Raw genomic sequence first — 288,358 nt, 5'->3', positions numbered from 1 at the left:
CAGCTTCAGCATTTGTAACCTCACACTGTTTTTCTAATAAATTGAATGACACAGTATGGGGACCGTCTTCTAGTTCCTTGGGGCAGGGGAGGGGGGAAGAGAGTGGGAGAAAGAGAGGGTCTGGTAAGTGCAGCTAGACCTTTGTTTTGGTCCTTGCATCAGGACTGATGATGATTGGACTCTTTGAAAGTTGTGGATGCCTTTCCAGGACTCTTGCGAGCCCTTGCTGGTCTAGACCCTCAGCACTATGCTGATGTTGTTCAAGGGTAATAGCTTTCAGTTCATGTTTACACGCTCAGATATTATTTTCAAAGTAAAGACACATGGGTTTTCGGTCTCTCCTCTCTCCACAAACCCTCCAAGAACCATTGTGTGGGGGTCAAATTACCCAGCTGTATTAGTTTCTCGTGGCTGCTGTGTAAATTTAGCAACTTACACAACAAGAATTTATTATCCTACAGTTTTATATAGTAGAAGTAGAAAATGGATCTCTCTGCACTAAAATGGAAGTGTGAACAGGGCTCAATTTCTTTCTGGAGGCTCTGGGGGAGAATCTGGTTCTTTGATCTTTCTCGCTTGTAGCGATCTCCTACATTCTTTGGCTCACAGCCCCCTCCTTCCATCTTTAAAGGCTGCAGCGTTGCATCTCTCTATGTCTTTCTTTCTTCTTCCTTCTGATTGATGTTATTGCTCGGCCGCCCTCTATTACTTCTAAGTACCCTTCTGACTGCATCAGGCCCACCTGGATAATTCAAGATAATGCCCTTATTTTAAGGTCAGTCGATTGACAACCTTAATTCAATCTGCAACTTTAATTCCTCTTTGCTATGTAACCTAATATATTCACAGGTTCCAGTGATCAGGACATGAACATCTTCAGAAGGCAATTATTCTGCCTGTCACACTAGCTCAAATTCTCTCTCCCGTCAGAGTCATCTTCTCTTTACAGCCTATCTCATTCTTTTTTACTGTGCAGATGGGCTCTTAGAGAGCCACCAAAGATCTCTGTTTCCTGGTATTTATCCACTTGTGTAATTCCCTCCCCTTGAGTGTGGATAGAACCTGTGACTTACTACTAACTAGTAGAACAGCAATGGTAATGGGGTGTCATGAAATCGTAACTTCTATTTTTTAAATAGCCTTTATTTAAGAGCAGTTTTAGGTTCACAGCAGAGTTGAACAGAAGGTACAGAGATTTCCCATCTATCCCCGTCCTTGTGCACTCATAGCCTTTCCCGTCGTCATGTTCCGTCCCGCGGTGCCACATTTGTGTTACTTCTGTCTTGATACAGACTCTCTCTATTGTCTCCTCAGTTTGCACACTTAATAACACAGGCAGCCATGTTGGAGGGGCCCACATGGCAAGGAACTGAGAAAGGCCCCTGGCCAATGTGCCACGAGAAACTGAATTGTACCAGCCACCGCATGGACTAGAAAGTGGATCTTTCCCCAGTCAGGCCTTCAGAGGAGACCCCATCTTGGCTGCGCTTTGACTGCAGCCCCATGAGAGACCTCGAAGCAGAACACTATCACAGGTACGAATTGCTGTTTCAGCTAAGGCATCACAATGTAACAGATACCACACTCCGAAGCGAGGTGTGGGCCGCTGCTTTACCAGTGAGGGAGTCGAAAAACAGTGGCATGACTGAGTTCCTCACCCACGCTGGAGGTATAAAAAGGTTGGAATGAATGGAAGAGGAGGAGGGAGGAGTTTTAGAGAGAGTGGCTGGGGTGCTGTGGGCATGAACGTCCCCCCCCCCCCCGCCCCCACGGGGAGGGAAGGATGTTCCTCCTCCTTTTCTTCAAGGCAAGGGGGACCCTTTGGCAGCACCATGCAGCTTAGTGCGTGTCCTCTTCCTGGTCTCCTTCTCCCTGAAAAGTCTGCTCGATGAGGAATGGCGCGGCCAGCCGTTCGGACAGTGGGGCAAAGGACAGGTGGTTTAATGGAGAGGCTGTGACTCGCTGAGTTTTCCTGAGCAGAGAAAGTGTTTATGGAGCACAGGCCTGGCAGGGGGTCGTAGGTCCAGGAGGGTGGTCTAGACAAGCAAATGGCCCTCAGGCAAAAGAAGTTAGAGGTGCCGCTGGGTGCCTAGAGCTTGAGGAAGAAGTGAGGAGACAGCCAGACAGAGGTCCTCCCTCTCTGAAGAGAACTGAGGGAGATAGATTCCCAGGGGTGCGGGCGGCAGTGGGGGGATAGGGTGGGGGTGGCTGGAAGTGTCTTTAAAGAACTCATGAAAATTCATGCAAGTGAAACGTCCGCTTTTAATGCTTTCCATTACCATTTAGCTCTGAGGAGAGTACTAAAATAGAACTTTCTTGCTCTTGCTCTTTCTCCTCTCTCAGCCCAAGCTTGTGAAGATACAAAAGTAGTAAGGAAGATGGAGAATAAAGAGCAAGACCGGACAGGAAAGGAGAGAAAAGGATTGGGTTCCCCAGGATCCGGACCCCGAGGTGGAGATTTGCATGCAGAAGGCTTATTAGGCAGTGCTTCCAGATTGACTGTGTGTGGGGGTGTGGGGCGGTGTGGGGCGGTGTGGGGGGCGTGGTACAGGGAGTAGGACTGGCCAGAGAGACACTGAACGGGAGTGCAGTTGCTACAGAGGCCTCGGACTTTCTCATGGGGAGCTCTAGACCCGGCGGCCCTTCAGCCATTGTCCCTCCATGGTAGAAGGTGCTCTACACTCGCTTTCTCCCACTAAGCGGTCTTTGGGTCAGGGCTGACCCCGGGGAGGCGGCATGACCTTGAGGCAGCTTCCTTTTGCTGAGGGCAATTCCAGAGGGCCACTCAGCTGAGAACCTTCAAGGCCATTCTTCGGGACGGGGGCGGGGGGGGGGGGATGGGTGCCGGGAAGAGAGAGCGAGATGAGGTGAGCGGGTGGATGGCTCCGCCCACTGTCACTTCAGTGATGACACTGCCTTCCCAGGGGAGGCGTCTGCCTACAGGGGTACAAACAAGAGAGAGGGGGGAGTTTTTAACTATTGCAGGAGACTAGATTTTTCATTAGTGCCCAGAGTAGCTTTCATTATCTTAAACATCGCAGGGAAATCATGGGATTGCTCTGTTTTTCATCCATGGGCAAAGAAAGAAATAATCCCCACAGGATAAATTTGCAGAAATTTATGTGTATAGCTAACTAACTGGATAAATGTGCTTACATCCCCTAAGCCTTAGCTATAACTGCAGATGTTTCTGGAAAAGCATCACCAGGGAAGATAATCTTTGCATAGGGAAATTTTCTCAATGGATGTGATTATGTAAAGGCAGGTCCTGGAGCAGCGGTTCTGAGCTCTTATATACGTGTGCACTTTGGATCCATTTGGTGGTTTGGCACAGCCTACGGAAGCTTTTCTCAGAGTCGTATTTTTAAGCATATTAAATAAAATACATAGTATTACGAAGAAAACCAATTATATTGAAATACTGTTACTGAAATATTTTTTAAGATGTGATATGTGTGCCACTTCACACATTAAGATTTAAAATAACGTCTTGTCATTTAAATAAAACCTTGTCATTTAATGTGTAATTTTAAATTTCACGGTAACTTCAAAACCATACTGGGCATAAGGAATATTTTGAGTACCTGCACAACTACACTGCAGTGTGAAAATGTCTTTGATTTCCACTGGTACCAGTACTGCAAGCGCTGTGATTTGTTGTCTATATTCACAGTTGAAGAAAATGCTAAATTTCACTTCAAGATTATTGCAAATAAAGATGGTAGGACCTTAAACCTGGAACCGTCCCCTAAGCTTCCTGCTGCATTTCCACCCCTGGGCTGCTAGGCACAGTTAAAGAGCATTGTTCCACCCTGCGGGCTCCAGTCCATGAAAAATTCATGGGCTCCCACCTCAGCTCTACCCTCTGGGATGCACGGCCGTGCACATACTGGGCTGCTCTCCTGTTGCCTTCAGTGACTGTGCAAACCTTTACCACTCTCAGAATCTCCGAGAATCAACAAAAAATCCCCCTTCCTCCAGTTGGTTGGTTCTGATATTATTGCACAATCTAGAGAGCTCCGCCTGGAGGGAAAGGGGAAACAAGGGTCCCGGGGGAAGCATCCCTGGCCACACACATGTATGCCCGAATTCTTACCACCTGTGTACCGACTTTGGGTCCTCATAGTGTCAGCAGCTCATATTCTATGCTATCTCTGTTCGCCATCCCTAGGAAAAGAAAAGCAAGGTTGGAGTCTGGTTGGCATGAGTCAGGCTTCTATGGATAAGAGAAGAAATCTCAAGTGATGCTTGGAGCATGATGAACATGGGGCACAGCTGTGCACCCGCATGCGTGTGTATGTGTGCATGTGTAAACCCACACCAGTAAGAATGTATGTATATGCTCTTCCAAGTGTGTGCATGGCCTTATGTGCAGTGCGGCCTTCTATACAGGAGAAGGTTCTCTTCTATTTTTCCAAGATTTGACCAGGAGGCCAGAACCTTTTGCCTCTACATTCTGGATAAATAAATATATGGTGCCCTTGTGCAGTATACAACCCAGATACCTGTACTGATGCTCTGACTGTGGTGTCCTCAAAACCCTTGGACCATGCTCATTCTTTCCCTGGTCAGAGGATGGCGTTGCCTCCATTAATATAAACCTCCTCAACTTTCTATTTTCTACCTGCAAATATATTCACATCATGCCTTTCTTTGCCTTTTCCTTTCAATTTCAGAGCATGAGGTGTCTGCCTTTTGTGCAAGGTCAACAACTCCTATGCTCTTGACCCCTTCGGGGTCTCCTCCAGACCCTGCTGCATTAGTCATCTCCTCTTCACATCTTTTCCAGTTGTCCCATAAAATCAATCCCATTTCATAGGAGCCTTCTCTTGACTCAGATGGCCCCTTCTACTACTTTCTCTCTCTTCTCTCTCAGGCAAGCTTCCGGAAACAGAACTCTCTATAACCCCGTTCACTTCTTCACCAGCTACACTCTAGCCTCCCCCACTATTATTCCCCGTAATGTCCTTTCACAAAGTCCTCGGTAACCTCCATGTTGCCTAACTTGCTGGGTAAATTTTCAGTTCCAATTTTACCTGACTACTTTGCACATTTGACACTGACGATCACTTCTTTCTTCAGGAAACTGTTGACTCTATTGGCTTCCATGATACCTCCTCATACAGAACCTATCAGTAAGTGTGAGAACCACATTTAACGTCCCTGTCTAGGAGGAACAGCTACACCCAGAGTCCCTGGCTAGGCAGCCTCATGTTCTCGTGAGACATAGAAAACTGAGCCACAGACAACCTGTGGAGGTCATGCTGAGCACCCATGGGAGGCCCCAGCCAAGACAAATAAGTAATAAAATAATCAGAAGATGGCAGAGAGAGAGGGAGAGAAAGAGTGAGAGAGTGAGAGGGTGAGACAGAGACAGTGAGACAGAGATAGAGACAGAGAGAGACAGACAGAGGGAGATAAAGAGACAGAGGGAGATAGAGAAATAGAGAAGAAGCACGTACTTGCTAAGAGGTAGAAGTGAAAACTACATGTCAGCCCCCGGAGAGGGAGAGAGTCATCTGACTTACTATTAGCTATTTACTGTTCTCTGTTCTGAATTGTTTGAGGACTTGAGGCCTGGCCCTTTTTATAGCTGTGAGAGCGCTTTTGCTCTTATAATAAATTTACTGTTTATTGAGCTAGTGTTTAGGTTTCTGTTAATTATAATCCAAAGGAAGTTGTCTAAGACTGACACAATGTACCTTGTATAGTTTTCCCCCTGAAATGTGCAATTGTGTGTTTTATTTGTCCAGAACCACGTGGTTCCTCACTATAATTCTTTCTGGCTCTTGACTGAGAAAATACATATCAATGTTTATACACCTGATTTTGAGGGTCTGCCAGAAACTGGTCTGAGTTTCTTACGTGAAATTTTCAGGAGAACATGTGCCCGTGAAATAATATTCAACGTGGCAGGTCAGGGAATGAGGCAGAGATTATGGACATCACTGCTAACCGAACAGCCAAATTCCTCTGACGTCTCTGACCACGTCGGCAAAATAAAGACTTCTCTAATTGCAGCTTCCTGATTTGTAAATAAAAATAGCTAATTGAATAATGGAAATTTATCTTACCACCCCCCAAAAAATCTATTTTGGTGATAGGATCATTTATTATAATTTATGGTAATTCCGGGGCATTTGAAGTTCTCAGCTCTTCGAGACTATCACGCTCAGCTGTGACCCACTATTGCTGACCCATTTTCTCCTTTCTCTCATGCACACTCATCGCCATGCAGCCTACAGCATGCTAATTCTTCCACTGTCTGCTCATACACTCTCCTCACCTCTCCATTAATCCCTGCACTTCCTTTAGACTCAGCTCAAATTGCACCTTCTCCCCGAAGGCTTGCTCAGAGCCTCCAGTGGTAATTCTTATAATCTTCTTGTAATTCCTGCCCAGTGGTTCTCAACTGAAGTCAATTTTGTCCCTCAGGGGACATGCAGTAATGTCTGGAGATACTTTTGGTTGTCACAACTGGTGGGGGTGGGGAGAACGCTATTTACATGTAGTTGGTAGAGGCCAAGGAATGCTGCTAAACATCTTATGATACACAGAACAGCAGCCCAACAAAGAATTATCCAGCCCGCAATGCAGATGATGTTGAGAAGCCCTACAGTCCAGCCTATATTTGGCACATGAATCTTATCATCTGCTCACTAATTATGGTGTAGACTCTCAGGGCTGGATGGAAACCTTTAGAAATCAATTTGTGGCCCTCTGAATTTTATGGATAAGAAGACTAAAGGAAGAAAAGCTGCTGAAAATCACTTTGGCAGGGCTTTATCCCCTCACCCCTGGGCCTTTGATTAGTTCCATTTTACTACGCTCTTCTCTTCTCCTAGGTAGGTTTAAAAAATTTCTATAAGCAAGGGTAGATAGAATCTTTATTAAATGTGCAGTGACCATCCCTTCCAATCTCCTACTCTCTGCCCAGTATTAAGAATATAATACATACTGTTGTCAGGTTAAAATAACTTTATATTTTATAAAATAGCATTTTATTCCCCTGCAAATGTATTTTTCTTAAGGAACTGTAAGCTTTTCTCCTGGCTATAACCTCTCAAAAGGAAAGATGACTACATCTAAATCACAGAAAGAAAAAATTCTACAGAGACCTTCTGCGGAAGTATTCTCAACATTAATTAGAGTAAATACCAGCCAACCGAGTCTTACACATTTAAATGATGGTGATGAAAATTACCACTTTGCCTGCATAGAAGAAAACAGGAAAGGTTTCTGCTAAGGGAATAATTAAATTCTTAAACAGAAACAAACAAACAAACAAAAAGAACAAACAAAAAAATCAACAAAATACAGAACTTTTATTTGCAGCCCATTCCCAGAAATAAACAAATAACTTATTCTCCTTAGAGGAAAAAACAGGTAAGCAATTGTTGACAGAATTCAAATAGACTAAGTTAAGTGTGTAATAACAGAACAAGACTTTATATTGGAAAAGGAGAGCTGATTGGCTAGATTTCTACATTTCAGAGGCAGGACAGTATAAGCAGAAGTTCAAGTGCAGGCCTGGAGCAGGCCGATTCTGGGTTTGGGTCCTGGCAGCACTGCAGAGTGGCTGCATAACTTGGGTAAATGTCTTAATTCCTTAAATCCTAGTCTCCACAGCTGTGAAGTGAAGATCAGTAACAATAGTTATGTTGTTACTGATATATAAAATATAAAATTGTGACAATTTGATAAAGGAACACATGAAAAGTGCTTACCACAGGATCGAGCTAAATCTAAGGGATAAACAAATGAGAGCTATTGTTGCAATGATTTCTACCTACTATCCTTTAGTTTTATTTCTGAAAAAATGGGAAGATCACTTAGTCTTGTGATGTCGATTTTTATTTTCTCGGAACAAATATGACATTCCCTTCCTAATATGGGTAGAACTTCTATTGCATTAGAGTCTTCACATTTAACATAAAAAATAAGCAATAGCTTTTAGATACACATATGTGGAGCTTTTAAATTGTGCAAATAAATCTGTAGTGGTAAGTACCTGGAAAATAATTTAAGCTTTTTCTCTCTTCCTTCCTTCCTTCCTTCCTTCCTTCCTTCCTTCCTTCCTTCCTTCCTTCCTTCCTTTTTTCCTTCCTTCCTTCTTTTCCTGTCTTCCTTCTTCTCTTTCTCCCTCCCTATAACAAGAAGCACAAATGCACGTATATAGGGTTATGTGATGGTAAGATATCTATAGAGAACATGTAAACACCTAAGTGCTAGAGAAAAGTCTGAGAAGGAAAATTTCAGAACCTTGGGTTCCAATTCTGGCTCATATAAGGTATGAGATATTAGGCAAATCACTTAACAATCTCTCACCTGGAAAGTAAAGGGCTTGGTAGATGATTACTTAGGTTTTCTCCAGTTTTAGTTACTGGATATATATTTTGTATTTCTAGAGCATCGTAAGCAGACATCCAATTTAAATTTGTTGTTAAAAATGATTCTGAAATCATTTTGAATAGTAAGTTTGGTATGTGAGGAAATAGTGAAACATCATTTGATTTTAAAATGATATTTTACATTTTGAATAGATCAAACATTTTGTCACAGTTTAAGTTCCCAAATGGCTTTATGGGTGCAGTTGCACAGGAACCCTTCTTAGAACGGCTCCACAATCTGATTTAATGCTCTGTTATTGTCATCTTGAAATTCTTAATAATGTTTGAACAAAAGGCCCAGCATTTTCATTTTATGTTGGGGTCTGCAATTTATGTAACTGGTTCTGGCTATAACTTATAATTTACAGTGTAATTTCTAGGCTCAGAACGCTCTCCTTTTTTTTTTTTTTTTTTAGTTAAAAACCTACACCAACCTCTTTCCTCTGCAGCCATCCTCGGTTTTTATATTGGCGTAAAACTGCTTCACTGGCCAGACTGCAGGATGTGCCGACAACTGTACACAGGATGCACAGCACCCACTTTTGGCTTCAAAGGGCAGAGGCTGCATCTTTTAGCTATGTGTACTTGTGGAGCTTCTGTCAGTGGTAAATGTTTGTAAGAGTCTAGTAAACTGCTTCTGTCAGTGCAAATGTTTGTAAGAGTCTAGTAAACTGCACGGAAGAATAGGCAAGAAGATAAGTAGTCCTCCTTTGAAAATTGAAGACTGTCAGGTCAAGGGAGAGCCCCCATTCTGTGAACACTCTTAGCCTCCACCTCCTGGACTTACTGGTTTTCTTAGCCTTTGCTCAAGGCCTGATCACCCTCTTTCAAGAGTCTCTAAAGTGCCCTTAAGAGGAGACTACTCAGAGAAAGGCTCTGTGTCTAATCAATGTTTGCGATGATTCAACTTCAAAAACCATTTCTGACCTCTTAGTGCTTGCTGTCATTGAGCCAGGCATTGAGGGCACAGCAGTGAGCCAACACAATGAAGACCAGCTAATTCCAATTCATCACCGTGGCCGAGCCGTCATGGGTTTACGCCCTGTCCTGTGAAATGGGATACTACTCACCTCACAGGGCTGATGTGAGCAGACAAGTAGATATGTGACTAGACACTTGAAGAGCTAGTACTTTATGGAAGTATTTGCAAGGTGCAATATAGGCACATTATTTATTTATGTATTTTTAAAAAGCAATTTGTTCCTAGAGGTATGTAGGGGTTTTGTTCCCCAATAGGAGTTGCTTAACTGGAAGCAGAGATAGGAAGACATTTAAATGATCTGCCTTCTCTCACTTTTCAAACACTGGAACTTGACGTCCAGCGCAGCGCCCCTCCGGGACCAGTCATCGAGCGAATGCCCAACCGAATAGAGATGCTGATAGAGAAAAAAGATCGGGCCCACTCCTGTGCTGGCCATTGTCTGCATCCCGAGCTTCCTGCCCCGCTCTCTGCTTTCCTCTTCTCACTCTCGCTGGTCCCAGAGCTGGGGAGGACAAGCCTAGGCGGCTGGGCCCCGCCCCGGGCTCCCGCGCTATACTGGCCGTTGCGGTAAAACCCGGCTGGGAAAGGAAGCGGGAGCAGGGAGAAGAGGAGGAGCCAGGCCAGGTGGGCGGGGAGAGGCGGGGCCGGGTGGCCGTGGGCGGGATATGTGGGGGCGAACAGGGCTTCAGCTCAGCGCGTGAAGCTGAGACAGGGACTTGGAGAGGAAGCGGGCGCGAAGGGGAGAGGCGGGGACAGGGTCAGGTGGGTGGGACAGGGAGCGGGGCCACGTGGTGGGCCTCGCTCTCCTGCAGGCGGCGCCGGGGTTCGGCGGGGCGGGGCGGGGCGGAGCCGAGGCGGGTGGGTGGGGGGAGGACCCACGGCGGGGCGGGGTTCGCAGGCGCGGGGGCCGAGCCCTGCCGCTCCGTGGTCCGCCTGCTCCGGAGCTGCGCCGCCCGCCAGCACCCGGGACGCGGCGCCCCGGGGGAGGAGGGCGAAGAAACGCGGCGATGGCCCCGCGGGGACTCCCGGGGTCCGCCGTCCTCGCCGCTGCTGTCTTCGTGGGGGGCGCCGTGAGTTCGCCGCTCGTGGCCCCCGGTGAGTACCGTGTCAGGGCCGGGGCGCGCTGGAGGAGGCGAGGGGTCGGGACTGCAGCCCTGCTGCGCCCCGAGCTGCGCTCGTCCTGGCGCGGCCGCGGGGTCCCCCGCGCTGAACTTCTGGCTGTCCAGGCCCGGGCGCGGCGCGAGGCGAGGGCTCGGGTACCTCCCTTCCCGCCCGCCCGGCTCCCGCCTTCACTCCTCTCGCTGGCTGCTCTGAGGACCTGTTACCCCCAAACTCCACCTCTGGGCTTTCCCGGGTGTAGAGTCCGGGTCTGGGCTCGACTTCCTCCGGTGCGCTTCGGCTCAGCACCTCGGAGACCCGCTAACTCCCTTTCTGACGCCCTTGTCCTCAAAGGCCCCACGAGCGGAAGATCGTGACACAGGGGACCGGGTGCGCTGTTACTGCCCCCCCCCCCTTATACCTTAAAACCTTGAGAAGTTTCAATTTCTTTCCTTTCCAAGTTTGTATTTATTTTAGTGGTCGATGGATTCTTGTGACAGGTAGGGGTTTTCAGATTCCTTCGCACGTATCGTGTATAAACCGGACTTGTAAAAAGAAGACGCGTTTATAAATTTACAGTTTTCCTTTCTTTGAGTCGATTCCTGTCACCACAAAAGAAACCTGTGGTCACGACAGGAAGCCACTAGCTGAGATGATGAATTATTGTCCCCAATGATAAACTTGGAGCAGGAGTTTTTAATTGAAATCTAAGAGGACATGTAACTTTAACAAAAGTCCTTTCTCACACTTGTTGTTATAGCCATAAACACCAGGGATTCCTTACCACTGTTCCCCCTTCTTAATTGCCACCTTACTGCAGTAATTTAAAAATAATAATAAACGTGTACCTTCCTGGCCAACTGGGGTTACCGCGGCCTGGAATCTGACGTCAGCAAGCTCTTCTAAGCTTGAGCAGCTCCTCTTCAGGTCTAAATAATAACCAGTTGGAAGCTTTCCAACTGTAACTATCTCCTCCATGAAAACACATACACTGCTCTTCACTCCTGAGAAGATTCCAGTCATTTACAGCCTTTAAACTGGCTTATCACTTTGGCCTTCACTTTTTCACAGAAACCAGAACATGTTAGGAACCGAACAGGATGGATAATATATCTCCTGAGTCTTTATTAGCAAACCTGTATTTCCTTCAGCCATCCTCCCACCCCCACCCCAGGGGAGATGACAACTAGTGACATTTATTATTGAATGGGAGAGTTTGGTTTTCAGCCTGTGTTTTATTGCTAAGACAGCTGTAGGTGCATAGTCAGGTTCAAATTGGACCAGAGGTTGTAGACAGTACTTTAGAGGGTTAGTCAGTTGCTCTAGAATTCAAAGAGCTTAAGTTGGGAGCACAATTGTTGAAAATTCGGCACATGATGCATGTAATCAGCCATCAGCTGGAGAAATCCATCCCTAGGGTAAGTTTGTGTTTCCATGGATCTCTTTCAGCTCTCAGGACTGGAATGTGATGAAGAAAGCTTCATCCAATTCACAGTAACCTTTTTGAAGAAAGAATGAGGTATGTAGAAAGGAAAGGGTATAGAGTGCCAATGTGACTTGAGGCCCGTGTGCAGATGCCTGACCAGTCAACATCTGGTCTCCTCTTGGAATCTAAGACAGTGTTAATGTTTGTAGGGAATGTGTTGGGGAAGTAGGAAGAAAGAAATGGGAAGTAATGCTGAGCATCAGCCGTGTGCAAGCTGTAAGTTGGACACTTCATGTATATCTTTCCACTTATGTCTTATAACGCTAGGAAGTTCTTATTTCCAGTGAGGCAACTGAGACCCAGAGAGAAACATATTGGCCCAACATCACATAACTAGTATATCAGTCGGCATTTAATCAGAGGAACAGAACAACTAGGAGGGGTGTGTGTGTGTGTGTGTGTGTGTGTGTGTGTGTGCGCGCGCGCGCGCGCGTGCGCGCTTGTCTGTGTCTGTCTGTCTTTATATGTATCTTTATCTTTGATAACCTAGCCAGCTTGATTCTATAGTTCATTTTCTTTGGTTATCAGAAGGTGGGAAGCACGGAAAAGAATAGATAACTTCACAGATAACTTCACAGCAGGTAGTGGCAATGCCTTTTACTTCCTGCCTGGTAGGAGAATCTCATTAAATTTCTTGTCTCTTAGTAACAGCATTTGAAACTATATAGCACAAGCACCAGAAGGGATGATTTCCCACTTCTTGGCTTATTTATGTTCTTAAGTTCTCTGGTTACTCAACCTTTGGGCTTATTAGTTTCTCTACCAGACAGTGGGTAGGGCCTTCTACAAAGAGAAAAGGCCCAGGGGCTGGTGAATGAAGTGCTTTCCCTGGGCTCTGTGGGTTGCCCTGCACACTCTTGACTCCTCATTTGGATGCTCAAGATAAGCTTTATTAAATTCTGGGATCCCCTTGTCCAGGTAGCTACCCAACTGTACATTCCTATAATGCATAGTAAACAATATTTTGAGAAAGCACTCCTTGGAGCTTGGGCTTCCATGCACAATTTTAATTTTAAGAAGAAATGAAAAATTTGAGAAGTGCCTGTCTATGTATTCAGGTCATTTAATTTTTATAATACCCTGTCCTGTAATAAATACAGGAATAATTTAATTCTTGTTTTTATAGATAAGGAACTTGAGCCTGAGAAGTTTGCTTGCAAAAGTCACTCATATGTGTAACTTAGGTTTTGACCTTGAGTCAAATCTGTTCAATTCTGAAGCCTGTTCTTATTATCACTAAATCATTTGGTTTTTCTGTCAAGTAAGAAATTTCTTTTTTATTCTGTTTATAAAGAACCACAAAGGGTAATGGCAAGATAGAGTGGAAAGAGCTTCAAACTCCAAGTCAGAGCTCTTGGACTTGAAGTCAAAAGTCAAGAAGAGCCCCTGCCGCTTTTGGAAGTATGGCTCTCTCTGCCTCCATTTTCTTACCTATGAAACGGGCGTGTGTCAGCTCCCATCTTTATCAGCTTACTGGCTGCTAGTAGGGATCAAATGAGCTATTGTCTTTGAAAGATCTTAGCAAAGGGTAAAGTGGCACATATCTTTTATCCTATGTATCTTTTTTTCTGTATTTTTACTCCAAAGTTCCCATTAGGTTGAACTTACATTACAATTTCAACCAAACTATCTAATAAACATATACCACTCATACTGTAAAGTTTTAATTCTAGAGGTGGTGATGATTTTGCAATGATGGGTCCATTGTAAATATTATCATGGCCCTGAGTGATACCTCAGATTCATGAGTTTGCTGCCATTGACTGGGAGTTAAGTAGCCAAGCCTTCTTTCTTGTTTTCTTTCCCTCAAACAAAATGTAATGCTCTTGTATTTTTGGAAAATTCCCCACAAGATTTAAAGTTTGGAGAGAAAAGGAGAGAATCAGTCTTGATCTCATTACTCCAAGGCACTCAGCATTGGTGGTCTATTTCATTCTGGTCTCCTCTCTATATTTTTTACTTGAATAAGATCATAATACAAATATAATTTTTCTGTGTGTCCTGTGTTTTTTCACCTAACATTATACATCAGGGTTTCTCCATTTCCCTATATGCAAAAAAAAAAAAAAAAAAAAAAAAAAAAAAAAGAAAGAAAAGGCTGCTTTATGTTCTATTATATGGATTCATTGCATTTACTTCATTTGGCCTCCATTTTAGGAGATTTTAGTTGTTGGCGATTATTTTCCAATAAACTTTAAAGCTCATTGTTTCAGTGAACATCTATGCATAAAGCTTTGTCTAGACATCAATGACTTCCCTGAAAATGGGTTCCCGAAAAGGCATTTTTGGGGTCAGAGGTACTCGTGTTTTTGAGGCATAGATGACATCAATATTGGTGACCTGACGGTTGTCCCAGTTTATGTTCTCACGGCAATGGTCAAAGGACTCACTTTTCACATCATCGCCATATTCTTTGAAAAATTCATTTGCCAATTTGTAAGGCCAAAATTGGTACCTTGATTGCTTTAATTTGTATGTCTTTGATTACTAGTAGGTTGACTATTTTTTCTAATATTTTGAGTCATTTTCACATGTCTGTAATCCTTTATGGACAATTCTGAAATCTGAAAATCTCTGAAAACAAAAGTTTTTTTTGAGGGTTTTTGCATACTCCATTGGTGGTAAACCCTAACATGAACCAATGTGAGATTCTATAGTATATATTTATCTCATTTAGTGTGAATATTGCTAAGTTTTGCTGAAGTTATGTTAATGAGTTTGATATCTGAGTGTTACATAATCAGACCCCCCGGTAAGGGATCAAATCTACAGACTGCCCCCATCACACACATTTCAGATGCCAATCCCAAGTCTGGGTTGTCACCCGTGCTTCCGACCAACAGGCTATCGATCATAGGTTTCAAAGACCCCTCTTCAGGTTTGATGAATTTGCTAGAGCACCTCACTGAACTTAAGGGAACATTTTACTTACTAGACTGCTGGTTTACTATAAAATGCTACAACTCAAGAACAGCCAGAGGCAAGAGATGCATAGGGGAAGGTATGGGGAAAGGGTGAGGAGCTTCTCTATGCTCTCCTGGGCAGGCGTACCACTCTCCCCTCATCTCCGCATGTTCACCAAGCTGGAAGCACATCAATTTGTGACTATACCTACAGGTGGACTGGCTAGCGGTAAATTAATTGATGAATCTTCCAAACTGCTTCCAAAAGAAAGTGTCACATTATATTCTTATAAAGGTAATGGTTTCTTTCCTTTATTTCTCTCCTTTCTCACCTAATTTTGATACCTAAATGGCTCAGCCCTGCATATCTGCTGTGTCCCAAGAGAACTCCCTGCCAAGCCCACTAGTCCCTACTTCTTCCCCCCAGATTCGGAGGCACTAACCGCACCACCTCCTCAAAGCCCCCTGCCCATAACATCCCACCTCAGCATCCGGGGCTCAAGAGCAAGATGAGACAGGGAATCTGAAAGCAAAATTCTGAAGAGCCTTGTCCCATATGAGACTTGCGACAAGTTAATAAGTGGTTGGTATCTGGTTAAGGAAAAAAAAAAAATAATATACTTTTTTAGGACTTACCATGTGCCAAAACCTGTGTCATGCATGTTTTATCTACCATCCGACTGCTAATGAGGCCTGACCTTGCTTAGTGTCTGAGGTCAGACAAGACTGGGAATGTTCAGGGTGGTATGGCCATAGGCGCTGCATATTTTACCTTGAAACAATAATCCATGAGGCAACTCTGCCATATTTTCACCACAGTACAGATGAGGAAAATGGTTTAAAGAGTTTTTTTTTCCCTCTGTACAGTATGCATTAGTGGTTGAAACACAGTTATACTTAGGGAAGTACAAACAAAATGGGGTGAGTCAGGAAGAGCTGGCAGCAGTTTGGGATCTTGGTATGAGCAAAGGCAAGAAGGTGGGGCCTTGGGATATCTCGAAGCAGGAATAGAAAACCGGTTCCCCCAAATTCAACTAGTTTGGCAAAAGGATCCAGAAGGAGAGATGACTAGGCACAGGAACTCAGTTTGCCTGAGGTATCTGCCACCGTCTCCCCAAAAGTCCCTTGAGTGGATTCCATTTCTTCCCTCCCTCACAAAGGGAGCTGTGTCAATAACTGGCAGAGGAAAAATTTGGCCCAACTCCTCCATCAAGTTTCCGTTAAAACAGGCACCCATCCCTAAAGACGCCTAGAATTAACTCGACCTCAGCTTTTCTCAGATATCTTTATCTTACTATATTCCATACTAGAATACAGAAATAGTGCTTCTTTTCATGAAGTGCCACTTATTCGAGGATTTCCTTTTTTTACATAAGACATTTTATTATTTTGAGCAGTTTTACATATGGCCGCCTATTGACTTGAAGAGATAAGTCATGGAAAAGAAATGTAGGGCCACAATCCCTGATCTGAAACCCTGAGGGTTAGATTTGCTTAGGAGGTCAGAGATGCCTCAAATTTCAGACTTAGTGATTCTAGAAAATTAATGCAATGCATTTATTTATAGTAGATAATGTCAGAATTGAGTCGATTGCTTGGTGGTGTTGGAAAAAAACACAAATTAGAATGAGAAGTAGAATCCTGTAGCATTAGGGTTGGAAGGAACCTTGATCTGTCTCCTCAAAGCCTCTTATTTAGTAGATGAGAAACTGAGCTAGCAAAGCCAGGACTTAAGTGGTATTTCTCTACTCTGTCCAGGACGCTTCCCAGGGTGTTAGAGCTGGCTCTCCTGGCATAGCTCCTTGCTCTACATTCGCCCTTGGTCCTTATGCCTCCAGGGTCTTGTGTTTTAGGTCCAGATCTAGGGTGAGCAGGCCTTGAGAAGAATGCCTTTGGCTAATCGACTTCTGAGACTAACTGTGTTGTTCTTAGTTGTATAATTTTAGAGTCTGAGGGACTTGGTGGTCAGCTTGTAATTATCCCCTCTCTTTGCATGTGGGGGAACTGAGCCTGAGAGGTTCGGTGGCCTGTGGAAGTCAGGAAGGGCCACAAAAGTAGCAGAGGCACAGACCATTAGGTTTGGTGAGGGGGGGCCCGTGGGTGTGCTTTGGTTATCGTCCAAGGCTCAGATCCAAGCACAGGACCCAGAACAGAGCAGATACTTAAATATTGGAAGGAACGAAGCCAGAGCTGGAATCTCGATGTTCTAACATGGCCTGAGGCTTTTTCTTAATAATAAAGCAAAGAGTTAGGTTTTTTTAAAAAAATATTCAGCTATAAATCTTAGCGGTAGTCTCCTTTCCCTGTCCCTTCCCAAATTGGTGAGAGGCTGCTTTGTCTGCCAGCCTCGATGGGCCATATTGCCCCAAAAGCCTGAGGTGGAAAAGCCTGTCTGTGGAGAAATAAAGCATGACAACAAAAAGTAAACAAGTACTGCCTTATCAGGTGAGTATAGTATGACATTGATTTGTTTGGAATTGTTAGTGAAAATTTTAAGTGCAAAGGTCTTCAAAACCAAAATATATTCACGAAGCTCTTTTCAAAGACAAACTAAATTCAGTCATGTTTCTATAGCCAGTAAGTTCTTCAAATTCACCTATTTTACATATATATATATATGTATGTATATATCCCATAATATCTTATACCTTTCCTTTATACTTTTGTTTTAAGGGTTATTTTTTAAATTTATTATTATTTTTTAATTCAGCAAATATTAGTAGACTGCCTTACTGCATGCAAGGCACTACGGTAAAGGGATGTAAATCAGTAGACTCAGTGCATGCCTTTATGGAGCTGACAGGTTATCAGGGAAGATGGTTAAACAAGCAATAATGAAGTGTCTGGGTACCTTGATAAAGAAGATTTGGCACAGGGCCAGAGTGCCTAACCTGGGGCTGGGTGTGGAATGAGAGTCCAGTGCAGGTTGAGCAAGACTTTTTGGAGAAAATGAAATTTACACTTGTAAAAATGTCGGCGTTCGCCATGTGCCGAAAACTAGCGGTCATGGAGGAGAGGAAGCGAGAGGCCAGCAAAGTTACAGCGGTGGGTCAGGATTAACCAGAAGGATGGTTAAAACACAGATCTCTGGGCCTCACCCTGGGGTGTTTGAGTCATTAGGCCTGGGAAGGAACTGAAGAATTTGCTTTTCTAGCACATTCCCAGGTGATAATGCCTGAGGATCTGACCTGAGTGGGGGAAATAAGAGGTGGAAGAAATAGGTGGGTCCTGTTTCTCTGAAGCGGGAAATTTCTTCCCTTCTTGTGGGCTATCCATACCCTGTTCTCCATCCATCCTTCACGCTGAGATCCAAGGATAACATTTCCAGGAACTCTTTCCTAGGTATTCTTACTGATTTTATTTCCTTCTGTGAATATACATGTGAGTCCATGAATACATGTTGCATCCATTTCATGTTGTTTAACAGATAATAATTCTGTGCAGTTATTTCCACTGTGTTTGGTCTAACCAGAGCTCCTTGGGGCAGTGACATACATAAAACATGCTCAAATATTTCATTGCTTGATCACATTTACCTCTCACATAGTTGCATGAGGATCAGATTGCTAAAGCCTCTGTTTTGTAGAACTGAGGAAACAGACTTAGAGAAGAATAGCCGAGACAAAAGAAAAGTGAAATGTCTCACTCAAGTCACAGATGAGGGGAAGCCAAGGCTGGATGGATGCTCATTGTTCTCAAATTTTGTTTGTGTTATATGAAATTACCTGTACTCTACGCTCAGCACCACTGGCAAAAGGAAGGTTTTATATTTAAATTTTTTTTTTTTACTTTTTTATTATAGGTTAATCTACTTACAGAGAAAACCAAGGTATCTTATACATTAAATGTAGATTATATTTTTAGTAGAAAATTGGCAATTATCTAAGTAATTCTTCAGAAATTGTCCATTTGCTATTAAAGTAAATATTTGAAGGGAATAATTCAATTTACATGCCATTATGTTTATAAATAATTTTTGTGAAATTTTGTCATGAGGTAGATATTAAGGGAAAATCGATTTCAGTTTCCTGAAAAGATGCAAATAAGACAGTTTATGTTATTACCCTTCTTGATTGGCCAGATGAGTTTAGCCGAATGGCTGAAAATTTGTACAGAACCTATATATAAAATGTCACGTGTTAGGTAGGGTTAAAAACAAACACAAAATTTTTTTCGACACCTGTAACATGCCAAGCCTTCCTCCCCTATGCATTTTTACAAACAGGATGTGATTTTGTTCTGAGATTCCTGTTAGGGGTGGAAGTTTGAAGAATTCGCAAGCTTTCTGTCTCACAATATAACTCAGTAACACTAACTTTCAAATGTTCTAACAGCTCTTCCTAGCTGGAAGTCTCCAACACAATCATGTGAATTATTCACATTATAAAGAACGCCAGCCCGGAATTTCCTGGCATTGGTCAAGTGGCAGATGGCCGAACAGGCATTCCTTCACTTTTCTTCGCATGTTTGTGCTATACGCTTGTATGGCCTGAATGCTTCCGCTGCTTCCTCAATTCTTTCCATCCTCTTCCCCTTCTCTCTGTTAAAGGCAAAACACAAAACAAAGCAAAAAAGAGATAGGAAAAAGGGGGCCTTGGACATTGCTTAAAACTAGGGGATTAAGCCAAGAAGCTGGGTCTTGAAGGTAAAACTCATTTTTCTTACACAATTGCCAACTCGGTGTTTAAATAGTCTTTTCAGATAAAACTTGTAGATATTTCCTATACTCAGCATGTAATTTGTTTAAAAATGAGGGCCTTAATCAGAGTCACCGTTGGGTGTGTAAAATGAACAACACATCTGATTTCTGTTCTTCACAAACTTGTGATTGCGAAGGGGAAGATAAGCTATAAGTTCAAATCATGGAATAACGGAGAATGTGTTTTGTATGATCAGAGAACTACAGAAAGTGCTACATGGGATCTCAGAGGAGATCTTTTGATACTAGGGATGGAAAAGACTGAGTACCCTACAGTGTAGCATTTTAAATAGACCTTAAAGGGAGTGTTGGGAAAAAGAACAGCCCGTGCAAAGGTGTGGAGGCAGGAAGGGAAAAGTCAGTCTTAGTATCTGTGTGTGGGGGGGTGGGGGGGTGGCAGGGGGGACCAGGTGGGATGAGAAGGGGGAGACATAAGAAGGAAAGAGGATTACTTTGCTTGAACCCTATGATCTTTCCCACACTCTTCGGTACTGCATCTTGACATATAAATTAGTAAAGACTCTTGGCTTTGAGTCAGTGTGGTATAATAAAAAAAAAATATATATATATCTATATGTGTATATGTGTGTATGTGTGTATAATATATATATGTATTATATATACATAACATATATATATATCTCCCTGGCTCTTGGCATAGAATTTCTAAAACTCTTGGAATTTCCTGAGTGATGCCTTGTTATCCATAACGAGCCCTTAATGAGCCCTTTTAGACCATACCTCAGGTCATGCTAATGATTGACTCTTGGTGGGCCTCCACATGGCTTCAGGATATGGAGCTGGTTGCTGGAGGAACCAGCTACCTGATTAGAGGGTTGCAGTTTACAGCCCCAATCCTGATCTGGAGGAAGGGAGAAGGGCTGGAGATGGAGTTAAAAACCAGTGACCAGCTACTTAATCTATCATGCCTGCATTATAGCAAAGTGTCACACTTGAGGGAAACTGTAAGAAGCCCTACATTTCTGGTTGGGACCCCATTTGCAACTGGCATCTGAAATGGGGACAGTCTGTGAAACCGAGACCTTCAAACCTATGGTGTTTGTACTAATTCTGGGTATCTAACGTCAGAACTGAATTGAACTGTAAGACGTCTAGTCGGTGATGGAAAAGTGGTTGTTGAAAAAAGGAAACAATCAAGTGTTACCTATTGGGAAAAAACCAACCCATAATAATAAAACATCGTGCCTGGAATAATCTATTTGAATTTCAAAATTACAGTGGTTTACTATTTAGATAAAGACTCAAAGGCATTTAAAAAATACAGTAAGAAAGAAAACATACTGTCAAGTCAGTGCCTCATTATGTATTTACATTGTTTTACAGTGTAATAAAGCAGAAGTTACACTGTGTGGTTTTCTTTGACCTGTGTTCCCATGTTCCCTATGTTGTAGACCACAGGTTTTATAGCATTGTTTCTGTCTCCACTCAGTGGAAATATCTAGCATGTAAAAATCACGGGTTGCTGTTGTAGTAGTCTTCTTACTAAGGGATTTCCAGTATTCTGGTTCAGCTCTGCCACATTAATATTATTCTTCGGTTGAATCATAACTTACCGCTCAGCGGTAACTGGTGTAAACATTTTGGTATCTTTTTCTTTAGTAAAACTGAGATCATATTAGCTCAAAATACTGCTTTGTGTTTATTTTTTCACTTATCATTATTAGTTAAGGATTGTTTTGGACAAAGGAATGTGGCAAGTCCGATTCCTGCATATAAATTGTTTCCATTGTTTTAAAAGTCAAAGGGAAGTTTAGGATTTCATTGTTTTAAAAGTCAAAGAGAAGTAACTAACAATTTCAGCAGTGTTAAATGCAGAGCAGGATGGCTTTGTGATTTTGCTGCTTATACATGGTAACAGGATTTTCTTTAAAAAATTAGTACGTTATGCCAAAAAATAGTCAATTATTGGGAAGGGAAGATGTATTTAAATTATATTCTCTCCAAGTCAATTTATCTAACTAGGAAAAGCCCTTCTGCCATTCTAGGCTTATTATTGAAATAGATGGATACTGATTACTCATAGATTTTCTACTCAAGATTAACTCAATTATGGATTAACTATGGATAATCCTATTTCATGGGACTTTAATGAATTTCAAAACTGTTGATTCTCACACATCAGAGGCAATAGAGCAGATTTTGGGCTTTGAAGCCAGGCTGCCCAGATTAAAATCTCACCTCTGCTACTTGGTAGCTTTGTGACCTGATGCAAGTTACCGACCAATCTGTGCTCAAGTTTTTATATCTGTAAAACGGGGTTGAAAATAATAGTACCTCCCTCAAAACTTTATTGTAAGGGTAAAATAAGTTCATACCTGTAAATTGCTTGGAATAGTGATTATACAAAGTGTGTATCAGTGTGTGACAATTACTAATAATATGTTCGCTACTGGTTTTCAGAGTTTTTATTGAGTTTTATGCTAGTGATGTTCACGTTCATTTCTTTCCTTTAAAATCAACTTCTCCATGTCTAGTGTTTTCCTAATTCTTCTTAATATTTTGTTTGTTTGTTTGCCTTTCCCGAAGTGCTCTTTATTGTCTCTCCTGGTCCCTCTTTTATTTTGCTGCTTCTCTGACTGCTAGTGGTGACTTCGTGTCAGAGGACTTCACTGGGTCAGAGCCTTGGCTCCCCACATTCACTCATCTTTGTTTCCCAGTTCCTGTATTCCCAGAAGGCAGGCTACATGCCTGCCTCTCAGGAACCCTGCCTGATTCAACCTGTGACTAATGGGAAAACCCTGTGTTTAGGACTTTTGTAGCTTTCTGTTTAATCCTCATCCACTTCCTGTTCCTGGAAGGAAGAGAAACGCGGGGCTGGTGTCAGTGTGTGTGAGCCGCTGCTGGCCAGCCCAGCTGCAGGGCCCCAGGAGAAGGGTTGTGGAGGCCCCTCCCTCACCTCCGGGGTTTTCGTAATTCTTCTTTCCTGTCCAGTTAGCATTGCCTCCTCACTGTCATTCCCTGCTTGTTGGTTCTGCATCCCAGTGGAGCTGTAAGCTTTGTGAGGGTAGCTGTGTTTACACTTACCATTGGTCATCGTCATAGCAATCACAGCTAACACTTACTGAGCACTTAATCTGTGGTAGGCACTCCAGTGCACCCCAGTTCATCTCATTTAACACCCAGAAACAATTCCATTGTTATCTTCATTTTAGAGATGAGGAAACTGAAGCACAGGAAGTTAATTGACTTGCCTGTGGTCTCACAGCTAGGAAGCAAGTTGAGTGAACACAGTGCAGCCAGGAGAAAGCTGGCTTCCGCTTCGGCCTCCTTTCTTTCTAGGACGCAGGTTTGGTTTAGAGCTTGGACCCCGCTTGGAACAGACCTCGGGTCAGATCCTGGCCGCTCCCCTGATGAGCAGCCTCGGCGTCCACACTTTGTTCTTTGAGGTCTCTGTTTCTAGAATGGGTTTAGTAATAACACCTATCTAAAGAGTTGTGATGATTTTAAAAAAAGATAATGCCGGTAAAAACGCCAGACACATAAATAACGCGTTCACTGCTATCAGCGGTTGGTGGTAGAGTAGTTGAACTTCCCAGAGGCCTTTGCTGTAGGAACATGAACCCTTCCTGCATCAATCAGTGTCTCCGTCTGCTCCCCTGCAGCCGGGTGCTGGGTCAGTCTTCCTCGTCGAAGTCCTTGCTGAGCTCTAGCTGCTTCAGTGACACCCTGTTGTCTCACATGGTTAGTTTTTGTTGTCTTCTGCCCAGTGGAAATGACTTGGCTGGACTCCGACCTTGGCAAGTGGGGGTTGCACCCAGAAACCAGGGACCTAGCTCCCTGAGGCCTGGTCTTCCATGCCAGCTCTTTCTCTGTGAATCTCCAGAGAGCCACTGGTTCCTGAGGGAACACCGCCCCCCACAACACACACACACACACACACACACACACACACACCCCGCCCCCGGCCCTGAGTCTTGCTATTTCTGCCGGAAATAGGCCATCTGGGTTGTCCTCTTCCCATTTGGTGTTTTTTTTTCTGGCGCTTGCTGTTTAGCTTCCTCCTGTAGTTTAAATAATTTCTAACCTACTCCCTGCTTGGTCTCATGCAAGGAATGTTCACGAACAGATCTGTTAGTAATCCAAACCCTGGGGGAAAAGGGCAGTGCCTTTGATGAGGGTATGCCAGCCCTGCTCCTTTTGGACTTGGCAGTTTTGACTGAGATGGAGTCCCGTGAAAACCCAGCGGAGGGCCAGTTCCCAAAGCTGGGTTTAGGAATGTGCTGCTATTTGTGTCCTTCGTTGGAGCTTTCTGTTGATTTTGACGAGCACAGGGTCTTGCTGGTTTATTTACATCTTTCGGAAAGAGCTTACCCAACAAGTGTGTGAAGCTATAGAGCGTATCAGTCATTCAGCTCTGAAAATAATTTCTTTATGTTTTTAAAAACTGTTGGTGTTTGGCTAATGGTGTAACTACACTGGGCGTTCTGTCCTGTCAAGTAGCACTCCCAACAAAACTGTTTACCAGGTTGCAGTGGTCACTTACCTGGGGGCCCTTCCGGAAGGACAGAATCTGCATTCGCAGTTTTGATATAGCAACTGTTTAAGGTGCTCCTACTGTAGTTCGGGAACCATGACAGGATTAGAGCTATAATGACAGGACATCCTCCCTTCCACTCTGGGAAACAGGTGAGTATGACATAAACGGGGCTTTTCCTGTGGGTTCCGTGTTACATTTGGTTTCCAAACTTTGACCACAGAATGCCCCGGTGATGTGTGTATCAGTGAGACGGGTGGGAAGACGGCATCTCTGAGTTTTGGTTCTGCTCTGTGTTCAAGCCTTTGGCACCTCTGGGAAATTGGGTTTGGTCCTGGGGTTCCGTGGCCTTAAGCAATCACTTCAAATGGTGAGTCTGAGACATTGTGGCAGACGCTAGTGACTTTTTAAAAGTATCTTTGTTTCTTTATATTGACATCACTCTAGTTTCAGTCCTTTGTCCTGGTAGCTATCCGGCCTTTAGCACTGATTTGATTGTCTCCCAATCTTCTGCCCGTCAAAAATGTTTGCTTCTCTTTTGTCTGGCCAAATTCCGTTTTTTTTTTTTTTGAAACCTAATAAAGAGTCCCCTTTTTTTTTCCTGGATCACACTAATTATTTCCTTTCTCAACTCCAGTGGTACACAAAGAAGGAAACCACATCTTAAGTATGGGTTGTGCTCCAAACGTTCCTAGTTGAGTAGTTGGGTTGGAAGTTGAAATGCATTCGTACTAAAAGTCATTATTAGGCTCCCACAAAGTGTATTTAAAAAAAAAAAAGATACAATAAGACTTTGTGAACTTTTATTACATAAAAGTTGAAAGAATACTAAACAGACACCTGTATACTCATCACTTAGATTCAACATTTTGCCATATTCGCTTTCTCGCCCTGTCTGTCTGTCTGCCTGCCTGTCTCTCTATCTCTATACTTTTTTTGCTCAACTATTTGAAATTAAGTTGCAGACATTGTTACATTTCACTCTTAAATACCTCTACTTTGTATCTTGCAGGATTAATGACTTCCTCTACATAGCAATACTATTATTGTACCTAAGAAAATAAACAAGCCTCTACTATGGTCTAACCCAGTTTCCTTAAATGTCCTCAAAATACCCTTTGCAGCTGTTTTAAAATTTTTATTATTGTTTAAAATTTTGTACCGGGTTCCACTCAAGGTTTGCTTTATTGTATTTTTGGTTTAATTAGTTCTAACAAAAGCTCTTTGAATGCATGGTTCTCCAGGTATGGGGGAAGGGAAGACATTGTCTTGGTCACAGGCAATACTTTGAAACCTTTGAAACCCTCCCTAGTTCTCTCTCCCACTCCGAAGGCCTGGCTCTAAACCCTAGCTAGGGTACTCCTACTGCTGCGAGCCCTCCATTTGGGTCCTTCTCCCCAAGGGTGCAGCTGAACTCACACAGGTATTATTAGCAAGAACCTCAGAGACAGCTGCATTTTTCAAGGGGCCTCTTAACCAAATGCATCTCTAAATCAGGGGTTCATGGCCAGGCATTGCTGATTTACACGCATTTTGCTGTGCATTAGGAGGGATTTTGTGTCATGGGTGGGTGGACTCTGGGCAGGCAGGTCCTGTCTGGATGTCCCCGTCCTGCTCAGTCACAGCTGCCCGAGTAGGAGGTGGGGCTGAGCAGCTGTTCATCTGAGAGTTGTTTGGAAGTTGGCAGCTGCCTAAAGTTTCAAAACTTAGCACTTATTTAGATGTTGACTTACATTGTTTCCAGTTTCTAAATAAGCTCATGTGTTTTCTCCATTCCTTTGAAGCTTTTTAAATTCGGGCAAATGCTGTGTCTCAATAACTGGCACTGCGGGGGATGATCTTCAAAACGCAATGACTTTGGTTATCTCTGTAACCAAAAATAGAAGTAATTTGGGGATGATTTTGTTTTGTAGAATTCGCTTTGCTTTCTCTCCTTTTGTTCGTATAGGTAATCGATTTAAACTGTGTTCAACCAGTTAATTTAATAAAGTAGGTTTTACAGGAGCTAGGTCTGGTTATGAGCACTGTTCTGAAACAGGATCTGCCTGGGTTTTCATCCAGGCTCTTAGCAGTTTTTAACCATGACCTTGGGCAAGTGATTTACCCTCCCAAACGTCTGTTTCTCATTCTCTAAAATAACAGTACCCACTTCATAGTTTTGACCATCTGAAACCCTTGGGACTGTGACCTAAACCCTGGGGCCTCTAATCAAATATATTAATGTTTGCCCAGCAAAATCAGTGGAATAGAGGTAAATAGCCTCCCATCAGATCAGGACAGGCAGGTTTTGTTACCAATGAGTTCGTCAGATTTGGGTTAGCTAGGAAATGAGTTATAGTAATTTTAGTCTTCAGAGCTTTTCGGATTTTGCTTTGTGCACATAGGAGGCTGGGCTTCTGTTTTTCTCTCTGGTAGCATCGACCCGGAGTGAATTGTGGATGGGGCTGGAGAGGCCTGGGGAAGTTATGGAATTTCGGGAACCATGAAGGACATCGGCTTCAGCTTATAATTTTTCATTTGAGCACATAGAGGCCCAGAGAGGTTAAGTGGCTTGTTCAGTATCACAGAGGCAGCTGGCGACAAAGCTGGATGAAGAAAAACTTCTTTAGAGAAATGCATGTCCAGAGATCTTAGTAATGTAGGCTCAAAATAGACTGCTCTTGGGTACTGTGATTTGAATGCTTGCTAAAAAGAAAAATTAAATAAATAAATAAGAATAAATAAAATCGGCCATTTTTGTGTTTAAAAGCACTTTTCCAGCCAAGCTTGGTGCGGGTTATCGACTTACCAGACAGGCCCCGTTCTCATCACAGTCACTGGATCACTCTGCTCAGAAACCTTACCTCATGAGATTGGAAACCCTTTCCTGATAAAAAGAGAATCGTTATCAGAACCATCGAAACACAGCCCTTGCCTTGGTTGGAACAGAGCTGCTCAGGAGAAGTCACAGGGCCTCCTTATCTGGAGTCCCTGATTATCACCATCCTCTCGTCTTCCTTGTTATTTTAGCAACCCTCAAGCGATGCCCGCTGGGTTTGCGGGATGCCGAGTCTGTGCCATTTCCTCTCAGTTCCGCTTGACCGCCGGGATTGGGAATACAAATATTACTTGGAAGTAAGCTAGAAAATGGCTTTTGATTTTGGGGGGATGGCTTTTAGTCATTCCTTATACTTCTTCCTCAGTTCCTTGCTGTCTCCAATGTTTTTTTAACCTCATGTCTTCTTTTGTGACCTCAACAGGATCTTGGCAAAACACAAATATGTAGTGGGTCTTCAAAAGTACAGTGAATTAGCTAATTCACGGTGTGGGTAATTAAATAAACTTGGCTGGGCCAAAGAAGAAACCAATGGATTCTGATAAATGCTAGCTTTCGTTGGACAGTTTTTCCTTGTAATGCTGTAGAAGGGAATCACGTTCCTCAGTCAGAGCTGAGAACTCCCTGTTTCCATCCTACCTAAAACAGCTCCCTTCGTTGCTCTGGCTCTGCCTACTTCCATTCCGACCCCGATTGCTGGTCCCTCGTTGTCCCGAGCTTTCCAGCTCATGTGGCCCTCCCTGCGTGGGTTAGCCCAATTGGAGATTTGGGGTGCACATTCTCAGCTGTGCCCCGAATGCCTTTGCACAGTCCTTTCACTGGGCTCGCCCATCCCTTCGGTGTCTCTGCCAAGGCTCTCCGTCTCCACAAGCCCCTCCTCTGCCCTGCTCCCCCTTCCCCCCAGTTCTCCGCAGATGCTCTCTCTTCTTATGCTAACGTGGAGGATAAGGGCACCTGTTCCTTCACCTTCCACCTTCCCATTCCAGACCCCACTGGGGTCTGCTAACTCATAGACCCCAGCCTCAGGAAGAAGTGTGTTTTTTCCCTAATCAAGTATTTAAATCTGTCTCCATATAGAAATCATCTCCTCAGGCTTCCCCAGGGTTATCGCTCCCTGTTCCCTCTCTGTCTCTCCCTTTTGCTCTTTCTGCATGTAAATATTTTGGTTTCAGCCACTTGAAAACAAACAAACAAACAAACAAACAATAACGAAGCTCCAAACAAAATTCCTTCCCCTTCCCCGAGAGTGACCGACTACCCTTTTTGCTCTTTCTTGGATTCTTGAAAGACTGAACTGAACTCAGTGTCTATTCCTCAGCCCAGGGGTCTAGTCTATTGAAAACCTATCCATTGAAAACCCGCCACATCCAAGTCCACAAGGATCACCTGCTTTTCCTTCCCAATTTTATTTTTAAAATTCATTTACTCATATTAGGTATGTATTTATTCATTTTAAGGATATTAAGTTTACTTCAAGAAATGACAGAGAAATGGAAAGGTAATAATATTCAAAGGGAAAGTTTTTTTTATTTTAAAAAATTCCAAGTTGCTTTCCTAAATTAGAAACTAAATGTTTCCCCATGTATTCATAGAAACATCTATCTATCTGGCCTAATTTGTCTGAGTTTTCAGTTCTCTTTCTAAAGATACTTCTTAGGGTCTTTCTTTTTCCTTTTCACTGTGGTAAGAGCACTTAACATGAGATTCACCCTCTTAACAAATTTTGAAGTGCACAGTGCCACATTGTAACTACAGGTGCTATGTCGCACAGCAGCTCTCTAGAACTTACTCATTTTGTGTGACGGAAACTTTGTGCCCATATAACAACAACTTCCCATTTCCCCCTCCCCAGCACTTGGCAGCCAGTACCGCACCCTCTGCTTCTCAGTTTGGCTATTTTAGCAGCACCTCATATAAGTAGGTATGTCCTTCTGTGACTGGTTTATTTCATGTAGCACGGTGTGCTCCAGGTTCATCCTGTTGTCACCCATGACAGGATTTCTTTCTTTTTAAAGGCTGAATAGGATTTATATATATATATATATACACACACATGTACATATATATATATATATATATATATACATAGCCTATACATTACATATACATACATATATATATGTGTAGTGTATATATATATATATATATATCCATTCTCCAGATGGGCACTTGGATTATTTCCATTATTTTGGCTCATGAATAATGCTATAATGATCATGGGTGTGCAGCTAGCTCTTCAAGATACTGATTTCAGTTCTTAATTTTTTGAGGAACCTTTATCCTTTTTTTCCGTAGTGCCTATACCATTTTACATTTGCTTCCTCTTTTAGTTGCTCTCTCTTGCAGCATTTTACCTAGCTGACTGCTCATTCCTTCTGGAAACTCCTTTCTTTGTGTCCTAGGATAGAGCTCTGGCTTCTCTTCCTCAGCTTCCTCATGGAGTAGATTCAGTTGCTCACTAGATAGTTCCATCTGAATGTCCTGTTTACCTGTCTCTACATGCTCAAAACTCAACTCGTGATCTTGTCCTCTCCATGCCAAGTATATTAGTTTGCTAGAGCTGCTGTAACAAAGTACCACAAAGTGAGTGGCTTAAAATAGAGAAATGTATTGTCTTACAGTTCTAGGGGCTAGAAATCCAAGGTCAAGGTTGGCAGAGTTGCCTCCTTTTGAGGGCTGTGAGGAGAAACCTGTACTATGCCCCTCTCCTAACTTCTGGTGGTGTGCTGGCAATCTTTGATATTTTTTGGCTGAAAGAAACATCACTTCAATCTCTGCGTTTTATTTTTGTCACCGCACTGAGATTTCACTTAATGCTTTTTCTTTGATTCACTGACGGTTTTGCCTAGACAATGGGTTGTGACTCACTTGCTTTTCCCCCCACCCTTACCCTTCCACCTTTGTATGCCTATTCTCTTAATCATTAAGCCTTAGCATATAAGTTTCTGGCCAGTGTCAAATTCTTTAAGAATAAAGCCTCAGCTCTGTGACCATGAGGACGTCAATTTTCCGGTTGAACTAAGGATAACGTCTTGGCTTTAGGAATGTTTCTGCCTCAGGCCCATCGAGGCAGAACGGCCCCACCAGCCACAGGATCAGATGGGACGACGCCGTGGCTGATCCCAGAACTAGACTCATGACCAGTTACCCCAGCCCTGTCCAAATGCCCACAACCCCAAATCACTTTATTTCCATGACTAAGGGTTCAGTTTCACCCTATGTAATATATTCCCTTGAGATGCCCAGGGAGCCAGGTTTTTGAGAGCAATAGCTGACCTGTGTCTCTGAAACTTGCAGCTCTCTAAATAAACGCTTACTTTCTTAGCTGCCAAACCAGTATGTATCTCATCGACTTAGATGCCTGCAGGCAGACGGCTCCCTTTGTTCCAGTAACGCGCATTCACGCGGTGTTTTCCTTGAGTGAGTATCTGTCTACAGATTTCTCCTTTTTTTTTAAGGACACCAGTCATGTGGAATGAGGGCCCACCATAATGACTTTATTTTAACTTGATTACCTTTGTAAAGATCCTATCTCCCAATGAGGTCACATTCTTAGGTACTTTGGGGTAAGGACCTCAACATATGAGTTGAAAGGGAGGCAAAACTGAACCCATTACACGAAGCAACTTTTTTTCAGATAGTTCCCATTTCAGTGAACAGACCCAATATCTACGATGTTGCTCAAAGCAGAAACTTGGGCATCATCTTTATATGTCCAGAGCTTACAAAAGTCAGAGGCAAAATTTTGGAATAGGAACCATAGCATCCAACAGGATTACAAAGGGCTCTGTGACTCCTGCAGGGCCGACAACCTCTGCTCTCTCCCTCTGTTTTTTAAGTGTCCACCACCTTGGTGCGAAAGTAATATGTATGTATAAATTTTAGAAAATTACAGAAAAGTAAAAAAATAAAAATTTTAATTATCCTATTATTCAGTTACCTAGAATCACTTAATATTTTGATCATTTCTTTGTGTTTTATGCCTTTAGACATTTTTTTTTTTTTTTACTAGCTTCGTCATACTGTATGTAGGATTTTGACTCCAGCTTTTAAAATTCAACAATGGAACATAAGTGTTTTCCCATATCTTTATAACATCTCCATAAATAGTTTTAAATGGTGCATATTATTCCATCAAATGATAGACTATAATTGACTTGGATATTTTCTTATTATCCCATTGTCAAATATACAGATGTTACCATTTTTTTACTTTGATAAATAATGCTGCAACAACTTTTGCTATTAATTTGGACTAAAAACATAATTTGTTCACAATTCAGATATGATTTTTAGATGGGGGTGAAAAAGAAAGAGGGACACAGCACCTTTAAGCACATTATTAGTGTAAATTGAAGGAAAGCTAAACTTGCGCAAGTTAACAAATGTTTTAGGCATTATTTGTGAATAGTTACTTTGTGATTTAAAAATTATCCTTCATTGAATTGCTAAGGTCGATCGCTGTAGATTCTTCGGTCAGCATTTTGCCTTTTAGTGATTCTTTATAGTCTATGCCGGGGCTGTCTAATAGAACTTTTGGAATGGTGGAAATGATCTTAATCTTACCTGTTCAGTGTGGTAGCCAGTTAGCCGCATGTTCCTGTTGAACACTCGAAATGCGATTAGTGCAACCAAGGAGCTAAATTTTTTAACTTTATCTCATTTTAGTTGACTTAATTTTAACTAGCTCTATGTGGCTAGAGGTTACAATATTGGATAGTGTGGTTCTATTAAGACATGACTAAACACTTTCATAGTGCTTTACCTTTTCCTAGACACTATTTTAAGGGCTTAACATATTAACATATTTAATCTTCATAATGATTCCATGAGGTAATCTTACAGTTCTATTGCTGTATAACAAATTTACTCCCTAAGTTCAGTGGCTTAAAGCAACAACAGTCATTTATTTTGCTTAGGAATCCACTATTTGGGCAGGGTTCATCAGAAACAGCACATCTTTGCTCCATGCAGTATCGACTGAGGCCATATGGTCTCTTTCTAAGATGACTCAGTTATGTGGTTGGCAAATTGATGACTGTTAGTGGTTTCTCTCCAGGTAGCATGGGCTTTCTAACAGCATGGTGGCTGGGTTCGAAAAGCAAGTGCCCCAAGAGACAGGAAGTGGAAGCTGTCAGTTTCTTAAGGCCTGGGGCTTAGAAACTGACAAATCATCATCACTTTCAACATACTCTATTAGTCAGGCAAAGCACAGAGTATATATTTAAGGGAGGAGATATAGACCTTACCTCTCCATTGGAGTCGTATCAAAGAATTTGGGGCCATATTTTAAAATTATCTTAGAAAGGTACAACATTTGGACTTCATTTTACAGGTGAGGAAACAGAGCACTGAGCAGTTAAATAACTTGTCCAAGGTGACAAACCTAGTAAGTGGCCAAGCTATTGACACCAGGTAGCTAGCTATGTTGCATCTTTCTGTAAGTCGCATTTCATTAACTTAGATTTACATCTTCAGTTTTTTCATGGTACGATAATTATAAGATTAAATGACTGATACGTGTTCATATATCACAACACTGTAAATGTGCAATATTTGCAAGGGTTTGCTAGATGTCAAATGAGACAATAAAGACACATTCGCAACCACCTGATTCAGGAGGAACTATTTGGCTCTAATTTTGAGCCCCTCTGCTTTCATTCCTGTTTTCTACTGCTCCCCGAATTTATTATCACTTCCAGATTGTAACAGATCATGATTCTGAATAGAATCCTCTCAGTATTAGCATGCTGCCTGCTTCATTGACTCCTAGTGTATGGAATATGTGATATTAAAAGTGAATCAATAAAACTTATTTAGAATTATAAAAGGAGTCAGAAATGTTTCTGGTTTTTACTAAAAAAAGGCTTGAGGTGAAGCCCTAATTAGATGATGTTTGCATATGTTTAGTGTGTATATGTATATTTCTTCATTTATTTATTGTTTTAATTCTTAGAAGAGAAATCATTAAAAATATAGGTTAACGATAAAAAAATTGTGTAGGTTATCAGAAATTCTAGAGGTTACCTGACAAAATAATGGATGCAGCCTTTTACAAACCTATGAAACTGGCATTTCCTTTCATGTTCAAGTTCAAAGAGAGTGGATATTTATTTCTATGTGAAAAAAAAGCTAGACCTTTGTTCTCTGCCCTCTGGTTTGCAAATTAGGCTTCAACCTGATACCGTTTGCTGTAGTGATGAAATGTGGTCTTTTCACATCTGGCATTTGTCCCCATGTAATCATAACACAGATTCTTTTTTTTATTTTTATTTTATTTTTTTGCCAAAATACTTTTGGGAGAGCTTAGAATTAAATATGTTTAGTTTAGAATTAAATATGTCTAGTTTAGAATTAAACATGTCTAGCTTTCCAATTTCTGATTTTCTTAAGCAATATATATGAATCTCCTTGATGTAGAAAACCTCATTTTATCACTTCAGAATCTGAGTATTCCGAATAATGGGACTTCATTTTGATGAGAGTTCACATTTTTCTTTGGTCCTCATCCTACCTGAACATGTCCTTCATTTGATAATTCTCTCTTCATTTTTTGTCCATGAACTGGCACTTTGCAGATTTTCCACACCGTTTGCTCTTTTTCTGTTATCTTAGTTGGTTATATCTTAGGTTACTTAGTTACCCATGTAGGAACTCTAACTGGCGCCCAGCAGGCCCACCCTGTTACCCAGCCACCTCTGCTGTAAGTCCATGTGATGCTTTGACATGCCTTTTGTCTAAAAGATGCCCTTTGTCCTAGCTATTCTATTTTTGAAGTCGTAAAATAGGTCCCCACTATAATTCTTTCTTCAGATCTGTCATGATCTCCCCATGTGTTGACTTGATCAGTCGCTCTTAGCAATGCTACCCTACAAGCTCCAAGATGATACTGGCCAAGTTATCTTATTCATCACTCTCTGCATCTAGCTCCCAGCATGGAGCTTTTCATATAATAGACATGCCATAAATGTTAATTGGGATCGGCAAATGAATAAACAAATGCACATGTTTCCATTTTTATGTTTGCACCCTTGGGCCAAAATCTTGATGCCATCCTGGATTTTCCCTTCTTTTTCCTACTCTGGATGTGTCAGTTAACCAAATCCTTCCAGTAAGCTGCATGATGCCCAGTGATAAATCACAAGTGCCTTGAACGGTGCCTGGCATGTAGTGGGCATTTACTATGTTGCAGAAATGGTTCTAAATGTTAACATGTATTAATTTTTTTCACGGGAAGAGCCGTAGAAGAGTGATAGGTACTATTAGTATGCCCATTTCACAATGAAACCGAGGCATCGAGATGTCTTTATTCATTGTCACAGAGCTGCTGAGTGGTGGAGCCAGGCTTGAACCCCCGTCTCCTGAGCCCAGGCTGTAATACCACCTAACGATTCTGTGTTTACTCTGTGCTGGACACCTCTCTAAAACAGTACTTTCATTCCATGTCCTGTAGTTACTCTTACAGGTGAAGAAGCAGAGGATGGCTTAGAGAGGTTTGTACAAAAATCAGGGTGAAACGCAGTTGATGAGCGGCAGCGACAGGGTGGCAGCGTGTTAGCTCAAACCTGGCCGTCCCCCTGTGTGCCTGTGCTGCCAGACCCACTGCTGTCCCCGTGGCCCGTGGCTTTGGGAGCAGCCTGGGACTCACTGTGAACATTTCCCAAGGTCGCCAGGTTTTCCCCTGCAGGCATCTAACACAGCCACGCGCGTTTCTTCCTGTAGACAATGGCGGCAGCCAAACATTGCACTCCAGGACAGAGACGACGCCGTCGCCCACCAACAGTGCGGGGAGCGGACACCCGGAATATATCGCGTATGCGCTCGTCCCTGTGTTCTTCATCATGGGTCTCTTTGGCGTCCTCATCTGCCACCTGCTTAAGAAGAAAGGCTATCGTTGTACAACAGAAGCCGAGCAAGACGTGGAGGAGGAAAAGGTTGAAAAGATAGGTAAGTAACCTGGATTCTTTTTGTGGGGGTGTGGGTGGGGACGAGTTTTAAATAAGAGACCAGTCATATATATAACTTCCATTTCAGAGGTGTTAACGTGCTAACAGCAGATGGTGTGTTATAGTGCCAGTACAGATTTCACTGTCACCACACCTAGAGTTGGAAGCCAGGCTTAAGCTTATTAAGTACCTACCAGGTAATTTACTCTTACTTGCTTTGTGGCCTCAGGCAAGTTACAGAAGCGCTGACTCTCTGCTATATATAGTTTATTTTAATTTTGATTAATGCCAACCTACTTAAAATTCTAATTTCGTTTCTGTGAGGACAATAATCTCCACCTAGTAGGACTTTTGGAAAATTTAGAGAGATGGTGCATTTGATGTTTGGCACAGATGGTCACTCAGTAAATAAATATCCATCCTTACTGTTATTATTGAATTAGATTCTAATTGAAATGTGGGAAAATTAAATAGCTCTCACCATTTTGGGTGTACTACTTATTTTTTTCTTAGGTGAGGCAACCCTTGTTGACCTCATAGATTGCAAGGACCTTGTCAGCTTACAATCCCTTATTTTTTTATTTTTCATGCCTATAGCACCTGGTCTTCCTAGGTGGTCTTCCATCCAATTACTAACCAGGCCCGACCCTGCTTAGCTTCCAAAATCAGACAGGATCAGGCTTGTTCCAGGTGGCCTGGCCGTAGACTTGGGTGTACTACTTTTGCTGGGGAAGGTTCTATCTTAAATCTATGAGATTGGAGTTTATATTTATTTAAAAATGATCGTGTGAACAGTGCAGTATTAGAATGGCAAAAACTGCTGCCTTAATATTAACTTCAGATGACTCACCTTTTCCTCTTAACATGAAGTGTTGGAAAAACCTAAGAGGTGAAACTCTGTTTTCTCCACGGATGTTCTTTGCAACCATCATTTAAGGACATTTCCTGTATTGAGCTTTGGGGAGTAGTAGATTACTCTCCATATCACTTTCAGCTTCTCAAAGGGCAGCGTTTGCAGGAAGGTGACATTTGGAATAGGTCTCCCTTTAAGCCAGCCCCAAGGGCAGAATGGAGTCGAGCTTCCTCATTCCTTGCCTGCTTGCCGGCCTGTTGTTGGTTTTTCCCACCGTCACTGACCTTTGAGGCAGAGAAGGAACAGGGTTGCAGGATGAGTCATGTGTAAGCTTATGAGCAAACCCAAGCTGACTGTCAACAGAAAGCGGAGCCTCCTCCTCTGTAAGTGGCATAGCAATCAGCATTTGCACTGTCCAACGAAACATGTATATTCATGGAGGAGGAGGCCAAACGTGGATGGAGAAGACACTTTTCCAGATACGTGGGTGGACATCACGTACCTTGATTCATTCTCTGCAAACTAGGCTGGAGTGTTTCAAATTTCCCTCTTCCTTCTTGTTTTATTGAAACAAATTATACAGACCCATTTCAGAGTAGAGGTTTGATTTCTTTTCAAAGACTTACAAATCTAGAATCTCTCAAAGTAAACTGAGTTTGTGGGCAAATAATCATGGCCAAAATCTAGATCATTTGTAAGTATATTTGAAAGGAGAGTCTTATAAATGTGGATGAATAATCACCCAATTTATAAAAGAAATTAATACTCTACACTTATATAGTACATCTGCAATTTTAAAAAAATCCAAGAAGAATTTTTTTCTTTTAATTAGCTTTCTTCTTCCCATTTCCCCAAAGGGCTTAACAAAATAGTGAGGGAGAAGTGATAGCATTATGCACTTATATAGATGCATAAAATTGTTATCTTGGAAAGTAAGTGGGTATTTGGACTTCAAAAGAGAATAGTAGACAGCTCTGATACATTTTATGCCTGATAGGCCAAGGAAGTCACTGCGTGCTATGCATCAGGCAGTCGGGGGCTGAAGGAAGAGGGCCTAGACTCTTAGCACCATATGTGGTTGGCTGAGCTTTCTGGAGACTGGTGAGGTCTTGGAATCCAAGACTGAATGTCTCATTGACTTGATACAGTGACCAGTTGTAACCCATCCTCCTCTCCCTCTCCTTCTCTTTCAGAGTTGAATGACAGTATAAATGAAAACAGTGACACCGTTGGGCAAATTGTCCACTACATCATGAAAAATGAAGGTATGGCTGTTGTAGTGTTTGGAACAATTCAATAGTCATATGTTTTATTAAAGACCTGTTTCAAAGAGTCAGGATATGTATGGACCTTCCTGTCGATGTTCTGAAGTTATCGGCAGCAACTTTTACCTGAGCTCACTAATAGCACATCTTCCAGCATTATTCAACCATGAGCGTTTCAAATAAGTGAGTTTTCTAGGTTAGTCCTCGGAAAGTTGCAGAGTCATCCCTGGAGGTGACAGCTTACCTTTAAATCCTGGCCTCACTTCAATATGGGGAAAGTCACATTACTTCAATTTCTCCTCTGTAAAAGGAGGGTAATAATAATAATATTTACCTCATAGCATTGTTGTGACATACTGCACATGAAATGCTTGGTAAAAGAAGTGCTCAAATATTATCTATTCCCTTTTTTGTACTTTTAGGAAAACTGTGGTAAAAGACACATAATGGAAAATTTACCATTATACTCACTTTAAAGTGTATAATTAATTGGCATTAAGTACATTCACAGTGTTATCTCTATCTAATTCTAGAAATTTTTTATCATCCCAAACTGAAAGTCAGTACCCATTCTTCATCCCCTTGCCCTACTCCTATCCACTGGCCACCACTGCTTTCTGTGTCTATGGATCTGTCTGTTCTGTGATCTATTCTCAAGTATTGAAACTTTTGATAGGTTTATCCTCTGTGGATTTAAGCATTTTTCTCCCCCTCTCAGAGGTATTCTAAACCTGTATCTTCTTAAATGGAGGATAAATTTAGATAAAATAGGGTCATTGTTCTGAACATGGCTTGTTATCTGCAGAGGATGACACTTTGTGGTCAGTGACTTTTGAGGTGCGTGCAACTCCGTGCCCACAAACCCCATAGCCACGATCCCCACACTTTGCATTCTCACAAAAATTTAAAAGAAAACCTCTTCCTTGGGGTCTGCCTTACTCTAGTCAGAGTTAACTCATACATTGTGCACTGATCCAGCTGAGCCTTTTGCCCAGAAGTTGAAATACGTCTGTACTGCCCAGTAAATACCTGCTCCTTCTGCCCCGAGCCTTTTCTACCCCCCCCCCCCCGCCCTCATTCTCAGTATCAAGAAAAGCACCCGCCTGGCCCAAGCTGTCAGTCAGTGCGTCTGATGTAGAAAAACAGCCATTGCATATGGTTCAGCATAATTTTCATTGTTCCTGATACAGTATGCTTTATGTATTTGGCACAGATCAAGGTGCTTTCTGTGTGTAATCGCCTTTAATCCCCAGAGTGTCTCTCGGCAGGTGGTATTATTAGATCCATTTTATAGGTGGAGATACGCAGGCTCCCAGTGCCTGGGGTCTCACGGTCAGTGAGGGGTCCAGGCCTGCTTGGGTCTCTCTCGACTCCGTCTCCTCTCCTCTCTTCTAGTTTGCAGTTTGCAGTTTCTACCGGATGTAAAACAAGATAATAAACTTTACAGAATGGTGTTAAAAATAAGACCAAAGCAGACCAGAACACTTGGATTTTGATCTCTGTCTCCCAGAGACCTTCCTTCAGGGGAAAAAAAAACTTGGCGACACTATTCTTGGGCACTTGATGGTGTATGTTTCTTTAACGTAAAAAGGTGGTTTTTAATTTACGCGAGAAGCACACAGGTATGTTCTTGGCACTGAAGCTTCAGCCGTTACGGAAGTGCACAGTGAGGCATGGCATGGACAGCCCCTTCATTGCTCCTGTGCCTCGTACATTTAAAACTGCCTCACATGGCTTTGGGGAGCTGGGAGACCTTTGGGACTGGGGCTTGTGAGAGCCGAAGCAGCCGCTAAATAAATGTGTGCTGGATGAGGTGTCAGATCGATGGAAATAAGTCAACTGTGGAAACTTGGTGAGGGCTGAAGTTTTTATAGCTTCATAGTTCCCACTGAGTGTCTGCTATGTGCCTGGCCTGTTCTAAGGGCTTTGTGGGAACTAACAACCCTATGAGTTGGATGCTTTGTTCCCATTTTACAGTTGAGAAACTGAGGCCCCACAGTGCTTAACTGACTTGCCAAAGTTGCACGGCTGGCGAGGGGCAGAGCTGAGGTTGGAACTCTAGCATCACACTCTCGAGTCTATACTTAACCACTTGCTATTACTGCCCCATTTGTGGTAGCAGGCAGTCGGGTTGGTAAACTTAAGCCCTTCAAAGAGATAAAGCGTATAGTCGCTATTGTAAAACTCAGGAAATGTGAACTCATTAAATTCTCGAAACTACCTTACGAGGTCGCCACCCTATTTTGCAGACAAGGCAGCAGAGGCCAAGCAGGGAAGAAACTCAACTCGCCCCTGGTCTCACACCAGCATATGGCAGGATGGTGCCAGCAGGGGGCCCTTCTCGTCATTACAGCAGGGGAGGCGCCTTGCGGTCCTTGGAGCATGCGTATTATATAATTTCCTCACTCCCACACTCAAGGGCAGATAGGTCTGTTCTTCTCTTTTGAAATTATGTCCTTTTCCTTTTGGACAGTAGCCTTTTTTTTTCTGCTACAGTGATTACCAGTAGGTAACGTTAGAGTAACGCCCGAGGCACTGTTTTCCTTCTCTCTCTTCTGCTCCCCAGTCCTTTCCCTTCTGTCAGACCCCTTACCCCCTTCTCCTGTCAGCGCCTTCACCTGTCTGCCTGTGATCTGGCCCGTGAGAATGGGCGGGGATTCTGATGCTCTGTGAAGCCCTTGGTCTTCTGTGGCCACCTGGAGACATCTGATCTCACTGGATATTCCTGTCCTAGCTGTGGCCCTCTCTGGCTTCCAGCCTGCACAAAAACCACACTGGGTGATGAGTTACGTACCTGGATCTCTTACCAGTTATAACCTGGCTTTTTCAGGTTGCCGTTGAGACTTAAGTCCTCCATAGAGCAAACCCATTTTTATTTTTCCTTGGTCTCTGTCATTGAAAGATTCCGAACCTACTACTATCGATTTAGTCCTCCCTGTTGATGTTAATTGAACTTTCGTATTCTTTTTAATTGTAAGCACACAATAGAATAACTTCTCTTATAAAATTGAAAAAAAAAAAGGTATATGATTAAGTACAATCCATCTATCACCATTTTCCCATGTTAATTTAGGTTTTCTTTGCCTATATTTACATATTTTAAAGCATTTTCAATCATGACATATGACTAATGTGCTTTCCATTTTTAATTTGGCTAATGGAGTAATATTTCACATATGTACTCTTGGTGACAGACTTGTTTATGGTTTCAACATATCATGTCTTGAATGTTGCAAGTCAGGTTAGTTTAGATAAATATCTCTCGAAGGGTGAATTGATCAGCTGACCTGAGTGCTGATTATTTTCCTCCTGATCTTAAGGCTCGGATTAACTCTAGTTCTACCTTTAATTTTCCTTTCTAAGTTGTGCTGAATCGATAGTGTTTACGAGGTCATTGGGGTTTTCCTGCCTTGGGTGGGAATTTGGAAAGTACTTGCAACTCCATGGCTAAGCTCCTCTGCCGGGCCCTTAAATCATTCTCCAAGTCTGCCAGATTATTCACACCAGGCAGAAGGATCCCTTTGTGATATTCTTACCTCAATTTATATTATGGCAGAAAGGATTCCTTTATAAATTGTCATTACTGAGCAGGTCTCTGAAACTTGCTGTTATGGTTATGCAAACATCCCGTGAACTATGGAACTATTAATCATTTGGGTAGCGATGTAGACGTTGAAGGAATTAGAAGGACATCTATCCACCCTAGAGTCGGATAGACCAGGGTTTGTGTCGAGGTTTGTCACTAACTGTGTGACTCTGGCCAGTCAGTTACCATCTTTAGGCCACAGTCTCTAGGTCTGTAAAATGGAGTGATGATTCTACCTGCTGTTAGGGTTGTCAGGAAAGTCAGGTGTGGTAAGGTTGTTTAATCAGCGACTGGCACAGGGCAGGCACTCTTGCGTTGGTTATAGCGTTAGTAGTTCTTGCTTGGGAAACTTGCCTCAATTGTGAGGGAGAACTTTGAAGAGAAGCGTGAGTGGTAGGAAAAAAAACAGGGAATTTTTATTGCATGATTTTGATTGCTTTATGCATATTATCAGGCAGAAATTCAGGAAAGAAGAGACATTTTCTGGAAGTTACTGCCCACTAGAAGCCTTCCCCTGTGCTCAGCAGGTTTTCTTCGACCTGTCGCTCACTCCTCCCATTCTTTGCAAACCCAGGAAGCGGGGAGGTGTAGTTGACAGACTGTTGAGAAGTGTAGGGGACGCCATATTTTATGGCTTATCGGAGCTATTAGTAAGGAGGAGATATATGTTCAACAGAACTTAGATTATTGTTCTTTTATAGTAATTTTACAACTAAATTAAAGCAGGTGTGTAAGTCCTATCGGTGGTGTTATGTTAGAAAGTTTTCTCACCACAGGAGACCAAAAATGTTCCCATGAGACAGATTACTCCCTGGTGTAGACTGAAAGTTAGACAAGGGTGTAGGCACCTGCGCCTGAGCATGTGTGTGTGTGTGCAGGTGTGTCCCACATACCAGAGAACTTCCTCAGACAGGGTAGGTGTGGATGCTGTTCGCATAGGAACTTGAGTCTGCTCTTAAAAGCTGTACTCAGGGCGAAAAATGGGGCTGTTCTAAGAGATAAGGGTGAGATACAGGAAAACAACAGGGTCTATAGAAAACAAGTTTTAGTGTATTTTAGATGATTTTAATGTATTTTAATAATCTTCCTGGGGTCACTTTATAATTCTGTGTTTCTGAAGGAAGTCATCATTCCGTAAGTGATTTCTGAGACAACTATCAAACTTCAGTTTTTTGAAAAGCTCATTCTTTTAAGTGAGTGCTATGAGTGCCGTCTTTCTCTTTATACCTTTTTTCCTAGTGGTTTTTCCTATTTTTTATTTATAGTTTTGAAGCTCGGTAAATGATGACAGGATATTTCAACTGGCAAACTGTTATGTATATTCTAAAACCCTTTACCTGGGAGAAATTTTTTTTCTATGTCCTTGATGTTAGTCCAAAGGCAACACAACTGACATCACTAGAACACACTTCGGTTTGTATTTCAGAAAGTGCCGCATGTTTGTCGTGGGGGAGACACTGTCAATCCGTTTCAGCATTTTCTTTGTCACGGCCAAGTCTTACTAGAGCAGAACTTGTGTTTGGAAATGCATTTGTGGATCCTCACAGAGAGTTATGAAGGGAAAGCCAAGACAGTATTTCTTTTAGAAAAGGATGGTATGCCGTGTTACCATTTCTTTAAAAACGCCATGCATTTGCAAGGGTCGTGTTTGGGTGAAAATTAGATTGTGGGCTCAAAAAAACTTTATATATATATATATATATATATATATATATATAACAGATTATATATATATAGTACATAAACAGATACGTGATATATCTATAGTATTATAATTTTATGGGAAGGTGATTAGGGAAAAAAATGTCAAAAAAGGCTACTGTGGGTGAGGCAATAATGAAAAAAGTTGAGAAACACTATATCGACTCTTAATTGTTAACCCGGAAAAACAGCAGTGTTGGAACCAGAGTTAACTTTCCTCCTCTAGGGACAGCATTTGGGATGTGAAATGTTACGTGTTGGTGTTAACTCTGATGGCAAACAGTGACTGTTCTTTCTTTTGTCTCTAGAAGATTCGTTGTGGTTTGCCACAAAGAGTAGTACTTTAAAAATCAGTGGAAAGGTTAGGAGTCAGTAATGACTTCTGGCCTTGCAAATTAAACATACAAGAGAAAGCGAGCTTGGCCACTCAAGAAGAAGAGACAAGAACATTGTGCGTCAGCTTAGATTCAATTTGCTTTTGTTGACAGCCATGTACATGATGGATTGTAAAAAAAAATAATAATAACGTTAGAAATCTAGTTTAAGTCAGTCCATATTAGGTTAACTTGTATATGTGGGGAACACTTGAAATTTCAAGCTGTCTGGCCTGAGCTAAAGTCTTCTGTGTTTAGGAAGCAGAGGTAAGGCGAACGTCCCACCTGGAAAATTATATTATATGTGGGATTCTATGTTGGATAAACTCGATACTACATGGACATCCAGAATTTAGAGCTTATTATTTGGGCACATAGAAATCATTAGAATACTGGTTTCTTAGGACATATATTTTATTACATACTGAGCAAAACAAGCTAAATATAGAGGAGCAGCAGCATATAAATCTTCCCTGTCATTCCAGAGGAGGAGAGAAATGTTACATTGTCGTGATGTGTAGGAAGCAAAACCCTATCTTAGACCTGCTTTCCTCCGCCTAGATCATACTAAATCCCCACGTGCTAAAAGTTGTTGGCAGTTGGTGACATCTTGCGGGTTTGCCTGGGGAAAGTCCCCCCGCCCCCTTTCTAGGGCCCCAAGGCCTCATCTGTGAACTGAAGGAACTAAACTTTGGTGTTTTTCCAACAGCTTTTCAGTTGTGATAATTCTATGATTACTCATCTTTTTCATGCAATTTTAACTTTTTTTTGTTTTTTTTTTACTAAAAAAACCCAAAAAACTTTTTTTAACTTTTTTTTGTTTTGTTTTTTTAGCAAATGCTGATGTTTTAAAGGCAATGGTAGCAGATAACAGCTTGTATGATCCTGAAAGGTGAGTGCTCCTCCCCCCCTCCCCCCATTTTTCAGTTGTTTGCTAGAGCAGGTTTCCCAACTTTGGCATTATTGACATTTGGGCCCGATAATCATTTGCTGTGGGAAACTGTCCTGTGCCTTGGAGAATGTTTAACAACATTCTTGGCCTCTGCTCACTGGATGCCAGTGTCCTTCTCCCCTCAAAATATCTCCGCAATTGTTAACATCCCCTGTGGGGCAGAGTCACCCCTGGTTCTGAACTGCAGTGTTAGAGAATGGTGAAGGGAGGAAGTAACAGCCTGCGTTTGGGGTCCTGGGTCGAGTCTTACCTCTGCAACTTATTGAGCATCTCTTCTTGGCAAAGTTAACTGACCACTCTGAACTCAAGTTTCATCACCTCTGAGATGTAGATAGCCACTTTACCAACTTTATTGGTTGGGTTATTACAAGGAATACAAAATGCCACAGGCATCGAATGATGAGTAAATGAAAAGCCAGGCCGGTTTTGGGGCACCTGCTAAGTTTTAGTTTTATATTACCATTTTTAGGTTATGGTTGTTGAGCATCTTAGTCCTTCCTAATCAGTTCCAGAACAGTGTTGCTATATAATTTTTCATTTCTTCAGTAACGAGCATTTATTGAATGCCCGCTGTAGGCAGAGTGCTATGCTGGAGCTGGGCTTTCAGATCCTTGCCATGGAGGACTTGGCCTAGTGGGGTACAGAGACATGTGTGAGGCCTTGTGGTGGAGAGTTTGAGAGTGATGTAGAAGTAAGGACTGAGGCCACGGGGAGCTTATGGGGGATGCACAGAAGAAGTGCCCTCTGCGCCAGGCATGCGACAAGCAGAGACAAGAGGCAGGGGCAGCTTGTAGGCAGGGAAAGTCCAGGAGAAAAGGCTCCGGAACATAAAAGTGTGGGACATACCTGGGAAGGTTCAGTCTGGGGTGACAGTAGCAAGAGGGACCAGGAAGGCCAGTTGGGACCTGGCGACATGGCAAAGAGTGTGGACCTTTTTCTGCTTTATGCTGCGGGGGGTGCACCCAGCACATCTCAGTTATTTAATATGTGCTTGTCAGACTGGCCATGTTAGCCTTGCATTTTAGCAGGGTAACTCTGCAGGAAGGTTAGCTTAGGAAACTGGTGGTGTAGTCACAGGACGTACAAGCTGTGACTTCTCCTGCATTCCAGCCCTAAGCACAGACACCTGGTGTTAGCTAACGATTTCTTTGCCTCTGTCATCTTTGGGCATCATGTAATGCCTTCATCGGGCTTTATGCACAGCAGGTGCTTGATAAATGGTCGTTGAACAAATGTTAAACTTTTGAATTCGACCTTCTACTGTGTGGTGTTAATTTAATATTGTTTTACCTAAAGCTGCTGCTGAGTGTTTTTATTTTAACAATCTAAAGAGCATCCCCTGAAGAGTACCAGGAAGCCATTGGTTGAAACTATCTCCTCAGCCATGGGTTACACTTCTTTCTTCATGTGGAAGCAGACTGGTTTCAGCAGCATAAAGGCTGGTTTATGCAGTCATAAGACTTCCATGTGCCTCTGAGGCATTTGGCACAGTCTCAGGTGGCGGGCTTTGCTGTGACGTAGCGCCCCACCTACACCCACCTACAGCCACTTCACCGCCCCCAAGGGCTGGTTCCTGGTCAGGCTGGCCCTGTCCTGGCTTCATTCCTCCTTTCCTAGTGGACCAGAGTCTTGACATGTGCCTTTGGAAAGTAGCCAGCCTCTGCCCCATATGCTTCTGCTTTTTTCATCTTGGATGGTCTGGCTGTATTTCTTCCAGAAAATCAAAGCAATCGCTTTGTTTCTACCACTATCTGATGGTTAAGATCATAGTTTCTAGGATTAAGACTTTCTAGACTTGGGGCTTGGATCTATCACTTATTAGCTCTGTGACCTTGGCAATTTATTTAACTTCGCTGAGCCTCGAATTTTTAAAATGAAGAAATCAATAATACCTGTAAATATTAATTAAATTAACATATATTAAATGCTTAGACTATTGTTAGCTATTTTGTATTACTGTAATCAACTCCATCAGCCTCTCTTTTGAGCATCACTTTTGATATCTTAACCTAAAAGCTTTCTTCCTTGATGCATTAGTTAGATTGGATCAAATATTCTAAGTAATTTGGTAATTTGATTTAAATTTCTTTGCTTAGAAATCTATGCAGGCATTTTGTTGTGTGTGAGAAATTAGTATGGTCGCATGAGAATGGAGATCAGTCATTTACAAGAAACCTAGTCCTTTAAAGACAAACAGTGCATCATCATTAGAAGCAGGGGCTTATTTCTAGCCAGTTAATTCCATTCTAGAAGTGGTAAATCACATCACTGCTGTTTCAAATGAGCTGTCATTGCACAGTCAGAAGAACCGAGTATTTGCTGCCTAAGACCAGTTCACAAAGCACATTTGTTTAAATGAAAGAGGCATTTTTTTTTTTTTCTTTTGCTTTAAGCCTGCTTCTTACATGGCCGGGGGCAGATTGCTTAGCTGGTGTTTCTTTTAAGTAATCAGTTCTACCATCACCTTTTCTTTCGACCTTAGCCCTGTGACTCCCAGCACTCCTGGGAGCCCCCCTGTGAGCCCCGGGCCCTTGTCCCCAGGTGGCACTCCAGGGAAGCACATCTGTGGCCACCATCTGCACACAGTGGGCGGTGCCGTCGAGAGGGATGTGTGTCATCGGTGTAGGCACAAGCGATGGCACTTCATAAAACCTGCCAACAAGTCCAAAGAAGGCCGTCCAAGGCGTCAAGGAGAGGTCACTGTCCTGTCTGTGGGCAGGTAAGATCCCTGTGGATGCTTTGTGTTTGTGTGACATCGTTGCTGCGGCGTGTGGGTTTGTACTGATTTGTTAACTATAGAGTATGTTCTGCTTAGCCCGGCTTGGGTCCTATCTCTGGGCTTTTCAGGAGTTATCCGGTCTGAGTTCTGCATTTTTTTCCAGCAGCAGAGGAATTCTGACAGGTAGCTATTGCTGGATCAGATGTCAGATGTATTAATCGAGGTAAAAAATTAATTACTTGCTGTATTAGGGTTCTCCAGAGAAGCAGCACCAATAAAATACAGATAGATATAGATGAGAGAAGATTTATTACTGGAATTGGCTCGGGATTATGGAAGCCAAGAAGCCCCATGATCTGCTGTCTGCAAGCTAAAGAACCAGGAGAGCTGGTGGTGTAATTCAGTCCAAGTCCAGAGGCCTGAGACCCAGGACGGCTGACGTCCAAGGGCAGGAGAAGACATGTGTCCCGGCCTGAGCAAAAAGAGCAAATTCACCCTTCCTCTCCCCTTTTTTTTTTTTTTATTCAAGCCCTCAGGGAATCAGATGACACCCCCACATTGGTGAGGGTGACCTTCTTTACTCAGACGACAGATTCAAATGCTGATCTCTCCTGGAAACACCTCAGACACACCCAGAAATAACAGTTCCACCAGTCCAGCTGACACATAGAATTAACCGTCGCACTTGCTGTAATAGCTAAAGCCCAAATATCAACTACGTGCGGAACAGAAGTTTATGTTTCACTTGTGGAAATCAGCAGATCAGTGCGTGGCTCTTCAAGCAGTCATCTAGAGTCCCCGGTCGTCCACCTCGAGGCTCTGCTAGGTTCGCTAGCAGAAGGACAAAGTACACAGCGTTGTTCATAAGAGGTTTTAGTGAGAAGAGCCTGGAAGTGGCACATTTCATTTTGCTCACGTTCCGCTGTCTAGAGCTCCATTACTTGGCTTGACCAAACTGCCCAGGTGTCTGGGAAATGTGTCCAGCCATGCGCCAGGAAGAAGGAAAGAGAGAGAGTTGGTCCACCGCTCTCCAGTCGGTGCTCCGTCAGGTCCGTGTAGAGTCCTGTGACGGCTTCCGTGTACTTCGCCTCACCTGAGTCCCGGGTTTTCCACTCCTAAAGTACTATTTATGTGTGATCCCTGTGACGTGGAGGTCGTGCAGTTCAAGCGATGAATTACTTTGACTGCACGTAGAGTGTTTTTGCAGCGGAATGCTTTTGCAGTATCTGCTGTTTTGATTCTGAGTCTCACGCAGGAACTGCATTGCTAATGCTACGTTTAGACAGGCAGAAGAGAGAAATGGTGACGAGCGTGCCTGCTGAAGCCAGACTGGGGAAGCACCGAGCAAAAGTTGACAGTGCTGCGTACATGGCCCTTCCGTCTCTACTGACAAGCTGTGTGTGGGAAGAGCAGTCTGGACTCATTGCATCTCCTTCGTTTGAGTCTTGGTACCACGACCTAAAATCTCTTGCTTCTCTCCCTGCCTCAGTTCCCACCTCTATAAAATGGGGATGAAAATAACAGTCACCTCATTAAGTTGCTGTGAGTAACTAAGTTGATTTAGGTAAAAGTCTTAAGATTAGTTTTTGGCACTTTAATGCACTCAAGAAATGTTGGTTATTATCATCATCATCTGAATTACTATTATTGTAATTCAGTTGAATTTCATCATCTGTAGCATCAGCGATGAGGAGACCGCATGGCCGTTTGCCACTTCCAGCGAAACAGTACAACTCATGACTACACTGCTTTATTAAGAAGCAGAGTCATGGGAATTGATGAATGCTGAGTGTAATGAGAACCTGTAGCTTGTTTAGACAAAGCGTAGTTTGTTTGTTTAAAAAAAAAAAAAAAACTGCTGAAATGTTCCACTCAGATTCCACATGCGCATTTTAAATGCCCCGAGTCCAGCTCTCTTTCTTCGGTGAAGAAGCGCGAGGAGCGTTCGACGGCCGCGGCCCGCTTTTCAGCACGTGCTGCTTGCGGCGTCTCCGGATCGACAGGGCAGAGCTGTGGTCACACCGTTTCCTTGCTCCTCCTTTCACTTGCTTGGTCTCTCTGCTCCCGATGGTGTGTGATCTCATTTTGAACAAAGAATTTACTTGAGAGAGGTTTAAGGGAACTGAGGGCCAGAACTAGAAAGACGCTGTTATGAAAGACTTTAGGGATCTCATGATGATAGAGTAGGAAAACAGTCCAGCTCAGCAACTTTAACTCCTCTCTGAATCGCTAATGAAAATTTCTTTAACTTTTTTCTTAATCCTTCCTGAAAATGAACCCAAATTTGCTTAAAAAAAAAAAAAAGGCAAAAACTGGATACAAATACCCATTCTGACCAATAACTGATAAAATGCGTAGTTGGGGCTCTGTTGGCCGTGCGTGTGTGTGTGTGTGTGTGTGTGTGTGTGTGTGTGTGGAGATTGGATTGTCTGACAGGTGTACTTTGTGGAAGTCACATCTGGAGTGAACGTTTTGCTTATGTCATTACATCTGTCCAATTTGCAAACTACTCATGCTTTTATCCACCCTTCTGTGGTTAAAACAACTGATGCTTTAGAAACCACAACTCTGGGGCTGTGTAACACTTGAGTACCGTGTTTTTAATGCATTTCCCATGCTATGTAAAGTGTCCAGAGTAGTCCGTGACATGTGTCAAGTGGAAATCAGCCAGCAGGTTTGCCCGGGGCAGGGGGCTTTGCTGGCAGGAGTGCCCCTCTGTTGAGTATGGTGTTTTCTACGCTGTCTTAACTCTGGGCTGGGATCCTCTGGGTGGATGATTTTTGATTCACCCATAATTCTTGTTTACCGGAAGAGCAAAACCCAGCAGATCTCCTCTTTGCCCCTCAGGTTTAGAGTCACGAAAGTGGAACACAAGTCAAATCAGAAGGAGCGGAGAAGTTTGATGTCGGTGAGTGGGACCGAAAGCGTCAATGGGGAGGTACCTGTGACACCTGTGAAGAGAGAACGAAGTGACACAGAGTAGCAGGTGAGTTGTGGTTTTGGTGACGTTGGGGACAGGGTGGCGCGTGGTGGCGGAAGGTGCTGAGAGCCTCCCCGGGGTGTGTGGAGTATAGCAATGACTCGGCAGGGAACTGAGCAGGCTCTCCTGGAACTGGCAGGACTGGGGGAGACCGAACGTGATTACTTGTCTGTCCAGAGTTTCTTATAAAGAGACCGCAGAATTGGGGCCCCCTGCAGGGGCTTGGCCTGCATGATAACGAGAAGAAGGTTACGTATGACGCACTGTGGAGTGATGGGGATTGTGCAGACCAGAAACCACATAACCCATCTATAGGGCTTGCATTACCGCAAGGCAGAGGCACTGAGTGTAAGAGTTTATGCAAAAAAAAAAAAAAAAAAAAAAAAAAAGAAAAGAAAAAAGAAAAATTAGAAATCTAGACTTTTTAAATGTGAACTTTCCACAGGTTTTTAAATGTTGCAAGCATATTAGATTTCTTTTAAAAACCATGCAGGCCAAATGAAATATAATCTTATTGTCGTTTTTGGGTAAACTGTGATTTGAAAAGGCTAGAGCAAGTTTTTTCCATTGAGGTGAAAACCAGTTTACTTTGATGTGCCATAGTCCTAAAATACTCTCAGTAGGAATATTACTGTTTCCACCAAATATTTTGAAGCAATTTAAAAGCAAAGCAAAGGCTTCTTGGTTTGGCAGTTTTAATTTTGGGAGCTATTACTTAAAAGAAAAAAGCCTGTAATATTTTAATATTGGCTTAGCTTTTGTCTTACTCTTTTCTTTCTGTCTTGGCTTGAGTAGTGGTCATCCTTTCTTATTATATGCAAAGGGATGAGTGTGAGGACTCAGGAGTGATCATGCTCCAAAAGCTATAATGGAACCACGAGAGCCTGAACATTAAGGCGTAGGGGGTGGGGGGTGGGTCACGGGAGAGTAGATGGTGGGGTCCTCGAAGGCCCCTGGAAATAGCAGTGTTGAATCTGAGCCCTGAAGTCAGGAAACCAGGTTTAAATGCTGGTTTGCCACGCACAAGCACTGAGACCTGGGCAAGGTGTTTGGTTTTTCATGCCTTACTGGAAAATGGAAATGGTGCTTCCTGCTTAAGGGGCTGGGATGAGATTTCCATGAGATGACACGTGAGGCCCAGGACCAGGCATGTAGGAAATGCTCAGTCAATGCTGCTGGTTAGTATGTGTTCATTCACTTTTGGTTGATATAGCTAAGTGAATGAGAGAAGTGGCTTTTGAGTGAAGCTTCTCTGGTTATCTGCCCAGGCTCAGAGGATGACCTGGAAGTAATCTGGAAGAGTGTGTTCCAGATTGCGTAGACACGGGGGACTCTGATGGCTTTCCAGCAGTAGTTACTTCAGTCTTGCCTTCTGAGAGATCTGGCCCCTTCCACTAAGTTTAGGAGGTGAACAGAGTCTTTCTTTAAAGAAGAGAAACAGAGCAGAAGTCTGTCTTTGGCTTCTTAGCCAGTTACCAAGAGGAATTTAGGAAAAGGAAGAGGATGATGAATATGATAACAAAAGCAGCTAATGTAGTCTTCCACTCTTCCGGGCATTGTACTGATACATATCTCACATGTCACCATTATAAACATCTCCTTCTGGGATGCATGCTATTATCCCAGTTTTATAGGTGAGAACCCAGTGAATGGAAAGGATAAGCCGCATATTCAGGTTTACATAGCTGGAAAGAGGAGCTGATTTGAACCTGGGTCTCCAGCTATAAGACCAATTACACTCTTCTACCATCCTAGGATGCTCATGAAGGGGCAGCCTAGACCCATGAAGGGAGAAGGTTTCCACCAGTGATCTAGATCTTCCTGGTCTAATATGGTAACCACGAGTCACCTGTGGTACTTAAATTTAAGTTAATTAAAACTTTAATTCTGCAGTTGCACTAATCACATTTCAGATGTTCAGTAGCCACAGAAGGCTACAGGGTCTGCATACTGGACAGTACAGGTGCAGAACATTCTATCACTGCAGAAAGTTTTATTGGAAAGAGTAGATGGTACGTTAGGTGTTAGAATTGGAATCCTGAGTGACCCTGGTAAATTAGAGAAGCGTTCAGATTAAAGTCTGTCTGCAAAGAGAAGCACCTGGCTATTCAAGTCTAAGGTGAGGAAAACCCAGTCAATTTAGCTGCAAAGAAAGCATGGGTGGTAGTGACGGTCTGCGTATGAGTGAGTCATCAACCTGGGCCTCTGTCCAGATGGAGATGGAGCAGACCTGGAAGAAGAGGATGCTCACCCTCAGGCAGGAAGTGCAAGACTTGGGCCGGTAGGGCCCTGCTAATGTCCTTTGGCTGGATTTGGCCACTACTGCCCAGAGGGAAGAGCTCAAGATTTGGGAAGATTAAAGAATTAGGATTGCTTAACTGCTTTTCTCGTTCCAAAATCTGTCTTTTGTCTGACTATAGGAATCAGATCTAGTCATCTGAATTCCTTACCACATCTAACTGGTTTAAATTTGATACTCCTTGCAAAGTACAGTCCTCCACCAGGATTTTATAAAAGAGCAGTGAATTTGATTAGAAGATATGCACTCGCACCCTTACTTTGCCACTTGGAAATTGTACTTAGCTGCCCTTATTCCCCGTTTCTTTGACTATGAAATAGGATATTAAATTAATGATTAAGGCAAGTGTCAAGGGAGTGTCTGGCATGTATCTGGCTCTCAGTAGAGGGCAGTCATATTGTGTCATGCCACGCAAGTCAGAACACAAATGACTTAAAAGGGGGATGCATTTTCTGAGCCTTCATCTTGTAATTAATTTTGAAGTTAAAATAAAAATTTTTATTATGGAAATTTTCAAACCAACTCAAACAGAGAGAGGATAATCTCATGAATGCTCATGAGTCATGGAGTAATTTAATCATAATGCCTACTGTTTATTGAGTATTTACGATGTACCTGGCATGCTTTGAAAGGCATGCTCCATGTATTAATGGATTTAATCCTCACAGCAGTGATGGGTAGGAACTAGTTAGCACCCCATTTTTCAGATGAAGGTCTTAAGCACAGAAGTTAAGCAACTCGTTTAGAGGTACCAGTAAGCATGTGATGGCGTTTAGAGTCCAACCCAGGCAGCCTGGCTTCTGGAGTCACAGCCTTTGCCACTCGGCTGGGTCCAGGGAAAGCAGGAAATATGGCTAGAGCCTCCTGGGGTTGGCACCTGTTGAGTGGCCATGTCCAGCGACCCCAGCAGAGCATGAACTCCGAAAAAGGAGGGAAGGGACTATTTGTTAACATTTTAAAAAATTATGTATTCATTAAAATTTTCTCGCTAGCTTTTTTAGATTTCTCATCCCCAAGAAGGAGTATGTTTGAGATATTTAACATGACTTGATTTTCCAAATAGAGAAATCCTGAAAGTTTTCCTTCTGGGCCCAAATTTCAGGTTCTGGCCTGAATCGAAAGATTTACTCTAAAATGTGGCTAATAAAGTAAGTAGGACAAGAGTGTTATGTGTCTTTTTAAGTCTAGTAGTTTTTAGAGTTGTCTTTTTTTTTTTTTTGAAAAATGCTTTTGTTTAAATTTGGATTTTTACCCAAATAATTTAAACAAGGAGTGCCTTGTTTTATTGTAGAATTGATTCAGATATTCAAATGCATAGCTACTCATTTGTTAGGTTTCTTTCTTTCTTTTTTAATTAGGTGGTTGATACTAGGAACTAGACTTAGAACGTTATCAAAACTCGGGCAGAATTTCTTTCTTTTTAAAAAAATTAGTTGTTTGTCTCCTTTTGCCCTTATACTTTTCACCCTTTCCCTTGGCCTGAGTAGTTAGATCTGACTTGCCCTCTGCCTGATTTATTTTGGCAATGCAGTTAAAATGGTTTCTTTTTTCCACAGAAAATGTGTTTTGATTTCTTCTTAGAAGAATAAGCTTTTGTTCTTCAAAGTTAAATAAATCAAATTGCTTTCAGCGCGCATATGCCCTTGCCTTGTCTTCATTATCACTGGTCTTGATTTTAAATTGTTTTGTTATTGAAACTATTCTATTAATTCTTATTTAAGTAATTTATTTTAGTGATTAAAAATTGTGCCACTAATTACCAGCGGTTTTAGGCAAGTTATTTAACCCCTCAAAATCTCAGGTTCTTCATCTTTAAAATGGAGTTGTTACTGGAGTTACGTGCCATAATGTATATGGGAAGTCCTTAAACGCAGTTCTTGGCACAGAGTTAGCAATTACTAAATATTTAGTATTATCAATAGTTTTCATTTCATTCTTGGTGGCCTTATTTATTAACACGTTCCTCAAGCATCAGCTTTGGGTTCTGTGGCTCCCTTTTGCCTTCTTAGGACAATAGAGCTTTGGTCTCTTACAGCATCTTGGAAATAGATAGTTGGCAAATCCCTTAGGAATTTGGGCCATTTTTTCTGTCTGGGTTAAGAGGGCCTTAGAAATAACCATTCCTCTCTCACTGGAGGTGGAACCAGAATTAGTTATAAGGCAGTTGGAAAGTTCTGCTGACTTGTTTCTTTCATTGTAAAGATCAGAGGATGGTTTAAATTAAGAGGTAGGAAGGACTGGGAAATATTCTGCACTCAGCTATGACACTCTGCTGGGGCGCTGTTCTGCTCTTTTTTGCCAAGATGATTTCATGGGTCATGTGCCCTCCCTCCAGAGCATCTTGGCCAATCACAAGTCAGTTTTGCTGACCTTCGGGTGTCATTTTCTCTAACATTAAGGCAATATGCTTTCTGGTGAACTCCGGGGCAGGCAGTGTGACAGAGGGTCCCTGCGGGGCTTTGCGGAAGTTACGATGCTTTATTTGTGGTCACACTTCTTTTGTTAACTCTCCAGGGAAGGAGAGGATGGTGAGAAACAGCAGGTACCACTAGTAAGTTAATATTTTTCTCTGTAGCTTGTATATGACTCAGGGGAAAATACATATATTTATTTAAAAAGCAAAACGATCTTGAATGGAAACCCCTTCATTTGATTCGCTGGTCTTAAAGGGGTGATAGTGTATAAATTTATAAAAAGAAACTGCAGCCTTGTGAGTTATGGGTGAAGAACCAGGCTCAGAGGGAGTAATTTTTCCCAGTGAGAGGGCCTGGGTGGGGAGAAATCCACACCTTGGAGCTAACGTACTTGGTGGGCTTTGAAGTTCGAGGGAGCTTTGCTTTCTCTGACAAGGGGGAAAAATCCTTGTTCAGTTTTGCTCACTGTAGTGATCATTTCGACTTCAGCCTTCGCCAGGCAGGGCGTCCTTAGTCTCCTGTGGGGACCTTCCGATGTTATTTGGCTGTTAGAACTGTGTGTTGGATCAGGTCCAGGTTCGTGAGCTATTCTCTTTCCTTACAGATAGACCGCGCTCTGAGATTTCAGAGGAGCTGTGGTTGCTAGTTCAGGTCAATTCAGGTACAATTACATCTCGTATTTACTGAGCCCCTACTATGTGCCAGGCCTTAGGGAAGCAGCACTGTGGATGGACAGACAAAGGCCACGCTCTCGTGGGGTTTCTGTTCTAGTGTTTATAGTAGACTTTCCTCTCCACGCCCTTAGCTCCCTGGTTTCAGAGTAGGGAGGCCCTAGGAGACTATATATGTCGTTCAAAGTCATGCTGGGAGTTAATCCCAGAGCCTGGACTTGGATTTCCTGATTGTTCAATCCCTTCATTGCTTCCAAGGTCTCAGATGTTAAAAGTATTTGAAATTGAATCATTTTTTAAAAATTGAAAAATAGGACACGCACACAGTAACGTAGAGCAATGTCAGCTTCACAGTGTCTACACCCCGCGTCCACCACACGCACATCTCCCAGTCCCCCTTCCCAAGAGGGACCACGTGTATCGGGATTCTCTCCCTCCTTTCAGGATTGTTCTGTGCGTTTACTTGCTTATACAACATATATATGTAAGTACACCCCCCCCCCCTTTTTTGTTGGAACTGATGACTAATATAAGTTTATAAAAAGAAATGCCTTATTTGTCCTTTGTTTTGGGGACTAGCTCCAAAACAGTTATGGACGTAATCCGAGAGTTTTGGGTGGACCTAAAAACATACTTTGCTGTCATCACTGTGATGTTCTAAATTATTTTTCCTCATCCTTGTTCTGTGCACGGAAGAGACTATAAAACATATTTGTCAGTATTCCTGGAATTTAGACAACATGGGCACTAAGGTTATTGTTTTGTTTTGTTTTGAGTTGCCAGCAAAGCAAGCTCTCTTGTCGCTGCACATATCCCCCTAGGAGGGTCCACCCCAGGGCTCCTTCCTCTCGTTGACCATCGGTTGACCCTCTGACATCTCTCTAGTGACTATGGTGGCCGTGCAGTATGGGGGTGACGGTGTGGGCATCCAGGTCAGACTGCCTGGCATAGAATCGCTGCTTTTAAAGTATTATTGTGTGGCCTCGGTACATTATTGAACCGGTAAGCCTCAGTCTTCTCCTAAGAAAATGGGAATCATTATTGATTTTTGGAACCACTGGGAAGATTGAGTTACTGAATCTAGTGTGCTTGGCATGGCAGGGCCTGGCACATGGAAGCACTCTGTAAATGTCCGCTACTGTTCTTATTAATCAGATGTTTCCTTCCTTAACGCCCTGTCCTTCGAGGTCTTAGTGCTCACTATCTGTTCATCTGCTTAGGTTTCTAGTGTTTTAAAACGTTTCTAAATTTTAAAGGGACCAGATTCTTTTTTCTAGAGAATCCTTTTAAACAAGGGACGTATATTTCTCAAAGACACAGTAGTGCCCCCCTTATCCAAAGTTTCACTTTCCACAGTTTCAGTTACCTGCCATCAACCATGGTCCAAAAAATATTGAATGGAAAATTCCGGAAATAAACCATTCACAAATTTTAAATTGCGAGTCTTTCTGAGTAGAGGGATGAAACCTCACACCGTCTGCTCTGTTCCGCCCGGAACACGAGCCATCCCTTTGTCTAGTATCTCCACGCTGCATGAGCTCCCTGTCCCCTGTCACTTAGTGGTTGTCTCCATTATCAGGTAGACTGTCGCGATATCGCACTGCGTGTGTTCGGGTAACCCTTATTTATCTCACTGTGTCTAATTTACGAATTAAACTTTATCATAGACAAATGTGTATAGGAAAATACATAATCTGTGGAAATAGGGTTTGGTCCTCCACATGGTTTCAGACACCCACTGGGGGTCTTGGAGAAGGGGAGACTGCTGATCGTATGGCTTCCGTGGGATCATAACTTAGCAATGGACTCAGGGCTTTATCTTTATCATTAGAATTGTGAGGTAAGCAATAAACTGCCTTTATTCGTTCCAGATAAATCTTTTCTGAGGTTCTACCTTTCCATCAGTCTTCTGAGGGTAGTGGGCACACATGGGATTTCGGAATTGTCTTTTCAACATCTGGAAGTTTTGTTTAACTTCCTCCAGGTTGAGTATTCACTTGTATAAGACTGTAATCACCAAATGTGCCCAAAAGAGAGCGTCGGGTTTGTTAAACACGGGGGTCCCGTGGCGATGGGGACCGAGAGTGACAGCGGGTGGCCTGATTCCCGCCCGTCCCGTCCCGTGCCGCTGGCTCTCCCTCCCTCGCCTCCGTGCCCGTCCACTCCTGGTTTCCGACTGCTGTGACCATTCGGAAGGCACCTTTGAACATGAACGTGCTGTGGTAAAGAAACCCTATTTAAAGCCCGCCTTTATCAGTACGGATACATTCACAACTGTAGAATGACGTGAGAAGAAATGTAACGGCGTGCAAGCACACCGGGACACAGCCCCAGAATCAAGGCCACAGCTTTAAAAAAAGTTAATTCCCCCTGCCCATTTGTCCCCCTGCCTTTTTTTTTTTTTTTTTTTGCTTAGTTTCTGGTATTAATAGAGGGCTTTAAGCAATAATTTGTATTTCTTACTTTTTCTCTCAAAGACACCGTGTTCGGTGTCGTTTTACAGAAGGTCAGTGCGATTGTTTGGATGATAGTAATGGTCCCAAGAGCTAATCTTTGAGCGCATACTGGCTACTTGGCCTTATCTCAAGCACTTACATATGTCATCTAATGTCAAACCCCTAATAATCCTACGAGGAAGTGCTACAGAGGGCCATGCTTCAACAGCTAGTCATAGGGGTCTGAATTTAAAAACAGGCCTCTGACTCCAGACCCCCCCTCCCTCCCCCCCCCCCATTCCTAGCCCAGCCCTGAGTCTGGCACTCCTGCTCCTTAAAGTCGGTCAAATTTGTGCAAATAACTCTACAGAGGAAGTTCTATATTGGAATGAAAACTCTTGCTGTGACGAAACGTTATATTCCCAGCCTGACATCCCTCACCCTTGGCCTTGTTTTCCTTGATGCAAAAAGGTCTAGGTCTAAGGGAGCAGATGATAACAAGAGGAGATATAAAAATAGTTGAATACCTATTTTCTAGATAATGGCCTAGTTTGAAGTTTTACTCGAAAAATTCTCTCGTTATATTTTACTCTTTTCTTAGGACCATTTTTTTTTTTTTTAAATTCCTTCACCTCTGGCCTTTCTACTTTTTTCCCTGCTAGCTTCTTCTATATTAACTGACTCTCAATTGAAAGTATTCCCAGACTTGACCATGTTCACTTTTACAGTTCAAATCCGTAGTCTAGCCATGCCAGGCTGTAGCGGTGCAGTATAGGGAATGACTCATTTCATTTATAATTAATAACTTGATCTGTGCTGCTTTGGGAGACAATGTTTTATTTCCTTTTTAACTAAGGGTCCTTTACCCAACCTTTTTAGTTTGGTAAACCTCTCTCTCTCATAACCACTATGAATATTATAAATTACAGAGTGACAGTAAGGGTAATATGTATAATATTAGATTACATATCTTGAAGGATGAGCTACAAAATAAGTACAGAGTAATACTTAGGACATCTCTCTCAACTTTTTGCTATTTCTCCGTATTTATTTAAGTTAGTTTCATCTCCGTTTTTGGTTAGCATTTATAGGCAAATGCACTTGTGACAGATAAGAGAATGTTTTCTTCTTTAACCTGGTGTAGGTTAGCCTGCTTCTTGTGTATGTTTCAACATATACAGGCAGCTCTGGAATTTTAGTCCTGTCTTGGGTTATCTCAGCCTTCGAAACAGGAAAGTAAAAGAGTATCTAACTGTCGGTCACTTAGACAAGACTTGTAAAAAAATCAAAACAAAAACAGTTTTAGAAAAGAGAGAACTGTTAATACCGTGCACGGCCCTTGAGGTACAACGAAGACCCAAGATCGGACATTTCGTCATGGTGCTCTTACTCGTCCAGTGAGATCCTGGCCAAGGTGCCCTGTGTGCTCAAGGGAGACCCATAGTTAACTCTGTTTGGTGTGGCTTGGGAAAAACACCGTACCTGATACTACATATAAGATTCCTTGTGGCTGAGCATGTTCACTTGGCAGAATGTGGCTGAGGAGTTAGAGAACATGGTCCCAAGAGGTGATACATGACTCACAGAGAGAATGTCCACCCTTAGTCCGCTGTGGTTCTCAAATTCTATTCTTTCTTCATTTATAAAACTTTGATAATGAAGTCCTTCTGAAATTATGGCACTTAAATTTCTTTAGATTGCATTCTAGAAGAAACAGGTAATGGGGGAAGAATGTTGTAGGATGGAGTTGGACTGGGTAAGGACAGATTATAATTTCTCTGTGTTTTTAAATATTCAGGCAGATTAATATGAGATATGTTTACCTTCTATAAAACTTTACCTTTTTTGATTTCTCTTTCAGGAACAACTTTATCTGAAGAGTTCTAAAAGACTGAAAACTTACGCGATACGAAGTTGCCTGGGGAATATTTTTTATCTTTTATACAATTTCTCTTGTGGAGTTTGGGATAAAAGCTAAAAGGGAATATTGTTGCTATGCAGGATACAGAATTCAGTTGGCTCTGAAAGAAGTTTTGGTTTTAAAAAGTCTGTTGAAAATTTATTACATTTCCAGGGAAGAAAAGAGATAATGTTTTATCTTCCCCACTACTTTCGGCCACTACGCCTGCCCACCCGCCAGCCCTGGCCTTAACGTACTCACTACCGTTTTTCCAGTGTGATCACTGTGTTCAGTGGAACTGTCCATGTATAGTCTGTGCTGATGCTGTCGGGAGGTGTGTGTGCGCGCGTGTGCACACTGCTTCTGCTCTCCCAAACCCCTACTTCTATTTTACTACTGGTTGTAAGAAGATCCTCTTACAGTTTAACTGTTACAAAAGATAAAGAGAACTCTTCCGTGGTGAAAGGCCCTTGAAGATAACCTAGTCTGGCCCCGAAAAACTGATCCCCCAGGAGATCACGGAGCCAGGTGGAACCAGCAGGCAGGTTTTGGATTCCGAGACCAAAAATTCAGCGTCGGCGTCTGCTGCCACCATGCCACTATTAGGTCACTTATAAAATTGCGTTTTTAATTTTTTTTTTTATTTTAACTTGAGCTAGGCAGTTCTTTAGTCCATTGAATAAAGGGGGAAATGATTTAAAGTCATAAAAACAAAGAAAATCCTTGTTTTGACAACTCCAAGGTCAAAACAAAACAAAAACTCTCTACTCCAGTGCACGATGAGCCTGGCACCTTCTCCAGTGGGTTTTCCTTGGTACATTTGTTGTTTTCCATCTTCTAACTAATGCTTGTTACTTAAAAGTTTCTTGGTGGTTATTTACCCTTTGGGCTTGGAAAACTCTGCCTTTTTTTTCCTTTTCTTTTTTTTGAACCCTTACACTTTATGAAACACCTGAAAGAATGTCGAGGCAAAGATCATAGTACATTTATGGTCCATCTGGGCCAAGGGGTGGAGGGTCCACTTACAGGGCATCTCTGAGACTCCCGTCCTGGTCAGTGTTGCTGTGGTGCCCTGAGCACTTCTTTTATTTCAGAGAGAAAGGGCAGATTTCTCATTTGACTCTCAAAAGATGATTTCCATTAAAATGTACTTTAAAGTATTTACTGTAAATATACTCATTCTGTTCTGTTTCTGGCATCAAACTAAAAGTTTCTAACCTTTTGAATGAATGTAGGTTTAATTTCATGTGAATTTTCCCCTACAACTAATTAAAAGATACACACACACGTACACAGTGGATTGAAGAATAGAGGAAGTCAGTATGGAAATAAATTTCACCGAGATCCAGAAAGTAGCAATAATAGGAATTCTGGAGATGTATATTAGTGTAAATAATATATATGTATATATACATATATATATATACATATGTATATATATGTATATATATAGATATATGGTCTAGACCAAAAGTTTTAGTTTAAAAAAAATCATATTTTTTGTTCATTTAAAAGCTATGCCCTCAAAATAGGGATAAAACTCTTCAGCTTTAATTATTTTTAAATGTTCTTCAGGTCAGAGCACTTTTAAAAATAGCAATACAATAGGCAAGAGATACTCAAAAATATTTAAAATTGTATTTATACCAAGAGTACATTTTAAATGTTTTCTACTACTTGAGCAGTTTTTGTCTGGCTAGCTTCCAAATATGCCAAAAATTAAGCATTCAATATTTTCAACACATAAGCTTTTTACTGGTTTCTGTTATTTAATAAGAATTCTTAAGTGTTCCCAAAGCGACTGATGTTTACAGGCCTCGTGTTTTTCCTCCTTCTTTAGAAGGATTGGGGATCCACAACGGACTTACGCTATAAAACACTAACGATGGAGTAACTTCTGGTGTAATAAATGAGTTGGCTACCACCTTGATGTAAAAATTCGTAAAGGAAATTTTTCACCCTTTTGAGTGTCAAGTGTGTTTTTAACTGTCTGGTTTGTACTTTTATGACTTTTGTACTACCAAAGCAGAGTTAAAAATAAAAACGTTAAACACAGCGTGTTGTTTTTGAATGGTCCAGTTGTTGGCGCCTCGTGCACTGACAGTATAATATGGTAGTGTAATTTACGGAGCTTAATATTACAGCGCCTAACTTCTTAGGGCGGAATTGTGCAGTGATCATTTGGCTGACTTTCCTTGTTGGATTCCCACCCCCCCACCCCCCTAGAGTAACACCATTTCCCACCCTCCAGCTCCCAGAATGATTTTTTTAAATCCATAGATAATTTTGTGTGTATAGAAAAGTTGCAACAGCAGCACAGAGAATTTTTGTTTCATCTCCTTCACCCCATTGCCCCTTATGTTAACATCTTACGTAACCACAGAACAATGACCAAAACTAGAAAATTAACATGGTATGTTATTACTAATTAAGCCACAGTTCGATCCCGATCTCACTAATCGTCCCACTAATGTCCTTTTCCTGTTCCAGGATCCCCTGGTGCACTTAGTACGTTGGCCCCCTTAGTCTCTTCCGGTCCGTGGCTGCCCTTCAGTTTTTTCTTGTGCTTCATGATATTGACACTTTGTCGTTTACTGGTCAGTTATTTTGTAAAACGCCCTTCAACTGAGGTTTGCCAGCTGGGTCTGATCATATTAAGTTTGGCATTATGGAAACGATCTGTAGAGAGGGTGCGCCTTCCCCATTGCATCAAATCAGGGGACTCTGGTGTCAATATGTATTATTAGTGATGGCAGCCTTGAACGCTGGGTCAAGGTTCTTTTGGGTAAAGTCACTCTTTTCCTTTTATAATTAAGTATTTGGGGTGGGATTCCTTGAGATGAGGCAAATATTTGATTTCTACTTAAACTTCCACCCACTAATTTTACCACCTGTTAGTTTATTAGTGCTCCCATGACAAATTACCACAAATTGGGTGGCCTACAACAACAGAAATTGTTCTACAGTTCAGGAGGCCAGACCTGAAATCCGGATGTCCGCAGGCTTGGTTCCTTCTGAAGTACCCGAGGGAGAGGCTGTCCCATGCTTCCCTCCCAGCTTCTGGTGGTCGCTGGCAATCCGCGGTGTTCCTTGCTTCGTGGTCATGTCACGCCAGTCTCTGCCTCTGTCTTCACATGGACTTCCCTGTGCGTGGCCTCTGCTCCTCTTCTCACGAGGACACCAGTCGGTGGATTTGGAGCATGCTGTATTGTAGCATAACTTCATCTAACCTTGATTACATTCGCAGAGACCCTAATTCCAAATAAGATTGCGGGCACAGGGACCCAGAGTCGGGACTTCCACATACCTTTTTAGGGGGGCACAGCGCACTACACCATTTGTCGGTAGATGTTTCCTGAAGCTGTTTTTACTGTGGTACCAGCCCTGGTTGGTGCCCGTGTCCTTTCAATATGGCTCCACTTTCTCTATTTCTCCCACCCTTCTTTTATTCCTTCCTTCCTCCATTTTCCCCTTCCTCCTTTCTTCCCTTCCTCTCTTCCATTCCCTCTTTTGCTCTTATTTTCTCAGACCACCAGATATTCTGGGCTCATCTCATCTTGTATTTTCCTTGCCTCGGCCCTGGAATCAACCGCTAATCGAGGAGCCCTGGTTCCTTTCATTGGAAGATGGTGTTTAGAAATAAAGATCAGGGTACTAGGTATGCTCATTGGCGCCAGGGCCTCGCTGCTTCCAGGCCCCTCATAGGTGTAAGCACACACATGCACACACACACTCATACACACATACACTACTAAGTAGTGTGCTTACACACATTTTCACTTATTCTGTATCTATCTTTAAACAGAAGCATGAGTCCAGACCGATAGCTCTGACTCCCAACTAGCTCCACGGGGCTCTGCTAACCTTCTCAATTTCCTTATTTGTAACTTTTTTCTCCTATGGTGAAGAAACATGGCTCTTGTTATCTATAATTTTTTTATGTATTTGTTCAACCGTAGCATACATATAAAGTAGTTGAAATAGATACCCTTGGGAGAAACAAATTTACCAACTAGTGTTTTATTCAGTTCTTTTAGTTTTTAGCCTTCGAGTAAAACCTGTCAAAGCCCTTTTTGCCCAAGTTATTTAGGTCAGCTGTTTTGTTCCCCACCCCTTCGGCGTGGTTATGTGATTCAGTTTTAACACAGTCATTTGTCATCATCCGCATTCCATCCTCATATCCTGGTTAAAAATTTTTAAATTTACATACAGCAAACTTCACCCTTTGTGGTGCCTCGTTGCACTTTGCCTTTGAATTTCCTTTTTGCCTTGAAAATAAGATGATCAATAACGGCTAATGCTAAGGAAGTGGAAGAGCTGATTTTATAATTTTTAGTTCATGAAAATGAAGAAACCCAGAATGATTGCACAAGGGAGAATGTTAGAAATTATCTCAACCCCCAAGTTTGTAGTCAAAAGGAGTCTCTGAGGGTGACAGGTTTTATTCTTAATGAATCAACCTTGTGACATCTCTAGTACCAGCGTCATGCAGGATGGGTGGGGCCGAGTCACTGCTTTGCTTTGGTATCTTTCTCAGCTTGTTAGGGAAGCATGAGCCATTGGACCACCTGCTGTGGTCGTGCAGCACCTGCAGCCATTCGGTTCTCCACGGAGACAGAACACCAGGCTTGCAGCACTGGCCTGAAGGGTTAGTTCAGCTCCTGCATTTCCTTCCCAAATCTGACATCTGAGATCTTTCTTCTCCTCCCACTGAGGACAGTGGAAGATGGGAGCTGGAAAGTGAGGTCTCATGCTTCAGCTCTGTTTCGGGAAGGCTTGGTTGTAGTCAAAGGGGACTGCGTTTTACACCTGAGGTCTTGGCCGCTTCTTGGAGCCTCTGGTCCTTTTGTCTGCGGGGCAGGTTGGTTCTACCCAGGGCTTCCTTTGTTGATTCTTCACCTTTCCAAGGCGTCTTCGGAACTGTTCTTAGATTTCCCTGGGGGTCCTTCATTGTAGCTCCAAATGCCTGATGCTTAACGATTTGTTTCTTGCACTCTGTGTCGTTCCAGTAGGTGTCGCTGTCCACGCGATTCAGCTGGTTTCCAGACGTGCAGTAGTCCGCCTCCCAGAGCTGGCACTTACTCCCTCTGCTGGCAGAATGAGGGAACTGCACGGAACACGGCTTGGCCATTTGCTGTGGTGCTCTATCTAATTTCAGAACCTGGCGCTCAGAAAGTGATCATGATTGTTTGTTGAGTGAATAACTAAACAAAAGTCCACCTTTAAAAACAAAAGAATATTATAAGTTATTTTATGGGAGTAAAGATTTAAGTTTGGGTTCTTCCTAACCCATTTTCTGACCCTGGCAGTTTTTAATTTTTTTCTCATCAGGAACCCCAGTTTCTTAACTGGGAGCTTGCGACCCTGCAGGCGTTACCAGGGATGCCAGTAGAAACGACTGAGCTCCATTTTGGAGGAAACCCCATGCCCTGAATCCTGTCATAGGAGTGATGTGACTATGAGAAGCAGTATGGTCCTTAAGCGGCAGCCCAGCCTTTGCTTTTAAGTCTGAATACTGGCTGCCACTCACTGCTGTGCGATATTAGGAAAATTCCTCTATCTTTCTGAACTACAATATCCTTATCTCAAAGAGGACCTATCTCACCGGGTTTTTAAGGGTTAGAAAAGTTATCTGCCTGCTATGTTCTGCATGGCCACCTGTCTGAGGGCACCGCCATTGTCAACAGCCATTCTTGGTAACTTGGTACAGGGTCTGCGTGCCCCACCATAGCTGATCAAGATGGCCTGTGAAGTAGCCCTGCACACATAACTTTGTCCAGGGGTTGAGTCGAGCCAGTAATTTCTTGGTTGGAAGCCGAACCATGGTTAGAGTTCAAAGCTTCATGGAAGAGCCGTGGAGTGGAGGAAGGTCAGGGTGTTGAGGAGGCAGAGGCAGAGGGGTAGAAAAAGGACCTGAGAATGAAGAGGCAGTGCGTGCAGGGGACAGCTGAGAGTCCGTCAGCTCAGCACCTCTCCCTTCTGGATATGATGTCTACCTCCTTTAGAGATCTCCTCCAACATCTCAGAACCCAGCCACGTGCCTTGCTCCCCTGACTGCAGCTGGACACGACTGAGGTGGCATATTACCCACCTGTGACCTTGCCCATTGGAGCCCCTACCTGGGATGTTTGCCAGCTGGAGCTGGAGAAAGTGGTTTATTTCTCTGGTGGCTAACGCGACAGGCTCAGGGGCTGGTGGGGGCCATGTTTCCTGCCACATGGAGGAAGCCGTTTGAAGAAAGGAAGGGAGGGAAGAGAGGCAGTCCTGGTTGCTTTCACGCCCCAGGCTCCCTGTGGCCCAGCTGCCCTTTCTGGTTTCATGAACATTCCAAGGACATTCTTCTTTTGTCCCACCTAGTTTGGGTTGAGTTTCTATCACGTGAAGCAACAACAACAAAACCCCATGACTAATGCAGTGATCGCAGGAAAGAAGATACACGAGGAGTTACAGAGCCGCATGGGTAGTCACACCCTGGCATCAGTCTGATGGCTGAGATCACCGCAGCTGCCTTGGATCTATAGCCAGGGGGCCCAGCCATGGCGGGGCTTCTGTTCTGAAACGCTCTTGCATGCCTTCTCCCCTTCATTGCCTCAGTTAACCTCCCTTCCATCATCTTTCCTTAATTTGCCACAAGGCTCATGCTTATAGCTCCCAGGAGGGCACAGCTTTGACATTCAGGTGCTATTGGCCATCTATGACCTTAAATTCTTTGAAGCTCAGTCTTCAGACTACAGAGTCAAGATAATATGTGCCTCTTAGGGTGGGAGTGAGGATTGCATGAACTTGGGCATATAATGCGCTTAGCATAGAACTGGGTACTGTCAGTGCTCATTCAGTGTGCTGCCTCAGAGCTGCCAAGTTCAGACTGTCTTTTGTAAAAGAAATGATAGAATGATGGGAGTTTGGCCATCTGAGAGTCAGTGTTTGATGTTTCTGCTACATTCATATTGCTTAACATTAGAAGATGGACCTGGGGTAGGGGCGGGGGCAACAGGTACAAGAGGGAACTGTAACATCTCCTGAGCCCGAGATTCTTCTGCCACCAGGTCACATACCTTAAGTGAGACAATGATCTGACTGTCCTGATGTTGAATGGACCCAAATCTACAAGGCCAGGGGCAAATTCTTTGTTTATTCAGGCTGTCATTCTGTCTTATTTATCACTCTTACGATAAGACATGAACTTAGTATAGTCATCTCAGTGGGTTTAAAAAGAACTTGATTATTTTTTATCTGCAAGTTAATCTAGCTCAGAATAAAATGCTCTTAGAATTGTAACATTATACCCACATTGCAAAATTTATGGGCTTATTATGAATAAATATCTTAATGCTGATCAACTCAAAATACCAAATGAAACCGCCCCTCTAAAATAACCAATCCAATCAGCCGAACCTAAGGTTTTGGTCTTGCATTACAAATGCATTTCATTTTATAACAGCTTATTTGGAGGAAAAAAAATAGACCACATATTCACTTTAAATACAGTATGACTTAAAATTGTAACTAAATATAAATGACTGTGTGTCTTATGAAGGTTACATGATAATATATTAAATTTGAATACTCCCAAGATGCATTTTTGTTTTGAGATGATTGTTAATGTAGGTAGAAAAGGACTTCCGTAGTTTAGAAACTGTTTAATGTTAGAAGTGGTTCAGAGAGCTTTTGGTGGTCATAGCAATCAAAATTTGGTTATTAAAAAAAGTATTGGATGCTACTCATAAATAGTGGTCCAATGTGAAATGATTTTTACTGATCACACCTCACATTTATTATTTACCTCATACTGGATATGTGCTAACCACGTTATACTCTGTATCGATATGTTTCGCTATAGCCCATTGCGGGGTGTAGCTGTCACTTCTGCTTTACAGGTGACAAAACTGAAGAAAAGCATGGATGGCCCACGGGTCCAACTTTTGTAGGATAATAAACTCGTGGTCCTATGATCCTTATGAAAACACAAGTACCATTAATAGTAGACAGTGTCCGAGATTTACAGGCCTTGACTGAAATTCTTCAATTCTTTCTTAAAATCTTCCTCGGAACCAGTCTTTCCCGGTTGCCAATATGTGTAACTTCACTTCTCCAAAACGGAATTGTACTTACCTTCAGCGCTTTTTTCTAAAGTTCTCTCACCTTTCAGACCTCAGAATTCACTTTATTGTTGTGATTGTTGAGTTCCCCGAAATAACAGAAGCCGAAACTTTTCTCTTCTTAGATATGTCACATTTTGGTTCAGCCCTTTTTTGTCTGATGGCAATGTGTCTGTCTCCACGGAGAAGCTGTGGTATGTTTTCCTTCAAAGGAACACCCTGTTGTTCAGTCTGGACTCAGCTGAGATTCTGCCACTGGCTGGTTGTGGGAGCGTGAATGATATACACAGCTTTTTGAGCCTCCACTTCCCCATTTGTGAGTTGGGGTGATCATATCATAACTTATAGGGTCACGGTAGACTTGAGATGATGCATTATACTAAATGCTTAACAAGTGTCAGTTTTTTTTTTTTTTTTAAAAAGTTAAGCCACATTTGCACTATTAAGCACCAAAAACTATAATTGGTAGGCCCCAGAAATTGTTACTGAATAAGAATTATATATCAATAATTGTACTATTTGGCAAATTATCTTGAAGTGGTGTCTTTGCAAATGTTTTTCTTGTTATAAATTTTTTTCCCTATAAACTGTTAATAGTTCTAGGTTTGCCTCCTGTCTAATGGCTTATGTCATGAAAATCTTAGAGCCCGTGATCTCATGGCTTCATAAATGATTAATTTAAAACTTCTGATTCTTTTCTAAGAATCAACATTTAAGACAGGGAGAGCATGTTCATTAATGAGAAGAGGCCATCGACTCTCTTGACCTATGAAATCTTCCTTGGCTTATATACGTATCAAGGTTTACATGCACTATTCTCCATAGATTTAAAACTATTTTGAAGAAGGAAAAGGATTAAAAAAAAATTTTTTTTATCCTGAAAATAATACTTTTGGGATTTCTTTAAAGGTTGGTAACTGATGTCAAAAGAAATTTTTATGGCTTTGCTTTTTAAAATAGCAAAATCCAGACTAAACAAATATTCTAATCAGCCCATCCATCATCTGTCTCACTAATATTAGTTTGGAATGTATAGTTTTTATGAGGGAGGTAAGTACAATTCTTTGTCTGCCTTCTTATCTCTTGATCATATTTTGCTCTAGTTTTATATTAACTATTCCAAAAATGCTTAAGAGCAGAAAATATAAAATTCTCCTAAAAGTCAAGTTCAAAGGGTGAAGTGAGGATGAACAGTAGATGAGTGCTATTAGTGTGTGTTTCCACATTTGCCCATATTCTAAGTGTATAACTCACATTTGCTCATATTCTAAGTGTATAACTCACATCCGTATGTGTTTTGCACATGCTGTCAAAAAAAGTTAGTCCAGTATTTGTCTATCTATAATGTGCTTTTACAGATAGTTCATTTTAGCTTCTAAATTAGTAGTTTTCAAAGTAGGTATCACATAACCCAGGCATGTGGAGAGAAAATATAAAAAACTCTAATATTTAATTGTTAACTCATCTTTATATTGTTCTGTTATATTACTCTATATTACATATTAATACAAGAAGACGGTAAATGTATTTGCAAACATACTTCTATGAGGGATAAGAGGGCAAAACTTTTCATTGATAACTGGTGCAAGGTCAAAAAGATGAGGCGATTCCTGCTAGTCTACGTGTCTCTCCACGTGTGCCTGGAGGGTCACTCACATCACCTCTGCGGCTGCCGGCAGCCTGCCCAAGACCTACTGACTTCAAATCTCTGAGAAGTGAGGCCCAGAGGACTGCTTTAAAAAAAAAAAAAAAAAAAAGGTAAAAAAGCACCTTGAAATTTAAGAACATCTGATTTCAACTTTGGGAGGAAGGAATGACCCTCATTTTACAGATGAAGAAACTGAGGCTTGGAAAAAGTCAGGAACTTAAACCCAAGGTCGTACTGTCAGCAAGAGACACAGGGTAATTCCACCCTGGGTTTGCGGGAATGAAAGAGGCGCATGTGCGAGGTGCCAGGCGCGGGCACCGGAGGCCACGGCGCAGGGCCGCAGGTGTCACGATACGAGCCATCCTCATGTGCTTTTCCCACCATTAGGAGCTAAGAGAAAAGCGACGTCTGAGTCTCGCTGCATAGATATGCATCTTTTCTTTCATTCTCTCTGAGGATTTTAAAGATTGAGTTTAAGATGACTGAAGAATGTGGTCAGCCAAGAGTCCCACTGCTTGGCCTCAAACATCGGTTTTCTTAAGTTTCTTGGTCTCCATTTGGGATTAAGGCCCTCAAGGTAATGTGGTCTGATGAGAGACCAAACCTTCACCGGCTGCTCAAATTCTGCTTTGTCCACAGACCCCCCCCCCCCCCCCGAAAACCTCGCTGTTTAAACGGAGCGGGGCAGTCTGAGAGTGGAGACCAGGAATAATAAATGTAACCTCTTGTGTCTCAAGTTCATATAGACATGTGCTCTTGCAGCCTGCATTTATGCCTTTATGACAATATACACAATTTCATAATTAGCATTCAGAATCTTAGTTGCATGACGTTTCCTCAACTGTCCTGTGAAGAACCTTTCTCTTTCACTCAAGAAATAACGTGTTGAGTTCCCACCTTGTGCCACACACTACCCTAGATCTAGGCAAAAGGCACTTGTTTATTAGTTGCTTTAGTAGGAAAAAAAATTGCTAATAGCTCCAAGCAACTGACTTCAATGTGCAGGTGTAATCAGCATATTTAATGGTTTTGCCTAAACTGTTGTTTCTTAAAGTAGCTGAGGGTTCTTCAAAAGTCAGACTGTTTAGATATTTCTGCTATAACCATAGACACTAAAGAAACTTACAGAGTAAGTAAGCAACTTATTTTTTCCATAAATCAACAGGGAAAGCATTTAGCATGAAAAAAGCAGATGTCAGTTTATTTCTGTTTCATTATCACTATTTCCCAAGTAGAGGCTTTTAAGATGAATGAGGTTTAACCTGGAGGGGGAAAAATAAGCAGAAAGGAAGAACTTTCACATATTCACTAAGAAGACTCATGCAATTAGGAGTCCCTGGGTGAAGAACAGAGTCCAAGCCTAAGACTGGAGGCCGCGTTCCTGTGTCTGCACGCAGATGACAGAACCAAGCAAGTCAGATTTTTGCTCACTTACTTACGTTTGGTGCCTCCTTCATCCTTCCTAAGGTGTCCTGCTTGGAGGCACTGATAGAAGGGTTAGGAAGAGAAGAGAGAAACTTACCCTTTGGGTCAGAGGCAGAGCGAAGCATAAAAAGGGAAAGGGTAAATGGCCAAGAACTACCGAGCATGGACAAATGGGTGTGCACTAGGAAACCTCAATTTCTCTTCATTCTTTTGGGGATCTGGTTTGACAGTTGTAACAATTGGCCACTATCTGCCTTGGAAGCCATGGAAAAACATTTACCTTCATATTTATGATAGTTCAACTTCCCCCAGTAAAAAGTGAAATGTAACTTCTTAGCTCAAAAACCCAATATGTAATATAGATATAACCTTAAATCAAAATCAAGATTTCACATGATAAATATCTGCAGGATGCAATTTGCTAAGATCATGAAATGTGATGTCTGCTCCTATCACAGCCAGTGCCTTACATTCAGAGTGCATCTGTGCTTTCAAACTGTCCAGAATGTTTGAAAAGGCTCACAACTGTCAGCATCACTTTTCTGATAAGAGGTGATAGATACCAGGCTCCAGGAAGAAGATGCTACACAGAGCAGGATGCTCGGACAGCAGCTAGACAACCTGGTGGATAAAGCTCACTTCTGGAGTTTCTTTTCAACCTAAAGATTTTTATGTTCCTGTGACATCCTTTGGTGGAGTCTGTATACTGGGGTAAAGACAAAAGGGGCCAGAATTGATTTAAAAAACAGCAACTTGAAATTCTTGGTCATCTATTAACCCTTTTGAAGCAATTATTTGCCCAAAAAGAATCATTACCGCTTAGGTGAGCTGTTGATCATGGTGAAATATTTGCAACAGTCCTGAGATGTAAAATGATATAGATGGGTAACTGCAGAGTGTATTTCTGTGCAAGGGAAAGAGATTTGTCTGCACTAGTATCCACGTACACCTCTCGTCTGAATTTTCTTCTTTCATCCTTCTGTTTTAAAGATACCAGCGGGAAGTTGAGATGGCTGTAGAGGTCCAGTCCTCCTTCCCCTGGACCAAAGGCTTAAACCCCTTCTGTGTTAAACTAAATGTGAATTCAGTGTTTCACGTTCTTGTACACTGGCTCTATCCCAGGGTTTTGTGTTTTGAGGACCTGATGTGGTAAGGACTGTAAGCTGACCACTTCAAAACTCAATGTCCACCTTCCCCTTCTGAGTAACAGAATCCTAAACTTATTTGAGAAAGCCATGCACACAACTAGAGAGATAAGTTTTCTTAGCCTTTCTTATCAGCTAGATGTGGCCAAATGACCAGATGTTGACCAGTGAGGTGTGAGTGGAAGGGCTGAATTATACTTCCGGGAGGTCCTTAACAGAGAGTGAGATCTTCTGACCCTTTATTCTTTTTCCTACATGGAAAGCAAACTTAATGACTGGAGCCCCAGCAACCATTTTGAATTACACAGTGACTTTGAGAAAGAAGCCAAGAAGGAGCATGTGTCACTGATACCACAGAACAGCACCAGCCCGAAATACTACGGCAAGGCTTCTTTTATATAAGAGGTAAATAAATCTCTATTTTTTATGAGCCATTTATCATATGCAGTGGGACCTAATCCCAGCAGATACACTTGGAAAACTGTTAGAAGGAAACACTCTGAAATATTAAACATTTGGTATACTAAATACAATAGCGAACACACCTACAGTGCAATTAATAACGCCTATAGCACCTGGTCTTCCTAGGTGGTCTCCCATCCATCCAAGTACTAACCAGGCCCCACCCTGCTTAGCTTTTGAGAAAACAGTTTATCTTTAAAGGGTTCCGAGTAACCTTATATGTAGAGATGACTTGTCACCAAATACAGCAAGGGTAACATGTGTCTGTTAAGCATTTGTTAGGGTGTCATCCTTAAAGATGCTGTAAGCCTCAGAAATCATGTTTTATGTAAAATGATTACCAAAATACAGTGATTGCAGGTACTTCACGGTATTAGAGTTTAGAGTTGTGCTCAGTACTTGTGTAATCTTGTTTAACCTTTACAAGTATGTACTATTATTATTCTCTTAACAGGTGAGCAAATAGAAGGGATACATTACTTGCTCAAGATCACATGGTAAAGCTAGAAATCAAACCAAGGTCAGATTTAAGGGCCTGTTATGAAATATTATACATCTTCCATATTTTCATTTTTCTAGATAGTCTTGATCGTCCTATAAATTCTCCATTGAGCCATGTGGAATGGCTGTCCCTGTTTTATAAAATGGGAGGCTGAAACCTAAAGAAGGCTTGCTCATCCTTAAGGAACATGGAGTCATGGTGTCAAGAGTTTGGACCCCAGGGACAGAGAGCCAAATCCGTTCTTGGCAAACACACCTGGTCTTTTATAGCCATCTAGCTCTTCAGATCGTAAGAAACATCAAGGGCCACTGACACTGGGAAAATCAGAACCAGCATTGAGAAAAGACAGGCAGCTGCATATGTTGTAATATTTTAATCAGAATCAGAAATTAAGTGGCATAAAACACTCCATATATCTCTTTGCTGTTCCAAATGTCATGAACTTCAAACCCGAATATGAAACAAGCAGTTTTAGGAATTATTTTGACCGGTTTCCCCAATCCCAAAGGCGATTTAAAAAGTAATAATGTAAAAAAGTTAAGGTCAAGGTGTCTTAATATCACAGCTAATGACTAACCATTTGTTTACTAGCGTCTTCTACTCCACCCTGAAAGCTGCTGAACTTAACTTGCTGTCAAACAAGTGGTTAGTTATTAGTTCCCTGGGTGATTGTCCCTGAAGGTAAGCCATGCTCTGGTGTGGACACAATAGGCACTTTAAGCGCGGGTAGTTACCTCTTCCAGGTTGGGTCCAACGTTTGGCTCTCAAAGGCAAGATAAAGAATTGACACAGACCATGTCCTGCGCGTCGGCGCTCCGGGATTGAGTGCTGGGATGTCAGAGCATTCTCCAGAACATCTGGGGGTTGGTTCATTTCTAGACACCGCCACCGCGGCCTAGTCTGATTTTCGTTCTCGGTCCTGAGTGAGAGCCCATCTCCCCGGGGATGCTCTCAGTGTTCAGCAAGCGGCGCGGCACCGGCTCTCACGACCACCAGCGCGGGCGCTGGCTGTAAACAAGTGGTCGGGCTGCGCCGGTGGGTGCGCGCTGCAGGGAATGGATGCGTCTGCGGGCAAGCGCATCCGGCACGGCCGCGCGGCGCCGCCCTTTCCCGGCGCAGAGCCGCGCCCCTAATCCGCCTCGTCCACGTCTTCTCCCGCCGTCGCCGCTTCTAAAGCCGCCAGGGCTTCCGCCACCGCCGCGTCCTCGTCCGCGGTGTCCCCGCTCCCGCCTCCGGCGGAGCCGCGGGCGTCCTCCCACCCGTTTCTCGAATCGGTCGCAGACACGGCCCGGGCAGGATCCTCTTCCTTAAAGTAGACGCTCAGGACTTCGGTCGCCACGGCCTCGTTTAACGAGTCCCAGCTCCGCTTCGCGGAGAAGGGCGCATTCCAGCCCTGCGCCCCCACCCCGGGGCGCGCTCCCTCCGGCGGCGCCCCCTCGGCATGGCTCGTGAAAAGGCGATCCGTTTCTTCCCGGTCCACGTGGTCTCCGGCTGCGCCCCAATGCTGCGAGTAGTCCGAGTAGTCCGGGGCTGGTATCTGGAGGACGTGCTCTTGGACTTCCACCTCCGAAGGGCATTCTACCTCGGAAGGGACTCTGGGGTCTCCATTTCGGACGACTCGGGTCTCTGCCAAGGCCTGCAGCACACGGTCCTGTCCCCTGGTGCCCCCTCCGTCGAGGACGGGTTGGGTCGGCTGCATGCTGTTCGAGGTACTGGCCCAGGAACCTCGGCCACCCGGGTAGGGCCCAGGATCCCCCGTGGGCTGCAGAGCGGCAGCGGGGCCAACGCCATTGACGGTACCCGGACCCGGACCCGCTGTTCTGCTTCTGCTCGCAGTCCGCTGCAAACCCTCACTCTGAAGGTCATTTTTATGCACCAGGACTTCGCAGCTCTGTTTGCCTTTTAACTTAACAGCGCCATCTTCATCTAACTTGTAGCTGTTTACTTCGTTGACATAGCCAGGGGAGGACACCTGAACTGGATCGAAGAGATAGCTGGGGTGAGAATAATGAAGATCAGTCAGGTTAATTATTCGTTAACTTTGTTTGTTAATAACTCTATTCCTCACTAATTTTCATTAATACTACTTTCTGTTACAGGCTCTGTTTCTTCTCTTCCTGTTACTTTCTGTGATTAGTTACTCTTTTTAAGCTTATATGTGTGTCTTAATCAAATAGATATAATTGGTGTAAAAATGTTCTACCACTGGAATTAGATCTTAAGAACAAATCCAAGAGTGTGGGAAGAAGGTAAAGTACAAAGTGGTTCGTGGAATTTAAAAACAAACAAAAAAATGCAAGTCCAATAAGAGAGAAATAAGAACTGATGGTATATCCCTTCGATAGAAAATTATACAGACATCAAAATAATAAACGTCTGGACTAGCATGAAAGATACAGTAAGTGTTGTTTGAATAAAGCCTAAGATCGCGTTATGATATAAGTGGAGTAAAGTATATATATGTGTATGTGTGTGAGTATATATATGGATAAAAATATACATATATGTGTATGGAATAGAACTAGAATAATAAAGATAATTTTGTTAAGGAAGCAAAATCATCAGTTAATTTTTTCCCTTTTATGTACAATTCTATTCCTATTACCCACATTTTTATCATATCAAATCTGCACAAAATTAAAAGCACATGTGTGACCGGGGCAATTTATTTTCAGTGATGCCATTTCAGATGCAGTTTAAAATCTAGGCCACATGTCCTCTTATATATCAAAGGAGTTTCCAACTCTTAATTTCCTGGCAATGCTGGTCATGTCTCAAGCTGGATAAAGGCGCTGAACCCATGCAGGGTCTTTAAAAGCGCCTCCGAGGTAATTATGAATCCCTCCATTCGAGTGAGGTATTTTTTTCAACTTTACCTTTGTATCATTTTACAGCACCTGCACCCCATCTGGATTATTTTTTGTTACCATCTGGAAAAAGAAAGTGTAAAAAGGAGAAAACATAGTGAATGACATGTTAACAGAAATTAAGTTTGCTTTATCTTTCCTAGATACTCAAAGTTAGCAGTCACAATTCTTGGCAAAAAAAAAAGGTAATATGGGTTGGGGAGGAACTGGAGTGCCTTTGTGTATCAAAAATCAGTGATTCAGAGTTCTCAAACATTTATTGTACTTGTTTCTGTGCCAGACCCTTTCTCCTACGCTGGGAATTATATATACCATCTTCATTTTGCAAATGAATACAGGCTGAAGAATGCTAGGGAGGGAACGGTGGGACTGAAAAGGACCTGTACGTGTTCTACTCCATTGCCTTCTCCAGGGGACACAGGGACCTAACCGGGGTGCAGCCACTGTGTAGAGCAGGAGGTGTAAGAGAGCAAGAAACTTCCTTGCCAGAGAATTATCTACTATGTTCAAGGACATCAGGATAAGGTAGCTGATTTATGAGTTCCACATTACAGACCTGAGGAGGTGACTGCTGGAGTCATCATCACAAGCTTCACTTGGACTAAACTGCTCCTGCTTTGTCTTTCCTATCACTGGACCCATCCTGGCTAAATTTCATGGACCACCCCCGCCCCAACCTCTCGAACGTGCCCTCTCCAGCTTCCTGGTGGCAGATGGACCCCAGTCTGTGCTTTTTCATTTCCCGCCTGCCTACTGCTCCCTACCCTTTCCCAAGGTTGCATTTTTTCCCTCTGGTACTTGCCCTCTGAATAAACCTTCTCTTCACGTAAAACTGACCACACTGTTCTGGTCTTTCCTCTGAAAATCCTAAAAATGAATGTGAAAGAATGTTTAAGTTGTTCCCCATTTCTAATATCTATAACCTTTAAAAAGACAAGCCAATAACATAAACTCAAGCCCCAGGCCCTCTGTCTCTGTAAGACACGTGCACTTGGAACAGAGCAATCTCTCATTGTTGCTGTGTTGCTGCCTCCCCTGGGCTCCCTCCTGCCTTCTTTCAGTCATGGATGAATTTCCCAGGATGATAGTTCATAAGACAATGGCTGGTGCTTTCTAAGAAGTAGAGACTGGTTGGTTGGGTACAGGGGACTAGGTTTAATTAATAAATCAAATCTACAAGTCGCCTCCTGTGGGGAGGGCTGAAGAATGCCCTGCCCACCCCAAGATATTCATATCCTAATCTCTGAAACTTGTGAATGCTACTTCTTCATATGACCAAAAAGAAAAAAAAAAATATCTTTGCAGATGTGATTACAGATTTGAAGATTTGAGATGGGGGGATTTGCCTGGATTATGTAGTTCAGAGCCCAGCTCTGCCTCGTACCGGCTGTGTGACTTCAGGCCTCGGCTATTTCACCTATAAATGGGGATAATGACTTACCTAGGACATGGCATTGTTGGGGACTATACAAGTTAATATTCATAATACGTGTATACTTATTACGCAGCCCCATTGGGATACAGCATGCTTAAAAAAAGATGGAAGTCTTGCGTCTTGCACCTAAGAAAGATGTATGGTTGCCATGACATATACATACAAACAAGAGCATTAATAATACTAACTAATACTTGTTTCTGGCATAAGGGCCAAATGGTGTATTTCTTTTAACTATGGCACCAATTAAAAGACATAAACCCCAAGTGCAACAGAAGTTCCACAGACAGGGAAATCATTAGGGCTTAGCCAGTAATCTGTGTGTACAACCTTTGTGTTCTTCAATGTCCCCAACAACGCCATGTACTAGGGTATATCGTTATCCCCATTTACAGGTTAAATAGCTGAGGCCCAAATTCACACAGCACTCTCAATTAAATTATCCCCTTTCCAAAGCCCAGGATTTTGTTTCTAGCCTCTGCTCCCCATTTATGTCTATTCTCTTCTAATAATTCATCTGTCATCTGGATAAACAGGACATAAAAGTTCCATCTCTTTCCCTCCCCCTTGGTCCCCTCCACACCCTGCTCTAAAATTCTGCCCCCTTCCATGCTGGCAGTGCCTTTTGTTTATCTTGGACACTATTTAAAAAAGAAAAAAAAAACAGCCAAGAGGATAGGTGGCCAAAAAAAAAAAAAAAAAGTCAAAAGAAAAGAAAAAAGGGCTCTAAAGTGTTTGAGAGAGAGAAGAGTGTTGGTCATAATAATGTAATTGAAGCAATTGTGAAATAAATATTAATCATTGAAAAATATCAGGTCAGTCAACTTTAAAATGGTGAGTTCAAGAGTTGTACATAGGGAAGATTTTCTTCTTCTGAAAGGAAGGAAGGACGCAAGAGGCATGTCTTGAGTGGCGCCTTCTGTTCCCAGCGTCACAGAGACTAAGGTCAGTGTTGGGGAGCCCTCGCCTGGCTGGAGCTGGAGAGTCTGTCCCTACCCTCTGCTGCTGTGGCTGTGGCCACAAAAGCAACATGCACTGAGACGCAATGATGCTGAGATTTAAGAGCCCAACTCGAGAGCCACCACTTCCTTGTTTCTTATAGAATTTACACTGCATCTGTGGGTTTTAGGCTCCCTTCTTTCTTTCTCAGGAAAACCACAGAATCTGTATTTTTCTTCAAAACCATGATTGTAAAGAATGTTTTGATGGCTCTCCCCTTTCAGGATCAAGTTTACATTTGGCTTCTTCCTCCACTGCCCCCCCTTTAAATCAGGGCACACCACATGGGTTTCCTACAGATCTGGCTCCACACCTGAGGGGCATGCTCTGTGCCTCCCCCAAGCTCAGTGGAGACAGCCTCTTCCTGATGACAGGTTCTGCCCTCTCTTGGCTGGCCCCACATTTTCCTTCCCCAGTGACATTCCTTCTCCCAATGAGACCTGCTCTAGTGTCCAAGATTGTGTGACCACCGATGAAAAGGGTGGGGACTCATGTATCTACAGACAACCCCTGCCTGCCTGTATCTGCCATTATCTTTCCTGGTACGAAGATATCAAGTTCCTAATATCAAGTTCAGTCTATTTGTCTTTTCAGATGTTACTCCCACACCTACATCTTGCTTTTGGTGAGGTGTTCTCCTATTGCCAGGTGTAAGAAACAAACACTCTTTGTCTAGCACGATACATGGAAAGAGGAAAAACATATGTTCTTTTGAAGTAAGACTGAGTTCAAAATGGGCGGTCCATCTGCTTTCTCTCCCCCCCGCCCCCCCGCACTTTGGTGACAGCTAGGTTAAAAGTGAGAAATCAGTTGTCAGGTGTCCTTTATTACTGAGCAGGGTCAAAATTTGCTTTCTCTTTGGACTATAAAAAAGCAGCAGAGAAGCGAAGGGCAGATCCTTCACACCCATCATCTCATTTACACAGAGAAAAGCAAATACCATTAGGGTGGTGAGTCCATCACCACTGGCGCCTGCCTCCTCCTGGAGTCCTGTGATGGGGGCTAACTCTGTCCTGTGTTTTGTGTTGAAGTTAAACTGTTCCGCGCTCGAAGACGGATGTCACACTGTCTCATCAGTTACTAGTTAAGTCTGCTTGCTGGACAATGCTGTTTCGTAAGGGGGAGAGTGGTGGAGGTGGGAAGAAACGGGGAGGCCAGGAGAGCCAGGAGTTTGCTAACCAGGCAGAGAAATTGACTGAGTATTCACCTGGAAGTCAAGGGTATAGGGAGAGGCTCCACCTGGCGGGAAAGGGCTGCCTTTGTAGATTAGCTAAGAGTATGAAATCAATGTCCATCTCCTGATTGTCATCATTGCACAGTTATTATATAAGAGAATGCCCTTGTTCTTAGGAAATACATGGTGAGGTATTTAGGAGTAAGGAGCATGGGATCTGTAACTAAGCAAAATAATTCAGGGGGAAAAAAAGTGTGTGTGTGTGTGTGTGTGTGTGTGTGTGTGTGTGTAAAGAGAAAGGGAAGAACAAAGCTAATGTGGTAAATGTTAACGTTTGGGGACTCAGGGCAGAGAATATATGGGGGTTCTTTGTGTTTCTCTTGCAACTTTTCTGTAAGTCTGAAATAATGTCGAAAGTTAAAGGGAAAAAAAAAGTGTGAAGGCGCTCATCAAAATCCCACTGAGCTCTCTGAATTTAGCTGTGCTCCTGAGTATGTAGGGAAGACCTTTCCTGGTATTTCACAGATAAATGGATAGAAAAATTAGAAAGCAGTACAGTGCAGCTATTATTAAGGCTGTTGCTATGATCTTCATTAATATTTCCTGAGTATATGTTTATATTATATATAATTATTCATTTTATATATGTGGTATGTTTTCTAGTAATATAATCTGTCTTGGTAAGTTCTGTTGTTTTGAGTCCACTGAATTAATTACACAATAAGAAGCAGCTTGTGATCCACTAGTTTTTGCAAAAGGGAACTGGATCCTCTTGATTTGGGCACTGACAATCTCATAGGTGTGGTTTTGTTTATTCAACACTAGATGGCAATATAGAGCGGTTATTTAAGCTAATTTCAAGAGGGACTTGGTATGAGAAAGGCCTCGAGAAACATTAATTAATTAATTAGGGCACAAACAGTGTAGGTGTGTTGCTATGCAGGCAAAGTTAGCGAGTTAGTGACATGGTAAATATTTTGGACAATTATTATTGTCACCTTTAAGTCCTGGTGGCCATGGCACCACTACATGGCAGGGTCTCCTCCGGTTCTAGCTGGAGGTTTATTTTGTAGACTGGCTTGACCACAGTAGGGTCAAAGGCTCCTGCACTTCTACAGAGCCTCTTTTGACAAAATTACTGCTCATCAAATTTCCAAATGCGAGAATCTGCATTGCTCTCCCACCTGGACAATAATTCTTTGGAAGAGGCTGGGGACGGGGGATGGGGGGAGGAGCCTGTGGTCTAGTTCCTTCCCTCGGACTCCAAGGGCTAGTCTTGGGGACCTGTCTTCTGGAGGTTAGTATGTGGCCATGAACTAGAAGGTAAAGATAAGCCACAAAATACACATGCCCCACTTTGAAGATTTCTGAGGAAGGAACCCATTATTTTTATTTAAAATAAATTCAGTATTTTGTGTTTAGAAAGGAGAAACTTGTGTGAATTATTAGAATTAAACATAAGGCTTACAGAAAATGTCCAGTTCTGTCAGCATCTGCTGGTCAACCTTCTAGATGCCTCACCAATCCCCCTTGTCCCCTGCCCCAGATCCTTCTGCACTTGGGAACTGTTTTAGGGGAAGAGTTTAAGAAGCTACGGCCCTATTCCACGGACTGTAGTTCCTGGGAGTAGGCTCCTGTGTGGAGCAGACAAGATGCATTTCATTACTGAATACACACTGTGGTGTGCAGAGGTGTGGATCCTGGTGGACATGCAGATGGGCAGAGGCCAAGGGGTCCGTAAGGAATCCACCCGAGTTTGAGTGGGCCGCTCACCTGCGTTTCTAACAAGCTCCCAGCTGGTGCGGCGCTGCTGGGAGAGCACTTGGAGAACAGCTGCTTTACTGCTGGGAGGAAATCAGGGCAGGCCGGGCTTCTCTGCTGTGCTGTGCTGCTGGTTGGTCTAGGTGAGGTTTACTTAAAGTTCGGAGGAATAATAGCCTAAGAACCCTGCGGCTCGTGGAGTTTTTGGCAAAAAGGGAAGTAGCTACCATTGCCACTGCCCCTTTTGGTGACAAAATAATGGACAAACAAAGCTGGCCAACATGATCATTTGGTTAGAACATAATTTTGGTCAGAAACTAATACCGATAGTCACTGCTCCCAATCTCAGCCCCCACTGGTACAGTTTTATAATTCTCTTAAGTTTCTAAAAATTGTCTGTTTTCCAGAATTTGCTTTTGAACACTTTCTAATTTATGTTTTTTTTTTTTTTATCCTTCTCTATGGGGGTTGTTAACAGGTAAAAGTTAAAATAAACCAAGTGTCCAACAATACGGGATTAATCGGAACAACCCGAGTGCTTAATAACTGGGGAACAGTTGGAACGAACCTGAGACACCGCGCTGGCCCACCGCTCAGCTGCTCTTCGGTCTGTCCCGCCTTCCCGTGCTCACTCGGTTTCTCAGGTACCACAATGCCAAGAAACCGCTGCTCTCTGGATCAGGCCACACCAATGGCAGGTGCTGGCAGAAGACTAGAAAGGGAAGATGGGAGATGCCAAGGTATTTTTCCCTTCTGCCCTCTCTGCTTTGGACAGTACCCTGTCCATTCTGGCAATGGCCATATCTCCTCCACAGCCTGGATGCCCACCAGCTCTGCCCTCCAAGGTGCCAGGGAGAGCCATGATGCCTCACCTTGGCTCCATCTATTGACACAGAGTCCAGTTCTGTGTCTCGCCCTAGAGTGGTAATGCCTTCCTGCTTGGACCATCTCTGTGTTATCTCACCGGCTCATTTGGTTTCCCAGCTCTTTGAACTTGCATAATCCAATCACTATATAACTTCCCCCTGCTTTACGGGAGGGCTTCCTCTTCCTGGCTAGATCTTGTCTAATACAAATAATATCTTGGTCAAGGATTTCTGGCTATGTTATCGAATAGCATACAACAACAGTATCGGACTCTGTAAAAATAGGTATTGTCTAATCTACATGTTGCTGCTTGCTGCATGCCTAACATAGGACAGGTCACAAGTGGATGTCAACAGTGGTTAGGAAAGAACTTTAGCCCTCCATCAATTCTGTCAAGTTCTCTTCCCACCCCAAATCTGTCTGTTTGCTTTGCAATGTGACTTCCGGACAAATCTCCTTGAGTCCCTTCTAAGCTCCTAAACCCCTCTTATATAGATAGATATTCTGAAACTGTCACTGGAGAAAGCATAAGGAACATAAGGACTTTCACACTATTTTAAGTAATCATATGAAAATATGCAACATCACTAATGAGTGTGAATGATGATGGGTAATAAATAAGTTTAGATGTTCTCTGTGTATGCTAAAATATGGAAGGCACTTCTATTATTAGTATAGGCACCAGGCTATATTACCCCATTCTCAATGATTAATGTAGTGACAGAAAGCTGACTTTTAATATGCCCCTAAATGCCTCAGGGAGGCTTCAGTTCAACAGCTTAAAACAAATATCTAAATCTCTTGGAGTTGGTAATTCAGATATCACCCTGTGCTTATCAGTTGCTTCTGAAGTATGTGTTGAGGAAATCATACAAATTATCACACAGCACAGAAGAGAAAGTGGCTGAGACCATATAGAGAGATGACCTAATCATACCCATAATCTCATTTAAAATAACGGATTTTCATTAGTGAGATGGAATTAGATGTTTTCCACAAATTTTACTACTTGGGTAGAACCTTGCTCACTGATGAACAAACAGATCATGCCATTCAAAACCAAAACAAGTGTGTCGTACAGGGGTGATCGCTGCGGCACCGAGATTGAGACCCAGCTGAAATGGGGGAAGACATCACCCTCTGGATGGCTTCTAGTTTCTGAGAATATGAACAAGTACACTTTGGGGAATCCACAGATAATACAGACATAGCTTATTTGAGAAGATTTTACAAATCTGAAATGAAGATGGTGTATTTTCACTTAACACATGTAGTTCTTTGTCCTTTAACGTAGGATTCAGTGGGCTCCCTGTTCTTGTACTCTTGGCCACCACGGTAACAGCAAGACACGACAAATCTCATCTTGACTCAGCTTGTTGGGCTGATGTACTTGACTTTGGTTCAAGTTACATTAGAAAGCTCAGCATCACCAATCTTTTGTAGGGTGTCTCCTTACAAGCATCAGAGACACCCTTGGCATCAGTGCCTTATAGTTTTTATTTTTATGGCCACGTTACCAGAAGGACTGGTCAAAGAACATGTATAAAATCACAGAGGGAGTCCAGAAGGGCAGGAAGAAAGAACGTGGAAGACAGTCTGTTTACTGCAATTAAAGGAGTGAGCTCTGGAGCCACAGTCTGGATCGGCCCGTTCTAAGCTGGGCGACCGTGAGTAAACTGCTTAACTTCTCTGAATTTCAGCTTTGCCAACCACTAAATGGAGAAAACAGCATCAAATCATGCAGGGCTCCTACAAGGATCACATGACTTAAACATGTGATGTGCCTGGCAAAGCGTGTCTGGTAAGTAGTAGGTTCTTAATAAATGTTGGCTGCCCTCATGTTCATGGTCATTGTAAGAATATTCTGTAACTACTGGGTGCTAGTTACTTCTAAACACTGTGAATAAAAATAGATTCTGACCAAATTCTCCCGGGAACCCTGTGAGAATTGGGGCCTGTCTCCCATACAGGGTATGTGTCTAATTCGGGGAAGTACTCTTATCTAGGAGGTAGGAGAAAACAGGAAGAAACCTAAAACACGTAGAAAAACTTAAGTTCTAAAAATGATGAGGAAGTTTTGGAGGAGATAATGTGGTGAGTTTATACAATACGGCCTTATAGGGCTACAAATTATGATAGCTATGGCTCGGAGTTAGATACTTGGAATGAAGTAGTTTTGGGTAATTCCTGGAGTCCAAGAGTGCCCGAATCATAAGGAATCTTAGGGAACATCCCACCCAATCACCTTATTTTATAAATGTGGACTCAAGGATGGAAGCATGAAATAGAAGACAAGAAAAAACAGATCGTCCCACATTTGTAGCTGACCCTATGTGTGCAGAATTGAGACCCCGATATTTTTTTGAATTATAGAAATAATTTCTGCACTTGAAAAGATTGTGTAAGGTTCCCTGAGTGCCTGCTGGAGGCAACACGCAGCTAGTTACTAGGACACAAAGGGGCAGAGGATCCCTGCTGTCCATTAATGCAACAAATATTTCCTGAGCAGCTATCATGCACCAAATTCTGAACTTGACTCCAGGGATCTGGAAAGAGTTAACAGTTCAGCAAAGTAGACAGATTTATAAATAGATGACTAATATAGTGTTATGTGTACTAGATTGAAATATCATATTACATGTTTAAGAAGGCGAGGAGCGCCTCAATCGACTTGGGTTAGATTAGAAAAGGCTGTGTGCGAAGGTGAGCAGATAGCGTGCCGGCGGAGTTCCAGAGCACATTCCTGCGGGAATGCAACGCCGGCTCAGGAATGCAGAAATGCTGCCTCTTACACTGTCTCTCTTAAGCACACCCTTTTCACGTGCACTGCCATTGCCCCGCTCTAAATACAACATCGGCACCTCTTTCTTAACCTGGTCTATTGCCATATCCTCCTGTCACCTGTCTCCGCTCGTGTCTTTTCCACACAGAAGTCACATGATCTTTTCAGGACGCAAATCTGAATCATATCACTCCTCCTGCCTAAAGCTGTTCAAAAGTGTCCAGTGCTCTCAGGATATTTAATAACATAATAATAAAAAAGATGATAAAAGTATCAAACTTACACAGAGCGTCCTATATAGCAAGCGTTAATCTACATGCTTTATGTTACAATCAATCCTCATTATTTGTGGACTCTGTATTTGTGAATTTGTCTACTTGCTAAAATTTATCTGCAACCCCCAAATCAATACATGGGGTGCTTTTGAGGTCATTCGTGGACATGTACAGAGAGGTAAAGAATTTGAGTCACTCAATGCACACATTTCTAGCTAACCTCAAAGCAACATTGTGCCTTCTTGTTTCAGCTCTCATATTATAAATAAGTGGCTTTTTCGTGGTTTATTTAGTGCCATATTTCTGTGCTTTTTCTTGGTAATTTTGCTGTTTAAAATGGCATAGTATGGAAGTGCCCTCTCATGTTCTGAAGAGCAAGAAGGTTATAATGTACTTAACAGAGAACATTTGTTCAGGAGTGAGTTATAGTGCTGTCAGCTCTGAGTTCAGTATTGATGGATTAGCAATGTTTTTATTAAATAAGGTGACTTTAAACAGAAACACACGTGAAGAAAAGTTATGTATTGTAAAACAAAGTTATATATTGCTTGAGTGATGAAAATGTGGTGACCAGAGGCTCCCAGGAACCTCACCACTTTCACTAATTCACTGTCTGAAGTGACTCTATAGAATATAACTACAGTGACTAATGAGAATCAACAGCTATAACTCACCAAAAACCAATAAGAATCTGATAAGATGAAGAACAAAGTCTTTTCTGCTGCTTATACAACTCTCCAATGCATCATCTCTCTTTTTTTCCCTGGCTGCACTAGCTTTATTTTAAATCTTTAAACTTATGTCTCCTTTACATTAGATTTCTTTCAAATTTATGTTTCTTTCCTGGTCAAAAACCTTGTCATAGGCTGTTTCCTTTGCCCACTCACACTACCTCCAGCCAGGCTAGACCTCCACACCCATCTTACCTTTCACCTTGCCTTCTTCGCACAACTTAGCTCATTTCATTTGATTAATTGTTGCGATGTCTTTTCTACCTTTTCACCTATGCAGATCCTGCGGGTCTCCTGCTCACTGCCCTACCTGACATGTCTGTTCTTAGTAGGTGGAGCAGGAAGAGCTCACGAGGGAGACTAAGAAGCATGTTCAGAGAACAGGAGGGAAATCAGGCATTGCTGTCAAGAAGCGAGAGAGGAGGGAGTTAGACATGAGGGAGTCTGGCACTAAACAGTGTCAAATGCCACAGAGGAAAGGAAAGGATAGAAAAGTGCACATTGGTTTTAGCAACAAGGAGGTTGATGGGTAAGAAGTGAGGGAAAGTTACAGGACCTTGGAAGTGGGTGTTGGGGTGCAGTAGGTTGAGGAATGAGGGGGACATGTGAAATGGAGTATAGAAGACTCTCACTGAGTTTGGAGAGGATGGAGATGAAGAAGGAAGTAGTTATGATATAGAATACAGGACTATAGGATGGTTTTATGGAGAGTGAGAAATAAGTAAATACATTTTACATGCTGAGAAGCAAAAAAGATAATTGAAAGAAACTGACAATAACAGAGAGAGTGAGGGAAAATAAAGGAAATCAAGTCAAGACCACATATGAAGATATAACCTTTAGAAAGAAGTCGGGATCCTCACTTCTTCCTTGAAGCCCAGAGGGACAGAGATGAGGGCAGACGGATATATTTCTCGATGCAGGGTGGGAGGCTGGGGGGGGGGTGCAAAGCTTGGCTTTCTTATTGAGATGGTGGGCAGGGCAGTCTGTTGGAGGGGCCGGGGTGAAAGCTCAGGGTCACAGGTTTGAAGTAGTGTGTGGCGGAGAAGAGAAGCCACTGAAAGATGGCTGAGCAGAGCTGACGGATGGCTGCGGTCAGAAACCAAAGTTGAGTGATGCCAATGTGTGTTGTCCTTGCAATGTTTTCCCCTCCCAGCACTGTCCGGCCATCTGGGTAAAGGCCCGTGAATGTGGGTTATTATGTGGTCTTAGCTTGAGGTAAAAGACAACAGGGATTGACTTTCAGGGTGCTGGCAAGGGTGGCTGAAGCAATGGACTGTAATGAATGGTCTCTATTGGATAGGTATGGCAGCCTGCTGAGAGTTTGCCTAAGGAAAGAGGGGAATCTTAGGGACTGGGCATCCCAATGAGGTTTAGAAAAGGCCAGCGACCCGCATCTTGAGCATGAGAAGTTTGGAGAGCTAAAAGATGGTGTTTTGATATTGGTATATTAAAGTTTACTGTTAATGACATGGCCCTGGATATGTCAATGGAAGTTAATTGCAGTGAAAGTGAGATAACCGGAGTGTAGAGAGTAAAGAAGACTTTGATCCTGTGGTGTTGAATGGTTCGTTTAGCTGAAAAGTCCCCAGATGAAAGCAACAAGTAGGGGAAAGGACAGAATAGATCGATGAACCTCAAAGGTTCATAAGGTTTTGCATGAAGGAGGCAGCTTGACCATCTAGTATTTACACAGGGAAACAAGGACAAGGCATATATTACTTTCAGGATCACACAGTAGGGAATAGGCTGGTTCTACAGGAATAAGATATAGAGCAGATTATATCCCAGGCTGAAGATGGAAATGGGAAGGGAATTGGGGAGAAGGCCCAGAGAGAAACAAAACAGAAGAAGGTCTGTAATCCTACGGTATGGTTCCTAAATTTGAGACTGTATCAGAATATCCTGGAGGGCTGGGCATCGCTCCCAGATTTCTGATCTAGGTCTGGGGTGGGGCCCAAGAATCTGCATTTCTAATGAGTTCTCAGGTGAGGCTGCTGATGCTGGTCTTGGGATGATACTCCAAGAAACATTATTCTAGAGGGATGATTTTCATTGGACGGATGATCTTTATTGGAGAAACCTCAAATTGCCTTGGGAGACAGATTCACTGAAAATCTTTCAGAGTGAAGACTTAGTTGGGTCATGTCTCATCTCATATATTTTAGAATTGTATCCACAAACAACAATAGTAAAGAGAAAAAAATAACAGAATTCTACTTAAACCTGAATGATCCAGAAAGAAACAGACTTTGGGGACTGCTCTGTCTACTGGCTTTAATGCTTTAAGTAATAAAAACTGTAGTGAAAGACCAAGGAATAGGAAATTTAATAGAAAGTAGAAAGAGTAGACTTTCCCCCCAAAGCATTAAGAAAATAACTTACCTATTGTGGAGATTGTCCATGAGGTTTCTCTAGCAGTTTAACTTGTCTTCCTGCAACAACACAAAAGTTGAAAATTGAAGCTATAAGTGGCCTCCATGTCACAGACAAGTTGTACCAACAATGTGACAGTAGAGAGCACTTTCTGAGGGCCACTGGCAGTGTTGTGGGGTGATGGACTTCTCGATCTGGAACAGTTGGCTCAGTTCCTGATACTGAGCAATTAAAAATTTACCCAATTTCAGTGGTTCTTCTATAAAATAAGATTTAAATGGCACAGTACGTGAGCTGTTTATCACATACTCAGCATGTCGGAATTGTTCAATAACCAAAAGCTATGGCTCTGATGGGTAAAATTTCAACTAAGCAGAAAGAAATTCAAGAGATTTGCTTTTTGGAGACAGAATACATACTTTATAAAATAGTTTTGCTTATAATGAAAATAATGATGTATAGAATTTGAAAGTAAAGCAAATGTTTAAATTTTACCAACTTCTCTGGGATGATTAGAGTAATTCACTCTCTAAAGACATAAAATTTCAAAAAATGCTCTTATCCTACTAGCCACTCTCCTTTTAAAAATCTTTCAGTGGTTCTGCATTGCCTTCCAAGTCTCTAATGAACTCAGCTAAGCATTCAGGGTCTTCTATATGGCACCAATGGCCTTTCAAGATTGTCTCTGAAACTCCTCTAGCCTCCAGCTAATCTAGATTTTTCACTATTTTCTAAACATGCCTATATTTTTCTGTTTCTGTGCCTTTGCACCTATTGTAATCTCCAGTTGGCATGCCTCCATGCCCATCAACAGTTTACAAAATTCTACTCATTCTTCAACATACCATTTCCTCTGTGAAGATTTTTTGAAAATCCAAACTAAAGGGAATTGCTCCATTCTTTTAATGTTTATAGGATCTTCAACAGCTTCAACTGGCTCTGATCACTTTCTACCTTTCTTGTAATTCACTTATATAACATTAGACTGTAAACTCTTAGTAGGAAAGGGTCAGGGCTTTATCATTGTTTATCTACATGTTGTATTTCTTCACACAGTGACTTGCATTTAGATGGTACTTAGTGTCTTTTAAAAATCTGACTTAAAAATATCATTGACAGTTTTAAGATGCCTAATACCAATGTATCATAAAACAACAATGTACACATTTTATCAAACCCAAGATGCACATGTATTCATTTACCTCTTAACATCTCTGAAATTAGTATCTATCTTACAATTATTGGCACATCATGGTTAAACTGGCAACATTGTTTTCTTTCTTTTTTTTTTGGTGCATAAGACAATAGTACATGTTACAACTGATGACATCTAACATTCTATGAAATTTGGTATCTTAATCCTATATTATAATTTTTGTTTCAGGGTTATATTATGCACAAATTTTATTAAAAATAGCCTATATTAAATGAGTGCCTACTTTGGGCACAATTATACAAAGACATGGTCCATTTACCCAACAACTAAGATGAAAATTAACAATATCCAAGGATGGAGCAAGAATGTTAAGAGCTCTAAGCACCTTAAAGATCAGGTAGTAACAACAACAACAACAAAATAACCATAATATAAGACTTCAAAAGACATTCTGTTTTTTTCCTCAGGCTGACTCTTTGAAATAATAAATTCTTTCAAAATAAAATATTTTTTGCATACCTGCTTTGTTGGTGCCTTTGGTACATGGCTAATTTGTTGGGCAAGCTAGCACTGATATTATATTGGCTTATCCATGGCAAGGACCCAATAATTGGTAAAAATACTAAGCATCATGGGAGTTTGGGTTCAGGCTGTCTCTTATGAAGCCATAAGAGACAGGTAAATATTAGTTAGGCAAAAAGACAGTTTTAGTAAAAGCAAAATGGTAGGAAAGAATGTGACTTGTATATAGTAGAGAGACCTATGTCATATATTTGGGAAATGGATATGACATATGTACTAAGGCTCTTGAAAACAGGACCAGAAGATCAAACATGACATGACTGGCAAAGGGGAGTAGGTTCTTGAGCACTGAATGACAGTATGGAGGCAATATATAAGAAAGTCTCATCTGCTAGTACTAAGTAGGGGAAGTTAAAAGGGTTAGGTACAGAGAGACTTGCTAAAAGTTAATATTTTGAATTAAGTGACAAATGTAAAGAACCCAGTGTGTGGTGTTATCAAAGGGAATTCAGAGGAAAGAGTAAATTTTGAAATCTAGTTTTCTGAGCTTTCTTTGACTTTTGAGTTAAGTATTAATTTCTACTGTCCTTGATTTCTCTCAGCACATTGGTTTATATATTTATTATGTATAGTGTCTTGGAAAAGTTTTGTTGCTTCACTACTTGTTTCTTGTGTGCAAAATGACAATTATAATAGCACCATTTTTCAGAGAATAGTTAGGATTAAGTAAAAGAACACAGAGTATTGAGCACAGTGCTTGGCACAAACTACAATCTCAACGTTAGCTGTGATTGTTTTATTGATCATCGGTGTCGTTGTTGTCGTTGTCATCATCATCATCATCATCATCATCATCATTTTTGTTAATTTTTTTTTCCCCTGCTACTACTGGAAGTTCCTTGATTCAAAGAAGAGCATCTCATTATCTTTAATACTTTGAAAAGAAATTAGGATTTTCACAAATATGTACTAAATTTTACGGAGGAAAAATGCCAGAAATTCATAAAAGTAAAAATTTGTGTGACCAAAAAAAAAGGAATTATTAAAATGATTCTTATTCTTGAAGGCTGACAGGTGGAGGAATGATGGTCCCATAAACAGGAAAGCTGAAGGAAGATCACATGCAGTACTTTAGAGATCCTGGATTCAGCATTCAGCCTCTTGAGTGGACGTGATGGATGGGGAGATAATAAGAGAAAGGTGGCAGACAGAACGAGTGCGTGCAGCCATCTTCCATTAAAAGGAAAAGTGGGTATGAACTTATAGAGTAACATGAGATAAAAACCAAAAGCCCATGGATATGAAGTAACCAACCTAGTAAGTCAGCAGCTCAATATAGACTGTAGAATCCATAATGGTTTTAGGAAAGTAGGAATGAAGAGGGGAGGTCTAAAATCAGGATAATTTGGAAGGTGTTTAAGAAGCAATTAAGGTCTTAAATCCCTCTGCCTACTCCTGGCCTAGCGGTTGTTTCCACTCTTCATCTCAACCAAGAATATAAATTTAGTGTCTGGGAGGGTAAAAGAGGGTTTCTAGACCAAGAACATAGTAGGGAATACACAGCAAAGGGCAGAGGTACGGAACCCAAAACCGGGTGATTAAATACATGTGTGCACATGGAATGCTGAGACCCTCAGCCTGCTCCTCTCCTTGGCTCTTGGAATGTTGGCTGCCACCTTCTAGTTGTCCTCCAGACATCTGAGGAAAGTCTCTAACATGAAAGAGAGAGACTGAAACCAACCAAAACCAACCAACCAACCGATCAACTAACCAACCAACCGACCGACCAAAAAGCTCTTTAAACCAAGAGTAGGAGAAGAAAATGAAACAATTGACAAAAATAATCTTCATCAGTCATTTGCATCCCAAAACAGACTATTAAAAAAAGACTATTAAAAAAAATAGAGAACAAGAAAAAAGCTTTGCTTTAAAAATTAAAACAAGACAGAAAAAAATGAACATTTCAATAGAGAATCTAAAAGAAAAAGATGAAGAAATCTCATATAAGTCGCAAAAGATATAAATAAATAGAAAATCAAATAGAAAAAATAAAAATAAATTAAAGGTCCATTCAGGAGGTCCAATATCCATATAATAGGAGTTCCAGAAAGAGAGAACAAACAAGAGGGGAGAAATTCATCAACAAAATTATTTGAGAAAATTCCAGATGACTGAAGGACATGAGTTTCCAGATGAAAGCACTCTCCAAGTAACCAACCCAATGAATAAAAATAGACTCAAAATCAAAATACATCACCGTGATATTTTGGAACTGGGATAAAAGTGGAGATCCAACAGGCTCCCAAACCAACCAAACAAACAAATTAAAACCCGGGTCATTTACAAAGATCTGGAGAGCAGAATGGTTTTGGATTTCTTAAACAAACACACACAAATCATTCCAAACCTGGCTAAACTACCAAGTGAGTGAGAGGGTAGGATAAAGATACTTTCGGATATAAAAAATTTACCATCCATACTCCTTCCCCTCCTGGGAAGGAGGCTATTGGAACACGTAACCAACAAATGGAGGAAACCAGGAGGGAAGGCGAAGGATGTCGGACACTGAGCATTAAACACAGGAGAGAGGCCAAGGCACCCCCCAGGACAACGGCGACGGGCAGTCCCAGAGCGCGAGCAGTGTGCCCAGCTGACGGGACAGCTCGCTCAGACTGGAGAAGGGCAGGAGGCTCTGGGCAGTTTTCTTAAGAGATGAAATTGGTAGAATAATTGAAGTTTCCTAAACAGAAAGATGTATACAATAGGGAAAGAATTTGGGGTCAAATCAGTGGTAAGTATGCAGAACACTAAGTAAATGAAAAAAAAAAAAAAAAAAGAGGAGCCATTTGTTACCTCCAGAGAAAAAGCTGTGCAGGAAAGGAAATATAATTCTCTACTTGGCTTACCCATGAATTGCATTTACATAGGTATAATAAAGACTAGATCTTCATCTAACTAAAACTAGGGTGGGGGATCGGTGGGGAGTAGGAACATTCTTTATGTGTAGTGTAGGCCAGGGGATAGAAGCTAAATCATCTTCCGTAGTAGAAGATGATGTTTAAAACCGGAAAAAAAAAAATCACGAAATGGAAACAGAAGCATTCATTTAGAGAAACAGATGCAAATAACTAAAACAATCAGAGAAAAGGTGATTTACTTTGAGGAAAGAAAAATGTGCTCACAAGTGAGCAGTCTGGGCTTCGTACAAAGATTCAGGAACTGATCTAGTCATCAGAGCAAAGTCATGAAAGGTAAGCCAGATGATAGCAAAGGAAAACAATGATGCTTTTGAAAATGCCAACTGACATCCATTTATTTAACCTACATTAATCAGTTAACATCTAGTACTGTGGGCCAGGCCATGTGCTTATACAAGATAATAGCAGGATAAGACATAAAGCTTACAACCAAGTGAGGTAGGCAAAACATAAACAAATAATTATGATCTGGTGATATAATGGAGCTCATAGGCAAAGCATTATGGAAATGTGGGGACTAGCAATCAACATTTCAGAATAGTCCAGAGCTGCGTAGTCCAATATGGTAACTGCTAGCCAACTAGCCACATGAGGTTATTTGAATTTAAATTACTTAAAATTAAATACATTAAAAGTTCAGAGCCTTGGTTACACTAGCCAGCTGCATTTCAAATGCCCCAAAGCCACATGTGGCTAGTGGCTACTACATTGGACAATGTAGACCTAGGGCTTTTTCCTCATTGCAGAGAGTTCTATTGGATGGTATTGGTCCAGAGGTTCTTAAATGGTGACATTTTTTTTTTACAGCATATTCAAGTACACTAAACCCCACAGGGGATCACATTCCATGGGTCTATTAGTAAATAGAGCCTTACAGAGCTATTTGATATTTAACTAGCTAGGTTACCTGCACAAGGAATGGAATTTTTACTCTGTTAGAAATTTAGTTTTTAAGTGGAGCCACCACTAGATCTAGAAAGAGGTATTTCTTACATCTCCTGATACTGTTTGGCCACCCGAAGATGTTGGTGACCAGAAGTCTGTGAATCTTTAGGAAAGCACTTTTGCATAGTGGAAAATGGGGAGAGTTTTGGCAAACTCAGAAACACCTGAATTTGAATGTTAGCTCCACTACTTACTAGCTGTGTGGCCTTGAGCAAATCTCTCGGCCTCCCCGGGCCTGCCGTTTTTAGATGTGAAGTGTACAGATAATGCATGAATCAGGACAAGCAGGTGGCAGAGCACAGAATGACAGTTGCCATGCCCCTCATTGTTCTTCATCTCCGACATTCAAGAAGCAGGCTGGGAGAGATGGACTTCTCAATGCAGAGAGCCGGCTCTCCTCACCTCTCATTTCTTCCCATCACTTGTTTTCTGGCTTTTCTTAAAGGAGCTATCATTGACCATGAACTGAAGTACCTATCACAGGAAGGGGAATTTCTGTTCAAAGCAGGGCAAAGGGAAGACGCGGGAAGGGCACTGATCAGACCCACTAGCCTCCCAAGCTCTAGAGAGAGTTGAAGGATGTGAGAAAGGGAAGGTCTGTGGGCGGTGGAAAAGAGAGCATGGTGGGACATACACCCACAAAGATGGGCTGGGGTCAGGTGGGGTGGGGCCAGGGATGCTGTGCTAAGGACCAGACTTGATGAGATTCATTGTTCATAATAACTGGTGACAACATGTTGGACTCACCAGGGGAACAAGTGTGGAAGAAGCCAAGGCGAATTTGAGCCTGCCCATGACTTATCCTCAGATAGGTTTCTACTCAGGAGTTTTTACCATATAGTGGACAGTTCATCTCTGTTACCTTAATTTCCATGAGCAAAAAAAAAAAAAAAAAAAACCAAAGTTTCTTTCCAAGTGGAGTTAAATTCTAAATATGATAAGCCTGAGTTGGCACCAACACTAGCTGCAAGAATTAACTTTCCCTTGTAATTTGTAAATGCACTCAGGCTTGTTTTTGGGTTTTCTTTTATGGGTTTTCCCCACCCCCAGCCGTAGGCAGGGCCAATATCTGAAAAGCAAGAAAAGATCTCCAGCTGGGCTCCTTTCTCCCAACAAGCTTTGCAAGCGTCCCAACATCTTCCTTGGATACAGTTCAGCTGGGGGCCTTCCCTGTATTCCAAGAAGAATTCCTGCCTGCTCACACAGGGGCCCCTTTGTTGTCTGAGGTTATGAGAAGTTAACCACTACCTCGCACAAGGAAATATCTTTTCACTGTGTGAAGGAATGATCAAAGAAGAATGTCATTTAAACCAAGGAAAACAAAACTGTGATTTATATCTAGGATCTCTGCAGAGAAAAGAAAGTTCCTGGTTACTCCAGTGAGGCACAGATATCTGCAGTGCAGAGTGTAAAATTCACTCATCTCTTGACGGATTTTAAAGTTTAGTCCTTAGTATATGCCAAATTCTAAGTCTTTTTTTAAAGTTTAAAAACTTTTTTCTTTTCCATCTGCTCTGCTGATAAACATCTCCAATATTTTCCAGATGCTTTAAGAACTTTTTCATTAAAAATGATATATTATGTATATTTGTATGTATACATATTTATATATAACATACATATATAAAATAGATATAATAATACACATGCATACACATATACATGTAAGCACAGAAAGTTTGGGAAAAGGGAAAAAAGGTCAGCCATAACCATAGCAACCCAACCTTGTGTTAGGTGTTAAATTTTTTCCAGGATTTGTTTTAGTTTGCGTCCATCTGCATACCAATTTCACCCAATATTCATGTCCTGTTTTTTTTTCTTTTTTCACTCAACATCATGTCCTGTTTTTTTTTTCTTTTTTCACTTAACATTATGTCTCTAGTCTTTTCCATGACAATACAAAATATCTGGAATAACTTTTAAATGACTGCAAATTATTCCAAGAGTGATGCTCTTCTTGTTATTTAACTACTCTCTATAGCTTAACACTCTAGAACTCTCCATTTTGGGCAGTTACCCTCCTTGCAGCTTCCCAGTTCAGAGTCTACATTACTGATTATAAATATTGCATAATTGTAATATGGGAGATCATTTTGATTTTCCTTGCCTTTTCCCATTTTTTTTTTTTTTTCATTTTCTTCTGACCTAAGCATGACCCATAGGCCCTGGCAGTTAGAGACCAGCCAGGAGGCTGTTTTCTCCATCACAAACCAGGAAATACTGGATCCACAAGGCATAGCTGCTATTCAAATTTGGAATGCCAGGTAAACAAGCAAGGAAAACCTGTCCAGCAATGAGCTGTCCCAGGCAGAAATCCCCCAGGTTAAAGACCCTGCACAACAGACCACAGTGATCAGACTTGAATTCTTAACTCCTATTAAGTTAAGCTTTCTCTGTGCAGCACAAGTTCTTCCCAGGCAGAGGCTGCAAGATGCGGCTCTCACAGCAGCAGGGGTCCGAGGAACAACAGCTGACAACCATCTTGTAAACCTGTCAGTACTCCGATGCCCTGTGGATATTACCTTTTCTGTTTAAGAAGTCCTTATTCTGTCTCCATGCCTCACACATTCAGTGTAAGAGATTTGTCTCAGACGTGCAAGTTATCTTCACTGATCAAAGGCAGGCGAGAGAGAACAGAGGGAGGCCGAACCCAGGGCCAAGTCACTGCAGCTGTAGTGCTGTCAGTTCATTTATGCACGGGAACTCAGGGAGGTCAGAGCCACAAGACCCCTCTCTGGGCCCAGGCAGGCAGTGTGGCTGCACTCGACGGAATTTCAAACCCAAAACCTGGGGCTCTAGCTCTAATGCATGAGTGAGTGAGTGAGAGTGTGAGTGTGAGTGAGTGAGTGTGTGTGTGTGTATGTTGCTAGTGATGGTGGTATCTGACACTTGAACATACTATTTCATTTTCTTCCCAGCCACAATACTAGCTCCATTTTATGAACAGCAAGCTTAACTACCTCACACGAGGTTACATACACAACTAGTAAATGGTGAAACAAGGACCCAGAGTTCAAGCTTTTTCATTTACACCATGGAGTCTTCAATATGACAGGATGTATGCAACCGAGCCTCGCCACTGTGAGGGTAGGCAGGGAAGATGGGATACAGGAGGTCAACTAAACTAACCTCCCAATTCATAAAGGGCCTCAAATGTAGACTCTTGACAAGTACCTCCAAATATATGCTCAGTGCTACATTGACAGGATTGAAAGAAGATAAAATTCGTCACACTTCAGCCACATTTTTCCATAATAAGTCACCTGTGGTTTCCTATGAACTAATACTTTATCTTGAGAATAGGAACATTTTATCACCTTTATGCATGTGCGCAATATTGCAATTTGTATATGTAAGCACTTAAAATTTTCGATTTTTTATAATCCTGTTTTGTCATTATTTTACTACTTTAATATACTGAGAGCCTCAAAAATAACAATGAAAGTAATCCAAACCTCTTTCAACCTCTGAGAGATCTTAATCTGATATTACTGTTGCTCTAGAAGAAGCAGGTTGTATGTTCATCACAAGTGTGATGCAAAAAAAAAGAAATACTAGGGACAGATTCCTGTGTATTTAGTTTAAGGGAAATTCTTGGTGGGGAGTCTACTCTCTCATACCCTTTGTAGAGACTTCACTATTTGTGGTTCCTTAAGTATTCATATCTTAAGAACCATAAAAGCTGTTATCTTATGGATTATATACTTTGTATTAACACAAGTAAGCAATCAATCACCAGTAGCTATATTATGATACCACTGGTCCCCTAGCTTCTGGGACTCTTCTTTATCATGCAGGCAGGCAAGGTCCCTACTATCACAAGCCTGTTACTCTCTGTCTCAAAACAGGCCTACACCACGGGGGGCTGAGACGACATTAACGGGAGGGACTTGGACACATCGATTAAGTTGTCTCTGGCTAAATTTCTCCCATTCTACAGTGAGATTTGTAAGGTGTTTTGACCATCCAGTTTATCTATTAGTTTTAGCAGAGAGAGACAGAACAAATAAGTGGCTATTAAACTGCTGTGAATGAAGATTAAAATTAGACTCACACCATTTGTGGGATGGTAGGCCCTGGGAAAATACTAATCTAACCCACATGTATTACAGACTGGGAACCGAAGCCCCGAAAAGCTAAGTGACTGCCAGTATTATTTTTGCTAAACCATACTGCTGTCCTTGTAGAGATCTAGAGCCAGGGTGAGGCCACCTTTTTTGGTAAATAAAGTTTTATTGGCGCACAGCTTTGCCCGTTCACTTACGTGTTGTCTATTGCTGCTTTCATGCTACACAGCAGAGCTGAGTGGTGGTGAAAGATGCTGTGTGACCTGCAGAGCCTAAAATATTTACTACATATCTATCTACAAAAAAAATGCTGACTCCAGCTCTATTGGATGATAAACAAAGTGGGTGAAATGAAACTAAGGCACGCCAGGAACCATATGAGTGAACTTGGAAGTGACTCTTTAGAGGCTTGCCAACAGGCACCTGAGAGAGCTTGGAAGCAGACTCTCCAGTTCCAGTCTCGCCTGCAGATGACCAGAGCCCCAGCCAACAGGTTGACTACAATATCATGAGAAACCTTGAGCCAGAGGCATCCGTTAAGCTGTACCTGGGTTCCTGACCCACAGAAACAGTGAGATAACAAATGAGGTAATTTGTTACACAGCAATAGATATAATACAATTATATCTATTTTAGCTGGGCTCACTCTTTCAAGGTAAGTGAAATTCTACCTCCCATTTCAAAGACCCATTGTGATCTGTTCTGTGGAATCTTTTAGACCCTGGTCCCCATCTCCAAGTGGTCCCAACCATATGGATGATCCCAACCATCAAAGCGCTATGCTAAACTGCTTGCTCAGAGTCTATTCCACCGCCATGTGGCCAGTTACGTAGATGCCTGGTGCTGTCTTAGTTTTATAAGCATGGAATCTGATTTAGTATCTGTTATTTACAATGGAATACTGGTAATAAATACCTATTGAATGCTTACTATATGTCAAGCATTTTACTTGCATTATCTCATTTAACCCTCAGAACAACCTTATGAGGTAGGTAGTAATTTTAAGCTCATTTAATGGGGGGGGGGCAGGAAGCAGAAGTCAAGGAACTTACCTTATATACTGTAGCTAGCAAGTAGTGCAGCCAAGATCCGACTGACCCTGAAGCTGCCATACCCTACTTTGTGGGACCCGAAGTCCCAGGATATGTGGCTCCTTGGTGTTACCACTTCTAACAATGGACTTGGCAGTCACTTACACACAGGAAACCAATTTCCTTACCCACAAAGTGGCAATGATGATACTCCAATTCGATCAATTTTAGTTGAAGAAAAAAAATTTCACCCATTTCTGGCTGTTCAATGTTGTAATATAAATTCCATTAAAAAAGCTACTTAGTGTCCAACCCAGTGCTAAGCACATAGTGGGTACTCAATAAATATTTGTTAACTGATGGGTCCTGAAAATCTGACCTCATACTATTAGAGTCAAGACACTATGGTCTAATTGAAGAAAGTTGAGTTCAAGGAATGGCTTCAAGGTTAATAAAACACCTGACTCTAGCCAAGGCCCCAACTGTGGCCACACCAGAATGAACTCCCACGATGTTCCCGGACATAGATGTTTATAACTTAAATTTCCAGATGCTATAACATCAATGTTGTGTGTCCATCCTCTAAGAAAAGTATTATCTATATATTCTGGTCACACTGTAGCCAATGACCTTGGATTTAAATTGTATATTTCCTGGAGCAGCGATTTTTCAAAGGTTAAAAAAGAAATTGCTGCTTCTGTATGGACTACCTATCTCATCTTGTTTCTTTAGATATCACTGAAGAAAACAAAACAAAACAAAACAAAAAAACATCGCTTCCCTCTAAGCAACAATAAAATATCAAAAGCTGAAAATTTTGTGTTTCCTTTTAGCATCATTTCTGATGAATTAGGTAAAATGGACATCCCTAAAAAATAGACACAGGCTTAATATCATAACCAAAAAAAAATTCTGTCTAATAATCACTAGGAAAATATGCATTGTAAGTGAGTCCCACCATTACTTGGCAATCTCTCAACTTTTCTAAGGGAACCTGAACTCTGCGGACATGATTCTCCATTAGATGACTGTTCAAAACTGAGTCAAATAATAACTTTCTCAGTTATTATTTTTATCTTGTCACTTAAGCATTGCTAATCCTATATAAACACTTTTCCAGAAAACATTAGAAGTTGTTCATTCATTCATTCATCTTTTTTCATTAACTAATATTAGATGTCTATCGGAGTAAGATGGGAAGGGCAGTTCTCAAAACTCTGTGTATTAAAGTTTGCTTAGAGAAATTAAAAACGGTTGCTCACAGAAAGTTTGCTAATTTATAAGCTAAAATCAACAGAACGGCCCACCTTCTGCAGTGTGGAATGTAACATGGAAATACAGTGTTGTAGAAGCAATCCAAAACCAATTAAAGTAGGCGTAAGTAACTGAGCATATAAAAACATGCATGACAATCCACAGATCACAAGAGTATTTCTAGAGAGCAGTACAGGGTAGAAGTAAAACAAAATTAGATATCGATAAACTCTTAACCTACTTTTAATTCACTCAACTAAGTAAATATGAGACTGGTTTAAATGCCCAATTTTTCAATCCTTAATGTTTTCTTAGCCTGATATACTTACTAACACATAAAGTGTATTAACTTACTGTTCTTTGGTTGAGAGGGGATCCTACTGCTTAAGCAAGAGATGGCTGGAAATGAATCCTACAATCTTCATTAGCGAAAAAAGGTACATGAATACTCAGCAACAGAATGCCTGGTATTTTAGGAGAAACTGGGGTAGTTTAACAGTATTCACTCTTGCCAGTGGACTAATGAAGAAAATCTGACACCAGAAGTTGACATGCATTTAAGCCTCTTTCCCCTAACCCTCTGCCCCCAACAATGGGATAAAAAGCTATGGTCTTATTTCAACTATGTTCAAAATGGTGCCAATGTTTTGGGAAATGCACGAATTTTCACTTTGCGATTCTGGCAGGTGGAAAGTCTGTAGACCAGTCACACCTCACAGGCAGTGATGTGCTGGCAAATGTTTAACAGCTGGTTCTACAGAAAAGAAAAAGTTTATTATAAATTTATTAAAAAGTGTAGCACATAGTTTACAAATAAAAATAAAATAAATAACGCTCCCTTTTAATTATAAATTCTATTTAAACAAATTGATTTTCACAGAATATTTTAACTGAGTTTTGCCAAACTCTTCTATCCATAGCGAATCTGAGGTTGTAACTGACAAACAAGTATATTCCAACATGAACGTTAGTTGATGTTTTCATTTACATTAACTAGTTAGATGAAAGTGAAACAATAAGCACATATGTTGTAATTTCACATGAACAAATTCATTGCTGAATCAAATAATAGTTTTTGAATACAGGAAGAAATATTTCCTCGGGAATTTGTTTTGTGTTATTCTCGTGTAATGGCTATAGACAGCAAACTTTTATGTTTACTTTGCGTTGTTTTTTTCATCATATTCTTAAGCACAGTCAAGCAACAAAACATTAAATCAAACCTGATTTATAGCATTAGGCACTTTCCATGGTGTAAATGCACCTTTCATGGCTGATTGCAAGCTAGTGATTTTAAGTGGCCGAACACGAAGTTGAAAAGAGATGTACAGTTGCTCCTCATTATACAGTATTTCTACCACACAGAAACCATAGATGTAAATAACATAGAAAACAGTAAAATAATTAGGAAGGGATGAGTTTTGAGTATTTATTAACTTCGTTTTTAATATAATTTGTTTGCCTATACTTTAACAGAATCTAATTTTTAATAGCCCCTCATGAAATTTCTGAAGCTCCAAAATTCCCCAGCTAGTCCTGGCTGGATCCAGCACGAGGTTTCAGGGTTCTGAGCCTGCAGAGCAAAAGCATTTCTCAGACTATTTCCCCTCAGCCACACACTACTAACCTCCAATTAACAGTGACCCTTCTCCCAACTTCCCCTTCTGGGTTAATCAATCTCGAGGGGGCGGGACGTGTGGCATTAAGGTCCCAGTAGAGTATTAACACTTAGTGAGAAAGAAATTTACTTCAGCATAGTCGTGACGTTGAGGCAGTACTCAGTTTCATCAACTGTAGAACAGGGACAATACTTTTCCTAGGGCTGTTATAAGGATTAGAGATAATGCAGCGAAACTCCGAAAATAATGCCTAAGATACAGCAGATGTATTTTAGAATTGTTTATCATAATGCAGCAAAATTCCTGAAATAATGCCTAAAATACAGCAGATGATAACTGTTTATCATTAAGATGATGGCGGAATCACCATAAAAAATTCCTGTTCTGGACACATATGGGCCAGTCAGATGAGCTGCTTCCTCTCCAACAGAGAAGCAATTTTCAAATGTGACTGACTAAAGAGTGAGTCTGAGAACAAGTCCAGTCACAGTGAGATTTCTTGAGCATATGGATGATTATTATCTGACTTCCAAGGATCACTATTTTTATCTCTTCTCAAGAAATAGAATGAGAGAGAGAGAGAGAGAGAGAGAGAGAGAGAGAGAGAGAGAGAGAGAGAGAAAGAATGAATTTGGAGATTTTGTAATAGCAGAGTTACAAACAGTCAACATTTTACACTGGAATCATAGTCTAGAATTTAGGAAGACTCATTTGCCACCTGTGAAATCAGCACAGACAACAGTCATTTGCAGAGCATGTTGCTTTTGATACTTTCAAAAATATGTTGCCTTACAACATTTATCCTTACTTTTGAGATTCCAGGCCTCTTTAAAATCCTTTCTTTACTTTTTTTTTTAAAGCAGACATTTAAAAAACAATGCAAAACAATACAAACACACACAAAAAAATGCTTACATTATTTTTTTAACATGTGAAATAGGAGTAATCCTACCTATCTCACTGTATTAAGTGAACAACAGGATTCAGTCCATGGAATGTCCAGCACACTGCCTGGGGTACACACCTACTACTAGCACATCGCATTCTCCCCTCCTTTCAAATCGGTTCAAGGTTAACTGAGATGGGGTGAGGGGTTCACAGACAGAACACCTGTGAGGGGCCCAGCTTCCTCCTGTCTTCTCAATGGTCAAGTAAACAGGCTGAATTGATTCCATTTTTCTCCCTCGAGATGACAGTATTTTCTTCTAAAAATAAAAAGAACAGCAGGCCACTTGTACTTATTGACCAGATCGAATCTCAAGGAAGTCAGAGATTCTAAGACCTCATTTCTCCTTTTATTTCATATACATTTATAAACCCTATTCTTTACTCTGGATTTCAGGGAATTCAAGGATTGTCAAGCCATGGCCAGTTTCAGAAAATACTAAGTGTTTCAAGCACAGAAAGTGTAATAGAGGCACTAAGAGTCATCAGCCTAGTCTTAAGTTATAAGATATTTATAGCATTAGTAATATATGATCATATGGTTGGGGAGAACATACAAAGAAAGAAATATGTATTTGTCTTAAAGCTAGAAATATTAAAGAATTAATGGCTGTAATCTAAAGTAACTAGATCATAATATATTTATATAGTATACATAGTATGAAAGACAATTTGAAGTGTGTTTCTGGGGAAATCACAGAATTTAGTCTAGAAAACATTTGAAGGTATAAAGACTTTAGGTAACATTGTTAAATTTAGCATCAATCAAATTTGAGGTGAGTTCTAGTTGCTAGATCATCACATTTCATAAAAACTCAAGCTACATTCTAAACTGAAAGATAAGCACAAAATATGACAAACCAGATATGAGTAATTATTAGAAATAAAATCTCAAACCATGAACTATGAACCAGATTACCTAAATAGAATTTTTGCAATAATAAAATGTGCATGTGTATGTATGTATACACATATACATGTGCAAACTTAAGCTACAACAAAGCAGGAAGTTTTTCTCTCCTGGTGGAGTTTACATAATGTACAATAGGGCTACAACTCTTCATGAGAACAGCTCCTTAAACTTGCAGTATTTTTATATTCGAATATGCCATAGTATAGAGTTCTACATGAATTTGGAAGGAATGCAAAGTTAATTTACAGACTCATCTCTGTAATTTAACCGCAAATCCTTCCTTCTCTGGCCTATAGTGGGCAGATTTCCTGCTTAGGAAAACACAGCAGAGAATCGATATGGGCTGCTTCTTCTCTCTGGGAAACTGCAGGAGGAACCGCACTTTTGGTTTGTTGTGTCTTTTCTGAAGCATTTTCTTACCTCGCTGGGGTTGTGATGACATGAGACCTACACTGGAGCTGTTCTTCTGGTTCTTCTCCTTTCTTTCCCCCCAAGAGGTGCCCCAAAAGCTTGCATCCCAAGATTAACATCCTAGCAGATTCTTAGAACTTTAGACAGTTGTGCAATGGTTAAACACCAGAGGACCCAGCTGTGGGCCCAGCTGGCTGGGGTGTGGCTGCAGGGGGCGGAGTGCTGAGGACTATTGCTTAACAAAATCAAACACTCAGCACTAACTGTTAATGAGGTACAGCGATTACACATTAAATAGGGGGAGCTGTACACCTTTCCTCAATGAAGACGTGATGAAAATCCCTATAGTCAGAGCTCCTCAGGGTCGAACGTTACAGTGCTTTCCAACCCTTAGCATTCAAGCACTATCTGGAGTAAAAATGAACCACCAACCAACCCACTGCTTAACTTCTGTCTCCTAAAGTTGATGCCTGACATAATTAAAATCAGTGGGAAATGGAAAAACTCAATTTAAAAAATTCTGAAATGACGCCGAATATCACCATTTGTATTGGCATATTATGGGTCATACTTTATGACTATTCCCTGATGAAGCTTAATGTATGTTAGGAGCAAGGCTGTGAATTGACATTAAAAAACAAAACAAAACAAAAAACACTATACAAAATGTATACCATTTCCATCGCTCACTGCAAATTGCACTGAATCATTTCATGGGAGCTCGGCAGTTTTTTCATGTTGTTGGGATTTTAGTCCATTGAGGCACTTTCGAATTTTGAAGCAAATACAGAATCCTAAGGCTCAAATATTTTCTAAGGTATATCTATAAATTTTAATAATTTAAAAGTATTTATTGTACACTCATATGTACCTAGCACTGTGCTAGCTATTGTGGAAAAATTAAAAAGTATGTGACTCATACTCTCCAAGAATTTTAATAATCTAATTAAGAAGCCAAATCCAACATATGAAATAATTTGACAATAACTAAACATAAAACATGGTATTGGATTCCAGTGTGATGGTAGCTATCAATCTTCAACTTAGCTCTGTGTGCATCTACTCTCGGGGCTAAGAATTTACAGGTTTCCTTTACTTTAATGTCTATAACTTACTTTACTTTATCATAAACAGCATGATATATGTGTTTAATTTATGAAATCCTACGAGTAGTCAGAAATTTACACTAGCGACCAACGGGTATCAAGTCAGGGAGAGCATACACAGAAGAGGTTACTAAATGCAACTTCAGCTTTCCACTGACTAACGTATGAATTAATGAATAGCATAATTTTTTTTGGGGGGGGGGGTGAAATCAGTGGCTTATTAACCAGGAAAGTGTTAGAAATCCCACTATTTGTAGGAGAGAGTCCAAATATGCAGATGGCTTTCCTGGCCTCATGTAAGTAAAGAATAAGATTCTAGTATCTACGCCTTTAGGTATGGTACACAAAGCTGGATTCCTAGCTCTATGACCTGCATTGGATTATGTGATTTCTGGTGCCTGATGCTGTCTATAAGAGTAACAGAAAACCTACCTATGGACTATTGTCAGGTCTGACTCAAGGATCTTTTCTGTAGGGTGGTGGTAGGAGAACCTTGAGGAATAGAGGATTGCAATTTCAAATTTACAAAACAGACTGATGTACTGCTTTGTGCCTACTTGCTAATGAATGTAGTTTAAAAATATGTGTGTGGAATGCTTGCTCTGAGACTTGCTTTCATTATATCCTGGTAGGGATGATGCTGAGCGGCTAATTCTCACCCACCTCAAGCTTTCCTGTGGCTACCATTGACTACCCTTGATCCAATTTAGCTCGATTTTTTAGATGCTGGGAAGACCTATTTTAAAGTTAAGTACAACTGGCCCTTACTAACTGGTTGGGTGGCTGGCCATAAATCCTCTAGGTTCAATTTTATTCCCATTAAATTCAGATAACAACTCCTGGGGTTTCTATAAACATTAAAAGAAATTATGTACGCAGCCCGGGTAGCTATGCGTTCGTTGTTCGATCCCCTCCCCTGCACTGCTGTCCCGTTGTCATACTTTTCCTACCCCAGAGGAAACATACGAATGTTTGCAGCCTTGAAAAGTATAAACTCTATTGTCCAAGTTTAGTTTCCTGGGACTGGACACATTTTAGAATTGCACATTTGGTGCTACACTTACTCTATCTTAACTCCGGATGCTGTGAATCCTTAGAGAGGCTGGGACCCTCTGGCCCTTCCCTTTCCTTCCATTTTCTAGCACCCAGAGTCCTTCCTCATCCTCGCCCGCTTTGGGACCCCTTGAGCCCATTCACACTTCTTGGACTCTCATAGGCAGTTACTGCTTTGGCCTTCCTCAATATCACTTCTGTCATTGCCTTAGATATACTTAGGAAGAGGGTATTTACTTAACCTTCATTTCATTAAAAAATTAAAAAAAAAAACACCTTTCTTCACTAAGCAGTAAAAGATGAGAAACTATTGCAGAATGGCTAGTAGGTGTGGCAGTCAACCTCTCAGCTGGCCACCAGTGATACCTGCCTCCTGGTGTCACAACCTTGTGTATGTCGTGAGTGCTCTTCCAGCATTGAGCCAGGGAGGGCCTGTGTGACCAACAGAATATGGCAGAAGTGATAAAGTGTGATTGTCAAGGGGAGGAAAGGAAAAGGCATGCCAGTTTCTGTAATGGCCTCTCCACTTGCTCAATCTGAAAGAAGACAGTTGTCATGCTGTGAGTACACTTAAGAGTGGAGAGGTCCCATGGGGAGGGACAAACTTAAGCCACCTTGGAAGTACATCTGCCAGTCCAGTCAAAACTCCATGACTAAAGCCACAGCTGATATTTGACTCTAACCATATGAGAGACCACAGCCAGAAAGGCCTAAGTAGGCCACTCTCAAACTCCTGACCCATAGAAACTTCCAGAGATAATGATTACTGTTGTTTTAAGCCACTGAGTTTTGGGGTAACTTGTGCAGCAATAGATAACTAATACATTAAGAACGCATTTACTATTCTCAAATGGCTTCATGATGGAGACGATCTAATGCAGGCAAAGTCTTTTAAGGAAGTTAACCCACTGTATACATTACTTGTTACTCTTTGCCATTTTCTCTTTCTGAAATGTAAATGCTAATATAGCTGTGAGGGAAATACAATAGACTGTGCCTCCCAAAATTCATGTTGAAGTTTAATCCCCACTGTGACCATATTTGGAGGTGGAGCCTGTGAGAGGTAAGGAGGTTTAGATGAGGTCATGAGGGTGGAGCCCCCATGATGGGATTAATGCCCTAATAAAAGGAAGCAAACCAAGATTGTTCTCTATCCCCCAAGAAAGGCCATGTGAACACATAACCAGGAAGAGAGCCCTCACCAAGAACCTGAATAAGCTGGAACCCTGATCTCAGACTTCTAGTCTCCAGAGCCATGAGAAATAAATATTTGTGGTTTAAGCTACCCAGTCTAAGGTGATTTGTTATAGCAGCCCAAACTAAGGTGTTTTGTTTACGTGTATATATATAACAGACAGGAGTATGTTATTTCTGTTTCCTTATGGAGGAAAACAAAGACCCCACATAAGTCTCCTTTTGGTCTTTGCTATATACCTAATATTTGTGTCTCCCCAAATTCATATGTTGAAACCTAAACCCCAATGTTATGGTATTAGGAGGTGGGGCCTTTGGGGGGTGATTGGTCATAAGGTGGAGCCCTCATGAATGGGATTAGTGCTCTTATAGAAGAGAGCTCCCTCGACCCTTCCACCAAGTGAGGACATAGAGAAAAGATGGACATCTTTGGACTAGAAAATGGGCACCCACCAGACACTGAATTTCCCCGTGTCTTGATCTTAGACTTCCCCGTCTCCAGAACTGAGAAATAAATGTGTGTTGTTTATAAGCCACCCGGTGTATGGCATTCTGTTATATGAATTAACACAGTTTTATAAGAAGACTGAGTGTCAAACTCCAATAACTGCAAAGGACGGACTCATGTCCTGTTAGGTACACAAGGCTAAAGGTGTGTCAGTGAAGTCACTGTTAGTGACTGTTTTATTGCATAAATAATATATAGTCATCACAGAAGATTTAGAACACACAGCTGAAGCAAAAATATAATGAATATACTTCAAAGATAGCTATTATTTGTGATTACATCTAGTCATTTTTTTCTACTTAAAATTATACCATGAATATATTCCATATCACAATAAAAAAGCTCTATAGAGCCTGCTACAGTGCCATGGACAAAGCAGATATGTAAGGCATGTTGAGTAAGCCAGAATGATCATTAAAATGATATGATAAGAAGTGAGTTAAGAAAATTTTATGCTCACAGGTGCATCGGTTCTTTTTATTTTTTGATGGAGGAAAACAAAGAATTGCACATTTGGTGCTACACATTTGGAATTACAGGATTCCAAAATCTTATTTTGGAATCCTGTAATTCATCACTAATTAGGATAATTACATGTTCTTGGACCTCTGTGTGGTAATATGTTGGTAAATACCAATTTTATTTAAATGTGTATTGGGAGAATATCAGGTAAAGATATTGGACTGCTCCTGAATCTTATTAAAACTAATTATTTAAGTATATGTGTGTGTATATATATATATGTGTATTTATACACACACATATATGCAAATACTTATACACACATCTATATCTTTTCAATAATACAAGTGGGAGAGAAGACAATAACAGCATTTTGGAAGCTAGAAAGCAGGTGGATGGGGGCCACTCAGTGGACCTGAGAAAGTTGAACTAGAAGCTGGGGTTGAGATAGAGGAGCACTGCCAATTTATACGCAGCGTCCTTAAAAGACTCCAGGCTTGGCAGCAGCAGGGGACACTGTGGCCAGAATGGCAGGAGGGTTTGAAGTGTGTTTAAGAAGCACTGACACACCCCCTTCTTTCCGCTACTGCAAGCAGCCGGGTGACATCACCTCTCTACCTCAGCAGAAGCCAGGAAGTTTATCCCGTGGTGAGGGTAAAACCTGAGAGTCTCTGAATTGGGGGATATACCAGCAAAATTGGGGGTGGGATACTATGTACAGATAGGAGGATTAAGTAAATATGCATGTAGCACAAGAATCCTCTAATCTACTTCTCACCCTTATCTCTCCAACAAACACTGGCAGCCAGGCCCTTACCCTCCAGGCCAGAGTTTGGGGGAGTTTTCCTAAGAGACCTGACTAACCCATGAGGAAAGCCTAAGAGATACTGACAGTAGAAGTTACCTGAAAACTGGCTCCGCCAGGTCAATACAGCAAAAGTCACCATCAATGAGTGTCTCTCCCCACCCCACTCCTGACCCCTTCCCTCACACCTCCCTCGACGAGTTCGTGTTCAGAACATAACTTTTTAGTCCCAAATAGCCAGGGAAAATCAAAAACAATCCAGAAAGATCTAGAACTATGGAGGAAAAAAAAATCTCAAAAATTATTATTAAAAACTCAAAGAGATAGAAAAATATAAGGAATTAAGAAGCGAGAAAATGATTCCGTTAAAGAAAAAGGGCATTCAGAGAACAAAAAAGACTTCTTAGAAATTAAAAACATGACAGCATAACTAAAAAAAAATTCCCCAAAACTGGAGGATAGATTTTCTAGACTTAATGGGCCCACTGAGTACCTTGTACAATGGATTTTTTTAAAAAAACCCACACTGAGGTATATCATTGTGAAATCTAACAAAACTAGAATAAAGACGATTTAACCAACTTCCAGAGAAGAAAACAGTTATAAATAAAGGGCTAGGAATTGGAACAGTGGCATTCTTTTCAACAGCCATACTGTGAATAGAGAGACAACAAAGCAATGTCTTCAAAATTCTGAAGAAAAGAAATTAGAAAGCAATTTTGAGTGAAAATGATTTCCAACATAGAACTCTTTAAACAATCACTCATCAATCAAGTGGGGAGGTGGAATACAGACATTTTTAGACGGGCAGGTACGTACTTAAATAATTTTTACCTCCATATACTTTTTCATAAAAAAAAAAAAAAAAACAACCTGGAGGATGTGGTCCATGAAAATGAAGGACTAAAACAAGACAAAGGAAGACAATGAGGTCTAGGAACTAGGAGCTCCAGTACACAGTAGAGAAGTGAAGACACTTCCGGATGGTGAAGACATGAGGTCTGGTGCACCCCGGCAGAGAGGGCGGCCAGTCTAGATGAGCAAGCCAGAAGCTTCTGAGAGAGACTTCTACAAAAGCATGAAGGTGACAAAACACCTGCTAGGAAACTGACAGAATCATGGAACATCTTGGGAGAATATTTAGACAACTGGCAAATATTTAAGTACTAGAAGAATGGTAAGTGCATAAAGCACACATACACATGAGAAAAGCAAACAAAAAATAAACAAGTAAAAAGAAAAAACTTCAGGAATAAGTTGTGCTGGTAAAAAAAAATAGCTTAATATTATTATGTACCATTTCTGAATAGCATATATATAGTCATAATAATGTAACCTTAAATATTTTTCTAATCAAAACAGACATCATTATATTGTGAGGATGGGAATTGATCGTGTTTGGTGTGAATAAGAATAGAGTTCTAAGTCCTCATCTTCCATAGGGAAAAGTTGACATACAAAGTCACAAACTAAAAAACTCTGGAGGTGGCAACGCTTACTGGCCATTAAGGTAAATGGAGGCAAATACAGAGGCAGAGTTGAAAGCGGTTTCTTTCGGGAAGATGAAATGAAGAGCAGGGGAACTCTGACCTGTTCTTTTCCTTAAGAAAACTTATAGAACCAGCAGGTCCTTTAAACTGTATCCCACTATATAATTTTGATGAAAATTTAAAAAAATAACACCTATTTGATTTTGAGAAATAGTATTTTGGATGGTCACGTTCTTTTTCTGAGATGCTCAGACTAAATAATTTCTAAGATCCCTGACCTCTACATGTGTTTGTTTTTTGTATTACTTTGTGTGAGTGTCTGGACTTGTGAACACGAACACACGGAGAGCTGATAATCAACAGAACTCCCCAGATTATTTTGGTCTTTAAAAATTAATATGTAGGGAATATAGTCAATAATATTATAATAACTATGTACAGTGCCTGGAGGGTATTCATTGGGGGAATCACTTCATAAGTTATATAAATGTCTAACCACTATGCTGTGTACCTGAAACTAATATAAAATAATATTGTAAGTCGACTCTAACTGAAAAATAAAGATTAAAAAAATTATCATATTAAGCGCATGTCTACAAAGACGCAATCTGATCCTACCGAATGAAGGAGAACAAGGTGGCACAAGCGTCTACCGATCTGTAGAGAAACACCAGAGGCTGCATTTCTGTCTTCCTCTGGCCATGTGACAGGAGACCCAGAAACAGATGAAAGTTCCCTGCTGTTTAGACTCTGGCCTGTGACGCATGGTGATGCTGACCTAAAAGTTAATATTTATCCACCTCAGTGAATTAAGCTTGGTTGGAGAACTTGATGGGAGAAAGGAAGGAAAGCACTACAAACTCGGATAGAGATTTGTGCTAAAGTCAATATTCACCTTTGTAGCATAGCGAAGTCACTTGCCTCCTCTCTAACACATGCAAAGGAAGAACATGGCCGGTCATTTCACAACACCAACACTAAAATAGGGAGGGGCAGGTATGGAGCTTTGCGTTAAAGAGAAAAATGCAGATTGTCCAGTTCGGACCTCCCATTACTTCCTAGCTTTGTGACTGTTGGTAAATCACAGTTTCTCCATGCCCAGAGATCTTTGTCCATAAATAGAGGATAATACCTATTCCATGTGGTTGTTAGGAGAATACGTGTTAACACCTGTCAAGCACTGAAAACGGTGCCTTGATATACCTTTTCTAAAAATAGGTGCAAAGAACATAACTGATTTGCAGGAGCCTTGGGTTCATATGGCTTGTGTCCCTCTGCCTACTCACCCTCTTTCTCTATCTCTCTCTCCCCCACCCCCCACTCCCATCATCTCAGTTATGTAAGCTGGTTTTCAGAATAATAGAAGATCTAAGAAGGGAGAATTTCCCATGACAAATTTGGTCAAGTCAATCTCAAAAAGTCAAGGAACATATTGTTCACTGACCACAGCATGCTGTTTGGTAAAATCTCAGGTTACATTCATTGCACTTCCATTTTGAATCTGACATGAAAACTCTTTTGGTTGCCAGATGTACTTGGCACTTGGATGTATTTTAGCAAACTCTGTGCTAGTGCCAGGGCAAGGAGTCCAACAACTGATTTAGGAACACCCTTTCATTCTTGTTTGTTTGTTATCTCAGATTTTCAACAAGATATGGCACAGAGAAAGTGCTCAGTAAATGTCTGGTGAATTAAAAATGGAAACATGCATTAGGTATGCTTCTCATAGTCATAGTTAAGTAACCATACGTCACAGTGGCCTAAATTCTCTTAAGAATGTAGTCACATTTTTCTCATTTTTGTTTATACTAAAACCTTTATAGGTCAGACTACTATATTAAGTGGAATGTTACCATATTATAGTATGCATAATTTACATTTAAAAAGTATTAATAAAAACTCTCATCCTAGGGAAGCAATACTCTGCAGTAGTGAGTTATTTTGCTTAAAAACTTCCAAAGAATAGCAACCTCTTATCAAGCTTTTACCTTGATGTACTTCCCACTTCGTCTATTTTTGCTTTTGTTCCTTGTGCTTTTGGTGTCATATACAAGAAATCACCGCCAAGATCAATGCCATGGTTTTACGCTGTTTTCTTCATGGAGTTTTACAGTTTCAGGTCTTATATTTACATCTTTAGTTCACTGTGAGTTGATTTTTGTGTGTGGTGTAAGATGAGGGTCCAATTTCATTCTTTCGTATGTGGATATCCAGTTTTCCCAACACCATTTGTTGAAGAGACTTTCCTTTCCCTATTGTGTATTCTTGGCAACCTTATTGAAGATCAGCTGACCTTATACTATAGACTGAATGTGTCTCCCTAAAATTCATATGTTGAAACCTAATCCCCAGTGATGGTATTTGGAGGTGGGGGCCTTTGGGAGGTGATTAGGTCATGCGGGCAAAGTCCTAATGAATGGGATTAGTGCCCTTATAAAAGAGACTCCGGAAGGCTCCCTCACCATTTATACCATGTGAGGTCACAGCAGTTCTTTACACACCAGAAAGTAGGATCTCATCAGATGCCAAATGTCTTTAACACCTTGATCTTAGACTTTCGGGCCTCTAGAAGTCTGAGAAATAAATTTCTGTTGTTTCTAAGCCACCCGGACTATGTATTGTGTTATAGCAGTTTGGATGGCCTAAGACACCATATATGCATGAGTTTATTTCTGGGCTCTCTATTCTGTTGCATTTGTCAATATGTCTGTTTATATCAGCGCCATACTGTTTTAATTATTGTAGCCTTGTAATATATTTTGAAATCAGAAAGCATGATTTGTTTTTCTTCCTCAAATTGCTCTAATTGAGTCATTTGCGGCTCCATATGGATTTTAGGATATTTTCTTTTTTTGTGAAAAATGCCATTGGGATTTTTATAGGTAGTGCAGTGAATCTATAGATCGCTTTGGGTAAAATGGACATTTTAACAATATTAAGTCTTCCAGTCCATGAACATGAGATATCTTTCCATTTATTTCTGTCTTTATTTCTTTCATCAATATTTTGTAGTTTTTGGTGTACAAGTCTTTCACCTCCTCAGTTCAATTTATTTCTCAGTATATTATCCCTTTTGATGCTACTCTACTGAAATTGTTTTCTTAACTTCCTTTTTGAATAGTTTGTTGTTAGCATATAGAAATGCAACTGATTTCTGTATGTTGATTTTGTATCCTGCAACTTTATTGAATTTATTTATCAGTTTTAACTTTGTGTGTGTGTGTGTGTGTGTGTATAATCTTTAAGCTCTTCTACATATAAGATTCTGTGGATTTTTATGACTATTTCATAAATGGTGCTAGACAACAGGTTATTAAAAAAACTTAGATCCTGAATTACATTAAATGAGAACAAAAAGGGAAATACAATTTAATATTTATCTAATTAAGGAATAAGAAGGGCTTTTTCAGTTATTAACGATCTGGAAGAAACATAAAGTAGAAAGTTAATAGATTACATAAGAAGTATTCTTATTTTTTCACCTTAGAAGACACCATCAATAAAAATGCAAAGCCCAAATGTAACAATATTTGTGACACAAATAAGTGGTTACTATCCTTAGTTTTAAAAGAGTTCATAATTCATTAGGATAGTTATTAAAGAAACCAATAAAAAAATAACAAACAATATGACCAATTAAGAAAAGAATACAATAAACAATGAACATGAAAACTTACTCAACTACAGAAGTAAATGCAAATAACAGGATAATGCTTTTGCCTAATAAATTTATCTTTTTGTTTTTATGTACAGCCAGTATCAAATATCTTTTAAAACAGCAATAACTTTTGCTCTAAATATTCCTGGTCTTGAAGTTTAAACAAAGAATGTAATTAGAGAATGAGAGAGGTATAAACAAAGATGTTTTAAAAAGGGCGTTTCACTTAGATATTTTTAAGACTGTAGATTTCTATAAACAACTTTAGTGTTCAAAAATAGATATATCTTTACATTATGACATATCCATAAATTGAAAAAAGGAAAATAATACTGAAGCAAAAAAAAAAAAAAAAAAAAAAGAAAGAAAGAAAAGAAAGAAAGAAAGAAAGAAAGAAAGAAAAAGGAGGGTATGAGACCAAGGGAAAACAAACAGGCTATGTATATAAAATGTAATATTAATTTTAGCATAAACAAATCACCACGTATGTAATCAAAGGGAACATACTCAAAAGCAAACCAAAGTCATCTTGGGATGGGCACTAGGTGAGCTTATTATGACTTTTGTCCAAATTGGGCCAGATTTTTTTTTAACCATTAAATATACTTATTGGCAATCTTTCCATGGTAGACCTGCTACGTAAAGATAGCACATATCACATAATGATGAATGAGAATATTCTTTTAAAGCACCTTTTGGAAAGAATAAGCATAATTTTAAAAATCATGTCTATTCTACAGATTCAGGGAATATCTCGGAATATTGGGAGAGTTTTGTTGAATTATCCCTCCACATTTGTCTTTTTATTTATTTATTTATTATTATTAGATCTGGGCTAAGTTACTTGACATACACAAAATTATCATTTTATTTGTTGTTGAAAACTATGGTCTTATTCATAAATTGAAAGACCATAGTATTTTTCTTTCCCTTTGAATATATTTTTTTCTGATATTAAAATCAGCCCCTGATTTCTCTCTGTTGCATTTGTTCACCTTACCTTTGCCTCTCTTTTGATTATTTTCTGTGTCATATTATTCTGGGTGAAGAGTAATTGACTTTCTTTCTTTTCTGACCTAACCTTCTGTCTCTACTTCTCAACAGAGAAGTTTAAATCTTTTATATTAATGCTATGTGCTAAATCTCTCTTGTTGTCTTATTTTATCACTTTCTTAATACCTACTGCTTGCTCCCTTTATTTTCAGCCTTTCGCTTTCAATTTTTGCTTTATTTTTAATTTTTGCTAGCATGTTGCCGAGTATGTTGTGCTTTAAAAATTCACCTTGTGAAAGAAAACATTCCTTTTTTACTCTCCTCTTTAAAAAGCATATTTACATAAAGTGATAAAATTTTCATGTCAAGTGGATGAACCGGATGGATGGCTACTCTGTCTCTGGGTGACAGAAATAGGAGGTGAGACTTGGGGGTGGGGAGAAAATTTCACTTTGGTGTATTTTGTAGCTAAGGTGCTTCATGAACATTTAAAGGGATTTGTTCAGTTGGCAATTGTATATATTGGCCAGAAACTTAGGAGAGCACTTTAGTCTTGATTTAAAGATCTCAATTATCAACAATAAAGCTAATAAATAGGGCCATGAGATTGAATAAGGAAAAAAGCACAATAATTATGTAGTGTTAAAGAAAGAAAAGACTGAATTCCGAAAAACACTACTTAATGTTAGGGAAAAAAAAAAAAGACTACAAAAGAGATGCAGCCAGAGGAGCAGGAAAAAAAAAAAAAAAAGTAAAGAGGGTCAACTCCATTCCTTGCTATGTCTTTTCACAAAACTTTCAGAATCAGTGATTTTTGGCCAAGAAACAAAGCAGAATTATCCCATTCTGCCATGGATTTGGATAAAAACCGGTAATAAAAATCAGCTAGAACTCCAAAAGGAAACACTGGAGAAGAGCCAAGCTGGGTCTATAGGAATCACACATGAGATGGCGCCGTATTTATGCTTTATCGAGGTCATTAGCATCTTTCTATATCAAGCTGAAAACATACCACTATCTGGATAGTTGGATAAGTCTTATTGGGAAGACAATTTTTCTCTTGGTTTAAGTGCTTCTGTACTAGTAGGTTGGTTCAGTAATAAGTATGACACCTTTTATTTGATGAAAAAATAAAAAAATAAAGCATGGTAACGGAAGCAGATAAAGTGTTCCAGGGAATAAGGACTGGCCAACCAGTATTAGACGACTCTCAAGTGTTAAGTAAGGAAAGGACTGTAGATGCCTCTTTGATTTAGCACTAAGAAGGTAATTTGCAGTTTTGGTGAAGTGGTGGGTGACTTGAAAGCTAGATTGCCATGTGTTAACCAGCAGTAGAAGGTAAGGAAGTGAGAATGCTGAGCATACATAACTCAGAAAACTGGCTGCGAACGGAAGGTGAGAGATAGTGAGAAAGGAGGTAGGACTAAAGGGAGGTTTGCTTAAATTGGGAGAGTTTTTAAGATGCTGGGATATGCTGATAGACGACAGTTGGAAAAAAGAGGTGTTGGAGACAGAGGAAAGGGGGCTCATCACTTGAGTAAGGTCTGTTGGCAGGCAGGAGGAACAGCTGAAAGATTAGTGAGCCTTAGCTAGGAGATGAGTGAGGAATAAGGTGGACCTGTGCTTCATTTTATGTGTCTTCCTGTCCTGCAGAGACTAGAGAGCAAAAAAAGATTTCCCAGACTCTCTTGCAGTAGGGGTCTCATACAGACTTAGATTCAGACAATCTTACGCAAGATGGGAAAGGTGGCGGGAAGTGAGACAGAGGTTGTACTCTGGCTACTTCTGCTTTTTCTGCCGGCAAGCCGCATGGAGACACACTGGATTTTTCTTTTGCTATGTTCCAGAGTCCAGGTGCTTTGTGGGTGTCAGGAGGCAGAATGTGGGGCGTCTGCTTTGCTGATGCAGAACCATTAGGCAGGCATGACTCTAGGGCCATCTTGCAGAGGCTCACCAGCTGATTCCAGCTAATGTAGTGTTTCTGGAGTTAAGAGTTCCAAAGATAATTTCCAACTCCTCTCCTTTTGGGTTGTGTAAGAAGCAGTGTCCTGGGAGGAGCAGTTCTATGGTGTTTTTGGTGTTATTAAGCCTGCTATTCTAGCCTTTCCAGGGACGCCTTCAAGTCTATGTATTAAATTTCATTTTGCTTGAAATAGCTAATGTAATTTCTGTTTTCTGCAAATGAACTCTGACAGAGAGGGACATCTATTCTTGTATCAGAAAGAAAGGGAGAACGGATGGGTGTAGGTATAGATAAGTTAGTGTTTTTGGTGATGGCGATCCCCTCAAGTCTAGAAAATTTTAAGCTGGGTGTGCAGAGCCCCAAGGGGTTCCTGGATAGAATTCAGAGCCTATGTGATAGCCCACTGACCCAGATATGGTGGTGGTGACACTGTGGTGACCTATTTCATTTAGCATAATACTCTCTAGGTTCATCCACGTTGTCACAAATGGTGAGATTCATTATTTTTTATGACTGAAGTAATATTCTATTGTACATATTTAGCACCTCTTCTTTATCCATGTATCCACTGATGGGCACTTAGGTTGCTTCCATATCTTGGCTATCGTAAATGACACTGCAATGAACATAGGAGAGCATGTGTCTATTTGAATTCGTGTTTTGAATTTCTTTGAATACCCAGAAGTAGAATTGCTGCATTAGAAGCTAGTTCTATTTTTAATTCTTTGAGAAACCACCATACTGTTTCCCATATGGCTCTTGCCCTACTTTAATACTTTAATAAATGGACCTGAAAATGTCACACGTATTGTCTCCATTCCAGTAATAACAACTATCAATCGCCACCAGTGTCACTACCACCAAATCTGGGTCACTGGGGCTGTCCCAGGCACTGCACTACTTACTTTACACATGTTATCCTCACATAGAGAAATTAACAGCTTTCTTTGTTTCTAACAAAAATCTCTAGGCTGAGTCACATTTTCAGAACTTCCAGACAGCCAGAAACTAAAACAAACAGATGTCCAAGAGGAAGATAATATCTGTGACGGTGGGTATTTTTAGCAGAATGTATTATTCAAATAGGTTATGAAGGTATGGGACAGTGTGCGTGTGTTGTGTGTATGTTTGGGGGCAGTGAGCTGAAGCAGGAGAAGGAAAATATATTTTAGAAAGAAGATAGACACTATAAGCCATGAAAAAGAACAGTAACTTTAATCCAATTTCTATAGAGGGAGGAACCTTCTTCCTGTTCTTTCTTTTCTTAAGCTCATATCCAATGCCTTATGATACTGTCACCTGGCAAAGGGGTGTGACAAAGCTGCAGCATTTGGCACCTCCAGCTCTTTTGTGGCTTTTTTTTCTCAATAAACCTCTGACAAAGGTCAAGTGTTTGAAAGGTTGGGTTTTTCCTTGTTCAGTCTAAGTGTTTCTTGCTCAGAATGATTAAATGTCTCTGAGTGTCAATAAATAAGTGGTTTCAATGAAGCTTTTTTGGAATATATTTCCCTAAAGGCTGCTTGATGACATGCCTGGAACTGGTTTTGGTTTTGTGTGAAACTAGTAAACAATGCAATTACCAGGCCTAGTCCCCATGGCTCCTTATACCTGCAGAGACACACACATTACAAGAAAACAGGGGAAAAAATCTTTGCCTAAAAACAGGAGTCACAGGCTCTGAACTTTAACTTTGAGAAAATGCCAAAGTGCTAAAGTGGCAGAAACCAGATCCGAACTACAGAGACCTCAGGAGCACTTTGGCAGCTGCGACAGCACTGGAAAGAATATATGCTTTATATAAACATCTGCTAGGAAAAAAAGAGACCATAATCCAGCCTGAACAAAGGCCTCTTGGTCTCAAATTAACTTATTCTGAAGTGTGGATAGAGGCTGTAGTTCAAACCTGATTCATAAAACAGTGCCTAATACTACAGGGGACTGTACCAGAATGAATTAGCTATAGCAGCCCTCCATTGAACAAATTCAGGAAGATCTGGTCAGTTCATTCTTTTTTTAATAAACCTCCAACCCCCTCTCCCCCAATCCCTTGCTGTTATTAGGGAGAGAATAGTTTTTTTTTTTTTTTTTATAAAGCCAGGTCCAACAGTTCCTTCTTGGGGAGGAGCTAAATGCTGTGCAAGCCAGCATCTCCTGCCTGTCATACTGGAAAATCATTTGGTTGATGGTACCCAGGTTCCAGAGAGCAGCATACGGACTTTGAGAGTTAATAGAATTGAAGAGAAAAAGAAGTCCTGGTTTCCTCCTTAATATAAATTGTATATAATCAGCAAATAAGCAGGCAGTTTTTATTGGTTTGTGATTCATTTGAGACTTAATTCCAATAAAAGACGATGTGATGACATTTAAAAGCTTGGCTGAAACTAGAAACATAAGAAAACTGACAATATCTTTGGTGAAGAATATAAAATATAAAATCACATGCAAAATAATAAAATATTCACTTTTTGGGTGGGTTTTAAGAGTTGCTGATTCAATATCCCCATACTTTTTTGATCATCTGACTACTTTACCAGTCTGACAGTATAGGATAAGTGACAGTTTTATATGCACAGTTTTTTTTGTTTTGTTTTAAAGATAGAATGATCTATCAACATAACCTTCTCAGCCATTCTTTCGGGATAGGAAACAGAAAAGTTGAATACATGCTTTCTGAGCAGAGAGTGAAGGATTTGAACTTTAAATCTCATTTTTCTCGAAAAATGCTTCCACCCAGTATCTCCCACACAAACACACATAGAAGAGACCTGGTCACGTGGATGCTGGACCAGGGACTGTGGTCACAGGATAGTGGAACAGACTAGCGTTCAACTGAGCTTAGGTTCTCTGCTGTTTCAAGGTGCTATTTCACATGCAGTTAAAAGAAAAATCCAGATACATGCTCCCTCCTCCACTAACAATTCCATCTGGGTATGGGGTTGACCAGAGGAATATATTTACTGTATTTTTCTTACCCTTCACTGGTATTTTATAGAGTTACTAATGACAAATGTGAGTAACAAAAATCTGTCCACAATACTGAGACTTTGCCATGGAAAGTGCTGATGATGGAGACATTTGAGGATGACTCTTATGGCACAGGACCATCAGATCTTGGATGTGGTATAAGGTGTGGATGCTCAATTGGTGTCACCAGCTTTCTAGAAGAGAAGTTTATATTTCTGGGGTTGTTTTGGGCTGAATTGTGTCCACTCCCCCTCCAAATTTGTATGAAGTTGTAATTCTCAGTACCTCAAAAGGTGACTGTATTTGGAGAGAGGCCCTGTAAAGAGGTAATCAAGGTAAAATGAGGGCTTTAGGGGAGTCCTGATCCAATCTGACCAGTGTCCTTATTAGAGAGGAGGTTAGGACACCCAAATAACATTCAGCCCAAGGAATGACCACGTGAAGAGTCAGCAAGAGGTGGCCATGTGTAGGCCAAGGAGAGGCCCCAGGAGAAACTGATCCTGCTGACATCTTGGTCTTGAGCTCCTAGTTTCTAGAACTGTGAGAAAATACATTTCAGTTGCTTACACCAGCCAGTCTGTGGTATTTTATTATGATAGTTTCAGCAGTGCAATACTGGGTTTTAAAAAAAGTGAAGAATATTTGGAATTGTTCAAAGTAAAAGCCCACTTAGGCTAACTCAGAGTTGTCCTATGTATGTTCCAAGGAAGTGACTAGCTGTTACCAAGAAAACAAAAAAGGAATTCTGAGCTCAAATGATTTGGGGAAATGCTGGATTAGATAAGTTTCTTTGCTATAGAACTCAGAGGCTGTAATGTGCTGCTGTACGTGTCATTAGCATGAGTCATATGGTCTGGGTTGTCATCCTTGATACCTTTCTTTCCCTCAATTTTCATTTCCAATCTACCACCTGATGACTTTATCTTATAAATATTTTTTGAACTAGTTTCTTTCTATCTGAATCCTCACCAAAACCTGGACTATACCAACATTGCCTGACAACCTTATTTTCCAAATATTTCTTGGATTAGTTCACTTCTCTCTACCGAGCTGCCATTGACACCTGGACCAAACGAGCTGCAACCACCCCTGATGGGTCTGCCCACATCCAGTGGGTGCTCTGCACTCAGTTCTCCATAACACAGCTGAAAGAATCCTTTATAGGCACGGGTTGGGTGGTGCCAGCTCCCTGATTTTAAAGACATTTCAGTAGCTCCCCATTGCTCCTAAGATGAGAAGACAAAATTCCTAACCATTTCTTCAAATCTACTTTGAGTCGTCCTCCTCTCTGGGTTCCGTGTTCACAGGTACTTTTAGTCACACGTGGTTTTGCTTCTGCCCACCAAAGGGCCTCTGCTCATGCTGCACCCTATTCCTGGTTAACTCCCTCTGTCTCCCCCAGAGATGCCTTTCTTTACTTTCCTTATTGGGACAAATCCCTCTACTATTGATTCGCGTTGCACTTGTCACTACTGAAATACTACATTTGTGTAATTATTTCGTTAATACCTGAATCTCCTTCTTCCAGACTGAAAACAGAGTTTGTGTAACATCTTTTATGAAATACCCAGTTAATTTATTGATTAAGGTTTGGAGAGGACGCATCTGAAACACAATGTGAAAAATTCTTATGAAGAAAGAAAATGAGCGGGGTTACAGGAGAAAGGTTACGCCGGTTATTTGCTGTGATTTAGCATACTTTGAAATAAATAACGTATTTGAGAAATTGAATGAAGAAAGGCTATGATATTGGATCTCATCTCTGGAGATGTATGTGGATGTTTAACTTTTTTAACTTCTGATTTTGAAAATTTTAAAAACTTTCAATGACTTGAAAGATGTATAGTATAATGAGCAGCCACATTTTTAATGTTTGATTTTTACTCCTCAAAAGCTGGTCTCTTCTACTTTCCTGTGGATAGTAATTCTGATCATGCCTTCAGAGAGATATAAGGCTATACATAGATAATTAGATCACAAATGCCCATACTTCAGGAAGTCTAGACATACTAACTGGCAAATAATTAATCAAGAAATATCTGGAGCTCCCCCTTAAATAAGGTACTGTGGGAGATAAAAGATGTTTTTGAGACATAGGTGAAAAAATTTATAACCACTTGAGAAAATAATACTTTCATATGAAAGAATAACCAGCAATAAAAATAACAGATAAGGGCTGACTGAGGGGAAGGTAGGAAGTGCTGAGAGAATTAAGAGGATGAGATTGTTTCTAGTTATACTTCTTCACAGGAATGGATTCCCTATGGAAGGCAGCATGTCTTATTTTCAACTCATTTCATTGTACTAAGAGACCAATTCCTGAAAAAATAATTTTATAAGATAAGTTATAAATAAGTATTTTTATTGTAAACCAACAGAAGTATAACAGGTCTGGTTCCTTATTGAAGCAATGTTTACAATTTTTTCAGCTCTTTCCTGAAAGGACAATCGGAGGCTAGTGTATGTTTTTGTTCTTTTAAATTCCAGCCATAGTTTGGTGGATTTAAGCCAAATAATTAATCCATCTTTTTCTCCCTAACGAAGATTAGGCTACTACTATCTTCACTTGATATGGTCAGTCAGCCCCACAATAAGACCAGCCCTGTGGATAGTGAACCAACTCCTCAGGCTGCAGATCCAAGGCGGCAATTCCCTCAACCCAATATGTCTGGAGGTCCCCATTTAGGCTTAGAGAAATTGAAATCAAGTATATAATGAATCAGACACAACCAGGTATGAATGATAAAGATATAGGAAGAAAAATATCATGTAAATGGTGGGTTGGGTTGGAGGAGACCACTAATGGCCGTGCAAAGCTAGTGGGGGTGTATTATTAAGTTAATACAAACTGTGATTGCCTTTAGGCAATTCCTAACCTACACTAGACTGGAAATCTGCCTTTAGAAAGATGAGATTGTCAGGTCCAAGCGATCATTTTACAGATCATTTTACATGTGTACTTGGTGTGAGAACTTGGGTCTCTAAAACTTAAGTTTTAGATCAGATTTCCCCACCTGTGAAGGAGTCAGGAAGGGACATCGCTCTGAGTCACAGGATTACCTGTGTTCCTTAATTTATGCTTTGAACGTATACTCTTCTGTTTTTCTCAGTGTGCATATATATTAATTCCACGATGAGGAAAAAACAATAAAACTATTAAAGGTCAGAGTCGAAGCTTCTTGTTTTTAAACATGGGAAAACTGCTGCTGGTGGCCGGGAAGCCTGTCAGAAGCTACTGGCAAGTCAACGCCCATGGGTTTGGGGACATGTCTGTGACAGGGTAATTAACAGACCTCTATTGTCTACAGACCTCTTATCTACAAACTTTTGATCTTAAAAGGTTACCTAAGTTTCTTAGAAGTCTGTCGCTTTATTTTTTAACAGTTTTATTGATATAATTCACATACCTTGCCATTCGCCCACTTAAAATGTACAATCCAACTGTGTTTTGTATATTCGCAAAGCTGTGCAACCCTCACCATAATCGATTTCAGAACATTTTCATCACCCCCCCCCCAAAAAAAATTCTGTACCTTTAGCCACAAACCCCTGATCCCCCATCCTCCTCAGCCCTGGGCAATCACCAGCTTACTTTCTGTCTCTGTATTTGTATATTCTGAACCTTTCATACAAATGGAATTTTACAATATGCTGCCTTTTCTGTCTGGCTTCTTTCACTTGGCATCCATGCAGCATGTATCAGTAGTCTGTGCCTTTCTGTGGCTATAGAACAGTCTACTGTATGCATATATCACATCTTATTTGTCCGTGCACCAGTCAATGGACATTTGGGTTGTTTCCACTTTTCGGCTAATATGAATAATGCTGCTTTAACATTTATGAACACATTTTTGTGTGAACATGTTTTCATTTCTCTTGGAGTAGAATTTTTCTAGGACTGGGATTGCTGAGTAATATAGTGATTTTATGTTTAATCCTTTAGGAAACTGTCAAACTATTTTCCAAATGGATGCACCACTTTCTCTACATCCTTGCCAACACTTGTCATTGCCTATCTCTTTAATTAAAGTCATTCTCACGGGTGGCTATCATAAAATGGTACATATTTTCTGCTTACAGAAGTCCTACAAGTTAACATATGAAATTTCTTCACACGCATGATTTAATTCCTAACTTCTAGGCCAACGACAATCCTATCTATATGTCAGCACAATTATTATCCCAATTTTACAAGGTAATGGAGGCTTGAGAGGTTAAGAAGCTCTAGAGCTGGGATTTGAACCTACAGTGTTATCTGATTTTAGTGGCTACTTATGTGTATATGTAAACACAAGAGGGTCAGTTTGGGTAATTAAGTAGTTGAACTTTATGAAATTAAAGCATATGGTAATGATAAGTAAGATGTTGAAGGAATAAGGTTTTGGTTTATAGCTACAGGCAACATGCTGTCTGTTGGCAGATTAAGGAAGAGAGAAGAGATTTCTGTGACCACAGAGCAGTTTAAAGGAAGACCTGAGACTAAGCAGTCCTGTAGCACTTTGGGTAAATTACTGTCTTTATCATCCCGCCTGGAATAGGGGAACATTGATTGTCTTAGGGTTATGGTGATAAATAGCATTGAAACATGTGCTATTTATCTTTACCTTTTGGTCTGTGCACTTGAGAAAACAAGGCCAGTTTCTCTTGAATTACTACATTCTCTGAATGTGGCCAGAGGAGTTATTTCAGTTTTGTGATTATTTTCCACCTTATATAAAATGGTTTTTCTTCCTCCTTTCCTCTCCTTTATTCTCCTCTCCTCTCCTTTCCTTCCTTTCTTTTTTTCCTTCTTATGGATGAGGAAACATTATTTTGCAATAATAAACATCATTTTCAATTTTGGCCACAATCACAAGCAATTCTGGAAATTTAAATTCCTCATGCTCTAATTAACATTGTTAGTAAAAAGGTCCTGCTCACTGCAACTATTTTCTAGAAATCTATTCTGTGGTACTGCATACATCATTATTATATCTCCATTTAGGCTCTTCCCAATTTTTAAACTTGTATATGTGACTCCATTAAATAGAATAGTTCAAGGGAACTGATCTTCTTAATAACTAATTCACAAACATTGCTAAAGGTGGTATATTTTTATATATAATTTCCTGAAGAGAAACTATACCAAAGTTCCTCCAACGTCAAGAATCTTAACAAAAACAGCATTGTAGTTTTGGGTGGGACAGAGTTAATTAGGAATGAGAAATATAGACTAGAATGCTCATTATTTTTAAAATGCTTATTTTGAGCAAAGGATCCCTGTTATCTCGATCTTTAGCTTGTACTTGGCAGCTTGTATTTAAAGGATTTATCCTCCACGGGGGTGAAGGGGTGGGACTCTGGGTGGGTGGATGTGGAGAAGACAGCAGGTCCAGTTTTGCCACTTTTATTAATTTTGTGCTAGGGATGAAGTGCTCAGTGGAAAAAAAGGAGCATTGTTTCTATGAAGTGGATGAAGGAACAGGAAGGAGGAAATGTGAGAAGGATGATTTCTCAATTTTATTTCTTAAAAGGCGCTCTTGTGACTGCATTTCCTCTAAACCCAATGTTTTGCGTCCAGTTTGACTGGAGCACACCCTTCTAGGTCTGGCAGTATATAGAAAGAAGGAGAAGATTTTTCCTGACCCAGCCATAGGTCAAGCAGAAAAGTTGGGAGAACTGACTCTGCTGATGCATCTTCAATAAGTGACAGTATTGATCTTTGAAATCATTAAGCCTTGGTATTTTGATTGATCTGTTTAAAAGGTGAAGAGAGATCTTTCATAAGGAAATTAAAAAGATCTACTAAATTTTATAAACTAACCTGTGACTTTCTAAGTATGATCTTCGAAGTCGCATCATTAATGCCATTGCATAAAAATCAGAGGAAACCTAACCTCATGAGAAGCAGCTACTTCGAGGCGAGGTGGGTAGCATAGGCTGTCTGCTGGCTGAGCCGGGGAGTTCTGGGGTCACAGGAACCTTGACTGAGTCCCAGCTTTGTCACTTACTAGCTTTGTCATCTTGAACAGTTTACTTAACCTGAGCCCACTCCTTTAAGTTAAACAACGTATATAAACCGCTTAGAGTTACCGGAACACAGGTGCTCAATAAATGTCAGCAATTTCTGCTCTCCTGACAAAGAGACCTTAACAAATACCAGCTTCGATGCCTGGAAGCGGAGGGTAGCAGCAGGGGTTATAAGGTATCCCCTAGGGCCCCACAAGCCATTAGGCACAGCTATTTGTGTTTTTCATTAATATTTAATTTACTAAATAAATTAAACTATAATCCAAAACTGTAGTTTTCTCTTGAGTTGAGATCAACTACAAATCTTACACTATATTTAAAATTCTCTGTATTTTGTCAGTCCTTTTAGTAGTGATTTTTCAATGTGGTTAACTAAAGTAAAAGAGTTTAAACACAAATGTAATATATTTGATTTTCTATTTAAACATTTCAGTTTTCTGGCCAATAAAACAAACTCTTTTCTAGTACTTAAGTCTTTTTATAAAATGAATAAATCAAATTCATAAATAAGGTGAATCTTCAGTTCTCTTAAATATTTCAGCCAGTATAAAACATAACAAAATTATCTCAAAAGTTTTAACTTACAGATTCAGTCTAAATCAATCACCTAATGAGATATTTTAAAACAGAATCACAGGGCTAAATTATATTAACAAATTTTCTTAGACATTGTGAATATTGTACATATTTAAAATATTACAGACATTTCCATAAACTTATCTAAAAATATATAGACTTTGGATTTTATTTAGTGCATTATGTTTATACTTAATTCTAAACTGTCCAGGGTTAAAATACTATCTTGTAAGGAATTTGCTTTAACAAGGAACCCAAACCAGACAAAGGGTTCCATCTTCTTATCTTTGTCCCCAGGATTCAAATTACTAGTTACCTAATTCTCAAGTCCTCTTTGATTCTTCACCTCCCACACAGGCTGTCTTGCCAAGTGACCCCAATTAATGAATCTAGCCACCCTTTAATCCTACTCTGAATTCTTTGTTTACTCTTCCTTGATGACAAAGTCCTGATTCATAGGACATGCAATTGGAATCTGCACCATCAAATTCCCCACAATAGGCAGCAGACTAATAAGGACTGGTCACAGAAGAACCAGGAGTGAGAAATGTAATCAATCATATAATAGAAGTCACAGGAAAGAGAGAATTTCAAAAAGAAAGGCATTGTCAGTGTCGGCAGTTTGAAATGTAACAAGGAAGTTTATAAGGTAAAAGGATGAAATATGACCATTAGATTTAATCTTAAATTTATATTTTAAACTTCATCAGTGAAAATTGCATGTCACGTTGTGGGTAGAAAACAAATAGCTCTATCTATCTATCTATCTATCTATCTATCTATCTATCTATCTATCTATCTATCATCTATCTATCATCTATCTTATATACAGTGAACTGAAAGTGAGAAATTGGCAACTGCATTTAAAGGCAGCAAGGACCCAAGAATTCCTTAAGATATTTGAACTCAAGAGTTTAATAAGGAAAACTGTGAAGGAGAGAGAGAGAGAGATAAGATAGATAAGTATGGGATGGTAGCCAAAATGCAAAGGAATGAAGCTCAGAGGAAGAGATATTGGTTCTTTATTCAAACAAAGAGAAGAAAAGGGGGTTTGAATGTGTTTACTTAGGAGAGGGCTGACTCCTTTTGGGGGTCAGTGGTAAGGGACGAGTGCTAAGAGCTGGAAGATGCAGGATAGATGAATTGGTGTGCAATGTGCCAGAGCATAGGTGCTAAAAGTAAAGGAGTCCCTGGGAAAAGGTTGACCTTGAGAAGGAAAAGGAACACCTTATCCTCTTAAAATGGAGAGAATGAGGAAAGGGTTGATATAGAGGGAGATAACTTTGTAGATTCGGGTGGAGCAGGAAGTAACTTAGCTGAGGTAACTTAGCCTAAAGAACCGCCTGAATCTGGCCCGTCTTAGCCGGCCTGGCAGGGACTCAGATACCGTTTCTGGGAAAACACTGAATGTGGGCTGAGATGATGACAGCTCCAGAAATGGCCCAAAGGGCGCCATCGCAGCTTCCCAGTAAGGTAGCAGCGGTTTACAAGAATCACTGATGAGAGGAGAAATCTTATAGGTTCTATTCAACTCTGTTTTCTCAGTTAAAAAAAATGGGATAAGGGGTGACGATATGTTCAGCAGCAGTCATTAGCATCTCTTAAACTAGAAACTGGGGCTCCTGACTCCCAGAACCATAGTCCCTTTAAATAACTAATCTTCTCCATCTCTTTCCTTCATTCTTCCACTGTTAGCATGCCACTTTCTCCGAAAAGTCTTCCCTGGCCCCTCTGCCTCCCATCTAAATCAGATCCCATGAAGGCTGTGATACACTCCTTTACCTTTCCTTTGTGGTAGCACAATTTGAAATTCTAGTTTTATTTATGTGATTATTAAATGTTTCTTTTTTTTTCAAGTAGATAGTATAAGCCATATAAGGACAGGGACTCTGTTCACTTCTGTATCCTGGTCAGCACACATCATGTAGTTAGCACTCAATTCTAAGTGCATCTGTGTGGATGAAGGATATTCAAAAATTTTTTTTGCAAATTAATGTTCTGCATTTGTGAAAAATGCCCACTATGGGATTCCCAGAAGGTGACTTACACTTTCTCTAAAGGTCAGAAATATGGAAAATGCTCGATACATACTTGTTGAGTGAAGAAGAATTTCTGCACTCTTGGAATTTTAATTCCCTCAAGAAAAAAAAAAAATGCCTTGCCTCCAAGCCACTCAAAATAATCTAAAGATGTTAACGAAACATTTAAAAAAACTATTTAAATGAGCAAATTAAGATTTTCCAAATGATGTTATTTAGAGTAAATATTAGACTTCATCGGTACTCTGTTAAAAACTGATTTATAATGAAGATATTGATCATATAACTAAGGTAGCTTCTAGGGTCATATATAACTAGAAAACCCATGCTTAATTCCTGAAGTTTTGCAGTTTTAAAGTATTTCAGAGATATCTCCTTTTATATCTGACCCTCAGATACTAAATGAACTTACCAATTTTTAATACAGAAATTCATGCATTTGCAGACACTTAAAAAGAAAAGGCATCACCAATAAATTGACTACCACCTTTCTCAGGAAAGGAAATTTGTGAGCACACACATAAAGATCAGTACCACAGAGTAGGCAAATATTTTTCCATGTCCCACCCAAAGCAAACAAATGAAAACAGAAACTTCAAGGACAATTATAAAATATCTCCAGATTTAAAGACACAGCGGCCTTTTTTTGCATTGGCTTCCCTCTATACTTTCATCAGAAATAAATACTCCTTAATATTCTTCAGATTCCACCTGAGAAGTTCTAACAGGAAAACATTTCTGTTTTTGGGGGAGGAAATTAACTTTTTCATACATTTCTTTCCTTTATGAAGCAAAACAGAATGAATAGAAAATACCCAAATGTTAATTATGGATGTTAAGAGACATCACTGAGTCCTCCTTATCTAGCCCTTAATTATAACTACAGACCCTTATATTCTAATTTTTTTAATGGAAATTTTAATTTCCGATATAGGCTATTATCCCCATTAACAATCGAAATGTACCAATGTTTAGGCATATAAACTATATCCACCAAAGTGTCACAGTGTCAGCATAAAAATGTTTTGTCAATATTTGTTTGGGCAAGTTACAGGGAATATCAATTCTTGAGTTTTCGGGGCAGACTAATTTCAGTCTATCCTGTTATCCATCTAATACGTTTTGCATTTTACTAGAAAATTTGCTAACTATATCTCATACCAAGATTACAATCAGTCAGATAGATTATTCCTCAGTCTGGCCGCAGCTGAAAAGAACAATGAGAAACATAACTTTTTCCAGGTATTTCTGAAGGTACACAAACAGTGCAGGGCTGGCTTATAAGAATATCATACCATCTCTCTAATAACTCAACAATTCTGTCATCTAGGAATTTTCTGACTCTAAGATCAGCTGAGCTGTTCACATTTTTTCTGTTTCGTTTGTCTACAGTTCTTCTCTTATGAAAGGGTATACGTTCTCCTCCTTACCATGATCTCAGCCTCTACCTGAGGCTAGGATTCAAGTAACTGAATTTCTGTATTTCTGAAAAGCATGATGTGAGCCTACCAAAAGGCAGACATGTAGCTGACCCCGGGGGAAAATAATTATTAGTACTTTCAATTTATCCTTATTTTTACTACATCAAAATACTAACTTGCTGAATATAATTTAAAGGCATAGCACAATTGTGATATTTAACCATTGTTTTAGCAGTGGTTTTAAGATAAAGTGTATAAATCTATTAGTACTTTAAATATAGCACTGTGAACCCACACAAGATTAGCAATAGGAAAAACTGGTTTGAAAAAAACATAAAATTAAATGTTACATAAATGTGTGTGGGGTCTGACAAAAACAGATGCTAATTTAAAAATGGAAATGTTTAAGATATGGAAAATGCTAAATTGAAGTAAATTAATAAAACGCTGGAAACAAGCTCACAGAATTTGTAAAATAGAAGCAGAATAGTTTCCGACAGACAGCAGCCCATTTAGGTGATGAACACCAGATGCCAAGTGTGGTTCATATAGACAAAAGTATTCTGATTAGCTTCGGGGGAGGAGAAGAGAATTAGGCACGGAGGATGGGAGAGCCAAACACAGCCCTTAACAGACGGGGGCAAGTGGCTCCCTATTCTCCCCTGGGTAACTCCTAGTATAAGGACAAGGTAGTTCTCTACCGTCATTTCTGTCAGTGAATTCTGATCCATAAGTGTCCAGTTTGCTGGGCCACCACCACATGAAGGTGGACAGTCTGAAACACTGCTCTGGGCCCACGATCAGGACAAGGATCACTGCAATTCTGTAAGAAACAGTCCCCGAAACACACTCTGTGGGAAGAGCTTGAGTCTTAGGAAGGGAGAACCCTGAAGACAGCTGGGGGAATCACTGACAGCAGCTAATTGAAGGAATCCTTGGAGAGCGATGCCATTTCCTTTAGGAAGTTCAGGATACTGGTGTGTTGTTGCAGTGAGAAGGATACTCACTGACCATCCCTCAAATTCAAAGTCCATTTCCGTGAGATAACTAATTAGGCAATGCAGCTGAGTACCCCTAATTAATTCTTATTGAGTGTGTGGGCAGGGGTAGGGGCGTGGGGGACGGGGAAGAAGCTATGTGAGAGCAACCGAAGTGTGGGAGTCTTTCTCTTCTTCCTTGAATTTTAGTCATGCCTCTTGGATCTGAAGTCTAACTAAGTCTATTGATTGCTTTAATGAGTGTTTTACTGTATATTCAGCAGGATGCTGGGCACTGACTATCTGAGTTTGAGCACACTATTTATTGAAGGAGGAAGACAGAGTCACTTGGCAATCCAATAAAAGCCAAATCATTTACAGATACAGGGTAGGAAGGATTCTAGACTGAGTTAGCATATCACTCGGTTCTTGTCTTGGTTCTGCTATTAATTTAGGGTCATGTGACTTTGGCCAAGCAATTCACTTCTCCGGGCCTCCGATTCCTCAGATGTGAAGCGGAGATGTTGAACTAAGAGACCTTTAAGGCCCTTTTGGGATCTAACACTCTGGAAGGAATGTGCTCTGTGTGTTCAGAACAGGGAAAAATCATTTGGGATTGAAATGATCAGGAGTTTTCCCGATAGAAGTAGAGCAGTTTGCTCATTTTCTGCAAAGTCTGGTTTCGCAGTCGTAAAAAAATCCAGGGTACAGAAATTTTTCCTTCCAGATATTTTACTTATGAGTCCTAATTATAATCATTACTATTGCTAAGTGCTAATTAAAATCATTACGTTTTATATTAAAATGGAATGCTAAGTGCATGTTTCTTCAACAAATTTTTCAAAATCTAAGATTATATCCTGGATATTTACCATGTTGTCACATATACATCTCATTTTTTCATCAGTGCAGAGTATTGCATTGTATCTACAACTTGTAGTTCATTTAACCATTGTATATCGACAACATGATTTTTTTTTTTTTTTTTACACCTACAACACCCAGTCTTCCTCAGTGGTCTCCCATCCAAGTACTAACCAGGCCCGACCCTGCTTAGCTTCTGAGATGGGATTGGGCAGGCTCAGGGTAGCATGGCCGGAGACTGAATTGTTTTTTTTTTTTTTTTTATTTTTGATCACGAACAACACTGCAACAAAATTCCTTGTAGACCCTGTCCTAAAATTCAATCTTACACTTCCTCCTTCACCTCTTATTTCCAATCCATCACCAGGTCCTGGTCATTTCACTGAAAATATCTCAGGAACCCATCCACTTCTCTCCATCTAATTGCTCTCACTTTCTTCAAGTGGAGAGTCAACAACATTCATGCAATGGCTCCTGAACTGGTCTCCTCTCTCCCCAAAGTCTGGCCTTCCAGTTTCCCAAACTACACTCAGAGATGCAAAATTGTATTATTTTGTAGCCTGCAATAGCTTCTTACTGTTCTTAAGATAAAGACCATTGCCTTATAATGGTTGTACTGTCTATAACACACTTTGAGATATGTCAGTAAAGACAGTCTGAGATTTATGAATGTGTTTTTAATCTGCACTCTAGGATATAGATTAAATTAGTTGCCCCAAACAGGAATATACACTTTAGAGATGATTATTAATAGAAGGCATTATAGTCCAGAGGTGGTGTCTACAGTTATGTCAGCTTTCTTATTTCTAATTAACACAAAGGACTTTCTAAATTAGCAAATAGATATTAGAAGTTATCTTTCCTTGAAGTCAGTTTTGTGTAAGATGCGTGAACTGGCTGGAATAGTGAAGAGGCATTCCCACTCTTGAATCAACATGGTAGATGATAGCAATTCAGTAACCTCTGGTTACAGCGGTTCCCAATGCTAGTTTCTGAAAAATGCCTTATCCAGTGGTTAGCTCAAAGGGTTCTTGCAGATTAAACTCTTAAATTAGCTCGACCCTGTCTCTAAAGTGTCACACTGTATTGAATGAACTTTCCGTGAAATATATAGTTGAAGAAACTAGAAGAAGGGACTTAACCAAGTTTACAGAACAGGATACATGATTGTTTTGATTCCTGCTCACTAACTGATGTTGGAAGGTGTGGCTGAATTGAGCTAGAGATTGGCTCAGCTGAGGCTCCAAGGAAGGAGATCTTACCTACATCTTAATTTTGGAGGTTCCAACACCCCACAAACAAACAAACGAACCTTAAATAAATAAGAAGGACTAGACTGGTTGAGGTCAGATGATAGTGCGTGGCCTACGAAGCCCTACATGATCTCGCTTCCGCCTACAGCTAACTCTCTGGTACTCAAGACTCTTCCGGGAACACTGCCACCTTGGAGGTGAGCCTGCTAAATGTGTTTCTCACCTTTGTGACTCCCTTTGCCTATTTAGATCCGTCTCATCCTTCCTCAGGAAAGCTGTTCCTGTCCCTGCCTCTCAGGCAGGTCACAGCTCCCACTGCACCCTTCATAGTGTCCAGGACCTGCCTCCCTTGCAGTCCATACAGAGATGCAGAGCACTGTGTCTGTACGGTTACCAGCCTGATACCTAAGAAATCGTGCCCAAGTTCGTTTTGTTCACTTGGCACAACCTCCATTTGTTCGATAGAAGTTGGTTTAAATTTTAGTCTACACAGCATTAACAGGAAAAAAAAAAGCTTTTAATATCACTAAGTTTACTAAATGGAGTGGGCCCTCCACAGAAGAAACACTTTGTAATGTACATATTTTAAAAATTCAACTGAACTCACGAAGTGAAGAATGACAAGTATATAAAATAGCAGAGGTAAGGCAATGGACCTCTCTTTAAAATACAATAAATGACAACTTACTTATTTTGAAAACCTTTCATAGAAATGAGGACCAGGAAAAAAAATCACCTTCCTCATCTCTCATTTCTCCAAATTTTAGTTTCCTTTAGTCACAACCTTTACAGGATGATCATTTCAGCATGTGAAAAAGTTCTGCTTTCTCAGAGAACTCCACTTTTACTTTGTTTCCTCAAAATTAACTCATTGACACCCTCCCTACTTCTCACTGATACAAACAGGGAACTGTTACTACATTTCACCCCAACGTTCTTAACATGCTTGAGGTACAGGGAGCATTTAAAACTACCCCTGGTCCAAATCTTCCATTTTACGCTTGAGAAAACTGAAGGCTGCAGAGGCTAAGCATCCATCCAATTTATTAAACGTTTACTAAGGACAGACACATGCTAGGGGAAGCAGTTAGCTTCCTGGTTCTATAGATAAGGAAATTGAAATGAAGGGAGATTACACGAAATTTCTCCTGCGGTCCCACAACAAATGGCAGAGTCAGGATTCAAAGCTGGCGTGAGTCTAGCCCTCATTCCAGCCTCTTCTGATGGAGCAGCTTACATCTTTTACTCCTCTGAGACTCGCTCAAGAAGTGGACCAAATGGCTTAGTGAGGGAAGAAGATCCAACCACTGCCCCAGGTTTCTTTTCAAAGGGCTCACAGAAACTAAGTGGATGGTGAGCACCTGCAAACAGCAGTTTCTGAGTAAAGAGATTTAATGGGGCCAAACACGCATATAATGCTGTCATCTGTGTCTGAGAGGATGGTTCTGATGTTTCTGACTTATGGGCGTGTGTGTACGTGTGCGTCGCCCAGTCGCACCTGCCGTTAAGAGACCTGCAAATTGCTGGGGTGGCGAATTCTTGAGTTTTTGTTTGCTTGTTTTGCTTTTTGTCTAATTAACTCTTACAGGACGATTGTCAGTAATTTTACTTTCTCTAAAGTTACTTTAGTTTTTTTTTTTTTTTTTTTTTTTTTTGATAATATAAAAGTCTCACTGCTTGGCCCCATTAAATCTTTGAATTTAGTCAGGGTATTAAAAAAAAACAACAACAACCCTCTAACTTTCTCCACATCAGTGGGCTGTCTTCTCTACCTTCCTCTGTTTTCCAGCTCACCTCCCTGGAGCCACAACCTAGCCCTGTGCTTCAGCACCAGAAATGGGCGCAGCAGTCACAGAGCTGGAACTCATTTCAGGGCGGGGGGATCAGTGGTCTTCTGAGGTGCGGCCTCTCCGCCTGCGTTGCGGTATATCTCTGAAGCTTTCATTACGTCCATTCCTGCAACACTTGGCTTCCTTCACCAAAACCAAATCACAGTGAGAATCATAAAACCTGCCCTGTCAAGTTTAAAAGAGAATGCAGATATATTGTACTTTGGAAACTCAATCTTGACTGTCTAGCCAATTAATTTTGATTTACGATTCCCTTTTAGCAATGACTATTGCAGTAAGTGCATTTTGTTACATGCCAGGCAGTTAGCAAACCAGAATTTGAACTCAGGTTATCTGACTTAGAATTGTGAGTTCTCTCAGCTTCCTCATGCAGTGGTCAGAGGCTGGGAAACAGGACAACAGGGACGGGAATCACTCTGAAGCAGTTTAGTCAGAGCGCAATGCTGGAGGTTAGGAACGAGGGGTGCAGCTCCAGTTTTATTTCCAACATGTGGGGTACCCTTGAACAAGCCGCTTCTGCTCTCCAGAACTTGGATTTCTTACCCATAAAACCAGGTGTTTCAAACCCTTCTGGGTCATGATTCTATAATCTATGGGCATTTTTTAAGTATCAGCTTAGTTTCTTAAGAAGCAGGCTTAAAAATATATTTGGAAAAAATAAAAACTTTCTTGTCACTCAAAGAATCAAGGGAAAAGGTTGCAAAATAACACATTAATTGAAATATAAAGTGTGATTTGTTGTCATTGGGATCAATATAGAAATTAAAAATAAGAAAACCAGGTGAGGAAAGAAATCAGTACTATGAGCCATTTTCAAATTTTTATTAAATAGTTACTTCAAAATCACTGATTTAAACTGTCAAGCACTTTTATGGATTTGGCACAGTGTATGTGGAAATCAAAACAAAACCCAAAACTGATGAGACTGAAAATTTCCCCTGGAGACCAAATACGAAACCTGCAGAGTGCTTCAGTGCACAAATGGAAGATTGGCTTGGAATAAGGAGATCTGGGTTTGAATCTTGGCTGAGCAACACTGCTAAGTCTCAGTGTCTTTATCTGCGAAAGGGGCATAATAATCCTACCCATATAGATGTCACACGACAGTTGAGAAGGTCTAATAAACGGAAGAACTACATGAAGAACTGTTTCATTATAACTAATCGTCTGCTAAAAAAAATTATCAACGGGAAACTTACATGGGCATACAGATTTGGAATCTTAATGCTTGTACTGCCTCTTGGAAAAACCACCATTATCACCAAAAAGTATCTTCTTTTTCAGTAGTAAAGCACAAATGTGAAGATAGCATCTCAAACTAAAGATTAGGAAACAATTCAGAGCCTGGCAGTCCTCTCTTACTTTCTTCAATCTTCACTTCCTCTCTTACTTTCCCTAGAATCCAATCTGGCATCAGGTCTCGTGGGACGTGCTTTGAAATGCCTCTTAAATTGGACCCTTGGTCTTTTTCACCATCTCTGCCTTAGACTGAGCTGTCCTCATGGCACGCCTAGAAGACAGCAAAACCTCCCACAGGTTCATTCTCTCCTCCAGGCCATCCACAGGTCTGCCTAATTAGCCTTCCTAAAAAGCAGACCTCCTCAGGGTCAGTGATCCTATCAGTCTCGCACTATTTCCCTCTACTCCAAAACATGCTGGTTGTCTCGCCCAGGAATCCCCTCACAGCCTTCAGACTCCAGCCTCAGGGCCTATGCTCCTGCTGCTCTCCCGGCCTAGAATGTCCTTCCACCACCAGACTACCTTATTACCAATCACTTCCCTCGTGGGCCCTTTAGTGCAGTACTTCTCAGACTTTGCTTATGAATCAGCTGGGGATCCTGTTAAAATGCAGATTCTGATCAACAGCTCCGAGGTACAGTCAGCTCCCAGTTGACACCACGCGGGTTCCATCACCTACCAGCTGCATCCATTGCCTAACTCAGACCAACATGACTGGGTTTCAGTTTCCTTACCTGAAAATAGAAATTCTCCCTTCACCTCTGGAGTTGATGTGAGACTTAAGTTAGGTAAGTTATATAAAGTGTTCTGCCAAAATGTGGTAGATTGCAAAAATGGCTACAATTCTCCATTCCTCACAAATCCAGGCCATTCTCCTGACTTGCTTTTAAAATAGTTTGGAAGAAAAGCAACTTGTGTGTGTTTCAGGCTAGTCCTCAAGGAGCTCTGCTTCCATGCTCCCTCTTACAACAATCCCCAGCCCTGCTGTTCCCCAGCCAACGCAGCAGTGGTCAGCCAGTACTCAGAGGGAGAGCCACCGAGGTGACCGCAGATGCATAAGAGAGCCTGGACAAGACCAGCAGATTCTCCAGGCCCAAAGTATTGATCTGCAAAGTCATAAACTGATGCATGGTTGTTTAAAGCCATTACATTTTGGAGTGGTTTGTTACATGGCACTAAATAATACTGTATAGGTAATTTCTCCATAAATAGTGTCTATGATAATATTTTAAGAAAAAGGTACTTAACAGGAAATGTATTTTCCATACTACTAAAAATAAAATTTTGGGGTCAGTTGTAGGAAGATGACTGAGGTGGGAGTTGGGATTCTTAGATTCTGGTCCCAGGAGCTTGTCCAATGGGCAGTCTTATGACCTTGGACACATCATTTAACCCTTTTGAGCCTCCGTTTTCTCATCTGGAAATTAAGGTGGTTAGACCAAATGGCTCTTAAGTTTCTTTTCTAGCTGTAAAAATGATTGAGGGTGAACTTTTTCCAAAACATAGTACTTACTTCCTTGCTAAAAGTGCTGAACCCAAATCTCCTTTCCTCGTAGACTTAGGATGCAATCAGAGGCAGCCTCCACTATATCGCCTCTGCTATTTAGCAGTTGGTCGTGGCGACATTCACTTAGAATAGCCATACACTGAACCTATAAGGCGAGCCTCCTCACTGTGAACCAGGAAGCTCATTAGGAACCAAAATATAAAGAATGCCATGCAAGTGCTAGTGCAGGTGAACTTCTTTTATTCATTTCTAAGCTGCAATAAATATTCTGGAGGACTGAGGTTGCACAGTTGATCACTGAATAAGAGGGATACTATTTTACAGCCATTAAGTATGAATCAAATCTGTCTTTATCGCACATAAGTGATCCGAGATATATGTACTCAATTATTGAATGGGGTAGGGGAAAATTCGATCCCAAAATTAAAAAAAAAATTAGAAACTTCTGTGTGTAAAGATCGATTCTGGGACTAACGAACAAGTAAATTACAAGTCATTCAAAATACATGTTATATTAAAGAGCTATACCTGTGGCAGTAAGTCAATAACTACGGTGACTTTTCTCTCACAGGCATCAGCGGCTCTCACATACCGCTAGTACAAACTTTTACACTGCACTCCTGCAAGTACAGGCACATCGCCGACATACTGCGAGTTCGGTTCCAGGCCACTACGACAAAGTGAGCTGACTGTCATCTTTTTGTTGCTGGAGAGTCTTGCCTTCAATTTGTTAAGAACACAACATCTGTGAAGTGCGATAAAACTAAGTATACCTGTACAGTCTTCTCTGTGACATACAGCAGGCCGTATTGTGAACTTAAAAACAAAAGGCTGTTCTACTGCCCACTTCCACTACTATTGCACAATCAAAGGTCAGGTATTTTTATTCCCAGGAGTTAAGCTAAACCAGAGAATGTATGTACAATATGAGGACAACAGTTTATCTTAAATTAACTTTGCCTTCAGACGCATATATTTAAGTTTACATAAAGAAGCACCGGGTTGTTGAAAGTGTAAAATATATTTGGCTCATTCTTTACATAAAAACTTTGTGATGGAAACAAACTACGCAAGGCCCTAGAGTAACTTTAGCCAGTAGGGAAAGCATTGCAATGAAATGTGGCTTATGAGTATCTACCTGGAACAAGTGTATTTTGTAAATTATTTTCTCTGAGTTAACATGCTAAATACCTTTGCCCCTCTAAATATCTTTTGAATCAATTTACTTTTCTCTCTCCTCTCATATGGACTTTTAATAGCGGCTGCCTTGCTTATATCTTCCCTGTTTCACTCTTCTCATTGAAGCCAGAGTAAACTTTCTAAAATTCAGGTCTGCTCTACTTAAAATCCTCCATGGCTTTTCTGAAGACAATTAAGATCCATGAAAACAAGGACTGTGTCCCCAGCACCTCACTGAGCGTCTGGTGTCTCTGGCTCTACACACAGGCTGTCTCCAAGGCCAGGTCAGGGTTTCATTTAATTTTAGAGAGCCACTTATACACTGAACAGAACGGCGTTCACTGCTCATGGCGAAATTTGAGATATGATATTCCTTTTGTCTTATGTTATCAATATTCACTGCAGTTCAGGAGCATCTTTTCTAAGATGCTTGAGGACTCTGAGTCAGTATTTTGAGTTTTTGTAAGTATCTGCTGGAGGACACATATTCATCTGATGGGTGTGTTGTGTTATAAGTATGTTTTAGAATAGGGTCATTTTGATGACATATGGTCCTTCTGAAGATTCTAATCTCTGTGGGACCATGATGATCTCAGGTGGATAGGGTGAGAGTAAAAAAAAAGATTTCACTTTCGTTTTATTCTCTTAAATTGCTTTCAAGTGGAAACAAGGCTAAGAAAGGCTACAACTGGGTGACTCACCTGACCTGCAGATGGCTGAAGGCTCACGGCTGCTTTCCCTAAGATAAGCCTATCAATCAACTCTTTTCTCGATGTCTAGAAAGTTGATCTGCAACCAGATAATCAATCTAAAGACCAAAAAAGGAAGAAAAAAGAAAAGGCAGGAGCAAGGTACTATTTAACTAAGACCTTCAAAGAGCCCCAAATTCAGGGTTATTGCAAACACTGTAGAACTAGTGGAGTTTGAAACATTCCAGGTAGAGAAAACCTGGCTACTGGGAGGCTGGTATTTGATTATTTGGAAAGTGGTGTCCATTCCAAGAAACACAGTCAATGGGCTCCTGGGGCACCCAGGCAGGGTGGTTCCAGGAGCCAGGAGGGCAGGACTGCGCTGCCCTTGGGCTGGGACTGGATTCGGGCCAGAGCTTAGCCAGGTGGTGTTTCCAGACTTAGAGAGAAACTAGGCAGGAAATCAGGGGAACCCTTCCATTTACTGAACACGTTTAGCTGATACACTGTTTTTCAGATTCCAGATATGAAAAAGCTCTCATTACATAGCTAAGATTGGTCACATTTATCTTACCATGTCATTAGATATTTATTAGAACCATTGAGGACCAGATCCTGGGGCCAGGTGCCATGATAAGCACTATCACATACTTGCTGAAGGAAAGAGCAGGATCATGGATGGACTTAGAGTGAACAAAGAAATGATGAACTCCACCTTCCTACATCAATGTCTGCTCCATTTTCACTCTATGATCAAGACACCTTCCTAAAACTGACCCTTCACACTTCACAGAAATATAAATAACTTTATAACTCTAACTTGAGAGCTTCAAATCATTGTTCCAATGACCTGCCCTCATGACTGTTCAGGTGCTCTATAGGCACAGGTGTTTAAAAGACTTTAACATCTGCCTCCTTAAAATAGTATCAGCTGGAGGATTAAATACGGGAATAATTGGCTGATATGGAATCCATTGTCTTTAAAAGCAGGAACCACTTTCTTTCTCATCAAATGTTTCTCATCTTTTCTCCACTTATTACTCCTCACAAGCTTGGTTACAACCACCCAGGAATCCACAAGTCATGGTGAGGAGCACCATTAGTAATTCTCTTATAGCGACAGGAAGAAAGGAAACACTCTATTCTTTAATGATTTGAACCAACCCATGGAACACTGACTTCCTCTAAATTCACTGGGTAAATATCTCTACCACCTGTCAAATAAAATGTGTTGTTAGTAAAGCGAGATTTCTTTTGTTTTTAAGTCAATGCTGGAGAAAAAAAAAAAAATCCAAAACGTTGATTTCTGTCATATCACCGGAAAAATTCTTCAGTGGTGGTTTGTAAAAATTTCACCTCATCAGGACTGCCAAGGTCAATGAGACCCAAGTTACCAACTTGGAGGTGCTTGCCTAATGATGAAATATTCAGCAAACAGTTTGTGACCATTTAACCGTTTGTACCTGGCACCCTCTTTCAACACGGGCTGCCACCCAGCACTGAGCCCTCTTCCCTCCACCCCTCCCCACGGCCACCCAGAGCGCCAGCACCCCAAGGGGGCAAATTCTGGGACACAAGGACATTTCAAAGAAACAGAGGCGGTTACAGTCCATTTCTGTTTCATTAAAAAAACAAAAACACTCAGATGCTTAAAAATGGGGGACGGGGGGGGGGGGACTAAGAAATAAGGCGAAAATCTCTTGCACTTTTTCCAATTTAAGTTCTCAAGCATTGTTGAAAGTTCATTAATTAGGGATTTAAAAACAAATGTTTCATACACCAATTAGATGCCAAGCTTTACAAACTGTCTAGGTTCTTTAGTTTGAGGAATTTGTAAAAGTTTTCCGCCCATCCCCCCTCCTGCCCCCATCCTGGATTTTGTCTTTCCATACCTTTGTTGAATTAAGACACTTTTCGGAAGGAATCAAACTGACAATCCCCCCGCACCCCCCAGGGCAAAAGGAAATGCAAATGACCTGCGGAAGAAATCGGGGAAATAAAGCCATAAAGCCGAATTCCGCAGGAATCAAGCCCTCGTCCTCCCCGCGGCAAAGTCCCACGCGCGGGGCGGAAGACGGTCCCTACCTGGGCCCGGGCGGCGGCGGCGGGGTCGCGGCGCCCATGGCTTCGCTGGCCTCGGGCGGCCGCGCGGGGACACCAGCCGCTGCTCAGCGCCGCCCGGAGCCCGCGGGGCTCGCAGCGGCCGCCCCGGCGCGGTCATTGGGCCCGCGCGACACGTGACCCGGCCCGGGGCGAGCCTCCCCGGCACGTGTAACCCTTTACCCGCGCCGCGCGGCCCCCCCAGCAGTGCCCGGGCTGCACCGAGGGCGCGCGCTCGAGCCCCTGGAACCGTGCTTTCGACCCCTCGCTGCCGGAATGGCCTTCCGGGAGCTCTGAAGCAGAAAATCCAGAGCCGGGCCGCTGAGCACCCACAGCCAGGTTGCATGCCAGCCTCTGGCCCGTGCTGGGTAACTTTTTGTTGCCTACTTTAATGTGCTGTCGGGAGAGGAGAGCTTCCTCTGATGCTGGACGTAAGCGAGGAGATAAATAAATGGACTCCTGGCAAACAGATCTGTACCCTCACCGCCATGCACATGTGTTTTTCTGTTTCCCCTGCCGTTCTGGTATTAGCGCCTTAGACCTGGTGTGTGCACTGTAGCCTGCCTTTGAGATCGATGGTCCGAGAATCAGCGCAGGCGCTACCATGATAATCCCCAGGGGGAAGCTGTAAACGCTCCACAGGCTCGCTGCATATTCAAGACCACAATGGGCGTTCAACGAACTCATGCTTCCCCGCCCCCTACCCGCCCCCACCGTCCCTCTCTTCTCCTGGGGTGTTGAACTTCGGATGCGGCACTTCTTCCAATCTACTGAGCTCCACGCCAGTCCCGGTTGCGATCCTCGCACCTAAGGTGGGTGGACAACTGTTGCTTTACCCTAAAATACCTCTTTAGGCTGGGCCATTCTTTTCACCTGCGCTCCAAAGTAAACCCTGGGCTTGACAGAAAAATGTATTAAACAACTGCGCCACCTAGCTTATCCTCTTCTCTTTCCCCTCCTGCTCATCCAGGGAGAAGCAGGATAAAAACGGGGTGCTGGAGAAGCAACAGCAAGAATACTATTTAAAGATGCAGATACTGCCCTTAGTTTTTAGTATGTCCACTTTAGTGACTCCAGCGCCGTTTACACGACATTCGCCTTTACGGAGTAAAACTCGTTTTTTGAATCTTCCCAGTTGCATAGTAGCTGCATGTTTTAAAGTGACAGATTTATGAGGAAAGTTATATATCGTTTTACATCATTTACAAATTGATGTTTTACGTCATTTTCTGATCAAACCTTTTGTGTCCTTCATGTCCAACTTCTAGCCGATACTTTAGTAATGTCCACAGGATATTGGTACATTTACCAGGTTATTCTGAACACAAAGACTTTGATATTTATCTTGGTTTTTATAGTGTGGTTCCCAGACTAGCAGAATAAGCACCATCTGGGGCAAATTAGATAAAAGTGTAATTTCTTGAGTCCCACCCCAAACATATCGATTCAGGAATAGTGGGGGATAGGGAGGGTGAAAAAAATCTGTTTTAACAAATGCTGCACAGTTCAGTTTGCAAACCACTGCTCTTAGTATGCTCAAGCGTCTAATTAAGTCACCCTCCTCTACTAAAGGCAGGGATTCTATAATGCCAGAGGTGGTGATGTTATTGGTAACCTCACATTATAGTGTTGTATAATTCGCATATTGCTACACTGAAACCCAACCCTCTGACGTGTCTATACAAAGTGTAATCTGTACTTCCTGCAGATCACAAGGAGTGCCAAATGGAGACCTGTGGGGTCCTTGTGAAAAATACAGAAGAAAATTTGCTCGATGTATGCGGAAATGAAAACACTGTAATGCGATCGGTTTTTTAAAGTGCCTTCATGTTTTCGTTGGCATATAAATTGTTTCCAACTGATGAGTCATGGACGATAGGAAAGCTAACGAGTAGATTTCTCAATATAATTCTAAATTCGTCAATATAGTTCTTAAAAAGAAAGACACAAATTTTAAAAGTATATGGTATTGACTTGCTATATATATATACACACACACATATGTGAGGCCTTTTAGACTTTTGAGAAAGATGTCTAGTAGATTCTTTATCTTTAGTCAGATTTCTTGTTTGGATGGATAGCATATTTGGAATTGCCTGCATGGATATCTTAACCTTTGAACTCTCTAGTTCTAACTTTATTATTTCCCCAACTTTCATCTCCTAGCCTATTCATTTTACATTTGCAACTTTGCTATCAACCGAATTTCAGTTGATGCTGGAATTATTGTTTTCCCTCTCTTTCTTTCATCACCCACCTCTGTCAGTTAAGCCCTGAAATCACTCTTGAATTGCTCCCCCTCTTAGCATTCTCACTGCCACTGTACTAATATCAAGTTCTTACACTCCCTATTTCAGATTATTGTGATAAGCTCTTTACTGGTTTCCCAGCTTCTGGTCTCTTCCATCTCTAATCCATCTGATATGGTACTGCCTGAATCATTCTAAAATGCATTCTGATCAGGCCATTCTTCTCAAAAAATTTTTCACAATTCCCTGTTGACTACTGAATAAAGTGTGAAATCCCAGCATAGCATTTGAACTCACCCAAAATATGCTTCGACTCTCCTTGTTTTTGCTCATATAGCTTCCTTCACCTGAAATGTCTTTCTAACATTCTAAAGGCTAAGTCCTACCTCTGCTTCAAGCCTCAGCTGTCACCTCTTCTTGGCCACCATTTTTGATCCCCAGAGTTGATTGCTCTTTTGCAATGTCTCCTTAGCACTTGGCTTTCACTTTTATTAACAACTTTGTATTATAGTCTGTCTTACATCTTATCGAGTTGTATCTCCTCTAGATTATAGGATTCTGGATGGCAGTAGTTGTACATGACTAATTTTCAAATCATCCTTGGGTATTTGTTGTGTTTTTGACCCTAGCATAGAAGATGCTTAGTTAAACAACAAATCCCATGTACATGAAATGCTTTTATGGAAATGTTGACAGTCAGCTCCTCTTCATTTTCTCAGCAAATTGAAAGAGAAGAGGATTTAAAGTTCAGTGTAAAGGATTTAGATTAGAATCCAAGAAGGAATTCCCCAGTATGGGTAATGGGATCATTTTCAATGGGGGTAAATTTTAAATAGAAGTCAGTCTCAGCCACATGAAGATGGAAACAATAAACCCAATGAATGTTCCATTTTTTTAACACCTTGATTTTAAGTTTCTGAGAATGATTGTTTTGTGAAACTCGATAAAATGTTTCACCTGATTATTTCCTAGTTGTTGTCACTTAAGCGCTCCATTGCTGCCCTGTCAAAAATTGTTTGTATTGGGGGTGGGAGTGGATTCTCCCATCTAAGAAATGAGAAATAGAAAAAGTGGGTATAGGATAGGTCCCCCTGGTCTCTCACCTGTAGGGCATTTATGAGTTGGATGACTCCTTGGTTATCATCCTTCCCACTTTCATGTAGAACTGCTTCCTATTTTCCCATTAAGACTATGAAATCCTAGAAGGCATGACCTATTTTATTAACTTTTGTATTCTTGGCAAAACGTATGCCCGAATAAATATTTACCTCAACTATGGTAGTACACCTGCAAATCCTGAGAGTTTGCAAAGACCTCCCATGATCTTCAAAGCCTACCCTGGTTTCTCATCTGCAAGTTAGAAAATATCTCATAGGTCATTATCAGTAAGTACCTACTGGACACTCAATGATTTTATGTGCTTTGAGAAAGTTGACAAAAAAGACGTTCATGGTACATTGAAATCCTGTTCAGCTATTTTTCCTGGACCTGTGTTTCTAGGTTACTTCATCTGTAAATTTGGAATACTAACAGTAACTACCACATAAAGCTATTGTGAAGATTACATGGTTTAGTACATGTAAAGCTTTGAAAATAGTGCCTGATATACAGTAAGCATGAAATGATGATGATGATGATGATGATGATCTCTGACTAATGACATCTGTCTAAGTTGGGGGAGAAAAACAAAAACAAATGCCACACAGCTCCATAGTTTGTCTTTTATTCATACAAACAAAACATACACAGACTGTATATTGTTTAAAGACTGCAATAATTTTCTAATGTAACAACTCTGTAACAAAATTTAACTAAATGTAACATTTATGAAAATATAAATCTCTGATTGGGTAATTCTTCCCAACAATACAAAGTTTACATAAAAACATTCAATATGAGCTATCAATTGCAAACAAGTTAGGAAAAATCATTCAAGTCACTTGTTAAACTCTATTGGCTGTTACATAGAACATTCACACACAACATTTAATCCATCTAGGCTATTAAATCTTAAATCTTAAAAATATGTGGCATAGAGATCCAAATGATAATGACAGGAATAAGATGTGTGGCCTCTGAAGAGCTAAATAAAGCATTGGCTCATACAGTCAACTCCAGGTGATCTGTATGTGGGCTGGGCCTTCTCTGGGCCACCACCTCCCTGGCTTGTAGCCAGCCCAGGAGGAACATACTGAAAAAAAGTCTTTCACCATAAGGTGAGGTGTTTCTATCTGAATCACTTCTATTTCCAAAGTGAAATACAATTGACTTGGATTCCCGATGAGTTAGAGCACTTTGTTTCTCCTATTAGCATTAACAATCATAATGTCACTGTATTTTTTTCTTACATTGCTCCCCCACATCCGTAGAAGCATGATAGCAGATGTTACTATAATCTTGATTTTTCGGTTTACAAAAACAATACAGTGGGAAGGTTAAAGATATATCTATGGGTACGCCATAAGTTCACGGCAGAGCTGGACCGAAAGCGAGTCAGTTCCTTGTCCATTATTCCATCTACACGAGTTCACTACTGCCCCTTTCAAATAAAACCAAAGCAATCCTCCACTACTGACACCTTTTGGTAAGTTATCCAAGGACATGCCATGTGGAGGATATGGAAGGGAGAAGATCATTTTCCCTTTTTGGGATATAATATTTTCTTTGAAATAGATGAAATAGTTTTTTAAAAAGGTTTCATACATTTCACAGCTTCTGCTTTGAAACAGAGGAGACTAGAAAAGTCTCCAAAGAGTCCTCAAGCGGAAAGGGTGACAGATAAAGAAGCATCCATACAGTGTATAGAAGTAAGAAAGTGATTATAAACAGGGACAATAAAGAACCTTTGGACACCTTTAAGAGTTATGGAATATTTTAGCACAAAGACAGGCATATTCAGTTTTTCCCAGAGTATTTGGTCATCTATCTGCATTTTACACAGGAAAGAGGAGGAATGAGAGTAAGGCAAATGTCATCAGTATTTCATAGATGGCATCTTGAGAAAGCTTTCTTTCTATTAAGATTTACTGCAGGGATTTAGGAAATAATTTATGTTTCCATACAACTGACTGAATAGCACAGACTTTTGTTACTACAATGATAGAAATGAACAGGTGTTTGGACAAAATCTGTAATGCCCTTTCTATAATTCTTCTTTCTTTACACCCAGCACAAATAGGCGTTTCAAAAAGACATGAAAATATTGTGGCTGCTTGTTAAATGTGTTCTTTTGCAGCTCAGGAAATAGCTTTAAAAATCACATGTTCCATTACACAGGAACCCTTGAATGTAATCGTCACCACTGTATTTTTATGAAAACTGACTCTGCGTGTTCAGTAGCCCTATGGTATGGTAGGCAGGTCTTCTCCCAGTCCAGTTTGTGGCCTCACATTTCATGTCCTTTCTCTTGAGAAACTGGGAGTACATCTAGGCATTTTTGTTACATTATTTTGCACCTTGAGTACCTTCCATCTGCAGACTGGTTTTACACAGTTGTCAGGATTGTAAAATGTAAAGAGAGATTAAGGCTGTGTTGACTTATGGCCACACAATCATTTGAAATCAAACAGCTCTGTGTTCACAATTTCAACCAATTTCTATAGAACTAGTTTCAGTCCAAATGGTCTCTAGCCTCTTTCATGTGAATCAATGGGATGAGTTATGCTGCTTCTTCCCACACAATTTTAAATCTACCCTGTAACCTCCAGTTGCTGTAGCCATTTAAATATGGTTTCTAGAAATTCTGTTAAGATTTCATTCCTGGGTAAACGTTGACAGACGAAACTCATAACTAGCTTCACCTTTCTGTACATTTCATGAACATGTTAATAATTACCAGGGGAACACCAGCATCTTTCCCGACTTTTAAGGATGAGTAGTTTATTGTTTGGGATACAGAAGATAGTTGTTGTTGTTGTTTTCCTTTGTACGTGTATCATGTATTTCTGCTGAACAAGATAAACATTGTGTCAGTTGTCAGAGGCATAACTGTGGCCCCTGGATTCCAGGGCAGAGCACACCCTGTCATAGCAAGAATTGTGTTTCTTGGAGGGCGTCGCCTCATTGGGCTCAGTGGAGTCACTCACTGTGATAGGACTGTCTCTTGCAAAGACCTCAGTAGACTCTCTCCACAAGCAATCCACAGACACTTTGAAACAGTAACTATTGCATTTTGGCCTGGATGTCTGTGTTGCATTGTTGAAAATTTGTCTGCTATTCGAAGTGGCAATTTTAATTTTCAGTGCAGCATCTACACGGTCCACCACTGTGTATATCCCTATACTCCCATCGTCAAAACCCACAGTGATGTTCAGGTGTCTCTGTGAGAGGGCAAGAAAAGTTGGTGTTTTGTAAAGGGAACAAGCACCAATATTTTTGCCGTCAGCTAGTCTCATTACAATTAAACTGGATATCGCACCATTTTCATCCTCTTCCTCCCCATTTCGGAAACAAATGTATACCAGGTAGCGACCATCTCGAGACAACCTTTGTCGCCAGATAATGCCAGAAGCGTGAACCACCCGTAACTTACCACTGTGTAAATCCAGCACGTTGATATTTTCATCTCCCCGGGATATAATGCCGAGCTTTCCATTGGGAGAAATTTCAAAATCCTCTAGATTTTTCAAGAAGTTGTTTGGAAGTTGCACACGGCGACAGATCACTTCATCCGTCAGACTCCAGATATTCACCGTCTCGGTCGATGTGATAAACACAACGATGTCAGGACAGTCAGGTATCAGTTTAAAATTCACAATGGTGGTGCCATCTTCACAGCAAAATTTCTTGGTGATACTTCCTGTCCACAGACTGACTGCCAGCACTTTGCTCTTGGTCATTCCCACCACGAAGGTATTTGCAGAGGTTATAAAGGCATTCTGCAGTGTGGTCAGAATGTTGCAGACCCTGTGGCCTGTGGCCAGTCTCCAAACCCTCGAGGCATTTTCCTCACAGAGAGAGACCACAAACTGGTCATTGTGTGTAATTAGCAGCTGAGATATTCTCTGCCCATTAATCCGGAAGAGGTTTTCACCACTGCTGGTATGCCAGACATACTGGCTGCTTTTGTCATCTGATGTCACCATTATATCTCCAGAGGACGTTAACACACAGTGTTCAACTATTCCTTCATGTTTAAATACTGCTTCGATGAACCCACTGCTGAAGTTCCACTTATGAACACAATCAGAGCCATCGAGGGAATAAATGATTTCTCCTCTAGTAGGTAACACCAGACTTTGAATGGGTTTTCCAGTCTTATCTATGTTGGACATAGCTGTGATTATATCAATGTCCCAAATGGAAAGAACACCACTGGTTGATAAAGACAGTAGCATATTGTGGTGACTGGATTTCACCAATTTAACTATGGTACCTGAGATTTCCTGTAAGCTTGCCATGCACTGTCCCGTGTCCCGCCTCCAAAAAAACACGGCTGAGGTATTTTCCATGGTCGCGATGATGCAATCTCCATTTTTGGACAACACAGCTGATATAAAGCGTTCGTTGTGCTTAGCCCTAAACTTTTCAGCTACCTTCCACATGCCAGTGTCTAAGAGCTCAATGCTGAGAGCTTTGCAGATCAGAATTGCACTTTGGTCCTCTGAAAGTTCAATGCTGACCACCTCGCTGTCTTCTCTCCGGCAGTCAAAGTCATCAGTCAGCTGGGGGTTGGACATGTCCTCAGTATTCCAAACAGAGAGACTTCCCTCACTGTCTACCATGACCATTTCTTGAGCTGTGTCCAAGATAAGAAGAAACTTCACAAACCCACCTGAAAATTCAGATGTTACCGTACATAACTTTTCTCCACTCCCTAAATGAAATATGGTGGTAGTGTTCAGGTACTGTCCACAGAAAGCATACACGCCGTCCAGAGAGCACTGGACACAAGTCACTTCATACCAGCAGTGGAACTGGTACAGGGGCCATCCGTAGAGCAGATCAATGACAGTGACATCTTTGCTGGCTTCGAGCCATGCAAGGGCATGGTTGGCAGACAGTGTAAAACCATTGATGTAGGTGGAGCCACCCCCATGTTTGGTCCCTTTGATTTCTACTTCAGACAGGAGACAAGAATTTACATTGTCATAAATCAATAAGGTGTTATTGGTCGTAGCCACTACAAGATACTTTTCGTCACTGGTGAGTTTCATGCCCAGGATGACAGACTGGGCTGTTGTGATTTGCCTGAGAAGCTGACGAGTTTCTACATCCCATGTGCTGATAGAACCATTTTCTAAAGCTGTGAGGACAGTACTGGGGTTACAGGTAGGCAGAATCTCAGTGACATGTAGGTGACTAGATGACAAGGGAAGACGCTCTGGACTATATGTCACGTCCATGGATGAATGTAATGGCACAATGGAGCAATATTTGGGCCCATCTTTGTCACACTCTAGAAGGAGGTGTCTAAGTTTGGGCAGGGAACTTACAACAGGCAGCAGTCTTTGCTGAAGCTCTGCTGAAAGGGAGCCGGGAAATGCGATGACCTTGTTTTTGATGCTGCGGAGGGTGCTTGCCAGGAACTTCAGCTCCTTCTCTTGGGAGCAGGTGTAAGCCAGCTCGATGTCTGAAAGCACTTTGTCGAACTGGCCAATTTTGATCATGGTGTAGAGCCAGCTGAAGTTCATGATGATGCCGTAAAGCAGGTCATCGGTCTTTCCACACCTCGTCAAGTGGTACAAGAGCTCCGACATTTTCCGATGATTGACGAAAAAGATGTCAGGTTCCAGTGGATTGCACTGGAAAACCCAGGGCTGGTCAGGGGCCTGCCTGTCAAAAGAAGCCTGCTCCATGAAATGCTTTTCTTCCTCAAGCAGGCTTCTGTTCTCCAAGTCAAGACAGCCATTCAAGTAGGGGTCTTCAAGGCAGAAAGCTTTTCTCCTGCCCCCTGACCAGACCCCTAGAAAGTAATCTGCTAGGATGGTGTGCATTTCACGCAGTTCACTATCGTTCTGCAGGTACAGCTTCTGGGCTATGAGCTGCAGGTGTCTGTTGGCCCAGACCAGGAGTGTGACGTTCTTCACATGTCTTTCTATTAAGTATCCATTGAGACCCTCCTTGAGCCTCGCGATGTACAAATAAGGGACTCTCAGGGGATTGCTGGGCCTGGCATTCTCATGGAGCTCATTCATAACGCTGTTGTCCAGGGCCAGCACGTCCTCCAGTTCCATTTCACTCAAACCCATTTTGGCCATGGTGATGTAACCGAGAGCCCTGGAGACCAGTTTCTGACCACACTTCTTCTCTAAGGACCAGAATAGCTGCTCTATACTTTCATGAACAGTGACACAGAGTGAGGATTCGTCGACATCTTTGTGGGATCGCCAATACCTCACCTCCCTGAAGGTCAGGTTCACAAACATGGGCAGTGTGCACTTGGAGAATGCATTGTTCACGTATATCTGTTGGCCCGATGTGACCTTCCTTTTGACTCGCAGCAGCTGGTGTTTAAGGACCTGGCTGCACATCTTCCTGTCTCGGGGAATCAGCTCAATGAAATTGTTTTCTTCATGGATAAGGCACCTTAGTTTCTGCAGGATCCCATGTTTGTTGGGCAGGGTGGAGAGCACGATCCTTACGAAGCGGGGAAGGTGAGCCGGGAGCCACCAAAGCTTCCTGGCCTCGTCACTCTCTGAGAGCTGCTCAAGGGCATCGAATATTATTACTAGAGGTCTCTGCAATGAAGACTCATTCAAAAGGTTTATAAACAAATCGCGGAGGTCATGTATCTTCTTAGGGTAGCTCTGAACCAGACACCGGTAGTTAATTGCCAGTTGTTCACAAATGCTTAGGAGGAGAGTCCGGAGGTCAGTCCTCATGTCTGTGCTGCCTAGAAATCGCACAACTATGACTGGGTCAGATTCTGGTCCTGTGTCTTCATGGAGCCAGCCATAAGCCTGAAACGTGAAGGTGGCATTTAGAATGGTAACATATATTCACATGGTCAGAGACCATGACCTTTCTTCTCTCCAGAGGTCAGACCCTGACCACGCAGAAAGTCATGTAGAACTAGGAAATGGAAAAACCTGCTGGGAAGGTCAAAGAGCTGTCACCAAGCTCATGCGCTAAAATCTGTAGATGAGACCCTTAGGATCACTCTGCTTAAGGTGATAAAATAATGATAATAGTATTATTCACCTGTAAGGCGAAATTTAGCTTGTATTCTAAAAGTTACAAAGTGTTTCATACACAGTAAATCTGAATATCCTGTACGGCCAGTTTTTCATCACTGATTCCTATTTCCTGGCATGGTTGTTGGCATGTAGTAGTTGCTTAGTAAGCATTTGTATAATGACTAGATTAAATAATGATTTACCTATTATATTGAGTCAAATATTTTCATTAGTCGAGACTACATAATGCCATATATGCTGACCAAATCTCCAGTTTAAGAAATACTCAGTACTGAAATGACACTGAATATAATCTCTTATGATTCAGAGACATTTTACTAAATTCTGAAGCTATAGATAATGTCATTGTTAGGATTATTATTTATCATTGTCATAAAAATCTATATAATGCTGGTTAAAAAGAGTTTCACTATATTGTGCTTCGTAATGGATGGTTTACTATACAAACAGGCAGTCATTATCTTCATGTTATCTCTTTGCAGGGCACATGGGAACTACAGTATCATTTAACAGGAGAGGAAACTGAGGTCCAGGCTGGATAAATCACTTGCTCAGAGTTAAACTGTTACTGACAGATGAAGCTGGAGTAGAACTTAATCTGACTTGTAGTGTGTGCGCGCGCTCTCTCTCGCTCTCTCTCCTTCCTCCTCCTCCTCCTCCTCCCCCCTCCTTCTCCTCCTCCCCCCTCCTTCTCCTCCTCCTCCTCCTTCTTCTTCTTCTTCTTCTTCTCTCTCTCTCTCTCTCTCTCTCTCTCTCTCTCTCTCTCTTTCTCTCTCTCTGTATCTCTCTCACATGAAGTTAAAGAGATAAAATATATAAAGGAGCTACTAAGTTTAGTATTTTTCTGTCTGGAAAGACAAAAAGGGATATGATCAAACTATAAGACACTCTAAACTGTATTTTTATGAAACTTGGTCCCTTAAGAGAAAGTTCAGGTTAAAGTATAAATAAGTTTAGAAAAGATTTGTGGATATCAGTTTCAGAATGAGCTATTAAGGGAAATAAACATCTTATTGTCATTGTTTAGCCCCAGCCATTGAAGCTGATTTGGAGGAAGATAATCCTGCCATCCTACAGCTGCCTTTGGTGGCAAATCAGAAAGAGAACACAATTGTTGGTCCCTACACGGACTGCCTATGATGATTATGTGAATATGTCCTCCCTCCTCTTAATCACGTGCTACTGAATGTGATATCAGTAGAAAGTGTTCCTCTGATCATGAGCTCACCCCCATGGAAATGTCGGGTACACAAGAGGTAACTGAGATTGACACAAGGTGTCTGCCATTATAAGGGATACGAGGTCACAAGAGAGCACAGGTTGGTGTTGGTGCTGGTGGTTGAGGGTAGATGTTACCTAGGGGAGAGGCAAGAGAAGTTTGGGCAGGGAACCTAGAAACAGGCAAGGCTCCTTGAGGGTCCAGAGGCCCAGAATGTGAAGAGATGCACTGTAATAGCTGGACAAAATATCTAGATCGGCGAGAGCTCAGCTGTTTTCAAGTTGATCAACTTGACTGTCACCACTCTGCTCCCCTTGGATTGCTTATGGATACAGGCCTGTCAGCACATCCCACGTGGTCTTTTACCTCCCGTGCCAGAGCATGTGGGATTGTATCACATGCACGTTTAACTTAGCCAAATTCAACAATATTTGCCCTTCCAACCTTTACCTTTCCCTCCTCCACAAAGGAAAAAAAAGCCCTAGAATGAGTGTGAAATGGCATATCTGAACGGTTCCTCATTATTTTCAGTTCCCATGGGCTCCTGTTACTATCTTGCTCACTTGGAATAATTCTAATGCTTGAAAATTCACATACAAATTGGTGTTCAAAGACTGACGTCCACATGCATGCACACCCACGTACACGCACATTTATTTTGATGCGATGTGGTCCCTAAATGTAAGCCAGCCATTTCATCTAGTGTTCAATTAAAGAAAAGCTGTATCTCCTAACACAAGAAGGAAAACCAGTAGCTGGGCTTGGCATATTAAGAAATGGTAACTTGGTCTTCCTAAGGACTTTTAAGAGTAAGTTTGATATACCCGATTTCACCTGTGAGCTTACTTTGGAACTACCCCCACACAAGGTGCAACACAGTTGTCCCTGCTCTGTCCTCAAGGTGAGCTGATTGAGATTGTGTAGCATGTGATAGATTGAGAATGTTCATGAAGTTAAAGAAAGCTCTGTTCTTAAGAGAGTAACCACAGGGAGAGTGATACAGAGATTCCGAAGTAACATCAGGATCATATAAACCAATAGAGTTTGATATTAAATGTAAGAAAGCTTAAAAATAGAACTAGTTTAGTCCATTTTAGAGTGAGTTTCCCAGACAATAGATACCACATTCCAAGGTGAGGTTTCAGACCTTCCTTCAGGACTCGAAAGGGTGTCACGAAAGCCAGTTGTGCTTTCTTTCATAGACTACCCACCTTCAGCTTAAAAAAGAGATCTGAGGGGCCAAGAAAAAAGGTGGAGATTAGGGTGTTGTGGATAATATTTATCACCACCCTACTCCCAAAGGGGAAGGCTGAGAGATGCCCACCCCTCACTTCCAGCCTAGGGAAAGGTGACACAGTAGACCACTTACAGGGTATCCCCTACAGCTTGGGGGTCATGGCCATCTGTGTCTGAAGACACAGGAGAAATAGGGATGGATGGCTGCTCTGATGGAGGAGTGATGGAGAGCTGCTGTATTGCAGCTGGAATTTCTTAGAAAAAAAGATATCTGAGTGTTTTCCACATGCCAGATGTGGACACTGGAAACAGTGAGCTGAGAAAGATTTTCATTGGTTCTGTTATTCCCAGGTCCATCTAAGGGAGTTTGCTGGGCTGTGGAGGGGATCTTGGTAGAGATACTTTGAAATGCATTGCTGGATACTTAGGAGCCAAGGAAGTGACCAGCTGGAGAAAGATGCATTCTCCTATGTTTAGGGAACTATAGGTGCGGGATGTTCAGTGAGGACAAGCGATGTAGAGGGAATGGACCTCCTGGAAATGATGAAAAGGCCTCAGAAGAGGTGGGAGGCTGCTTTAAACACCTGCCATGACCAGAGAGTGCAGAGCCCAGTTCAGAATAGCACTGGTCATGTAAGAACTTTCTGGCCGCCTTACCTTTCCTACCAAGCCTGAACTGCAAGCCTTTAGGGGTCATACATGTGTCTGGGATTGGGGAAAGAGGGGAAGAAGTGCTATGTAGAAAAGAAGACAATGGCTATGTCCCTATCTACCACTGTAGATAGCTTGCTTATGGTAAGCCTCAGCTGGGGGAGAGAAATGTAGACTGCACTTTTAATTTCCATCTTAGACTGGACATATTAATCGCCAAACCGAGATTGATTTCATGTCTAGAAGCAACTGGAGGGCTTGTCTTTGCTGAGAGATGAGAAGAGTTGTGAGATCTGCTCTAGTTTCCATCCCAATGAAAGCTAACCCCAAACATGAGTTCGAACAGTGGGAGAAAAAAAATGAAGCTATTCTATAATTACTCCCCATGAGTCCTAGTCTTTCAATATGACTATTCTACCAGCAAAAGAGAAACACTGGAGTGTTCATCTGAAAAGATTAATTATAATTCAGGTAGTAAACACAGAAAATGGACATTATTTTGATTAATTTATATATTTCCCCAAAGTTAAAATTTTTACAAAAATACATGTAAAAGAATAGTCTTTTACCTTCTTTGCTGCTTCAGCTAGCAGAAGGGTCTTCCCTGTGCATGGTCCACCATATATAATAAGTGGATTGATGTGCCCAGTTTTGCTTGGAAGGATGTATTTATGCACTATGTTTAGTGATTCACATTTGTACTCATAGAAAGAGGCATATGTTTTACATAATGATGAATGCTGGAGGATTTCATCATAGAGTGTATCAGTTTCAGTGTCAAAATTCTGCTGTACTGTTGCCTGAATTATATCAATCATATCCTCATAAAATTGTTTACCAAGTCCTTCTATGTAATGATTTTCTATTTCCTGGGAATAACCTAGTTTCATGTCACAATGAGTAACAGATGTATACACTCTCAGATTAGAAGATGCAACAATGGTAGGAATAAATTCATCCCTGAGTTTTATCAGCTTCTCTTGGGCTTCTGGGTCCCGAATAATTCTTGGTTCTGTTCCAGTTATATCCATGTATTTTCCCATCTCTGGGATTTTTACAAAACGCTCAATGTTAGCAATTTTCCTAATGTAGCAGACACATTTCTTTAAGAATGCTGGAGTTTGCTTTCCTAGAGCGAAGTCAAACTCGTCCTCTATAGCTGAAAAAAAAAAAAATAAGACAAGTTATTGCCTAGAACAAGGAAGCGATGCGGATACTCCCAGCACTTAACTCTCAAGTCACTAGTGGTAGATTATTTTGCTTATAGAGTATAGCCGAGTCATCTGTAAAATAATTTCTAAATCCTCTAATTTTCTATTTATGTTTTCCTAGACAGCCTGGAACCCAGAACAATGGATTTAAAATAAAATTTTAAATAAAATTCCCTTCCCAGTCTGAGGGAGAGGTTGGATATAAGCATTAGAAAGAAAGCATACCAAGTTTATAGTTGATTATTTTAGGTTCCTGCTTAGCTTTCCTCTCAGACTTCAGGGGTTCAATGAGTGAAGAGCAGGGATGAATTAGGGGTGGGAAAGAATGAGGAAGAGGCCAAATGACATATCTAGGTTAGGACTTCCTTGTCAGTCTCCCCTTTACAATGTAGCTTCACCATTTTATTTGAGGTGCATTTGTACTCCAGACAGACATGTTTAAATATAAATATAAAAGTATGTTTAAAATATAGCCATGTTCTGATTATTGATTAATCTAATTATTTATGTAACTGTTAAATCACGTTATATCCATCAGAATAGGTACAGAAAATGACTTAGTATGTAACTTCATTCTAAGACAAATCATGTTTTGGCTTACCACACATATGCTGACATACAAGTAAATATACATTGTAGATCACTTGAGGCTCTATAAGAACATTTAAAACTTGATTCATAGTAATTAAAACATTACTTGTGCATGATTTTAGGAAATAATAAAAATAAATGAAAAAATTAAACCAGTGGAAGTGAATTTTAAGGCAAGCAGCTTTATAAAATTGGCTGCCCTCCTTCCCACCCTCTCTGTTCTTTCTTCTCTCCCTTCCTCTTTGCTTCCCTTCATCCAGTTGGTCTTGACTGCGCACCTATGTGCTAGGCATGGTGCTAGGTGCTCAAACCACACTGGTGATAGAAAACAGACCACAGGGAGAGAAAAAGCCATTATGGAGCTTATAGTCCTGTGGAGGATGACAGACATGAATCATAGAGTCCCACAAATCATTTACTAAAATTGTTTTTAGTGCTGTGAAGGAGAACAACATGGTGTGATGCAAACAATCAGGGGTTCTAACCTGCTTGGAGAGGTGGGAAGGCTTTCCAAAGGAGGTGACTACTGAGCCAGGATGTGATGGAAGCATGGGGTGAGGGGCGGGGTTCTGAATACATGAGGCTGGGCTGGCCGAAGGTTGAAACCATGTCAATATGCTGGCCATAGTTCAAACATCAATACATATACGTAGTCTATGAAGTGACTATTAAAGTGAGAATCTTAATTAAAAATGATGCCTTTTAGTGGGACTCTCATGATGATATATTTTTTAAGTAATAATATCAATTGATCAAAATTTGTGACTCAAGTATACAAGATATGTTTACAGCCACCAGGATTGAGTAGCTGTTCCACTGGCATCAGTATGTTTTACACAGGGTTTTAATCAGGCAAGTTGGTAAAGAGGCCAGTTAAAGAAGCCTGTACAGCAAATGTCTGTCTTCTTTTTATAGAAGAGTAAGAACTTTTTATAATGAAGACAAGGGAAGATGCAGGAAATCTCAACATTATGAGATTCTGCAGAAAGCTTTTTGGCCTGTATCTTTTTAAAGCATTTGTGTAAAATGCTAGGGGCCACATAGGATTAGATAGGTGTTACATTCTGAGTATCATAAAGAGAAAGAAACTATAGTATCTATACATAATGGATGATAATCAGAGATATTCGCTGTTACCTCTGACTCTCAGAAAACAAGTCAACTGTAACTTAACTGACATTGTCATCTCCTCTATGGAAAGAGTGTATCAGTCAGGAGTGTTGGTAACAAATGCAACAGAAGAAGAGATATGGGCAAACCATCTAAGCTTGGCCCAGGGGGCAAAAAAGAGGCTGTACATAAAAGTGCATAGCTGATAGCATAGGCTTAATTAAAACACTTGAATAAAGGAGTCATCTGAGATTAAGTCTACTCCATAGTTATTTTTAGAAGCAAAGTGCATCCTTGTGATTTTAGGGGACTTTTATGAATACTTTCTAACATTTAATTGTCTATAAATGTTATAAACATCCCTCCTCCTTATGAGACTACTATACAGTATTTGTCTTCTGTCTTTGCATTTTTCTTAACATCCTAAAATTTAACTAGTCACAGCACCTGATGAAGATAACAGCAGGAGGGGATGCCCAGCCCTGGAAACTATCGTTTATAAAGCAGTAATCTCTCTACTATCCCCTAGACCACTCAGTTTTGACGTTCACAGTAGGACATCATTTTATTTCTCTTCCTCTCCTGCTACTTAAAAAGGCAAAACTGGAAGTGTTGTGAAACATTATATTCAACCATAAATAATACATCTTTCCAGATTCTATCTAGTATTGGTATTTTTAAGATTTCTGAAAACATTAGATATTCTACAGTTGGTCCTTGAATAATAACATGGGTTCAAACAGTGCAGGTCTGCTTATATGTGGATTTTTTTCAATATTTTCTTATGATGTTTAAAACATTCTCTTTTCTCCAGCTTACTTTCTTAACAGAATACAGTATATAATACATATAACATACAAAATATGTGTTAATCGAATATTTATGTTATTGGTAAATCTTTCAGTCAACAGTAGGGCATTAGTAGTCAAGTTTTTGGGGAGTCAAACACTTAATGTGGATTTTCGACTGTGTGGGTGTCAATGCCCCTAAACACTGTGTTGTGGCCATCTGTATACTCATTTTAAGGACGCGGTACTTCTCCAGCAATTTTCATTATACACACATGGTCTTAAAATTAGTTTGAATTGTAAAATAGATAACATTTTCTTAGCATGTGTATTTTTAAGATATTTAACTCCCAGTAGGAAACAGTTCACTTGTAGTAGTTTATACTACATAGTATGAAATTATTTATCTTCATTTGGCTATCCATTTGAACAGAGTTCTTTAGTGTGGAGAAAATTAGGAGAAAGTGCTTGCTGATGAAATATTCGAACACTTGAGCTGTGTGATTCTAAATGAGAGAATGCCTTCCTCAAACCGTGTCTTTTACATCAAGAATAAGGAAGTTTTTGCTCTGGGCATTTTTTTTTTTTCTAACAGCATGTTTTTTTAAAACAGGATGGTTTTGCCTTTGATAAAGATGAAGAACCAGAGCCTCAAAATGGATCAAAAAGGTCCCAAAGAAACAAGGTATTTGTTAATCTGTATTTTCTAAAGATAGTACTTATTCTTGCCAATGTTAGTATTTTCAGAGAGACCTAAAATAAGACCTAGTTTTTGACAGCTTCCAGAGCGCAAATTTTTCAAAATTATTTGGCCAAGCCATTCACAACACCAATCCAAAGATGCAAATACTATCGCTTTTTCTCAATTGTTTTTCACTATCAACTTTCAAAATAAATGCTACATATTTAATTAATTTTACCCAGTAGTGTTTGTCCTCTGAAACTTGGCATATTCCTTCAGATTTGTGGTTTCCTGTGCAATTTTAAAAATAAAGCCTCCTTTCTACGGCTGAGAAAGGTAGACAAGTGGTCTCTGCTTACCAGATGGGGAAATTTTTATTTTAAGTTTAAATTACTCCTACTGCTCCCTTACTTCACAATCTCTGATGGCTTTCCATCTTACCCAGAAAAAAACATAATGTCTTAATAAATAAGGTTATGCTATGCCTACCTTCTGACCTTATCTCTCCCAAATCTTCTTCCCGTTTCTAGATCTCGATAAGCATATTCTCATCCTTGAGATCTTGAACCTGATAATCCCTCTGCCAGGAATTCTCTACCTTAGATAAGTCATCTTATTGCCCACTCCATCTAAATCTGGACCCCTGCATCCTTCATCAATCCCTATTATCCTATTTTTATGTTTCATTTTATTCGTAGCACTTATCCTTTCTGAAATGATCTTGTTTATTTATTTGATTGCTTGCCTTTTATTTTTCCCTACTGACACATAAGTTCCGGAAAAGCAGAGACCTTGTATTCTTATGCACTCTTGTATCCTTAGTGCCTGGCACATAGTAGGCACTCAATAAATTTTTGCTGAATAAGTAAGTGAGTGAATGAATGAATGAACCAACAATTGAAATGAGAAACCCTGGCAAAGTTTGGTCTATTATATCCAGCCTTCTTTGAGTTCTTTTAAAATCATATTTTCTGGAAAAGTCCTCAAGTAAATTCTTATCCATGAGTTAAAACAAGAGAATACTTGTATCTCCAGAAGATAGAAACATTTGGAAAAATTAAATTTCATCAGGTGGTATATGAAATTAAATTTTCAGAACCATCAAAGAGAAGCAGCGAATGCATCTATTATTTATCTGTTCTTTAGTGTACTGATGATGTATAAAAATTACCTGAGAACAGGTACCTCTTAGCTTGGCTGTGTTTCATTTTCCCCTTGTCATGTAACAGTTTTACAGCAGCCTTAAATATCTTCTTGATCTCATCTGATATCTCTTGCCAGGACTTCTCATTCTCAGTATTGGCAGAAGGCTGCACCTATGGAAATGTAAAAGTGAGATATTAGTCTTAAAAATCATCAAGAAAACCTAATATTTAAGAATAAAAGAACTCATTATTTGAGGGTTTACTATGTGCCAATACTATGATACGTGCTTAACAGGCAGTATCTCATTTAATACCCCCACTAACCATAAACGTTCAAAATTATTTCCATGTTATCTGTGAACTTGCCCAAGTTACACAAGGATGTGAATTCAGACAGGATTTGTTTGTTGGGCTTTCTTATTATACCATGTATTTCCCTCTTGAGTTTTGTACAAGTGCCATTACAAAATCATCTCTTCATTATCCTCTAAAGAGGAAAGTTAAAGGAGAGGTGCACTTATTACGATTTAATTATCTTTAGTTGTTTCTTCATGATTTGATTTTATGATCCTCTGGGAAGTATAGTAGGAGGATTGCCTACCAAGAAAGTAACACTTATAGAGTCCTGATGATAATCTCATTTATACATTCATTTATTTAATGATCGTTTCTGCGGAAATATCTTGTCAGGTTTAGAGAATAATTTAAATTCCCCTAGAGGATCATAGAATCAAATGAAGAAGGAACAACTAAAGCCAATTAAATAGTAACATATGAGCAAGCGCTCTCTAACTGCTGTGCAAACCTGGTTTCCTGAGGTGTCATGCTTCCCGATAGCTATATTTATATTGACTCTCTTGGCACATTTAACTGGGAATTATGCCAGTTAAATATGGCATAATCTGGGCTTATCCTAATATTTGGGTTTACCCCAATATTCCTCTTCAGAGAAGCAATATCCTTGCAGATAGTCGCTTTGATTAAGGAGTGTTAAGGGAGAAGAAAAATCAGGAATTCTGACATTTCATAGTGCATGAACTATGAAAATGCTTTATGTTAAGTATCAGAATGACCAATATACACGGTCCTTAAGTGAAGAACTGTCATGAACCTAGGGCTTTCCTCTTCTTGGACCTGCCTGGGTGCTAAATGTATTAAGGGTGTTCTCTTTGGAATAGGGATGGAATCTATGTCTTCTTTTCAATCTCTCTAAAAATTCCATGCAATGAATAGGCCCACCCATTTTCTCTTTCTCCTTCATTAGCTTTCAGGGGCACATAGTAGATACATTTGGAAACCATGGTGGAGAGGAAACAATAATATTTCCATCATATTTAGGCCTGAATCAATCTCATGCCAAGATTCTACTTAAGATGTAAGAATATAAATTAGCTATATATGAAATGTTAAAGGAAAAGCATTGAATTAAAAAATGAGAGACTATAAAAAATTGTTAGACAGCTTTAAAAAGACCACCCCACCAAACAAACAAATAAAAAAATCTTTCTGAAATTAAAAATATAATGGTTGAACTTGAAAACTCAATGTATGGCCAGAATAGACATAGCTGAAGAAAAAAATTGGTGAACTAGAAAAAAGATCTCAAATAATCTTCTGGAAAGCAGCACAGAGAGATAAGGAAATTGATAACATGAAAGAGAATTAAGAGACATGGAAGATAGACTGAGATGGTCTAATGTACATCTAATTAAATAGAAAAAAGGAAAGAACAAAGGAAATAGATGTTATTTGATGAGATGGTGGCTGAGAATTTCCAGAACTGATAGAATACATGAATTCACACACATTAGAAATATAACATATGTCAATCAGAATTAATAAATGACAGCTAGCAAAATGGGAAAAATAAGAATATTTTCAGTTAAAATATCTTGGTGTTTACCAAAAGAATTTATCACTAGTAGACCTTAATTAGCGGAACTTTCAAAACATGTACTTCAGGAAGAAGAAAATGACCCCAGAAGGAAAGTCTAAGGTGCTAAAAAGAGAGTCAAAAAGTGGAAGTTTTCTTAGTTTTGAATATCATTATTAAAAAGAAATTTAGGGCCCAAGGCAGAATAACTTTGTCTACTGTGCCTTTTCTGTGGAGAAAAACACTCCTGGATGATATAACAGTTTAAAGTAATGGACAGATACATACTTTGTGGAGAAAGGTAACTTACTGCGTTTTTATTGCTTTTCAGCATTTCTGATTTGGGTCTGAGGTAATAAGCTGCTGGCACCGAGTTCTCATCTCGACAGTACCATTCTTCCAGTAACTTGGTCTCCAGCTTTGCTTCTATGGCAGCATCCAAGATCATTTCAAACTCTGAGGCTTCCACTTCTCCAGGGATTCGGATGTTCCCATATTTTTCACCTAATAGTCCCTGTGTATCAACAAGAAAGTTCAGTTTAGTGTGTCACTAGAAAAATTCATTTTAATAGTCACATCATGTGGTCACTAAATGAATATTAACAAATAGACTACAAGATACATTGTTCCTTCATTTTTCTCTTTTAATCACAGTGGATACTTTTTCCCCATGGAATACTTCACAAGTAAAATTATATCAGTTATATTGTAATTATAACAAATTCTTCACAGACTTAAAAATGAGACAAATAGACAATTTCAAAATATAGAATTTTGTAGTAAATGTATTTTACAAAGCTACAAATGAATGAAGTATACAATTATTGAATGAAACAACTACCAACACCACTGGTAACTGAAAAAACTCAAAATATAAAAGAGATACCATATTCTCCCTATTAAATTAGCAAAGAAAAAAAAATGTGCTTGGTGTTATGTGGGGGTGTGAGAAATATCCACATAGTGCTGATGGTGTGCAAATGGATCCAATGTTTCTTTGCAAGGTATTCTTTCAAAACATATTAAAAAAATCTATATAATTTTTGGCAATTTTTCTTCTGGGAATTAATCTTTACAGAATAATTAAGGACATACATAAAGACGTACTGGATGATTTATGCTCGAACCTGTTTTAACGGTAAAGCGGTAGTATAGCAACCTAATTGCCCAGCAAAAGGGAACATTAAAATATTTATGGTATCTCTATTCAAGTGTACCAAATTATGTTCTAGAACTGTATTGACATGGAAAAATGTTTATAGTATACTATTAATTGAAAAAGTAAGTTACAAAACAGTATGTACTAGGTGATTCCAATAGTTCATATGTAAATTCTCATGTATATGAGAATATGGTTTATGTACATATACAAACACGCATATACACACAAAAGATTTTATGAGAATGCATAGCAAGATTATCGATGGTTTTTTAAAATTAAAAATACATGCTTTTTGGGGGGAATACATATGTACTATTTTGTAGTGAGAACACCAGATATTTAAAATTTTCCGATTTATTGATGCTCTCTACACTCCTCTAAATGTTTACATAAGCCCAAAATGTGGTCCTTGGACTGGCAGCATTGTGACACATGGGAATGTGTCATGCAAATTCTATTAGGCATGCAAATTCTCAGGCCCTATCCCAGACCTTTTGAATAAGGAACTCTGGGAATAGGGCTGAGCAGTCTATGTTTTTGCAAGCCCTCTGGGTGCCTAAACCACTGGTTTAAGCTAATAAAAATATTAGCTTAATAGCACCTGATATTTCAATTAATCTTCAATGACTTATGTAGTAGAAACAAGGAAGAAACACAAATGAACTCTAACACAAATCTATATTACTGAAGACAAGTTTGTCTGCATTATAGGATCCATGAAAAGATTTCTGTTTAATTTGTGGGCATCTTCATCCTTTCCTCCTGTTAAGTAGCACCTTTACCATGAACTTCAAGCCTTGTTTACCCAAGGAGTGTGATTGGAATGTGAATTACAGTTTGCCTTCCTTAGGGAACTTCTTACCACCTCTATTCTTCTCACTGTAATACCCAGTTTTCTTTTCATCCCCTAAAGGCAGTTGAGAGAATAAAAGTCCTGGACAGATCTGTGTCCAAAACAAATTCATGACCTAAACTCCATTACAAAATGGTAAACCCCATGAGGGCAGAGACCAGGGCTATTTATTCCTAGCACATAGAACATATTTTAAAAACATGTTTGTTCAATAAATGAAGAAACAAAGACAGAGAAAAAAATCTTTGGAGTTCATTCTATTCTTATCTGAAGCTTTTGCTTGTATTCAAGGATAATAGTTCAGCTCTCAGCAGGTGGAGTAACAGTTCGGGATGGTACCAGTTTTGTTGGCAAGCCTCATTTCAGCGCATAGTCTTTTAGCATGTACTGTTTAAACATATCCTTGGTTGGGCCATGCCCTCTGTGTTTCCTTGGGACATAATCCATCTCATCTAACTGGTTTACCGAAGGCGACTGTAGTTATGAACTCATTGTTTCGAGCTCAGGTCTCTTCACTATGAACCTCAGTGACCAGGCAGGAGGGAAGTCCAACCTATTTGTTTGGAAAGTACTTAAATGGAGGAACTCCACATCATTGTTCTCCATTGTGGTAAATGAGGGTTTATAGTGGGTTCCTTTGAGATAAGGGTGTTCTAACTCCAATGTGTCAGCCTGTAGGCCAATTAAGAACATTTTAATTTTAATTTGCATTTATTTTGGGCTCTTCTTGACAACAGGCTGTATGCAACAAAAATGATGGTATTTTGAGTTGTTTCTCACTTTCCTCCTATAAAATCTCTTATGTTAAACTTGGATAAATGAACAGACACAACCTCTCATTCTGCCACAGACACAGAGGGACGTGATCTTTTTTAGGGTAGCCAGCCTGGGGATTATTCTGTTCTCCTTGGCTGATTCTGAAGAAGGATAGTCAGCACCCTCAGTAAGGGCTGACTGTCATGAGGAGTGAGGTTTTAGTGCTGGGATGAGCCGTCTGGAAAACTCATTGCGCAAGGTAAGTCAAAGAAGACTTCCAAGCAGGAGTCACTGGAGGAATCCAAAAAAGGCATACCAGTGGAGCTTGGCCATGGTTGGAGAACCTGGTGGACAGGCAGAACATTAAATATGGGATTTAGAAATTGACAATTCTCCATCTAGCAGACAGTGAAGCCCAGGAAGATCATAAACTCAGATACCACGATCCAAGGCTGGATTTGGGGCATGGCGTGTAAAAAGACAAAATAATGACTAGTGAAAAAAGATGATGCCGAAGGGCAGAGCATCATCACTGCTCTGGCAATTTACAAACTATTGGTTCTTCATCTTCTCTCTCCTCTAAATAAGGCTGGTTCCAGGGTTGAGGGCAGGGTCAAATCCATGGAAGTTTCTAAAATGTGCTCCATGGATGACCTGCACTTGGATCACCCAGGGTGCTTGTGAAAACATAGGTTACTGGATCCCTTCTCAGACCTAAGGGGCACTATGGTTGGGGAGTCTAGGAATCTGGATTTTAAGATGAGATTATAAATGAATCTGAAATTTGAGAACCATTGCAATGGATAGGCAGTGCATACGTGGTCTCATGAGTGATGACCAGCTAACTCCAAAGGGACAGGATGGGGAATACAGCAGATCACTACAACAATCGAAGGCTATTTAAAAATAATTATTTATTTGAGTTGAACAGCTGGCACCAAATGCTACAATTATTTAATCGATACAGTAAGACAAAATGTCCCTTAGAGATTACTAAAGAAGAAAAAAATATCCTCATCTAATTCAAATAACAAATATATATTGAGTACCTACTATGTATAATGTGGTAATACAGAACTTGAGAAAGGTAATAATGTGCTATAGGCTTAAAGTTATTTATTGGATTGTTCTCCCTAAGCATTTTCCTTCTCTCTCTTGATTCCTCCTTTAGATGGAATGCTCATAAATCATGAAGCAATTACTTTTCAAGCCTCTAAGACAGGATCCTGCCTCCCTCAGTCTTGTCTTGCTGTTTGAGAAATAGAAGAAGGGAACTGGCAAAAGAGAAGTTTGCTACCCCATTTTTCAAGAAGACTCTTTTGGGTTCTATGTGGTTACAGTTCTAAGGTAACACACAACAAGGGTCTGTATTTACCAGGTCCAGGAGAGCCGATTTAGAGAAAGAGTCCAACTCAGTCACAAAGTCCAGCTTATGTGGTCAGTGGCTCAGAGCAGGGGTAGAGCTGTGGGACTAGTCTAAGAGATTGGCAGTAAGAGTGGAAGTGGCAAGATGGAGTCCAGTGTTGGTTTCCTAATCAGCCTTTTTCTTAGCTCTGTAGCCATGAGGAGTGTGGATGGATGACCCTAGGGCAGCTACTGTGAGCAAGAAGGCATCCTTTGTTGTTCACTGGCGATAGAACACTCACTCCCACCACCAAAAGAGAAACAGATTTAACACATCCTTCTGGCCACAATGTTCACAAAATTCATTTCTTTGCTTAGTTAAACTAACTTTGCTAGTTTGCAAGAGAAATTTGCTGGAGAGTTGAGGGATTATATTTGATTTTTCATTGAGGTCCATGTTTATTAGTTATACCACTGATCAGTCTGCCTATGTAACCTGTATGGAAGAAATTCATATGTCTGAAATACTTTTCAACTTTTTATTTAATTATTTAAACACTCTGTCAATACACATATGAACATAAATATATGGAATTTCACCTGTCTGAAGAAATTCATAATCACCCCTCCTATTCACCTAATCAAATAAATGTGAAAACATGTAAATTGGCCCATTCTTGAACAGTGAGGATATATTAGTTAGGCAGGGAGCAACAGTTCAATTGAATGCTCAAATACAATCTGGGAGTTAAGTCTGAATAGATGAAATGTCTAAGAAAATTTTCTAATACTTTAATTATAGTTTCTGTATGTAAAATTCTAACATCAGAAATACTTCCAAATGCTATGGAACTAGATATGGGTGGCAGTTGCTCAACATTGTAAATGTACTAAATGCCACAGGATTGTTTACTTTAAAATGGTTAATTTTATGTTCCATGACTTTCACGTCAATTAAAAAATATTTTATGAACCGTAGAGTTTCTTATAACAGGGAACTTAAATGTAAAAGGACTTTCTACTTTTTGTATCTTCCTTGTCTTCTTTATATGCCGATATAGATACATCAAAACCACTGCTTTCAAAGGCTTAGAGATGACCTTTTCTATCCTCTCAGTTGATTTTTTTTTTTCCATTGTGCAAACAGTGATTCCCCTAGATTCTCTCTACTCTTTATGTGCAGTTAGTTCTGCCTGGGCTTGGAACTTGAGAATCTTTGGGGTCTGAGTCTGATGGTACACAGTTTTTATTGTATCAAATGGGACAGAGTTCTTGACAGTGTTGGTGACCTCAGCACGTCCTTACCTGTAGTCTGTTGTGGGATGTCAGGAAAGAGGTGTGGGCAGAGTCTATTTGGGGTTCTGGATGTCATGCTTTGTAGGAAGGTGGGCCAGTGCTCCCTGGGCTGTTATTTATGAGCCATCGCTCATTGGGACAGCTGAAAGGGAATGGAGAAACTACCCGCCCCCAATCCCAACTGGTACTATAGCAAGGTGAAGCACTTACCCTGTAAACACCCTCTTTCTTCTAACTCAGCCACTAAAGTAAGGCAGATGGGACTATTCCTTCCATTCTATAAGCTTCCCCTTTAATTATCAAAATAAAATCCACATTGATATATACAAGTTTCTCTCATACATAATCTCATTAAATGTTCCTGATCCTGTGAAGTAGGGTGAGTTGCAGAAGGGGACATCAAGGTTCACAGCCCTCAACTGGCTTGCCCAAGACCCCTTCTTTAAGAAGACACAGTGGTATCACACTTGAATATGGGGTGCTTAATTCAATAACATCTTTCTTTCTTTCTTTCTTTCTTTCTTTCTTTCTTTCTTTCTTTCTTTCTTTCTTTCTTTCTTTCTTTCTTTCTTTCTACTTCTTCAAGTTATGGTGCTACTCTCCCTTCTGAGAGTGACTTCAGATAACTTAATTGCTTATGATGGTTCTTCTAGCCTGTGACCTTGGCAGGGCCACCATATATGGCCATGCAGTTTGTGTACTGCACACATCCAGGGCCACTGTTCATAAGGACTACAGCAAGTTCAGTGCTATGGCCTTGAGTGGTGGCATTCTTTTTCTCTGACTTAACACCAGGTGGAGGGACAAACATGGTTGTGATGTGTTCCCTGAAGCTCACATCAGCCTTCATAGAGTTTTGCTGTGGAGTAATACCCACTGAACCATGCCAAAGAGTCAGCTGCAGCTGCCTCACACACTTAATGTTATGTTCTTAATGCTTTTCAAAATTATGAAACACCTTCACGACTGACTTTTAAATGTCTTAATACAAATATAATGCAGGGCACTTTATTTAGAAGTGAATTGCAACTGAATTACTAAAATTTTTTTTCATATGTCTCAAAAATCAAGAGTAAATGGAGAAAAAGGGGTTAATTTTATGTGTCAACCTGACCAGACCATGGGATGCTCAAATATTTGGTGAAACATTATTTCTGGGTATGTCTGTAAGGTGTTTCTGGGTGAGATTAGCATCTAGAGTCAGCAGACTGAGTAAGGCAGATTGCCTTCTCCGAATTGGATGGACTTCAGCCCATCAGTTGTGGATCTGAATAGAGCAAAAAGGTAGAGGAAGGGAGAGTAGCTCTCTCTGCCTGACTTCATGAGCTGGAACATCGGATTTCTGCATTCAGGCTGGGGCTACACCACTGGCTTTCCTCAGGCTCCAGCTTGCAGAAGGTGGATCATGGGACTTCTCGGCTTCAATAATCATATGAGCCAATTCTTTATAATAAATCTTTATATATATGTAAATAAATAAATAAATAAATATTCTTTGTATATATAAATATATATATCCTTTATATGTAAACACATATCTTTTATATACACACAATCTCAATTTATATATATATATATATATATATATATATATGCACACATAAATGTATTGGTTCTGTTTCTCTGGAGCATTGTGAATAATACAGGGGATGATAGCGAAATAAATTAGGAAATAATGACAAGTGACTAGGATATTATCTGTTAGAACTAAATGTCCACACGAGTTGATCTGAATGACATATTTAAGAAACGTCACATCTTTGGCACCAACAGGCCTAAGAGTAGTATCTTTAGAAAACTGTTCATCTCTCAATCATTAGAGATATACTCTTGCATGCAGGGTTGCCAAGAATGGATGTTAGCAGACATATTTAACACATGAGGTCCAGCATTTTTCATCTTCAATGCATTGAATTATCCAAATATCTATGGTGGGATTCACGGTATATAATGATTAGATATTACTGGCATCTGTATATGGGCAAAAAATATCTATCTTCCATAATTTGTACATAGTGAGCCTGTGGTTCATGAACCACAAAAATGAGTTTCTGAAATAGATACATAGACAAAAACATACATTCATGCACACGAGTAACCTACAGATAAAGGGTATTTGGAGGTTGGGAAAAGATGAGATATTAGGAGTAATCTTAGCAAGTTGCTTCACCTCTGAATCTCAGCTTTTACACTGTAAAGGGAGATAATACTTTAGCCTTGTATATTTATGTGGCCACACATCTACTCTGGTTTATTATGAAAATCAAATAGTTACTCTATGTGAAAGCACTCTTTGAAATGTAAAGCACTTGGCAAAATATAAGGTACCACTACTTAAACATAATTGACAGAGAAACATATTTAGCATACTCATACATACATATGAGCAAATTAAAAATTGAGAAATACTGCTGGATAGATAGGTAAGGGAATGAAATATCTGTGGATTGAAAAAAGACCTACAGAAGATAGAAAGACTATAAAGAATGTTAAGATAGTTGCTTACAGGTGGTAAGAAGGCGGTAAAATGTATGGTCAGATAAGGGCAAACTCCTCCACTCTCCAGGGATGTAGAAAGAGGCTTAAAAGAATTGTATTGGGTTAGCTCGTGTTAACTGGTTGGAACAGCAACAGGTGTACTGTGTTAACTGTTATAGAGAACACAGGTGTTACTTTAGGGGCTCCTGACAACTCATATGTGAAATAGAAGTTTTAGAAAATGAAGCAATTTGTATTATTAATGGTGTGTTAATAACCATGTTTGCAGGATTCAAGTTATTTAAATTCACCTCTTCTAAAAAAAGACTGTGGACTGGATTGTGTTCCCCTATGTCACCTCCACGTGACTGTATTGGAGGTCCTTTAAGGGAGTGAGGGCAATTGACATCTTAAGGGTGGAGCCTTAATTCAATTAAATGGGGGCCCTTATAAAAAGAGGAAAAGATGAGGCACCAGGCCTCTGCCTTATAAGGGCACAGCAAGAAGGCAGCCATCTGCAAGTCAGGAAGCGTCCTCACTAGACTCTGACCTTGCTAGCACCCCGATTTTGGACTTCAAGTCTCCAGAACGGTGAGTAAATAATTTCCTGTTCTTTAAGCCACACATTCTATATAGCGCGTTGCTTCGGGAGCCGAGTTGGCTAATACAAGCATGACGGTGCACAAAATGAAGCGGACTGTGTCAACATAAGATCTGGTATCTTTGGCAATTCATCAGAAACTGTATTAAGGTGGTAAAACCATAGTTTAAATAACTTACCAATTTCATTTATCCATCAAAATGACTAAGTTGATACCTTAATCTAGTTTGACAGTCTCAGCTTTTTCATAATCAAATTATAATGTTACCTTTATCTTAAAACTGCTAAAATTCATGTTTTAACTATGTCATGAAATTTACATAAACCCACTGCTAAAGTTACTTATATCAATTACTTACATCAATAATAATTCTATTTTTACTGCTCGTAAGGTGCTCTTGTCTATAAGGAAGTTTCATTATCTGAAAAAAGTACTCAATGCAAGTTTTATTATTTAGAAACATCAGAACAAAGGAAGCAACCATAAAGGCGAGAGGACTGGGTAGCAGACCGCTGGGAATGGAACCATTCTAGAATTTGCAGTTAATTTGCATCACTTCCCAAAGTACAAAGTATAACCTTAACCTCGACCAGTTACCTTAAACTGAGAAACGTGTGAGAATTATTGGAAGTCTAAAATGTTAGAGAAAAAATTCATAGAGAAAGCGAACACAGAAGAGCAGGGGTTTTTGTGTGCATGGGGGAGTTAGGGGTGGGAGAGAGTGTGTTGGATACGTTAGAAATGAGATGGCTACTATTCAAGTGGTGCTATCCAAAAAGCAATTAGAAATAGAGATCTGCAGGCCCAAAGAATCTTCTGGCTGGAAAAGAAGTCCTGAAAGTCATCACGCATTCATTCAACAAGAATTTATTGAGCATCTAACTTGTAGGATGACCAGCCATTTTGGTTTGCTCAGGGCTGTCCCAGTCTGAGCACTGAAAGTCCCAGAAACCCCTTCGTTCCCAGGCAAGCCGGGACAGGTGGGGATGCTAACAAGGCAATCATGGTCCCCTCTCCTTTTGAGCTTGCCTCATTTTATCATGCTTCACAGGTGGTGGTGTTTATTTATTTATTTTTTTTTACAAACTGAAGGCAAGACCCTCCACCAGCAAAAAAGATTACGACTTGCTTTATTGCATTACCTGCTTTATTGCAGTGGTCCGGAATCACATCTGTAGTATCTCTGAAGTCTGCCTGTTTCCATATGCCTGAACTATCTGGATTAGATAGTTCAAGGGGGAATTAGAGCAGAAAGGGAGCAGGGCTGAGGACCGATAACCTTTATGTGGGCAGGGAAGCAGCAAGAGGAGTAGAATGGTGTCACAGAAGTCCAGAGAGCAGAGAATGATAATATTCGAAACATTTATACAGAGTGCTTATAAAGCAATGAGAAATGGATGAAGGACATGAGTAGAAAACTTATAGAAGCAGAAAAACAAATGCCAGTAAGCATGAAAAATAGTGCCTAAATCTACTAATAATCATAGGATTACAAATGAAAACACACGTGATAAGGTCTTTTTGCTTATTAAACTGTAGAGGAAAATTATACCTAGTGGTGTCTAGTCAGCAGGGCACTGGACACTCAGACACTCAGTACCAATAAATACAGGTGTAGCCTTGCTGAGAATGTAATTTGGCAGTAGGTATAAAATTCCACTTTTAGAAATCCACCCAACTTTTGAATAAATATTTGTGTCACAGAAGTTCAGCAATTTTTAGCTTATACCGTAGCCTTATTCTATAAGAGACATTTTATTAGTGTTAATATAAACAAGAAAACTGAGGGCAAAATTGTCCAACATAATTACTAATTCACATAATGTGTGTGACAGAACTCTGTTCAAGTTTCTATTTTTCTAATTCTGAGAAATTAAAAGAATAGCATACAAAGCATAAGATGAAAAACTATGTCTCTATGGCTCAGCCTGACAACTCAATATTTGGTCATATTTTCAAAGTGATTTTTAAAAATATTAATAGGCTATTTTTTTTTTTTTTAAGAACAGTTTTAGACTTAACAGAAATTGAGTAGATAATACTGGAAGTTGCCATGAACCCCCCTCCCCCAACCACCACCAATTTCCCTGTTTTTAACATCTTACATAAGTATGATACATTTGTTGCCATTATTGAGCCAATACAGGTATATTTATATGCGCTCCAGCCTAGAATTTATTCATATTTCCATAGTTTTTAATGTCCTTTTACTGTTCTAGGATGCCATCCAAGATCCCACATTACATTTAGTTGTCACTTCTCCTTAGGTTCACCTTGGCTATGAAGTTTTCTCAGGCTTCCATTGTTACTGACCGTTTGAAGGAGTTAGTGGTCTCATGTTTTGTAGGATTTTGGAGCGGGAATTTGCCTGACATTTTTCTCATTATTATCACTCTATGAAGTGCTATAAAGTTATAAAGTTTTGGGGAAGAAGATCACAGAGGCAAAGTGCTATTTTCATTCTCATCAAAGGTACTAACTATCAACATAATTTCCGAGTATCGATACTGACCTTGATTACCTGGCTGAGGTAGTGTTTTCTGGGTTTCTCCACTGTAGAGTTATTTCCCCTCACACACTCCCGTCCCCATTTTCATACTGTACTCAGTAGAAGGAAGTCAGTGTGCAGCCCACCCTTAAGGGGTCGGAATTAGGCTCACCTCTTTTAGGATGAAATAGCCACATAATTAGAATTATTTTGCACAGGTTTGTCTCTTCTCTCTCATTTGTTCAATCATTTGTCAGTAGGGACTCATGAATATTTTATATTTGGGGTTATAATCCAATGCTAGTTTATTTTATTGCTCAAATTATTCCAGTTTTGGCCATCTGAAAGCTCTTTCCTTTGGCTCCTAGTCTCTTGGACATACATTCATCATTGTGGCCATGGTTTTTTTTCCTTTTTTTTTTTTTTAAGAACTACTTACTTTCTGGCACTACAAGATGCTCCAGGCTGTATTTCCTGCTCCAGCTCTAGAATCATTTCTCTAAGGAGCCCTTGTTACTTTTATTGGAGAATGGTATTAGAAACCAACATCTGGGTGCTAGATATGTTTGTCGCTACTGCAATGTCATTTCTTTTAGGCCTTTTTAGCTGATCGCAAAAACTTATATGTTCACATATTAACAGTGTATGTACACATATCTATAAATATGTCCAGAGGTAAGTATTTATGCTTTATATTAAGTTATTAATCTTGAACTTAAGTTAAACATGAGTTTTCCATAAACTCGTGTCTTCAACTCTAACCCATCACCATGTGGATCATTCTAACTTCCTCCTCTAGCTGAGCTGTACATTTTGACCCCAACTGTGAGAAACCTGGATCCCATCATCGGCCACTCATTTCCCTAATAATCATTCAGTCCCAGTATACATGTATAGTATCAGAGTTGTTCGCCTCCACCCCTGTGGGAAATGACTTTATTGACAAGAGTACAGTATTTAAGTGCAGTTCCTTTTGCCTTTAGTCCTGTCCTACAGACTTCATTTATTTCCAACAGATAGTTTTTAAATAAAAGAATAAAACATAACAAATAAAAGTGAATTCCCCTTCGGCCTGCAAATCCAGGTTGGTTTCCCCCTCTTCCTTCCCAAGATGCGCATATTATAAATTTGCTATAAAGCCTTTCACTCTGTTTTTATGTTTTATATATATGGATACACATATATGGTTATTGTTTTTTAAAATGTACACAAATCACATGTGGGACATATGTTGCACTTTTTCGCATTATGTTTTTGTGTTGACAAATTTAGTTTATTCCTTTTTTAGTTATAATATTCCATCATAAGACTATTCCATATTCTCTTCACCATTTTCCTTACTGATATTTAGATTCTTCCAATTTCTTTTTTGCTTTTATAAATACCATACTAAATATCAAATCATTAAGCTAGCAAAATTAGAGGCCATTATTTTAGTGGAAATGGCATCAATTTATATTTTATGTATAAGATGTCCTGTACTCAGACCTGATTTCTACCTCCATCCTTAAAAATATGGATTCCAGTTATGTTTTAAACCCTGCAGAGCCTTATTCTTGCAGTGCCTGTCCAGCTGGCCAGGTACTTATCCAGGCTTGGATACATCTCATCACACAATGCCTAGCCCACAGCAGGTTCCCACTTCTCATCCTGCTGCCTTGCAGGGGTCAGAGTGCCCAAGGGTTCTTTTAAAACTGCCTGTGTGTGCGTGCACAGATTCTGCTGAAGTCTTTCAGTGCTGCTTTAAAAGCCTTACTGAAAAGTCGGATTGCTCATATGTACTGCTGGTCCACAGTTCCAGGGAGAGTTTCTTCTTGGAACTGGGGATGGAGCAGACAGGCCTGGGAGGAAGTCTGGCATGTGCACTATGGGCCTGAGAGCTGGAAAGAAAGAAAGCTGGCTCATTGATTGTTACTGTCCGAATGATGACAGCAGCATTACGAATTGGTATCCACTAATCCTGTCTCGTGAAGGTCTGCTGCCACTTGCGGGTGTCCCCCTTGGTGTATCCCTAATCTATAATTGGAATTTCACATTTATAAGCCCTTCTAATATCTTGCATACCTCTAATATCTGTCCTTAGATGGTAGTAAATTGACTCTATTTTAAAGTGCATTTAAATGATTTTCATTAAGAGATATACATTTGAATGTTATCTTTCTTTCCTGATGGAGAATATTGAATATAAGTAGAAATGGTCATCATCTATAATTCTTAGGCTCTAGCAGCTGGTCATGAATGAGGGTCAAAATCATTGCCACAAAATAGGATTTATCTGGCTTTGCAGCTACCTTCCGTGGAGCTCGGAATCTCTTGAATTCTTCCACAATAGGTCTGAAAAGTTTGAGTAATTTTAGGGATGGTCTAAGGGCTAGTGGTCTCGGCTGCTGCTCTGCCATTTTACCTTTGTAAAGCCTCCTCTAAGGCAGTGTCTCCAGAAGCAGTGGCCAAAAGTAGCCGCTGCGTTGCTGGGGCCTAAAAAGTGTAGCTGCTGCCATCAGTATGGACCATGATGCTCCGAGCTGATGCCTGGAGACATTTATGTCAAGGCTACTGGCCACCGAGGTCAAAGCCAGGTGTTTACATGGAGGATTGTCCCTCTCTTCTGCCATCCCCCGTAGTTTCCCAGGTGCCGGTGTTGCCTTCCCTGGTCCTTGCAGATGCACAGGCTCCTGTACTGCTGAGGTCCCATGGTCTTCAATGTCCACAGCTCCATTTGCTCTGAGCCTCTGCTTTCCACTTTCCAATCTTAGGATACAGGCCATACTCGGGCCCACCCTTTCCTTCCATGCTGGCTCATTTCCTTGGGTGCAGACTCACGACTTGGTTTATTTGTCCTAGAGATAAGAAATTTCCATAGGCTTTTCATGTAAACATCTTTCGAAGGGGCCTCCATCATTCCTCTCATCTGCTAAATTGTCTGAATTCTGGGATAAGAGCAGTTAATCTAGGTGCATTCTAGGATTTGTCTTCCAGTAATTTTGGTGATTGTGCCGATTACAAATTAACAGCTCATTTATTCGGCACCACTAGCTTTTCTGCACGAGGAGTAGGAATATGGCTTTCAAAGTGTAGGCCCTGGGCCAGCAGCTTGGGCATCTCCTGGGAACTCGTGACGGATGCAAATTCTCTTTTCCAACCCCATCTAGTCTGGCTGAAACACAAACTTGGGGAGTGTGGCTCAGTGAACTGTGTTTTAAAGCCCTTCAGGACTTGATTGGGTACCGCTGCTGTTGACTATTGCACTGTGTAGATTTGGTCAATTGCCGCACGCTGTTGCCATTTACTTTTAATTAGCCTCATTTCCTATAAACTGACAGTTAGTGCTTTGATTAAATTTAGGTTCAGTTTTGTTGTTGTTGTTGTTTTACAAGAATAGTTCACACATGCCATGTTTTGCAACAATCATGAAGCCATGAGATCTGTCTGATCCAATGTCAGTAATGCTGAGACTGACCAGGGCGGCATCTGCCTGATACCGTAGACTGGTACCAGTCTTTGGCCTGTTAGGAACTGGGCTGCACAGCAGGAGGAAAGCTTCATCCGTATTTGCAGCCGCTCCCCAGCACTAGCATCACCGCCTCAGCTCCACCTCAGATCCTCAGGCATTAGATTCTCATAGGAGCACCGGTTCCTGGTGCCAAAAGGGTTGGGGACCACTAATCTAGTCCTGTTATTTCCTTTGGGATTGCAAGCTGATTTCTAATATCTTCCATTCAACAGTTATTAATCACTTCAGCCCCTTGTTGTCACTGCATATTTGGGACCATGACAATCTTCATAGCATAATTATAGTATAAAAGCAGTATGAATTAATGTGACTCTGTTTACAAATTTAAAAAGATCTTTAGAGAATTTCTTGATAACATTTTCTTGATAACATAATCACAGACCCCTGATTTGCATTTGCTTAGAAACCACTCATTTAATTAGTGAAGAAATTACAATTTAACAGTTTGAATCTGGGTTCTGCTTTCAAATCAATTACTATCTACCTGTGTGCTGTGTTAGGGCAAAATAGGCTGCTCTACAATGGTCTGTTCATCAGATTTATATTTAAATACCTCGGCCCTCTTGAATCTATGATTATAGCACATATTCCTACCTTCCTGATAGAAATTTTAAAATATTCTGTGATAATGTATGTCAGAGTACTCCAGATGAAATTATAAAAATGTATATTTTAGACCTGACTCTTTAATTGATGAGATAGAGCAATGTTTCCCAGACTTTTTCAGCAATGACCTGCAGTAAGAAACCTATTTTATTTTGTGCCTCTGTTCAGACACACACAGACATATACACACATTTGTTAGAAATGAGTCTCTGTCTTCATGGCATCTAAAGGATGTGTGGCTCAAGTATACTGGCTGAAGAATATAAACCTAATTCCACAGCCTCTGATTACTCTGACTTGATCAGCTATGTGATGTCAAATGTTGCTAAAAAGGAATTACTGTGGTTGTAATGAAAAATTATTAGGGCTACTATCAGTGACGTTCTTATTAATTTCCATTCTGTTATACATCCCTGAAAGGGACTAAAAGGGGCAGAGTACCACTAATTGCTCATGAGCCGAAGCCTATTTTTTTATGTGATGGACCATAAAGGGAGCTGGGTCTGCCCATAGGAGAGTTGCACAAATGTGAACCTCATCTTGTGCTAAAAAAACAAGTGGAGAGTTGCTGTTATAGGGTATCAAAGATGAGCTATGTATTTTAGCTTTGCCCTAAAGAGGATTTGAACTTTGAACTTGAGATGCTATCATCACTAGGGAAAATACCTGACTCTTAGGAGTTTGTTTCCACCTTGAATATGCCCACTAAAGTCCTGAATTATGGTTGGATAGCGTGCCTGGTGCCCCTAGGTTTTTACATGTTTGAGTCATTTTAGTCTCAGCTCAGATGTTACCTCCTTGGCTAGATTCATGCTGCCTTAGACACTCAAGTTCCTATTATAACACTTTGCCTTGTTTCTTATTATGCCTTGTGTGTTTCTTAATTCTTATTCATTATTGTGCTAATATGACCTTTTAAAAATACATGTATTTTCTGTTCATTACCTGTTTACTATCAGCTCCAGTAATGCAGGGTCCTTATCTGTCTTGCCCATCACTTTATTCCCATGACTAGAACAGTGCCTGGCACATAATAAAATGTTCAGTAAATGTTGTTGGACATGGCAGCTCATGGGAGTGGTGTGCTGTGGGCCTGGTAATCTCCCCAGTGCTTTTTCTTCCAGTGGGCTTTGTTTTGGGTGATTTTGTGGAAATATTAAGATGTGAACACCCTAATCCTGTGTTGTGACTAACCTCTTAGCCATCAAGAAAACTCCAGCATTCAAAGTATAGTTGCCTATGCTATGAAAATGTTTCTTCAAACTTAACAACAAGTAGATTTCGTATAACAATATAATGGTGATGGCTAAAATAAAATTTTAGACTTGGTAGAAACCTTAGGAAAAATGTAGCACCATTTTACAGATGAAGAAACCGAGTGTTCCCCAGACATCAAATGACATGACATGCCAGAACCTGATTTAGTGAAGAACAGGCAGGGCTAGAACTTAGTTTCTAATTCCAGCCTTTTCTTTCTACTTCACATGAGGGCTTCCATAATGGTGAGGAAAAACTGAAGATAGGGACATAAAATGGAGTTATTTTAACCAACCTGCTAAAATTAACAGGAAGGTTGAGGCACAAGGAAAATCTCCATTCTTATTCTAATGAGCCTGATAACTTAAACTTTTTTGAACTTTCCAGTCCTGCATCAATGCCTGAATATAAATCTGGATCTCCAGGCAACCCTCTAATTATCCCCTGAGGGAATCAAGTATTCATCTACCTTTGGGTTGTTATCTAGACCACTGGGAAGCGACCAGACCTTCTGATACCTATCATCCTGATTGCCTGACATCTGACTGATAACTGTCTCAGACTAATCCTAGGGCTAAGAATGCAGAACTGATAATTCTCCGAATGTACTTTTTACTATAACTTTTAATTTTTCTTTCTTCTTTGGAACACTTCTGGGTTTCTGCCTAGCTGTGTTCCCAGTTTGCAAATTTCAAGACCCTTGAATAAATGTATAGAATTCATTTCTAGCAAATCCTCCAGACTCATTTAGAGTTTGTTCAACAGTGGTTCGTTCAAAGGAGAATTTAATTGATCAATAGACCAATACTCTAAATATGGGTGAAATGCATTGTATTTAAGGAATATTGCAGAAGTAGCATCATAAAATGAGCTAACATTCTTTTCTTCCCTGTAATGCCTCTGTGATTATCCATCTGGTCAATAGCACACAACTTAATTCAGTGACTAAACATCTAATTTTGGTAAATCACATGTTTGTCACTGGGAAAGACGAAAAATGAAAAGGACATTGTCCCTGATCTCAGGCACAAACAATTAACCACGATGGAAGGCATCGTTATAATAAAAGTATAAATGAGGACACAGAGGTGGGTGCTGTTGAACTGGAAGCACACGAAGGACAAGAATTGCAACAAGCAGAGAGAAGACTTGCAGGTGGGGAAATCGCTGGAACAAAAGTTCAGAGGTCTGCAGGTGGGCGCTGATGCTCAGAGACAGCTTTATGAGCTGGAAGGAGAGTCGTGTAGAAGGTGGCGACTCTGGGGGGGAAAAAAAAGTAGAAGGCCTTGAAGTGGATTGTGAAGAACCTTGACACTCGAGAAGTTTCCTAATTCTTTTTGGATATCACTGAGTTTTTGAGCAGGTGACTGACATAATCACGTGTCTATCAACAAGGTGATTCCGGTATAAAATGCTGCAAAGAAAGAAGGTGCCGTTATAGGGACTGGTTAAGAGTCCAGGGGAGAGAAGATGAGGGTCAGAATCTTGGTGTTGTCCAAACTGATGGCATGAGAGTGTTGGGGGGTGGGGAGGGGGAAGAATCTAAGGTTGTAAACCACGTAGAGATCCTAGTAGATGGGCACTAAAGAAAGAGATAACTGGCAGAGAAGGTCCTGGGGCAGCGGAGGCTGAGGTGGTATCTTTGAAAAGCAGCTTTTCTTTCTGAGACACTTGCCAAATGGAGGTAAGGAGGTGTACTATAAGATAGAGAAGAGTATGAGCAGTTGGGGGTTCATGGTGAATGTCCTTCATTTCTCAAAAAACAGGGAAATGAGAGAGAGAAGACAGGTTTCATGACTAGATAAGTGAAAGAGGGCTCTTTCAGGGGACATGGTCCCTAATTTAATGAGTAGTTTATTGATACTATACACACACACAATTTAAAATGAGTGTTCTCCCTTGTTCTTGGCAAATATCAGTGCCTTGTACAAAATAACTACACAACATCAGTTAATGATAGCACATGTCACTGAATCTTTAATGCTCCTTCTCACCAAATAAATCCTGTTTAAGTTCACTTTTAAGCATAATTTAATTCGGGAACCACAACAAAAGATGTATAACCATTTTTCTTTAGGGAAATGCTATCAGGCTTTTCTAAAACTCATTACAAGCAATGTTGATTGAGATTAAGATGTGTGTACTTTGCATTTCATTTATAATGCACTAACAGTCACAGTAAAAGCAAAACACTCCATCATGGCTTCCATAAAATGCCCATTTGTCAGCCACTGTCAAGAGCAAGTACACAAGGCAATTAGTCACAAAAAGTTGAAATGAAGTGCTGAGTTTTTAATCAGCTTTCTAAATCTTAGCAAAAATCAGGACTATTTTTATTCTTAAAATGGCCCTTCTAAGTGAATTGATGGTGACTGGGAACTCTGTCGTGTGAGGAAAATACACACTATCACTCTGATTTTCTAAGGCCGGCTAATGCCTCCCCACTGTTTGGTTAATAGCTATAGGCAAATGGAAAAATCAGCTCTGAACAGTAAGCCTGATTCCCCAAAACACAGTCTGGGAAGGTAATTTCTTTTAGTTTTCCTACTGAAGGGATTGCTGGGGGAAATTGAGCGGTTAGCTCTGTGCTTCTTCATTATTTAAGATATATAAGACAGAGAGGAACTCATTTGGAGCCTAACATTAAGAATATTAAAGTAGATGGGAAGGCAGACGAATGATCAGGGATTTTAAGGGAAGCAATTTACCCAGGTGTATCTGTTTATATTTAGTCGGTTTCCAAGGTGGTTGAAGCTCTTGAGTTTTGAGATGGTTGGGGATGCACATGTACAATCTGGCTTAGCTCAAGTTACCTGCCACTTACTGATTTGGAAAATAAGGGAGACAGAAAAGATGGCCTGAAAGCTTGAGAAAGGAAAATCTGGTATAGTAGTACTCAGCTTCGAGCATGTATCAGAATCACCTGGGAGCTTATTCAAATGCAGATCTGGGCCCCATCCCAGAGCTTCTGAAGGTCTGGAAGAGGGGGCAGAGAATCTGTACAGTAGTCACCCCTCATCCTTGGTTTCTCCTCCCGTGGTTTCAGGTACCTGCAGTTAACTGTAGTCTGAAAGTATTGAATGGAAAATTCCAGAAATAAATCCTAAGTTTTAAATTGCACACCTTTCTGAGTAGCGTGGTGAAATCTCGCACATTACTGTTTTGTCCAGCCTAGGATGTGAACCATCCCTTTGTCCAGCATGTCCATGCTGTATATGTTCTCTGTCTGGTTGTCACTTATAAATGTCTTGGTTATGAGATCAACTGTTGGGGTATCACAGTGCTTTGTTCATTTAACCCTTATTTAATGGCCCCAAAGCACAAGAGTAGTGATGCTGGGCATTCAGGTATGCCGAGAAGCTGTGAAGTGCTTCCTTTAAGTGAAAAGATGAGTACGGTACAATGAGACATTTTGAGAGAAAGACCACATTCATATAACTTTTATTATACTACATTATAGTTGTTCTTTTTCATTAATTATTGTTTCTCTTATGGTACCTAATTTATAAATTAAAGCTACCATATGTATGTGTGTTTTGGGAAAAAAAAACACAGTATATACAGGGTTCAGTTTTACCTGTGGTTTCTGGTATCTACAGGGGTCTTGAAATATACCCTCCACGTGTAAGCTGGGAGACTGTATTCCAAGCAGCTCCCGGGTGATACAGTTGCTGCTGGTGATGGGAACATCCCCAGTAAAGTTACAGTCCTGAGTAAAAGCATGGAGACTGGACTTTACTGGAAGGCTAAAGGAATTAAGTTAACTTTGGAGAAAGGCTGAAGAAGCAAACCATGTTACCAACCTGAAGGATTGGATTAGAAATTTACTTCATAACAACGGAAGAGTTGGAGAAAGTGGTCTTATGGCAAAGGGATCTTTTGCAAAGTTGGTGTAAGGGAAATATTTGGCCACCAAAGTTAATGATGGATTCTTCAAATGAGTGACCTAAAAGGGAAATTCATCAGTTTAATTCAAAAGTATTAACTTTAAAACCTATAGCTCAAAATAAGTACATTTGAAAAGAGCAAAAAATAGAAATTGTTTAAAAAAATGTTAACCAAGATGTTTTGAATTAAAAAAGAAAATAGAAAATGACATTAGGGGTTCATGTTGCCTGAATGTAGGCCTCTTCCTATGGTACCCTGGAGTCGGAGGACAGCCAGAGAGGCCGAAGCAGTGAGTGCGGTGGCTGGGAGGCTCATTTAACAAAAAATGAGATTAGCTCTGCCTATGAGAGACACTCTGATTTTTTTCTTGAAGGGGTCATGTGGGAAAAGGACAAAGATATAAACTTCTCATTGATCTTCATAAATGGACATCTGCTTTGTTTTAAAATTGCAACGGAAGACACAAGCCATCATTAAAAAATAAATTCTTTTCGCAATTCAGTATTATAAAATTTGTACCTTTTCCCATGAACTGCCATGCTTCCCTTTTATCACATGTTGAAAAATGTGAAATTTATGGTTCCTCTTTTGGTCACAGCAGTCAGGAACCCCGGAGCTAAGTGTTCAGTTCAAGTCTGGCAACAAAAAGTTTATTTTAATGTGAATTCCTGTCAAAACCTTTTTGGTATAGATATAATTACATACAAGGAATTAAAGTATAGAATCCTATTTGGTCACAAATAAACATTTGTAAAAAATATGAAAGTGTCTCTGTACAGAGAAGGCTGACCCTCAGGCAGGATACGCTTTTGGGGGGCCATGGTGTTGTAGCAAAAATCATGGGCTTCAAAGCTAGACTGCTGGAATTTGAGCCTGTCCCTGCCACATTGGCTGTGTGATCCTAGATGTTATTTAACCTCTGTAGGCTTTGAGTCTGTCATCTGTAAAAATAGTCTTACTTACAGTACAAACCTCCACAGAGTCTTACGAGGACTAATTAGTACTTTGAACAAAGTGCTTTGACCAGTGCCTGGACCACTGTAAGCATTCAGTAAATGGTAGCTATTTCAATTAGAAACAGAGATGATGAGATTGTACCACTGATTCAATCGTGGGGTTAAATGGTACCATTTTAATCACAGGTTCAGTTTTCTGAGCAACAGGAGCTCCCATTTTAATTTGAATTTAACTTGAAAGACGTTCTCCCACCAGAGGAGTGCTCATGATGAGAACTTTCTATGGCTGTAGAAGAGCTCAGAGGCAGTGGTCAGAGAGCAACAGAAAGGCGCAAATAGAGGGAGAGACCGTTCCCATGGAAACAGGTTGCTAGGGGCAAGCATTTGGCCAAGAGCACTGAGGAAATGCAATTTCCTTGAACTGCATCTAATGAAAATACTCTACTAACAGTGAAATTTCAGCAAGTGGGAAGTGAACCTGAGAATGTTCGGGAATTAGAAATAAGGGTTCTGAAATCACCCTCACTCCAGCATGGGCTACTTTATGGCAAGAACAATATGGGCGCACAAGGGAAGACGATCAGAGACTGAGAGGCACAAGGAAATCTAGACTTGAGCATGATAGATTTACTCCCTATTTTGGGGGAAATAACTTGGAAACTAATGTCACAATCAGATGGATACTGTGTGTGGCTGTGGAAGCTTATATACCAATTATATATAGTTCTTATTTCATTATATGTGTTGTCAGCCTTGGGTAATCCTGATGGAAAATGTTAAACAGGACTGTGTTAATCAGGATTCTCCAGAGAAACAGCCTTGATAGGGATGGTGTGTGTGCATTTATATAGTTTTAGGAATCGGCTTATGTGACTGGAGGGGCTGGTGAGTCTAACATCTTCAGGGCAGGCTGGTGGGCTGGAGGCCCAGGAAGGGTGGATTTGTAGCTCAAGTCTGAACACTGTCTACAGGCAGAATTCTTCCCTTGGAGGAACTCAGGCTTTTTCTCCTAAGGCCTTCAACTGGTTGGATAAAGCCCACCCACATTAGAAAGGCTAATCTGCTTTTCTCAAAGCCAGCTGATGTAAATGTGAATCTCATCTAAAATACCCTCAGAGTGATATTTAGAGTGGTGTTTGGCCAAATATCTGGGAACCATAGTTTAGTTAATTTGACACATCACAAGGGCACTTCCTGAAATCTCAGAATTTTAACCCAAACCCAAAGTAAGGACAACAGATTATGGCAATGCTATAAAGAGGGGTTGCTAGACAGTCACCTAGTTCCTGTGACCCTCATCCCCATCACCCATTTCCAGTGTATATAACAAAAGACTGGAGACTAGAGTCATTGGAGAAAACTGGAACACAGTGTGCTTTGCTTTTCCGTCTCACTAGATGCTGCTCCCCTATGTCCATTCCCATGAAAGGAGGAAGCTCTATCTCCATAGAGTGGGGAGACCACATTTACTCCCTTGCTGAGACATGCTGAGCTAAAGAAGTCTAGAGGATCCTCTCCAGTGAACACTGGGAGTGGAACACACTTAGAAATTTCTTGAGAGAATCCAATATGTGGCCCCAGGAGCTTGGGAGGATTTGCAAATATAGAGATTGGTTCTTGCTTCTTTCCTATAGAACTGTGAAGGCGGCAACAGCCTGCTGAGGGCTGCTCATGAAGGCAGAGTAAGCATAGGGCAGCCTTGCCTGCAGAGACTGGAGTGGTAAGAGGTGAGGATGTATGGGTTTCCCATGTACTACTTGGAATCCTTACAAATAGCCAGGGTCCAGCCATCTTGATGATATTTCATCTAAGAGGGCTACATGCTAAGGTGGGGAACTCACCAGTAAGAGAAAATGAGGTGAACTACAGAGGCAGGAATTAGACTGGAAGTCCTAAAGGACAATCAGATCCTATCACTCATGTCAGGGTGGAGATCCCAACAAAGTCCTCCTCATAAGCTCCATGAGAGAGCCAGTGTTTGAACACTAGACATGAAGGCATAAAAGATGGCAGACAGGGTTGGACAAGTTACTCTTAACTTTTGCTCCGATTCCTCCATTCTCCCAGTCCCTTTGAATGACCTGAAGGACCCAGAAACATCATTTTGAGGACCACAAGGCTGTGTGTGGGGTGAAGAAAGAACAAGGAGGAATGCAATAAGCACTAACCAGGCACTCTTCTCTATTCCAAACCCGAGAACCTGAACCAAGGAAAGGGAGACACTTTAACTGGGTGTGAGGTGAACACTCTGATCTAGACACACCTGTTTTTTAATACTTGAAAGTGAGTCTTGAAAGTGTCTGCCTGAGAGAGCTTCCAGGGTGGGGAAAGAATCCAGCAAAGCATGTTTGAAGGCAGTAATACAAGAAAAATTTTTTATGTGTCCTCAATTGAGTTCAGCCTTCTTAATAAACTGGTCGCACAAATTTAAAGACTCAGCTGCATCTGAGTTTAGCATGCATCACCCCTGCCCTGATTTACCATACACTTTGGAATGCTTTGGCTCTTCACGTGTTTGGGCATTAAACTGTCAACTGAGGACTAGGAGGAAGGTGAGGTCTGGATGAAAAATTAAAGCAAACGCTGCTAATAGGGAAACAATTTATACAATGTTCCAACTAAATGAGCCAACCAAGGACAGATAGAAAGGTCCCGTGTGCATGATTGTGTCTCCCCTGCAAATACTAGTTTATAATCTTCCCATTTGGTTAGACTAGCTTTCAGATGAAATAGAAACAAGAATTAGTAATAACTGCTGGATATGTAGAATATTAGTGCTATGGCTTAATGTAACCCCTTTTCTAATTCAATGGGGAGTGTGCCTCTGATTTACAAGTGTTGTCAAAAGTACTTAAATGCCTATTTCTGGAGGTTGTTCTGTCCCTTACCATGGTACACACTATACAAAAACCATGGGTTGACTTTTCAGTGTGTATGAATCAATAACTCTGTTATTTATGTCCAGCCATCCTGTTCTTAACAAATTTTACTATCTCCCCTGCAAAGCCTTGGTCTCTCCCTCCCTCCCCCACTGAGACTTCTTGTTTAATTATGTGAATATAATACAGATCAATACATAAGAAAAATGCTAACAATGAAAGATTTCAGAATGAAAACAGATGCTAAACAGATAACGAGGTGAGATTACACATTTTCTTCAGTGCTTAGTGTGGTTTTGTTAAGGAATGGAAAATATTGAGCAGATTAGAATTGACAAATCTTCCATAGACTTATCAAATATTTCTCTTCCTCTACTTCATTTTTCTTTCTTGGAAGATATCTGAAAAGACTAATACTCATGTTTAGAGGACCATTCTTAGCCATTGGAGGACCTTCCCCCCCCCCCCCCCCCCCAATTCTTTACCAAACAATCATTTTTCAAAAGTAAATCTTATATTCCTGGCCTAGTGACTAAGGGAATCAGACTAACTGGCTCTCAGCTTTCAGCCTTAAGGAGGAGAAAGTTCTGAGAGAGATTTTGGCTAAGAGGAAAACCACACGGGGAGTAAGAACTGACAAAGTCCACGTTACATCAGGAGCTGCGGAAAGTGTAGGCAGAAGAGAAGTTAGGAAGCCAGTTATTCCCAACAAAACAAGCCAGAAGAGTGCTGCATCTACTATGCAGAATTGAGCTTTCCAAAGCATTTGGAAAGGAAGACTTATGTAATGGTCCCTACTAAGAGACACTAGGGTCCACGAAGTTGTCTGTGGTAGTTAGTGCATCTACTGGAATTTGAAAAAACACAGTTGGAATAACTTCTCCGGAAATCTTCAAGTTATATTTGGTAATTTTACTTGGGTAAAATTTTGATAAATTTTTTAAATTTATCAAATGTCTGTTATCACATTCAGACATTTCTTCTCATGACAACACAGAGCTCAGGAAATAAGTAAGGGTCTTGATAAAAAATAAATAAAAAATGAAAACTACTAACATCCCTGGAGAATCTCTTCCAAAAATCTGCTTCGAGGGTCAATTGCTTCTCCTGTAAATTAGTCAATGAAGATGGTTCTGACAGAGAAAAGATATGATAAAAAAGCCCAACAAAATGATGATTATTTATAACATAAAAGACATTTTCTATGAATCCCATCTTTTATTTGATTATAATCAAGGTCAGAGTTTTTTCCAGATGTTTCCTGCCAGCCTAAAGTAGATGCTTTGTTTTCTAAGAAAAAGGCCCAGCATTCATTGCTTGGCCTCACTGCCTGCTGCTTCCACTTCCTGTGGCTCAGTGGGTCGGGGAGAACGTGTTCCGAGTGGGGGACTGAACGACAGCCTGCTTCGGGTCTGCTGTTCACTGTGTGTGTCTGGAAATGATTTTATGTTAGATTGGGATTGGGGTTAGAATTCTGAAGTGTCCACAACATTCACAGTCCACCCTAGTGTGAATGAGAGAATTCCCTGGTACTCGGAAATTCTTCAAGAGGGAGACCAGCTTGTGTAGTTTTAGGGAGACTCAAGAAGGGTCAGACAACTTAGACGGGTGCAGACAACGTTAAGGTGAATAGCCTGACAATGGCAGAGTCTTCACTCTCAGGCGTCATGGAGCATCATGCCGAGTGCAGGGCTCTGCGGGAGCAATTAGTAAACGCCAAGCTCGAACTGTACGAAATGGAGATAACGCAGTTTGGGTAGGTCCATTGCTCACTTCTAATCATCCTTGATTAACTGTACTCCCAAATATTCTTATATCACCTACATTAATGGTTTCCAATTGAGAGGGGGGACAGGGATTCTGCCCACCCCTCACCCCCAGCCAGAAGACATTTTTTGGTTGTCACAACCTGCGGGTGGTAATGGGTAGAGACCAGGAATGCTGCTAAACACCCTGTAATGCACATACATGATAGACCCCCGACTTAAAATGTCAGAGGAGCTGAGGTTCAGAAACCCTGATCTAAATGGTCTGGTTTAAACTGTTTAATGGTGGTTTTACTATCTATACTCTAGTCTTTAACCATTATGGGAGCTTATTAGGCTCATACCTATGTCATACACTTTTAGGCATATGGATTTAAAAAGTTGTTTCTATCTTCATGTATTTACATTTTAATTTATCAAATCAATATTTTAAAACTGATTAAGATATGTACAGGATATACTGATTCTTAATTATCTTTCAAATTTGGTGAGGTGAGGCCACTAACGATAGCCCAGGGAAACAGGAGAGGGAGGGAGGGAGAACTTGGGGGTCAGGCAAAGACGCAGCCTTGGTGAGGTCTCCATGTCTCAGCTTCCTCCTCTGGGCGATGAGGATGGGCTTTATCTCAAAGTTCTTTTGGGGTTCTGACATTCTAACCTTAAAAACTCCTGGTAATGGAAACATGTCTCTCCATTTTACCTATTCATATGTCTTTACCAAAATTTCTCTTTCTCTCGCTCACACCTACCAGAACCCCTCTCAAAGAGTCTTTTTTCATTACAAAAGATTTTTTACTCTAACTTACACAAGATGATAATTAACTTTATTTCAAGCCTTCACTTAAATCAAAACCCTTCCCTTTCTCTTCACTCAAAAATGATATCCTGGAAGCCTCTCCTGCCCCCAACATACCCTCTGATCCAGTATGTCTGTATTACACATTCAACTGGCTAAGGGCACCTTTACATATGAACATGCTCATATTCTGCTGCTCTGTTTTTTTATCCTAAAAACCCATGTGTGTGTCTTCTCTTGCTGTAGATCAAAAAATTCTTGATTATGGGCACTACAGCTTTTAATCATCGTACTTTGTAGAATGTAAAGTTTTGATGGACAGTCACAAGTGCTTTCCTAGTTATTAGTAAGAGACAAGGCATTACCAACACTCAAATGCAGTTTCTGAGAGAGAAATGCCTGGAAGGTGAAACTACCTTATTGTATTCAGGGACACAGGTTGCAAACTTCCTCAGGTGTTGTGTAAACAAAAAATCAGTGATGTAAATAGTGTTGACACAATTTAATTTGAATTAGCTTTGTAAATAAAAATTTAACAAAAAAATTCTACAAACTTATTTTGCTGATATAGAAAAACCAATTTAAAACTTGGAAAATAGATTAGACAGATATTATACTCCATTTTATCTTCTCCTCTTTTAAAGCCCTCCAAACAATGGAATGAAACATTTCCCAAACTTCTGACAGGTTCCAAAATATCCACCAAGGTCCTTCATGAAGCTTCTCTACTAATTACCAGTGTGACTTTTGGCAGGCAATTTAAACTCTCATGTACAAAATCAGAGGCTTGACCATCACCTCCAAGGATTTTCCAAGTTCTAATTTCCCATGAACCTAAGACTATAAGTCCTAACCTTGGCTGCATTGGGAATCACCTGGGTAGCTTTTAAAAATTCTGAAGCCCAGGTGACACCCCAGACCAAATCAACCAGAATTTCAGGAAAAAGGACAAAGCAATAGCTTTTTAAACTATTCAGGCAATTTCAACCCAGGTTAAACCGAATGTTCACTCCTGACTTACAATCAAGTTTCCTAGACAAGTGACTTTCTAATATTTTTTAAATGGCCCACTGTCAGAAAAAAAAAAAAAAAAAAAACATTTCATATCGTGCCTTAGTACACACACAAATTTTAATATTTCAATAAAATAATTTTGTGGAATGTATTTGTTAAATTTTGTAAATGAATTTTTACGCACTCTGATATTTTCTATTTTCTATGAATTAAAAAAAAAAAAGTTACCACCCAGATTAAAAAACCACAAGCATTATCTTTGAGTTTGGCCACTAGATGGAACCCTCACATTTAAAGAAAGGAAAGTATAACTCCATATTCTGAAGTGAACAGAGCAAAGGAAAAATAAACGTGTATGATTTAATATTTTCTATCCGGACAAAAAATTAATTTTATAAGAAAAGGAACGTAGCTGTTATACGATGATATTTATATTAACGGTAACACTGAGAGAGATGTGACCCAGTGTTGAGTGAGTCACTATGGCTCCTTGGCCACCACAACCAGCTGGTGAGGTCAGCATTATACCCCTTTCCCATTTGAAGGGACTCAGAGCCAGCAGAGGGATGAGAAGGGGTTGAAATCAAGCCACAATATTACACAGAGGCAGAAATAGAATTAAATCAAATGTGTTGGGCTTTTGCTTCTAACAATGACAAAACATCAGATTTAAGGTTCGAAAAGTCTTTTCTTCGGAGAGGCCCATCCTGATCGTCGGTAACGGCACCCCCAGCCTTCATCCCCTTAGCGCTTTCTTTCACCGGCGTTTGGCGTTAGCAGACATGTGAAATACCTTATTTAGTTACTCTCTGTCTCTCCTCAACTTAGTGTAGATTCCATAATAAAAACTGAAAATTCAGTAATCCATACCAGGGACTGGGGGTAGGGGGAAATGGGGAGCTATTGCTGAATGCGTAGAAGGTTTCTGTTTGGGGTGATGAAAAAGTTTTGGAAAGAGCTAGTGGTGATGGCTGTGCAGCATTGTACATGTAATTAATGCCACAGAATTGTATAATCGTTAAAATAGCAACTTTTATATATACTTTGTCACAACAAAATAAAAGTATTAAAAAATCAGTAACCCCAAATTCAAATTTGTACTCAGCACTTTTATTAACTAAGTGGATTGTTACAGCAACCCCACAAGGTAGATGCTATTACTGTTCCCACTTTACAGATGAGAAAATTGAGCCTCACATTGGTTTAGCAACACGCCCAAGGTCACTCAGCTACTACAGGATTTGTACCTAGATAGGCTCCTCTTGACCATTATACTGCTATTGTCTCTAACACATAAAATAGAGCCTGGAACATTATCACTTAATAAGAATATTCCAAAATCATTACTTTGGCTGCTGGGTGGAGAACAGACTGGAGGGGTGAGAGGAACTTTGAGATGTAGTAGGAAGGTTGCCATAGAAGGTGAAAGATGCAAAGGTCATGGAGGTACAGACAAGTGGATGGTTTCTATGAAGATAAGAGATAACAGGACACGCTGATGTATCTGATTGGAGGAATGAGAATTGAAGCTTAGATCTAGGACTGCACTATCTAATATGGTGGCCATTAGCCAATGTAGCTCCTGAGCACTTAAACTGTGGGTAAGAAATGAGATGCTAAATACATTATTGAGTATAAAATACATTCTGGATTCCAAAGATAGCACAAGAAAGTAAAACATCTTAATAACTTGTATATTGATGTAGAAATAGCAATATTTTGATAGATTGGGTTAAATACAATATATTACCAATAAATATATATTAATTTTAAAAAATATTTAGATGTGACTAGTAGCAAATGTAAAATGGCATATGTAGCTCATGTTATATTTCTATTGGATGGTGCTGATTTGGGATAATGTATATATATATATATATTTTTTGCTTAAACAATGTAATGGTGCATTCACTGAACTGTAAAAAATGGGGAGAAAAAGGCTTAAGAATGAAAATAAAAAATTCTGCTCTGGGTATATAAAGGTGGAGATGGGGAGCCCAGAGGTTGGAGCAGAGGTCATAGAGGGCACTGCACATTTGGGAACCATCAACCTGCATATTACACTGAGAGTTGAGTTAGTATTTGAGACCCCTTCCGGAGGTCCAGTAAGCACCCTGGACCACGCCCTGAGACACTCTAACATTTAGGAGTTGGGTACCAATAGGTGGCCTGTATTGTAGAAATGACAATCTATTTCTGTTTGGTTTTCTATCTGAGAAAAAATATAAATTCATTATGGTTCGATATCAATGCGTATGTTTGGAATTCATGTTTTTTGTGAGCTGCAATTCAATAGACACTCAGGATTGGTTTTTATTTTCTAGACAACATTAGTACAGTTTAACTGCAGAGATCTCTGGAAAGCTGCTTTTATACAAAAGTAACAAAACTCAATATGATGAACAGTACCATAGATAAATCTCAAAAAACCCCCTAACTATCCAACATCAAGGGAAGAAATAATGCTGCTTGAGCTCTCAAGTGGCAACTTCATGGCAACTACCTTGGTAGGACGATGTGCTCCCTGAGAAAGGGACATGATTTTAGAGATTTAGAAAACTTCTTTTAATTCCCAAATTAATTTTTTAGAGAACTCAGTTTTAGACAGCAATTAATGGCTACAGTGAAGGGCTTGAACTTTGTGGTCAGGTGCATGTAAGTTAATGAGTATAGTTATCAGCATTCCTGGCCTACAGTGAGCACTTGGTAAATGCTTTTATAGCTCTTATTAATAATATCAAAAATCCCTCCTGTTCTCCCCTAATTTCTATCATATGAGGTTGTATGTGTATAAATCATACACAACACCATATAAAACCAACTTTTGTGTTTTCTGTCCTTGTTCTGATGATAAGCATACACTTTTCTGGTGGATGTCTTCCTTGGCTTGGTGTTAGGGTAGAACTTTCTTTATACTCTTGGAGTTTACATGTGGAAGGACTCCCATTAGGGTAACACTTCCCATTTTTCTATCTCCTTCAATCACTCCTCTCCTGAGTGGGCAAATGACTCCTGGAGGCTTTGGGAGATGGAGCTGGACATCTTTTTGGTATCTACCTATTGGCAGAGAGAATGTATTCTGCTCTGCTCCTTGGAGCAGTGACTTGCATTGGGACAGGACTCCTTGGAGGAGGCTTGAGGCTGTCCATCTGTGGGTGGTACGTAATGATTGTAAAGTTTTACAAATCCACTTACCTGGAAATTCCCAATGGCTAGGTTCACTAAGAAGATGAGTTTTTAAATTGCCATATGTCTCCTGTGTTTGTCTTTCAGTCATTTCAGAATTGAAGCAGGGTTAAGAGGAGTGTTATTTACTGTTCTTAAATTCCCAATGTCTGGTGCATTCAGCCAGGAACTTTGAGAAATAGACCAAGAATAGAGAATTTTAGTAGGGCCAAGGCTCATGGCTTTGGGTATCTAGGGTCAGCAGGGAGAGGGTCCTGTGCTTTAATTTTGGTGGTTGGCAGGTGTCTGCATTGTACCACACAGCCAGTTCTACTATTGGCTTTTAACTGGTGTGGCCAAGCAGAAGGCTTCAGGCTTTGGCAAGTGTGGCTCTTGTGGGATTCCTACTCTGGCTTGGGGTGGCTTTATCTATAGGTAAATGGCTGTTTTTATATAAGTAAGAATATATTTATATGTAGGCAGCACTGAGTTGACAGCCTTGGAAAGCAGTCACAATAAAGGCCGAGATGGGGAAAGTGTTCATTGGGGTACAGGCCTCTTAGATATTCAGGAGCTGAATGACTATTTGCTGCTGTTTCTCAGTTGTGCCTGTTGACCTGTCTCTTGAGAGCAGAGATGAGCACCACGTGCCCTGCAGAACACCGGAAGGTTCTACCTTTAAATTATTAGTGCCAGGCCGAGGGAGACAGCAGCATTCTGGCTGCCTCAGAATCCATGAACTACATTCAGGGCCAAAAGGACTTGATATGGCTTATAATTCTGTGTTTGCTAAAGGCTCTTGATAGTCACTTGTGAAAGGTAGTATGTTCAGAATAAATAAAAAAAAAATAGGCCGTTTTCTCGGGTTGAAGTAGAGAATAACGTTATTGCAAAGGCTTGTTACTGGGAATTGGGGAATGAACGAAGAACTCAAGTGTTTTAAAAAATATGCTTCAGTTGGACATATCAGGAGCAGTGAAAGAGTGAAAACAAAATAAAGCAAACTGGTTAAAAACTATTGGAAAGATAGATTTCTTTGAGGGAATGACTGACATTTAGAAGATAGCCTAAATAGATATGAAATCTTTGAGGGCTTGAAGAGATAGCTATGAAACAAAAGATGGGCCTAAGTCTGAGTGCTCCTAAAAAAAAAAAAAAAAAAAACAAAAAAAAAGAAAAAAGAAAGAAAAAAATAAGAGAGAAGGGAGAGGGAGAAGGGGCAAGGGGCAGGGAGAGAGAGAGACAGACAGACAGACACTTTTAGGTTGATATTTGATCAGAAAGAGTGACTTAAGCCCAGCTTAAAACCCAGCAGATTGAAGGCAAGAGCTCAGAAAACAACCTGAAATTACTCCCCTAGGTGGCGCTGGAATCTAAAAAAACTTTTGCAAACACCTTAAAAACCGGCAGAGCCCATCGGGAACCTACATTCTCATGAGTGGGTCAGTGTAGAGATGAGTTACATATATGGACAGATTTGATATGAAAGACTGGGGAAAGCAGCAAAGAGTGCCTAGGTGAGTTTTCGGGCGAAAACCATTGTAAGAGGCAAGCAGGTGTTTCCCACGCCCCGAGGGACTTGCTTGAGAAATTTGACATTGGAACCCAAAGACAGACAAGCTGAAACTTGCTCCTTTATTGCGCCACCTGTTCCAGCGGCGCAAGTCCAGTGAGACTACCACCTGTGAACCCAGATTCACGTGAAAGAAATTCCCATCAAGCGATTGATCTTGGCACACTCCGTTTACCACGTTCCGGGGGATGCTTCTCTCCGGATGTACTGCGCACGCACAGACCAACTGGCATCCGGGCCTTTCCCCGTTGACTCCCACTTGCTACCGCTGAAGTCTCTGCTATGCTTTCTGGCAACATTAAGTATGGGTTCAGGGGAACATAAGGGCGCCTGGGCTGACTTCTTGGGGGCCTGATGTTAGCTCGCTTTCTAAATTGCATGCGTGTGTGTGTCTGTCCGTGTCCGTCCAGCACTACAATAGTTGAATGTTACTATCTCTTTGGAAACCCAGAATCATACTTCATTTCCGAGATGCTGAAGTAATAATACCCATCCAGAGCAGAACAGCCCAAACCTGTCCCAGGAATCAAGTATGTCTCTGAATGAGACTGATAGAATAAGCTGTTGGAGATCAATTTTGAACTTTAATTTTAAAAATTGTATCCAATAAAAGCAAGGGAATTTTCAATATTTTGATATTTGACTTCACCACTTTTACTTTAACATTCAAAAAGTCATCTTTAAATTTTAATTTCTCCTGTGTAATTAATGGGATGAGATTTATATTCAAATATAGAACTGGTTTATTTAGTAGCATTTCATTAATAGTTATACACTGTCTCTTAGTCTCATTACAGAACCTCTGAAGGGCTATGTCAGATAATGTAGCTGCATATAATTTGGGATGTGGAATACAGACTAAATTTCAGATTTAGGTTCTGAGTAGACTTGGTATTAATTTGATAACTGTATACTGTTTTGAAATTTGATGCGAACAAAATGAATGCTGCCCAGCTATGGTCCAGGAAAGAAACCCAAAGACACAGTGGTTGGTCTGGAGGAGGAGCCTCATGAAGTTGGGACCAGTCCTCACCTGAGAAGGGCAGTCATTCACCTGAAGGACACATAGTCTTAATGGTGAAACCCATGGAAGTTGAAAGGACACAAATCTGGGAATGTTAAATGGGATTCCTACGCTCAGAATTTTTCCGTTTGGAGGTGTTCCATTAGAGTGACACTCTGGCCTTTCTTGACCTTCACTCACTTTGACAGGAGAGGATTCATTTATCCTATTGGTGGTGAGGGAGAAAAAAAAAATCTGAGTGAGTCAGCCCTTCTATCTTTCTGGGATCTATCTGCTTGCAGGAACTTCTCACTCAGTGCCAACCCTCCTCATGGCAGGCTTTATGGCATGAGAGTCAAGACTAAGGTATTAGATTGGCCAGTGGGTGGGTCATTCTGTCTCATGAAAGATTTAATAATTTTGCTTGGCATCAAATCTAAGCCACATTCTCCAGCAGCTTCATCATAAAAATGGTGACATTTTAATTTCCATTTACCTGATTCCTGCGACCTTCTCTCAATGGTTTCTGAATTTAAGTGAGGATAAAGAAGGGCATTTTCCTAATGGGCAAAATCCCTACACTTGAATTCCATCAAGACTGGGGGAAAGCCTATCTTAGTTTGTCAGAATGAGACTGGAACAGCTGGGAGGACTCAGAATCCCACCTCCCTGGGGCCACAATCATTCTTTACCTTTTTGAAAGATACCATGGGATATGGCAATGGTGTTCCACAGAGCTGTTTCAGGGGCCTCTAGCAAAGGAATGGAAATAGCCTGGGGTAGCCCACCCAGCTTCAACTAGGACAGTTCTTCCTTCATTTGTCTTATAAAGAGATCATTTAAATTTTCACTGAATGAAAATGTTCTTTGGCAAAACAAACAAAACCTCCCTTAGAGACATAGCTGTGAGAAGAGTAGGAGGCGGACAGTCAGGAGGCCTGGCGTTGAGACAATTTCATCAATTATTAGTGGCCTTGGCCCCTTCTTCTGCCTGCTTCTATGTCTCAGTTTACTCTAGTGAACAAACAGGATAATAAAACCTTAATATCTCCTGTGGCTATTAAGGGGTTTGAGTGATGAAACATTGTCACGAAATGTGCTTTGTGAAACACAAATGGCAAGGCACAGGAGTGGATGTGCCCCGGAGGCAGAAGGTCAGGGGTTCGAAATTCCCGCTCCCTCTTTTATTGTGTGATGCGGGGTCATGCAGTCAACCTCTCTGTGCCTTGGTTCTGTGAAGTAGAGATAACAGTACTGTTGGAAGGACTAAATGGTTGAAAATACGGAAACTTTACTCCGTGTTTTGTTACATTTATTATTATTATTATTATTATTATTAGGTTTGACAGACTATATTAGCACTGTCCATTGTAATTCTTCCTGTGGCAATCCTGCAAAACAGACTAGAAAGAGCTGCCCTTTTCTGAACCTTAACTACAAAAAAAAAGAAAGAAAACATTGAGTAAGTTCATGATCCCTATCATGTGGTTTTTCCACTGAATTACCCAGACAACTGTGGTAAAAAGCGTTTTGTGGGAGGAGGGGCAGTATGGAGGAGTGTAATTAGCAAGCATGTGCCAACCTTCAACTTTCCTTTATACAATTAGTCTGAAGTTGGGTTATAAAATGAGAATTGAAACTGTTGCCAGCTTTATAACCTCAAAACAAATGAAATCGAACTATTCCATTAGTTTTATGGTTTCTAATGGAAAAACTATAAAGAACAAGTGTTTGTCCCCTTAGCTTTAAAACAACAAATAAGTCCTTGTATCAGCAAAATGCCCAATTCTTTAAATTACTCAATTTTTAAAGAAATTAGTTGTCGAGCATTAGAGAGAAATGAGGTTTATAAAGAATGATTTAGAAAATTACATTTAGAGAGGACACAGTGGGGGAGGGGATGTATTGAAAGAAACACTTTATAATGGTCTCCAAATAATAAGTTCCTCTGACTCAAAGGTCACTCAAATTTAAAATAAAAACATATTCAGGGCGATAAGGCAAAACACAGCCAGCAGAAAGGTAATTGCATAACAGGCCAAGGAATTGTCCTAAGATCCTGGCAAAATCAGGTTAAAGTCTGTCTGGAATCACTTATGGCTGCAAGTGAAAATGGAGTTCCCTCTTAAATTTATTGAAATTGTGGATTGTCACCCAAAATGAATGACAACTAAATGAACTAAATGGCACCTCATCACACTGCCCAGTTCCTTAACCAAAGCCTTGTTGTTATTTGGCCTGTGTTTCACTTTTCAAGAAAACTTAGATAATAAAATTGAACTTAAACCTGTCCATGATAACTGTCGTATATGTCCTTTATTTCAATTTGGACATCAGTATAGAAAAGTATTAAATATAGAACATTTAAAGTTCTCCAAACCAAGGTCAATGTTAGTATTTTGTGAAGTGAAATGATTATTAATTAGAATATGGTGCAAACACAGGCCCACAAGTTGGGGAGGGTGGACTGGGATTGGATAAAAGATATAAAAAAGAACATACAAAATTAATTTTCTTAATCACCATAACCTAAATCAGGTTTCCAAGTATATATTTTTATTATAAAACAATTATCTAACTTAACATTTGTTCTAAAAATATTTTCCCCCCATAACTGTGTGATAACTTTGATCTGACAGTAAAAATAACTTAAGAAGCCATGCTGACTTTTGTAGTTCTTTATAAAACCTTATCAGCGAGTTTCATTTTTTTGTTTTGCTACACCACATAGTAGGAGATATTTTTGAAAACACTTCTTTTTCAATGGAAGGAGAAAGGGTGGCGAGTACTTCTCACTTGCTGAGGTCCCCAATGTAATTGCCACATCTTTGTTTGTCAAACCACACTGTAACTGGGGTCGCCACTACTCTTGCCTTTGCTCTTGAGTTTAGCTGACATGGCACTGGCCTGTAATTAAGCCTGTCCTAAAGAAAGTGGACGGCAAATAGTTACAACTCTAAGAGCTACTTTTGAGAACCTAAATTTGGGGATTTCTATTTTTAAAAATTGTGCAATAGTAATATAAAATGTTTTAGATGGAATCATGACATCTAACCACAAAATGTTCTTTGGAAGTAATTTTACATTCAGCTCACTTGAGTAGGTATGTATTCCTAATCCACATCAGGATTTATGCTACGTACTAGAGATGACAACAAAGATAAACATTCCTCTAGAGAATTTACTGTCTATAATGGAAGAATAATAAGTACATATCACACTCTAAAACAAGTCTATGTAGAGCTCCAAGTAAGTGACATGAAAGCATATTTTTAAAAAGTTTATTTGAAAGCTAAACACTTTTTTTTGCACTATTAGTGCACTGAACACTCTGTATGTATTATCTAATATTGACAATAAAGCAAGTAAGAATATTATTATCCCCACTTTAAGATGAGGAAACTGAGGTTCAGTGAGATTAAGGTAGGTGGGATTGGGATTAACCTAAATTTCTAGGAATAACTGGACAACTTTCCATGCCAGCCTTTGTGTGAGAACAGTATATCTAGTACAGTGACGTGTTTCAAAAAAGTTGCAAGCTCCAGAGCCTCTGACAAAAATGACTGTTCTTAACCACTAGCTATGTTGCTTTCTCTGAGGCAGGAATTTACAAGTAGTCACACAATAATAACATAACAGTGTTCTTATACATTACTAGTGGCCAAAGATGTGATTGGATAAGATACCTTTTTTTTTCACCTATGAAATCTATAAAATTTTTAAACAGGTACTATTCAGAGCTGATTCAGTTGCTATGAGATGGGCATTTTCATCTTCTCTGGCTAGAAAAACAAACTGCAAAAATCTTTCCAGAAAATACGTAGAAGAATCATGACAGTTCACAAATATTCATGACTTTGACTTAGTAATTCTACATCTTGCAGTTAATCTTCAAAGAAAAAATTAGGCAGTTTAAATTTATATGAAAATGTTAAACACATTAATATTTGTAATAATCAGACATGACTTACCTATTTTAAAAACAGGCAATGTTTAAATACAGTTCATTCATAAACTAGAATATCATTAAAATCATTCAAAAAACATCATTGGAAAATGCTTATGATAAAATACTGGAAAATTCTCTAAAGAGTCCCTATAACGCAATGATTTAAGGGAGTGAATTCTAGAATAACACTGCTTGAGTTTCTATCTCACCTCCGTAACTGCTTTTGTGTCAACCCTGGGCAAGCTGTTTAGCCTCTCCATGTATCAGTCTCCTCATCAGGAAAATGAAGATTATAACAAAATCGCCTATGGATTCTTAACAAAACTAAATAAACATGCAAATAAGCACTTAGTATAGGGCCTGGCACATGTTTAAAACATTAGTTAAAATATGCAAATAAGCACTTAGTATAGGGCCTGGCACATGTTTAAAACATTAGTGAATGTTTCTAGATGTGAGACTGTGGGTGATTTTTATATTTTCCTTATAATCATCTGGAATTTCCAAGTTCCTGTCAATTAGAATTCAATTTCATTATAGGCATGCCTATGGTAATGACAAAGTTGGTTATTAACATGTGATAGATATTCTTAAAAGATAAAGAGTCTGTTGCTAGATTTACAGAATTCATCACTAGCTAGAAATGGGTCTTGAATGCCCTTTTGGGGCATCAATTGAGATTAACATATTTTTCACACTGATTTACTTATTAATGGACTTTCTAAGAATCTTTTACATTTTTGAGATAAGTATCTAAATATGGTGGATACTTTTTAGTAATTAAAAAGAATTTTTGAATCTATATTAAAATCTATAAGGGGCATTAATTTTTGTGCTCTGTCAGGTTTGGGGTTAGGGTAATACTAGTTTGAAAAAGTAAACAGGATGGCTTTTACACCTTTGTCTTCACAATGGGACAACTCGTTCAGCATGGGACCATGTCCCTTGAAAGCTTAGAAGATTGGCACAGATAATAGCACTTTGACTACATTTTGGAAGCAAAAGAAAGCTTATTTTTAGAAGTTATGCTTTGATGAATTTTCAATTTCTTTTACAACTACCAATTTATCCAAATCTTCTTGAATCTATTTTGGTAATTCACACTTGCCAGAAAAGTATTATCATTCAGCTTTGAAACTTTCTCAGCATTTTTACATAGTACTTTTTGTTTTAAAAGTTTACCTACTCGTAAAATAAATGTTCAAAACTTGGATGTGTAACTCCAAAAGGGATGGCACCTAGTCAGTGCCATGTATTAGTGTTGTTGCTGTTAATATTTCTGTATTTGTGGCTAAATCACCTTTTTATTCCCAATTTTACTTCTACATATTTTTGCTATTAGATGTCAAACACTGTTTTATTGCTAGAAATTATTCGTCTAGAATTTTTTCTTCCAATTATGTTTCTGATTTTTTTATTGCTTCTGACACTTGTGTTTTCCTCCCTGGAAATGCCTATAATTCTAGGGTCGGATTCCATTCGCTGCCTTTTCTCTCTTGTTTTCCTTTTATTTTTCATTTCTTTCTTTGCATACCAGGAAACCATATCATGTATGTTTTCTATATCAATGACTTGACTTTTACTGTTTTAATTCTATTTTTGGTTTTCCTTGTAGGTCACCCATCCCTTTCACTTAGCTGATTTTTCACATTAGTTTGTTCTCATCTTGTGATTTTCAGCCTCGAAAGAGTCTTCTGCCTGCTACTGAGATGCCAACATGTTTTGCAAAGTCTTTGTTTCCTGTAGCAAATCATTTTCAGATATATGACCTTTTTCTTAGTCCTTTTTGCTTAAACTGTGAAATTTTTTCATAAGCCTTCCTCCTGACCCCCCAACTTGATGTTGGTGAGTGTACAGTCTATCTGGCTTGCTCTTCTGTCCTGATCTCTATCCATTTATGTGTTGGTCAACTCTTCTTTGCATTAGAAAAACTTTTGGGAAAGTAAAAATTATTCTGTGCTACGTAATTTAAAAATAGAAAGAATGAGTACTTATTTTAAATTTTTCTCAAGGGAAATAGAAAGGTAGAATACAAATTCAGTTGCTTGGTTTATAATGTCAAAAAAGAGAACTGGGTGAGACACTGGGTACCCTCAAGTAAACATGAGCCAGTTCATATCGACCATAATTATTGATTATACCTGATAAAGTGAGAACAGGGAAGCCTCTTGCCTCCTTAATTTCCTGAGAATCTTCAATAGATTTAATTAGAATAAAAGCAAAAATCCCATCATTGACAAAAATGAACAGGAGCAGCTTTCCATCCTGAACTTTAGTAAAGAAATGATAGCCTATTTTGACCATCTATGAAGAGGAAATTACAAAACATAGTGATCACGATTAATAAGGTAAAGGCAAGTATGGCAGTCCATGGGGGTGGAGCAGCAAGACTCTCAGTTTACCCTGTATAGAGTGCCACAGGTAGACTGAAAAACAAGCACCACCTTAATTTAATCTGTAGGTTTATTCATGCCAGATAAGTTACAAAACTAGTAAAAACTAAGGTGAGGCTGAATGTTTTGTAATTAAGCTTTAGCCTCATTATTCTTCCTGTCTTAAAGAAATGAATTATAGAGATGGATATAATGACTGATCTAGATTCCTTTTATGCGTATTTCATATGCTACATTTTGGAAAAAGTTGAGTCCAGTACTTCAGTGAGACTGCCATAGACAATTAAGATGCAACTGCTTCCTTGTTGGTTAATCAAGGTCATCTCTATATTTCTAACTGATTTGAGTTAGAGACCAATAAATAAAGATCCATTTTCACAGGGACATAATTTAACACCTCTTCTAAATGCTTCCACAGCTGCATCTTCCAAGGCCTGGTAAAAATCTACAAGCCTGCATGCATTTTAGGGCAAGAAAATAACTTTATAGTTAGGAGAAACCATCATGGTCAATCCATTGGAAAAACTGGAGCATTCGTTAAGAACAATATATGTTTCTGTATAATAGACAATGTGTAAATGCTGAACTAAGTAAAAATAAGCGGAGATTCCCTTTCCCCAAGTTAAAATTAAATAATTAAAACTATTACCTCTTCTATAATCATATATATTATGTATAAATAGAAATGCTGAAATATTTAAATTGCCCCAAACCATTTACTTCATGTCTGCAGAATGGCTGGGAGGATGATTTTGCAACTTGTCATAGCAAAGCAGAAAAGGGGTCAGAGGCAAAGGTAATTCCACAACTAGATTTGTATACACATCCTCCAGCATCTCAGATGCTAAGAAAGGGAAAGAAAGAGCAGGAAGAGAAGGTTTGTGGAGAGCTGCTATGGACAGCTGAGAATATAGAAAGAGCCATAAAACAGAAGTCTCACAAGGCTGTCCCATACCCGTACATATTTCCAAGCTGGAAGAACACCTGCTTTGACCTCTATCCCAACCACTGAATTTGCATTTGGTCCATGACAGACATTTACAAAATTGATCTGTCCCTGACACTTTAAAGTAAAAACCTGTAAGAGACGTGGGCATCGAATTTTAATGGCCCACACTGATTTTGTCATTCAACTTGCTCCTTATTAACTTTTAGTTCCTAGTTTCACTCTTCCTCCCATACTGCCCAGTAGAAAAGAATGAGAAAGAAAACAGATTGTGAATAATGAAGAATATCACACATTCTTATGGGTTAATATAGATTTTTTATTTTTAGCAAATAATTACGTTTTGTAAACGTGGATTGTAGGTTACTCTATATAATAGGTGTTATCCTGCGTACGTAAGCAGCTATGATGGTGGGATGGATGGAAGGGCTAACACCTTGGGTATTAACATAATCAACTTTGATTTACCCTACTCCTTACCCTTGTATTTAAACAGTCAACATCAATTATACATTTTAGCTATCTCTAATCTGTGCTCACCTCTCTATTTCATCTCTCACCATACCAGATTATCTTTTGCCTGGATCATGACAATAGCTGAGCTCCTGGTGAGGCATCTCACCTATGGCCTCTTCATAATGCTATCTCCAGAGTTAGCATCCTCTTCGCTGTTAACAAGAGTAAGCTGAAACTCACTTATGAGGTCTGGTTTCACACTACATTTCTTGCCTCATGTTCCCTAATGCCCTGTCACTAAGCCTATGTTCTTAACTACGTTGGGGAACTGCTGGTCCCTGGACAGTCAAGGCACTCTTATATCCTCTGCCCTGGATCTAGAGATGGAAAGCTCTTAGTTCTTCTAGCTTCGGTGCAAATGTCACTCCTCTGGACGTTTTTTCTGACCTAGAGTCAGAATAAATGGAGAGTCACTTGCATAACACCATATTATCAAATTTGTCAAATTTTATCATATTTAACTGCATACACCTCTTTCTATGTAGGTGCTTAAGAGGACAGACAGATATGACTTTGTACATCTGAGCACAGAGTAATCAAATATTGCTCAGAGAACTTAGTGTAGAGTCTGAAACATGACAGGCACTACATTGATTTGCTGGTTGTTTCACTGAAGAACACTGTAAAATGTGCATTTTCAGAACAGTGTGGAGAATTTAGGTTGGTTTGGTATTGTAGACCCGGACCTTGTACTGTGAGTAGATACCGAGTAAGCAAGTACGAGGGGAAGAAAAATCTAAGAAATCTTTATGTTGTCATCATAATTTGCATGTGTAGCATATCCAAGCACAATTTTGGCTGCTTCAAGTTTCTCTGTTCAGGGAACTTAAATTAAAAAGTCAAAGTTTATCATAGAATTTAATGATTGTCTTGAAGAATCTTAAAGCCTTGGGTGACACAGCTTTATTCCCCACTGCAGAAAAGTACATTGCATACTAGACTAATAATTATTTTAGTTGACCCATTCAACTATTTGAAAGAATTCCACAAAAGCTAAACAGGGTATCATAGTACAATTCCTATATTTTGTAGTAGAAGAAATCAGCTGGGAGAAAGGGACTTGGGTTGTAGATCTCACTATGACCTCTAATTAAACCATTTAGGGTCTTGTTGTAGGAAGATTAGGGACTTTGGAATTAAAGAGACCTAGGTTGGGATTCTGGCTCCATCTCTTAACTAGTTTTAAGAATAGGTAAATTGCAGGAACTACTTAAGTTTCAGCATCCTCATTGATAGATCTGGAAAAATAATGGCCTCAGTGGGTTGGTATTAGAAATAATATGTGAAAAGTGCTCAGCACAACACCTGGTGTATTTAAGAGCTCAGGAAATATTAAATTCCTTCACTTCTTGGCGTCTCAATCTTGTAAAATATAGGATTTTTTTATTTAGTTACTTGATCTCACGGCCCTTTATAGCTCTAAAGTCATATCATTCTTTCAACCTTAGAGCTACAAATAGTACTAAGAATCTTTGAAAGTGTTTTAAACTGTTGCATTCTGATCAATGTGGCCTTTTCTTTTAATCTTTTTGTTTGATTTTTTTTCTTTTTCTAGCCTCTTGAGATGGACTATTAATTTCCAAACTCTCTTCTAATACACATATTTAAAACTATGCATTGCCGTCTCTTTTTCTCTAAGCATTGCTTTAGTTGAATCCCACACATTGTGATATGTTGTATTTTCATTTTAGTTCAGTTCAAAATATTTTCAAATTTCCTTTGTGATATTTCTTTGACCCATGGTTTCTTAAGAACAATGTTGCTTTACTTTCACGTATTTGGAGATTTTATAGTTATCTTTCAGTTGTTTTTTAGTTTTTAATCCAACTAAGGTCATAGCCCAAATCTAATATGATTTCAGTCCTTTGAAATTTATTGAGACTTGTGTTATTACTCACCATATGGATGGAGCATACTTTAGCAAATGTTCTATGTGTAATTGAAAAAAGGCACATTCTGTAGTTATTAGTTGTAGCATTCTATAAATCAGGTCATTGTGGATAAATCATGTTTTTCAAATCCTCTGTAAACTTACTGATTTTTTTTTCAGCTTATTCACTCACACAAAATAAGTTTGTAAAAATCTCCAACTGTTATTGTGGATTTGTCTATTTCCATTTTTATTTCTGACAAGTTTTGCTTTATATATTTCGAAGCCATATTATTAGATGCTTATAAATGTAGGAGTATCTTCCTACTCAATTGAAATTTTTATCATTATGAAATGTCCATTTATTAAAGCCTACTGTGTGATACTGATAACTTTTGGTTAGTGTACATCATATAGTTGAATCTCTATTTTAAGTGTTTAGTCTATTTACATTTAATGAAATAGTTGGGTTTAAGGCTATTATCTTTCTATTGGTTCCATTCTTTATTTTTTTTCAGTATTCTTTTAGTGAAATTACTTTTATTCTATTTTGTCTCTTCCACTAGATTTATATTTATATATTTTATATTCATCTTTAGTGGTTTTCCTGTATATAGGGATATGACAATATGCATCCTTGACTTATTACAGTTCAGCTTAAAAGTGTACTTTTATCACTTTCTAAATAATGCAAGACTACCTTTAAAAGAGGTTAACTACATTTGTCCCTTTTGCCCTTTGAGCTATTTTGTCTTTTGAGCAGTTACAGACCATCACAATAAAGTGAGTATCACAATGGAAAAAGCCGTAAAAAAAAATAAAAAATAAATAAAAAATAAATAAATGGACCAGTTAAGTGTAATAAAATGAGATAATCCCTACAAAGCATATTACTGTTGCTTAATACTGTTAATATTCTTTCATATTACCATTTCTAGTGCCCTTAATTACTTTTTAGGGATGCAAGCTTCCATCTGTGATCATTTTACTTGTCAGAAAATCATCTAGTTTTTCTTTAAATGTGGGTTAGCTGATGACAAAGTCTTTGTTTTTGTCTAAAAATATCTTTATTTTCATCTTCACTTTTGTGGGATACTTGCACTAGTTATCACAATCTAGTTTGGTCTTTTTTTTTTCCTTTTAGCTCTTTAATGATGTCATTCCAATGTCTTTTGACTTCTGGAGCTTCTCTGTTAAAAAGTCAACTGAGTTTGTTTTTCTGTAATAATTTTTTCTTCTGATGAATGTTAAGTTTTTTTCTCTTTACTTCTGGTTTTCAGTGGTTTACTCTGTGTTTGGGTGCAATTTTCTTGCTTGGAGTTTACTGGGCTTGTGGAATCTGCCTGGGTTGATGTCTTTCAACAGTTTTGGAGATCTCTTTTACTTTTATCCCATCCTCTATCTGCCTCTTTTTCTAGGACTCCAATTACTGACCACACATGTATCTGCTGCTCATTCTATTTTTCCTATTTTTAGATCTGTGCTTCAGATTTGCAAATTTTCTATTGACTTCTCTTTGAATTCACTAATTCACCATGTTCAGTCTATTATTAATAAGCCCATCTACTATTAAAAAGTTTTAATTTTAGATATTGTATCTTTTAGCTCTAAAATGTCCATTTGATTCTTCTTTATATTCCTTTTTATAGATTCCATTTCTTTGTTGAAATTATCCACATTCTCATTCATTTTATCTATCTTTACCTGTCTTTGCATTAACACTTTTATAATAATTAGTTTTTGACTGCCAATTATATTATCTTGGTCATCTGGGGGGTTGACTTATATTGTCTACTTTTTCTTTTGTTTATGATTCATATTTTCTTGATTCTTTGCATGTCTTGTAATTTTCACTGTATTTGAAATTGCTGTTATTTGAAATTGCTGTTATTTAGGGGTTCCTTTTCCTATGTTGAATGATAGGGTAAGAGGCTAGTCATATCAGTTCCTACAGTATCTGAAATGGGTGTAGCCTGGTTGTATTTTTAGTTGGATTCAGTTTACTTTGAACTGAAATGTTTCAATGGCAAGACTTATTAAATATTCATGTTAGATTCTAGTGAGTTGTGTCTACTAAACACCAAGATGTTGTGAAAAACTGGCTTTTCTATCCCAAGCTTTCCATCATCCCATGTTGCCCAACGGGCAGCAAGTGTCTCATGGAGAAAACTGCTGATGCTTTTTGGGGCTCTTTTATTTGTAAAGCCAACTCACAATAGAGGACTTTCCCTTCTAGAAATTGCATTCGTCTAATCATCTTTGTCTTCAAAGCTCTACCATCTCTCTAAACAAAAGATATTCGTGTGTGTGTGTGTGTGTGTGTGTGTGTGTGTGTGTAGTAATTGTTGCAGTTTTATTCAGAGGCAGAAGTCCTTTGGACTATAGTTTTGAGTAAACATTTTTATTACCAGCTAAGTTAGAGGATGACTGCTCTCTAGCTCGCTTTCTTTTCTCTGTCCTTCTTTTTACCACACAAAAATATATTGCCTTAGTAAACAGTAAAACAATGACTTAAACTATGAGCATAGCTTAGTTATTAATCAAATTTATTATGGAAATAATTCATATGTTAGCAACCATCCACTACACACCTCTCTCTTGGTTTCCACCAGTGAGATAGCTAGCTTCCTTTTCAATGTCACCTTTCAATGTTTGCCCATTCTAACATTCTTTTGGGATAATCAAGTAATTTATTATTGGAATAAATTTTTTATGGAAATCTAATTGGAAACTATTTTAGAACTGTGATGACTACTTGACTTCAACTGGTCAGGCTTAATTTTATATGTAAAAAGTCTTTATCTTGATATTACAAACAAAATATATTTGGGAAATTTGAGGTTTTAACTTTTACATTTTTAAACATCTATGTTTAATTTTGATGATTTTCCAATTGAAATCATGACTATTTTCCCATTTTAATACATTTTGGTTAATAAATCTGCACTTTTAAATATGAGAACTAAAATCAGACAAAAACCTGTGTGTTTTGTTAAAGTATAAACCAAGGTGATAAAGTACTAATCTATATGCTGTATGTTAATTTAGTAGTGTCACTCAGTGATGGACAAATGTGGCATGGGTTGGTTTTTACCGGTAACAGCTATGAACTTTGCTTTGTTTTGTGTTTACTCTTGTGCCTAGTGGCAAAACTTAAGCTTGCTGAATAATGATAGATTTCCCAGTCCAATCCCGTAAGTTTTCATATTTCTGGTTTAAAATCTAGCCTAGTCCAAAATGTAGATCTCTAAGCTTCCTATTCCCACTTTGCATACTGGTCTTCGGTATATCTGCCAGGACCCACCTATGGTAGGCAAAAGCATGGCCTGCTCTCCATTCTCTGTCCTGCACCATCTGTGCCACTGATGGCAGTGCGTGTGCGTGTGTATGTGTGTGTGTTGGGGGTGTGGATGTAAGTCTGCTTTGGTGTCTGCTTATGCTCAGGTAAACATGTCAGTTGTCCCACTGTGTTAGCCTCGGCTGCTTCTCTATCCAGTGCTGAAAAATTATGTCTGCTTATAGCTGTGTGATCTGGCAGCCCCAATGAGGATCCTTTGTGGACTTTGGCTTCCTGAAACTTTTGGGAATTGACAAAGCATTCAGCAGGCAGCATTCTCTTTGTCCCGAGACTAAGATATGGGGAACGTGAAGTCTAAATGTGAAGTCATGGAACCTCCTCTTACTGTCTGACAGTGGTAACTAGTGCCACTCCCATACCCCCTTATTGGGTGCATAGATCTGGCTTGACTCTCCTAGGGGAGCCTGCCAGTGCCTTTCCCACAGTAAATCTCTGCATCATCTACAGTGTGGATTGAGGGAATGGAGTGAGATGGGGTCTGGATCCCCGAGAGCACCTACACACCTAGGGGCAGTTCCCCTAATGCTATAACTAAGCTTTTCAAACTTCAGTTCTTCAACAGAGCACTTTTATCAATTTCTGACAAGAGGCTGGACTTTGCTTAAGGTCCAGGGTCAATGCTGAAACTCTACAAGCAATTCTCTTGGGGTACTTCAAATTTGGAGGGATGATAAGAAAATCCCTCTCTCCCTAAATGCACATCATGGAGAGGGACAGGGATGAGATAGTTAGCATTTACATGGACTTTGCTCTTTCTAAAAGGCAATATTGCTCTCCCCCTTCATAAGGATTTACTGTGTACTCAGTGGGTGAGACTGGTGGTGGGGAATATTCTGCTGAACTTTCCACGCTTTGTGAAGGCTGAGGCAATTCTCTGCATTCAAAAGGAGGAGCAGATAGTGACTCTGGACTCAACTGTGGGTCCCTGTTAACTGCAGTCCTGGTCAAAATTCCTCCTTGGGAACAGGAAAAGGTCTTACTAAGTAAATTCCAGCAAATTCACATCTAGGAAATTTATACTCTAGATTTTACGATGCTTGTTAAGAATGAACTCACCAAACTCTTTACTATTTGACTAACATTTAACTGAATCAAGTCTTAATATTTCCTGAATTTAGACCATCATTTTCCAATGGAAATATTTCCAATGCTGCCTAAAAACATTTTATTCTCCTTTGAGAATAACTTAAATCTCAATTTAATAACTAATGATTGTGTAGCTCTTGAAAGTTTACAAAGAACTCTCACATATATTCTATACAAACCTTTGATGTTTATTCAACGTTTATTTTTACTTGAACTGTGTTATTTCCCCATTTTATGGAAGCGATCATTATAGCATGGTGTGGTTAGAGACAGGCTCTAACTCAGGTTGTGAAATAAAAATTCTGGGTTTTTCCCATTATGTGTTCCTTCCTCTACATGTCTACAAATGCTATTCTTCCCCAGTAGAAATAATGCATTCTCAGCATGACATGTCCTGAGTTAATTCTGAGAGTGGAACTGAAGACATGTCTTGCCACCTTATTCTATCACCCTGTCCTCCTTGTGGCCAAAGGCATGTGATCAAACAGTTGTCAAGGATTATGGGGCACAGACAGTATGTCTCCAGAACCTCAGGCCATATCCCAAGCGACAACTGTTAGGAAATGAAGTTAAAAAGAACCAAGCACATACAACATTTAAATTTAAATTCCCCTTGGGCTCCAAATCTCTGGGTATTGAAAATGAAAGCATTGTTTGGTCCTGAATTTATTTGTATCTCACATAAGGGCTAATATATGTGAAGACTTTGAAAATGGAAAAACATTTTTTTCATTCAGCAATGGTGAATTTTCTTGCCAAAGACCTTGCCATCAGTTGAAGTAAAGTGCCATGCTTTGCAGCCTACGGGGGTCACCATGACTTCTAGAAATATCACAAGGGAGCACTAGGCAAGGAAATTGGAGCTCAAAAGTGACACATATATGCCCACTGTTACCATAGTTACAACAGGAAAGGCCATAAGAGCCTTACTTTTTCCTATAAGCAGTCAGATAAGCCTTGTGTGATCTAGGATCACTGGGGTGAATAATCCTAGTTCTATCCACAAGGTTTCATCACAATTATCCTGAGTTTCACCATGTAACAGCACAGAAGGAGAGATAAATGATTTGTTTATGCTCAGTAAAGTTGCTACTGAGGTTCTATCAGTTAATCTTTGCTCTCAGAACCTGCACAAAGTTGCAAAGTCTTTAAATTATTCATTCCTCTACTAGCGAATTATTGAAATTAATGGCCATGACTAATTTTGGTTAGTTTGGGTATGACACTACAGGGTGATAAAAGGGGGAGAATGTCTCGGTAATTTCTGAATTTCTGAGCAAGATAGAGCTATGGAGTTCACAGCAATTGCGATTCCCCAGGGCATACCCACAGAGCTTTATACCTCCCGAAGCTGGCTTTCTAAGTGTGATGGAATCTGTTCTAGCTTGTCCTCCAATCTTTGAATCTCTTCTATAGAACCCCTCCCTGCCAGAGTGGTTTGTATTCTCTACTTTGATGAGAACTTTGTTGGTGATTCACTCATTACCATTTGAGCCAAATAACTTTATCTTTAGACAGCTTTGAGAGATGTTAACGATAATAACAAATAACAACCAACATTTATGGTGGGTTACTCTATGTGAGGCACTATAAGTGCCCTGTATTTTTTTTTCATCTTCAGAATGATCCCAGGAGGTAAATAAGTATTATCATCATCTCCATTTTACAGATAAGGAAACTAAGGCTTAGAGTAGTAAAAAGAAAACAGAAAACAAAAAAAAACTCCTCCAGTGCCACACAGCTATTACATGTCAATCAGCACCCAGGGATACATGACCCCAAAACCTGAGAGCTACCTCCTCCAATTTCTTCACCTGTAGCTGAAATATTTCTCCTTGTAATTTTCATCCACTGGTCCCTGTTCTAGCTTCTGAAGACCCATTAAAAAGTCTTAATTCCTCTTCCATTACTAGCTCTTCGAATAGCTAACATAGCTTTCAGGACAGTTTTCTATCCAGACCACAGGATGCTGTTTATAGATGTCCATTCTTCAACACCCACTGAACCACCTATTTGTCTTGTTTGGCTTATTGCATTAACTTTCTAATGTGTCTCCCTGTTCTGCCTTCTGTCCTACACCCAGGAGCCAGGGGAGGCCTTAAAATATGTCATATCACTTCAGTCTTCTGCTCAAAACTCTCTGTAGCTTCTCACATCATTCAAAGTAAAAGTGAAATCTTTACAGCCAATGTGAAGAGGATAAAGCCCCCAGGATACAGCCTCCTCTCCCAGACTCTTCCTCTCTTGCTCATACTGCTCTGGTGTACTGGCATGCTTAGCTATTTCCTGAACATACCTGGAATGTTCTGATCTGGAATTCCCACCTGGTTCTCTCCTGCCCTTCTTCCTATCTTCCCTTCAAAGTCACCTAATTAGTGAGGCCTTCCCCAACTACTCCTCTGAAAATAAATCTCTTGCCTCACAGTTGTTTCCTCTCCTTCCTTCCTGTATTTTTTCTCTATAGCACTTATCACCATCTTACTTGTTTATTTCTTTGATTTTGCTTACCCTCTTCTCTCATGCCCCCATAAGAACACAAGCTCTGTGAGGGCAGAAAGTTTTATCTTCCAAGTTCAGTTCTAAGATTAAATCATAATAAGAAAGTGGCCCACGAAATGACTATTTGACAGGGGTCCACCTACCACATCCTCAGCAATGAGAGAAGCTGCTGGCATAGAGCATCATTCAGTAAGTAGTTGATGAATAAATTAATAATTTATCCAGCTACTGATACTAAAAATATTATAGAGCTTTAATGCATTTTATTATCCCTGATAAAAACTTTATTATTAACAGGTCAGATTTCTGATAGCATCTGTCTTTTTAAACCTAAGTGGAGCAGAAAATAGATGGATATTCAAATAAATATTAAAAGCTCTTTTTGTTGATACACTGAACCTAGCTTTTAATTGTATAATTTGATATTTTCTTCCTAGCATTCACTAGTAAATTCACCCCTTGCCCTGTGCTGAAAGGGCCCACTTCTCTATTAACAGTAGGCTCTATCTGGATTCAAGATAAGGTTCTTTCTCAAGCTAAGTTAAGGGAGTGATTGCATTTGTAGCTTATAATGAACATCTAGCTGAAAATCACTGCAAAAACAATTTTTTTCCCCCCCACAGGGCATTTAGTATTGGCAGATTTGACACAGTATATTTGGTTTACTTTTACAATGTTTCAGCCACTGTTTAAAAAAAATGCTAGAAATAGACACTGATGGAATACATTACACGATATAAGAAGATTTAGAATTACTGTAGGACTGACACAGTAATCCTTACTGCTGATCATAAGGTGTTGCAGAAATTGTTGTTAAACCCAAGTCATCCCTTCGATTACCATTTAAAATTATTCACCGTTAATTTGCAGTGCTTCTTATGGAGAACTGAGAGGGTTTTGTTCTCACACAGAGGGAAAGGAGACAGTTTAAAAATTTTAAATAGCTATAGGAGAGCAAGTAATTTTTTCCCCCATTTAAAAAGTCCGTTAAGAATCACAAATCAGCAAGAATTCTCGCATTCATCTACAATTTAATAGAAAGCATTAGTTTTTTATACCCACAACAAAACATGGACCTGCAGAAGTTTTCAAACAATCCTCCAGCAGCTTCATGCGGATCTTCTGGAGCTCCGGGCTGTCCCACTCGTCTTCATCAACTCCCCAGTACAGATCTATTACCTGGAAACCAACAGAGGCGGCAGCATTAATTCACTGGTGGGAAAATTTTATTTACCTCTGGGGCTTGATTCTTATTCACAATGTTAAGCTAATATGACTTTTAACTTTTCTCTTTGCATGGCTTTTTTTCCATAAGGGGGAAATGAAAATGATTTTAAAGATCCATGTGAAGGTTTTTTTTCTTTTTTTTTTAAATCCCATGACGGGTTGGGGATGAACATTATAATTTCTTATGTTTCTGATTATACGGTCGACGTGGGCCCAGAGAAAATGAAATGTTAAATGTCACAGGCTTTGCAGTGCAGGCTTTCATTACATTGAAACGGTAACAGGACTTCAAAAAAGAAAAAAAAAGTTTGAAAGCAGCTGGGACATGAAAGCAGCACATTATTTGAGACAATTAAATAACAGTGTATAATGTTACTGAATGTCTTAATACAAGAAGGGAAAACCACAATGGGCATTAACACATACTGACCTGAAGTTAAACATCTACGTTTTTTAAAGAAAAACTCAAAAACCTGTAATTATCATGGTTTATCACATGGGGACAGACATTTTGTCTGTTTTGTCTATAAGCAGTTTGGCTTTCATCAATATATATCTGAAAAATATGTATTGGAAAACAACGAAAGGTATATTTTACTAAGAAGTGAGGATAATAGTTGCTTCTATCTCCTTACTTCAAAGAGTACGAGGGAATATTCAGAATCTGTAGAAACTTTTACATGTATGCTCTTTGAAAAATTTGCTATGGAGAGCAGTATGGGTTTCATTCCCTTTCCTCAACTGTTATCAGCATAAGGAAAATTTCCAGTTTTAGCTTTGAAGATGTCTTCTTTTCCTTTGTTTCCCACAAGCAGAGAAAAGAACTTGCCTTCCTTATTGGCAATGTGCACAGCATTTGGTAAGATGGAAGAGCATGGGCCCTTCACAGTACCCCAGGCAGATCCCAGGGCTTTGTGTACTTCCCAGGCCATGGCCCCATACAGAGGTGTTTGTACCAGATCTTTATCTATCTGCATTTAAGTTTTCTAGATATAACCACTTCTTTAAAAAAATACTCCCGCAGCCCAGTTCATGAATTTTATAATATATAAAATTGTCAGTACTGATTTTGGGGTTCTTCCCTTTAATCCACCTTGTGAGGTTTAATCACAATATTAATATTAAAGAGAAATCTGAGATTATAACATCACTGTCCAATATGAGAGGCTTTAGCTGTGGCTTTTTAAATTAAATATAAATTAAAATTAACAATTCCATTCTTTCAGTGCTCAATAGCCACATGTGGCTACTGACTCCCATGTTGGAAATTGCTGATGTAGACTAACTCACCATCAGAAAGTTTAATTAGACAGAACTGTAAATTACTGAGCTTCACATACTGAAATCATTAGAACAAGACATCTGCCAAGGTCAAAATAAACTTACAAACATACTGCACTGTTAATGGTAACTCTTAATGTGCCATGCACAAACTAACAACCATACACAGAGCCTGGTCTCCATCCTTTTGGCTGACACTGTTTGGATATATCTGAGGAAAGGTCTGATTTAGAACAAATAAAGAGAAAAATGGTAAATATGAAGGTGAATATAACAAAAGCTATAAATATATACCTGTTATTTCATTTTCTTTGAATGACATCAAATTGTAGGAAATAATAATTATGTCACTGGCTTTGTAACATATATAGATGTCATGTATAGAACAATAGCACAAAAGAGAAAAGAGAATAGAACTATATAGTTCTAGTCTTTCTATAGCTCATTAGAATTAAGTTAGTATAAATTATAAGAAGATTCTGATAAGTTGTATATGACTTAAAATGACTATAAAGAAAATAAAAATATAGGCAAAAATTACTAAAAGAATTAAAATGTTATGCTAGAAAATATTCATTTAAAACAAAGCAAAGAGGTAAAAGAGGAATAGAGGAACACAAAAGACCTGAGACATATAGAAAAAAAGTAATTCCCCTAGATGTGAAAGCATTTCATTCCTTTGAGGCCCAACATATGAGCCCCTACAGAGTTCATAGATAACCAGCTTCTCCAGAATATACATTGTAGTTATGGGAGAACCACCTAGACCTCTGATTAATGGCTTTGTGACCTCATTTTGAGACCTATGTCATGTGCAGAAAGCCACGGTGGTTTAAGGGCTTTCTGCAGTTGTTATGACTATAATTTGTATTCTGTTTACCTGATGAAACTTTGTATATAATATGTACGTGTCTTTTTTTTTTTTTTCCTGTTGAAATCTTAACCTTTAGAAGGGCTCTGAGAGTTTTGATCTGGCAACCGAATTCCTGGGAGTTGAGATGTTTTGGCATGAAGAACAACGACGCTTAGAAGGAATACAATAACTGTGATTTTGCTTTTGCAGTTTTAGCTACTGATGGTTAACCATGGTCCAAAAACATTAAATGGAAAATTCAAGAAGTAAACAATTCATCAATTTTAAATTGAAAAAAAAGTAAAATGGCAGATGTAAGTCTAACTATATCCATAATACCATTAAGTGTAATTGGATTGACAGAAGTCAAAGGTAGACTGGATTAAGATCCAACTATATGTAGTCTATAGGAGACATACTTAGCTTCAAATAGGTTAAAAGTAAAAGGATAGGAAAAGATATATCACACAAATAGCAACCATAAGATAGTTCATATGTCTATACTCATATCAAACGAGAGGTTCTAAAATAAAGTGTTAACTAGAGATAATGAGAGGCATTTTATGATAAAAGGATCAATCCATGAGGAATGTATAGCTATTATAAATGTATCTGCAACTAACAACCGATCCTTAAATACATGAAGTACAAACTGAAAAATGAAGAACTAGACAATTCAAATATAATAGTTGGAGCCTTGAATATCTCATTCAATAATGGTAAGAACAACTAGAAAGATCAACAAAAAACTACTGGAACAATACTATAAACCAACTAAATCTGTCTCAAAAAACTTAGATTTAAATCATATAAAGTATGTTCTCTGAACATAATGCAACGACAGTAGAAGTTAATAACAAAAAAAATGTGAGAAATGCTATGGTTCTAAATAACCATAGTTATTTAGAGTCAAAGAAGAAATCACAAAGGAAGTGGAAAATACTTTGAGATGAATGAAAATGAAGAGAGAACATATCAAACTTATGGGATGATCTTAAAGCAGTACTTAGAGGAAAATTTATAGCTGTAAATACCTATATTAAAATACCTCAAATCAATAACTTTCTACCTTAAGACAACAGAAAAAGAGCAAGGAAGAGAAAGCTAAAGCAAGCAGAAGGGAAGAATTATATAGATTACAATGGAGAATAGAATAGAAATGAAACAGAATAGAAAAACAAAAAAAATCAATGACACCAAAAGTTGGCTCTTTGAAGAGATCAACAACATGGACAAAACTTTAGCTGAACTGCCCCCCCCCCCAAATTACTAAAATCATGGGTGAAAGATTACTTTTGACCTTATAGAAATAAAATAGATAATACTATGAATAACTGTATGCCAGTGAATGAAATCACTTAGATGAAATGGACACATTCCTAGAGGAACACAAGTTACATAAATTAACTCGAGATTAAATAGTAATTTAAAAAATTGCACACAAAGGAAAGTCTAGTTCCAGATGGATGCACTGGTGAATTCTACCAAACATTTAAAGAAGAAGCGATACCAATTCTTCACAGTCCTCCCCTAATGAGAAGAGAACACTTCCCCACTTATTTTATGAAACCAGTATAACCCTGGGGCCAAAGCCAGACAAAAAGATCACAAGGAAACTACAGAGCAATAGCTCTTTTCAAACAAAAATACCAGAAAACCTAATCCATCAATATGTAAAAAGGATTATATTATACAACTAGGTGGAATTTATCGTAGGAATGCATTGTTGGTTTTGCATCAGAAAATCAGCTAATGTAATACACAAATATTAATAATGAACAAAAATCATATGCACAATCTCAACACAGAAACAATTGACAAAATCTAAAAACACTCAACACACTAGAAATGGAAATCAGCTTCTGCAACCTGAATAAAAGGTATGTATGCAAAAACTAACAACATCATACTTAAAGACTGAAAGCTTTCCCCAAAACAGGAACAAAAAAAAAAGATTCACTCTCAACATTTCTATTTAACATTGTACTGGAGGTTCTAGCCAGGGCAATTAGGTAAGAAAATGCATTCAGGTAGGAAAGGAAGTAGATCTATCATTATTCATAGAAAACATCTTGTATATCCTGAACAACATGGGGGTCAGGGATGCTGATACCCCCAAGCAGTCAAAATCCACATGTAACTTTTGATTCCCCAAAGCTTCACCCTACTGATGAATAGAAGCCTTACCAATAACATAGTTGATTAACACATTTTGTATGTTATGTGTATTATATATTATATTATTACAATAAAGTAAACTAGAGATAAGAGTAAGTTAAAGAAACTTAAAATCCTAAGAGAAATATAGTATTTATTGGAAAAAAAAAATCCATATATAAGTGGACCATGCAGTCTAAACCTGTGTTCAGGGGTCAACTGTATATTAAAAATCCTAAGGAAACCACTAAAAAATTGTTGAAACTAGTGAGCTGAGCAAGGTTATAGGATACAAAATTAATACATAAAATGCAATTGTACTTCTATCCACTAGCAATTAGCAATCTAAGATGAAATTAAGAAATATAAATTCCATTTAAAAGAGCATCAGAAAGATGCTCTTTTAAATGGAATTTATAAAAAACTTAGGAATAAATTTAAGAAATGTAAATACATTCAGAATATAAACGTATTTATATTCTGAAAATTATAAAACAACACAAAGAAATGAAAGATCTGAGTAAACTGAAAGACATCCCATGTAAATGAACTGGGAGACTTAATTTCTTTAAGTTGTCAATATTTTCCAAATTCAGATTCAATGCAATTACTATAAAATTCCCAGCTGGCTTATTTAGAGAATGGATAAGCTGATCTTAAAATTCATATGGAAATTCAAGAGACCAAGAATAGCCAAAACAATCCTGTTAAAGAACAGATTTTGAGGGCTCACACTTCCAGATTTCAAACTTACTAGAAAGCAACAATAATTGAGTGTAGTACTAGCATAAGGATATTCAATTGAATAAAATTGAGAATCCAGAAATAGATCTTTGCACTTAGGGTCAACTGATTTCAACACAGGTGCCAAAACATTTCAATGAGGAATAAATTGTCTTTTCAATAAATGGTATTAGGACAATTGATTTCCACCTGCAAAAGAAAGAAGTTTGACTCCTCCCTCACACCATATATAAAAATTAACTCAAACTAGATCATAAAGAGTTAAAATGATAAAACCCTAGTGTTTTTTTTTTTTTAAAACAGGCATAACTCTGTGATCTTGGATTTGACAGCGGTTTCTTGAATATGATGGCAAAGTACAAATGATCAAAACAAAAAAGAAATTGAACTTCCTTGAAATAAAAATATTTCAAAGGACAAATCAAGGAAGTGAAAAAAAGACCCTCAAAATGAAAGAAAATTTTTGCAAGTCACATATCTGATAATGGATTTGTATTCAGCATATATAAGGAACTCCAAAATTCAATAAAAAGACAACCCAATTAAAAATGGACAAAAGATCTGAGTAGACATTTCTTCACAGAATATATACAGATGGCCAATAAACACATGAGAAGATGCTCAATATTATTAGTCATCAGGGAAATGCAAATTGAAATTACAATGAGATAACATTTCACACCAACTAGCATGGCTATAATCAAAAAGACATAACAAAATTGTTGGTGAGGACACAGTAATTTGAACCCTCATACATTGCTGGTATATATAAAATTGGCCACTTTGGAAAACAGTCTGGTAGTTCCTCAAATAGTTAAATAGTTACCACACGACCCAGCAGTTCTCCTAGGTATATACCCAAGAGAAATAAAAACATATGTCTACACAAAAACTCGAACATAGATGTTCATAGCAGTACCATTAATAGCCAAAAAGTGGAAATAATCCAAATGTCCATCAGGCGGTCAGAGTATAAATAAAATATGGTATATCCATATATCCCTTGTTATTTGGCAATAACAAGTAATTAAATATGATACATGCTACCACATGGACGAGCCTTGAAAATATATCCAAAGTGAAAGATGCCAGTTACAAAAGACCACCTGTCATATGATTCCGTTTATATGAAATGTCTAGAATAAATCAGAGACAAAAAGTAGATTAGTGATTGCCTAGGGCTGGGAGGAAGGGAAACAGGGCAATTAGGGAGTCACAGTTAAAAAGCGCAGAATTTCTTTTTGGCATGTTCAAAATGTTCTAAAATTGATTTTGGTAATGCTTACAGAACTGTGAATATACTAAAAAAAACCCTCACTGAATTGTAAACTTTAAATGGGCCAATTTTATGGTACGTGAATTGAATTATTTCTCAATGACATTTAGTGCATCTAATTTGTATGTGATTTCCTACAGGTCTTACTTCCTCTACTCATAGTAGAATTTAGTGCGAGAACAATATAAATTTATACCAAGCACCTGGCATATTAAGAGCTAAACAAGTTAGATCTAACTAAATATATGCAGGTCAAATGGCCAGAGTAAAAGTCAAAACAAGACTTTCATTTATATTTTTAAATAGAAGCCTGTGTCACATTATTTCTTTGCCACATATGGAAGTCTTTTGTAATAGTTTTTGCATCCGTTATTTCCTTAAAGTTTGGCCACTACTGCCCTCATCCAGGCTTTCATAACTCTATATCTCTGTATTTCAGTAGCTTTAAATATTCTCCTACTTTCAGCTTTTCTCCCTTAAATTGTTTTTTCTCAAATGTCTTTATGGGCAGATAATGATGAAAAAAGATAAAATAGAGCAACCATGAAAACAGGGAGGAAATGAATAAATGAAACACCTCACTTATGTAACACAAAACAGGATTTAGGGCAAGCAGACATGCCATATATACACATGATCAATAACTGGCAAAAAGCAGTTGGAACCCTAAGTGCTCAACAAGACAAGATTTATTATATACTTTACCAAATTAAGTTTACCTTAGCCTAATGTCCAGGCAATGCAGACACGGGAATTTAATTTACTATTTATTGGAATACTAACTTGTTGACAGCACATTTTATGTGCCTTTACTTATTTCATCATTAAGTATAAAAGCTCAGGAAAGTAATTTGATTTTATCTCTTTTGACTTAAAACCATCTAACTTGTTTTAAATATTCTTAGAGAAGCTAATTTATCATGCTTAGTATAACGTGCTGAATTGGTCTGAAAACAAGAAGCCCGCATAAACATCCTGCCGAATTTTAACCTCTTGAAGTCAGACAATTAAATACCAAGATTACTAAACAAACAATAAAGCAACCTGTAAGAAACAACCTCATGCTTTATCAAAAACAAAAACAAAATACCCAAATTTGAATTCACAATGGCTTCACACATTTCTTCAGAAATAGCCTTTGAATTTAAATTTTTTCCCAAAATATTTCCTTCTCAATTTTCCCATGTCACATGATACCATCTGAATGCAAAACAAAAATGTAACTACAGAGATAATATGACTGATTTTGTTTCTGAATACAGTACTGAAATAAAGGCTGTTCCTCAAAGTTATTAATTGCAATGGGAATCTACACACTTATTCCAATGATTCTGCCACTGTCAAGGGCATTTCTTCTGAAGGAATCATCTCATTTTGTATTGGAAAAACTTTTTACAGTTGGAATTTGTTTTTATTATAAATGCTATTTCTCCTGCCTTACTGGTCTTTACATTAATAAAGACATGGCTTTGAAAAGACCTGCTCTTTTAAAAAATCAAATCTATTCTTAAAGGATTAACATCTGTTACCACTAAAAATATTCAAAAGAGCACAAAACAGGCTCAAAGTTTTGACAGAACAACATTACTGTGCCATGGACATAACTTTCAAAGTCAATAGAGTCTATGGCCATGCTACCCTGAACAAGCCCACTCCTTTCTGATCTCAGAAGCTTAGCAGGGTCGGGCCTGGTTAGTAGTTGGATGGAAGACCCCCTAGGAAGACCAGGTGCTATAGGCATAAAAAATAAGGGATTGAAAGCTGACAAGGTCCTTGCAACTTGTGAGGTCAACTAAAGGTTGCCTCGCCTAAAAAAAAAAGTCAATAGAGAGCCGTAGTCAGCACTCGTTTGATTTTTAGCAGTTGTGTCCTGTTCCTAGAATGCTCATCTCACGGGAGAAGGTAAGCAGGGAGGGGTCTTTAACCTCAGACTAGGTTTGTCAGATAATGTTTACCAGGAGTAAGTTATACTTCATAGATTTGGTAATTCTCACTCTGGTTAGAATGGCTCCCCAGATAGATACATAGGATACAAGTAAAAAAAAAAAAAAAAAAAAACAAAAACCAAAAAACCTATTCAAGTCCATGTCATCTATGGCCGCCCTTTTACTTGCACTATTGCAAATACTGACTTCAGGTCATCCGCAGTTCTCTTGGTCATGAGATATATGGAAGGTTGACTAACAGACATTTCTGGGAAAATCAGGTCCTAAATCAAGCCCAGGAGGGACTGGCTGGCCCCAGGGGTCATGCACAATCACCAGAAAGAAAGAGGTCCCACAGCATGAGGTAAAATAATGCTTCATCCAAAGCTCATGAGGAAGACAAACTGCTCAGACCCGACACCTCTGTGTCTTGGGAGATTTAGCCTCTGGACAGCATTAACAATTATAATGCCATGGCAAGGAAAAACCACAACAGGAACTAAGGCAGGATATGACTATTAGGGCTTAATGAACACAGAGATGGAGAGAAGGTACCAGTAGTTGCTGGAGGCAGAGAAGGAGCTGCAATCCAGAAGCCACTGGGCAGATTTGCAGAATATATATTTGAGAAGTTCACTGCATAAAGGAACCTTAGCCAGGCTTCACTAGGTACCAGCTCCTTTCAGGAGCAAGACAGCTGACAACAAAGTATGAGACTGAACGAAAAACTCAACGTTGGCTCTGTCACTGGGATTTCAGCAGCCGCTCTAGCAGAGTGACCCTCTGAGTGTACCTGTGTCTGTATGACTGCTGTGGCTCCCTAAATCATCTCATTGCTTCTTTTCCTGCTCTTTCTGCTACATTCATCATGCATTAGGCAGAGGAGTCTTTTTAAAATGCAAAACCTGATCACTATAGCTACGATTTCCTTTCACTCTCTCAGAAACTACATGGAGTAACCTACTCCTTAAACTTATGAAGTAGACAGAGTATCCCTGTTTTGTAGATGAAAAAGCTGAGGCATAGAGAAGTAACTTGCCCAAAGTCACACAGGAAGCTAGTAGTAGAGGTGGGATTGAGACCTGGGCTGTTAACATTTTACAGTGCTTTCCATGCTTAAGCGTCCCATCACCTTGAAGACAGTATCTAGCATCTCTGACCTGATGATGAGAGCTTCCATGATCTAGTCCGTGCCTGACTCTCCGACCTCATTTTGTTTCCTGTTCTCCCTCATTGTTCATACTCTAGCAACACACACACACACACACACTCATATATACACTCTTCCCACGTTTGTACACGTGTGTGAGTATACATTAAAACATACATAGACTTATGTGTGTTATTTACATAGATACTTATATTTACACACCTACACACAGCTTTATAAATTTTCATGAATGTGTGAACAGAAGCAGCTTTTTGGTGCAGTGATTAAGAACACCGATACAAGGGCCAAACCGCCCTGGTTCAAATCCTGACTCTGCCATTTAGCGTTGGGATCTCTAGCAGTTACTTACTTCTGTATTTCTATGTGTCCTCATCTCATGAAATGGAGAAGATGGAATGTACTTCCTAAGTTCATAGCAAGGATTAAACAAGTTCATGTATACGTAGCACTTAGAATAAGCTCCTGGCAGGCAGTGAGTACTACATCACGTTAAAATTCTTTCTCAAATTTGACTGTGAAAACATGCTCCTTCTAACTGAAATATTCTTTTAAACATGGCTACCTCCATCTACCCACTCTTCAGGATTCAGCTTAGACATCGATTTCTCGTTTTCTCGGCAGGCCTTCCTGACGCCCCTAGGTTTGATGAAGCCCGTTACGCATGCCCAGAGCACCCTTCATCTCCTTTACAGCACCCTTGTCACTGTTGTTTATGACTGTGTTCTCTGACACTGTAAACTCCACAAGGGCAGGGACTATGTTTTCAACACTGTGTCACGCACTGCACGCACAACTCTGCCTGGTGCAGAGCAGGGGTTCTATGAACTCTCTGAATAGCAAATAAAGCCCCCTGGACCAAGCGCCTTAATCTGCCCATGGGGAATTACGGTGAACATCCGTAAGGAAAAAAGGCAGGAGTCTGGACCTGAAGGACACATGCATAGGAGACTGTTCTTTAGAGGGAAAGGAGGCCTTCCAGACACAACAGTACCACAAAGACAAATGTAACTTGGCCTGCCCGCAGAGAGATGATAAGGTCATAGCATCACAAGTTTGAAAGCTGGAAGGAAAAAAGAAAATCCAGTAGAAGAAAATTAAGTTTCAGTTACTTTTTCAATGGTTTATAACTAATTATTGACAAAGCAGACCTCTTAAATGTTTTTTGTTTGTTTTGTTTCTTTTTTGTTTCTTTTTTCTTTTTTTTTTTTTTTTTTACTGTGTGTAACTTGTTAAAAGGTCTGAGCTTCCTCCTATAAGAAATGAAAAATGAGGACTGGAAAAAAAATTAGTACCTTATGCTCAGAATTTGAGAAAGCCTTCATGGTGATTATACCCAGTTGGGACACTTAAATGTCACTTGCAAATAAGATTTCTTGTTCTGTCGGCTGAAGGATTAACTTTCTTGGGTGATTTCCAGTGTTGGGGTAATCAGGCAGCACAATTTAGCAGAATTAAATGTTCAGCAAAGTATAGCTCCTCCAATAAATTCTAGAGCTCCCTACAATGCCACTGCTCTATATTTAGGAGAAATATTAGATAAAAGATCATCTATGCACACAAAGTAAAGAACGATAATGCTGTCTTAGGAAGTCAGGCGTGAGAATTCCAGAAGGGCCACTCCATGCTGCAGAATTGCTGAGCCGATATTTACAATTAAACTGGAGGAAATGAAGGTCGATTATGCCATAATGTTTTCCTTTCCTTTTATCATCTTCATTCATCTTCATTCCTCCTTTTTACGAACTGGCTCATGGATGGGAGAAAGATGATGTAACATGCTTATCATATTTTTACATAACATTAACTTGGTAAGACCTTGCTGAGCCTTTGACAGACAAACCCAAAATGCGAAGTGAGCTAGACAAATTGAAGTGCTGGCCAAGTGAAACGATGTATGCGATTCGGTGAGGGGATATGCATTTCACTTGAGAAAGAAGCATACAATTGATTATTGGAAAATGGAAACAGGCTGATTAGTTGACAATGTGGAGAAAGGATCAAGGGTACCCCCAACATATCCTGTCAATTACAAAGCCAATGACGTATTTTGGCAGTTCAGGAAGCAAAATGCATTTGGAGATTCCTGAGTAGGTAGACACCTGGGAGGAACAAAATGTGTACAAAGAAGGAGCTGAGTTTCTATTATAATGGGAGGGCTGAGGTGGAGAAGAAAGAATGGAGGAGAATTGGTGGAAACAACTGATGAACGACCTTCAGCGTGAGACTAAGTAATTATTAAATTCGATAAATATCAGGAAGGTCAAGGTAACATAAGACATCATTTAACTTAACCTACAACTTTGGTGTGCATACAGAATGTAATTTATTTTGTCTAACTCTAGTTTTGGCTTCCTGCCCAAGTCTCTGTCCTTTGGTTGAGTGTCTCCCACGTGCCAGGTACTTTGTGGTATCTCGCTGAATTATAATAACCCTGGAAGATAAACACTATCTCATTCATTTTATAGAGGGGTCAACTACGTGTCAGAGATGGGGCGCTTTGCCCAGAGTCACACAATGGTAATCTGTATCTCAGAAATTGAATCCAAGTCTAAAAGAAAATCTATGCTGTTTCCACTATACTCCATAAATAACATAACATGCTGCATTTTACTGAATCTAAAATATCCGTTGTAGGCTGCTCCAATAATGCACATTCCACTAAAAAAGAAATGCACTGCCAATTACACCAAAACACATACTTATTTGTAAAGCAAATTTTGATTTCTGAGATGAAAAAATGTGCATCTTAGAGTGAATAAAATCGTGAACACTGTTTAAGGAAAATCACTTGAGCAGCTGTGTACAGTCTGGACCAGAACACAGAAACACCCGGGGCAAGAAGAGATTGCCACAGTCATTCAGCTGTTAAGAAACGAGGGCCTGGGTAAAGAGAGAGCCTTGTGAGATGCAAAGAAAAGGCAAACGTCAAAGAAACACTGGGGCAAGTGATCCAATGGGAACAGTGGCAATTTGGGTCTATGTTGTAAAGGGTGAAGAATGGATAATAAACCAGGATTTTAATGTCTGGAAAACTGGGAAATAGTAGCAACTGAGAAACTGGAAAATGGAAGAAGAAGGATGGCTTCTGTTTTAGATATGTTAACGTTCAAAAAACCAGAGAATTATCTCTCTACGGAGGAGAGAGAGCCAAAGATGTGACTTGGGTTTGCTTGCTTACAGGCAACATCGTAAGGAGAAGATAACACTGTAATCAGGAGTTTGGGAGGAAAAAACAAGCAGACAGGTTTGGGCCTGTGCTGCCAAAAAACAAACAAACAAACAAAACAAACAAAAATGTGAAGAGATGGACCCCTTGGACAAAGAATAGAAGGACAAGTTTCAGACCAAAGGAGATATCTTTGTCAAGGATGAGTATCCATCCGTTTGGTGCCTTCAGGTGGCATCACAATGTCACCATGAGACATAAAGCAGGGATGGCAAGGACTTACTGCTAGCAGGAGTTGCAGGCTTCACTCTCACACGTCCCTACACACCGAGGAGACCAACACTTGCTGTCAGAGAGGAGGAACAGGGCTGGAGCCAGCACAGCAGAATTCCTGCTCTGAGGCCAAGTTATTACATTTAATTGCAAGGGCATATGGGGGAATTTTTTAAAAAGCTATATTTAGCAAAAGGTAACAAATGGCACCCGCCAAGACAGGCATTATTCATCTAAGTCTGGGAAACAAGTGTTTCCATAACCTGTCTCTTTTAATTTTAAGTAAAGTTAAATCTTAAGACAGCTGGCAGAGGAGCTGCTGACCATACATTTTAGTCTGTAGCCTCATGTATTATACAGTCCCTCAGTCCCAATTCCACAGCACTTTTGAAAGTTGTATTAACTATCTCATGTTATGCACCCTATTAATGCACTGACCAAAAGCGATCAAATAAAAGAAAAAGTTACTCATCTGACAAATAGAAACACTATTTTCTTAATTATTACCTGAATTTTTGTTTGGTGATCTGAAAATATAAATAATATGATTTTTGACCTTTAAGAGCTCCCAATTAGTGGAGGGAGGGCATTTTAAAAGTAACTAAAACAATATGACAAATGCCATTAAGATTAAGAATAAAACACTATGGAATCTTAAAGAAGGAAGTTCACTATTTCTTAAAGGATGAATAGAAAATTTTCTAGTCATTTGCATGGTAGGCAAAAGTTAAGGGCCCCCCACATGGAGGGGACAGTGAATTTGACGACTCAGGGAAAAGAAAACGTTTGGAGAATTGAATGTAGTTCGGAAAGGCTAAAACAGTCACCTGTGGGGAGGGTGACAGATAAGACCTCACTGGAGGGCAGGGGTGGTAAAGAGAAACTTGCATGCTGTGCTAAGAAGTGCAGACTATATCCTGGAGAGGAAAGAGTCCTATATTTGTATTTCAGAAATAGCACTGTAGCAATTTCGTGGAGGATGGACTAAGTGGTCAGGGTGGGGAGGAGTTTGATGTTTGAGACAAGGCAGGGATGAAAGTGAGTGGACTAGCAGGGTGTCTATTCCAGTCGTCAAGATAACAATAAAACAGACTTGAACAAATGGGACAGACTGCAGAAATATTTAGGGAGGTAGAATCCGCAGGTCTTTGGGATTTACTGGATGTTAAAGGTGAAATAAGAGGAACAGGTTTGTAAACTTTGGTGACTAAGATGAAGTGAGATAAATACTAGATACCCACTAAAGAAGATGGCTATCAAAAGGTATTCTCAAGGAATGATACTAAGTTGCGTGGCTGGACTCAAATGAAAATTGCTTTCAAAATGGAGGTGTCCTAAGTGCCCAGATCAGTCAAAACTCCTGTTACAGGTCCCTTCCCTAACCAAGTTTACTGGGGGTGCAGTGAGGGCTGAGTGGGTATATTTATGAGTTCGAGGAGTAGAAGGGGGAGATAGTTGGGAATCAGAAAAGACATCTTGGGAAAGCTAAGCCTTGAGCTGGACTTTGAAGGACAGTGAGTAGAGAAGAAAGGGTATTTCTGATAAGAGGGCAGAACTAAAGAGATATAGTGAATGAGACTTTCAAGTCAGGAATGAGCAATTAGCAATGTGTACTCCAAGGACAGGCCAAGAATGGAGTATTTATGTTTGAAAGAGTGGGAGATGAAATTGGAGAGGCAGCTGGGGTCGTATTAAAGAGGGATCCTGTAGGCAGCAGGGAGCCATTAAAAGCTTTCAAGCACAGAAACTGACAACATGACATTTAAGTAAGATTACTCTGTGGTGTTGTATAGAAAAATTCAAGCAGGGCGATAGTTAGGCCGTTCTGCTTAGCGCACTTTTACGAAATCTACTAAATGTCAAACACTTTTCCAGGCCCTGGGGACTTAAAAATAAATGAGAACTAGTTTCTTCCTCAAGGACTTGTAACCAATTGCAGATAAGCAGAGAACAAGATCAGTTAAGGTGTTTTTTTTGTTCATCCAATTTTTGAAGCAATGAGGGTTAGATCAAGGTGTTTTCAGTGAGAATGTAGAGTAAACATCTAAAAGCAAGAACAGATAGCACGTATGGATTTATTATAAATACAAGTCCTTTATTTATTGGGTCCTACACTATCTGCTCTTGACCCAATCTTTTTCCCAATTTATTTCCCTTGTTCTTCCTTTCTGTCTTCTCTGTAGCTAAGGGCACTTACTGAACACTGGCAAATCAAATATCATATTAAACACCTTATCTTTTTCTGAAGCCATGTGTGTTCTCTGCTCTGAGTGGGGTTGATAGTCATTCCATTCAGTTGTTTCCATCTCTGAGTAATCAACCTACATCTATCACACACAGAATTAATTGGGGTTTGCATAATCAGAGAGTCTGGAGCATTTTCATTAAATATCTTATTTTAAATGACAAAAATAAAAGCAAATGCTAGAAAATAGCCTGCCACACAGGCATATAAATAAAGGTATATGGCTTTGCTTAAAAGATAACTCCCAAGTCTACCGATTTAATAAATATTTAACAAAATGGCCTACTATGTGCCAGATACTTGACTAATCATTGAGATAAGATGAATAACACACAATTCCAGTCCTGAGAACTTTCGGATTCTACAGGCAGGTGATGAAAAACTTACCTAACCAGATGTGTAATTATCTCCACTACTCACTCTGTGATCATTTCTTACTTGCACTATCTTCCTTCTGGTACCACTCTTTCACACCCGCATTCTAGTCTCACAGGGCTTAAGTGAATCTCTCATCTAAGTTATATAATGTCACTCTTTCCTTTATCACTCACGGGTAATTAAGGATGGCCCTTAATCTTGGCCCATAATGTCTCATATGCTATGACTCTGATGCCATCTTCTACAATTATTTCCCTTACTCATTCCACTCTACTCACATTGGGACTGTTTATTGTTCCTAGAGTATTCTAAACACTCCCACTTAAGACCCTTCTGGTTGCCTGTACCTAGCGCCTTCCTCCCTAAATGTCTGTGTGACTTGCTCCATCACTTTTTGCAGATCTCAAAGGCTGTCTTATCACTGACTCATTCTCTGACTACCCAGCATTCTCTACCCACCCCACCTTATCCTGCTTTACTTTTCCTAAAAACACTTACTTAAAAAATTAATCTATTACCACTGGAATTTATCATTTATTGTGTGCCTCCCCAAACAATATTGGTTTGCTCCTGTATTCTCAGTACTTGGAATGTTTAATGGAGTGTGGTCAATGGTTAACAAATACTTCTTGAGTGAATTGGGTGAATGATTGTTAAGCACAGGATTATAGGGGAGCAAAGAGAAGGGAAAGGTACAAGGCATATTCTGGAAGGGACAGGGATCAGAGAAAGCTTCCTTAAGCAAGTAATGTTTAGGTTGTGACTTCCTTCGTTCATATGCTCATGCAGTCATTCATTCAACAGATTCTTATGGACTTTTCCTATGTGGCACGCACTATTTGTAGTGCTTGCCACATAGGAATGTAGCTCTCATGAAGGCAGACAACTCCTTGTTCTTGTGAAACTTACCATCTAGTGGAAGAAAGATAATAAACAAGACAATACATGGGTAAACAAGAAAAATATCCCATACTGACACATGGGACATAAAGAACTAAAATAGGATGATGTAAAAGAGAATGCCTGGGTGGTAAACTTTAGATCGGGTCACCAGGGAAGCATCTTTAAGAGGTGATATTTCAGTAGAAACCTGAAGGACAATAAGAAAGCACCTATATGAAGATGAGGAGGTGAGCACTGCTATTGGAAGAGAACATCCAGGGTAAAATCTTTAAATGGAAATGGGGTTTGAAGTGTTTAAGGAACCAAATGGAAGACATATAGCTGCAGGGAAGGTGGTAAGAAGGAGAGGGACATGACTTAAGATCAGATAGGAAGAGGTTTAAAAATGAGTAAGACTTAGGAGGTGAAGCAGGGGAAGAACCAAATGGAAAAGCATTGTAGGTGCAGAAAACATAAGAAAACTCAAAGAGGCATGAAATAAATTGATATGTCCGAGTAACTCTAGGAAATTCATTTCTCCTGGGTTTACTACACAACCGAAGATGGAATCTACACTACTGTATGGGTAAATTGTTTTTTTTCATGAAGCTTTTGGCTCCATATTTTGTTGCAGTTGAAAAGAGAACCATCTCTCTAGAAAACACATCTTCAGGAAGCTTTATAACCTATCAGAAAAGACCATAGTAAAAAAATATGTATTCTTAGAAGGTTCAGTTATTATACATTTAAGATCTCGTTAAAGCTTAAAAGCTGGAAAGCAAATGCAACTGTGCATATTTTATTTTATTCTAAACACAACTTAAGACCTGTAAGCTGGTAAATGGTAAATCCATGAAATGCTCAGGAAAAAGGATATTCTGCAATGTGGCTGCTCAAAGAAAATAGTTATGAGAAAGCTGGTCCCAATTTTTAGATGCAAAACATTTCTAGAGACCATAGCTTAAAGGCAGGTGCTCGGCAACCTTCACCTTTTTGATAACAGTGGAGACTGTTGAAAAAGCAAATAAACATGGTTTGAAGAAAAAGACAAGCCAATAAGAGGCAGGATCCAAGAAACAGAGCATAAAAATGCAAAACATCAAAAATGACTCAATATTTTATCTCCATTTTCCAGTGTTCCTTTTTACCCCACACTTATAGAAATGAAAAATTTCAGAGCTTAATATTTATCTCTTATAACAGCCAAGTTGTGACAAGAAACAAACATGAGCATTAGCTATTTAGCTGACATCACTCAAAATGAAATTGAGAGTTACCTGAAATTCTAATCCATAGTTTTCTCTGCAGAATTCTCTCAATTTAGGATACACATTTTCTCTTAGTGCCTGTCTTTCTGCTCCCGTGTCTGTAGAAAAACAACACATAAAAAGTGAGTTATGTCTCTATCTCTATATATGTGTGTGTATTTCGGTAATAAATGAAATCTTACAAATAAATATTGACATTAGTATAATAGCTTCGGGGGCTACATTGTGGAACGATGGGATACTTGATCACTGCGGGAGACCTGCATTAATAGAGTGAGGGAGCAGAGATCCCTTTACTAGGCACACACAAGAAACCTGTGGGATGGATGGAAATCCCACCAGTCAGTTCTGCATGCACTGGCAGAGCTAAGAATTCAGTTGATTCTTTATACCCACCTAGACCCTCACATGGAGCTCTTAAATAGCTATAGCCACAGTCTTTGGAAGAGGTAGAAGGGAAATTTAGGGCCATTAGGCGTCTTAGTCCCATTAAGTACAAAAGTTTAACATGCACACACATTTAGTTACTGGCTTCCAGAAAATCCAGACTCTATGATCATTTCCTATAGTATTTAGAAATACTATGGCTTTTACAAAATCTAGTACAACATCCATGCAATCAGCACAACAACTAGGAGAGGCAAACTGTGGAGCGAACACCCCAAACTAGCAGATTCCACACAGTGTAGATTCGATTGGCCAGTGGGTTAATGGAGTTTAAGATCTTCCATCTGAACTTCCTGTTATATCAGAGAAGGGAATTATTTTATGAATGCCATACTACATTTTTTAATTTTAAAAAAGTTTTATTTTCCATGTCATTAAAAATATAAGAAACAGAGACCCTGAAACCAAAACCATAGATTATGCATGTATTTAATGCTGAATGTTTTGCACGGAAGGGGATTCCGTGCCACCTATGCTGGACAATGCTTTGTATCAATGATGACACTATAAGATTCTTATGGCAAAGAGTGGCTGTTCCTTGCCAAACTAATTTTAGTAAGAGATGAGAAACAGAACTTTAATGTGCCTATGGCCATGCTGCCCTGAACCCACTCCTATCTGATCTCGGAAGCTAAGCAGGGTCAGGCCTGGTTAGTACTTGGATGGGAGACCACGTAGGAAGACCAGGTGCTGTAGGCATAAAAAACAAACAAACAAATTAAATAAATAAGAAAGGGATCAGTAAACTGACAAGGTCTTTGCAATCTGTGAGGTCAAACAAGGGTTGCCTCACCTAAAAAAAAAAAATTAAGTTAATGTGTTATCTTACAAAAAATACCATTTGTTCAACATACCTCAATCCCAACCATAACTATGAAACATTTGCATACCACATTTATAACTAATGAACTAATTTAAAAGATTTTCCTTATTATTCTTGAGCACATCTGTCCATGTAAATTCAACCGTATGCTGTGTTGACCCACTCTATTTTCCTGCTGTTCTCAAGTCTATTTTGAGATTCAAATAACCAGTCTCGAGAATCTGAAATGCAGCTGCAGCCTAACGGAGTGACAGGAACCAGTGTTTACATGGAAACCAAAGGTCTTCAATACAGGGTCTTCTAGATAACCCGTGATCCAAACAAATAGTATCTTTTCCTGCTACAGATCCAACATGGACCTGTGTTAAAAAAAAAAAGAGCAGGAGGACCAAGCGCACGAGTGGTATATTCGAGCAGCACCCATGTGCTGTTACGGCACTGGTGGAGGCGCTACAGTAAGCTTTTATATGATTTTATATAACTTATACAATCTTGGGATCAGATGTCCATCTTCCCCTCGCCTCGTTTTAAGGGTTGAAAACACTAATGGCACAATGAAGCTGATAGTATTTGATCACTCTCCATAAAAGCCTACAGATGTTTAAACCCAAATAACAGAAAAGTCACTTTAAAAATAAACAAATACTAGCAGGTGTGGAAGTTGGAATATATTAAACAAAGATTATTAAGATATTCTTTAAAAAAAGCATCAAAATAATACATGAAAACATTATAAAGTGATATACGGAGCAGAAATAATTTGTTTCCTAAAAATGTTACTGTGACTCTTATTACTAGGTACTGAGACCTGAACATACAATATTGAGGATAAGACAGAACCATAGTATCCAATTACTAACATTTACTGAGTACTTACTATATAGTCCAGTAGTGAGCTAAGTATTTCTACAAGTACTATCTTCCTAGTCAGTTCTGACAGTCATATGAAATAGGTATAATTATTATTCCTTATTTTTTATGAGGGAAAACTGAAATATAGAGAAGAGATTTTCCTGAGATATATGACCACTAAATTGGAGAATCCAGATTTGAACTGAGAGGGACATGTCATAGTTTGCTCTAGCCATGAAAAACACGCAACTGTGCAAAAAAGCGATCTTTTAAAATGACGAATGCAGTAACTTCATAAAATGGTTAAAGGATGTTGAAGTCCTAACATTTGTGAAACAAAAATATCTGAGTTATCCTTGATGCATTTGTGCCTTCTATAATATACCCTACAATAGCCAACCCACCACCTATTTCTGTAGTCAAATACTCTACCACTGAGCTATACCCACTCACCACCGATTTCTAAAAAAATTCTCAATTAATCTACTTCTCTGCACCTCTGGTGCAAGCTAGACTCATCTCTCATCTAGACTCCATCTCTTTGTTTGCATACTTGCCCCCCTTGGACCATTTTCCACAGAGCAGCCACAGATCTTTTAAAAATGTCAATCAGATCACATCACTATCTTGTTTAAAATGCTCTAGCAGCAATTCATGGATCCTGGGATGAAGTCCACACTTCTTTCCTTGAATGTTCTCCCTCTCCCTGAGCTCATTTCTTACCACTTTTCCAGTTCCTGTCTCTCCAGCAGCACTGGCGTTCATTTGGTTCTGGGTTACACTCCCACTGTAGCCTTTGCTCTAGCTGCGACTTCCTCTTGGAATGCTTAGTCCTGTGATCATCTCATGACATCTCCTGTCATTAAAGTGACAGCCTGAATGCCACCTCCTCAGAGAGCTCTTCTACAGCACCACTCTACATTACATCACCTTCTTTAAATTCTTTGCATGTTATTCATTGCTATTGTTGGGATTTATTTGTTTACTATCTGTCTTCCCCACTGCAATGTGAGCTCAAAGGGAGTCACATCCTTCTTTTGTCTCATTCACTGCTGCATCCCCAGTGATTACAGTTGCACTCAATTAAGGAATGAGTGAATGTGAAAACCCACACAGGCACCAGTGACAAAAATGAGCTGATAGGCAATGCATCTCTGCAATTACGCCCAGAAACAGAAAGGCTTCCTACATTACAACTTGTCCTTGGATAGATACAGAATCAGGACTATGGAATTCTGAGAAATAAAAGCATGGGGCTTAGAAACTTAGTTTCAGGAGTTGAGTGAAAACTGAAATATTGATTTCATTTCTGGTTTCTGTGTTTCTGGCAGAATACTAATACCTTTTACTGAGTTATGTTGAACCTTTCTAAAAATATGAAGGGAGTCTTTTCACATATCTGACAGGCATTCTGTGTTATTACTTATATTTCAAAAATGACTCAGATTTTCCTACGTTTGTACTAATAGATGATGACAGGCTCTGGAAATGGAAAAGCAATTAGGGGCGAATGGATTAATTATGAAGGGTGACAGATAAGCTGACTCCATTATATTAAAAAGCCTGATTCATACTAACAGCAAATCTGGATGTTGGCAATTAAAAAACATTAGAATGTCATGAACAGGAAGAATTAAGTCACAGAATGTCACACATAAAAAGGGACCTCTTAAAATTAAATGTGGATCAGAGGCAAGGGATGTCATCATAAATTCTTTATTCATAGTCACAGCATCCATTCGTGTCTCGAATGCTTTGAGAAAAGGTGCATTAACACTTTGGCGGAACTATTGTGTTTTTAAAGAGTTGCTTTCTAAATAATTCCTCAGTGATTTCAGAATTAATGAAGGTCTCTGTGCAGTTTCAGGGTTACCCACAGGAAGAACATTAGTTGGGGGAGAATTATTTATCAATACCATTATCCTACTTCAAGAGAAGTGTAGATTAATTCTAAATTTTTGTTACAAAAAAGAGTGCCGAAATGACCATGTTGGACTGGAACCTCTTACTGCCCCTACCTTACCCAAACTCCAGGCCGTGGACATGAGATTAAGTCATTTCCTCCTTGGATGCTCAAAAAATTTACTTAGGATCCACTCACCGCACAACCTCTACCGCAACTGTTGTTCCAGCCTCGATCTCCAGGTCTCTACACTTGCTCTCGTCTGGATTCCCCCTTATCTGACCCCTTAGCCAGTGATTCATCTGGACATTCTATCTGGCTTTTATTGTTGTTGGTTGATTTCTTGTTTGGTGAATTCCAAGAGGCTGTCTCCTCCACATGCCCTCTAAGTCCTCTGTGCCCAACCAGCCACACTCACCCTTCCTTATTTTAATATTGCCAAATCCTGTCAATTTTATGATAAACACTTTTTGAATTTGGCCACTCTCCATTTTTATGCTTATTATCTCTCAGCCCTGAGAGTCCAAAAGTCTCCTATTTGGGCAGTTTTGTCCCTCCTCATTGCAGTATTATGTTCCCCAGAGCTGCCAGAGATAAAATCCAAGACAAAATAAAAGTGAAACTGATTTTCTAATTAAAGACCTTGGCTGGCATCTTGTGGCCCAGAGGATAAAGGCCAGAATGTTTGGCACATGTGTCTGCTAGCTAAAGTCCATCTACTCCTGCTCTTCACCATGTACCCTTCGGAGTAGTTTTCAGATATGACTTGAGCCTGAACCATTTCTTTACTCATACTGCTTTCCATGCTGAGAATTCCCTATTGATTGCATCACGTTTGCTTAGCAGACTCCCACCCTTCTGAGTCCCAGTCAAAGGCAGCATGGAAATCTGAGCTGACACCAGCACACAGTTAGGACTCAATAAAGGAATGACTAACAGATGTTATTAGAAGGAAAATATTAGTTAAACCCAACTAAAGAATTAATTTGTCACCATAAAGCTAACATAAGTCAAAATCTAATGTCGCTTTCAAGTAATAGTTGACTGTGTCAATGGCATTACTAGTCATGTGTGAATCTGGGTAATGTTACAAAATATATGACAGGGCATGGCAGAGTAAGGAGCTTAGCAGATCCTCTTCCCAATACGCAATAATAAAATTGGAAAGAGAAACTGTCAAAATAAGCATTTTCATGCAATGTAAATCAATCAAAGACCAAAGGCACAAACCAAACCAGGAAGTGATTTTTCATGAAAAATTTGGGTAAGAACAATGGAGTCTATGGGATTTTTTGCCTGGGACTTCTCTGCCCACCCCATGTCTGAGAAGGCCGAGCTGCCAACATCAATGCCTCCATTGAGAAGACTTGCTTAGTTTGAAGGTAAATGAGGGAAGACTCCAGGCCCATCAGTGTTGTTAGTAGCAGCAGTGATCTGAAAGGTAGAAAAATGGGAAGCCCAGTGTCTTGAGTAGCCTGTGGCTTCATTCATATTCAAAAATCCATCAAGAGCCTTGATAAGCTCTCTGCAGATTTTGGCTGATGGGAAGGCTACCCATAGACACGAGAAAAGGCCTAGTGAACAGTAAAAGCTGGGACAGATTTAAATACTGGCTAAATTTTGCATGTGTTCCCAGATCTGCACAACCCACTTACAGACGGTGGAAGTCTTACTGCCTTGAGGATTTGGAAAGAAATTCTGACAAATCACTGACTAACACCAAGATTTGCAGACAAGTGGGTGACCCCTAGGAAGCCAGGCATCATCATTATCATCATCATCAAATACCTGGGCAAAGGCATTAGCAGCCCAGACAATGCGAAACTGATTCCATAGACTTAGTCCATACAAGTTATTAAACAAACCAACAAACAAAAACAAACAAACAAAAAGCAAATTTAAAAAGAGCACTCAGATGTAAAAATCTGACTGTTTTTAGTATTATCCGAAAATGTCATTTTCGATAAAAATTATGAAATACATAAAGAAACAGACTAACAGACACATATTCAGTAGTAGTCAATAGAAACAGTTCCTGCATGAGTTCATATATTGGATTTAGCTGACGAAGACTTCAAAACAACTATTATAAACATATTCAAAGAACTTAAGGAAACTATGTTTTAAGATCAAAGAAAAATAAACACATTTCTAGAAACGTCTGGGGTGTTAATTGTAGTGATACATATGTAAGAAGAGTCCCAGAAAGAGAGGAGAAATAAAAAGGAGGAAAATATTTTGAAGAAATAATTGCCAAATGTCCCAAATTTAATGGAAAACATTAACCTACATATTCAAAAAGTTCAAAAGACCCAAGTAGGATAAACACTAAGAGATACACACTTAGATACATAGTCAAAGAGTTGAAACCAAAGGAAAAAAAAATCTTGAAAGTAGCAAAAGGAAAATGACTTATCAAATGTCAAGGAACAATACAATTAATGGCTGAATTCTCATAAGGAATGGAAGACAGAAGGCAATGGAATGATATAGCTGAAGTACTGGAGGGGGGTGGACCATCAACTAAGAATTCTATATCTAACAAAGCTATGTATAAAAAAGACCTGGAGTATATTATGCTAAATGAAATAAGCCAGCACAAAAAGACAATTGCTGTATGATTTCACTTATATGTAGAATCCAAAATAGTTAAACTAATAGAAGTAGAAAGTAGAATAGTGGTTGCCAGGGGCTAGAGGAAGGAGAAAGTGGGAAGATGTTGGTCAAAACGTACAAAGTTTCAGTCATACAAGATGAATAAGTTCTGGAAATCTAATATATATCAATGTGATCACATACAGTCCTTGAAAAAAACATAAGATTGTATAGAGCAATAATTATGACATTACATTGTGTTTTAACACACACGCGTACGTACATAACACATGACAATAACAACATAAAGGAGGAGAGAGAATCTGGAGCTATAGTGGTACAAAGTATTATGTTTTACCAGAATTAAGTTAGTATTCATTTAAAGTGTAATCAATTAAGATATATTTTGTAATCTCTAGAACACTAAAAAAAAAAAAAAAAAACCTAAACACAGAAAACAAAAATTAAACTGATATAGTAAAATATCTATTTCACAAAGTAGAGTAATGTGGGAACAAATGAAGAAAACGACATGAGATATGCAGAGAGGAAATAGCAAAAGGGCAGAAATACATCCAAGCAATAATTGCTTTAAATGAGAATGGAATAAATGCTCAAATGGAAGAGATTGTCAGAGCAGATAATGAAACAATACTTAACTATATGTTGTCTATAAGTGACACTTTAGATTAAAAAATACAAATAAGTTGAAAGTAAAAGAATAGAAAAAGGTAACATGCAAAAAGTAGCCAAAAGCAAATGGATATAAATTAGACAAAATAGGTTTTAAGAAATATTATAAGAAAAAAAGAGCCATGATATAAGAAATATGAATATATATATGTACACAAACACACACACACACACACACAATATATGAGGCAAAAATTGACAGAAGGAAAAGAAGATATTCTAACAACAGCTGGTGATTTCCACAGCCTACTCAATAATTGATGAAATAACTAAAAAGAAAATCAAAATGGACATAAAAGACTTGAATAACACTATCAAACAACTAGGCCTAACATTTATAAAATGATTCACCGAAAGATAGCGACACACATTCTTTTCTAGTACTCCTATGATAAGTCATTTGCTAGACCAATCTTCTACATTTAACAGTACTGAAATCATAACAAGTATGATCTCCAACTATAATAGAATCAGAAATCAAAGAATTTTGGGAAATCCTTAGATATTTGTAAACAACAATATACTTCTAAACAATTCATGCATCATAGAACAATGTACAAAAAGAAACAGAAGATGTTTTGAATTATGAAAAGACATGTCAAAAGTTATGAAATGCAACTATAGTAGTGGTTAGATAGAAATCTGTGTCTTTAAACATCCATAGCAGAAATGAAAGGTCTCAAATCAGTAACTTAGGATTCTGAAGCCTTATGAAACTAGAAAAGCAAACTCAACCCAAAGTAAGCTAAAAGTAGGAAATAAAGATTGGAATAGAAATCAATGAATTAGAAAACAGGGGGGGGGGGGGAAACAAAGAATAAAGTCAAAAGTTGACTTTATAAAGTCAAAGTTTCTTTAAATGATCCATAAAATTTCTTGGTTTACCAAGAAAAAAGAAAGAAGACCAATTATAAGAATTAGAAATAAAAGAGGAACTATGCAGTGTGCTGATATTACAGAAGTTAAAAAAATAATTAAGATGTACTATGAACAGTAACTTTATTTCTAACAAATTAGAAAACCTGGACAAAATAGACAAATTCTAAAAACACACAAATTACTGAAACTGACTCAGGAAGGAAAATAAACTCTGAAGAGATCTCTAACAAGTAGAAGAAATGAATTATTTAAAATCTTCCCACAAAAAAAATCACTAGCCCAGAGTATTTAACTAGTAAATTATATCAATATTCAAAGAAGAAACAATCTTTTACACTTTCAGAAAACTGAGAAGAAACAATTCTTAACTCATTCTTCATATCTGTATTATCCTAAACTCAAAGCCAGACAAAGACATCACAAGAAAAAGCACAAAACAAAAACTACAGAGTAACATATATCCAATGAACACAGGTGCAAAAATTCTTAACAAAATACTAGCAAAAGGAGTCCAGTAACATCTACACCATGAGCAAATGGGATTTATTACAAGAATGAAAGGTTAGTTCAACATTTGAAAATAAAGTAATGTAATATGCCATACTAACATAGGACATAACCATGTGCTCAATCTACAGATGCAGAAAAAAAACATTTGACAAAATCTAAACCCATTCAGGCTTGAAAACTCAGCCACAGGAAACAGAAAGGAACTTCTTCACCCTGATGAAGGGCATGTACACAAAATCCTACAGTTTAGCACCATGCTTCACGGTGTAAGATTAAAGTTTTTTTACTTATGATCAGAACACTTTCTTGTCACTTCTTTTCAATATTTTACTGGAGGTTCTAGTTAGTGGAGTAAAGAAAAAATTAAAAAGTAAGACATCTTGCTTGGCAAGAAAAAAATATAACCATTTTTATTCTCTGATGACAACATTTTCTATGTAGAAAATCCTGAGGAATCCAGAGAAAAAATACAGTAACTAATAAACCAGTTCAGCAAGGTTGTTGAATACACTATATAAAATTAATAGTATTGCATAATACAACAATCCAAAAATGCAATGAAAAAAAGCTGCATTTACAATAGCAATAAATTAACAAAACACCAAAAAATAAATTTAACAAAAGAAATATAAGACATAGATTATAAACTATAAAACCTTGCTGAGAAAAGGAAGAGCTAAAGGGAGAAATATCTCATCTTCATGGACTGGAAGACTCAATATTGTTAGAAGGGACATCCTTACCAGTTATAGGCTTGAGATTCTCTAAACCTATGTACAGATCCAACACATTCTCTGTCAAAATCCCAGCACATTTTGCACTTTTTGAGTATCATTATTTAACATGTGAAGCACACCTCGGCCAATCTTGCTCTTTACCTGCTAAACTGGTATCAAAGAGAGAAGACAGTGCAGGGACTCCATGTGGTTCAGGAACCAAACTCCCTAGGTCTGAATCCCAGCTCCTTCGCTTACTGTGTGATATCAGACAAATTACTAAATCTTTCCGGGTCTCAGTTTTTTTTATTCATTTGTTGCACAGACTGAAATTACTAGTAGCAACCTTATGAGGTTGTTGTGAAGATTAAATCCAGTCTTTAAACACTTGTCGTATGATAAATGCTCAATAAATATTTGCAATTATTCTATTAAACAACATAGAGATCAAACATTCATTACATAATTTTTATTTGATAATTCTCAGTATTGAAAGATTAATAGTAAAGTAGTTATAACAATCATAATATCTTGTCTTACATTGTATTCCTTAAAATGATTAAATTTTCTTGTTATTTTCAAAGCTCTAGGGAGAATCATTAGTTAAACTATAAATTTCTTTATTTTTAAGAACATCAATTTGTCAAAATACTATCAAAAGTTTCCAGTAGGAATTCACTAACTGTATTATTTCTAAACTTTGATACATTTTAGAAAAGAGTAAATTATAAAAGGTAACAATGCTAGACTCGTTTTTGGTAATACTGAGTAAAGAAACCTGTGCATATATCACCCTAAAATAACTAAAATATGACACAAAATATTTTAAGATATATATTTTTAAAATGTGTCACATAGCTGGAATAAAACTAAGTACAATGAAAGCAAGTATCTCAGAAATAAGGAATCTCTGAAGCCAGCTTTTGGTTATTTTCTGTTAAACCCCAGTGATCTCTAGTGTTGATTTTGTTTTCTGTGGGTGCGCGGTAGAATGAAGACAAAGCAAAGAGCCCCACTCAAAGGGATGAGTCTAACAGAAAAACCTTGCAAAAGGCTGTGACCCTAAAGAGCTATATCTTTAGTATGAGTGTGAACCAGAAATAAATCTTCATCAGCAAGAAAACTTGCTGCCATAACATTTGCATTATGTGGAAGGAAAAAACAATCTCCTTGATATTTGTAATCATAAGCTGGGTCTCTTGCAGGTTAGCAGTGCAAATTCACCCTAGTAAGGCTGGGCAAATCTCAAGCCGATAATTTATATATATATTCAAAAATAGTCATTTTTGGTAGTGCCCCCTGATACTTGAGAAGCATACTTTCTAACGATGCCTTAATGTATTTCAGCAAATTAAAATTTCCAAAGAATATTAAGTTTTCCACCTCCCCACACAAATCAATAAACACAGGGAAATAAGGCACCATGAGTGAGAACCAGATGAAACAAACAGCTGAAACGGATCCACACAAGGTCCATGGAATTATCTGGAATACAAAACAATCTTTTTAAAGGAATAAAAGTAGGCATTGAACTAAGAATAGAAATAAGAAACCAAGAAAAACAATAAAGCAGATTCTAAAAAGAACCTAACCCTACTTCTAAAAATTAAAAAAATATATATTTAAATTAAAACTCAGTTAAATAGTAATATAGCTGAAAAATAAATTAACAGAGGAGGCAGATATGAATGTCAAAAAAAAGCTTAGATACTTCTTTGTGCTTCATTATAACAAAACATTTTTTTTTCAAAAATAGTTTATATTTATTACAAAATGATTCACAGTAAATGAAGTTACTGCAAAATTGGTGACTTAAGAGTTTTCATTTTCTTTGTAATTTTGAGAAGAATAAGTTTCTTCAGATTAGCATAATTCATCTCTAATTATCCTCTTCCTTTCACATTAAAGTCTATTTAAAGAACACTCAGTAAGAACTATATGAGGCATCTCTCAGATCTACTCATTCAAATAATATATCATTTGAATTTCACACTCTACTAATATGACTTCATGTACATGTAGTTCTCAACAAGGGATTGCCACATTAAAATTTATAGGTTACTGTAGGGTTTCTTTCAAAATAAAAGACACACTAGGTGCAGCCCTGCCCTTGGCACTCATAATATTTTGGGGCTAGATATGAGTCAGCTAAAAATGGGATTCCCAGTAATATATAGTAAGTTCTAGAATAGAGATATAAGAACAATACTACTTAGTACAGAGCGAATACTTAACTGTTTGATGATCAGGGAGAGTTTACCAGAGAGGACAACAATTAACTTAGGACTTGAAATATAGACAAGATTTTCCCAGGTAGAAAAGAGGAAATATCTTCTTGAAGAGGTAGCAGCATGAGCATAATGAAGGATTAAAAACTGCATGATGTATTTGAGGAACATCAAGTAACGCAGTTTTATTCCAGTAAAATATATGAGGGTTATATTATAATTCATTTTTATAAGTCAAGTCTTTTAAAAGAGGTTTCTCTGTGTGCTGGAAATTGAGGGGTGAACGGCAATTCTTTCTCATAATCAAATGGGAAGGAAAATAATATATAGAGAGGTACATACAGAACAAAAGCAATTCATCATATATTTCATACTAAAAGAAAAACATCTTTCACACCACATCCGAAATGCAGCACCTGGCTGACCCGTCTGCTTCAGAGTAATTTATCAATCAGCCAGTCATCCATTTGCCCCAACTCCACTATGTACCTAGCACTCTGCTGGGTGTTAGGGAATCAAAGGAAACACTGTATTGTCCCAAAAGCAAAGATACTTCTTCTTTAGAATCAAAGCTAAGGCACTTGTAGAAAACAGAAAATGATTCCATATTAAACCAGAGTACATTCTAGACACAAGACTAATTTTGAGGCCCAAGTTGGGGAAGATTTTAAGGAAGCTATGACTTGCAAATTAGTAGAATTCAGAAAGAGTAGGGTAGAAAAGAGAACTTTCTTGATGCAGAAAAAGTCCTGGGGCTTATTATACCAAGAGGCAGGGTCAGTGAAGAACAATTCGTAATGGAACAGGGAAAACAAGTTAGGGTGCTGGGGGTCTTGGAAATGAGGAGTCAGGATTTAATAAAGTGGGCAGTGATGACATGATAAATGTGATATTATGGAAAGGTACAAAGGAAAATGTTTCATATGGCAGATTTGATAAAGAAGACACTGGAATAGAAAGGATCACTTGGAAATAGCTGTAGTAATCCATGTATGAGGTGAAGAGAGCTTATACCCTGATTACAGCTGGTCCTCATGTAAAGTCAGGATGAAATGATTCCTCTAGGAGCAGGGAACGAGTGCTCGGGCTTGAGGGAGGGTGTGGGTCTTATAAAAGCAGACAGTCCTGAAATTGCCATCCTAGGTTACATAGTCTTTAGTACTAAGGATTCCTCTGAAATAGCCTAGCGTCCTTGCCCGTTAGTGGTACACTGAAGACAAAACTGTCAAGGGCGTAACACTCATTCCCAAACTGTTGTGTATGCCCTCTTCCACTCTGTGTGGAAGCCCTGGGGACATTAGAGATTGTTTGTTACAACAAAATTGGAAGCTCTCATGCCTGTCTCATTGCATCAACTCTGCAGTTCCCTTCCATTACTTTCCCTCACCTGACAACACAAAGAGCCTTGCTTTCTGTAAAGGTGTAAAGGGGAATGAGAGACTTCCTATGAATTGTGCAATCTTGTGACCCGTCTCCTGACATTTATCTGTAGTTCTTAACTGTGCTTTTGATCAGTTTAAAATACAGAAGAATATCCACTGACAGGCCTCCTCTGGTTTTCTGAAGTCCAAATCTCTCTCTTTTTTAAATGCAGTGTTCCAGATTTAACATTTGTTGAGTACTAACCAATAATACATGGTTTGCAATGGCTGGTAGAAGTAATAATAGATGAAGTGTCTTCCACGTTAATAAGAAAGCACTTTAAATTCTTAACATTGTTAATTAAAGCAAATACTCATTCTTCACATAAATTTCTTTCACTAGACACTATGAATACAAATAAATACACGATCTACTCTCTGGTTACAAAATAAGCTAAATGTGCAAATATATGAGATATGTACTGAAGGGAATTAATAGAATCAATATACCGTACACACACAGCTAGAGAGGAAGGTACTTAATCCATTTTGACAACTTATGAAATACCAAAGTGATAAACATTCATATGCCATAGTTGATGTTCACTAACAATTAGCAAATTGGAAGACCATAAATCTTCATGAAGACATCAAATAAGTATTATAATAGTTGCCATTAATGACTGCTTTTAGAAGCAAACATCGATTCGTGAGATACTACTAATGAATTAAATTAGCAAATATATATTAACATCTAATGAGCAAATAAACATTGATAGAAATATCTATAAATCAAGAGAGCATGTTCTGTTAAAAGTTAATCTAATGGTTACAGATACATATATATATACGTATATATATACACACACACACATATATAGATATATAAAGAGAGACAGAAAGAGAGATTTTGATTGATTTTTGACTTATAGGTACATGTGGAAATTGAGGAAAATAAAACAACAAATACTGACTTCTTCAAAGAAACCATTTTGTTGATAGTCAGAGTTAACATTAGTCCCAGAGCTAGCATACTGACAACTGATTAGACACTGACCAGTATCAAATGGCCATTTGAAAAAACATTTTCAGACATAAATTTAATCTGCTTAACATGCATAGATATTTTAGAGAACGCAGTTTGGATCTTCACGTATGTCAGGATACCTTATTGTCCTGACACCTGCTTGGATGGGAGCTTGGGGCAGGAAGTGAGCCAAGTAAGGCTCATTGGCCTCAGTTCTCTGCATAAATAATTGGCACTGGCAATGCATCTTCTAAGGGAATGCACCTCACAGACCAGCTCCAGGGAGAAGTCATCCAATGTACTAAGGTATGTACAAATGTATTCCCTTTGAAATAGTTGAGGATAGTTTTTTCTGATTTTTAGCAACATTTTAAAAAATTAATGCTATGTGCTCCTGCTCAGGTAATTAACCCAGTCAAATTGATCCTCAGTTTGAAGTGCTTCAGTATTTAGAAGTCTGTGCACATTTGGACTTTTCCCATGTTTTCAAGAAATGACAATTCTACAAGAGAGTTTAAGATGCTTCTTATAGCAAAGGTATATGGTAGACGGTATGTTATATTTTGAGAAAAGCTTAAATACCCTGATCATTATATATTAATGGATGTTTATCTGATCTCATCACTAAAAAGGTGAGTTATCTTAGTCATATCAAACCATATGAAGAACATTAACAGAGTTTTACAGAGAAAAACAGAAAAAATAGTTTCACACAGAAGAAAACAGTTTTAGTAAAGTTATCCTCTCACTCTAATGCATTTATAAATAATATATTATTATTAGTGTGAATTTATAAAAACTACTCACAGTTAAGGCTGTAAAGATTTCCTTTTAATCCATTAAAGGATGTTTTCACTTTACTTTTTTCCTGAAGTATCAATACTGAGTGTTATAAAAATACTTTTAGCATTTTCTTTCAAATAAAATATTCAATGCTCAATGCTTTCATGGAATATTTTCCCTTAAAAATCCATTACATGGAAAGTAAATATCTGTGTGGAGCCCAATTGACTGATGTAATTAAAATTAAATTTACAAAAAAGGAGATTTTTGTCAGCAATAACATGCTACTCAACGAAGCAGCTGAATCACTGGGGATTTTTTCCTATATAATTTTATCTGGGAAGGACAAAATGTTGCATTTAAGGTGTTTTTTAATTCTCACAGCAATCCTTAGAATGAATTATTATTTTTGTTATGGGAATTTAATTTATTATAGGGTACAAAATAATGCAAGAAAATCTGCATGATATGAAGGTAAGAATTTGGCCATATTTAGTTATTTTTAAATTGCTCTACTAACTACTCAGGGAAGGCCTGCTAACAAGTCTGATTATTGTGGCAGCATGCCCTGGGTTGATTTTGACCTCTGAAGGAGAAGGCTAAATTCAGGCCTTTGGTCAAAGAATCCTTGTGATCCCTTTTAGGTTTGCTCTCAGCATTCTACACCAGACAGAACTGCATATTTTAACAAGTCTGATTAAACCAAAATCTTGTCATTACATTCCTTCCTTATCTCTAGGACTCATAACTCTTGTTCTTAGAATTGCTTCTTTCTGAAACAATAGTACAACCAATTCTATCTAGATTACACTCAAGAGCTAATCCAATAAGTCAAAAATTTAGCTGGGGTGTGAAGAGTGAAAATGGTGGCTCTTCATGTCAAATATTCTTGCCTTTTCATGACAAGTGTTATAAGAATCTACTGGATTTACCCGATCTTCGCCCGCCTTCACCTTTGTCACTTTCCTCCTTGCTTTCTACGCTCTATTTCCAATTTTCCAACGTGCATACGTTTTCTCGTGCTGTTTGCACATGCCTGTAATCTAACTCCTGCATAGCCCCTTTACCCTAACTCACTCCTGCTTCTCCCCTTTAGATATCAGCTCAAAGGCAACTTCTTCCATAAGGCCTTCTCTGACTACCTACATCTTCCCAGAAGGTCTAAGTTATGTCTGCTCGCTGTACACTCCTGTACCGCTCTGCACTTGTGATTCATAATATTCAAATCACTAATAACCACTAAGGATTGCCTTCAACTCTAGGCTGAAGCTCCTCAGGGCAGACACCATATTTATCTTGTTCGAGGCTGTATTCCCATTACCTAGCACATCGGAGAAGCTCAGTAAATATTGTTTTTAATGCAGTAAATGAATGATTAATAAAAACTGGTTTATGTGTCAGTCTCCCATACTGTGATTTCTGCATGTTTTACTCATCTTGGTACCCTCTACATCTAGCCCAGTAATTGGTACAACATAAGCCCTTAATAAATGCTGACTGAATTTGTTTCTAAAATGGTGTTTATTTAACTTACCAAGGATTGTTTCCTCCTCTCTTAGCTTACCTGTAATTACAAACAAAGGAATTTAAAAAAAAAATGGTTGGGCTATTAAGGAGAAGGGTAGGGAGCCAATGGAAGAGAAGCAGAAATAACAGCCTCAGAAAATTATACTGATGTGAAAATGAAAAATGGATTGCTCATTCAACCTTGAACAGGGTACCTATGCATGTGGCCAAACCCCATTTTTTTTTTTAATAAGCATCGAAACATTTGCTAATAACTGGTTGCTTAGAACTAACCTATGATAAAAAGCATCAGAATGCCGGTTGCCTGTTGGGGTGGGGAAAGGGACGGACTGGGAAGGGACACGAGGGAACTTTCAGGGGATGAAGATGTTCTATATTTAGTTTAAAACTTCTTCTATTCTGATGTAGGCATTTGTCAAAACTTGGCAAATGGAGCACTTAGGATTTGTACATTTCATGGCATGTAAATTTCACCTAACAAAAAATCCTCCCAAAATCTGTCAACAAATATTGAACTCTATTAAATGATGTGCCTGATATGATATGTTAAGGGTGGAGTATACTGATGATTGCAATTTACTTTGACATGCATATGATAAAAAAGGCTGATGGAGAAACAATAAAGCAAATCTATAAAATATTAATTGTAGAATCTAGGTGATGGTATTTGATTGTTTACTATACAATTCTCTCAACATTACTGTATGTTTGAAAATTGTCATTAAAAAATGTTGGGGGAAAATGGTCACTTGGCCTCATTTTGATGCAGGTATATTTGCGCCCAAAAGTTAAATACTGAGTTATCCCCAGAGAATTCTTCAGTTATGCAAAGTCGGAAACTGAGATCATGGATTAAGGGTTAGGACGGCATAATGAAAAAATTCTAAACATCTCAGGAAAATGGGAAAAGTTCTCATTTATGATTGATTAACTCATTCATTCATTCATTGAATGAATATTTATGGAATTCCTAATATGTACCAGAACTGCTTGCTCTCTACTGCTGAGGACTGCTGATGATGACTCATGCAAAAGTACAGATGTTATGTGGAAATTTTCAATTTATATCATCCAAAGCTAGATTACCCAGGGTAATAAATTGGAATACTGCAACCATGTTGAAGGTAGTTTTCCAGAAATCCATCAATATTTAGGTAACAGCTTGAATTCTAGGTTAAGAGAGTCATTACAAAAAGTCTTTGGAAACCTCAGGGATTAAAATGAAAATAAGGTGAATCTAAAATACGATATAAGGCATGTGTGGAATTAACAAACAACATAAAAAACAATTAATAATAATTCAGCACAATTTTATAACCTTTGTTTTTCTAGAACTCATTTTTATTTAAATAACTAACAAATCTGATTCATCTGGTTGGATCATGCCCATTCCTTTAGGTTCCTAACAACAGGGTTCAGTTAATCCCGCAAAAACCAACCACTAATTTAGTTCTATTGTTTAGTGTTGGGTGACAAATGAAAATGGGCAGCTCACAGCAATTTCAATTTTTCTGCAAATCCTGCTGCTGTGTATGTGGACTCCGCCAGAGAAGGCAGAAGAGAGTCTGATGCCTGAATTCTATGCCAGAATAGAACCACTAAACCTCCACGGAAATAATGAGTGGCTGATTAAATTTCTGCACATGCTATCCTGAAAAATTAATACATAAATTAGGTTGACAATTAGAAATACTATAAATAACATGTTTAATTTGATAGCTTGGCTATTGTAATAAATTTAACAACTGTTTCTCACTGTTGCTACATTCATTTTCACCTTGGGGTTAAGTGATACTGGCTAAAGTGATCTGGCAACAAGAGGCATTTGCAGAAGGCTAAAATGTGTGAAATTAATTTTCCTGGCACTGACTTTATTCCTGTGGACATAAAGGATGCCCATAAAAAATTCACACTAGAAAATATCTTATCTTCTTTACACTGATTTTTTTCTTTCAGTGACATTAAACTAAGTTAAGCTTTGTGAGAATACAAGCAGTAGACATTCATATTCAACTAACATTTATTAAGACCTCTTCAGTTAACTGCTGCAGTTACTGACAGACACTGCTTCTCTAAACCTCACAGTAACCATGTGAATATTATCATGATCTCTATTTCACACATGAGCAAACTTGAAGTTGCTAAGTAACTTGCCCAAGGGCACACAAGTTGTTCTGGTCAATTGATGGTTTAATCCTGGTCTATACAGTCCAGAGTTCACATTCTTTTTACTGCCCAAAACACTGATTCTATTTCTTTACCCTCTCTTACTCCATGTAATTGTCTCTGTACATGCATACTTCATTGTAAACCGGGCCTCTATCTGACTAATATCTTAGTGCTTTCTGAAGGTATTATCACATTCCAGGTTGCAGGGGCCCATTCCCAGTCATGTTAACATGACAAGAAAGAGTTAAATGTACTTTTCCAACTCAGACATTGAGGGGAAAACTGACCCATTGAGCACAAGTGTAATTTGGATGATATTTCAACACTAGCTATCTTGGGGGTTTCATTATCACTGCTGTTACTGTTTACAGAAGTGCTAAGGACAGAGGAGTCTCTAAAGCTAATGCTAGATAAAACACATTAGCTCATAAAAATGATTTACTTCCCCGACCATATTAGAAAGTTAACATTTTTTTTACAGATGGTAATAAAAGTTTTATTTGAAAATAACTGTTGTGCGTTAAATAATACTCTGTGATGCTATATCCTTTTTGTTCAGTCAACTAAATACAGGAAAATTGTTCTCTGTAGATTCCTATTGGCAATACCTTTAAATGACTCGCCTCCACACACACTGCTTAAGGCCAGTTGATATCATGATTCTAACACCAAGTTTCTCCAAAACCCTCACACGTATCTGATGAGTCTTTGTGAAATTCTTTTCAGCATAGGTTTAATACTAATTTTAGAAAAATACTATCACTTGAATTGCATAGTTGATACTATTAAACAGAATACTCTATATTCTGAGCATTGAGAATTTTCTGCATATAAAATTTTTGATGAAAAAAATTAGCTTACTTATTATAAACTTCTGCATAGAAGTTCAAAAGAATAATGTGAAGATAAAATGCATATACATATATTAGAATCTCAAAGACATATTATTAACTAAAGATAATTTAGAATTTATCCAGTGCAAATTAAACCAAATCATATATGCTTTCTCGAAATTAATTAAATGTTATAAAACTACATTTGTGGTTTTTTAAATGTTTAATAATAATGATATGTGTTATTATTAAAAAAAAAAAACAAATGTTATTGAATAACAAGGATCATTAACCTCAAGGAGAAAATGAATACTGCAAGAGGGAGGAACGGTTGTTAAATTCATTACAATAGCCAAACTATCAATTAAACATGTTATTTATAGTGTTTCTAATTGTCAGCCTAATTTATAGATTAATTTTTCAAGATAGCATGTGCATTAGAAAACTGATGCTTCATGTCAACAGCATCAGTTAATATAATAAAAATGAACTTGTAAAAACAATGCCTAATTATCTTTTGGATTCTTGGGTACTTATAAAATCATAAATCAGGATGGCCTTATTGTTTTCATCTATATTACTATAAATATATTATTACCAGAAAGTCTTAGAGATCAACCAATGAAATCACATTTCAACATATAGGAGACAATTTTAGAATGATTATTCGAAAATTTGTTTTGGCAAACCTAGTGTTTTTTTCCCTACAATTTCAGAGCTCTGTAAAAAATAACCAAATGTTATTGAATTACTGGGACCACATAATAGAGATCATTAAAAAAAAACCTCATAAAATAAAAAGTCTCCTTCCTTAAAAGTTACGTAGTGTGCTATAAAGTTAGCCAGAAAGGAAGACACATGGACTAAATTTAAGTTTTGCCAATGATTACTGTAGCTTCTGTTTCTCACTGGTAAAATGAATATATTGGTGGTTGAGGGGTGGGGCGTCTGGTGTGCGAAGAAAGGAGTGTTAAATTATATGGTATCCAAGGTCATACACAGTTCTAAGAGTTTTAAAAATCAGTCCTACCCAACTTCAGACATGGAGGCAAATTGCTCTGGCAATACACAAGATTTTGTGTATTGTGGAGTTGACTGAGAGAGACCCTTCACTGGTGAAACGATGCCTGTGTTATTCACTGAAGGCAAACACATTTCTGTCCATAATCCTCTCTGTTACCCCCAACCACGGGTCTTCAGTCATTGAAGTGACACAAAGAGAGTGCACCTCTGCAAATATACAAATGTGCAGCCTTGGTTCTGGGGGACAGTCAACCACAAAGGCTATCAAAGCATCCTGAGCACCAGATACTCACTGGTGTTGGGCAGAGAGAGGTATGTGCACCCCATTTACATTCTACTCTTCTAAATGAACCATGTCTTCTTTTACTCCCAAATTTTATATGATTCATGCTAAAAGGAAGTTTCCTGTAAATGGGCTGTAAAGAAAGGACTATCAGACGCATGTGATGTCTCTGGTTAAGGGAGAATCTGAAGGGCTGGGGTTCTGTAAGGGAGTCCAATGGGCACTGATGGAGCCAAGGTATCAAGAGCTCCTCAAGATGGGCCATCAGGTTCGAAAGCTAATGGAGCATTCTGGGCTTTGGATTAGAAGGACCATTTTGATCTATAATAACTCAATGTGAATGACTTTCCAGAGCATATGGCCAAAATATTTTTTTTAAAGAATTTAAATAAAATACTTGCAGTGTTTCTTCGACTTCATAAAATGTACGTAGTTAACTGATTAAGAGCTAACCCCTTAATTTAAATGAGAAAACAGAATATCCATCTCCTGATCCCACTTAAGAACATATACCACTGCACACACAGAAAGATCCTAAATATACTCTCCAGAGATGAGTTTTCTTGATCACTTTATACTCCTCAGACACTACTGATATACCAAGAAAAATTTCGATCAAATTATCCGACTCCTCCTACTATATGTAAATTTCTATGATTCATATTAATAAAATTTAAGTTCTAATTCTTTAGAAATACTATACGAATCGTAAGGCATATACATTGTTAAGTTATCCTGTTATGTGTCAAATTGCTCTGACAATACACAAGATTTTTAGAAAGAGGTAATACCCCTACGTTCGGGGAGCTTAGGATTTCAATAAGTTGTGGAAGTAATACAATTCTACATTTGAAATTGATTAAAACATTGACCACTACAATTACCATAAGATAGAACTACAATCTTCCAGTGCCATTGAGAACTCTTTGATGACATACATAAGCACACTGAATTAAAAATTAAGCACGCACATTAAAGAGAACATAAGTGCCATCTTTTAGAAACTATTCGTCTGTCAAAAATGCTAGTTGGTCCTCATAGGGAATTTCCCTAAAGTCACATATATTGAACGTAATATTCTTTAGTTGGATAAAACAGATTGCTGCATATTAAAATATTACCAATATAAATTCTAATAATTTACACATTTTGGGTGAGGGAAGGCTTTTCCTTGATTACAGAAGGCTGGATTTGAGGCAAGTTCAGTAGATGATTCTATGCCTGCAGCTCAGCAAGTAGCTTGGAGCTTCCGAGTCAGGCAGATCAGGCAGTGAGTTCCACCTCCACCACACACTAACTGTGTGACCTGGGCCAAATTGTTAAATCTCTCTGAGCTTCTGTTTCCTTATCGGAAAATGGGATAGTGACATTTGTCAATTTATTTCTCACAACCACCCTAAAAGGAGGAACTATGACACACCTTTTCAGTTATGGAAATGGGCGCATTGAAAGGTTAAGTAATTTCTCCAAGGATACCCACAATATTCAGTAAATGCTACATAAGCAGAACGCAGGGAAGGAGACCCTAGTACATCAAAACCTAAAATACAGGTACGTCATGCAAATGTGCCTAGCATAACAGCTGGAACCAAATACGAATCCAGTAAATCGTGAGTATGTATGATGAAACTGTACCCTAATAGTTCTACAACTCAGAGTGTGCAAGGGTTCAGACTGACTGGAAGGTCAATGGGTCTCACTGAATTACTGATGCTTAACAAGGAGGGCATTTACTATTTTTACAGCCACAAACTGCATTCATGGTGTAAGAAATAGTATCCGAGTAGACTAGAAGTCTAAACATTCTTTCCTAAGCACCTAAATTACTTCGAGGCCAGGAAATACAGCAGGCTCAGGGGAGAAAATCTATTGTTATTGTCATTCTTTTCCTACCTCAGAAATAAAATAGGGCTACAATGCAATCAGTTTATAATATATATGTGTGTGTGTATATATATATATATATATATATATATATATATATATATATATATATTCCATCTGAGATTATCCACCCTATGCTTAAGGTCTTGGAAATTTTTTTGTTTGTTTGTTTTTCATTTTTAACAGCCTTCCATGGAAAGAAGCATGACTTCTACAAGAAATATGCTGGTGATTTTAAATTGAGAGACTATTATATTATTGAATACCAGAGGTCTATGCATAGCTGCTGTAACATATTGCCTGAGATAAGCAACATTTTACTCAGTGTATTGAAGAGAAATCCTGAAGACAGTGTACGTATAAAAAGGATAGATCTTTCTATTTCTCCCTAGGTAACCACAAATGCTGTAAAGACTTTATGAAGCTATGTTTAGCCAGACTACTTTGATTTAGCTACTCGGATGTTACTGTGTATAAAGGAGAGAGTTTAAGTTAACTATAATTTTTATATCCACAAATTAGTTTAAAATAAAAATATTTTCATATGAACCATGATAATTAAAATATTAGATAATGGAGTAAAAATATATAAGGAAATGAGTGTTTATATTGATGTTACTATCTTATTACTAACATTTATTCTATTTTAAGCAGTGATCAATCTCATAATATGATCACATATGATGGATACAAAGTATCCAATGCAAAGTATTCATAGAGACTTGATGTGATTTGAATCATTATTCCGTATTTTTAATGTTTTTATAGTATAGGTGGTTTGATAAGATTAAATAAACATTCATTGATTCTTTAGCACTAAGAAGTCCTATTGGGTTAAAAAAACCATAAAAATGGTCAATGCAATATAGGGAGACATTCCTTCTTAAATGGTAGCTATTATCATCACTAAAAATACTTCCTCCTAAATACAGATGACTAACAGACATATGAAAAGAGCTCAAGGCCATTAATATCAGAGAAATGCAAATTACAACCACAATATCACCTCACACCTGTCAGAATGGCTATCATCAATAAATCAAAAAACAGCAAGTGTTCGAGGATGCGGAGAAAAGGGAACCCTCATACATTGTTAGTGGGATTGCGAATTAGTACAGCCACAATGGAAGACAGTATGGAGTTTCCTCAAAAAGTTAAAAGTGGATATACCTTTTGACCCAGCAATTGCACTTCTGGGTATTTATCCAAAGAAAACCAAAACTATAATTCTTAAAGATCTATGCACTCCAATATCATGGCAGCACAATTTACAATAGCCAAGATATGGAAACAACCTAAATACCTATCAACAGATGATTGGATAAAGAAATTATGGTTCATATGCACAATGGAATACTACTCGGCCATTAAAAAAAATGAAATCCTACCATTTGCAATGACATGGATGGACCTAGAGGTTATTATGCTGAGTGAAATAAGTCAGACAGAGAAAGATAAATACCATATGATTTACTTGTACGTGGAATCTAAGGAACAAAAAGAACAAACTAATCTACAGACTCACAAATATAGTGGACAATTTGGTGACAGAGGGGAGGGGTCTTGGGGACTGGAAAAATGGGGTGAAGGATTAAAAAAGTACAAGCTGTAGTTGATAGTTGGGCATGAGGATAGTTGGGAATGAGCGGAGCACAGCACAGGGAATGCAGTTAGCATTAATATGATGGCTAAGTGGAGGCCAGGAGAGGGAGCAATTGGGGGGATCGTCTTATGAACAGCATAGATGTCTAAGCAATGTACTGTATACTTGAAACAAATTTAAATAAATAAATTTATTTAAAAAAATAGTCACAAGGATGTCAAGTACAGCATGGGGAATATAGTCAATGATACTGTAATAACTGTGCATGGTGTCAGATAGCTACTAGACTTATTGGGGTGATCACTCTGTAAGTTACATAAATGTCTAATCACTATGGTGTATGTCCAAAACTAATATAACATTGTATGCCAACTGTAACTGAAAAATAAAAATATATATATTTAAAAAATAAAAATAAATCTTCATATATGCCCTCAAAAAAACCAAAAATTCCTCCTGCCACTCTTCCTCTGTCTCTCTGTGCCTTTCAGAGCTGGGAGGTGGAGAGGAGGGCACTGGAATGGCGAGAATGGGAAGGAGGCTAAAGCAACACTACCTGGCTCAAATCCCACCTTTCTTTCTCATGCACTGTATGACCTGGGGCAGGGTGTTCGAACTTTTTGTGCCTCAGTTTTCTCTATGTAAAATGGGGACAATAACAGAATGAATCCCACAGGGTTAGTCAGAATGATTGAATACATATAAATACTTGTATGTCTGCTCTGATCTCCCTTGATGGGTCCTTTCAGACATTGTTTTAGGGTGCTTTCCTTTCCTCTCATCCTTCCAGGCCTCCGAGGGCTGGAGTTAGGTCTTTAGTCTACCAACTTTATATTATCAGTTTTTAACAAAATGTCTGGCGCACAGTAGCTTTTCAAAACATGTAGAATTCGACTAAACTCCTCGATTGATCCCAGAAATACTTGATGTGTTTCAAAAGAGAGGAGGCCACAGACCACCCGAATAGGTAGTTTGTCTAAGATGGGAGGGAAATCCTTCATAAAAAAGTTTAGATCAGAGTCCTACATGTTTTACTTGTTGTAGTTGTTTTAACCACTCTCTCTATCGGACCGTAGGTTCAGTAAGAGCAGCATTTTAAAAGAGCATGCCGGTCAGCTTTCTTCCATTTGCCCCTCCAAATCCACTCCCCACACTTTTCGACCTGTTTTCCCCCAAAGCAGGAAGCTGATCTGTAGAAACTATATCAATACCCCACCTTGTCCTCCAGCTTCCTGTGATGTGTGGACACTGAAGCCACAGCATTAAGTCAGAAAAAGAAAGAAAAGTTAGAGTCTTTTTCCCCCAGGGTCCTGACCAGTAGGGTCCCCTCAGAAGTCCTTCTCTGTAGGACTGTAAATGTGCTTTTTCCTGGGTTTTTGGATCTACAGTGGTAACAGCTCTATTATTATTGGGATTATCACTTATAATTTTTCTCCACTTTTCTCCAGATTAGTTGAAAGTCTCTTGCTTAAACCCTCTAGAAAGAATCTAGTTTGAAAGTGCCATCTGTTTCCTGCTGGAACCCTGATGAATACAGTACTCTAGATATACGAAGTGAGAACCATAAAACAATTGTCATGTTTCCTCTGGCTATGCATCCAGATAGCAACTACTCTTCCTCTTTTATGCCCAGTTGGGATCCAAACGCTCTCCCTTCACTGGTCCCAAATGATTCCTATAAATCTCTCCACGATTCTGAAATGATAAAGGCTTCTCTGTTCATTTTTCTTTTCCTTTAGGGAATTATTTTAAGAAATAAGATCTCTGTCATAACCTAAGGATAATTTTCTATTTATTCATTTTTGTTTTATTTATTTTTTTGGTACTTTTTGAGGCATCATTTCACTTGATTATATTCTGCTGTCCATGTTTAAATTTAACTATAGGTGCTAATATATGCTGAGTGTAAAGCAGTAAATTTTTCAAATAAATTTTGCTCTTAACTGATTTTTTTTTCAGTGAATAAGAGTTTTAAATAAACTTACAAAAATGCCATTAACAAGAAATAGAATTTAAAATAAATTTTTGAGATAATATAGATATAATAGAGATGCTTTTACTTTTCACTGTATATTTCCTACAATGTAGTCCAGATGTTCAAGCCACTTTAAAACACATTTGGGAATAAGCAACTGATATTCATTTACAATGAACTTGTCTCTATCTATTATTTTTGGAGGTTCTACTATGGAATATGAAAATGAACAGCAAAATTATTGTTAATTTTTTTTCTCCTGCAGGTGTAATCTTGTTACACAGCTCTCTTTGTTTGTAAATCAATCCTTCCATTTGGTTAGGATGATTTTCCACTAAAGGCTTTGTCCTATTTGTTTATTTTGGCTTCCAAAGAGACTGATATTCAAAAGTAAAGCAGACAATAGAAATATAAAGCTGGAAATCTGTGAAACAAAATAATAATAAAGCCCCTTGCTACAAATAGATCTAAAATCCAAAAAAAAGTCTAGTAGTAAATTCTACATTTTCACTATTTAAAAATATGATTTGATATTAACCATGTGTACTTCTCTATTTTACTTTCATCACTTTTGCATTGTCTTACCTTCTGTGACCATTATTCTTGATGTGATACAAAAGAGTCGAATGCAGCGAGGTCATTGCCTATGCAAAGTCAGTCAGGTTTGGCCCATCTTTTAACGCTTTAACAGAACTGACAATAATGGTCAGAAGATCTTTATTGGGAGGCTAAATAAGCTGCACTACACTGGTAAATGGCCAAGGCAGTGAGTGCTGGTTTCCATGAAGATTCAGGGCAGGGAAAAATGATCAAAACTCTCACAAATGCACATATGCATTTCAGGATTCATTTAAGTGCTGCTTTTCCAACTAATAAAACCATGTTTCATCAATTTTCAGTTGTACATTTGAAGAAAAATGTCACTTAACAATTATTGGTGTCTCACAATTACTGTTGGCCAGCAAGGTTGACATGAAGGTTCTGCCAGGGTAGAGCAAGACAGGGCAGGGCATGGGCCGGGATTGACATTTTATCTGTTGCAAATAAAGGGGCTCACTTGATATGGAGTGGTACATGATACCCATTTCCAGGGACATGTTATAATTATGTTGAAAGAATTAAGGGAAACCAAATTTAATGAATTATAGAAAAGCATGACAACAATAAATGAACAGAGATCATCAAGAAGGAGAAATTATTTAAAAAAGAATTCTGGAGTTGAAAAGTATAATAGCTGAAATAAAAATTCCCTAGAGGGTACGACAGCAGGTTTGAAATAGAAGAATCAGTGAAATTGAAAATAGTGCAAAAGGAATAACTCAATTTGAGGAGCTGACAATAGTCATAAATGAACAGAGCCTTAGATCTCTGTGGAACATCAAGCATACCAATATATGTGAAAGTCCCAGAAGAGAAGGTAGAGGAAGAAAAATTCTTGAAGAAATAATGGTTGAAACTCGAATTTGATGAAGAATATTAATTTATGCATCCATGAAGTTAAATGAGATGCAAGTAAGATACATCCAAAGAGTTTCACATCTGAATGCATCATTGTAAAACTATGGAAAGACAGAAATCCTGAATACAGAAAGATAAAAACAAGTTATATCAGCAGAGGATCAATACAATTGTTGGCTGACTTCTCATCAGAAGCAATGAAGGGCATAAGGCAGTGGAATGACAAAATCGAAATGTTGAAAGAAAATTTAAAAATCTTGTAAATAAGATTCTATACCCACAAAAACTATCCTTCAAAAATAGAAATAAAATTCATATAAAGACTGAAACAATTTGTTGCCAGTAGACCTGCTTTATAAAAAATACTAAAGGGAGTCCTACAGGCTAAAAGGAACTGACTCTAGACAGTAACTCAAATCCACTGGATAACTTGCAGAGCACTAGAAAGGTATGTGTGTTAATATAAAATATTCTATAGGTATATTTTTTTCTCATTTCCCATCTAAATTACTTAAAAGACCTAAGTTGTAAGACTATTTTATTGGGCTTATTACTTTAATAGATATAACTATACATGACAATATTAGCACAAAGGGGGAGGGAATGGAGCCATTTTAGAAATTTTCTGTTTTACTGGAATTTGGTATTACTCTCAAGGAGATTGCAAAAAAATAAGATAAATGTTATAATCTCTATAACCATTAAGAAAATATTTTAAAAATATAGTTTAAAAATCTACAGAGGTATTAAAATGGTGTACTAAAAGTATTTACTTAAGACAAAAGAAGGTGGTTGAGGAGAAACAGAGGAACCAAAAAAAAAAAAAACAGGCAGTGTATAGAAAAACAGCAAAAATGGGAAATCTTAACTATATTAAAGTTAACTATATTAATTATTACATTACATGTAAATGGTTTAAAAACTCTAATCAAAATGTGGCACTTATCAGACTTGATTTAATAAAGCAAACCAATTACATGCTGTCTGTAAGAGAGACACTGTAGATTCAAGGATGTAACTATATTGAATGTGAAAATGTGGAAACGGATATGAATCCAAAAAGTAGCCATGAGAGAGCTGGAGTGACTATGTTAACATCAGGCAAAATAGACTCCACAACAAAAGCTATTACTAGATACAAAGAGAAACGTTTTAAATAAAAGGATCAGTACATCAGAAGGATTTAACAATGATATTTATACCTAACAACAGAGCAAAAACTGACAGAGTTAAAAGGAAAACATAAAATGTTAGTTGGAGATTTCCATAATTGATAGAACAACTGGGCAGAATAGCAGCAAGGATATAAAACACTATCAATCAACTCAACCTAATTTACATTTTTAGAACTTGACCCAATGCATGCAGAATACACATTCTCTTTAAGCTTACGTAGAGCATTTTCCAGGACAGACCAGGCTATGCCATAAATGCTTAAATTACAAGAGTGGTTTAAAATCAATAATTTAATTTTCATTGTTGGGTGAGAGAAAAAGGGTAAATTAAACCCAAAATAAGTACAGGAAATAAGAGCAGAAAGCAATGAAATAGAAAGCAAACGGAGAAAATTAACACAGCCAAAAGATAGCTCTCTAAAGTTTAGTAAGAGTAATAATACTAAGATTATTAATATTAGCATGATTAAGAAAAAGGAAATAATAGATCTGTTAAAACATACAGAACAAAAAAATTAAAGAACAGGAAAAAAGGAGAGAAAACTCAAAGTATTAGGAATAGAGAGGATAACACTAGGCATCCTACAGTTATCAATAAAATAACATTGTATATAATTTTATGTAATGTAATTTCAATGAAATAGACAAATTCCTTGAAAAACCTCTATCTACCATAACTGCTGCAAAATAAAATAGAAAATCTGAATTGTCCTATATCTTAAAGAAACTGAATTATAAAATGTTCCCTCAAAGAAAACATGGGCCCACATAGTTCCTGTGGTATATTCTGTTAACCTTTTAATAAAGAAATATCAATCTTACACAAACTATTTAAAAAATAGAGGTGGTGGTAACAATTCTTAATTCATAAGGCCAGCAGTACTGATGCTCAAACCAGACAAATACATGACAAGAAAACTATAGATCAATATCCTTTATGAGCACAGACTAAAATTCCTTAAAATATTCTCTAATCAAAGTCATCAACATATAAAAAGTTAACAAATTAGGTCCAAGTTAGGTTTATCCCAGGAAGGAAAGATTGGTTAAACATTAGAAAATAATGCAATTCGCCATAATAACAGAATTAAAAAAAAAAAAAACCTACATGATCATTTCGAATGACGCAAAATTACTTAAGATAAAATTCAAACTCATTCAAAAATCTCTCCAAAAATTAGAAATAAACTGGAATGTTCTCAATTCGATAAAGGGGAACTTCAAAAAATCTACAGCTAACAAACTTTATAGTGAAATATTGAATACTTTCTCCCTAAGACTGAGAACAAGGGAAAACATCTGTTCTTAGTAACTTCTGTTCAACAACTTATTCTGGAGTACAATAAGCTAGTGAAAATAAGGCAAGAAACAGAAATAAAATGTATAAAGACCTAAAAAGCAGAAGCATAACTTTTTATTTCCAGATGGCATGACCATGTATCTAGAAAATGCTAAGGAATTTACAAAAGAATTACTGATAAATGTGCAAAGTCTTATGCTAAAAAACAGAACCCAGATGAAAGAGCATCTATGGTATAATTGCATTTAAGCGAAGTTCTAAGATGAAACTAGACATTGGTGATGGAAATCAGAAGTGAGACATTATGTAAGGTGGAATTTGACAGGTGAGGAACACAGGTAGAAACTGGGTAATGGAAGTATTTATCAGGGTGTGTTTACACAAGTGAGTATATTATCAGAACTCATCAAATTGTACACAAGATTTATGCATATCATTGTACACAAATTTTACCTCATAAAGTTGTTAGTAATATGACTGTGAATTATCCTTCCACTTTTTACTTTACTATTCTAGGCATCAGTTTTGCATAGCACACACTCTTCCTAATTGAAAGTACAACCACTGTTGAGAGCGACGTGAATGGAGATAAGCATCTGGATGCCCTGAATCAAACCGAATCGTGACTGGCATCGCCATTTTCAATATGCACAGTTTTTATTTTTAAAATCTTATTTGTGGTTGTAATACACATATGTGTTTTTACTCTCTAGCCAAAAAACATAGGCTATTATATTTAATTTCTATAAAACCATCAATGTACACATTTACATAATATTAATAATAAATCTCATAATGGCAAAGGAATTCTTCGAAGACTGGGCTTAAATATCACTGCTGTGGGAAATCTAGAATTCACTCTAACTGACCTTACTTGGCTAAAAATGGACTCTTTCATTAATTAATGGAAATAAAGCCTGATGATTTATTTCCATTTGTCAAGTGAGCTACATTTAAGTAACTATGGATGCTGATGAGGTATGCTAGATGTCTGGGAAAATCTCGGCCCAGATACTCATTCTTCTCTTATGCTTGATTACTGTACCTGCCTATTTATTGCCTGCCTACCTGCTTCCAATCTCTCTTTCCTTGTCAAGCCATCACACATATATAGCTACCAGAATAATTTTCCTAAAAACTGACTTTCTCATGCCAATGGTCTTCTCCCACTCTTAAATATTACTAAATAGGATTTTATTTATTTTGCAAAGATTTTTATTAAAATATAGCTAATATACAAAATTACATAAATTTCAAATGTACACATAATTATTTGATATTTATATATGCCTGAAGAAATGATCACCAGTCTAGCAACCATCGGACACCATGCAATGCTATCACAATATTATTGACTATATTCTTCACGCTATACATTACATCCCTATGACTTGTTTTATACCTGTAAATCTGATTCTCTTACTCCTATTCACTTCTCCCTGCTTTTTAATTAAATAGCCCTTTAAAATCTCTTAGCAATTACAGGACATCACTAATGCCAGTGAGTAACCTCACTGAATAAAAGTACCATATGTCAATCTACATTTGGAATTTCAACAGTGAAGCTATTTATCACAATACTGCATATTTACTGGGGGACTGTCTGGCCAGGCAATGTCCAAGGTGCTCAGAATCAAGAGACAAATATAATAGAGTTCTTTGTTAGTTAACAATGAATTTCGGAAACAAGGCATAGACATTAGATAAAGAACAGCAATAATGCGAAGGTCTCTGATTAAAAACCACTATTTAAGCAATAGTTTTCCTAAGAGTTCATTCGGGACAGCTTCTGCAGGAGGTAGACCTTAAAAGTGAAAAACAAAAGCTTCATTTGGAGGAATATGTAAGGGTAGGGTACAGGAAGAAATCAACGAGCTAGGAGGAGGATGCCTAATTATGGAAGTTTTGGCAAATCAGGCTGTTGAGTTTCAGACTTCATTCCACAGATGGGCGATGAGGGGTAGTTTAGATGTTTCTGGGTTGAGAAGGAACATATGGAAATAGTTTTCTGAGTACAAAGCTATCCTCTTTGTACAGAGGTCTCCTACAGATAATAAGACAGGCCATAGAAGCAGATAAGGGTAGAAGTAGAGTGAAAAGAGAAAACAGTGTTTGAGGTGTCGGGGCCAGAGGCAGCCACACAGCAATGCCCAAACACCGGGGTCAGATGGCTTTCGCAATTCTCATCGCCTCCAATTGTTTTCTACTCCTGTGTTTCTTTCATCAGACAGAAGTCCTTGCAGGCAGAATCTATTTATTATTAATTATTGTAACTGTATTAATTATTTTTTTAAATTATGTTGTAATAATTAATGTTAATTGCTCATATATGGCAGGGACTCAAATCTTTGTTTTAAAAACACATTAACATCAAGAGGTATTTCAGGACTGTGGCCCCAGGATTTTTATTACTCCAAATTTACAGCCTTTAACTTCTGTAAATCTATAGATTGTAGCTAGATGCATCTTTGGGTGAGGTCCTCAATTCGAAGGCCACAGCCTTGTTATCATGGGCACCACATTTCCTAGAGAAGAGGCATATCAAAAACGTACATAGTCTTTTGGCATCTGCATTAGAGGTTAAGGATACTCTTTGTCCTGACTGATAGTTTCTTATGAATTCTTAAAGCTGTAGGTGCTGATGAAGTTGAAACCATCAGAAATGGAACAGCTTTACTCCAATGCCTACTCAGCACTCTCTTCCCACAGCTCTCTATCTCCCTCTTTGAAGCACTAGAGGTTTCTTAATATGAGTGACAGCCCTTACTGTGCATAATCATAGCAAACCCCCAATAAGTAATTAAATGAATGACTGATTAAATGAATCATTGCAAGATATGGAAAACTGTTATTCTGCAATGACAATTTCCAATCAATGTGAACATGAAATATTTATAATTTATAGCAACGGAGTCATAGAAGGAGGTCCCAGAATCAGGAGACAATTCCACCTAGAATTTAGTTTTCTGTTTCTCTGTGTTTTCTTTAGAGTCCCATGAATTCTTTAACAACCCACAGTCTTTGCTATCTTTCTTTCTAAATTCTGTTCATCTTTCAAGTCCCAGCTCAAGCTGACATTTTCTCAAGTTACTTAGCTCCATAGTGTAGTTAATTTCTCTAAAATTTTAGCCCTTATTTAATTAACCTTAAGCTGCTTTGAGATATTTCTTCTTCTAAAGTGTTATTTTCAACCCAATTTAACACATTTACTATCAGTATTGCACAGTACTAGGTGCTAGGTGGGAGGGGCAGGATGAAAATGAGAAAGACATACGCACTTCCTTTAAGGACTCAGTATGTTAGTATAATGATTCAAGGCATAAACAACCAATGCCATGAAAGAAAAACAGAGAAGAATAAATAATAATGATATAAATGAAGATGAACATAAAATGTAATGGGGTTTGAGAAGTCACACCAGGTTGGTGGCTACAGCAAGTATTATTTATTCTATCCAACACCTTTTTCTTTTTTTTCATCTATTAAAAGATTATTTTCCCCTTTTCTGCTCCCTAGCTTCAATACAGGACCATCTGGCCACTGTGATTAGTCTCAAGGTTGGACATGTGACCTAAACCAAGCAGAACTGAGTCCTCCCTCAGAAATTTTTTCAAACTCTAGCTGAGGGAGAGAGCTTCTTTTCCTTTCTGGTTAAAAGCTATAAAACTGTAAGCTTGAAATAACCTGTAGCCACATCCACTTCTGACAAACAAAAGAGATGATGTGAGAAAATTTCATAGGCATGTGGAGAGAAACAAAAATAAGCAGACGGACCATCCCGGTCATTTTCAAGTTCCTGACTGCTATGGACTGAGTGTCTGTGTCCTCCCAAGATCCATATGTGAAAGCTCTAATTCCCAATACAATGGTTTTTGCAGTTGGGGCCTCTGGAAGGTAATTAGGTTTAGATGAGGTCATGAGAGTAGAGCTCCCATGATGAGATTTATATCCAAGAGAGGAAGAGACCAGAATTCCCCTACCCCATTCTCTGCCATGTGAGGATACAACAAGGGGTCTATCTTCATTCCAAAAAGAGGGTCCTAGCCAAGAACCAAATTTCTTGGCACCTTGAGAAATAAATGTTTGTTGTTTAAGCTGCCCAGTCTTCGGTGTTTTGTTATAGCTGACTGGGTTGACTAAGACACTGATCCTAGCTATTTCTAGGCGAGATCCAGCCTGCCTCACCCTTACACAATTAGATTACTTGAGTTAATAAGTCTTTAGTTTTTGCTTAAGTGAGTTTGAGTGGGTTCCTGTTACCTGCAAACAAAGCGTCCAGGCTCATTTGGGAAAATCAGAAATACTGAATAGAGAACAAAACATTTGAGACTGGCCTTGAAGGATGGCTAGAATTCCAAAAAGTGAACAGGATGTCAGGATATAGAAACATTCACAAACAACATCAGAGAGCAGGGAAAGAGCAGGATTGGAGCCAGAAAGGATGTACTTAGAGGTTTGGTGGGAAATAAAGCTGAAGAGGAAACTGTGGCATTGTTACAGAATCTTGAAAATGATGTTGCAAAGATGTTTTCCTCTTAAAGCTTCCAATGATGCAGTAGGCTAAATAGTGACCCCCAGAGATGCCCACTTTCTAATCTCTGGAATAGAGAAAAGGGACATTGCAGAGAAGATTAAACTAAGGATCTTGAGATGGGCATATCATTCTGGATACATGGAAGGGCCCAATGTCATCACAAGGGTCCTTATATGAGGAAGGCAGAAGGTTCAGAGCAAGATGAGGAAATGTGACTATGAAAGCAGAATCAGGAGATGAGACAATGGAAGCAGAGGTTCTAGAGAGAGATGTTGAAAACATTTCCTACTGGCTTTGAAGATAAAAGAGAGCTATGTGCAAGCAGATTCTAGGAGCTGGAATGGGCAAGAAAACAGATTCTGCCCTAGAAGGTCCAAAAAGAATGGAGGCCCATCAACACCTTGACATCAGACCACTAAAACTGTATTCAGTCTTCTGATTTTCAGAGCTAAAAGGTAGTAAATTTATGTAGTTATGAACCACTAATTTTGGTAGCTTGCTATAGAATTCTGCAGTGGGAAACTAACACAAATGTTTTATGTTTGTTAAATGCTTTCTAACTTTTCAGATGTCAATGTCAGTAGCTATACTGTTAGCTCCTGGGTATAAGTCCCACATCTCATGCTTCTGTGTGTCTTTATACAGAGATTGTGCAGGGCGGAGTCAGTTAAATCTTACCAGCTTGTATAATTCACTGTAAGTCACCCCATTAGAAGTATATCATTTTACATATCAATATAAAAAATGTCTTACCCTTTAATAAATTATTCAGTACTGTTATGACCATCACAAAATATTCTTTTCCTTCTACCTCTCCTTTTTTATTAAAGGGTAGAAAAACTGACAAGTCACAGACAGACTGGACTTAGGCTTGAGACATATTATGCTTTAATGTGATTTTAATACTGTTGAAAGTTTGTCAATTTAAGCATTTGATGCCTAAGAGATCTATTTTGTAGTTTATTCTACCTTACAGATTCTGCAGTAAACACCATCCAGCATATTTTGACAATATAATTGTTATGGCAGAAGAGTTATGCCAAAAATAAATGCTCTGCATTTTATTTTTTATCTTACAAATATCATTGATTAGAAAATAGTGTTAAATGTCTAAAATATTAAAAACATACTATCTACATCTAAATATTATCAGTCTTTTATAGAACTTAAATAGGAAATTAAATATTTATATGTATAGACTACAACTACATTAATAAAAAAGGGCTAGGTCCTGTATTTTTGCTGCTTTTATTTCTTAAAGAATGAAGCTTTATTTTTACACTTTTTTAACTTTTGAAAATGTCTGGTGATATGTTAAAATGTCTGGTTATTTGTTCTTATTTTATTTGTGGAGCAGGGAATTTCATCATGCTACAAACTCAACAGCTTTCAAATACAGATTGAAATATGTTTGACATACGGACCCATCCAGATATAAATATATTCAATCTCCTTGGGCAAAAGAAATCTACTGGCTGTATAACAAAGTGACCTATTTAGGAAAAAGGTCAGCTGATTATAAAAAAATCAAAATGATAAACAAAGCAACTCCAGGATGAGGGGGGATAGAGGATAGAGAAATGTCATTTTACCTAAGGGAGAGAAACTATCCAAATCACACAACCACCAAAAGTCAAGCAAGCGCTACTGCAATGCTAGGGACATATGAGGCTTATGCCAGCTATCTAACCATCAGCAAGCCACTCAAGTTCTCCAGGTCTTTCTATTATATGGGAAGGGACTGATTAAAAAATAGTCACCTATCACATACAAATTCAGTCAGGCACTAAATTAAGCTGACAGTTATCTGTCGCAATTGGGAGTAGACAGTCAGATTGAAGGAGTCTGGGTCCAAAAATTTTCCCTGGTTTGAATGGCTTGGTTAGCTCAATCTAAAGTGAATAAAATGACTATTAGCTGCCTTGTTGCCACATTTGAGAATCTCCATCTTAACAGCCATCAGATACAATCCTGTTTAATTGCTATCTTGTTTCAGAGATGCTATCTTATTTCAGAGATGCTCAGAATATATTCATATATATCGCTGTTTATAGGAACTCAATAAATGGTCAGGAATAAAGGCAATCTTTAATCACTTACAATGGCCATCCAAAACCCTATTGCTAAAATCATCTTTTTTGTTGTTGTTTAAATAATTTAGGGCCCATTCCAGTCTATCATTCTCTTGTCTTTACTTTCTCTATTAAAACTTACAAGGAACTTGAATGTTTTTCACACTGCTGTTTAATTTTTTTTCCTGCTGTATCTTTCTAGTCTCCTCCTCTCCCTCTACCTTTCCTTCTCCTGCTCCTTCTTTCTCTTTTCCTCCTCTTATTCCTTTTCTCTGCCACACCCCCAACTCAATACACTCTATAATTTTACTTCCATTTAGAATCATCATAAAAACTAGCATTAATGAGTCTATTATGTCCGACATAGTGCTAAGTCCTGTCCATACATTATTTCATTAATCCTCATAGGAACTTTAAAGTCAACTACTATTAGTGCCCTTTCAATGCTGAGAAAACCAAGGCTCAGAGAGGTTAAGGAATAAGATATACTTCTAAAAAGTGAGGGAGCCCAGATACCAGACCTGGCACTTTCTGATTCCTGAGTCAACAGCCACAGAATTCTTTGTTGTTACCATCTTGAAAGCTTTTAAAATCCATGCTCCCAACCCAGACTAGGGGAGGGAAAGTGGTGTACAGCTCCAGCAATACTCTGTGTTTCTTGAGTGAATGAATGGATGAATGAATGAAAAAGTAACAGGCAGTATGAGACTCTTGATCACTTGCTAAGAAACATGTGGCTTATGTGTTCTTCTTGTGGGCCATTATATTTTCTTGCTGCAATTATAGGTTCTAATTTTTACAAAGTGTCCTGGGATCTCAGCATCTGCAAAAACAATACTATGCGGCCTCTGGTTGTCCCTGATGGGGGCCCCATCACAGCTGCTGCTCCTGCTGTTGAGCTGCAAAATACCCCAGGTGACATTCAGTTAGGCCTCTAGTGTTGACTCCATCAATCTCATTGCTGCTGCTGCTGCTGTGCCTTCACTGAGACAGGCATTGTAGTGCTGGTGCTCCTTGTCCATCAACTTTATAATGGGCTCCTGAATTGTTGCCTTAGTTTGCCCTCTCAAAAAATTTTTAGCAGGTTTCCTAGGAGCTTTGGTTAAAGGATGTGGCATGGAATTCATCCAAAGCTACACCAAGCAGCAGCCTGTGCCACTTTCTGGCACCGAGAGACCAAGACCGACCCTACTCTCTGCCACCTCAGAGAGGATTTCCTGTCTACCCAGGTCACATATGACTAGGTGGTATTTTCCTCTGTCATATGAACCTTATTCTAAGGTTTGGGGCACTCTACCACTTGCCATCTCAAAAAAATCCAATTACTATATGTCTCATCCCCTTCCATTTTAGTTACTAGGAGCCAGGGTAGCGAGGAGATGTAGGTTAGGCTCCATGTCTTTCTGCCCTATCAGGACACTGAAGGAACTGAATTCTAACCCCTCATACAAAACACAGATCAGATTTGTTTCAATGAATCTACTAAAATATATACACCCAAGTAATGCTGACATATCCTCTTTCTTAACAATGTTGGAAGTACTTTTGAAATCTCTTAGAATCATTTAAAAAAATAAATCGAATCAATGAATGAATACACTGCAAATAGGTAGTGATAATCCTTATCTTTTTAAGGGCTAAAGTTGGTTTATGGAGCAAATTCTAGAAATTATGGTGAGAGAACATGCTGGCCCCAGAGGATCTAGCCTCCGTAAGTTCCCTGATCTCATTTCCTATCAAGGCAGATACTCAGCAGAGACGTACTACGCTGGCTGCTTACATATGGCGCCTGTGCCGACTGACTGGTACTATTATTGGGGCGGGGGGTCTAAATTTTGTGAAAACTGCCGTCTCTCCGTCTACGCTCCCCCATGCTGACCTTGTAGCTCCTTAGACACCTAAGGCACGTGCTTCCACAGGGCCTTCGCACTTACTGCTGCTTCTTTGCACTTCTCAGCAGAAATGCTTCGTTCCTCTTCTCACTCGATTCATGTCATTGTTCAAGCATTATCTCATCAGACACCCCTTTACTGGAAGAGAGAAACTCTGCCCATTACTTCTTCTCCTTACTTTATATCTTTCTTCACAATATGTATCACTTCCACAATGTAGAAACAGATTTTGTTTTATTTGCTTTTTTACATTATGGTTCCTCTATTGGATTGTCAACACCACGAAGGTAGGGAAAATTTGTATGTTAACTAAAAACAAGTTATTTAACATTGTTCAATTCTATACCCTCAGGCCTTAGAACGGTGTCTTACATGTAGAAGACCCCTAATAAATATTTGTTAACTGCCTATTTAGATTTCCGAGTAAAACTGAGGTCAGATCGTTAACGTAATAAAGTATGCCTATCCTTGTGACTTGTAAACTTATTTCTGATACTCCACAGAAGCACTTTTTAAATGTCGACCTTGACAGACAGTTGGAAATAAACATTCTGGCTTAATGCAAGTAAACGGAATATAAATGTTTCCTAACTGTGTCATCATGTCACACATCTTTCCCTCTTTTACTGAGTGCACAACAAAGACACCTCTGGCAAACGAATATTTCGTGCTGTTTTAAACGCGGGCCTGCTAGTCGAACCAGGCTCGATGTCACTTCTTTACTAGCTGAGCTGTCATCATCTTCCAGGTAAGTAGATAACGGAGCTAATGATAATAATAATGGTAATAATCTTAGTTATAGATCATGAGAGATTATTAGTGCCAGGCATGTGATAAGTATTTTACGAGCTCTGTCATGTGTAAGCCTCATGAGAATCCTACGATACTTTCAATTTTAGAGATAAGCAAATCTAGGATTAGAGAAATTAAGTAACTAGCTTAAAGTCATGGAGTCTGAAAATGGCACAGAGCAAGGTTGCAAATTAAAGAGTCTCCAAATTCAGATTCTGAACCATTAACTCAATTACTTATTAGTTCCTGTGTGTATTTTGTGTTGTATGTGTAAAGGTGATTGATTGCATCATCCAATTCAGGGGAGAGATCCAATTCCTTCTTATTCAACCACCCAGCGATTTGATCATTCTAAAGTCTCATTGGTACACCTAAAGAAGAGGTCCAGTGATTTTTATCATCCTAAAAGTCTCATTTATACAACAACAAAAAAGAGGTCCTTTATGTTCATTTTCTCCTACTCATACTCTCCATTTTAATACTGAACATTCGGGAAGGGTTTCTAAATCCTGATGTTTCCCACCAACTTTGTTGTACTCTATTACACTTTCCACATTGACATATTCAACAGTGTACCTTTATACAGTACACTGCAGTTTCCAAAGTGCTTTTCCATCAATTATCATGACAAACTTCTGAGGCAGAAGAATAAGTGATATTTTTCAGATGACAGTGTAGACATTCGCAAAGTCAGGACAAAGAGCTGGACCTCATACTTCCTCTCCTTGGAAAGAAATAAAACAAAATGAACTGCTCAAGAGTTTCAAAGAAATGAAATAGTGTAACACTAAAGCTGGAAAAGGCCCCAGAAGTCCTGTTTTTCATCCACCACATTCTACAGATGAAGAAAGTGTCTCAGAGAAAATGCCCAAGGTCACAGAGCTACCAACCAAACCAGAAGTAGAAGTTGAGATACGTCAGTACATTTCATGCCCCCGTACCACCTCGTGATGTCTTGAGGAGAACAAGCGCACACAATGCTAGTAGAAAACAAGGAGAAAGTTCTCATGTGAAAACGCTCAAATCTCTCCAACTTCTATGTGACTGTTAACACAAGCCTGATTGTATGTAATTTAAATGGAACACAAAATGAGACTTGCCATAAAAATGTTGCAGAAAGTGACAGGGTTCCTAACTGGTCCCCAAAGTCAAAATGCAGTTAGACCATAATACTGGCAGTATTTAATTTCTCATTTTTTGTGTGTGTGTGAGAGAGAAACATGTGGGAATTAAAAACTGCACTGCTGTTGTGTAGTTTCCTGGTAAGAATCTCTTCTCACATCATTCCTCGATCCCTGCTTTCCCAGGATGTGGACACCCTTCTCTGCCCACCTCCCCCTCCCCTGGGTGGCTACAGCAGAAAATAGGGACCCATTTCATGCCACGATTTACCAAAAAGAAATTTACTCAAGTAATTTTCATTCCTTTATAACCCTCATACCTCTTCCATTCTTTTATCTCCAATAGTTTTAACAAACTCTGATCTATATAACTTTTGAGTCTTTGTCTTTCAGGCATTGTTTTAGGAGCTTACATACAGTATTTATTTCTTATAATAAGGAAGTAAGGGAGCCAGAATGCTGAGCGGATGGGCAGAAGAAGCTGTGAGTCTGTCATCCCGGATGTGCCTACAATAATTCTCTAAAGAGAAGGACATTTAGGGCTTAGTCAAATGTTTTTTTTTTTTTTTCCTGAGATTTAAAAAAAAATTGAAACTCATTTATTGGATTCAATACTTAATGTATAATCTTTTCTATTTGCTCCTCCATGAAAGAAAAAAAAAGGTTATACTTTTGCTGATATCACAAGAATTAAAGCAGACCCATGCTCTGGGGACAGTTCTAGTAGGTGTGGAAGCAGGGAAGGGCCCTCCTCTTAACACTCTGCTGACCTCAAAATATGTATGTCAGTTTCTTCTCTGCCAGCATCTGCATGTGCCAGGGGCATGAGAGTTTAGGCATGAGTTTCATTTGATGCCACGGTGTCCGAGAATCACACCACCTCAATTCTGGATTCAGCAATGCCCAGTTTTTACCAGCTATGTGACCTGAGGTAGGTTCTAGAATTCTGAGTTTCAATCTTCCCTTGTGTCGAAGTAAAAGCAAAAATTTTTAAATCCTATGTTGAATATCTTAGAGTTCTTAGGATTAAATTGTAATGTAGTTGCAATGAGCTCTACCCAGAAACAAAGCATTATTTCTTTTTCTTCAAACTCTTCCAAATACATGAGTCTTAAACTGACTCCTAAGCCAATGTTAAATAGTTATGTTATAGACTGTATAATAATGTAACTCATGTTCAGCACTCACGCAAAGTTGGTGCTCAAGAAATATTTGTTGAATTTAAAGATGCCCTAAGAGAACCAAAAGTGGAGAGGGGGAAGTGGGGAGGCAACACTCTTTCTCCTGACCTGGCCTTCCCGAACATTCCTGCAGGTCCTGCCACTGCCAGAACCCACTCTGGTTCACAAAACCCAACCCTCGGCGTTCCTGGGCCTGTCATCTCCTGATCACATCACCGGAAGAGCTAACCCTCTGGCAATATACCCAAATTCTTCCTGCATTTGTGGCTGCTCAACTCCATTACCCCCAGGCTGACAGGGCATCACCCAGAGGCCAACTGGATCACTAAGGGGATGGCTGTAGACACTCAACCCTGCAGTCCCCACCTCGAGGCCAGAACTCTCAAAAAACCACATTCCATGAACACAAACTCCATTTTCAAGTGGCATCAAACTCTAAACTTAACAAACAAACATTGTTTGTTTCCAACCCCTAGATTTCAGGGCCTTCTCCTTCCTTTCATTTCACTCAGATCTGCGGGGTAGAAGCAAGGAACAAACGAAGATTAGCCCTTTCCAGAGTCAAGGTATTATCCTTCCATCCCTGGCCCACGCATTGATCCACTCGAGAGACCTGTCTCCTCCCTTTTCTTCACCTCTCCTCTCTACCCTCCTCCACCCCAAATATCAGCTTCTATGGGAACACCTATATCGTTGTTTTAATATTATATGGGCTCACAGTAACCATTACAGGTACACAATAAGAATTAGCAGCTCACACACGATAATAGCCTCTTGGAATGGAAGTTTTCAATCATACATGAGATTTGTTTTGAAATCCTTCCTAGGTAATGGGGTTTTTATTAAGTGTCCTTCCTATGTAAATATGGGCACCACATGTTCTTTGAAACATCTGTGGCAAGCAACTGCATCAAGGTCTAAAGGATTAACAGGAGTTGGAAAAATGATATATGAACCTTATACAGATAAAGCAATGTCAAAGATATTCTTTTGCGTGTAAAAAATTATGATTTTTAGAGCATAATTTTAGCACATCTCATGTTAAACGGTAGAAGTGCTATCTTTTTTGTTCTCTCTGAATGCCATTTTATTGAAATATGTTTGCTATCTATGGTTTTAAAAGAGTTTTTTGGGGGGAGCTGATTTTTAAAAATGAGTTATGAGTAGCTTCTGCTTTAGTACTTGGAGATGAAATATATTAATACCATATAATATGGGCTGAAATCATATTTATGTGTTAAATCAACTTTAAAAATGTTTTTATGTAGTTCCCTCTAGCTAAAAGCATACATGGTTACATAGGTGACATGATTTGAAAATAGGGACCCATTTCATGCCATGATTTACCAAAAAGAAATTTACTCAAGTAATTTTCATTCCTTTATAACCCTCATACCTCTTCCATTCTTTTATCTCCAATAGTTTTTAACAAACTCTGCTCTATAACTTTTGAGTCTTTGTCTTTCAGGCATTGTTTTAGGAGCTTACATACGGCATTTCATTTATTTCTTACAATAACCCTGTGACGTAGTTATTATGCCCAACTTTCAAAAGGGACAGTGAAGCTTGAGGAGATTAAATGCTTTACCCAAGATTATAATAAATCTTGAGATTCAAATTCAGATCTAACCTCCAAATTCTTTAATCATAGCCAGCATGTGCCATAATGCATGTATGATTACTAATTTCATTTATCTACCACTACATAACAAATAATCATTTGCTTAAAACAATGATCATGCATTTTTCCCTTGAATCTTCAGTTTGGGCAGGGTTCAGTGGGGAAGGCCAGTACGTCCATACAGCCTCGGTCAGCTAGAACAGCTGGAGGTGTTAGAGATCCACGTCCAAGACTGCTCATTCTCCTAGCTGGCAAGGTGATGGAGGCTGTTTTCCCTTCTTTCATAAGGGCCTTTCCATGGAGCACCTGGGCTTGAAAAAACAAGTGTTTCAAAAGACCAGAAGTGGAAGTAACTAATATCTAAAACTCTGGACTCAGAAATGATGCCATGCTACTTCTTCCACATTCTATTGGCCAAAGACAGTCCAAGAGCCCTGATTCAAGGAGAGAAGTCATGGACTCCATCTTTCGGTGGGAGGTGTGCCAAAAAATTGGGGGGGGGGGTCACATGTGACAAAACCCCCATCCCTGTTAAGATTTCCAATTCGGCAGTGATTTCATTAAATTGTGAAATTCCGATTTAATGAATGCTCTTCTCCCTTATGACTTAGCAGCTAAATCCCTCCAAACTGTAGCTTCTCAGAGATGGGAAGGGCTGGATCTTTTTTCACTTTTCCTACATATTCTCCTCATTGGTTTTGGAATTCCTTCTCTATATTGATAAGTTAGGCTTCTGAATAGAGACCCTGGGCTTAACAGGGAACTTTCAATTTTCAAGTCTTCTTTTGTGTGCTCTCAGTAGATTTTTTCTTTAATATTTGATATCTTTCATTAACTTTATTGCTCTTTATCACACAATGACCACACTAGTTTCTTAATTCTGTTTTGGAGAATTTTCTACAATATTGTCAACTGAGTGTAAACTGATCACACTCTTTGCTTAACAACTAGCTAGTATGCAGGTTCTACCACATGCAAGTAGACTTTCAGTCTCTGTAACAGTTTACACATTTTTCTCCTTTAGAAAGCAATGGTTCTACCAGTTCTGTCATTTGGGCAAGAGAATTTCTCACCAGTTATTTCTTGGGCAAACTGGTTACTTTCACTCTGGCTTGTCCTCTATGCTTTGGCAAAACAAAACAAAACTCAGGCCTTCTTGTTCTTCGTTGCTGACATTGTTCCATTAACTCTACCCTACTCTACCCCACAGTGGTTCCCAGCCAGCTGCGAATGCACTGCATAAATAAGACGTGCACCAGTCCTTGCCCACAGTAGGCATTACTAATCAATCACTGCTCTCTCGCCCCCTATGCTTGGATGTGGCCCCAAAGCATCTGTGGCTGCAACACATTGTGGCCAGCTGCTATTGATCAAGCAATGAGACTTGACTTCCAGCATATATACTATTCTCATTCTCTCATATTCATATTCTCTCTCTCTCTCTCTCTCTCTCTCTCTCTCTCTCTCTCTCTCTCTGGAATATCTCATCTTCAATTGGGACAATCAAGTCTTTCTGGCCTCGCAAATATTGTTCTGAATTCCTTATTTTTTACTGAATAACCCCTCCTCCTGCCCAGCCCTGTATCTATTCTGAGATACCTGAAGCCACACTTTTCTACCCGTAGTGCTGGTTGTTTCCAGTCCCTGAACCCCATAGTGATGTCAGCCAGGTAACATTTTATATTACATCTATCTCAACCCTCTGGAACTCACGGTCAAATCACTTGGGCAGCAGTCTGGCCCTGGCTTGAGTTCTTGTCCTAACAGCAGTCTTGTACCTTGTCCATGGATCTCAGTCCCACCTTATGACTAGGAGCTGGGATCCTGCTTTGACTTATTGCTCTCCTCTGCCCACACCCCACATGTCCGCATCTAAGGATGGGAATCTTTTGCCCAAACTCTTGTTTCACCTTCATACTTTGCACCTGCCCAAACTCTTCCAATTGCTATCTGAGTAAACTTCTGAGTTACTCTTCTGACACTTAAGGAAATGAAACAGATTTCAGCATGTGCTTTTCTCACTTGCTGAGTAACCTTTTACATCAGGTTTTCTGGTACCAAATGCTTCCCCTTCAAACACTGCATTCTCTCTTGGATCTGGACTTGTTCTCATCACTTACAGCTGAACCAGCTCCCCACCAGCAACCCTGCTATAGTAGAAAGGTCTATTTCTGAGATTTGATACATTTTGATCTTCCCATTTTGATTAAATTTGACCAGCTCATGTCTGACTGGGATATCAGATAGGACAGTTTGATTCCAATTATTCCAATTGGCCTTTACACGTAAACATCATTCTCACAACCACAGTGGCTTTATTTTTAAGTAGTTGTGTTTGTCCTGCCTTGTAGATGGGTGAGTCTAAAGAATAAAGACAATAGTATATATCTCTTACTTCCTTTGTAACTCTCCACATCAACCAGCTAGAAGTTCAGTTGTATACAATGGTTATCTAATAAATATTGCAGCTGATGCTTAGAATAAAATCCAAAGGAAATATACTCAGTGGCAAGAATCTCTCTGCAGGACACCACACATAATGGATCAATCAGATTAAGCATTATGAAGGATGCTCTTTCAATTTTTTGGTTTCATTTCTGAGTGAGATTCTGTAATCACTCTTGGAATAAGATGCCTGACATCTGGGCTTTGCTTTTTGCTTTGCGCATATCCACGTCAAAGTCTTTGATATATTTTGGATTGAAAACAAGATTTCAAGGAAGTATTTCATTCGAAGTGGGTATTATTCCCTTTGAATTGTATTCAAAGTTGCAATTTTTTATACTTTTATTAATTTCCTATCATATAATCCTCTTTTCTAATCATACATCAGCCAACTCATGTTAATTTGCTTAATAAATCTTGCTTGATTTCGACACAAAAAAAATATGATGGATACTAAAGCTTTGAAGAAGTTATATAAATGTGTCTATCTTTAAGTTAATAACACCAGAGTATCTTGATTGATTGTACATAACTAGGCACCTATATATACTTTTGAGACACCTACTACAAGTTTTACATTTATTTAAACCATATATAACCATTAAGAGCAAAGCTTAAGAGAACTTGAGTTGGAAAGACCTTTGTCAAACCTAAATACATTATGAGTTCTGTTACTCTGTAGAATTGCATCATTTGCCATTTTAAAAGATGTGAGTTTGTACTTAATTTTTTTCAATTATCTGTTGCTACATTTCACTGTATCCCAAAACTTAGTGGTTTAAAATAACTTGTTATTTCTTGAGAGATGAACTGACTTTTCCCAAGGCAATGCTGAGCACTTCCTCTATAATAGTATTCTGATGTTGATGTTTGATATAGTTCCTACTATTATATGCAAGATATGTAACACCTTCCAGCTCATAGTCTCTTCTTTGTATAAGACCCTTGGCTGTGATAGAACTTGGGCTATGTCAAACTAGATATCTAATTTAAATGATACTGAGTAAAGGATTCCACTGTGCACAAATGTTATAACTGAAATAATATTCATGTTGGGGTGGGGGAAGCTCTTCTTCCTCTATCCAGAGGTTTCTTCTGGAGCATATGACTCCTAGACTCTCTTTACTTGCCCTTCCAAGATCTGGGGTGAGAACATAACAGGTGACTTATTTCATTGGAAAATGTGGGAAGAATAAATCAGGCAGCTCGACCCACATGCTCACTCATCCTCCTGGGGTGACCTGTTTCCAAAGTGTGGGTTCTGCTCTCCTCCAGGCTCAGTGTTTCACAGGCAGACCCTCTGCAGGTCCCCAGCATGTGGGTAGAAGGATGTCTATTCTGGTGTTTAGAAACAGGAAGAACCAAAGCATTCTCCATTATTATCTTTATCAGTAAAAATAAGGATATTCTGATCTATTTGCAAACCCTTCCATCTTTTTTCTCAGTTCAGAATTTGGGAGGTTCAGGAAGAGTGCTATTTATGAAGTTACTGTCCATGCTCAACAACTCATCACAGTTATGATTATTAACACTTGTTGAGCACTGTTCCAGACTGCTAGTTTGCTCGCTCTTTGTGAACTAACTCCATTTAATCTAAGAAAGGTCAAAGTAAGTACACATTATAACTGGAGGGATTTTTGCTTTCAAAGTTGGCCACCATTAATCCCTCCCCTCCTTGCATGTACATGACTCTCCTGACATCAGGAGATGTGGTCTAATTCCCCTCCCTTTGAATCTAGGCTAGCTCATGACTTGCATAGATAGAATGCAGTGAAAGTGACACTCTGGGACTTCTAAGCCCAGGCCTTAAGAGGACCAGAAGCTACCATTTCCTTTCTCTAGGAAGCCAACCCCCTATAATGAATCCTGAGCTAAAGTACTGAATGATGAGAGAGAAGCTGTAGAGAGTGAGCCCTCACGGAAGAGCACTGAGGAGCCAGACACATGAGCCTTCTTCCCCAACCCAGCCTTGGCTGCATGCAGCAGTCAAATACGTGACTCCAGCCAACACCTTGTAGGACAGAAGAACCATCCTTTTTCTTTTGCAAGCCCGGCCTAACCCAAATTCCCAGATATTTGTGAGAAATGACAAATTGCTCTTTTAAGTCATTAAATTGTAGGGTGGGTTGATATACAGCAGTAGACAACTGAAACAGAAATAAAATATAAACTTGCAGACACCCTTTAAAATGGTAAGTGGGATCACAGCTATGGCATAACAAGAACTTTAAGAGATCTGTCAATGATTTATTAAACCGTGAAGTCACCATCTATTTGTATATAGCATACTTATATGGTCACAGTCATGCTTTCTTTTAAATGTCATTCCAAATGAACCACCTTCAAAGGACAAATGATAATATCACCCCAAGACTTCGACTCTAGTCTTATTCAAAGAGATCATTCTTCATTGAATATTAAAGGTAATCTCTATCACCCGCAGAGATGGCATCTTTACTTTGCCTCATACGTGATTAACAGTAGGATAATTTCTACACCCAGGCTTCATTCATTCCCCTGAGGAGCCAGGGTGGCCGACGCCTCTTTGGTGTCTCTTTAACACTCTGTTCGTATTTTAGCACAGTGCCCATCACATACATTACATTATTTATGTAAACCTCATGAGAGCAGAGACCTGCCTGTTTTGTTGCTGTGTTCTAAGCACCAGAACAGCACTCCATATGGAGGGCTTCATGCATATTTATTTACTGGTTGAATCAGTGAATGAGTGGCTATGCCCACTTCCCCCTGGGCGAGATACTGTTTCTTGCTGTTGAGCATCCATCACCACCTCCTTTCATTCTTTTGCTTGTAGTGTAGGGGTTGGAAGCCTGAAGTCTCTAGTCTTACTTTCTGTCAGGGTCCAAATGCAATTCTGGTTCTGCCAAAAAAATGTATCTGGAGGGGAGAGGATGCCAAAGACTTTCCTTGGTCATCAGTTTTGGCGGCTGACGTGTGGTTTCAGCAGACGTGTGTGTTTGTAGAATCAGTGCAGCTATCCATCATCTACTGGCAGCTGTGATGCTAGCAGTGGCTTCTGAAGTTTCCTGCCCTTTGGTTTTTGGCTTTGGCAGTGTCACCTAGATGCCTGTCACTTCTCAGACTCTTAAAATGAACTTTTCGGAGCACCTATTTCCATGAAGTATCTGGCATGGTTTCTGTTTTACTATTGAGTTCTAACTGATAAGCTTCTGAAGACCATATTCCTAGAGGGCAAGATGTGCCTTATTCATCTTTGAAGACTCATACCTGCACAGTGTCTGGATCACAGATGCTAATAATAAAACTAACTAAAAAGAAACTAATAATGATAAAAATAATTATAACAATAGGGAATATTTATTTAATGTATACTATGTGCCCAGCATTGTTCTAAGTGCTTTACAATCTATTAGCTTATTCAATAACCCTGCAAGGCTGGTGCTATTGTTGTCCTCTTTTACAGATGAGGAAACTGAGAACAGAGAAGCTAAGCAACTTGCTCTAGAAATCACAGCGTTAAATGGTGGATTGAGAAGTCAAACCCAGGTGGTCTGCCTCTTAAGTCTGTATTTGTATCTACTACTGTCTTCCTCCCAGAATAATTTTTACTGAAGGACTTGAAGACACAGCTACTATAATTTCAGAACTCACACTTATATCCTATTGAATTTATTATAAAAATAGCAGTTCAGGATATTCTCCTTTAAGGCTCTTACCTTTTAAAAATGTCCCTGAGGTATCAAAACAGCTGTGTGTATATACATACACATATATATTTTTTTTCTGTACTCAACTGCATATTTTTTCTGATTACTCAGTAAAACAATGAAAAAACAGGGAGCCTTAGAAATAATTAACTTTATAGGAAAGGTAAGAAAAAACATGGTGAAGAATACTTGTAGGTTTCATATGAATCTCTTCATGCACATCTTTCCATCCCTTGTCTGGGAGCATTTGCTAAAGCAAACGGCCACTGGTTGCAGCAGCTGTAGGGGAAATATTTCTCTCTTCACTGTGTCTTCTGTCAAAATGCAGAACAAGCTTTTCTAATGAAAATCCAAAGACACTGGGGTAGAGAGTCAAGGCAGATGCAAAGCCAGGCAAAGTAAAAAAATCTACTCAAGAACTGACCCAGCATCTGATCACTGATACTATGGACAAAAGTCAGAACCCTTGGAGATGACCAGTGGATAAACCTGGGTGGGGGGAAATATACAAAAATAGTGTTAGAGTTCCTTTTCCTCCACTCCAATGTCAATTGACACATGGAGGGAGATCCACTCATATAGTAGCCCTAGACCAGGCCATCACTTGCTCCTTAGGAGAGAAGTATCTTACTCTCTGATGGATGCATTTGGAAGGAAAATCTGTGCACAAAGAGCCCAGCCTTTTTGTTCTCTCTTGTAAGTAAACCTGTCATTCTTCTCTGCAACTCCATGGTGGGAGGGGGCAGGTCTGTGCCCTGTCTATTGCTTATAGTGACTGAGAGGGTAAGTTTGTGGAATTCCGAGGTTCAGTATTGGAAAACCCACTAGAGTTAAAAGCCACATTCCCCAATACAGGTCCACAGCCCTTATCTGTGATTCCAAAACCTGCGAAGTGTTGAAAACAAAAGGTTTTCCCTAGTTCATCTGGCAGCAAAAATCTAAAAAGACGTGACTCATTGGCAGCGAAACCTGACCTAAATCGACATGAGCTCCTTACAGGCCTCATTACTCCGCTCAGAGTTTTGTGTCCCATACAATCGCCAGTAGCGGCATGTGCCTATGTAAATCTGTATCTATTACAATGAAATAATATTAAAAATTCAAATCCTTAGTCACACTAGCCACATTTCAAAACCTCAACAGCTATATGTAACTAGTGCTACTATGCAGGACAACACAGATAAAGACCCTTCCAGCACCGTAGAAAATTCTATTGTATGACAGTGACTGAGAGTGGAGTAAACATTTCCTCATAAACATATCCATACTTGATGATGGGGTATTAACCGAGACCCCATATAATAAACAATATAAGCACCACTTCCCCCAAAGCTAAAAAATTTGGAATTCCAAAATCCTATCCAACCCGAAGAATCACAGATAAGGGAGTGTGGGTCTGCGTCAGTTTTAAATCAGCAATAAAGGCACTTAGTTTGGTTTTCTTTCTGCTTCAGACTTTACCTGTTACTGACTGAATGTTTTTGTCCCCCAAAGTCATACACTGAAGCCTTAACCCCAAATGTGGTATTTTGGGGTGAGGACTTTGGGGGACATAACCCCCATAAGGGGGTTATGTCCTTATAAGAAGAGGAAGAGACAAGAGCTCTCTGTCATGCTACCATGGGAGACATAGCATTCTTCCCTGCAATAATGGAGGTAGTGACTAGAATGATATAGCTATAAGCCATGGGACACACATTGCCAGGAGCCCCCTGAAGCTAGGGAGAGTCAAGGAAAGACTTTTTTTTCCCTAGAGCCTTCAGTAAAAGCATGGCTCTTCTGACATCTTGATTTTGGACTTCTAGATTCCAGAATCATGCGACTATAATTTTCTGTCGTTTAAAACCTAGTTTCTGATAATTTGATATTGTAATCCTAGGAGAGCAAGACTGATTTTGCTACTGAGAAGTGGGGTTCTGCTGTAACAAATATCTAAAAAAGTACAAATAACTTTAGAACTGGGTAATGGGTAGAGGTTGAAAGGGTCATGAGGTGCATGCTGGCAAAAGCCAAGATTGACATGAAGGGACCATTAATGGCAATTCTGGTGAGGACTCAGAAAAGAGGAAAGCTGTAGTGAAAGTTTCCATCTTCTTACAGAATACACAAATAATCACGAACAGAAAATAGATGATAAAGGCCATGTTGGTGTGGTCTCAGACAGAAGTGAGGTGTGTGTTACTGGACAGTGGAGAAACGGTGGTCATTAAAAAATGATAGAAACTTGGCCGAACTGTGTTCCGGAAGGTAGAATTTGTGAGTAATGGAACTGGGTATTTACGTGAGAGTATTTCTAAGAAAGCATTAAAGAAGTGGCTTGGTTCTTCCTGACTGCTTAGGGAAAAATGTGAATTGAGGAAGAAATTGTTAAGCAAAAAGGAACTAGAACTTGAAGATTCAGAAAGTTCTTGGCCTATCCACATTGCAAAAAAATGAAAAAGCTTGTTCTGAAGAAAACATTAAGATTGTGGTTTGAACAACCATTTGATAAAGAAACTAGTACAGGTGTGAACCACAGACTATCCCAGCAGAAACATGGCCAGTTTGAACTGAAGAAGACAGAGACGGTATGAAACGAAGGAAGGCTGTCAGACTTCTAAGATCCTACAGAACTAGACTACAGTGCTACTCTGCTGTGAATGTGAGTTATTCTTTAAGAACAATCCCACAGGAGATGAGGAGATCATCAGCGTTTCAAAGGCATGGGAGGGCATAGCCTTGGGGGCAGTGTCCCTGGAACCTTGGTGGGTGACTCCCTCCCCATAAAGCTACGGAGGCGAGACTTCCACCCCAGTGAATATAGGAGGCAGAGCATCAAACCAAAGAGGATTATTATAGAGCTCTGAGATTTAATGGAATTTGCCTTTCTAGGTTTTGAATGTGCTTGGGCCCCTTTATCCTTTCTTCCAATCTCTCCCTTCTGGAATGAGAATGTCTACCCCATGCCTATCCTACTACTGTATTTTGGAAAGCACATACCTTATCTGGTTTCACAGGTTCATAGCTGGTGAGAAATTTTGCCTCAGGATAAATCACATCTGGAGTCTTAGCCATATCTGATTTGGATGACATTTAGATAAGACTTGGGCTTTAAACTTTAGAGTAGATGCTGGAACAAGTCAAGACTTTTGGAGCTGTTGGGATGGAATGAATGTATTTTGTACATGAGAAGTATATCAATTTAGGAAGTCAAGGGGAGAAAGTTATGTGTCCCCCAAATTCATATGTTGAAGCCCTAATCTCTAATGTGATAGTATTTGAAGATGGGGCCTTTCAGAGATAATTATGTTTAGCTGAGGTCATCATGAGGCTGAGGCCCCCAGGATGGGATTAGTATCTTTAGAAGAAAAGTAAAAAGAAAGACCAGAGTGCATACTCTTTCCCTGCCACCTGAGGACACAGTGAGAAGATGACCATCTGACAATCTGGAATAGGGCCCTTACCAGGAACCAAAGCTGTCAGCGCCTTGATCTTGGACTTTCCAGCTTTCATAACTGTGAGAAATAAATATCTGTTGTTGAAGTCACTAAATCTATGATATTTTGTTAAAACAGCCGAGCTAAGACATTACCTGACATTAAATTTGTTAAGAATTGGGGCAGGGAATAAGAATATTATTTATCAGGCCCTCTTGAATTCCAATAAGAGAGAATTGTGTAGGCTCCTCTCCTCTGCATATTCATGGACGATTCAGACTAATCACCACAGCAGATTTTATGTTATAGAATCATTGTTCGAAAGAGGTAAAAACGCCATCCTGGCAAAGAGACAGTGGCTAAATGACTAGAAAACTTCCAAAGATGAGTAAAGATGCCACAGATGGGATTTCTATATTGAATGGGAGGTGGGACCAGATGAAATCCAAGACTTGCCCATGTAAGAGAATCTGGGACAATGCTATTGCCTCCCCCACACCAGTTTGTTCATTGGTAAGGACTGGTCTGATGCAAACAAGCTTTTGGACAGAAATATGTCCATTAGAGTTCAGAACAGTCTGAAATTTCCTTGAATGCCCCTAAGGCTACCTCCTGGTGGAGGCGAAGTGGATCAGGGCAGTCATGTTCCCTCTCTACTACCCAGCTTCTCCTGGCTGTCAGGCTTTAAGAGTAAGGACAGTGCTAAACCACTTCTCTCAGCACAGAAATATGGCATGAACCTAGCCTGGACCAAAGAGCAGACTCTACCTCATTTTGTTATGCTCTGTGAGTTCAGGCCAAGTACCATGACCTGGTGCAGCCTCAGTTTTAACATCTGTACAATAGGGAGAACACACTCTGGTCTACCAATCTCACAGACTTTGAGAATTGAAATCTAAAATACTGAATAAGCAATTGAAAATGGCAAAGGACCAAGAAATACAAATTGTTAGTTACAAAATAGTCACAGAGATATAAAGTACAGCGTAGGGAATATAGTCAATAATATTGTAATAACTATGTATGGTGCCTGCTGTGTACTAGGCTTACTGGGGGGGATCACTTCATAAATTATATGAATGTCTAACCACTATGTGTCTACCTGAAACTAATATAAAATAATACTGAATGTCAACTGTAATTGAAAAAAAAATTTTTAAAGAAAAAAATTTTAAAAATTGAATGAGCTTATATATGGGAAAGTAATTTTTCCATTCTAAAGATATGTATTATCTTTATTACTAATAGGGAAATTCCATACAGCCTTATAAAGCAATACCAATTAAAACAGACCTTGGCTGGATTCTTAAAAGTACTGCTATGAGTTCAACACAAAGCAGCTTTTATTTAGATCATAAATTGAATTTCCGCTTGTAAGGGAAAGCATGAGATAATGTTCTTCGTCTTAATTTGACAGTGGAGAGGCTCTTGAGTATTGTCCAAGAATCTAATATTGGATTGTACCAAAACACACCATTTGCTTCCTGAATTGTATCCATAAAGGTCTCACAGTAAAATGCTACCTCTGACAGAGCATTTACCAAGATTACAAGGCTTTATGTTCAGGTCCTAAAATACCTATCTCTGTCTTTTCTATTCAACATACCCTCAGCTCTCCAATTTGAATAAAATTTGAGGTCCTTCCCCTATTGAAACTTCTCAGGTAAGCTTCACATTTCTGGTCTTTTAAGATTAATGTGCAAGCTGCTCAGCTCAAACAGTGACCCGAGAGCATGATCAGCAACTTTCTAGTTTGCTTTTTTAAGATTAATATATGTTAAAGCTTTCATTAAAAAAAAAAAAAAAAAAACTAGAGAATTCAAAGGGTCGTGTGGACAGGCTTCAGAAAAAATGAATTTTGAATATCGATTCAATATTTAGCTCACTCGATTTAAATTCACCATTGGTTTTTATCCTAGAAATTACAAATGTAACAAAAAAAATTAACTTGATGACTTTAACAGAATTTTCCCTGTATTTAGAAACAACTTATTTAATGAAAAACAGCAATTCAGCTAGTTTTACATCAGCAGATTTAAATACTTCTCATGAGATTTTTTTTCAAGCTCAGGAGAATTAAAAATTTTAAGGCCAAACATTTTCTAACAACTCTCTCAAACACATTAAAAATATTCTGGCAATATTTTTTGAAAACAATAGAAATTTGAGTTGTAGAGTTTAACTCTTTAAATAGGCTGCGTATCTCCACAGTCTTCTTTATCCAGATTTAAGTACAAATCCTGGAAGATATTTGAAATAAGAGGACTTTTAGAGTGTACTGTAGCTTTCTAAAGGCCTCCTTAACTAATAAATTCTGTGAAAGTGAGTTTAAACTAATAAAAGGCCAGTCGTACCCTCCCTGAAATGTACAAAGTCCTTCCAATACTAGTTAGAATTAGTGGATTACCAATCTGAATCATTCACCAAACCCCCTGTCATAATGCGAGGCTTACCTGAAATTTCTACTAATGCTTTTTTTAAAAAACATAAATTTTTTAGAAAGTTATTTTTGTTGGTCCTCTCTGCATGCGTCTAAGAAGCAACCTGAGCCTTGGGTTTTCAAATAAGTCGATCCAACGATTGTTTGAATGCCAATTTCTTTTCCCTTTGTTCTGTCTCCAGGCTTGTTGGAATGCAGAAAAAGTTAGTCTCGGATCTCATACGTCTATTTGCGTCCCTTAAAAACTCATTTTACAGCTAAACATTTGTAGTTCCAGAAAATAGCAAGTTTCTAAAGTTTTATCTAGCTCAAGTCAAATGCATCCTACTTTTTCTTCACTTACTGGTAATGAAAGTTAACATCCATTACTGAGAACTTATAAGCAATGATGACCATGTAATTAACCACCCAGTGCTCAGACGCTGTGATTTGTGAATGCAATAAATCAACAAGTTTTCACCTGGTGCCGACCAGGTGCCCAGCCTTAAGCAGGAACACGACTGAGAAGACCAGGTTGTGGACTGGGGAGATCAAGCCCGGGACGCCAACTGTGGAGATGGACTCATCCTGGGCACAGCGAAACCAGTGCCAGGCTGAGCGCCAGCCTATCCCGGGACCCCATATCGCGTTACCTATCCACGTCCGCGGGCCTTGGGTTCACAGGGTTCTGCTTGGCTCCTCAAGGCACACGGTACAGCTGAGAGACGAGTCTCAGGGAACATAACGCCTCTGCTAGAACAAGTAGCAAAGGAGGGAGCCTCCATTTGGGAACCTGCCGCACAACGTAGAGCAAGAACTACTACTTGCGTTTGCGATAACCTCGGAGAAGAAACCGCTAAAAGGAAAGGCGGTGGCAGGTGAGAGCTTCCAGAAGCATCTGGGACGTTTCATAGCTCGACCCGGGGGAGTTATCAGGGGCTGAGGATGGGTGTCCTAGGGGAAGTCAGCAGGCACAGCGGATGAGCCAGGGCAGAATAAAAGTGATTCAAATGAAATTCCCACGCACTCGGGGCAGCCACGGCTTTAGCTGGAGGAAGGGAGCGCGAGGGGCGCGCGACGCACCCGGCTGTGCTGCGGGCGCTGTCTGCCGCTCCCGCGGCACGGACGGACAGAAGGACAGACAGACAAACACGATCAAGGGACTCACCTTCAGGGTTGGCGCTGATGAAAACCCGGACGCTGCGGCCGGCGGGCACGAGGTGAGAAGGCAGGGCGGTGAGGTTCCCGGAGAAAGCCGCCCGCCGGAGCGCAGAGTCCCGGGGACAGGGCAGCTTGGTGCCCGCACCGGCTGGCCACATCGCCCTTGGCAGGAATAGCTGCCACCTCCTCCTGCTCCTGGGGTTCCTGCCCGCGGCTCCGCGGAACAGCGAGGTCGATCCCCGCAGGCAGCGCGGCTCAGAGCCACTCCGAGCCCGAAGCGCCACTGGCGAGCTCCGTGGCGCACACCACCGGCCGACCGGGAGCGGCCATACGGACCCTGGGGTCCCTGTCGCCGCCGCCTCGTGTCCCTCTGGGCGTCCGCCTTCGCTTCCTGCCGGGGATCAGCGCAGCAGCCAGCGGGAGCCGGAGGTCAGCGTGGCAGCAGCGACGCGCGCGGCACCTCTTAGCGCCGGGAAGCGCCCGCGCCTGTCGCCAAGTCCGCGGCCATCTCCCCGCCCGCGCCCGCCGCGGAGGGAGGGGGCCGCCAGGGAGGCGGGACCGCGCGGGCGAGAAGAGCGGAGCAAACTTTGTCAACGAAAGGCGTCTGGAGTTCACCCGGAGCGGCCGCCCGCGGGGCGCAGGAATAACCCACGGCGGAAAGGGCGGCGGGAGCGGAGGCCTCGGGCTGCGCAGGCTTCTCCGAGGACGATCCCGAGCGCCCGTGGCGGCCTCCTTTGTAGGGGGCAGGAAAAAAATTAGCCCGAGATTCCTGCCACTCCTTCACCTCTCCGAAAGGTCAAAATTCTGAGAAATTTCGGGAAGGCGTGCGTGTTGGCGTCTGTGCGTCTTTACCTTAAGTGCCGGGAATCCGGCCAAAGTTAGATGCACGCACGGAGCCCGGACCCCGAGGGTCTGAAGCATCCAGACGCGGGACCGTCTCGAGCGTCTCGGAGGGGGTGTCACCGCCG

The 288,358-nt window shown here is 39.4% G+C and overlaps 3 protein-coding genes and 2 pseudogenes across 11 annotated transcripts; 3 read left to right on the top strand and 2 right to left on the bottom strand.

Moving 5' to 3' along the window:
* Nucleotides 1-10,292: 10,292 nt before the first annotated feature.
* Nucleotides 10,293-61,018, top strand: RELL1 (RELT like 1). Its single transcript, XM_016140719.2, has 7 exons — nt 10,293-10,467; nt 34,591-34,815; nt 36,861-36,932; nt 43,428-43,485; nt 46,028-46,264; nt 49,112-49,250; nt 58,925-61,018. Exons 1-6 carry the CDS (start codon nt 10,380-10,382, stop codon nt 49,245-49,247), a joined length of 816 nt encoding a protein of 271 aa, XP_015996205.1. The 5' UTR covers nt 10,293-10,379; the 3' UTR covers nt 49,248-49,250; nt 58,925-61,018.
* An 11,580-nt stretch (nt 61,019-72,598) lies between these two features.
* Nucleotides 72,599-141,312, bottom strand: CUNH4orf19 (chromosome unknown C4orf19 homolog). Of its 9 annotated transcripts, XM_036227600.1 has the most exons (6): nt 110,589-113,155; nt 87,521-87,570; nt 81,049-81,192; nt 80,493-80,633; nt 75,121-75,174; nt 72,599-74,238 (listed from the first exon to the last, which is right to left on the bottom strand). In XM_036227600.1, exons 5-6 carry the CDS (start codon nt 75,150-75,152, stop codon nt 73,374-73,376), a joined length of 897 nt encoding a protein of 298 aa, XP_036083493.1. In that variant the 5' UTR covers nt 75,153-75,174; nt 80,493-80,633; nt 81,049-81,192; nt 87,521-87,570; nt 110,589-113,155; the 3' UTR covers nt 72,599-73,373. The 9 variants fall into 9 exon arrangements, with proteins under 9 accessions (XP_036083493.1, XP_015996206.2, XP_015996212.2 ...); XM_016140720.2 differs by lacking the exons at nt 80,493-80,633; nt 110,589-113,155 and adding an exon at nt 141,237-141,312; XM_016140726.2 differs by lacking the exons at nt 80,493-80,633; nt 110,589-113,155 and adding an exon at nt 141,128-141,227.
* On the top strand, nt 115,401-115,555 carry LOC107508734 (annotated as a pseudogene).
* Nucleotides 141,313-144,773: 3,461 nt separating the features above from the next.
* NWD2 (NACHT and WD repeat domain containing 2) lies at nt 144,774-287,851 on the bottom strand. The gene is made up of 7 exons (XM_016140732.2): nt 287,398-287,851; nt 231,010-231,098; nt 213,217-213,333; nt 162,455-162,658; nt 160,298-160,442; nt 155,314-155,903; nt 144,774-151,401 (listed from the first exon to the last, which is right to left on the bottom strand). Exons 1-7 carry the CDS (start codon nt 287,546-287,548, stop codon nt 147,469-147,471), a joined length of 5,229 nt encoding a protein of 1,742 aa, XP_015996218.2. The 5' UTR covers nt 287,549-287,851; the 3' UTR covers nt 144,774-147,468.
* LOC118608914 lies at nt 232,032-232,146 on the top strand (annotated as a pseudogene).
* Nucleotides 287,852-288,358: the final 507 nt, after the last annotated feature.

Source organism: Rousettus aegyptiacus, unplaced genomic scaffold, assembly GCF_014176215.1.
Source record: "Rousettus aegyptiacus isolate mRouAeg1 unplaced genomic scaffold, mRouAeg1.p scaffold_m13_p_10, whole genome shotgun sequence".
Taxonomy (NCBI): domain Eukaryota; kingdom Metazoa; phylum Chordata; class Mammalia; order Chiroptera; family Pteropodidae; genus Rousettus; species Rousettus aegyptiacus.
Note: the sequence above shows the minus strand (reverse complement) of the source record. Positions and strands in the feature narration are given on the sequence as shown.

What these genes read in the sequence shown, in the direction of transcription:
- NWD2 (XM_016140732.2), bottom strand. Translation starts at nt 287,548, where the DNA reads ATGTGGCCAGCCGGTGCGGGCACCAAGCTGCCCTGTCCCCGGGACTCT. An exon ending in TAAGAGGTACCTGTTCTCAG is followed by an intron (nt 155,904 to 160,297) that starts GTAATTTTTATA and finishes TTTTTTTTTCAG; the next exon opens with CTATAGAGGACGAGTTTGAC. An exon ending in TAGCTGAAGCAGCAAAGAAG is followed by an intron (nt 151,402 to 155,313) that starts GTAAAAGACTAT and finishes TTCACGTTTCAG; the next exon opens with GCTTATGGCTGGCTCCATGA.
- RELL1 (XM_016140719.2), top strand. Translation starts at nt 10,380, where the DNA reads ATGGCCCCGCGGGGACTCCCGGGGTCCGCCGTCCTCGCCGCTGCTGTC. An exon ending in TTCGCCGCTCGTGGCCCCCG is followed by an intron (nt 10,468 to 34,590) that starts GTGAGTACCGTG and finishes TTCTTCCTGTAG; the next exon opens with ACAATGGCGGCAGCCAAACA. An exon ending in CTACATCATGAAAAATGAAG is followed by an intron (nt 36,933 to 43,427) that starts GTATGGCTGTTG and finishes TTGTTTTTTTAG; the next exon opens with CAAATGCTGATGTTTTAAAG.
- CUNH4orf19 (XM_016140720.2), bottom strand. Translation starts at nt 75,152, where the DNA reads ATGGGGTGCAGGTGCTGTAAAATGATACAAAG. An exon ending in TGCTGTAAAATGATACAAAG is followed by an intron (nt 74,239 to 75,120) that starts GTAAAGTTGAAA and finishes TTCTCACCCCAG; the next exon opens with CTATCTCTTCGATCCAGTTC.